At 44.2% G+C, this 234,529-nt stretch overlaps 3 protein-coding genes and 1 long non-coding RNA gene across 56 annotated transcripts; 3 read left to right on the plus strand and 1 right to left on the minus strand.

Annotated features, from left to right (window-relative positions):
* The first annotated feature begins 10,896 nt into the window (after window positions 1–10,896).
* EPB41 (erythrocyte membrane protein band 4.1) lies at window positions 10,897–147,020 on the plus strand. 50 transcript variants are annotated; one of them, XM_083454784.1, is made up of 24 exons: window positions 10,919–11,316; window positions 26,868–26,979; window positions 78,302–78,733; window positions 79,987–80,217; window positions 81,830–81,934; window positions 85,903–85,945; window positions 87,644–87,719; window positions 89,325–89,543; window positions 91,250–91,337; window positions 93,686–93,838; window positions 94,067–94,164; window positions 95,510–95,682; window positions 96,457–96,573; window positions 98,403–98,519; window positions 98,906–99,031; window positions 101,114–101,319; window positions 105,625–105,687; window positions 111,632–111,811; window positions 126,939–127,400; window positions 128,564–128,692; window positions 134,588–134,689; window positions 139,470–139,550; window positions 140,097–140,221; window positions 141,973–147,020. In XM_083454784.1, exons 4-23 carry the CDS (start codon window positions 80,164–80,166, stop codon window positions 140,190–140,192), a joined length of 2,688 nt encoding a protein of 895 aa, XP_083310910.1. In that variant the 5' UTR covers window positions 10,919–11,316; window positions 26,868–26,979; window positions 78,302–78,733; window positions 79,987–80,163; the 3' UTR covers window positions 140,193–140,221; window positions 141,973–147,020. The 50 variants fall into 50 exon arrangements, with proteins under 50 accessions (XP_083310947.1, XP_083310910.1, XP_083310911.1 ...); XM_083454785.1 differs by having other exon boundaries at window positions 101,117–101,319; XM_083454791.1 differs by lacking the exon at window positions 98,906–99,031 and adding an exon at window positions 104,845–104,886.
* Window positions 46,930–49,271, plus strand: LOC310684887. Its single transcript, XR_014514930.1, has 3 exons — window positions 46,930–47,961; window positions 48,326–48,597; window positions 48,874–49,271. It is a non-coding gene; the product is annotated as an uncharacterized lncRNA (long non-coding RNA).
* Window positions 147,021–166,811: 19,791 nt separating the features above from the next.
* TMEM200B (transmembrane protein 200B) lies at window positions 166,812–197,470 on the minus strand. Of its 4 annotated transcripts, XM_083455594.1 has the most exons (4): window positions 197,328–197,470; window positions 195,930–196,156; window positions 171,160–171,473; window positions 166,812–169,004 (listed from the first exon to the last, which is right to left on the minus strand). In XM_083455594.1, exon 4 carries the CDS (start codon window positions 168,980–168,982, stop codon window positions 167,615–167,617), a length of 1,368 nt encoding a protein of 455 aa, XP_083311720.1. In that variant the 5' UTR covers window positions 168,983–169,004; window positions 171,160–171,473; window positions 195,930–196,156; window positions 197,328–197,470; the 3' UTR covers window positions 166,812–167,614. The 4 variants fall into 4 exon arrangements, with proteins under 4 accessions (XP_083311720.1, XP_083311719.1, XP_083311721.1 ...); XM_083455593.1 differs by lacking the exon at window positions 171,160–171,473; XM_083455595.1 differs by lacking the exons at window positions 171,160–171,473; window positions 197,328–197,470 and adding an exon at window positions 196,503–196,525.
* On the plus strand, window positions 186,871–204,430 carry LOC310683533 (uncharacterized protein; the record flags this gene model as incomplete). The annotated part of the gene is made up of 4 exons (XM_083453465.1): window positions 186,871–186,955; window positions 196,024–196,151; window positions 197,046–197,888; window positions 204,200–204,430. The coding sequence occupies 4 exons, from the start codon at window positions 186,871–186,873 to the stop codon at window positions 204,413–204,415; spliced, it is 1,272 nt and encodes a 423-aa protein (XP_083309591.1). The 3' UTR covers window positions 204,416–204,430.
* Between the last annotated feature and the right edge of the window lie 30,099 nt (window positions 204,431–234,529).

A 234,529-nucleotide genomic window follows, 5' to 3' on the forward strand; every position in this document is an offset into this window, starting at 1 on the left:
TGCCTTCAGATGTCTTCTAAAAGTCAGGTAGTTGTTTATTTCCTTGACATCTGATGGGAGGGTGTTCCACAGGGCGGGCGCCACTACCAAGAAGGTCTTCTGCCTGGTTCCCTGTAACCTCACTTCTCATGGTGAGGGAACCATCAGATGGCCCTCGGCGCTGGACCTGTGTCTGGGCTGAATGGTGGGGGTGAAGATGCTCCTTCAGGTGTACTGGGCTGAGGCCATTTAGGGCTTTAAAGGTCAGCACCAACACTCTGAGTTGTGCTCAGAAACACACTTGGTAGCATTCCTCAAACACCTGAAAGGCTGTCACACAAGTCTGGGCCCTCTTCTATGACAAGCAGGACTGGACTGTATGGCGTCAATTCAGGGGAGGGTGGATTTCAGCTGGACTATTGGAGAAGCTTCGTGATGTTGAGAGATGCTGCTTTGGAACATAGTGGAATTGGTTGCCTTGGAGGAGCAGTAGACTGGAGGTCTTCAAGCAGAGGGTGTCTAGCCACCCACCAGGGATGCTTGGTCTCCGGCTTTCTGGCATCAAGCGGGGCTTTAGAAGACCTACAGGACCCCCTCCCAAACTTCCTTTGTTGTGGGTGAGCTGTGGCAGTAATAGGCAGCTGGCTAGAAGAGACCCTGCCTAAATTTCCCAGAATGCCCTGCTACATCAGGGATATTGTGGCAAATTAACAGCCCTGTTGCTTGGCAGTGATTGGAGAGCTGCCTATATACCGTATTTTTCTGTGTATAAGACTAGGGTTGTTGTTTTTAACCAAAAAATTAGGTTTTGGGGCTTGTCTTATACATGGGTAGTGCTGAAGGGTGTTTTCTTAATTTGGAGTCCCCAAAAATAGTCTTATACATGGAAGCATCTTATAGACAGAAAAATACGGTGTGTGTGTGTGTGTAGGGGTGTGGGCTGTCAGTGGCAGCCCTTTCTGGGGTGTTGAGGAGGCCTGGAAATTGCCTGAGGGTGCTGCATGCTGGCACCAGGCTTGGCTCCTAATGCACATTGGTACTGGAAACCAAGGATTGTATCTATGAAATAGGAGACGGCTGGAATATGTGGCCTGGCTGTCATTTCTGTTCCATCCCAGTGATAACGAAGCCAGCAGACATTGGGCGGTCAGCTCCCTTCCAAAAGCCAAAGTCCTTGATGCTGTGCTACAAATAGCCGCAGAACAGATGTGCAAAGCAGCAGCCAGTTAGTGTGGCCTGAATGTAAGAGGGGCTTTGCGGAGGCTTAACAGCTTATGGAAGCTGCTCCTCGCCACATCATTCCACCGGGGGCTGATCTCCCTCCCTGCCCTTCACAGGGTAGTATATTCAGGGCTCCCATTCAGTCTTCTGGGTGAATTTCTGATGACAAGGGGTCACCAAGCATCTGGGACTGGCTTGCAGGGTAAAAGAATGGATGGATCCAAACCACATACAGTAGCTTATCAAGGAATAATGATTCCTGCAATAGGAAACACAGGAGCTTGCAGTTTAAGCTAAAGTCTGCTAGAGGTCGCAGTTGATCTTTACAGGATAGAGGTGCCTTCAGATTCCAGACAGTGCTTTGCAAGGGGTAGGCTGAGATTCAACTTTAGGCTTGTGCCTAAAGCACTCTGCTGCCCTAGCCTAGCAAATCTAAGGTGTTCACCAATGCTAGCCCTACTCAGAGAAGACCCATTGAAGGTAATGGCCAGGACTAGCTTAGGTTCATTAGTTTCAATGTGTCTACTCTGAGTAGGGGTTAATTAGCGGTAGCTCCTACTTTAGCAACAACAACCCCAAAATGGGCTACTTGCAGTTTGGAAAGTGATGGGGAGAAATGAAAAGTCTGGGGTGAATGAACGACGAGCAGGAAAAGATGTAAACACCCTGCAAGCAAATCAGGATGAACAATGAATGCCGATTGTTGTATAACCACCCTGTAAATAAACAATAGTCCAACTACAGCATAAGCTTTGTGCAAGCAAATGAGGATGAATGAGGGAAGACTGGGCCATTGGGCAGAACCCTAAGCTGCACCAGCTGTGCTGCTATTAATGAAGGGAAGGGAGAGATGAATTTTGTCTTTATTTCCCTCTTTCTTTCCACAGTCATTAGAGGCATTGGTCACTAGATGGCAGTGTGCACCTCACTAACTAAAAGGCTCCTCAAGAAGAGGAGTTCAGAATTATCTGCAGGGCCCAGAAATAGTCTGGGAGCACCCTAAGTCTGGGGAGGAAGAAAACTAAGATGAGTCTGGAATAGGGGTCTGGGTCTGTGATGGCAGTGCTAGAAGAAATTCAGGGTTCCACCCACAGGCTGTTTTGAAAGTTGCTGTTTTGCAACATACACATTTACAAACGAGTCTTGAGTTCCTAAAAGACCAAACCTAATATACAACCAGTTAAAATTAAATGTCGTTAGTGCAATAGGCAGTCAGCTTTTTTAAAAAAAAAAATCAAACATATATTACTGTCCTAGAGCAACGTAAAACCAGTAAAAGCCAAACACTTTTTAAAAAATCATTTAAAAATCAATTTAATGCACAGCCTGAGAAAAATAGTAGACAAAAATAAATCGCACAACACTGATCTATATTTCAGCTGCTAAGCTTCCGAAACATTGATTGCAATCCACCTTAAAATATGTACTGCTTGTTCGTTCTTATATGGGGTGAGCCTAAAGCTGCTTGCTTGGCAATAAGCCCCACTGAATGCATTCATAGGTAATTCTCCCTTTCCTTTTAGTATATAGATTTGTTTGCTGAATGTGTAAAAAAAGGGGGGGCATTTATATCGTGGGGATCTGTGGCTTTAAACAATAGTTTTACTCATTCCCAGGGAAGCATACAATGGGATCACTGCCGTATGAGATCTTCTTTAGCAGATTCCTTGTAGAATTCCTCTCTAAGCATCACCTTAACTTTGCCCTTTAAGAAGCCTTTGCAAAACATAGCCTGCTACTTACAGCTACAGGACTGCAAGAGCACCATCTATTAAGTAGCATTATCGGAGACACCTATCTGGACCTTCCCCTCTGCCCTGTCGCAAAGCAGCTGTTCCCTGTCCTCCATCATCTCTGGCAGGTGCATCCATTTGCCTTGTTCGGGGAGTAGCTAATTATCCCAGGAAGGATTTGACTGCTCAACGGTGGTGGCCCAGCTTGGATAGAGACCCCAGCTCATCACCCAGGACGTGCTCACGGTCCCTGCAAGCTGTGGCCAGGACATAAACAGCCGTATCGCCTGATCCCAGGCCGCCGCTGTCCCGTGTGTGTGTCTGGCTGATGGGGCCCATCCTGGGCGTGCCGGCTTGGCCCCAGCTGCTTCTAGAGGGATAAGGGAGCCAGGGGGAGATTCCTGGTACTTGCCGTCAGGCGGGTTCATCCTCAGAATGCTCCCTTGCCTAGCAAGTAAAGCTCCTTATCAGCCAGGCCCAGCTGCCGCTAATGGAAGAAGAGGATCCTGCAGTTCTGGGGCAACCTGGCTGCCACTTTTTGCAGCTGAAAAGAGGTTCCTGTGCTTTGCCAGGAGATGTTCAAAGGATGGAGCTCTTGGCCACGCGTTGGCATCTTCTGGGCTTTGCTGGGCTGGGAGACAAAGGGAGCGTCCCCAGGTCATAGGAAAGGGCCTTTTCACCATTGCATAGGAAGGATACAATGGGACTACAGCGTAGAATGAAAATGACTAAGGCAGTGTACACATAATACCCGTAAAGCACATTTTAAGAACATTCTTTCCCTTGAATAATTATGGGCTCTGTAGTTTGTGAAGGGTTGCTGGTGGGAATTGTAAGTCTGCAATGGGTAAACTACAGGGCCCCAGAATACTTGGAGGGGGAGAATGTGCTTTAAAGGTAGAGTTTGCACATATTGCTGTACAAAAGGAAAGAAATTGAAATGACCTCTAAGTCAATATTGCCCATAGGGTTGATGGGACTATGTGGGGTGGGGGGTAAAAATAAAAATGGGTGGGCACAAAACACCCTGGGGTCATAGCTGTCAACTTTTCCCTTTTATTGCGAGGAATCCTATTCGGAATAAGGGAATTTCCCTTTAAAAAAGGGAAACGTTGACAGCTATGCCTGGGGTAGAAAATACATTTATGAAGTATAGCACCAAAAAATGTATTAGGAACTTAGAACTAAAGGGCAGAGTCATGCACAGAGTGCACCTTCCTTGCCAAGGAGCAAATGCACCCATGCATCTGAAGCGCATGGCTTCCTACAAAGAATCCTGGGAACTGTAGTTTGATAAAGGTGCTGGGAATTGCAGCTCTGTGGAGGAAACTATGGTTCCCAGGATTTTTTTTAAGGGAAGTAATGTGCTTTAAATGTGCATTGAATGTGTAGTAAATATCTGGTGTGGATCTGCCCTCTGCATTTAATAGATGATTCCACAATACAACAGTATTTTCAAACCATGCTGCTTTGCTGCTAAAAAAGAAAAAAAGTCTGCAGGTATCATGATTATTCTTTTTCTTTTTTAACCTTTTATGATTCCTGGTAATGGTGATTGATGACTAATAAATATTGATTATAGACTGATATTTCTTAATTTTATTGCATTTACATTCCTAAGAATTTCAGTCGGGGAGGGTAATCCATGACAGCTTCCTAACCTTATCAAAGGGTCATTGAACCCAGAGGTTTGGGAAACCCTGTTCTAAATTACCCTTTAGGCAGACCTGAACCAATGCATGCCAATGATTCAAAATCAGGCACTGCTGCTGTAGAAGATAGAAAGCTTGCAATTGCCAAAGAACAGAAATCCAGTTCAAGGCTGCTATCCGAAACACCAATAGGTAGGAAATAGGCTTCACTGAAGACAGAAGGGCAGAATGAACCCACCTAGGATACCCTACACAATCATTTAAAAAGCGAATTTAAACAAACTATATCTTCATGCCCAATATTAAACAGAATGTGTCTTCAACTCATCTGTATTTTGAGTAGTGAACGCTGAGCATGCCTCCTCTTTACATTATGTCAGAGCAATCCTATATATGCCTTCTCAGGAACAACACCCATTGGGCTCATTGGAGCTTACTCCCAGGTAAGTGGGCATAGGATTGCTGTTTGTATTACATAGACCCAGCGCTTTTTTTCCTGGGGGGATGCAGGGGTACGCATACCCCTAAACATTTTGTGAATCTAAGCTTGGCCTCATGGAGGGGCAGTATTTCAATTTGAGTAGGAAAATGAGAGTACCCCTAAACATTTTTTTTTTAGGAAAGAAAGCACTGCATAGACCTACAACACCAAAAGCAACAGCTGTTCATCGTCCATCAGAGCCATGAGCGACCACTAATGGTGACAGCCCACAAAATCTTCATGAGTGAGCAGGGATATAAAGGATCAGGCAGTCGCTGGAGCATCCTGGACCCAAGTTGATAAGGACATTGCAAATCATTACTTGAACCTGGCCCAGTAGCTTTTGGGCAGCCAGCGCAAGCTTTTGACCACCCGAGTTATGTGCTGGCTCCGTATCTTGGCTCAGTAGCTAACTGGCAGCCAATGCAATGTTCTTTGGTCCCCGGCCACATGGTCTCTCGCAGTTGCATTCTGCACCAGCTGCAACTTCTGAACCGTCCTCGAGAGCAGCCCCACATAAAAGCGCACTGCAACAGCCCCGACAGACAATATCCCATGCTATATTTTTTCTAGAGTTACTGGGGAGGGAAACCTCGGAAGAATTATAATCCTAGCACCTCGCGCTGACAAAAACTTAGCAAGGTTATCTTCAAAAGGCATAAATAGAAACCAGAATGTTTTCTATTTCCAGCTATTGAGAAATCAGAAAATGTCTGCAGTAAATAGGGACAGTTACAGTGCGCAGAGTTCCTATAGCAAACCTGCACATGCTCTTTTCAATCTCTCCCAAGCATTCTGATGTCCCAGTCTTTGGCTACTTTCTCTTTACTGCTCTGTCTATTTTAAGATCTACACGCTAACAGCTAAGGACAGCATTCCAGGTGAGGGCAACCCACTGCTTTATTTAAACAGGGTAGCCTTATTTAGAATCCTAATCTTTGTCAGCTAATAAATAAGAGACCTTCCAAGAGGTACGTGTGTTGAACTCTGTTCGCGTCTTAGCCAAATGCCACTAATTCCTAGCATGGACGATTCCGTGCTTCCAACTCCCCATAAAGACTTCCGTAGCTCAGACTGTCCCTAACGCTAACCACTCCCAAGGAACTCCCCGTGTGTCTGTACGGCGCACACTCATGCATGAACAAAAGCAGCGTTTCTTTGAAAGATCTGAAATCCCATTTAGGAGGCCATTGTTATGGGAGATCCCACACTGCGTGCCAGTCTTTGCCAACTGAAAAGAATCTAGGAAGCACCCAAAAGCCTATCTGAGCCAGCATCCTGTTCTCACAGTGGTCAACCAGATGGGATGCCCACAAGTAGAGCCTAAGCACAACAGCCCTATGATTCCCAGCCACTGGTATTCAGAGGCATATGAAACAATGCGCACTCCGTGTAGCATCAGGGCCGGTGCTCCAGGGTTGACAAGGATCACCAAGAGCATACATTTAAAAGCACATGGCTCCCTGCTAAGAATCCTGGGAACTGTAGTTAGTTAAGGTTGCGGGGGATTGAAACTGTTAAGTTGTGGGTAGACATATCAGACGACACAGAGATTCTTCAAACAGCTCTTGTTTATTCACAGGCCAGAACAGAACTGAACTGAAGGGTTCGGCCAGCCTGCTTATATAGAGCTCCACTACAATGCAACAGTAGCAACTTTCTGTAACTATCCAAGCACTGAACATCATTTTCAATCCCTTATTTGCATATGTGGACCTGAGTGAAAACTATCTACAGTATCCCCCTGCTGGCCCAGGGTGAGAACTTCAGTACATAACAGAAACTGTCAGGGTAAAACTAGTTGAGCCAGTGTGGTGTAGTGGTTAAGAGCGGTAGACTCGTAATCTGCTGAACCAGGTTCGTGTCTCCGCTCCTCCAAATGCAGCTGCTGGGTGACCTTGGGCTAGTCACACTTCTCTGAAGTCTCTCAGCCCCACTCACCTCACAGAGTGTTTGTTGTGGGGGAGGAAGGGAAAGGAGAATGCTAGCCGTTTTGAGTCTCCTTAGGGTAGTGATAAAGCGGGATATCAAATCCAGACTCCTCTTCTTCCCGCCAGGTTTCATGCGCTCTCTCTCTGTGTGTGTGTGTGTGGAGTGCGGCAGCTGTGTGCTTTAAATGTACCATGTGGGTGGAGAGCCTTAGCAAAAAGCGCCCTAGACTTTGTGAATTTACCTGGAAGAAACAGCAGGCAAAAAAGGAGCTACGATTCTCAGAGCGCTTTAACGGTCATTCCCTCTTTGCAGGGAATTGCGGGAACTGTAGCTCTGTAAGGGGAACTGGGGGGTCTCTTCACACCGCTTAGCACCTTTAAACTAGACTTCCCGGGAGCCGGGGAGGGGAGGGGAAGCCACGACTGTCTAAAGTGGTACGATGCTGCTTTAAATATGCACTGCAGATGGGGCCTCGGGCAGGTTCTCCTTTGAATGAGGACTGATTCGAATTTCTCTCTCCCCTTCCCTGCATCCTTCACTCTGCCATTGAGCTTTGGTGCTTTGAGCAGAGCTTTCAGAGGTCTGGGGGAACAACCCTCTGAACTTGCCTGGTACAATATAACCCTGCAGTTCATTGGCCACCAGGAACTTTCTGCTGCTTCAGCTCAGACTGGTTAGTGTCCTGTTGTGCTGACCTGTTGATCAGCATCTCTGGGGCCACGTGGCGTTTGCGTGCAATCTCTCTCTCTCTCTCTCGCTGCTGCTGCTGCTGCTGCTCTTCTGTTTGTTTGAGCTGAGTTTGTTTTTTTGAGTAAGCCTCCTTCTTTGCCCCGTCAGCAGAGCCCCTCGCTGGAGCGCAATGACTCAGCCAGTTGGAAAATGCATGGGCCGAGCTGATAAGTCTGGGGGCTGCCCCAGCAAGCACAACAGTGCCTGGCTTTGCTTTCGCAAGCTCAGCGCTGTATACGAGTCCAATGTTCCCGGTGCTGCTTAAAGAGAATAAACCCCGGAAAGTGGAGGTGATACTGGCACCCAAGTGTCCTGGATAAACGGAGCGGATCCATAGAACATCTGCTCTGCGTGTAGAAGGTGCCAGGTTTGATCTCTGGTATCTCCCGGCAGGGCTGGGAAAGGTTTTGGGGAGCTTCTGCCAGCCGATGCAGACAATAGCAAACTAGGGTGGCCCATGGTCTGCGACAGCTTCCTACGTTCATGTTTAAATTGGCTTTTATTTCGGAGTCACGAGGGCTGGAACTTTATAGGTAGAGAAGGCCCATGCAGCTGAGAGGCAGAGCTCATGCTTTGAATGCAGAAGGCTGCAGGTTCAATCTCTGGCACTGCCAGTTGAAATGACCAGGTAGCCACTGGTAGGAAACCTGAAGCATGGTTTGACTATGGAGAGGTGGCATACAAGTGCTGGTGAGAATAGCTCAGCGGCAAAGTACTTGCTTTGGACCCAGAAGGTCCTTGGCTTATTCCACATGATTTCCATCAAAAGGAAACGAATAGCAGGTGAAGGGAGGGAGATTAGAGGAGGCGCTGCCAGTCAGAGCAGACAAAACTGTGCTGCATGGATAGGAGTTTCCTAAGTTCTTACTACATAGGTTCTTGCTGTAACGGAGCTGGGAAACTCCCTGCCTCCAGGAAGCCACCTGAAAGAAGAATGGATTTCATCATACACTTTACAATGCTTGGTTGGGATCTCCAAGAAGCCATGTTGATCCTGCAGAACAAGTACAACACCGTGTGAAGCAATGCCTTCCTTTGGTCCAATTAATCCCCAAGCAGCTGGATGAGAGTTTTGGGATTGCCCAAGATTTCTCTTTGGCCACTGGTGTTCTGTGCAAAAGTCTTCAGAAGTTTTAAAGTGCATTAAAAAAACCGCATTAGCTTTTTTATATATCACATCTATCTATCATCTATCTATCTATCTATCTATCATCTATCTATCTATGTATGGATCATAGTCAACCTACTCAGAGTAGACTCATTACATTAAGGAACCTGTTGCAGTAGTTCCATCCATTAATTTCAGTGGGCCTGCTTAGAGTAGGACAAACAATGGATCTCACCCTATATATTTTGGAAAGTTGATTGTCTGATATGCACTGGAGATCTCTGAAGATCTCATAACCAAATTCTACATGATGGTTCCTGAAATCAAGAGGCAGGGTTTTGCTTGTCTCTGCTTGGATACATCTGGATGCCATTTTGAATCAAGATGGTGACCTGAACCTTTAAAAACTGCACTGATTCTAAGCACCTGCTTCAAAACCATAGCCTTGTTTTGTTTTTGTTTCTTAGTAATACCAGATATAAGGCTGGTCGTATGCACTTACCTGTGTTCACGTGTGTGTGTGTGTGTGCGCACACACACACACACACACAAATTGAATATTAAATTCAATAATAAAAAGGACAGTAAGAGAAATCAAAGTAATGTCAAATAAAAAGCAGTGGTGGCAGAAACTCCCTATACCTATTATTTGTTTAACAAGACTTATAGACCGCTTAATCAAAAAACGTCTAAGCAGTTTACATAGAAGCTCATACTACTACTGATCAGGAGGCAGGAAAAGAAAGAAACTGCCAGATGTCATCCACCAGGAAGGGCAACCCCCTACCTGGGAACGGTATTGAGCCACATGGCATAGGAAAGGCTTACCTCCCTTGTGGACTGAGCAAAATCCGGCTGGTTCAGAGATTGAAGGGCAATATCAAAGAACACCATGGATGTGGACGGGACATGGGTGTAGTCAAGGGGGGCAGCTGTTCCCCTAAATCAAGTCAATCAATAAAACTACTTAACTAAGTGAAGTTCTGCCCACCCTAACATGAAGCCTGCCTCCCCCCCCCCAACATAAATCCTGGCTACGCCCAAGGGACAGGAAATGGATAATCCTGGCATCATAGGGTCACAATGCTATTTTTGTTCATGATGCCCGATCAAAACATTATTTTGATTGTGAGAGTCTTTTGCAAGCCACTTAGCCTCTTGGGGCTACAAAGGGGGCTTCAATAAGTTCAAGTAAACTAAACAGATAAATAGCATCAGCTTAAATATTGAAAATAATTATTTGCTGAGAACACATTGAACAGCATAATAAAAATAATAAAAATAAATAAATTAATTTATTATTTATATTCCACCCATCTGGCTGGGTTTCCCCAGCAGAATATTAAAATACAATGATTCATCCAGTATTAAAAGCTTCCCTAAACAGAAGAGTTAATATCAGGATTTTAATGGCCTGAATGGCTTCAACAAAGGCATTTCCTTATTTGCTTTTCAATTTCTTTATAAAAGAAAGCTATCAAATCACAAAGTAAAGGTCAGTCTACTACAAAGACTCTCCCCTCTTGGTTTGTTCCCAGGAAGCTTCCTCCCAACCAGCTATTGTACTATACAGAAAACTCTGGCAATTCTGAAGGTAGGAGCTATTAAGGTTACAATCCTACATGTACATTCGCAGGAGCAAATCCTATTGAACTCAGTGGGACTTATTTCAGAGTACAGATGCATGGGATTGCATTGTTAAAATCACCATCATAAGCCCAAAAAACAATGTGTATCTCTGGCAAATGAGTCTTGTGATACAGAAATTCCATTTGTGGGGGAGGAAAGTTTAACTTAGAAACTTTATATATTTCAGTGGATGGCTGGAGACTTTCTCTTTATTTATTTCTTTTTAAAAAAGCAGATGTTATCCATAGATGAGAATTTGAATTTCAGTGATGGAGCTTATTTTAGTAGCAGAATTCTATTAGAAATTGCAAATGCTTCTGGGCTGGCTTTCTGAGGTCATGTCAGTGCCTGAGCAAAAACTTTCTGTGACATCACGGCCATTCCAGCCAATCAGAATGCTGCAAAGGTTTCCCTCAAATTCAGCGGTAGCAGCTGGAAACGAACTGGCTGTTCCCGGCTTGGCACTTTTTGCATGCACTAATCCTATTTTTCTTAGGTGGGGGCGAGACGCTGTTTCTCGGTCCTCTTTGCTTCAGGCGTCACGCGGCTTCACCTGCCAGCCGCCGCCGCCTCCATCCATTGGAGCTGCCAAGGTCCGGGAACGCTGCGCCCCGGAGGGAAATGATCGGCGGGACAGCCAGCCAGTGACCACCGCGAACGGTGGACGGAGGGCGTGGCCCATCGCTGGAGTGACGTCAGAAGAGGCAGGTCCCCAGCGGTGCAGGTGGAAAGGGCTCCCGAGAGCGGCTGGCGGAGGCAGAGCGGCTGCTTCTTAAAGGGCGAGGAGTCCTTTAACTCGCCCCTGACTCGCTGGGCTGCTCCGGGCCTGCTTTGCAAAAGTGACCGGCTCAGGTAAGGCCAGATCCGGGGAAGGGTGGGTGAGTGAGAGAGAGAGAGAGCTGATGGGGCTGGGGCTGGGGCTGGGACAGAAAGCCATTGGTAAAACGAAGGAGATTCGTCTTTGGGGTATCCAGGTCTTTGGGGTGGAGCGGAGGAAGAGGAAGAAGGCTCGAAGAAGCCAGTGGATTATAACTTGCAAGCCAGAAGAAAGAGGAAAGGGACAGACTGACTCTCTCTCTGCAGATGAAACGACCACTTTGGAGAGTTGGTGGATTCTGTGATCTAACTGGGCCAGCGCTCTCCCATTCTCGCCTCCGCTACTTTTTCTCTTTTGCTTAAAGAGGATTGCAAATTTAGAGGGTGAGGTGTGTTATGGGGTGGGTGGGTGGGGGAGAGGAGAGGTGGTGGGAAGGGGTGAAAACGCGGCCCCCTCCTCCGGGTTGCTGCCTATTATTATTATTATTATTATTAATCCGCTTTGGGATTGCTTCCGATGAAAAGCGGCACAGAAGTAGAATCTCCTCCTCAGTCCAGATCTGGCCGCTCTCCTTTTCCCAAAGCTGTCGAGATTCTCCCGGCGCCTGGAATGACTTTGCACATCTCGGCGGCGTTGCGGTGACGTTTCCGTGTTGCCATTACTCAGCAAACGGAGACGCCGAGGCGACCACGCCGCTGGAGAAAACTTCTCGGCTATAAAAGCTGCTCTCCCGCCGGCTCCTTCCTTCTCCGCCTTGCCCCGCCGCCTCCAATTCTCTGCACAGGCCAAGTCATCTAAAGGAGAGACTTCCTGCTTTCCCAAACTTTTTGCGGGCGGGGAGGAGTGGGGGGGACGACGGACACACACCTGTTTGTGTCCAGAAAGCCATCTCTGCAATGTGCGTCGCCGATCTAGCAAGCCCTGCCCCTCCCCGTGCTCTAAAATTAAATTTTAAAGGTTGAGCTGTTGTGCCTTTGCTTTTTTGTGTGCGTGTGTGTTTTGGGGATGGGGAGAAGCCTTGTAACACTGCAGTGCCGGCGGCTGAGGGGCAGGCGCTTTGCTGGACGATTTTCCTGGCTTGGGAGTGAAAGATCAGCAGATTCCGGGCATAGAAAGAAGGCTGTGCCAGGGAAGCACTGCGGAATCTCGTCTCTCTCTCACTCTCTCTGTCTCCCTCCACTTGCTGGAGAACATCCCTGCTGTGGCTTGCACATGCCAACAGAGCCCCACACAACCAGGGCGGAGGGCAAAGCGCCAGCAGACAAAACAGGGAGAAAGTTTTGCTTGCCTTGAGCGGCACACGGGTTAGTTTTGACTAGCTTTCCTGATCACGTGCAGCGCTGCCGCTGCAAACCCAAGGTTAATGTCATTTGGAACAGTGGGGGAAGAAGTTGCAAGGCATAAGATTTGTGGGTAAGAGCCTAGGAAGGTCAGGCCAATGACCCATCTAGTCCAGCACCCTTGTGTCACAGTGGGCAACGTGGATGCCTTTGGGAAACCCACGAGCAGGATCTGACCACAAGAGCACTCTCCTCTTCTGTGGTTTCCATCAGCTGGCATTGGAAAGTATCGCTGCCTCTCAGCTGTGGAGGCAGAGTGTAGCCCCCATGGCTAGTAGCCATCCCATGAATTCATCCCATCTTCTTTTAAAGCCACCTAGGTTGGTGGTCATTCCTGCCTCCTGTAGCAGCGAGTTCCATAGTTTAGCTAGCCGTGTGTGAAGAAGTGCGTCCTTTTTATCTGTCGTGAATCTTCCAGCATCCAGCTTCATTGGATATCCATGAGTTCTAGTGGTTTGGGAGAGGGACAAAACTTCTCTCTACCAACTTTCTCCATCCAGAGACTGGCGGGAGGGAGCCTGGCTCGCCCCCCCCCCTTACTTCAAAAATTGGCTGGGCAGCAGGAAGGTGAACTAAGAGGCTGCATCTGGCTGCAGTCCTAAGCCTTGTTACCTGGGAGTAAGGGTGGGTGAATCTGTCAATTTTGGTTTCTTTCACTTTCTTATAGAAAGAGGGAGAGTTTAGTTCTTCACATTTCCACATCACTTTGTGATTATTTTTCTAATATATAAAAAACCATCCTCATGAAAATTTGTTAGCGTTTTAGTGCAAATGCAATGAGACAGTAGGTAGAGCCCAAAGACAGGTGGAGCTAAGTAATTCTGGTTTGGGCCCCTGAATTCTTTCTACAAGGGCAATGCTGAGCCAGGGCCACTCCCTAGACTGGCTGTAAGCAAGAAGACAGGCAGGTGGTAGCTGTCAACTTCCCCACTTTTTAAAGGGAAATTCCCTTATTCCGAATAGGATTCCTTGCAAGAAAAGGGAAAAGTTGACAGCTATGAGGTGGCGGGTGGCTGAAGGTAGACTGAGCCAGGGCCCCATTTGCCCTGATGGACCCGCCTCCACCAGTCTGGGAAGGCAAGACCTGTCCCAACAGCCTCAATGATGGGCTGGAGAAGAGAGCTTGTTTCACCAAAGCCATTGTTGACACACCCCTCCTGAAATCCCTTCGCTGCTTTCCTGTCCCCTCCTGATTCTTACACAGGACTTCTCCTCCATGTTTTCAACGGCTTTACCCTTCTAACAGCCTGACAAATTCTTCCCTGCTTTCCTTGCTCATCCTGTTCTAGAACCCCTAGTCTGCCATTGGTTTCCTTTTCCTTGAAGCAACCTCACATTATTATTATTATTATTATTATTATTATTATTATTATTATTATCAACAACGACAACATATTTCTACACAGCTGTCTCAAGGCTATGTGCAATGAAAACCGGGGGTGGGGTGGGGAGCTACTACGTTTAAAAACAAAACTAAAACAATGCAAAATATACCCTCTGGGCAAAGACCCATTTATCCAGCTGGAAAAGCCTGTAGGAACAAAACTGTATTCAGTTGTTTCTGGAAAGTGCAGATAGTAAAAAAAGCCTGTCGTATGTTGACAGGAATGCTATTCCACAGAACAGGGGCAGCCATAGAGTTACTATGGAGCTGGCCAGGCGAAACATTCCTGTAGACTGCCAAGATCTACTGGTTGTATAAGGGATAAGGCAGTCTCTCTAGTAACCTGGTCCTGAGCTGTATAGAGTCTTGTACGTTGGTACCAATGCCAACATGAACTTGGCCCAGTAGTAGATTTAAACCCCGTGCAAATTCCACGTGCAAGGTGTTGCATGCTGGCAATACTGTAATTTGCCCCTGATGAGCAACCTAGCCACACCGTGTTCTGTACTAGCTGCAGCCTGTTTAGGGAAGCTTTTAATGTTTGATGCATTATTGTATTTTAATATTTTGTTGGAAGCTGCCCAGAGTGGCTGGGGAAGCCCAGCCAGATAGGTGGAGTATAAATAATAATAATAATGTGAACCAGCCTCAAGGGTAGCCCCACACAGAGCACATTGCAGTAATCCAACCAGGAGGTTTTGCATGCTTTACAATGCACACTTTACCTTGGCATACACATTTTTTGAACATATAACTTGGCTGGGGAACTGCACTGCAAATTCGGAAAGGTATGAATTTTGAAGGGCGGCTGCGTTTTGGTTTGCATTTTGTTTCAGAATGCAAATTTGGTAGGTTTGCCTTTTAATGAGGCAGCGAAACGTTTTTTGAACGTTGCCAGTCCTATTGCGGGAGAGGAGGCTTTCAGGCTCCCTTTCAGGCAGCAGAATGTCTTGGCCTGGAACTGTTCCTGATGTGGAGGAGGTGCAAGGAACACCACCACATACATGTTCCTTCACATACTCTAGTTGTTATCTCTGTGTTGCTACACTTGGTGTTCTGTAGGCTCTAGGAAAGAGCCTGCCTAACTTTCCCAGATCTGAGAGGTGGATTTATTTGGCATGTGCCCTGGGAATTTTAATTTAAAACACTCAAGCCCAAAGAACATTCATTTGGAATACCCAGCTTGAGGTAACAAGCATTACTGTTTGTGTAATTATCCTGCACATCCCTTCCAACCTCCATTCCCCTGCTTCCTCTAAGACAAAAGAGTTGAGTGTTTCAAGAAAATATATATAATGCAAAGCTGTACCTTTTTGCCCTGCCTTTCCTTAGATCTTGTTTTTATTTATTTTTTAAAAAATGTTTTTATACCACTGTTTTGCTGGTTTTACATTGTGCTCGTGATGCTTTTTGGGGAGCCATACATGTTCCCGCTTTCAAACCTGCAAAAGTTTAGGGACAGCTTCATATCCTGTAATTTCCTGCTGATATCCCATACCTTTTCATACCACAAATGTCCCCCCCCCAGCTTTTGCTGCTTTAGAGCCACTCCAGACAGCAGTGATGTGGTAGCTTTGAGGAAGCATTGCAGAAGAAATCCACTGCTAATGCACTGTTGTTTTTGGTCAGAATACACTTGCAATGACACACCAGTCCCACGTTCCATCCTGAGCATCTCCAGGTAGGACTTGGGAATGCCCTCCCATCTGAAACCCCAGGGAGCTGCTACCAGTCAGTGTTGACAACACTGATCTAAAGGGACCATCGAATGGTCTGACTCAATATGTTCTATTTTAAATCACAGCAATTATTTCTGAAATTTGCATCTAGATACTTGTAAAGTGGCATGTGCAAATGTTATGCCAACTTTGGGCCTGCTTTTGGTCACAGGTTTTCTCTTTTTCGGTGAGGCATAGGTGTCCACCCTAGGCGTTGTTGAATGTGAAAACAGATGAACAGTTTGCAACACCTTCTTCCCCGCCTGCTTTTTTGTGTGCTGATCACATTCTCTCCTTTGCTTTCTGCTGCTTCTAAAACCTGAAACTTGGCTGGGCAGACTTAAACGTGGCTCTATGTGTATGTGGGCTTTTTTTAAAAAATGCATTCATTAAAGATGCTGCTTATTCATATGCAGGTGGACCTGTTCTTCATTCCCCTGGCCTGCCTTTCTCTTCTTCCCGTGCACCTATTTGACCCGTGTCTGAGCCAGAGAATGAAAGCGAATGGGCTTGTGGCGCCTGTTAACTTAAACCTCCAGAAATCACCTCCAGCATTGGAAGGCAGTATGCCTTTGAATACCCACTTGCTGCAGAACCCAGGTCTTGTTGGTGATTCTTCCAGGTCCTGCCTCCCAACTTATCCTCCAATTCTGACTTGTTCTTCGGGAACAGAGTGTCTTATATCATTGGTCCATGTAGCGCCTAGTGTCTGAACCAACACAATGGCTGCATTTGCCAGCTGCTGAGAATCACAACTGGGGAGAGTGCTGTTTCACTCAGGGTCCTGCGGGCAGGTTTCCCACAGGCAACTGGGTGACGGCTGTGGGAACAGGGTGCTGGAGTCGACGGACCACTGGTCCATTCCTTTCAGTGCTCCAAGAAGGCTGGAAAATATGGCTTGAAAAACCACAGTTACAAAAGGCTTTAGGCAGCCCATTAATTTATACCCCCCACTCCACTTGGCCAGCGAACCGTGCTGCAGCAGTATACTGTATAGAATTTGCAGCAAGCAGATCCCCTTTTGCTTATTTCTAGCTAGGGTTTCCTAGGTGGCAAATTTCCAGCCCTGGTATCAAATGGCGAGGCCCCCATGCATAGGGAGCCAAATGCCAGCGTAGACCCAAACAGAAGCAAAGGGTGGCAGGAAGGAATAGGGAGATAAACTAGATTATTCTGGTGCTCTGGAGCCAGCCGTTCCTTTCCCAGACACCCAGGATCAGGTTGCCTGCGATTGCGAGCTCTTGATTTTAACTGTAAAAGTTGTGAGTAATTCAATATTCCGGGGATGGCCCACAAACCTTCCTCTCCTTGCAACGGAATAGGGATGCTATTGCATTCTGGAAAACTACTCGCCATGCAGTGGCAAAGGCTGGGTCCGGGGGTCAGCATGACTGGGCGCCTGCCAATGGTTTTGGTGCTTAGAAGGGGCGACTGCTGTCCTAATACTGGGGCTCCTTCTGGGTGTTGCTTCTGCTACTGGATTAGGGGGAGGGCCTGTGTGGTCTCGCTGCATGTTGCAACCCCCCAGGTTTGTTAGGGCTGGCTTGCCATGTTTCAGAAGAAGCGAAGTAGCAGACATTTCTTTCCAAAAAGGGCCTCTGTGAAGGGCCACTTAATTCCAGAGGGGTGGTGCGTGAGACCTGTTTAGTCCAGAGTCTAAAATTGCCCAAGGCAGCACTGAATACTTGTGCCACAAACAGAGAGGGAGTGTGCTGAGAAAAGCAATGGCCTGGGGCAGTTGGGAATATAATTTTACAGACACATATATATGGAATCTTAAAGGTATTAATAGATTTACGGTGGTGAAAGCTTCCATGGACTCGATCCCATAGCACCAGATACATTCAGTCTATCCTCTGTTGGCAGATATTGGTGATGTATCCATACAGCAGCCTTTGCCAGCCTGCAGCCCCGGCCAGCGTAGTTGTGCCATCCTCGCTGGATCGATATCTAGCATCTGCTTAAATGCTTCTGATAAAGATATTTATTATTATTATTTATTAAATTTGTGTATTATGGTAAGTGCTAGAGTGCACAAGGATAGTGTTTTCTTGAAGAAGTGTATAAGGCAAGAAGATGGGATTCTGCAAGGATAGACTACTGCAGGACGTTGTATGTGGTGCTGTCCTTGAAGACTTCAGAAAATTCAGCTAATGCCATGAGATTCCTCATTGGGGTCTGTCAGTGGGAATATAACTCTCTGAGGCAGGGTTTGAAATTCTCCCGGTGCATTTTGCTCTGGCTATCGGTGAAGATGCCCTGTTGCCAGGATGGTGCCTGACGTCACCACCATCTGGAGGTACATGCCTGGGGATCCTTGGATATTTACTGTTTTCACACAGTTATGCTACATCTTGTAGAATTCTATCAGTTATATTTTATCTGTAGCATGAGAAGGAATTTCGGGAACTGAGTCGTATTGAAGAATATGGCTTTTGGGATGTCTGGCCTCAAAATGGCAACTTGCTTAATGTGGTGATGTACCTATTTTGAACCTCCCATCTCATGTAGGCTTGGGCTTTCAACACGTTAATCATCACCACTGTTTCCTGTGCAAACTAAAAGGCAAACCTTCCTTGTGATGGTGGGAGAGGCATGGCTCGCTTGTCAGCAGGAAGCTGCTGCCTAGTTTCTGTGCAAAATGCTCCAGAGTTTAGATGAAGAAACTTATAGGAAACAAACGCAGTTACCAAAGGCAGGGATGGGGAACCTGTGGCCCCCTAAATGTTTCTGGAGTAAAACTCCCATCATCCCTGACCATTAGCTATGCTGGTTGGGCTGATGGGAGTCTTGCTGGGTCAGTCCACTGTTAGAGGAAGTATGTCTCTGAATAGGTAAAAAAGGTAAAGGACCCCTGGACGATTAAGTTCAGTCAGAGGCGACTATGGGGTTGTGGCACTCATCTCGCTTTCAGGCCGAGAGAGCCGGCATTTGTCCACAGACAGCTTTCTGGGTCATGTGGCCAGCATGACTAAACCGCTTCTGGCACAACGGGACACTGTGACAAGTGCCAGAGCTCACGGAAACACTGTTTACCTTCCCGCTGCAGTGGTACCTATTTATCTACTTGCACTGCTGTGCTTTCAAACTGCTAGGTTGGCAGGAGCTGGGACAGAGCAACGGGAGCTCACCCTGTTGCAGGGATTCGAACCGCCAACTTTTCAATCGGCATGCCCAAGAGCAGGCTTCCTCAACCTCAACCCTCCAGATGTTTTGAGACTACAATTCCCATCATCCCTGACCACTGGTCCTGCTAGCTAGGGATTATGGGAGTTGTAGGCCAAAAAACATCTGGAGGGCCGAGGTTGAGGAAGCCTTCCCAAGAGGCTCAGGGGTTTAGACCACAGCGCCACCCATGTCTCTGAATACCAGTTGCTGAGACTTGCAAGTGGGGAGGTTGCCTGAGTGTTCAGACCCTGCTGTGCCTGGGAGATCCAGTTGGCCCCTGTGAGAACGGGATGCTGGGCTAATTGAGCCACTGGCCTCGTCCAGAAAAAACGTACTTGTTACATTCTTGTGAAACTAATCATCCATAAGCTGCCTCAAGAGGGCTTTGCCCTGCAAGGCAGCTTATAATTACACAGAAATGAATGAATGAATTTGTTAGATTTTAGGGTGCCGCAAGACTCCTTGTTCTTGCTGAAAAATACTAACCGAGGCTGCTCCTTTGGAAATTATACTTGCCCTGAACAGAGCATGTCTGAGCGTTGAAAGCAATGGCTTTCGGTTGATGAATGGCATGTTAAGTCAATTAATCATATGGTGTTTTTTTATTTGAGGGAATGGCTTCACCACCAGGTCCCTAGAGAGTTCAGGCAGAGGTGAGGTTTGAACCAGGAACTCTCTGATTTGTGGCATATAGGCCCTCTTGGCCCCTGCTCTTCCCTAGATCGATGAAATAAGCACACATGACTGCCCACTTTACATTTTCAGGTAGGATGATTTAGAAGGTCTGAATAATAACATCTGTAATGTTTAATTGACATCCGGGGCTTGAAACAAATAAAGTTCCCAGGGCGGAAATGAAAGACGCTCTCGGAGTCTGTTCTAACCAGATGATGAGCAAACAGAAGCTTGGGAAAAAATGCAGCTTTTCTAGAAGATTCCCGAAGCCTCCTCTGGCTTGGCTCAGAAAGCGATTCCTCATCTGCGCCTCTGGTAGTGCCACTGGTGTGACATGCTGCACCGAGCCACTCTGGCAAGAGCCCAGCCAGACGCGGCAATTGTGTCGGGAAATGTAGCGTGGCCATCTGCCAAAGCACAAGGGCAGTGGAGGGCAGTGGAAGCTATTTTCTTGAATGCAGTCCTAATTGATGGAAGGGAAATGGCCCCAAAAAAGAAATGGGCTTGTCATTGCTATGTAGTTGCTGATCTCTGCCAGCGGACTAATGAAACTGTTTTAAATATTTTATTTTATTTTTGACTGTATCGCTTGATCACATTTGTGTTTGTGGCTCCTATGGGAGGCGAGGCAGGGTATAAGTTTAATAAGTAAGTAGATAACTGCATTGAGCATTTTTAATTGGTGGGACCTGCAACCAAATGTTCTGGGGTGGAATCCTTCTGTCCGGTCCCCCAGGCAGCTACTGCCATGTCATTGATCAGGATACTCCCTTCTGTTCCTCAACTCCCTAGCAGCGACTCCCTCAAAGACCTTGGTGATGTGGATCATCACCGCTGGCGTCCAGCTGTCTTGAGAGACAATGGAGTGCACCTCTGCGGGTGAAGTCAAACTGCTGCATTGGCAGCACTGAAGTGACTTCCCTGGGGCGCAAGCCTGGGCAGTGTGTTTGGAGGTCCTGGGCTGCCAAGACAACAAGACTCCCTTCTTGGCCTTGTTGATGTGGTCCAAAGGTAAGCAGAGCAATACATCTGGCAACAGCTGGGCTGCAGGAGTTGCCGGAAGGAGGTGTGCAAGGTGCCATTCAGCCGTCTTAGGGACTCCACTCCGGACTTGTGTAGAGTTTCCTCCTTAGCCTTTTCTTCTCCCAGAGATGCCCCACAAGGCAGTGGAGCCTAGATTGGCTTCCTTCTCAAGCTGACGAGCCCCATCTGATCCTCATTTCCTTCTATATCTTGTGCAGAAGTCGCCTTCTTGACCATTGGACCTACTATTGATATTGTCTTCTCCATATAGACAAGACGGTGTTGTAGTTCAAGGACACGTTCCCGTTATAACACCACACAGGGCTGGATTTAGGTTTGATGAGGCCCTAAGCTACTGAAGGTAATGGGGCCCTTTGTATGCCCAGCTGTCCTTTGTCAACAACAAATTGTCACTGTTTTTTGTGTTGAATATATGCTACATGGTAATTTATGGACCTAATAGGTATCTAAAGCCATTTGCACATAACAAAATATGTATTTTATTAAAGTTTTTGTTGAACTGAAATACAATCAAGAAGTATAATAATAGTTGAAACAAAGTAAAAAAATTCCTTCCAGTAGCACCTTAGAGACCAACTAAGTTTGTTATTGGTATGAGCTTTCGTGTGCTCATACCAATAACAAACTTAGTTGGTCTCTAAGGTGCTACTGGAAGGATTTTTTTATAATTTTGTTTCGACTATGGCAGACCAACACGGCTACCTAGAGGTAAAGGGACCTCTGACCATTAGGTCCAGTCTTGGCCGACTCTGGGGTTGCGGCGCTCATCTCGCTTTATTGGCCAAGGGAGCCGGCGTACAGCTTCCGGGTCATGTGGCCAGCATGACTAAACTGCTTCTGGCGAACCAGAGCAGCGCATGGAAATGCTGTTTACCTTCCCGCTGGAGCGGTACCTATTTATCTAAATGCACTTTGATGTGCTTTCGAACTGCTAGGTTGGCATGAGCAGGCACTGAGCAACGGGCGCTCACCCCGTCGCGGGGATTTGAACCGCCGACCTTCTGATCGGCAAGTCCTAGGCTCTGTGGTTTAACCCACAGCGCCACCCGCATCCCTTTAACATGGCTACCTACCTGTATATTAATAGTGAAATTTTTTGGGGCCCCCCAAGAGAGTGGGGCCCTAAGCTATAGCTTGTTTAGCTTATACGAAAATTTGGCACTGCTACCACACCTACCTGCCATTAGGATGAAAATTCCTCCCTAATGTGGGGGACCTTCTCCTCCTTCAAGCCTTCAACCACATGAGTGGGTGTGACAGTCTTAGTGAGGCAAGCTGGAGGGGGGGGGAATAAACCTCCCCTCCCCACACCATGGTGACCTGGATTAAAATCAGCAACCCCCACATACATGTAATTAAAGACAAACCAGTGACACGGATGTGTGCTGTGCATGAAGCTTAATGTGGAACTTGGCTCAAAGCCAGCTTGCAACTCCTTGCCCCAAAATCGCTCTCTTGCCTCAGGCTAGGAATTAACCCTGTCGAAGGAGCAGCTTGCCTCCGACCAAGAGGAGGGTTCTTGCTTAGCTCTGAGAAATGGCTTGCTCCAAGCTGAAGTGACAGCAGGTGTGTTCCTACCCCTTGCTCGGCACCTGTAGTGAGTCAGCCAAAAAGAAAGGAAGAAAAAGGATTTAAGGCAATTACCTGCTCAGTATGGAGATCTGGCAGGTTTGCTTCTTTGCCCCACCAGACATTTTTGGGTAGGGTGTGCTACTCTTGTTTGAACCATTCATCCTAATGTAATTAGGAATGAGACCCAGATCTCTTCAAAGCCTTTAGCAGTATTTTCCCTCAGGAACTGAAGTGGCAGGAGGGGCGTGATGACTGGCGTTTGAATTTTCTGGGAGGGTGGTTGAGGCGAAGGGGTGAAACCCTTTGCCACTGGTGAGCTCAAGCTGCATCAGTCCAAAAGATAGGGATTTGCATGACCTGATTTTTATGGATAGATGCAAATTTAGTAATTAATACTATAATTAAATGGAAATAGGATAGAGTATGACCTGTCTACCAGCTCAGTCTGCTATCCATGTGCTTACTGTGAATGGGCAATGTCAAGGTCCTCTCGTGCTCCCCCTTCTTAGGATGATTTATCCAGTATGTAAAAATCCCAAACTCAAATAAAAAAAGGATGATTTATCCAGTGTTAGAAATGGAAATATGAAAGCTAGGAGCTAAATGGCAACTTAAGCCTAGGTCATGGTGCAACACCAGAATGTCTAGGCACACTTTTTTATATATATAACAAGAATACAAAGCTTGAAATGAATGAACTGTAGCTCAAATATTATGTTCATTTGTCACATGGTCTAGTCCTTCTCCTGCCCACCCTGATAATATTCTTAAGAAGGTCTCTTCTCCAGTCTTCAGAGAGTAGCTGGAAGTGGGGAGGCAGAAAAAGGTCCTCCTTTCCTTCCACTCTGCAGTTTTAATCTGAAATCTTAGGCGCAGCTGAGAAACTGCTTGTGCTAATGAAATTCCCTGTCACAAATGTGCATAGAACAATGGGAGTTTCGAACACTGGAGTTGTCTCTCAACCAGACTTAGACCAGGCAGCCTTTCAAAGATATGGCTGTTCTCTTGCAAAATAGGACACAATGTCCACCCTGAAGAAGAGGAGGAGGAGGAGGAGGAGGAGGAGGAGGAGGAGGAGTTTGGACTTGATATCCCACTTTATCACTACCTTAAGGAGTCTCAAAGCGGCTAACAATCTCCTTTCCCTTCCTCCCCCACAACAAACACTCTGTGAGGTGAGTGAGGCTGAGAGACTTCAGAGAAGTGTGACTAGCCCAAGGTCACCCAGCAGCTGCATGTGGAGGAGCGGGGAATCGAACCCGGTTCACCAGATTACGAGTCCACCGCTCTTAACCACTACACCACACTGGCTACACTCTGTTCCATGTCAATTTCCTAACTGAACCCCACCCCCTCTGGTATTGCTGTTAGCCCTGCTGGGGGTTAATAGACATGAACCTGTTTCTTTCCCTTAGCCAAATCAGACTCTGGATCTGAAGCTTAGGCCAGGAGGGGGGAATCTTTTGCTTTCGAGATGTTGCTGAACTACAACTCCCATCAGCCCTTGCAAGCATGACCAATGGCTGAGGATGATGGAAATAGTAGGCCAGCAGCATCTGGAGGCCCAATGGTTTCCTATACCTGTGGCAAAGGAGAGAAGGAGCTGGTGTGTGCCCCTTTAAATCTAGACCTCCAGTGCAGCAATAAAAATTGCTAGCACATTTGCAAAGCTAAGCAGGGTCCAGTCCGGTTTAAATTGGATGGGAGACCATGTGTTGATATTCCTGTATTGCAGGGGGTTGAACTAGATGACTCTCTGTATTTTCCAACTATACAAGTCTATGATTCTATTTGTTCTTAGTAGCTTATTCACATGCATATTGGAGAGCCTCTGAATGAAATCATGCCATCGCCCTTCCCTGCTTGTGGATCTGGACTGCATGTAGGACCAGAAGAATAATTACCACCTGCTCAAATTTATTGTTATGCCTTCAGCACGATTGATCCCTTTTAAAAATGAATATAGTAAGAACACTATAGAAGAAAGCAGCCAGCTATGATATCGAAGATCTATCACATGTACACAAATGTGCAAAATCCAGTTGGTTACTTTGCACATAATTAACATTTTAGGCTGGGGTGGAGCTGAAGCCGTTTCAGTTCAAACCACAAGCCGTTTGGTAATCGGTTTGGCACATCTCTGGAACTGGTTCAGTTCTTTGTGTGGGGAAACCTGAAAGTGATTCACTCTGATGATTTTGCAGAGCAAAGGTGGAGCAAGTTAAGTTAATTAAGCACAGTATGGCTAAATTACTGTGTGTTAGTGTAAGTTCTAGTAAAATTGGTGAGACTTTACTAATGACAGAAGGCTGCCTTTGTGGGTCCTGTGGGGTTTAAGTTGAATAAAATTTAGGCATAGTTAAAAGGGAACAATTTCTTTTGAGCTTTCATTTTCCTCTTTTTAGCTCTCCACTGAGTGACTGTTCCTATTGGGCTAAACCAAAGTATTTGGGTGCTTTTTTGTTTTTGCATGGATGAAAGTGCATGAAATAAAAATAGCAAAACACTTGGACCCTGCTCAGAAACAATGCTAAACCACAGTTTAGCATTAGGGGAATGAGTCCTTCTGCTTCCTTCTCATGCATCGGGGGGTCAAAACATCCTGTTCTCCTTTTAGGACTTCCACAGTGCTCTTTGCTGTCCAAGCTCAGGGAACGGTGGTTAGTGAAAACAAACTAGGCTCAAACAATTTGAGCCAGGTTCTGGCTCCTATACATGTAGCCACATGGCTAACATTGCTGGTAACAGGTCCTGCTGCCATTCTCAGAACCTTTGGGCCACCCACTATCCTTCCTTGCTTGCAGACGTTGCTTTCCAGAAAGGCTTGTTGCCTTGCGGCATCCACACTCCTTAAACTGCAGCTGTGTTGCAGGAGAGCCTGTTGCAACATCTGATTAGGGAAAGGAAGAAATACCATATAAAGGAAGTATGTTTTTGGATTGCCGTCTCAGAGTGCTACCGCTGCTTTTGCTCGCTGGCACCTTGCATCACGAGCTGATGTGGTGATGCAACGCTCTGGGCTTAAATTACTTTCTCTCGCAGTTGGCAAGCGGCCTTGGCCCCGCTTTTGCCAGCTGGCTGAAGGCAGAAACAGACTGCCGTTTCCTTGTTCACAATGGATTTTTTCGGGTGTTTTACATAATCTGGAACTTGTCAGACGGGCTCCCAGGCCTTGTTTGCCATTGTCCGCTGTTCAGAGTTTACCCAACTTCCAGGATTGACTTCCAGCACTGCTTACTTGGAAAGGGGGACGATGCAAGCTTCCCAGCCAGAGGGTGTGGGCGTGTGGGTGGCAGTTGGCCTAATTATTTTCCAAAGGAACTGTTACTGTGTTTGCCAGAGGTTCAAGCAGCTTCTCGGAGCTCAGCAACGCTCTGTCCAGGGCTGCGAGGTCTCTCCTATCTTAATGGTTTTTCTTTTGCCTCTCGCCTCTTGATGAGGAAACCCTTAATGGTCAGGTAATGGACAGACTGTGTTCTTGTGGGTGTGGGTGTGGATGTGGGTGCCTGCTTGCCTCTGTCTCCAGGATGTACTTGGGCTCTCAAACTGGCGAAATGCACCTTCAGATTCGGAATGGAAGGCTCATCTGACCTCCCTCTGGCTATGTCGCTCTTTCATACCAGGACGGGGATAGGTGAGGTGGTGGCCAAGTTGTCACTGTGCAAACACACCAGCGGAGCCAGTCTGGTTGTCCTGCTGGTGTGTTTGCACCCTGCTGACCTCGCCTCTCTCCCCTTTCCCCATCCCAGGATGCAGCAGCAACGTAGCTGCAGGGAGGTCAGGTGAGCGATGCAGCCCCACCATGCTGCCCGCTACTGAAAACAGCCGCAGCAAATGGGATATGACAGTTGCACACAAAATGTGGAGCTGAAGGGGTGGAATATGCGGTTGGTAAGCTGACAATGTTCAGTTGGAAATTTTTTTTTGGGGGGGGGGGAAATGGAACACATTGCTTGTTTGTGTTTATTACACTTTTAAATGACAGGCAATGTCTAGGGTGGCGTGTATAGAAATTACATAAGGACAGAATGCACTCAGTTTCCATATTTAAAACAAACTGCCCAAGCTATATTAAAAACCTGATCTTTTGAGCTTGAATATCCTCTTCTTCACTTTAATTTTCGGGCAGGTAATACTCTGTCACATCCTTATAGATACCAGTAAAGTACTCCTTTTTTTTGGGTGCTGGTTAGTTCCTGGGCTAAGGCAGATTCAGAAAGGCATAATTGCTGTACAGTGGTACCTCAGGTTAAGTACTTAATTCGTTCCGGAGGTCCGTTCTTAACCTGAAACTGTTCTTAACCTGAAGCACCACTTAAGCTAATAGGGCCTCCTGCTGCCGCTGCGCCGCCGGAGCACAATTTCTGTTCTTATCCTGAAGCAAAGTTCTTAACCTGAAGCAGTATTTCTGGGTTAGCGAAAGCTGTAACCTGAAGCGTCTGTAACCTGAAGTGTATGTAACCTGAGGTACCACTGTATAGTATACAGATGCCTGTGGGAGACTCAGAAGCAGGACCCGGGGACAAGAGCGCTCTCTCCTTCCTGCAGGTTCCAGCAACTGCTTTTGAGAAGCATTACTGCCTCAGCTCGTGCTTGATTTGTGGATCCAGCATGATGGAAATACCTTCGTTGCTTCAGACTTCTAAGATGGTAATGGCATTTTCTCTCTTTCCTTTCTGCCTCAGGCAAACTGGTTTCTTGTGACACGAGCCTCTTGGTGAAGCCTAATTTACCTGTTGCGTTGTGAAGAATTATGAATGTGACAGGTGTATATGCAGAAGGGGTGAAACAAACAAGGTAAGGTTGAAAACAAAAAGGCATGTAAAAGGTGACAGCGTCACTCGGCGGAAGTTTGTTGTGGGAGCATTAAAATTAATCATTTGTGACTACAATGGTACCTTGGTTCTCGAACTCAATCTGTTCTGGAAGTCAGTTCGACTTTCAAAACAATTGAAAACCAAGGTGTGGCTTCTGATTGGTTGATTGGAAACAATGCCAACAGCTGGAACAGATATTTGGCTTCCAAAAATGTTCGCAAACCAGAGCACTTACTTTTGGGTTTGTGGCGTTTGGGAGCCAATTTGTTCAGGAACCTAGGTACCCCTGTACTCTGAACTTGGTACTTAATTGGGTGACATCACTACCTCGGCCTTATTTGAAGGTTGTGCCCCAAATTTAAAGAAATTTAAAAAGATTTACCTTACTGGTTGTTAGCCAGTACAGTCGTACCTTGGATCTCAAACACCTTGGCTCCCGAACAAATCAGCTCCCCAACAATCGAAACCCGGAAGTGAGTGTTCTGGTTTGCAAACTATTTTTGGAAGCTGATCGTCTGATGGGGCTTCCGCGGCTTCTGATTGGTTGCAGGAGTTTCCTGCAGCCAATCAGAAGACACGCTTTGGTTTCCAAACGTTTTGGAAGTCAAACGGACTCCGTTCGACTTCCAAGGTACGACTGTAGATTAAATCTCTATAAACTTGCATATAAGAGAAATAATAGTTCTAAATAGATGACATGTGCTTTCCCGCTCCTGCCATTAGGTAGAGTGAGGCAGCCACAGGGGAGGACCTTGACACCCCCGTGCAGCCCTCACAGTGCTGCCTTCCCAAAGCCAGGTAAACAAAGTGCTGGAAGGAGGTGTGAGGGCAGTGACAGGGTCCTAGAGACCTCCTTCCTCCTTCCCAAAGCCCAGTAAGTGCTTGCCTGTCGCCCTGCTCCCTAGATCCACCTCTGCAGCCACCTGAGGCAGATGATTTTGGGAGTCACGTAAGGGCATTAAACTGCTTGCTGTATTGTGATGGTGATTGTATTTTATTGCCAGGGATGGGGCAATGCCCTTGTAGGATTTTTCAGCCTTGGCTGCTAAAACAACTTAGCTAGTCTTGAGTATTATGCACCTTGGTTGAGATTCTTTTGGGGGGTTGGGAGGAGGAATTCCTGCTTAAATGTCCTGGGCCAGCTCTGCTTTTTTAAAATTTCTTAAGTGATGCACATATATATCATTTAATGATGGTAAGCATCGTTCTAGAATAGGAGCTACCTATTCTTTGTCACCCAGGAGGAAATGGCTCTTTTGAAAACAGGCACCTGCCACATGCCCAATTTAATAGAGATCATCCATTCTTTGTTCCAACTTAGCACCTGAGAGGCCAGTCCCATTAAGGCTTCAATCCTAAACTTGCTTTCTATCCAGGAAGCCCCACTGAGCACAGTGGGAGTTACTCCTGAGTGAACATGCATAGGAACACAACATTGGCCTTGATGGTCCACTTGGTGGTGCTTACTTTTGAGTAGGTAATAATAATAATAATAATAATAATAATAATTTATTATTTATACCCGGCCCATCTGGCTGGGTTTCCCCAGACACTCTGGGTGGCTCCCAACCAAATATTAAAAACATGATAAAACATCCTCTGTTCTTGCAGTCAGCAGGTAGTGGTCCGTGAGTATTTCCGCATAGAGTGGTGCGGAAATGCATGCTGTAAATCAGGAAACTTGGCATTCTTCCATGATAGTAAGATAGTTGCTTATTTCCTTCACATCTGAAGGGAGGGTGTTTCTCAGGGCGGGCGCCACTACTGAGAAGGCCCTCTGCCTGGTTCCCTACAACCTCACTTCTCACAGTGAGGGAACAGCCAGAAGGCCCTCGGCGCTGGACCTCAGTGTCCGGGCTGAATGATGGGGGTGGAGATGCTCCTTCAGGTATACTGGGCCGAGGCCATTCAGGGCTTTAAAGGTCAGTACCAACACTTTGAATAGTGCTTGGAAACGTTCTGTGAGACAGAGTAAGGTCTTTCAAGACCGGTGTTTGCACTGCACAGTTACTACAACTGCAGGCTTTATGGTTTTAAGGTCAGCTTTCTCTCTCTGCCTCATATCCCACTCCTGTTTTTTAGCGTCCTGCCTGATGAAGAAGTCTGAAGAACTTGAAAGCGTATTTGCTCATTTGTGACATTTTGGTTGGTCCTAATAAAGGTCTTGCCTGCTGCAAGTGGCCCAGGCTGCCACCCCAAGCTTGCCAAAGACAAAATTTCTTGCAACATCTCTCCAAAACCCCTGAGGAATGTTGTGAAGAAGCTATTACCACTTTAATGACTCATTTGCTTCCTTGAAACCCAACCTGTAAGCAAACCCTAATCGGTGACTCTAATCAAGGGGTGTATCTCAATGCTTTCCAAATGCCCCACCCTGCCTTGCCTTAATACCTCCCCCCCCCCAAACTGAGGTCCATTAATAACCTTCCTCATCCATCCTGAGCACAGGCTTCCCTTCTTGCTACATTGCAAAGGATCACTGTGCGAGAGATGTAAGCAAATCCTCTTCTTAGAAGTGATTTGCAATTCATTTTGGCTAGGCCCGCAGATAGTAATTACTTTTGGCCACGGCTGACCTCGGCCCGGATTTGAGCAATAGATCTAGTTTATGTGTCTTTACCAATTCTCCGAGTTGCCTGCTCCCGCCAACTGTGCTGGGTCTGTGCTGCAAGTGATGCTCTGAGGCTGGTGCTAGAGGACAGGGCGTGTCAATGAAGGGCTGGCAGAAGGTGGATTGAGCTCTCCTGGTAGAGTGCTGGGTGCTTTGTAGTAGAGCAGCAAGGATTTCCGACTCCCAATGGTCTAACAGCAACAACTAAAATTACAGTGGTACCTCAGGTTACATACGCTTCAGGTTACAGACTCCGCTAACCCAGAAATGGTACCTCAGGTTAAGAACTTTGCTTCGGGATGAGAACAGAAATCGTTCTCCGGTGGCACGGCAGCAGCAGGAGGCCCTATTAGCTAAAGTGGTGCTTCAGGTTAAGAACAGTTTCAGGTTAAGAAGGGACCTCCAGAACAAATTAAGTACTTAACCCGAGGTACCACTGTACACCCCCTCACAAGTTAGACAGATGAAAAGAACACTTGGGGGAAAACCAGGAGTGGATTTTTGTGTGGAAGGGCTTGTAAGATCAGTTCTGGGTCTGATAATAAGTGTCCAGATTGAGCATGTGCTCAGAGACACCCTCTCCCTTCATTTTTAGCATATGCTTGCCTGCCTGCTCCACTGTCTTATACAGGCATAGGCAAACTCCAGCCTTCCAGATGTTTGGGACTATAATTCCCATTATCCCTGACCACTGGTCCTGTTAGCTAGGGACGATGGGAGTTGTAGTCCCAAACATCTGGAGCGCCAGAGTTTGCCTGTGCCTGATCTTATACCTGGCTGTAGCTGGTGAACCTGATGGATCTAAGAGAAAAAGTAGTAGATCCTGCCAGCCTTAAAGCAGCCCACCCCTGGTATTGGGGATTGGCTACAAGATTTTCTGGACCCTTTAACCCACAGACAAAACAGGACACACATTTGCATATTCTTTGTGTCATGTGCAAATATTTGTCCCTTTTTGCAGTTGGAGTAGAGTGTACAAAAATAAACCAGTGGCCACACATGTAATAAAATAATAAAAAGTCTGACAGGCAGAATGTGAACAGGTGAAGCTTTCCCTGGTAATTGTGTTTCCATACTAGAAAAAGAAAGGGACGCGGGTGGCGCTGTGGGTAAAAGCCTCAGCGCCTAGGGCTTGCCGATCGAAAGGTCGGCGGTTTGAATCCCCGCGGCGGGGTGCGCTCCCGTTGTTCGGTCCCAGCGCCTGCCAGCCTAGCAGTTCGAAAGCACTCCTGGGTGCAAGTAGATAAATAGGGACCGCTTTCTAGCGGGAAGGTAAACGGCGTTTCTGTGTGCGGCTCTGGCTTGCCAGAGCAGTGATGTCACGCTGGCCACGTGACCCGGAAGTGTCTCCGGACAGCGCTGGCCCCCGGCCTCTTGAGTGAGATGGGCGCACAACCGTAGAGTCTGTCAAGACTGGCCCGTACGGGCAGGGGTACCTTTACCTTTACTAGAAAAAGACTTAACTGGCTGAATTTCTGCCTGTCACACTGCTGTTATAGGCACAATAATCCCAATTCTCCCCAAAGCCCAATACTAAACCCAAAGCAGGGTTCCCACTAATTTCCAAGGGTTTTGTTAATTTGCTCCTCCTAATGGTGCTTGCTAGCACCTCTCTAGGGGATAAAGCACATATCTAAGTGCACATGGCAATGCTTGAGGGAGAGTCCTGGCGTCTACATGCAGCGTTGCTGCCCTCTTCCTTCACCCTGCTCATCATTTTTCCTCCTCTAATGTTGCTCCCCACCTCCACCCCATTCCTGATCAATGTATGTATATCCATTATCTCCCCTTATCGAGCCATCAAGTCGTCTTTGAAACAGGGAAAACGCATTAGTTCTGCATGCCAAGGAATGCTTTCAGAAGGTCAGCCAGTATCTTCACCATAACGTCCCCCACCGCCCCATCGAAATGACCTGGCAGCCTGCAAAGGTTAAGTGCAGATATCATGTTCAGGACTAGCCTGCTTCTGCAAGAATGTCCAGGGATAGGGTTAGATGTTTCAGTGTTGTACCGATACCTGTCTGAATATAACCCTTTCCCAAATCCCCTTCCCTTTCCCCATCCAACCCTGGTTTGTTTGTTTTGCTTGAGGGCACACATTTTAACCATGCAGCTTTATAATGGGAAGGAGTTTCAGTGTAGTGCTATAACTCAGCCTAAGTCCATGTAACTGACAGCACAGTTCTGCCAAGGAGCAAATTTATGAAACCCTTGGAAAATAGTGGGAGCCATGGGGCAATCCTGTGCCCAGGGGTGGCTGACTTTGGTTCAGATGCTGCCTGCTGGGTGGGGGGAAAACCTCAGTTCAGTTCACATTTAAAGGTGAACTTACCAAATAACACATTTTCTGAAGCACTAAGCTAGGGGTCAGCATGGTTTATCTTGCCTGGGCTGGATCAGTCCTGCGGAGATCCCTCCTTGGGCCAGATCACACCTGCCTGTCCACGATTTTCGGTGTCTGCGCACGCGACCATGATTTTCGGGTCTTGGGCTGGTATTTTGCCTTAGATGGAGTTTGCCACTCAATTTTGGCTGAATTCCCAAGCGGCCTGACTCTGAGAAGACCTGGACCTGGTGTGCTGGAGGCCTCTACTGACCTCACACTGACTATGGGCTGTGCCTTGATCAGAAGGACTTTGGCCCCCCGCGAGAACAGTGCCGAGAGAAGGACAGGGATTTGGCGCTGGTCAGAACGATTTTATGCTGAAAGAATTCCTGGGTGGATTTCAACATTCCCACTGCTGCATTGATTGCAATGCCTTGCGGTTTCAAGCAGCCCACTATCACGAGATGAGGACACTAAAAGGAGACGGAAGGTATGAGAGAAGGAAGGCCCGTTTTTGCAAAAAATGTCCTTGTGCTTAAGGACAGCTTGCAAACCTCTCGATAAGCGCCTCATTCCATGGATGTGGCGTTTTAATCCTGCCTTTTAAAAATATGAATGTGCTTTAGAGTTTACTATGGTTTGTTTTACCCTGGTATTGATGCATATTATTTATTTGTTGTACTTCGAGTCACATTGGTTTTTTTAAAAGGCAACTAATAAGCTCAATGAATAATAATAATAGTAATTGATAATAAGTGGAGCAAACATGAGTAGCAAAAATAGAAACTAAGTGACTACCTGGAAATATTTATGTCTGTATTGAGATACAAACATATACACACACACATCTAAAATTATCTGCATACACCTAGAGATCTGCTGGCTCTGATGACAGTTAGCATTCTAAATAGTAAACATCTCCCGCAGAAGCTCCATTAATTACAGCATTAGGGATCGACGTAAGTGAGGGCGATGCATGACCCACTTACTCCCTCCCCCCCCCCCCGCTCCACGTTGTGCTGTAACGTGACTTTCCCGCAGTCTTGTTGATGTTATGGTGAGCGCACGTGTCTGTGACGTGAAGGTAAACCTCTCGCGGATGGGACAGATTGTCCCTGTCCAATCTGCCGCCTTCCGAGTCGCTCGTTTCTTCAAGCAGGCAGATGGGGTCAGCAGCAGCACTGTTTGGTGCTTTTCTCTGATGGGGAACAGAAAATGGAAGATGGTGTCTGTGTGTGTGTGTGTGTGTGTGTGTGTGTGAGAGAGAGAGAGAGAGAGAGAGAGAAGAGAGGGAGAGGGAGGTGTCATGCGCAAACAAGTGTAAATACTCTTCTGCCCATTAGTGCACATGGCTTTGCCAATACGCGTGTACATGGATAGCTGTATTTTCTTCTGTTGTCTGCATTCTCATTCGCTTCTGTAGTGTGATGGTTGATAGCTACTTTTTTAAAGGGGGGTGGGTCAGGGAGGAGTTGAGGTTCATAGCCTATGGAGCAAATGGCTTTTATAAAAACTTGACTATTGTGGGCCAAGTGTGTGTTTGGGGTTGCATCCCTTTTGAAGCTGAGCAATTTTGAGACTCAGCTGTCACTATGAGAGGGAGAAGAACGCCACTTTCTCTGCAATACCATGCATCACTTTGTAAATCTTGTATCACATCCCTCTCCTCTTAGTTGTCTTTCCCTCTGTAAGGAAGGTGCTCCACACCCCCAAGGATTTTGGTTGCTGTTTTCTGCAGATTTATGGATTTGGAGTCACCTGGAGCCCCATGATTATGCAGAACAGTGGTACCTCAGGTTACATACGCTTCAGGTTACAGACTCCACTAACCCAGAAATAGTGCCTCAGGTTAAGAACTTTGCTTCAGGATGAGAACAGAAATTGTGCTCTGGCGGCACGGCAGCAGCAGCAGGCCCCATTAGCTAAAGTGGGGCTTCAGGTTAAGAACAGTTTCAGGTTAAGAACGAGCCTCCGGAACGAATTAAGTACTTAACCTGAGGTACCACTGTAATAATACTATTTTGTGCAGGGCCATCCGTGTAGATATAATCTACCACTGAGCTTTGACCCTTTCCTGTATGAACTTTTTATGTGATAGGCACTTTAGTGATCAGTAAGCTTGGATCCTGGCTTGACTTGGAATGGAGCTCTTTCTCTCCTCCCTTCCAACAAGAAGGGAAGTAATATGGCTGAGTCCAAGCAAATTAGACTCTGATATGGTTGCACGGGAAGAGGAAAGGAGCTTGATTTTTCTTTGCCTGAGATGCAAATCCGAGCCAGGGAAGAATTATAGAATTGCCACACTCTCTCTGTAGCGAGTGCTATGAGATTCTGTTAATCAGGTCCAGCCAGCATGGCCAAAGACTAGGGATGATGGGAGTTGCAGTGCAAAACATCTGGAGGGCTGCAGTTTGGCTACCGTTGTCCTAGTACTTTAGCAAATGGGGTTGGCATTGCAACCTTCCGCATGTTTGCCTGTGTGTGTGTTCAGTGTGTGGTGGGGAGGGGAGGGATTGGTTTCCGCCCATCGAGATTTTAAGTAATTTAATACCCCCACCGGTGCCATGTCTCATTATACAGCAGAAGTCACACGAATGGGATGGGACCTCAAGCACAAAGCCAACATAATTCCTTATCCTATTTTATCTTTTCGGACGAGCGTTTGTGATCGCCGAAGCATGGATGATGGCCTTTTGCAGAAGGGTCTTTTCAGCAAGATAAATATCACGTCTTGTTATTTATTTATTTCCTTCCCCAGCATGATCAATCCCAGCTGCAGAGCCTCTTCCCTGTGTGCAATTCTGCCACCCGGACCCTAATCGTTCTTGGGAGACTATTAAAAAACGCACAAAACCAAGCCTAAAAGGAGAGGAATACATGACGGCAAGGGTCTCTGTTCTCAATAGGCAGCTGGCCCTTCCGGTTCCCAGCCCTGCCTGTCTTCCCCCTCCCACCCCCATTTTTATCTTTCTCATCTCTCAACCCCCTTTTGTGTGCCACGTTTCGCCTGTCCGTTGCATAGCAGGACACCAGAGGTAAACAATTTGTAATGAACACATCCTGACCACCAGCCCCCAGGAGCACCTGCCAACCCTGCGGAGGGGGGCGGGTTGAATGAGGAAGCTCATTTGTGTGGCCTTGTTTAATTCCCCTATATGTTATAATCTCCAGGACCATCTGTGTCCCTGCCTAGGCTGGGGAGGCCAAAAAGCTCTTGGGATTTATTCCAGAAGGTGGACTTCGAGAGGGCTGTTTATTCACTGGCTGCCCAGATAACATCCCCAGGTCAGAGGAGGACAGTTTTGTTTGCTTTTTGAAAGAGCCGCTGAGCCGGCTCTCATCCAGGCAGGGAGCCTGGTGCTCAGCAAAGCATCAGGAAAGAGAGAGAGAGAGATGAGACTTAAACCAAGAGAGGGAGGATGTTTTCCATGGTCCTTCTCCACCGCTGTGCGCTAATGTCCTTTGTCTTCTGTGTATTCACTACCCAAAGCTGGGCTGAGTTCTTTCTATCTAAGGGCGCTAAGCAGAGCCTCTGTATCCAGGGAAGGTTTGCCATCTAATGCCAGTTGCCGGGCAGAAAAGCAGGAGAAAGCTCAAATTCTATGAGAGTGATGTAAACCAGCAGGGCTCTTCTTATTGTGGGGTATATTAGACCTTGCTCCTTTTAAAGGAGGAGTGGAGAACCTCAGGCCCTGGGGCCCAATGTGAACCCTTGGGTCTTTTCCTCCAGCCCTTGGGGCGCTCTGCAGACCTGAAGAAATACTGGAGAAGATTCAGTCCTGGACATCTTGCCTTTTAGTATTGTTGGCAGAATTGGGCTGCTGGTGTGGCTGCCAGACTGGTGACTGGGAGTACCCACAGGGACCAAATATAAACCACTCCTAAAGGGTCTACATTGGCTCCCAGTACATTTCTGAGCACAATTCAAAATCTTTAAAGGTAAAGGGACCCCTGTCCATGAAGTCCAGTCACAAACGACTCTGGGGTTGCAGCGCTCATCTGGCCTTTAAAGCCCTAAACCAGGGGTAGGCAACCTAAGCCCCAGATTCCGGATCCGGCCCAATCGCCTTCTCAATCTGGCCCGCGGATGGTCCAGGAATCAGTGTGTTTTTACATGAGTAGAATGTGTGCTTTTATTTAAAATGCATCTCTGGGTTATTTGTGGGGCATAGGAATTCATTCATTTACCCCCCCTCAAAATATAGTCCAGCCCCCCACAAGGTCTGAGGGACAGTAGACCAGCCCACAGCTGAAAAAGGTTGCTTACCTCTGCCCTAAACAGTCTCGGCCCTGTATACCCAAAGGAGTGTCTCCACTCCCATTGTTCAGCCTGGACACTAGGGTACAGCTCTGAGGCCCTCATTGCAAGAAGTGAAGTTACAGGGAACCAGGCAGAGGGCCTTCTTGGTAGTGGCGCCAGCCCTGTGGAACTCTCTCCTGGCGGATGTCAAAGAGATAAAACAATTACGCGACTTTCAAATGACACCCGAAGGCAGCCCTGTATCAGGAAGCTTTTAATGTGTGGTGTTCTGTTGTGTTGTGGTGGTTGTTGCTGTGCTTCTGCATATTATGTTGGAAGTTTCCCCAGAGTGGCTGGCCCACAAAAAAATCATCATCATCATCTTCAGTGGCTCTTGTGATTTCTTAGTGGTTTCAGCTTTTATTATTAGTTTCATATGTTTCTAGCAGTACTGTGGTACCTTGGTTCTCTAACTTAATCCGTTCTAGGAGTCCGTTCGACTTGCGAAACCGTTCAAAAACCAAGGCACAGCTTCCGATTGGCTGCAGGAACTTCCTGCACTCAAGTGGAAGCTGCGTCGGATGTTTAGCTACCGAAAAGCTTTCGCAAACCAGAACACTTACTTCTGGGTTTGCGGTGTTTGGGAGGTGATTTGTTCAACAACTAAGCCATTTGAGAACCAAGGTACCACTGTATCACTTTTACATAGCTTAGTCCTTAGCGCTCTGCTCCTGGCTAGTCCCTTGGCTGTGATTTGCATTTTGCACATGACTGTTTGCTGGCTTCGTCCCACATGGCAGCTCAGGCTACTGACCGGACCCCACCCTTTCCCAACTATGGAGGTAGCAGGTGCAAGACAAATGAGCCTAATCACGTCTCCAAGCTCACTTAGACTCCCCATCCATCTCCTGCGATGGCAGACAAAGGAAGGCCAAAGAGACCATAACCTTGATTCTGGTAGTCATAGAGCTAGGTTAGATACATTGCCATTGTCTGGATATAGGACTTTGTGGTTACTTTGATGATGATGCTCACTCACCCCCCGGCAGTCTCCTGCAAGGGAGTGGAAGCAGACAGCTGCTCACATCAAACAATAGGGGACACCTAGGACATTGTGTGGGACACGGGTGGTGCTGTGGGTAAAAGCCTCAGCACCTAGGGCTTGCCGATCGAAAGGTCGGCGGTTCGAATCCCCCTGGTGGGGTGCGCTCCCGTCGTTCGGTCCCAGCGCCTGCCAACCTAGCAGTTCGAAAGCACTCCTGGGTGCAAGTAGATAAATAGGGACCGCTTACTAGCGGGAAGGTAAACGGCGTTTCCGTGTGCGGCTCTGGCTCGCCAGATGCGGCTTTGTCACGCTGGCCACGTGACCCGGAAGTGTCTCCGGACAGCGCTGGCCCCCGGCCTCTTGAGTGAGATGGGCGCACAACCCTAGAGTCTGTCAAGACTGGCCCGTACGGGCAGGGGTACCTTAGGACATTGGTGTAGCTGTGCTTGTCTATCCTCACTGGGCAAAGATAGAAGCAAAGTCAAGATTTCATCCTCTTTCTCTCTTTGTGAACTGGCGTTAGGAAATTGCTTTTGCAAGCTCATGCCCTGCTCGCCCCCTGTCTTCAGGCAAAAGCATCCGATGAAACTTCCATAATGAACCGGAAGACAGACAATGTTTTGTAACTCTAAGGTGACGGGTAGCCAGTGCGGTGCCTTAGTCTGGAGAAAAGACGAGTAAGAGGTAACATGACAGAAGACTGCCAAAATTATTCATGATATGGAGAAAGTAGGTAGAGGAAAGTTCTCCTCCTCCTTTCATAATGCTTGTGTGCACCCAGTGACATTCAGAACAGTTAAAAAGAAGTTCTTCCTTTGTGCACCACATAGTTAAACTGCGGAACTATAGTTAAACAGAAACAACCTGGTGTGTTTACTTGTCGCCGACTTTTGTGTGTAGGATTTGGGATGATCAGCTGGCTTGCAGTGTTAATTTAATTAAAAAGTATGTGTTTTTTTGTAAAAAAAATAAAATCCGCTAGAGGGCTCAGTCAGAACCCATTAAGAGTTTGAGCTGGACAGATTCAGACCACCAGTTCCCCCATCCCAACAAGGCTTCCCTTACGTAACTGATCCAGGCTTAGCCAGACCTAGCAAGAAGTGGAGCATGCAGCCGATAGGCTCCCCCCTAGCCTCCAAATTCCAGCATCGTATTTTCCCCTCTCCCAAACTCTGCTGGATTCTCTGTCATTTCCTCGCTCTCCTTGATTTTTGGGTTGTGAAAATCGGATCCGTATGCGAGATTACCACCCAAAGCTTCCCATAAAGCCACATCGCTGAGATTAAAAAACAAACAAAAAACGAGGAACACTCACGCTGGCCATATGCAGGATGCTTGGAGCGTCTGTGTTTTAAATAACACATGGCTGGTTTTTAAACCTTCCTCCCCACCCATCCTAGCTCTTTTTAATTATAAATATACCTCTAAAAAGAGTCCAGAATGAATTTCTGGCTAGTTTGGTTGCTTTTTGCTCTGCAGGAGATCTTAAGGAACAACTGCTGCTAGACTTTAGGGGGAAATAAAGTAAATCTGTAGGTATGAACTCTCTCGCCTTTGTGGATTAAGGTCACTTGTACGTACAGCTGTTTTTGAAAGCTACGTTGCCTGGCTAATCAATATGTTGCCTCTCTCGCTCTTTTCCATGTGTTGCTCTCTGATGGATTCTGCTGGCTCACCTACGGGCTCCTTCTGATTGGCTCCTCTTTTGGTGAGTATGCGCTTCGTTACATTGCTAATAAGCGGAAATGGTCCTTCCAGATGTGGATGGGTTTCCCCTTTTATTTTCTAATTCAGTTCTACTTGTTTAATCCTACAGCATTTCCCTTCTAATGCAATTGAATGACTTTTTTTTAAAAAAAATTGTACTCGTCTTTTTTTTTGGAAAATGGAGAGGGGTGGAAGTCAAATGCACGAGAGAGGGTTTTAGATGGTAGTGAGTTGTTCTGCTACAATGGATGGCTTTTTCTTTGGGATTTCCCCCCGTTTGCCTTTTTGAATGGAAGAAGTATATTTAGCCTTCGTTAAAAAAAGCCAGATTAATTTTCAGTCTCTTATTTGCATCCCGGGTGTTTACAAACCCCCCCCCCCCAAGACACCAAAGCCCCTGTCCCTTTGAAGTTGGATCACCTGCTGCCATGGTGGCATCGTGTGATTGACAGGTGGAAGGCTCCATCCATCTGCTAAGGTGGCCCATAGTGGGACCATGGGGAAGCTGATAATCTAGCCCACTGGCAGATGCCGCTCTCCACCCCGACCCAAGTTTCCCTGGGTCTTGGGTCAACTTTCTCTGTATATATACATTCTAAACTGCACGTTGTGGAAAAGGGGCAAATTCCAGCACTTAAAAGGCTTGCTACAAACTTTTCTATGCTTGTTTGGGAATCGGAGTTTTAGCCAGAGCAGTGGACAGCCATTATTTATTGATGAATGATCTAAGTCTTTAGCGCTGGCCAGTACGCAAGATAATTAGAAGTAGAGTAAATGCTAGCCTGTTAATGATGGGAGTGGGAAAACATGTGATATGCTTGTTTCGCTGGAACTGAGCTTTGCTGATTGAGGATTTGTTAGCTAACTTATGTTGCCTTTTCACCTTCATTTACATATCTTGCAGTTCAAATCATTGTTGTCAGTCTCTGATGGGCTAGGCTCTGTTGGAAAAGTTCCTTTCAGCTTACAATTTGGAGGGTAGTGTGTGTATGAATAGTTGCAACAGCTCTGCAGGGGTGTAGGAAGGGAGGTGTGGGGGGTGCAGTCCACCCTGGGTGTCATCCTTGAGGGGGGGTGTGACAAAATGACACAACATGGGGGGTGACACTAACCATGGGGCCTGGCCTGCAGTGCCGCTCCAAGTGCCAGAGCAGCTAGCTATGTCCCTGCAGCTCTGGTATGGTTCAGAGGGCATAATCTGCTAGAACTCAAGAAGAAACATTTGGTATTGCACTGTTTCTGAAAGTTGCAGCCTTGTGCAAACAGCAAATGAAGGATTTGTCAGGTCAGTATGAAAGTGTAAGTGATCATTGTCTTACACCCTGTTAGGGAGCTTGGGCCAAAACTAAGCTCTTGCAAATCCCATTGGTTTTAATGTGAGATAACTTAGTTTTCTTTACATTATCAACATGCCGCTTTTTTTAAAAAAAGGACTATGCCCACATAAGGTGACTTTTACACCCCCCACCCCCCATAATAAATAATTTTTAAAAGACATCAATTGCTAGTTGGGGCTGGTTGGGGGGGGCAACATTTGGAGGAACACAGACTTCCATGCCACTGATTTAAAAGCTGCAAGCCAGGTGGTCTATGGCCACTGCCTCAGACAGCATTGCTACTTGCAGACTTCATGTTTCCTTTGCAGAGTGTGCAAGATCCCAGGCATCCTTGTCTTGTCATACTAGGTGCAGGTTCAATCATGAGATGCCGGACCCTTGAGATCCCTTCCCACTATTTGGTTTTGTTGACCTGTAAGTGCCTGGTTTTCTAAGGAGCGGCGAAACCATTTATGAACAAGAGTGTTGACATTTGCCCAGGCTTTTCCTTGGGAGCTGTTTACTTCCTGTAAAGAGACAGCTGAAATCGTCTTTCTCAAAGTGTGAAACAGCATTGCCTCCGGGGAAAACATGCCTTTCCTTTTTGCTTTTCACCAGTTTGATGAACCTGATAGATTTGAAGAGAAGGGGAGGGACGGGGAAGCAGTCAGTTAAACAACAAGAAGGAGAAAAAAACGCAGGAAAGATAATAGGGGGACTCTGCTGTGGGTTAGACATCAGGGAGAGCTGTGACAGCTTAACATACTGGGAAAGGCTCCATAGGTTCATTCTGTACATCTTGATATAAAGATGTTCTAGTTATGCAAACCCTGATCCACAGTGCCTGCTGCTAACCATCTTAATTATGTGCTCGCCAGAGGAAATAAGTGGGGCACAGAGGAATATTTTGGCCTGATAGGAACTGCAAAGCATTTTCCTGTATCTCTTCTACCATCAGCTACCGATGTCAGTCTTTAAGGCTCTCCTCTGGGGTCTGCAATTTTCCGTGGTTGGTCTTTGAATGTAAATGGCAGTGGTTATTTATAGCCTCAGAATAAAATCCTTTTGCTTTTCATGTTCCAGACCACAAGAGGCAGCCAGATTCAATTCTCATTATTTTGTCATGAGCTCTGCAGTACTCCCCCCCCCCCACTCCACACGAAAAAATCCCAGCTCCCAAAGAAACATTCTAGGTTACAGAGCTTATTTTGTTGATACTGTGGAAACAAAAGACCTTAAAAGCAAATCTGAAAACACTTTCATTTTCCACAAAGTAAACACAAACAAATAAATGAGGCAAACATTATGACTGAGGTGGATTTGTTTCTTTATGTATATTATTATTATTCTTGCATGGAAGCAAGCACTGGTATAAGCTAGCTACAATTTAATTTTCAGGGATTTAGCAAGTTGTGCGTCTTTCTGTTTGGTGTGTCATCAAAGAGCCTTTTCGCCATTCTAAAATTATTATCCACCCTTACCCTTAAGGCTGGAAGGAGAGTTGAGGGGGGAGCTGGGAATAAAAGTAAAAATGTAAAGAGCTCTCTTCTTACGTGATTACAACGTGCTTTAAATTCAAAATTAATTTTTCAAATTTCTGTTTCTATTCCCCCCCCCCCAAATACAAAAGAATGTATTCAGAGCCAGTGTGGTGCAGTGGTCAGAGTGCTAGACCCAAATTTGAATCCCTGCTCCACTGTAAAATTCACTGGGGTTTCAGTCCTGTACCTCACAAACTTAGAACCCCCATTGAACACAGTGGGATTAAGCTCTGAGCAGGCATGTATAGGATTGCACCGTAAGACTAGCCTTTGTCTCTCACCCTGACCCACATCACTTGAGTTGTTGTGATAAAGTGAAGGACTAAGTATGGTTCTTTGAGCTTTCACGAGGATGCAGTATTGCTTGTTATCATATACTTTATGCTGATTCCAGTCCTTGGGTGGGGCAGGTCATTGCTTATAGGGCCATAAAGGGACCACCCACTGACAAGAGGGAGGCATGAGTGGACTTGGGGGAACCCCCCAAGCTATGCAGAAGAAGCAAAACTCCTTGGGTGGGGAGTGCCCTCAAAATAGCCCAGTGAGAACTTTGCTGGGAAACTTTGCTAAAATAGAAAAAGCATCAGGAAGATGCAGGCAAGAAACCAACAAAAGTGGTTTTTCCGATGTGTTGATTTTTAATGTTGTGTCGCCCCCCCCCCCCGTGGCTTTGGATTCAGTCATGTTATCCACAATCTTGGTCAGTGTTGGCTTTGCTCTTTTTTCTCTTGGAAATCTGCTGTGAAAGCCCACCAGATATTTGTCCACAACTTAGTGCTGAAATGCATTTTCTGTAGGAAAGGAAATAGTGCCGAATATGTCTCATGAAGAACTGTTTCAGTTCACCCAGTTCCTTAGAACCCATAATGGAAGCCCCCTTAAAAATGCAGACCCCCCACCCCATTAGTCCTTTCTTTGTAATGTGGTTATACTGTGTCGTTAAAGTATACTAATAGCTACACAAAGCAATTGCTTTGCGTACCCCAAGACATAGTTAGGTGGTGGTACCATGGAATGGGATTTTCCTCATGTGAAGAAGTGGTGGATTTCGGATTAGGATCACACATTCTTTTTGGAACAAAGAAAATTCAACAGCATAGAGTCCCTTGGGTTCCATTTCCATTTGTTCCTAAAATAAAACACAGGGAAACTATGTGCTCCATTCGGGCACCAGAGGCGGAGGGTTTATCTCCATCTTGGGTGGCAGCTCATGGCAGCTGCCATTATGTCCTTCCCCAGAATTCTCTGAACATCAGATCATTTTGTGGCATATACTGGGGGAGGGCTTATGATGGGGCACCGTTTCCCATAGTGCCCTGGGTATTGTGCTGTTATGGGGAATTTTGGGAAAACAAAATGGCCCCCATAGGTGGTGATAGCTTTCCCCAAAGTGGGCAAAAACAAAAAGGTGGTTAAGAAGAGGAGCTGCTGCAAGGTGTGATGATGGCCACCAACTTGGAGGTCTTTAAAAGAGGATTAGATTAGGCATAGGCAAACTCGGCCCTCCAGATGTTTTGGGTCTACAATTCCCATCATCCCTGACCACTGTTCCTGTTAGCTAGGGATGATGGGAGTTGTAGTCCCAAAACAACTGGAGGGCCGAGTTTGCCTATGCCTGGATTAGACAAATCCATGGTTTATCCAAGGCCACCAGCCACTGTGATCATGTCCTAACTCCATTATCTGAATGGCGTGGCTCTGAATACCAATTGCTGGAGAACATGTGTGTAGAGCAGGGGTCAGCAACCTTTTTCAGCCTTGGGCCGGTCCACCGTCCCTCACACCATGTGGTGGGCCGGACTATATTTTTTGGGGGGAAATGAATGAATTCCTATGCCCCACAAATAACCCAGAGATGCATTTTAAATAAAAAGACACATTCTACTCATGAAAAACATGCTGATTCCTGGACTGTCCGGCGGCTGGATTTAGAAGGCGATTGGGCTGCATCCGGCCTCCGGGCCTTAGGTTGCCTACCCCTGGTGTAGAGAGTGTTGTTGCACTCAGGTCCTCCTTGTGTGTTTCCCAAAGCATGTGGAGGATGCTAAATTAGATGAGTCTTTGACCTGACCCAGCAGGGCTCTTTTTATGGTCTCTACTGCTGTCGCAGCAGGTGGCAGAGCATTATAAAAAGAGATACCAAAATTAAGAAAACTGTAGATGAAAAGTGAGCGCCTGAATGAATGAGAGGTTAATAAACACAAACCAAATGGGATTTTGACAAATGTAACATCATAGTGAGTTGGGAGGGGGGTGGGCAGGCTGCATCCCTGATCTAATTCCTGGATCCAACAAGGATCCAATTGTCAGACCAGCTTCTTGGTATCGGGCCTGCTAAGTTTGGGTTGGTAAGGTAACAAAGGAAGTGGCTCTGTGCCAGAGGGCAAATGGGTGGGCCTCCCTCCCTTGACTCTAGTAGTTAGAAAGGCAAAAGTTGTGTGTGGGAGCTAAAAGCTACAAGCAGGCTGGGCAGCTGAGAGGCAGAGCCATGCCTGGTTTCTGCTGGGATCCAAGGGTGTGGGATCCAAGGGTGTGGCCGTGGGAGAAGCAAGACCCTCTTGAGATGTTAATGCCGTGAGCCCCTCCATCGTAAGGTCAGGTTGCACATATGTGTAAATAAACCATGCATCATAAACACACAACAGTCTCTTCTGTCCCTCATTCTGAGGAAACCAGAACCCTGGGAAAGGACCTGGAACACCGGAAATCTTGCACCGCTCAGATACTTGGGCAGCGTGCAATGAGACTTACGGCATCTGCCAGCTATTAAGAAAATGTTTAATACTTTAGCTGCAGATGCTGGACAGTGCCTTTTACGTAATGGCTGTATAGATATGCGGTTGCTCCAAAGTGCATTCTGCTTTGGGCTTTTTCATTGTTACCAAAACGTCTGTTAGAGGGAAGGGTGGATGTGTGTGTATATGTGTGCTTAATATCTCTGAGGTATATTCAGGTCTCTTTGAGCTTATACATGTTGGTGAAGCAAAATGTGGCCTAAGCACTGAGCAGCTGTCACTATTTTTACCCCCGAACTGTTAACTCTGGTATGAAAGAGAAGCCGCTTTATAAATATAAGAACAAAATTCTGATTAAAACAATAATTCTGAACTTCGGAGGTATACATCTGTATTCTCTGAAATATTTATCCCACCGCAGCACTGCCCTAGATCTTGTCCATGTTCCCTGTCTTTAAAACCCCCTCGGTAGTATCATGCCCCTTTTCTCGCTCATTGTTTCTTTCTGAACTAATAAACTTAATCGATCTCTTTGCTTGACTGCTCTTTCTTTCACTATAATCCTTTCACCTCTCTATCCTCTTAACTGTTAGCCTAGGAGGGAATCACGGCTCTAATCATGTCATTTCAACCCCTCTCTTAATGACCAATGTTTGTTTTTGTGCTAGATGACAAGTTGAAAGAAACTGGGATTCAAGTAGCTACGCCTCCTCAAATGGTATCCATTCAAGAAACTGTCAAGCACTGAATCTGTTTAATATAGCCAAATGTCTTTATTTTAGGAAATCTTTATAGTAGGCCGTCGTTATTAATATGCATGACCAGAAACATTTTCCCTCTCTCCATAAAAGGCCTTTAGCACGTGGGGGGTTGCATCTGTGTGTCTTTTAGCCACAGGAGCAGTCTATTGTGACCAGCTTGCATCTCCTGCAGCGCTGTCTGTACCATGAGCCCCAAGAGAGGAGAGAAAATGTTTTGAAATTCCCTGAATGCAGATTTGCAGCCAGCTGGCTTTGACGACACACAAATGAAGGTGAAAAGGGTGACTTTTCAGAGTTTGAATGGAGGAGGCTATTTTGATTTCCTTTCCTTCTTGGAACCCACAATAATTAGAAGGCAATACAGTTATTTGTATTTATTGGTGGCGAGGCTTTGCTAAATTGTTAGGAATCCAAAATAGAGTATAGGCAAAAGTTGTAGCCATACTCTGTGACTCCTACTAAAACTCTATTTCAATATTTCTGCTGAAGCAATTACAGTGACAAATAATGAAAAAGGGGGAAATAGCAAACTTAAAAATTATTATAAATTCAGCAACCTATCGGTCGCTTAAAAACAGCAGTAGCCAAATACTAAAATTGCCTTTTGGAAGAGATGCACTTTAGACGCCTGTCAGAAAAAAAACAGAGCAAAGATAGGCTCAGATGGACTTACCTTAGAGTAGGGGTAGCTAATGTGGTGCTCTACATATGTTTTTGGGCTCCAATTTATATCAGCCCCAGCCAGCATGGTCAATGAAGAGGGATGATGGGAACTGTAGTCCTACATCATCTGGAGGCCCCATGTTGACTACTCTTGTCTTAGAAGGGCATTCCACAATCTTGGTGCCATAACCGAAAAGGCCCTGTCCCTCATGGTCACTTCCCATGCTTCTGGTGGTAGTGGGGACTTAGAACAAAACCTCATAGGTTGATCTCAGTGCTATGGCAAGGTCATATAGCTGGAGGAAATTATCTGAATATACTGTGTACTTGAATATATTATCTTGCTTTGTGTATTAAGCTAATTATACTTAGGAATCTACCTTCATGAGGCTTTTCCCTGAAAGGTGGCCCAGAAATACTTTTAAATAAATGAATACTATAAAGAAAGATTTTCCACTTCTCTCCAAAATCCTTACATACCTAATCCTGCTGAGACTGGCAGTATCTTCTCACTACCAAGATAAATTAAATTTGAATATATTATGTTTTACAAGGATAACCTACTGAAAGAGTACAATTCTGTCCCCTATATGACTATATTGTCATGTTTCACTTTGGTCAAACAATACCGGTATTTCCTAAACTTTACAGTAAGATTACAGACATTGCTCTTTTATTTAATTTTTAGAAACATTTATCTTCAATATCATAAAGGAAAACACAAGTTGGTGCCCTGGAAACAAACATAGCAGTTAACACAAAATGTTGTAAATCTCATAGTTCTTCAGCAAACTATGATTTTTAGTCTGAAGTGGATTAGTTGCATACTGGCTAAGGTGGATTAGTTGCAGTTCTGCTTGCTTCATTTATATATATATATATATATAAATATATATATATTTATATATATATATATTTATATATATTTATATATATATATATATATATGTTTATATATATATATAAACATATATATATATATGTTTATATACTGCCATATCATAAAATATCAGGGCACTTATAGAGTGTTTTGAGAACATCTTTGTGCTTGGAACAATAATTTTAATAAGAAGAACCGAAAGCTTCATTAGCTGTTGGCAATGGCCTTGTCTGAAATGCTTTGATTGCAGTCCACTCACTCAACCCTTGAACTCAAAGATGGTGATGTATAAAATGTAATAAAATAAACAAACAATTCCCTTCACAGCTAAATCCAGTATCTATCTTTAGGGCTGCTTCTCAATTTCTGTTGATAGCAGGTGTATATTGCAGACTGCTTAAAAGTACTGCTAAATGAAGCAGCCTCTTACAGAGCTTTTATTTCTACACACACTTGGATTAAAAGCCTGAGCTATGAATTATTAGGAAGTCTTCATTTAGAAATGAGATAGACATAAGGTTTGGCTTACTTAGTGTGTCGTCTGAATCCAGGATCAGGTCTAACCTATTTCCTACTTAACCAAGTAGGCTTATAGCCAAGAACAAACCTGCTGAGCTATAAGGACCAGAGAGGAGCAAAGTGGCTGTGATGTCCTCCCTGGGAAGACAGCATTTTTGTGCTAAGTCATAGTCTGGTTTAGTGTTAAATGCAAATGTGGCCGGTGGAGATATTGGGTCAGACAAATGTATTTATTCAATTGTATATTTATCCCACCCTACCTTCCAGTAAGTTGATAAGAGAGTAGCCTGGGCTTGAGAGAGTGTTTGCTAGCCCAATAACATCTAGGAACTGAGCTTCATGGATTTGAACCCAGGTTTTCTGAACCATAACTAGACTCACTAGTCAGCCACTCTAACCATTACAGTATACTATACTGTATAGTGGCAACATCAGCACACTGGTGATTTTTTGGGGAAGAGTCACTGAAGAACACACAAACAGGTTTTTAAGGAGAACATTAACCCACTAGTTATTATCTGATGGATAATATGAATTTCTCTTCTACCTTAAAGCACATTTGTTGCTTGCTCTTTTCTTACACATGGGGAAAATATCCCCGCTAAATTAAGAGTTACAGTTAGTTTAAAGGTAAAGGGACCCCTGACCATGAGGTCCAGTCGTGGCCAACTCTGGGGTTGCAGTGCTCATCTCACTTTATTGGCCGAGGGAGCCAGCGTACAGCTTCCGGATCATGTGGCCAGCATGACTAAGTTGCTTCTGGCAAACCAGAGCAGCACACGGAAACGCTGTTTTCCTTCCCGCCGGAGTGGTACCTATTTATCTACTTGCACTTTGACGAGCTTTCAAACTGCTAGGTGGGCAGGAGCAGGGACCCAGCAATGGGAGCTCACCTCGTCGCGGGGATTCGAACCGCTGACCTTCTGATCGGCAAGTCCTAGGCTCTTTGGTTTTAACCCACAGCGCCACCCATGTCCCATAGTTAACCTACATGAGTGCATTTTAAATACCTGTGCTTGTGGGCATGCTGCTTAAGCAAGAGGTGTTCAGGCGCTGGTGTAAATGTCAGTGAAGAGGAGAGGAAGGACTGGACGCTGCTTTTCTACACTGTCCTAAAACGTTAGGCACAAGGCCACAGTGCAGTATGACTTGGCAGGCAAGTTCTGGAATGGACTTTCTCTGGCATTAGATCTACCCTTTTGTTTTAAGGGAATGCACTTCTTTAATGTGCCATCACAACTCTTCGGAAATACAGTGGTACCTCGCAAGACGAATGCCTCGCAAGACGAAAAACTCGCAAGACGAAAGAGTTTTTTGTTTTTTGAGTTGCTTCGCAAGATGAATTTCCCTATGGGCTTGCTTCGCAAGACGAAAACGTCTTGCGCCTTTTTCTTAAAACCGTCAATGCATTCCTATGGGAAACCGTCAATGCATTTCCTATGGGAAACCGTGCTTCGCAAGACGAAAAATTCACAAGATGAAAAAACTCGCAGAACGAATTAATTTCGTCTTGCGAGGCACCACTGTAAGGGTTTTGAGATGTTGTATCTCACTTTTCTCCACCGAACAGATGTAGCAGAATTGCTTCACATTGTGGTACTGTAGTAGTTTGAAGTAAGGCGGAAATAAGGTGTACATAAGGGACAATCCCAAATTGTTAAGCACTTGCCCTGGCCTTTACTTGCCAGGATTCTGCCCTGGATATATGCTTTCATTCAAAGCAAAGATTTGGTAGGAACTGTTCCTCATTCAAAGGCTCCTTCTTCTTACGAGTTCCTTCTTCAGAACTGAGTTGAGCAATTTGGTGTTCCTTCAGGGGTTAGGTTTTAAAAATATGCACAAGACAAACTTAAAAGATATGATTCAGGTAGGCAGCCGTGTTGGTCTGATGCAGTAGAAATAAATAAAAAAATTAAAAACCTGTCCAGTAGCACCTTAGAAACCAACTAAATGGTCTCTTATGATACTGTAAGATGCTGCTGGACAGTTTTTAATTATTTATTAAAAGATACGGTTAGGGGACAATTCTTCCTGATTTTGTTACTTGCTATTATTGTGGTGGTATCAATGTGCATGGCTTTGTAGAAGAAGACAGGTCCTTGCCTCAAGGAGCTTACAAATAAACGTCAAGGAGGTATCTCCTCTTACAAAAAATAAACGCAGTAGCAGTCACCTGTCAAGTTTCTGGTAACGTCAGAGGAGTCCTGTTTGATTAGAGTAAAGGCCCATCTCCATTTAGACCGCTTCCGTTTCCATAGTGGCCTGCCTCTGGGAAGTCTCTGAGATGAGCAAAGGGAGGCAGTAGAAGGTAGCACCCCTACTCTGAAGCAGTGCCTATTCCCCCATTGCCACTAAGGTGGCAAAGACCTGACTTCACAGAGGACAATGCTCTATCTGAAAGGCTGTCTGTCCAAGTTGGTTTAAAGTATCATAAGAAGGGAGAGCATCGGTCTTGAAGTTGCCCATCAATGGCAGCATGTGAACAATAGATGAAGTACAGGCAACGGCCGATTTACACACGTCCAATTGGTGCATGACTGTCCATGCGCAGATTGTGGTGACCTGGAAGTGACAGGAAAAGAGGGCAGAATGGGGGGTAATGGGGCGGGGCGGTCTTATGTGCGCTTCACAGTCATGTGGAATTATCTGGAACGCAACCCCTGCACAAATCGCGGATTGCCTGTAGACACCCTGGTCACCTGGTCACAGTCTTTCCTACAATGGTGAGGTGAACTTCCAAATTTGCTCCTATGCATACAAATTAGCACATGCGAAGTTTATGCAAATCTGTGTATTCTTCATTGATGCGTAAGTAGTCATAATCCCTGCCAGTCACAAACACTTTAGGGATGAAGCATCCTTTATCTCAATCTCTGGCAGCTGTGGCCCTCTCCAAAGTGTTTGGGGGTAGGAGTTGATCTGGAAAAAGAAAGTTTGACCCTGCCTTTAGTTCTCACAAATTAGCGTTATAATTTATATAATGCAATCTATGCATCTGGTGCTTTTACAATGTACATGTTTGACAGGTTTCCACCCAAAGGGTTTACAATCTGGTTCCTGGGTTTGCTTCCCCCATCCATGTCCCAGCCTCTTTCTTTTGTGTAGTGCCTTTTAGATTGTGTGCCTGAGGGCAGAGACTATCTTATTTTAATGATTTTTCTAAGCCGCTCTGGGAGCCTTCTTCAGCCAAGGAGCAGGGTAAAAATACTAAAAATAAGTAAACACGTCTAAAAATAGACACAGGGAAAAGATAAAGGGTGAAAAATGGAGGTAAGGGTAAACGGGGCAGATGTGTGATTATTGTGATTATAAGTACTTTAGCTTAGTCACAAGAGGTTAATGCATTGATCAAAAGGCTTCCTGGAAAAAGGTGAATTTGGCAGAGGAATTTAGGCGAAGTAAGAGTGGTGATCACACAATGGGGAACAGTTCCATGTATAAGGACATCAAGTTCCTGGCTTGGGGAAGCTTGACCATTGGTAATGGCATGATTGGATAACTGCAGTGTGCTGTTTGTGGGGCTACCTTTGGGGTTCGTCTCTGGAGGCTGTGGCTGGTGCAGAACGTGGTGGCTAGGTTGCTTGTGGAGGCAATTATCACCCACATATAACACCTTGCTATCAGGATTTGCACTGATTGCCAATCTGCTACCAGGCCAAGTTCAGTGTGTTGGTAACTAACATGCCCTGGATAATTCAGGACTAAGTTACATGAGAGACTGCCTTGCTCTTTTTATGTCCGGTGGATCCCTGGGGTCTGTGAGGAAGATTATCCTGCAAGTTCCAAAGATCTCAAACACCAGCTCTGCAGTAACTCTATGGCTTGCCCCTGTTCCTATCGAGAAATGACAGACCCCTCTATCTGCACTTTCCAGAAACAATTTAAGACACTTTTGTTCCAACTGGCTTTCCCAACTGGATAAATGGGTCTTTGCCATGTTTGTTTTGTATTGTTTTAGCTTGTTTTAAATGTATCGGCTTTTATCTGATTTCATTGTACATTGTCTTGAGATGATTGTGTAGAAGGCAATTAATATATTGTTGTTGTTGATGATAATAATAGAAGAAAAGACAGGGTTGTTTCAGGGGGAAGGAAACCTTTTGGAAGCTGGGAGTGCTGGAGGTGGATGAGCATAAGAGCAAAGCCATGTAGGGTTTTGAAGGTAAGGGTGAGAAGTTGGTGCAGGATTCAGGAGGGGTGTAAAAACAGCTCCAGTGATGGTCAGGGAAGTGGCAAACTAGCCCTCCTCTAGCCTGTCGCTGTCATTGGCTCTATCTTTGGTAGGCTGCTCTACCAGACCCATGGGTACCAGCCACCTGTGTTCCACCAAAATAAAGACTGAGAAGCAGGGTGCCTGTTGCAAAACATGTTACTGATTATGCACATGATTTAAAAAGAAAAAGGGATACTACTGGTGCTTTTGCTTTCCGTATGAAGTTGTTATAGAGCTATACTCTAGCGAACCAAAATAAGTAGCATGGGAGTTTTTGTTTGTTTGAAGTGTGTTTGTGTGCAGGAATAATGCTAGTTTTTATCAGTTGGGGCCTGCAGGCAAACCAATTGATTATTTAATTTTTATACCGCTTAATAGATTAAAAATATCTCCGAGTTTAAGACACCTTAAATAAAAAAATTAAAAATACAGTTACAAACATTACCTTAATACAAAAAATACTAATATATATAAATCAATATAAATTCATTTCCCTTCGGACACACTTTCCCCCTCAGCCTCACCCAGGGTCCCAGCAAACTCTCAGCTCACCCACAAAAGTCTCATACTGAGAAGCGTTCCTGGAAACAACGGACATTACCCTAGTCTCAAGCTAGACTTGCTTTATATGGACAGGCCCAAGGCGGATGGTACTTCCTGCCCACAGCTGTGTCCAATTCAGCAACACTTTGCACCCAGTTCCAAGTGCAGCAGGTTTGTTGAGTCCCCCTCCCCCCCGGGGTGGCGGGTGGTCCAGAGGATGGGGAAAGGCCCCCACTCCACACACTCTTCCTTCGCCCTCTGTCCTTTCCTCCTTCTACAGCTGCTATTCCTGCGAACACCAGGTGCCAGGCACAAACAATGGGGAAGGTGTGCTGCTCCCTTGGAGGCATCCGGTTGCTGGCTCTTGGCAACTGGACCAGATGGGCTCCTTGCCCTGTTCCAGCAGCGGTGCTCTAAGATTGTGCAGACATGCTCCCATTGACCAGGCGTACAGGCGACCATATACTCCTCCTTATCATATGCTCTTTCCCCTCTCTCCAGCCAGCTTTGATCCAAATGGGGGTGGTACTGTGTGTATTATGGTTCCTAAAACGTATTACATTTTCGGTGTGATGCCGTTTTGTTTATGAAACCTGCGCACCCCTTGGTGAGAGAAGGGGTGTTGTGTGAGGCCAAAAAAAATCCTTTTAAGAAAGAAATATTTCTTAACGCGCGCGCATCCCCCCTTCCTCTTTATGTGAGGAGGTGGACCGAGAGGAGGCGGCGAGCGGGCGCGCGCGCGCACCATCCCTTCACACTGACCCAGATGGCCGTTGGTCTCATTCGGGTTCTTCCCCCCCCCCCCCACTTTTTGGTGGCGAGCCGCCTCAACAGAAGCACCCCTCAGTTTTGTGCGCGCGCAACCTTTCTCTCCCGCCCCCCACCTTGCTCCATCTGGTGCGCGCGCTTTTATACCTTCCGTTTCCACTACTCCCCCCCCCCCTCAAATAAACCCTCCTCCCCTTCGCGTGCCGCGCGGGCAGGCAGACAGGCGAGCTCGCTGCCCCCATTTCTCTCCCCCCCCCTTAATAATCACACGCACACACTCTCTCTCTTCTCCCCTCCCTTCCCCCAATCGCTGAGCAGCAAAGCGGCTCCGCCTTCCCCTCCCGGCCAATAGAAACTTACTACTATGTTATGGGGCGGGGGAGCGGGAGGTGGTTGTAGGAGAGAGAGAGAGACAGACCTGGGGCCCCTCTTCCCCCCGCCTCCTTTTCTCCTCCTTCGTTGGGCGCCTTCGGCAAGCACTATCAGCGCCCAGCATCAGCCGCTGGGAAAGAAGGCAGGCAAGTGAGGCGACCATAAACGGCGGGGTAAGGGGAGAACAGCGGAGTGGGGGCCGGGGGAGGGGGGAGAGATTCCACAGCGCGCGCGCGCGCCTCCCGGCCGTTGTTTTTTTCGCTTTTACCTCAGAGAGGGACGCGTGTATCTTGTTTGTGTGGAGGGAGACGGTTGGCGAGCGCTGAGGGGAATGCGCGGGGTGGCGAGTGGCGGCGGCGGCGGCAGCAGCGCAGAGGGGGAGGAGGCTCAGGGGGGAGAGAGCTCTATGGCCCCCGGGAATTGGGTCGCATTTAAATGTGCCGTCCTTTGCCTCAGGCGAGCCTCATGGTGGGGAAAAGGGTAGTAGCGTCGCGCGGCTGTGAGGCGCAGCGGGAGCCTCCTGCGTTGCGCCAGGCGGGGGGCATCGGGATGTGGCGCAGGGAAGGAAAGGGGGTGGTCTCTCTCTCTCGGCTGGATCCCTGCCTGGCGCTGAAGAAAAACCACGTTTAGCGCTAGCGGCGCCTCTTGAAAACCGTATGCGTTGTGTGTGTGTGCGCGCGCTTGTGTGTGCGGGCGCGCGCTTGTGTGTGTGCCTCGCATCATCCCTGCCAGGGGATGGGGAGAATTATGGGATGGGTAGGCTGTGTGACTCCATAAGAAGATCGCCTTAGATTGTTGGTGGGGAAGGGTTGTGAGGGGCGGGGAGAGGAAGGAATTAAAAGGAGAGATGGCGGGTTAGCATCGGGGGGATGGCATCCATTTAGTGTCCTGCTCTCCCTCCTCCTCCTCCTCCTGGAGATTTGCTTGCAGGGTGGGCGGAGAGAGAGAAATATAGATGCGCTAAATTAAAATCTCTCTTCCCTCTTTCTTCCCTCCTCCCATTTTTTAACCTTCTATATTTTTCTGTATTTTTTTTGTCGTCGTAATGACAGGAAAGGAGGAGGATGATGGTGGGCAGAAGGATATGGCAGTGACAGGTTGGGGTGGGGGGGGATAGAGAGGACCTTCTTCCGCAGTTGTATAAGCGTTGGAGGGAGGGGGAGGGGAGAGAAACAAAGCAGCTCAGGTAGAGGGGGATGGCTTGTAACATTGAGATGGATTCCGAGCAGTCAGTTGTTGCTAGCAGATGCTGTTCACATGTGTGCCCAGCTTACAGAGAACGTTGTCGCTGCCTTAAAAACAATACATACTGTTAGTTGTGAGCACTCAATCTTCCTCATTTTTGTTTTGTTTTGATCACATTCATACACGTCTTCCCAAATACAGTTCAGAATATTCTTTTGCTTTTGCTCCTGTGAACATCAAAGAATATTATGTAGGTAGCAGAAGTAGTTTGAAATTTAAAAGTGATATAAAGCTAAACTATTCATGGACACACAATGATTTTTACCTCTCACATTTAAAATAAAGGTTATGGGAAATCTTTGAGATATTTTTTATTTGAATTGGCTGCAATATTTGATGGGTAATGTGTTTATTTCCTGTGGGGTTTTTTTCCCAACCATGGGAAAGAGGATAGGTGGGTCTTTCTTAGATGAGACTGTGATATTTACCCCAACTTTGAAACTGTAGTAACTTGGAGCTACAGATTTTGACCATACGGGGAAATAAAGAGGCAAGATACAAATATTCGTTGAACTGTGTCACATTTCATTCATTTAACACCAAAGGTCTGCAGAAGGAAACAAAGAGAGTGGGATACTAACAGCACATAAACTGGGTGAGCCAACCCTGCCTAAGGCAAGAGGTAGTATTTTGTCTACCCACTTTGCTTAATCTGCACCCTTTGAGATAAGTAAGGAGGCCTTACTGCTTCATCTCCTCCTGGCCTTCACAACTAGGGCTGAATGCTGCAGGTTGGACTTGGAGGTGCTCCTTACCCTGCCAGTGCGTCCCATAGACCTGAAAGTACCGTATTTTTCGCTCTATTGGACGCAGTTTTTCCCCTCCAAAAATTGAGGGAAAATGTGTGTGCGTCCTATGGAGCGAATGCAGGCTTGTGCCATAGCCGCGCGCAAGCCCTCCGCAAGGAGAGGCTGCACGGGGCTATGGATTCTTTAGCCCTGCGCAACCCCTCCGGCAAGGACAGGCTGCGCTGCACGGGGTTAAAGGGGAAGGCAGAACAGCGAGCGGGATCCATCCCGCTCGCTGCCTGGCCTTCTCCCATAGCTGCGCGCAACCCCTCCGGCAAGGAGAGGCTGCACAGGGCTATGGAGTCTTTAGCCCCACGCAGCCTCTCCCAGGAGAGGCTGCACGGGGCTAAAGGGGAAGGCAGAACAGCTAGCGGGATCCATCCCACTCGCTGCCTTGCCTTCTTCCATAGCTGCGCGCAACCCCTCCGGCAAGGAGAGGCTGCACGGGGCTAAAGGGGAAGGCAGAACAGCGAGCGGGATGGATCCCACTCGCTGCCTTTGCCTTCTCCCATAGCCGCGCGCAACCCCTCCGGCAAGGAGAGGCTGCACGGGGCTATGGAGTCTTTAGCCCCACGCAGCCTCTCCTGGGAGAGGCTGCGTGGGGCTAAAGGGGAAGGCAGAACAGCGAGCGGGATGGATCCCACTCGCTGCCTTCGCCTTCTCCCATAGCCGCGTGCAACCCCTCCGGCAAGGAGAGGCTGCACAGGGCTATGGAGTCTTTAGCCCCACGCAGCCTCTCCCAGGAGAGGCTGCACGGGGCTAAAGGGGAAGGCAGAACAGCAAGCGGGATCCATCCCACTCGCTGCCTTTGCCTTCTCCCATAGCCGCGCGCAACCCCTCCGGCAAGGAGAGGCTGCACGGGGCTATGGAGTCTTTAGCCCCACGCAGCCTCTCTTGGGAGAGGCTGCGTGGGGCTAAAGGGGAAGGCAGAACAGCGAGCGGGATCCATCCCACTCGCTGCCTTTGCCTTCTCCCATAGCCGCGCGCAACCCCTCCGGCAAGGAGAGGCTGCACGGGGCTATGGAGTCTTTAGCCCCACGGAGCCTCTCCCGGCAAGGAGAGGCTGCACGGGGCTGAAGGGGAAGGCAAAACAGCGAGCGGGATGGATCCCACTCGCTGCCTTTGCCTTCTCCCATAGCCGCGCGCAACCCCTCCGGCAAGGAGAGGCTGCACGGGGCTGAAGGGGAAGGCAAAACAGCGAGCGGGATGGATCCCGCTCGCTGCCTTTGCCTTCTCCCATAGCCGCGCGCAACCCCTCCGGCAAGGAGAGGCTGCACGGGGCTATGGAGTCTTTAGTCCCACGCAGCCTCTCCTGGGAGAGGCTGCGTGGGGCTAAAGGGGAAGGCAGAACAGCGAGCGGGATGGATCCCACTCGCTGCCTTCGCCTTCTCCCATAGCCGCGCGCAACCCCTCCGGCAAGGAGAGGCTGCACAGGGCTATGGAGTCTTTAGCCCCACGCAGCCTCTCCCAGGAGAGGCTGCACGGGGCTAAAGGGGAAGGCAGAACAGCAAGCGGGATCCATCCCACTAGCTGCCTTTGCCTTCTCCCATAGCCGCGCGCAACCCCTCCGGCAAGGAGAGGCTGCACGGGGCTATGGAGTCTTTAGCCCCACGCAGCCTCTCCCAGGAGAGGCTGCACAGGGCTAAAGGGGAAGGCAGAACAGCGAGCGGGATGGATCCCACTCGCTGCCTTGCCTTCTTCCATAGCTGCGCGCAACCCCTCCGGCAAGGAGAGGCTGCACAGGGCTATGGAGTCTTTATCCCCACGCAGCCTCTCCCGGGAGAGAGAGGCTGCACGGGGTTAAAGGGAAAGCCAGAACAGCGAGCGGGATCCATCCCGCTCGCTGCCTTCCCTTCTTCCAGAGCTGCGCGCAACCCCTCTGGCAGGGAGAGGTTGTGTGCCGCCTGTACGCTGCTCTTTGGGGCTGGGGGGGGAAAATATTTTTTCTTCTTGATTTCCCCCCCTAAAAACTGGGTGCGCCCTATGGTCCGGTGCGTCCTATGGTGCGAAAAATACGGTAAGTCACAGGGCTGCCTTTAAAGTGGCTAAGAGAGCTCACCAGACTTAACTACGTGACAGCTTCCTGCCCCTGCCTGCCGATGTGGCCAGTTGTGACCGCACATACCCAAACCACATTTTAAAAAAGCTTCAAGTAAATGTTCATTCAAAATTTGATGCAGCAGTTTTAACTCCATCCATGTAGCAAGCAGCACATGGATGTGTACATAGCATATGGTGAAGTGGGTATTGGCCCACAAAAGCTTATACAGTCATACCTCGGGTTACAGACGCTTCAGGTTGCATTTTTTCAGGTTATGGACCGCTGAAAGCCGGAAGTACCGGAATTGGTTACTTCCGGGTTTCAGTGGTCGTGCATGCGCAGAAGCGCCAAATCGCAACCCACACATGCGCAGATGCAGCGCTGCGGGTTGCAAATGCTGCGGGTTACGAATGTGCATCCCACATGGATCATGTTTGCAACCCGAGCATCCCCTGTATTGCAGTATGAGGTCCTTAAGACACCATAGAAATCTTTGTTGTTTTTGCTGCTATAGACTTAACACAGTTGCTGTTCTGGAAATAGTAAACATGGATGGCATTAAAATTAATATTACAGAATGCTGTAATAAGGATTACATGTGTGAGGGCTCAGACTGTAACTTAATGTATCTGTAGTCTTTCTGATATATTTTGCACTTCAAGTTTTCTGTATAAGCTGGTAGTAAAGGCTGTATATTACAAATGTATTCGTACTGTGATGAAATATTGCAGTATCAAGTTGTAAAATAAAGGTGTGTGGAGAAAAGGTTTTTCAGATACAATTTCTCTCCTAGGAATCTAGTATTCAGGGTTTTAGCAATATCCACTTTATCTTGAGTCCACTGGCAGCTTTATCAGTTGTACCAGCTGTCAGAGTTTTGTTTAATGATGTAATCCTGTGTTAATAAGAGAATTCCAGCTGCTGAATGCATTGAAGCAGTTCATTTGCCTTTTGTAAACAGTCAAAATATATTGGGCCTTAAATTTCATATTTATTTGTTGCAGACTTACTCATTTTATCAATCTCAAAGAGACCTGGACTGTACAAATCAAGCTATATGTGGCTTCCTGTAACTGAATCTTTTAACTCAATCTATTAGTTATACGATGCTGTGTTTTATTGCTTCATTGAGTAAACCAACAGGGTAATGAAGTGTTAGTTTCCTTGCTAAGGCACTAGATTTTCTACATTCATTCTTTGGCTGATCTGACTATAAAGCAGTCTGAGGTGACTGATAGTAGATTTTGGGGGTTGAAACTGATGGATGAAGATGCTTGAAAACTTCAAATAAATTATTATAATGTACACTAAATTTTGAATGGCTGAAAATAGACACTGGGGCAATGTGCAAAAGGGCTGAGCTGTCACGTCAGTTCTTGGTGACATGCCTACTGCTTTACGCTTCAATATCAGCTTAATCATTTTCTCAGTCCGGAGGATTGTATGTAGCCAAACTTCCCACAGCATGCTTTCTACCAAATCTCTGTTGAGCTGATGGAGTTATGCACCCAGAAATGACTAGTGTGGTGGGTTGTAAATAGTTAGGTTTTCTGTATGAACAGCTTGAGGAGCGCTTAGTGATATTGGAGGATAGAAGTTCACTATCTAATCTGAGCAGTAGTGCCCAGTAGGCCACCTGGCATTGCTGAGGACAACTTTATCCCTTATGATGTCAAACTTTAAATCATTTGTGCCTATTTGTCATGGATAATCCAATCATTCAAAACAACATCCTTGGTTGTGGAAATGTCTTACTTAAAAAGTGCTCAGCTATGAAGTTTAAACTCTTTTATGTGATAAAAACATACCAGCATGGCTGTAGGACTCTTGTTAGATATAAGCCAAAATATATAGTTATGTGGATGATCATTGCGTATAGTCCCGTGTGAATTTATCTCATTTGAAAAGTCACCCTCCCCCGCAAACTGCAAGTGCATTTTCAAAGGCTTAGTTATGGAAGGTAGTTGTCAGATAAATTCTCTCATGAACTGTAATTGTGGCTTATTGTGTAATGGAAAATGACTCCTATAGTTTTCGAACCATCAGCAAGATAACTTACTTGTTCACAGTTTAAACCCCTTGTATTCAAGTATTATTTGATACTATGTTTTTGTTGCTGTGTCCCTTGATGTTTTCTGTTTGCTGCTCTGTATAACAGAGTGAAGTGATCTTCAGTCTTACTTGAAATAAATGAATGTGACATTGAATGTGGCATTGAATTTTGCCATTTTGATTTGCCCTGCTGGAATTTCATTACTTCTAAGACACCACAGCAACATTCAACAAGCAGTAATCTAAAAAGGCTATAGTTCAGTGAAGAGTATATGTAACTATACACAGAAAATCTTCCTGTTTGTGAATGGATGCAGTACTTTCAGTATTGTCACAAACATTTCTTCCAAATTATGTACTTGTTTGTAAAACACAGAATAAGCAGATTTCCTTATAGCAATTTGTTGTATGCACTTTGATTGACATCACATCTATTAAACATTTTATCCCACTTCTCTTCTCTTTAGAGAGGTGCTCAATATTACTTACAAAATCCAACAGAATCAAAACATTAAACTACATTATTAAAACAATAAAATAAGTAACACAGCTGCAAAAAGCATAAGACAAAGCTTAAGAAACCATCCAGTAAATAATAGTTAACTTAATCAATGACAGAGTTAAAGCTCTTCTAAAAGTCTGGTAAGTTAGTTTAACTAAGGTACTCAATGGAGTATATTTTAAATATATTTCATTGATTTTTCAAAATAACATGGAATAGCAACCACCCCACCTAATCCAATTAAGTTTTTTAAAAAAGAAATGTTTTTATTTAATTTTTCCAACAACGTGCAAACATAATACAATACAATAAAATAACTGTGCATTTGTTCACATTTTCCTCTTGAGCTAAGTTCTACATCTGTTGAAATTAATGGGCCTAACGTAGTCATGCCCAGTACAATTTTAATGGGTGTACTCTGAATAGGATTAGTTATGGCTACAACCCACTGTGTAGATATTGTTGGTTTAAGATTTTCAAACTTATGTAAGTCTATTGGAGTTCTTCAGTGAGATAAGTACTGTATTGGGTATGTTTAGGTCACACACTTGGTTCATGAGGAGTAGTGGTGAGTCTTAACTTGTCTGGCCAGTGTCCTGCATAAAGTGAATGTGTGTGCTAGAATCTGATCATATCCAAAATCTTTTGCAACATAGTTGTTTCACAGAATAATCATTCAGGGGTTCCTTGGCAGATGAGCCAGCGTGGAAAAGAGTCCCTGAAAGACGACAGTTTGGAAACCACTGTTGTAGTAGGGGATGAGATTATAAAACTTTTCAGAGAGTAGTACACTGAAGTGCAGACAGATTTGGCTTTGTTTATCAAATGGATTAGATTGGAATGTTCATGGCTTGTAGTTAATCCAGATAATAATATTAGTTGTTAATGCTTGTCCTGTTTAATCTTGTGAGCAGTAGTTCCACATTAAACTTCCAGATATTAACTCATGATGTTCTAGTTCTCATTTAAAGGAGCTGTTTAGTTTTTGGGTAGGTTTTGCTAGTTCTGGGGGTAGGAAGAAGCATTAGTAAAATTTTGGAATTCTCATAAGCAGGGCTTTGTGAAATCTGTAACTATTATAATCATTTTATCTGTCATCTTATCTGGCCACAAATACACTGTCTAGGAAGTGCTGTTGTATTTGTTTTGATAGGCAACTTAAAAAAAAATGGGCTGAGAAAAAAGACCATATCATTAGTGTATCTATCTTCATTTGTGTGTTCATAGGGAAAGCATCTGTGCTGGTAAATGTGCATCTCTTTCATCTTGTGAAGTTTTGTACTTGCCCTCCCACATGCTATGATGGATAGTTTTCCCCATCTGTTGTTGGGAAATCAGAGCAATGTGATATTGCTGACATTAATTGAAAGGGCTTCTTGTAGGTTCAGCACGTGAATTAATTCTTATGAATGCAAGGAAAATCTTTTATTAGGTTGCCTGTGTCACAAGAAGCAGAAAATACCGGTTTTAAAGTATACATGATTTGGCTGTAGGATCCATCTTAGTTTTTCTAACTCAAGCAGCAGCCAAACTTTCCAATGATGAGCATGTGATAACTTTTGTGTTATTGATATAGTAGGAAAAGAGTTACCCTAGAAATTATTGGGTGCTGATTTGCATACGTTTAATTCCTTCTTGCTTTGCTGTATAATCTGTGCTCTGTTACTAGTGCATGGAATCACAGTTGTGCAAGTTGTTTTTAAGAGAAAGTTGGAAGTCTACCATGGATGTACTGGCATTTATGGTGCAGTGGCACTACTGCTTAGCCAAATTTTGCTCACGTGAGGAGGTAAAAGAGCAAAGTTTTTCCTCTTAAGTGTCTGCCTATGGCACAGTAAATCCCCATGATAGTAACATCCACATAGGCAGTCTTGTTGTGTTTGGTATTCGTAGGATAAACCCAAACTTCTGTTCTTAGAAGTGTATGAGCAGGCTGCACTCTACCATTTACTTGAAAACCTGAGACTGTCAAGTTTAACCTTGCATTCAGAAGGGTTGGGTTAGGATAGAAATCAGCCTGGTAGCCATGGGCTAGAAGGAATTACAGTGGTACCTCTGGTTGCGAACAGGATCCGAGCCGGAGGCCCATTCACAACCTGAAAGGAACGCAACCCGCATCTGGGCATGCGCGGGTCGGGATTCACTGCTTCTGCACATGCGCGTGACATCATTTTGCGGGCGAGCGGCGAAACCCGGAAGTAACCCTTTCCGGTACTTCCAGGTCGCCATGGGACGCAACCTGAAAATGCTCAACCTGAAGGAAACGTAACATTCAGTATGACTGTACATGAAGGCAAATGCAGAAAATTCAGTGCAGCCAACCTACCATAGATTAATGGTCTTGAGCAGGGCAGGGCAGGCTACTACTTTTGATGGGCTTATTAGATAGACAGCTGACCCCCAGGCATCTTTGCTTGGTCACATGTGGTCAATAGCCAGGCTAATTTTGAACACTGGCACCATCCAACCATTTTAGGGACTCCACTTTGGATTTGTGTAGGGTTTACTCCTTAGCAGTGTTCGAAACTCCCATTGTTCTAGGCGCATTTTGCAAGAAGGAATTTCCTTAGCATGAGCAGTTTCTGAGCTCTGGGCGCTGTACTGCACCTAAGATTTCAGATTAAAACTGCAGAGTGGAAGGAAAGCACTTTTTCTGCCTCCCCACTTCCAGCTAATCTCTGAAGACTGGAGAAGTGACTTAAGAATATTAGTGGGGTGGGCAGACCATGTGAAAAATGAACATAAGATTTTAGGTGCTGTTCACTCATTTTCAGCTTTGTATTCCTGTTATAAAAAGTGTGCCTTGACATTTCGTTGTTGCACCCATAATCTAGATTTAAGGTGCCATTTAGCTCCTAGCTTTCATATCTCAGTTTCTAACACTGCTCCTTAGCCTCTTTTTAATGATACAGTTCTTACATGGTTCAATATTATCAGTTTCATTCATATCAGTCACACATTTTCCCTGTGTGCTGTACTGATATGGTCTCCTGTCTCTTTGCTTATATTATTTCTGCTAACATGGTCGCACGTGTTTTTGCTTCGGCAAAATAGATCTTATTTTACCTTTTGGAAATTAGTGTTCAAAGTATTAATTTTCTGAAAGTATTTAGGTCTGTAGTGTTCTTTATGGTTTGCGAGTTAACTCTTCTTGCAAAGTAGAAATGATTTACTGCTTAAAGCAGAGGAAATAAACTTAAAATATAGCAGGTTAGGGAAAATGTTTTTACACAAAACACAAATCATCTGAAAAGTTGGTGCTATATTCACTGGTGTGTCATTTTCTCCTCTGCATCCTCATTCGCAGTGACCATGACAGACTAGGAGAGCAATAATCTTGAATCTGGCATTTCCATTCCAAACACATTACTGTGCAGTGTGCCATTGAGTGGAATGGAATTTGTTTCTAAATAATCTATGCTTTTTTTTATTTAGTTTAGTGTTTTATAACCTCTTCCTAAGGTCTGCTGTTCAAAGCAAAAATTGGATATGCTCAGGCTCACTGAATGCAGTGTTGCAAGTTATCAATTTTATGTTGGCCCACCACCTCAGGACAGTAAAACTGTGATCACCCTGCTTGATGACCTGTGTTAGGAGAGAAATAGTGTGAGTGTGACCCTGCTGATTCTCTTCAATTTCTCTTTGACTTTCAATATCATTGACCATGATATCTAGGGCTGGTCGATAAATAATCCAAAACCAGTTTGAATTCATTTCTGGTGAGGCAGCACAAACAATTAAAGTCACAGAAAATGTATGTTACCAATATCTAATTGTTTCCCTTATGGAAACAGTTTTAACTTAAAGTATCAATTAAGCTTGTCATCACTTGGAGAGAAGAATAGGGAGTTTATTTCACTTGTGTGTTTTCCTGACAATACGTTGGAATGTGAAAGTTTCCTAAGTCATAACAGATGTGGGACAAGTGGAGCCCTTACAGGAGGGTGGTAGTCCAAAGTACAAGCCACAGGATGCCAGGTATTTACACTGGCACAAGTACTGACATAGCAGCAACCCTGTGCAGACTTACAAAATATTCACCCAAACAGAAAATCTTAGGGTTATTTTAATAAAGGATGTGGATTTGCTCTAATTAATGACCACGAATGGTGTCTCATCTCAACTTCTGTTGTGGATTTCCTTGTTGTACCTGTCTCTCAGTGAGGATTAGAATTCTGCATTGACCTCATTACTTGGCTTTCTATCTTATTTGTTTTAATAGAATGAATCAATTTTTTTGAGTGAATAATTTTGATTTGTATATGTTACAGCAATGAATGAGAATAAGTATAGCTTTTAAGTTTTGATTTTAAGCAGAGGTTGAATGGGCATCTGTCAGGGATTCTTTAGCTGCTATTCCTGCATTTTGCAGGGGTTGGACTAGATGATTGTCAGAGTCCATTCCAAGTCTACAGTGCTATGATTCTATGATGACATTTTTTATTCCATTTTAAGAGATGCAGGATACAGTAATCTAAGTTATACTCATGGTAGACCCATTGAAATGTTAACTTAGATCCTTTGATTTTAACATGTAGACTCCAAGTATGTCTAATATTAAAAACCTTATACAGAAGTGAGGAACCTTTCTCAGCTCAAGGCCTGCTATCTTGCGTGGGAAACCTTTGATAGGGAGCACTGACATTTGCCAGAGGGAAAAGTAGGTAGGATGTAACTCTTTGCCTTTTGCATAGTAAGTTACATCCAGTCACACAAAAGTTAAAAGTTTCTGTACACACACAAATACTGTATATCCCAACTCCATCAAGGCGAACAAGTATTATCATAGTTAAGGAACATTCCAGCCTGGCTCCTGAAGGCTGGATGGAGAAGCTTGGAGGGTTGCATCAATCCCCCCCCCCCCCCGGGCATCTGAAACTTCACACCTCTGTCATAATATATCTGGGATTGTGGAAAGACATTTATTTCAACCCTCTGAGGAATGCACTGGGTAACTTTGTATGCTCTGGCACCTTTATCCCAATTCATTCATCTGTCTACATTAAAGTCATATCCCTGTAGGTCCTAGTGTGTGAAGATTTTCCATGTTTGTGTAATCTTGCTCTCGGTGATGTATATTGGCACATGGAAGTGATTTTCATATAGAAATTTGGTGGCAATATAATTCATCCTTAGTAGTCCAAGTGACAGAAAGGTGAATGCAATTGTTCACTGAAATGCCCTTTCCTTGCTAATATTGCCCCATGTCCCTTTCTGGGAGTGATTTCTCCTGTTGCTTATTATGCAGTAGCAAATCTCTATATTGGTAACACGCTCCTTCTGTGAGTAACTGTGCTGCTTCACCAGAAATGGGTGTGTTCTATGTACAGTGTTACGAAGGTCAAGTGTATTTTTTACATCCTGTTTTCTTGCATCATTCTGCTACATGAAGACTGCAGTCTGCTGTAGTAAGACTGCAAGTCTATACAAGGTTTCCTGGGAGTAGGAGCCGTTGAAATGGGACTTCTTTCTACATAGGCATGTATAGAAATGCACTGTAAATGTTAAAACTATTGATAATACTAACTTTTTTCTATCTTGTGATTTTCTCTGATAAAATGACAGATTTATAAAACTAAAATCAATGTTTGGCTTCACTCTGATACTACAAACTTTGGAGAAAAAAATTATAGGTCTGGTGTTGAAAGAAGAAAAAGTACTGGGGAACTACTGGGCAGACAACTCATAGGGTTCACCTCAGGTAGCTGTTTGGATCCCAGCCATGATGTATTGTGAGCCAAAGCTAGGCATGTGCTTCTGAAATCAGCTTCATTCTGATATTTCAAACGACTTGTAGCATCAAGTCTGCTTTTCTCTGTTTCTTATCTAGTAAAACTGATAAAAACAAGGCTGCCATCATATGTATGTTTACTTGGGAACAAACTCCATTGAACTTATTGCTGAGTAAACATAGGATCAGGTTGTGAGTCTTGTAGCTTGACCTACTAAGTTTGGTGGGATTTACACTTCAGGATTGCAGGCTTACTTAATGCAGCTTGCCGGATAGCTCCTTACTGCTACTTAAGCTCACAATGTGAAAGAGCAAGGACTGTAGACTTTGGTTACTGCTTATCTTATGAACAATTGATAGGTTTGTGATGTTATAATCACCTAGCACATAAGAAATATACCTACTTCACTAATCAGGTATAATTGTTTACTTTAAAAAAGTGGGTTTTTCATGAAAGTGCTTCTGATCCCTTAGTTCTTATGATAGTATACCAAATAAATTTGTTTTAATTTGCTTTTGAGGAAATACAGAAAGGGTGGCTTTAAGAAGGTTTTGATTACATCAGCAGAAACCAGGCATTTTCTGGCTAGCACAGAGTATGATCATAGCCAGCTTTTTGGTCCCGCGCTGCATTTTTATGCTGGATTTGTTTAAAGGGGCTTCATCACTGTGGTTTTAACTCTAACAATGATATCAACAGTGTTTGCAGAAAAGCGGATTTGTGTGGCTTTTTATTCCTTTATACTCTGAATGTGGATTTTTACAAAATTGTCTTGTTGGTTCTGCTGTAAGCTACATCTACATGCTGAAGCTAATAGGTAATATGTTTGGAATTATGCCTTTAACAATCAGAATTATTTTGGATCTGGATGTAACTTATTGGGTGCAAATTGAAGATGAATACTTGTTTGGAGGCTAATGCGTTGTTTGTTTAGAGTCTTAGATAGATCAAAGCAAAGGAAGCCGTGTTGATTAGGAAGTATTGCAGAATCCATTGTGAGGCATTACCTATTAGGTCCAACCAGAATGTCAGAAAATAGTGAGTAAGCTTTCAAATCCTTCATAACTCTTCATCATAACATCAAGACCATTGTTTGAAATTCCCCAGGTATCAGGCATGTTTTGCTACTGGAGAAGGTCCATTTGCAACTACATGGAGTTTTCTGGGTGCTAGGTTGGCACCCATAGTTTAAAAACCTCTGCCTTAGTCCATTGTTAATACCACTTCCATTTCTGTTTTTTCTGCTTGCAGCATACTGGGACAAGTGAATTATTGTAAGAGCAAGCTACAGTCAAGCAATGCATTTGAGATTGTAGAATCATAGCATTGGAAGATAACCCTGAGGGTTATCTAGTTCAACTCCATGGCAAATAGACATTCTGTTGTGGTGACAGATCATATATTTAAGGCACCATTTGGTGCCTAGCTTATATATCTGAGTTTCTAACAGCCTGGTGAAGAATTCTGTAGAACTCTAAGAAAGATATTTCTAAACCATGGACTTTGTTATGCCTCTCTAATTGCAAACAGCAATTTTTTAAAAAGTGCATTGAGGGCATGAAGCAAATGACTTATTATTGTGAATTTTGTGAAGTAAAATAATACAAAAGTTTCCTGACACTTTAACAGGAAAAAAACCACATTTGTGGGAGGCTACATATTTGATCACACAAACAGTGAAATGGTTGCGGGTTGCTTTTTCCAGACCAGACAAAATTGCCTCTCAACTGCTTTTCCATTGCAATGGGAGCAAGATGGTATCTTTTTCTCTGCAGGTGGAAAAGCAGGTTGGGAGATTGACTGTGATCAGAAAAAAATCCCCTTCAGCACTTCTCTGACCAAATCATAACCTCCTTTGGGTGCTAATCATAAAACATAATGAAGTAAAATAAAGTGAATTTTACACTGGTCTTCCATATAATGCTAGTTTTGCCCTACGAAAGGTAAATAAGATCAGCTAAAATCAGTCAGTTTTGTCCTGAATTTCATTGAGAAGTGGGTTGAAACCTAAGACACTTAACATGAAACAGTAGCTTAAATCTGGGAACACTGATTATTCCTAATAGTTCCATCAAAATACAGAAAATGATATCTGAACTTGGCCATAGTGGATGACATTCAGTGATGTTCACTCATTTCTGCAATGGAAATCTGCTTGCACAAGTGAAACCTTTTGTTTCTCTTTTCCCCACTCTAGTCCCTGCACCCCTCCATTCTGCTCTGGAAATTTCACTGACTCCTGAAGTAGATTTTGGGGGTACAGGGGAGAGGAGAAGCTCTGTGGCATGAACAGATGCATGCTTAACGCTATTGTGGATCTTGCCCAGTCAGTGTTTCCATTGTATAACCCACCCCTTTTCTACTTTGTTTTTGACATTAGCTATACAGTCATACCTCGGGTTGAATGCGCTTCGGGTTGAGCGTGTTTGAGTTGCGCTCCGTGGCAACCCAGAAGTAATGTGTTACTTCCGGCTTTCGCTGCTTGCGCATGTGCAGACACTCAAAATGACGCCACACACATGCGCAGAAGCGGCGAAAAGTGACGCGTGCGTGCGCAGACGTGCCGCCGCTAGTTACGTTTGCTTCCGGAATGGATCCTGTTCGTATCCAGAGGTACCACTGTATTGTGATGGTTTTATCTTTTACTTAATATAGTTTCCTGTTTGAATTAGCATCTTGGGAATCATTTAAGCTGCAGTAAGACTGAACAGTTATTTGGGAGTGAACCTTACTGTACACAGTGGGATTTACTTCTAAGTAAACATACACACAGGCTGTCTTTGAAAATGAAAACTGAAAATTGCAGACTGATTGTCCTGTGTCTGAGAGTTCTAAAAGAAGCCTGTATTTAGCACAACAGAGAGAAGGGGGAAATCAAAAGATTGCTTTAAAACTGGCCCAGGTTTTCATAGCATATGCCCCCCTGCTGCCTTCCTAGCAACATCTGCGTTGGAGGTTCTCCTAAATGGAATCAGGGATATTAAGTATTTCCCAGTTGAGTGTTTTTAATACAAAATGAAACAGAAGCTTAATCGGGCAGCTGCTTGGGACCAGGGATACATTGGGGAAATCTTTATCAGCTGGATATCTATTGGAAAAGAAGTTCTGGACAAAAGGAAGAGGGAAATCCAATATTAATGGCAAGAACAAAGAGAAAATAAGCCCGTTTATAAGGTGAGGTGGGGAGGACTGTGTGGTTTGACTGATGAAAGAAAGGGGACCAGACTTCAGAAGTTCAAATTGAACATGGAAATTTACAGATTAGTCTGAGTAAATTATAACCTATTCTGAATTGAGTCATTACATTGATAATGTAAATGTGAGTTGAGGACTGAACGACTTAAATCGCTGAATACATCAATTTGCACACCACAAGACAACAAAATTGGTCTTTGTTTATTTCAGGTATTATTGTTGGTCCTAATTTTCCCTGCATTAATGCCATCTATCCTGTTTTGTTTGTTGTTGGATATTCTTGTTTTTATTCTTGATATGAACTTTGGAAATTATTTTTAATTGAAATGTGGACTAATTTCCCCCTAAATTCTTCAACTGTTTCCAAAAACTGGACCTACAAATAGTGAGCATCTGAACACGGATCTCGAAACATATCTCGAAACACAGGCAGCCCCACAGAAAACCCTGCTCTAAGTTGCTGTACAGCAGGTGTCTGATATTTTAGGGATTTCAATGAGAGACTCTCTGGCAGAATGTACTGAGTATGTAAGGTGGTAACATGGTCTCTCAAGTAACCTGATAACAAGCTGTATAGGGCCTTGCATGTACATGCATTTTGAACTCTGCTAGGTAGCAGAATTGCTTAATTGGAGCTGTGCCAACTGTGGTGTCAAGTCTGCTATGGAGGTAGACAAATTTGTCTCCAGAGTGGCTAGCAAGCAAATCGCAGCAGGTCTCTGAGGTGCCCTGGACATTGCCCACTGATACACATGTCAACAATTCATGGACCTGACGAGCTCTGCTGGATGATTCATTGAGGATGTGATGGAGGTATCAAAATATTTCCTTTTTGCTGCTTTCACCATCAAATAGGCACAATTCACGTTCAGCCAGCTTCACAGCAGGACTTTTGTCACCTGTTTTCCTGCTGTCTTCCAGCCGGTTTCATAGAATGCAGATCCCCAGTATACTATAGGGCTAAAACATTTTTTTCCTGTATTGGAGAGGGTGCTTCAGAGCAATTGTATTGGTTGTACTCAGCATCTTGTCATTCCACAGCAAGACCAGGGCTTTGGCAGGATCACAGAGTGCTATCAGAAGCACTTTTTCCATTCTAGATATGCTTAACTACTCAGTTGAAAGGGTTGTTAGATAATAATGGCAATGTTAAACAGCTAATAGCTTCTTAGGGTGTTTAAAGTCACCATATACATCAGAAACAAGAGAATATGATTTTGACTGCTTTGTTTTATCCAATATAATATAATACAGAACAAGCTCATAATACATAAACACTTATTGCCAGCTGTTTTTAAAAATCACACAATGAGATATTTGTTTCTTGTTGCACGTTGAGAAAACTGGCTTGAGGAAAGAATTTAAATATCCTAGGTAGAATTTAAATATCCTAGGTAGATAATAGCAGCCTATTCTCTTGTGCAGAGGCGGGGAACCTATGAGTCTGTAAAAGTATCTGAACTTGCAACTCCCATCAGTCTCAGCCAGCCATCTGTGGCCAATGGTCACAGATGTTGGGAGTTGTAGTTCAGCGACATTTGGATGGCCACAGGTTCCTGTTCTTTTAATAGGTGGAGTGTTAAGCAGATTGGGGAAGCCCAAGTTCATAGCCCTACTCAGCCATGAAGCTCACCTTTAGCCATCACTCTCTCTCAGCCTAACTTACCTCATGGGGTTGTGGGGATAAAACATAGGGCCAGAATAATGTACATTTTCTTAAGCTTCTTGTAGGAAAAGAAGAATATAGATGTAAAAAAGACAGTGACCCTCACTTATTTTACACATATGTATACATTATGTGCATAACTGTTGCACAGTCTTCTGCCTATCCCTATTCCAAAGGAAATAGCTTTCATGCTGGTGCGCAGCTGTGCTGACAGTGATCTATTTGTGACACACTAGGTCACAAATTTGATATACTTCTTTAAGGTATACAGGAAAACCAGAGACTCCTGCCAAAAGTATTGCATCTCCATGGGCTGGTTGCAGAGTTAGTGTCCGAAACTCCCATTGTTCTAGGCACATTTGCAACAGGGAATTTCATTAATGTGAGCAGTTTCTGAGCTCTGGACGCAATACTGCGCCTAAGATTTCAGATTAAAACTGCAGAGTGGAAGGAAAGGGGGACCTTTCTCTGCCTCCCCACTTCCAGCCGCTCTCTGAAGACTAGAGAAGAGACTTCTTAAGAATATTAGGGGGTGGGCAAGGGAAGGACTAGACCATGTGAAAAATGAACATAAGATTATTTAGGTGCAGTTCATTTATTTTCAGCTTTGTATTCTTGTTATAAAAATGTGTGCCTAGACATTCTGTTCTTGTGCCCATAACCTAGGTTTAAGGTGTCATTTAGTTCCTAGCTTTCGTATCTCAGTTTCTAATACTGTGCAGAGTCTATCATAATTGGGAAACAAAAGAAGTGTTCAGTATATCTAATACCACAAGCATCATGGGTTATTGTAATGTTTAAAAGTATTCCTCACAGATTGATATGGAAACTATTATTAATTTTTTTACTAATGAAAAGCATTCTACAATTCTATGGTTCCTAGATCCAAGCTAAATTCACAGATTTAACAAATAACTCCAATCTCTGATTAATAATATAATGTATTAATGCAAGGATGTAGCTCAAGAATGTACCACTTTGGAAAAGACCTGGATACACTCAGAGTATTTAAAAGAAATTGGAAGATTCTTCCTGATATTCTCTCCTTTTTCTCATATGCAGAATGAAGTGAAAGCAATAAATAACTCATCCCCTTCCGAGCTGTAACTTTAGAACTGGGAGGAGGGTAGAAAATAAGTCCTTCCCCAATAACTCAGAGCTGGCGCAGGCAGGCAGAGAAGTTTGAGTTGCCTCTGAACCCAGCTGGTGCTCTGATGTTGGAGTGCCCCTCAGTTGTGGATGCAAGCTTCCACCTCCCTCCTTTAGCTCTGAGCCTGCTCTGCTTCTGTGGCTGATAGGTTATCCAAGCTCAGAGTACAGCCTGCTTCTGTAGCTCTGGCTTCAGACTCATCTTGGCCTCTGAGGCTGGCAAGAGGAGCAGGTGAGATTATCAAGCCCTACCACTCATCCTCCAGTGACATTATGAGGTACTAGATTACAAATGAGGAACTGAAACGGAAAGTCGCTTTCCAGTAAGTTCATGGCTGAACAGACAATTGAATGTTTGTATAAATCTAAATCTTGTCTAAAGCTGCTGCTTCATGATGTTCTAGAAAGATGGCTTAGTTAAATATGTGAAATATGTGACTTCACTGTTTGAAATCAGTGAGACCTAAAAGTGCTGAAGTTGGCTTGATTATGCCTCACAGTTATCAACAGATAAACAATTTATATTGCATATGTTTTAAAAATTATTTTCAGGCAAAAACAAGCTGAAAGAATTTAATTTTTCCACAGTTTTTAAACAGTGGTGCTCATAAACAGTCCCTTGCCTGGTAGCCTCTGCTTGATAACACAGGGTTCCATGTGAAAATGCAATGAGTCTTTTCGTTTTTTTCCATATTACTATATTACATAATGTGATGGCATTCAGGATTTTATATTATGCTACATTATGATATTTTTGTATACTGCTATATGACTCAATTAGGGACGCGGGTGGCGCTGTGGGTTAAACCACAGAGCCTAGGACTTGCTGATCGGAAGCTTGGCGGTTTGAATCCCTGCGATGGGGTGAGCTCCCGTTGCTCTGTCCCTGCTTCTGCCAACCCAGCAGTTCGAAAGCATGTCAAAAGTGCAAGTAGGTACTGCTCCGGCAGGAAGGTAAACGGCGTTTCCATGCGCTTCTCTGGTTCTCCAGAAGCAGCTTAGTCATGCTGGTCACATGACCCGGAAGCTGTATGCCGGCTCCCTCGGCCAATAAAGTGAGATGAGCGCCGCAACCCCAGAGTTGGCCACGACTGGACCTAATGGTCAGGGGTCCCTTTACCTTTACCTTATATGATTCAAAGGCTCTCAGAGTGGTGAACATAATGTTAATATAAGAGAGGAGTATGGTAAATCAAACCAAACAATGTAAAGCAAAATGACCAAGAAGCCGTCTTAGAGATTTGTTTCTGAACTGCATTCATACATACTCTCACCACAGAAGCAACTCTCTAGCATTCTGCCTTTCACTTAGAAAGCAGATTAACTCCTCCCCCGTCTACTATAATGTTTGGGTCAAGTTATTCACATTTTCTGTGTGCTTAGTGCTACTTTCCCTAAGATATCCTGCTGTTCATTTTTCTGCCCCCACTGTACCCCATTGGCTGCTGTTGAATTACAGAACTAGACAGAACTTGCTTGACTTTGAGGTTGGATTTTTGTATGTGTGTGACATTTATAGTGGTAATAATGTTTTGGAGACAGATTATAGGGTTGGATACAAAAAACCATGAACGGAAGGAATATAGCCACTGGCCTGTTTTGCAAACACTTACGAATTTGTGTAGTGCTATAATAGGTTCTGTAACAGATCTCATGTTTCTGCTTGTGCAGGAAATTGCATTTAGTTTAACTTTTCTCACACAAGGCACTAGTGTTAGCTATAAAACTTTTCTATAAGCAGAAGAGCTTTCTATGAGCAGAAGGGCATGTTTGGCTCCATCTCGTCGTTTATTTAGCTTTTTTTTATTTAAAGTGCCCTGTTAATTATTTTTTTAAAAATTATGTTTTTAAAATTAAAACGTGCTTTGTTTTACATCCTGCTAAGGCTGCCAAGTTTCATTTGAAAGGAGAGAGAAAAAAGACTCCAGGTGATCATACTTAGGGGGTCTAAAAACAGAATAAGAACACAATGAAGGAGCAAAGGAGATAAGAGGAAAAGGAACTGCTTGTATGTGCCCATCTCTGCATCCTCTTGTTTTTCCTGCTAAGCTTATTTGGCTGATGCTACTAAGGCTTCCCTGTAAAAAGTATTGTTATTCTCAGGAAGACTTAGAGACATTAATTTATCTAAGCAAACCCCAGCTATGAATTGTATATCCTGTGAATACGACAGGCCAGTATAAACAGTCAGTCCTGCGACAATCTTTGTTGTCCCAAGTTTACTTTTTAAAACTGGAAATGGCTTTTTTTAAGGGCGTGTCTTGCTTACTTTGTAGAAATAGCAATTAGGGCTGCAGTTGCACATAAACTAATACCTCATTCCCCACTTCAAAGCCATGAGTGGTAGATTGGAAAGATTTCTAAAGCATGATGTTTTTGTTTGTATTTTCCCCAGTTGATTGGATAGAATTCGGTATCAAAGCAGGTCGTTTTGGCATTCAGCCCAAAGTATTGTTCTGTTTCTCTCTGTCCTCACATTGCTGAATGGTAGGACCAGTGCAAGACATTTTGCTTTCAGAGGCGAAGGACAAGATAGTTCCCTTACCACTCTTAAGTTCAGACAGACTAGAATAGCAGCTGAATCTTATTTCAGTACTGGCATCAGCATAGTATTGTGTATGACACCTTTGGGCAGCTGACTAGTCTAGTGATGTGTGACAGGTAACACAGCCTACAAACATCCTCCAGCCGAAGGGAACCAGGAGGAACAGCCTTGTGTCTGCCAATGCTGCCCCACACCCCCAGCATCTGCTGCCTGTGTCCCCTCATTCTTTCTAATGATAGGGCTGAATGGAAACATATCTATTTCACTTCATTTCAAATATTTTTACGCTGCTTTTCAGGTAGTCGCCTCCCAACGTGGTATACAAATAAAATAGACACTCAAGCAAGCAGGCTCTGCCTCTTAGATAGCTCAGTCATTAGAGCATGAGACTTTTAATCTAGGGGTCGTGGATTTGAGTCTTACGTTGGGTAAAAGTGTCCTGCATTGCAGAGGGTTGGACTAGATTACCCTTGGGGGGTCTTTTCCTCTAGAATTTCATGATTTTATTAAATCCATAAAATAAACACAATCTATCACAACATTTAAAGAATCAATTTAGCATCCTAAAAATATACAGACCAGCAAGACAACAAAGTGGTCATCTAGCTTATCCAACTTATGACAGGTAAAATAATTCTTAACAGCTTCAATAAAAAGTGAGGTTTAAAGGCCTGTTTAAAACTAGCAAGGAACGGAGTTTCTCTGATCACAGTTAGGATGGGATTCCATCACACAAGCTAAATAGCAGGGAGCCCAGTATGATGATGGTATAATTATTTGCAGGATTCTCCAGGCTGAACTACAACTGATATTATCCCTGGCCATTGGCTGATGGGAATTGTAGCTCAAAATATCAGAAAGGCAGCAGATTGCGGGAAAATGTTTGTTCATATATTTTCATCAGCCCGTGTTAGCTCTCATTGCACTATCTGGTGTAATAAATAAGAAACAGCCTTATTTATTTTTCCAAGCACTTTTCTTCAGAGGTGTATGGTCAAGAGATTTTAAACTTATACCATTTGAAAATGAATATTGGCTACCAGAGTAGTTGGGGATGGCTGGGTAATTTTTACTGGTGTAAAGAATGGACTCTGAACTTGCATGAGTTGAAAAGCTGTTTTATTATATGGTGCAATACTGCAAATGGTGATTTTCCAATTTCAGCAAACAGGCATTATATTTCTTTAAAATTTTATACCATGCTTTTCACCATAAAGGTCGCAAAGCAGCTTACAGCAATAAAATGTAAAATATAAATTAAACCTACAAAATGTAAAACCTCAAGAATTTACCATCTCAAAAAGGAAAACATCTGAGAAGCAGAACTAGAGCTGTGGGTTCAAGTTCTCCATCTAACAGAGAAAACCAGGATACCAGGTGTTTGAAACTCAGTAGGAATGGTGCCTGTTTATAACTTCCTGTGGTATGGAGTTCCATGAAGTTGTCTCTAGAACAGAACACTGAAGACACTACTCTTCATTGACATAAATTGCGGTTTTGGCTCAAAGGGGAGCCACTATTAGTGCTCCACTCAATGATATCAAGTGATGGGTTTGGATTATACAGGGTAAAGGGTATCATGTACTGCAGGCATGTCCAACTCCCAAGAGACTGCGATCTACTCACAGTACAAAAAGACCAGCTGTGATCTACCCAAGAGTTGTTGAGCTTTTTTTTGGGGGGGGGGGGTTAAGTTGTTGAGCTTTTTTGGGAGAGATCTAAGATACCCCTGCGATCAGCTGGGCAATCGCGATCAACCTCTTCAACATGCCTGATGTACTGAAATTACATTTCACTATTTAATTTAGGAGGAATTTCAGATGTGTTTCTTACATAAAAATTGAATGAAAAATATCCACATTTAAGTTTAAACTAAAATGCATGCTGGCTTTATGCTGCCTTGCCCTTGTTTCATTAGCAGTAACTTACAGAAGCAAGTCCTGCTGAGTCCATTGGGGCCCGTGTTGTTGTGAAGATTACTAAGATAATGTATGGGAAGTCCTGGGAACCTAACATGCACTATATAAATGATAAGTGTTTATAATTCACATGTGACTCTTATCTTTCTCAGCAGCCATGCTAAACATTGTGTCACTGATTACATGAACTAACTGCCCTTTAACAGAAAACATTCACTTCAGAAATGTGAAAGATGCACTCTTTCCCTGCTCTCTTGAAATGCAAGGATAGCCTTGCACAAGCAGAATGGCAGATTTCAGCTGTTTAGTGTGTCTGGATCAAGTCAAATTGCTCAAAGGCACAAATGATTTTGCAACGAAAGTGCGTTTTTCACTTAACCTCTAGAAATGTTATTGCATGAAATTCTATAGAGCATGACACTAGCTTTTGAATTAATATACCGTTGGATTTGGAGGTCTGGATTCAGATCTATGAAATTCACTGGATGTCCTTAGGATAGGGTAGCAATCTATGTAAACAAAATAACAGGAGCTGAAGAGACTTTTATATTATGTGTTATGGTTTCAGAAACTAGGAAAACTGAGGCCTGAGGAAGTAATGTTCAAGCAAACATTTTGCTCCTGATCTGCTAATACATAGTTTACTGGATCAGCATTATGTATGACCCAGGTTATGTCTGAATCAGCCTATAGTTAAAAATTAGGGGTGGCCACTTTTCAAACGGGACGCGGGTGGCACTGTGGGTAAAACCTCAGCGTCTAGGACTTGCCGATCGCATGGTCGGCGGTTTGAATCCCCGCGGCGGGGTGTGCTCCTGTCGTTCGGTCCCAGCGCCTGCCAACCTAGCAGTTTGAAAGCACCTCCGGGTGCAAGTAAATAAATAGGGACCGCTTACTGGCGGGAAGGTAAACGGCGTTCCGTGTGCTGCGCTGGCTCGCCAGATGCAGCTTGTCACACTGGCCACGTGACCCGGAAATGTCTGCGGACAGCGCTGGCTCCCAGCCTATAGAGTGAGATGAGCGCACAACCCTAGAGTTTGGCAAGACTGGCCCGTACGGGCAGGGGTACCTTTACCTTTACCTTTTACTTTTCAAACAGGTCACCAAAATTTGGACAAATTACTCTGATCAGTCACAATGCATTTGGGCAGATTGGCACCATTTTCAGGCCCAGAAACTAATTTATTATTTCTATTTCCCCCCCATAAAATTTATGTATCACTTGTTTCAAAAAACCACAAAGCAGTTTACAAAGGACCATATACACAACCTGTAACTAGACACATACTGTATCCTGTTCTATTTGCTGCAAAAGAATTCTTGTTTTAAGTCTGTTTGGGGGGGGGGTGTGACCCTGTTGTTGCCAGGAAAGGCCTCCGCAGGCACATGTGCACCTGCACCATGCTGATGCCCCCTGCATTTTGGATAAAAGCATAAAGAGGTTCAAAAACTATTCTCTACCAATATTTGAATTTAACTAGGGTTGTAATGTGCCATCAATTACTTGTGGGGAATGTTTGCAGTGAAATAGTGATGAACAGGTGATTGACAGGCCTACCCACCTGTCAGACTTGGCCTTCAGGATGGGGACAGTTAAGGGTCTGGTCTACTGGACCAGAAAGGTTATTCACTTCTGTGTGGAACTGTCTTGAGAGAGGGACAATGCAGTATAATTGAAAGTGTGCTTGAGGTAGTATGAATGCTCTCTGAGAGCTCTGAGTCCCTGAGCATTTGGCAAGAACAGTTCCACAACAACAAATACCTGCTGTTCAGTAGGCTGGTTCTGATACCGGCATTCTAATATTGATTTCTAAGATGGCAACATTTTATTTATTTATTTCACACAGTTTATGTGCTGTTGATTGTATTTTAGCACCCAGTTTGGCAGATTTGGTCATCTGTCTTTGTGCTCCTTCTGTGATCATAATTGCGAATGATAATTCTAGACATTCTTGAAGTAACAAAACTAGCTAGATGTTTATATAGCATAACAATGTGCACTTGCATGCAAGGCTATACTTGTATGTGAAAATAGTTTCTAACAACAAGAATTGCTGCTCCCATTAATAATTGCAGCTTCGATAAGCGGACACCAGGAGCACCCTATAAGTGGTTCTTGTTACCTTTGGAGCTTTGTGATCAGTTTGCAGTGCTTTTGCGACCACATAGCATTTATTCAGTTAAGTTTCTTATACATTTCTGTCAACAGAAACATGACAACTGAAAAGAGTTTAGTGGCAGAGGCTGAGACTCCCAAGCAGCAGCCGCCAAAAGAGGAGGAGGTAGCTGCTGAAACAGGAACACAGGAAGCTTTCTTGGAAAAAGCACCTGAGGGGGATAATCAGTCAAAGAAGAAGCTAAAAGCATCCAATGGTGACACGCCTACACGAGAGGACCAGAGCAAGAACAAAGAGCGCACTTCTGAAAGTCGGGGCCTGTCACGCCTGTTTTCATCATTCCTCAAGAGGCCCAAATCTCAGGTCTCTGAGGAAGAAGGTAACGAGGCAGAAACAAAGGAACTTGGTGAAGGAGGCCAGGAAGAGACAGACCTCGATCTCAATGAGGAGATTCTGCTGAAAGCCCCAATAGCAGCTCCTGAACCTGAGCTCAGGACTGACCCATCTTTAGATCTTCACTCATTGAGCAGTGCAGAAACACAGGTAAATATGACACAAACTAGTTTTCTGTCTCCCATTGTTCGGTCCCAGCACCTGCCCACCTAGCAGCTCAAAAGCACGTCAAGTGCAAGTAGATAAATAGGTACCACTCTGGTGGGAAGGTGAATGGTGTTTCCATGCGCTACTCTGGTTTGCCAGAAGCGGCTTAGTCATGCTGGCCACATGACCCGGAAGCTGTCTGCAGACAAACGCCACCTCCCTCGGCCTATAGAGCAAGATGAGTGCCTCAACCCCAGAGTTGTCCGTGACTGGACCTAATGGTCAGGGGTACCTTTACCTTTAACGTGATTAATAGACATTCAAGAACATGCTGACGTGTGCAGCCTGCTCATACACTTGTGGCTTTAATAAGTAAATGTGACTAGAACTGCAGCCTCAGAGTTGTATCCAGGTAAGTTCTACTTGAAGTAAATCCATTGAAATTAATGAACCCAAGTTAGTCATGTTCATTAATTTCAGTGGGTCTATCTAATATGGCTAATGTTAGATACAACCTTTAGTATCTAATTGGTAAGAGGTTTAATCTGTTGAAAATTGTAATACGTTCCAAAGATTAAAATAAGCACTTCAGCAGGCTCTAGTTTATATAATTATTTATTTTGTTAGATTTATATACCACTTAATCAAAAATCTCAAAGCAGCTTCATAAAAGAAAATTTATACAACATTACCTATATAACCAACTTTTGCCATTTTATGCTCTTTCCCAGTTTCCAATTATATGTATGAATTTCAAAAATATAAAAAGCATTAAAGAAGCTTTTGAAGGCTTGCAAAACAACAACTCCAGTCCTCCAAACCATGGTCTGGAGGCTTGTGAATATCTTGTAGACCTTTATGCACCTTCTTCCCCTATTGTATGCTAATAACCCCTAACATCTCTTGGTTTTCTCTAACGTATATGAATTGTCAAACTGTGGCTAGAATTGTCTCCAATCCTTTAAATTGTGGTTGCAAATTAAAACATGGAAGCAAGGTGCTAACTGTAGTTTGCTAGTTTTGGAAGTCATGGCCATGTACAGTATGCTTAGAGAAAACTATGGCTTATGAACCTAGCTTGTCCCCCACTAAAACAGAAGGATTAAAGTACTAAAATGGAAGCAGAACCTTCTCAACTTCTCATTGTGGCTATGCCCTATTGTTTTCTATGGGTTGTAAAGATTTATGTTTTTCTCAGAATAGACCCGCTTTTGTGTTTTGGTTCAAAATTGCTAACTTTTATCCATTAATTTCAGCCTGCTCAGGAAGATAGGAGAGAAGATCAAGATCAAGATCCAGAAAATAGAGATCTTGAAATTAAAGAAGAAGGAGAGCAGGGGGAGCAGGTGGACGAAAAAAAGGAGAATACCAAGGTGAAAGCAGAGAAAGAATTAAAAGGTTCTCAGAAAACAGCCAGAAGGCCCAGGAACAACATGCACTGCAAGATTATTTTGCTGGATGACACAATTTTTGAGTGTTCCCTGGATGTAAGCATATCTTTATCTATTTTTATTATTAAAAAGAAAAATGATTTTAACACTATCAGAATTTATTAATATAGTTTAAAGAATACAATTTGCAGGTTTAAGATAAATTGCTTTAGTAATGTCTAGAAGACGATAAAAGTAGCAGTATTTTGTTTGGACTTTTGGCCCACTTGATTTGAGGACATTATCAGGAACACTACTGCTGCTGCTGCTGCTGCTACTACTACTACTACTACTACTAATAGCAATAATAGAATTTTACAGAGTGAAATTGAAAGGGTTCAAGTGTCAAGATGCATCACAGTCTCTCCTTCTCCATAAGATGATCTCAGGTTCCCTAGCTAAATCTCAGGGCAGATACGTATCTTGGCTGGGTTTTCATGACTGCTTGAGCAAAACAGTTACCTTAAATGATCCTTTATAATTAGGTCAGTTCATCCATGTACAACACTAATGATACTATTACTATTGCATAAGATTAGATTCTGCCTGCTAATACAGCAGTGGCTTTACGTGAGTGTGGTGTTTATAAACTTTAGATCTTCATCCTGTGTGCAGAGCGTAGAAGGGGGTTTAGCTTCTTGCAATGATGTAGAAGCTACTGGACATGCTGCTGCATGTGGTAAGGAGCCATAGTTCAGCAGCAGAACACATGCTAACCTTGCATAAAGTCCCATGTTCACTCTCCAGTGTCTTTGAGTAAAGGAACCCAGTTTGAAATCCTGGAGAACTGTTCCTAACCAAAATAGACAATGTTCTGATAGTATAAAGCAGCTATTTAGAGTATTTTTAATGGGATCTGTTAGCTGAGGGCAAGGCATTGTTGGAGCATAGAAATTCAAGCCTTGGCAAACGAAGAATGTTGCTTTGCTGATTTATGTGTTTGGGGCTCCAGGGGACATTATTGGTTTGGCTCTTAGCCAAACACACATGTACAAACTTCTAGAGAACTGCTGTTTAGATTAAACAGGCTGTTTTTTCACCTGCCTGTTACCTGGTTAAGTTGAACTACTCCCTCACCACAAACCTGCATCTTACTTTCAACCATATCAAATAAATATGAACAGGAATTTGAGGACCTTCTACTTTCTAAGAGAAGAGCTGACTAGTCAAACAGAACAGATGTTACAAGGGGACCATTACGTTCTCAATTCTGTTTTGCTTTTATAAGGCAAGTAAGTATATGTACACTTTGCAGGAGATACTCATTAGTGCTTCATTCCCTTCCCACCAACCATTCAAAACCAGAAGCAAGACTAATTAGGGAGGAAAGGCTTCCTTTCCTCCTGCATTTGCATCACCACAGTAACTATGGTTTGGGGAACCTGCATTTGCTAAAGTAATGTTTCTGAAATGGAAGGAATTTCCTAGATATTTTTCTGAGTGGCATGAGGTCTCTTTTCTGCCAAAATATCCTTTTTCTCTTTGCATCCAAGTGAGCCATCTTAATGAAACAATCTAAAAGTGATCAGTGTTTGTTTTAAGGGCTAATGATGTTCAAGTCAATGCCTAAGGAAGGTAGACATACTGTATACAATAACCTTGTGGATGTGAATATTAGAATGTACAAAACAAAAGTGACCACATATGACAGATTTGTGTTCATGTGCAGAAACATGCCAAAGGGCAAGATCTTCTTAAGAAAGTATGTGATCACCTCAATCTTTTGGAAGAAGACTACTTTGGACTGGCCATCTGGGATACCCCAAGCTCCAAGGTAAGTAGAATGCAAAAACAGAGAGATGACCTGCTTAGGATTGTATGTTAAAGCATTTAATTAAAGAAGAAATTGTATTGGGAAAACAGAAATAAAACTTTGAAATGCATATTGAAAATAAAGGTAATACCTACTTCTCTAGTCTGACTTCATACTGATGGAAGTTTGCACAAGGTAGCTTTAACACTGAAAGGTGCTAAAATATGCAGAAACCACGTAATGCTCCACACATAAAGGATTTTCTTGACAATCAGTACCGTGGACAGCATCTCTCTCCAACTGTTTTGGAAATGCCTCTGCAGGGCAAAGCTGTACTTGAAGTGGGAGGAGAGACATCTTTTGTGGAGGCATTCTACATTGTTCATTCTTATCCAATTAAGCCTGTGCTTTAGAATTTAATGTCACTTGGAGATTTTGATCCAATCAATGCTGAAAGATGGCATTAAAACTAGACGCCCTATTGTGTTGCAAATGGAGTAGGAAATATTATGGTTAAGACGTAGATAACTCTTTAAACAGAATATTCTGGGATATCCAAGAGACACACAGCCCATAGATAGACTCCTGGAAGAGAGCACCTATAGTTGAAGATGGCTGTATTATGACTAATCAAAATGTCTTTTTCATAGCAATCTTGGATCAATTTATGTATATCACCACAGATCTAATGAGTACAAATAAAGGAATTATAGGACCCATTTACTTTACCTGTGAGCTTGATGTTGCTGGCAAAATGTAGAAGTCTGCAGGTGGATCTTAGATTGATTCCTGCACTTGAAGTGAACACTGAGGACAACACTTCTTACTTCCATTCTCTCCATGCCCCTTTGTCAGTGACAGAAGGCATATATTCATGGGTAGTTCTTGTTGGTCATTTGAACAAATACAGGAATTGTAGGCAGGTATGCAACAGCTCCATGTGCAACTCTAATGAGCTTATAGTATATATGTATATAGTACTGTGTGCAGCAATAACATCTTTTGTTCTTGCATGTGAGAAATAATTTATTTCCAAGAAAGGGATTTCCCCCCCACACACTGTGATCCAGAGAGCAAAAGTTAATAGTTTATCTTTGAAGCACTGGAAGAGTTTCTGTAGAACGTAATGCTTTCCTGTAAGAGAGCATTATTTCCCACTGATTCCTGACATAATAAATGGATAAATGTATCATTAATTACTTAGACTCCTCATTGTCTTTTTGATTAAGTCAGACAGAATGAGTTTTATGAATGCATGATTGCATTCAGAGACTGTATGGCCGTGTTTGGATTTTTTTTTTAAATTGCTGTGCAAAGCCAACAGTTGCAGCATAAGCATTTGCATGTTCTAAAAAAAATTGCCTGGCTTGCAAAATTGCAGATCCGCAACAGTTAATATGAATGGCCTTTGTGCTCAGTTGCGTGGATTCTGTAACACTTCAATCAATTAGAATGATGGCAAAGTACTTCATATTAAACCTAACCATAACTGTACCAATTACATGTAGAGTAAAATGTTGTGGGCTAAGAAAGATGAGCTTAAGGGATAAGTAGGCTATTCTTTCACCTCACTAGACCTGATTTCTAAATCCTGCTTAAGTCACGTGAAAATGAAACAGGTAACCTCATTCTAGTTTCTGTACACAGTACCAGAATATTGTACTGCCTGGTATCAAGAGCCAAAGTGCTATTATCAAAATGTAAATGCTTAGCAGTTTTGAGTGACTGATTTGCAGAGGCTAAATTCTTTATAATAATAACAACTGGGAAGTCATTCCAACTGAACTCAGTAAGACTAAATTCTGATCAGGCGTTTATAGGATTGCACTATTAATGTATTTACTATATTTACACTATTTGAACAAACTACAATATAGGCAGAAGAAACAAAAGTTTTCTAAAGACAGCAAGGCTACATCCTACATAATGCTAAGCCAAACTATGGCTTAGCATGAATGCACTCTGGCTCCCAGGGATCACACCCATTTTGCTTCTCACTGTTTCACCTCCCCTTGGTGTAGCAGTTAAACCGTGTTTTGGCTTATTGTGTAGTCTGAGCACAGATTTGTGGTATAAGATCTCACAGTCATAAGCTGTGCCCAAGGTTTTACAGGGACATGTAAAAGTATGGCCCAATTAAATAAACAGTCCACCGAACCGCCATATTATGTTGTAATCACAAAATCAAGGCTGTTTTTTTTAATGGTGACCAGAAAAGCACTTGAAGTAGCATAAACTTTGCAGCTGACAAATTGGCTACTTTGACACATAGTGCTAAACCACAGTTAATGGTTTACCATGAATATGCAAATCGTTCCTGCTTTGATCTCTTCCTGGCCCCATCTCTCTCTCTCTCTCTCTCTCTCTCTCTCTTCCTCTCCCCCGCCCCCCCCCCAGTTAACTAGCACGAGCAAAAATATCACAAGTGCTTTATCACAAGCGCTACATCACAAGCGCTACATCTGAACCAGGGATTGTGATTTGTTTCACTCCAAACCAACCAAGGTCCGAAGCCAAGGTTTTGTCTTGACTTGCTAATGTTAGTTTGTTTTAATGATACAAACCTTGATTCCTAGTTTGGATGCAACACTAAGCCAAGAGTCATAGTTGTTGCTCCTGATCACTGGCAAGGAGCAAAATGGGAGCGGGCTGTGTGTTCATTATAAACCATTAACCATGGCTTTCTATGCAGACACCGTGTGGGAATAACTGGTTCCTAAAAGTTATTTTGAGTTAAGGGTTTTTTTGATGACACTTTCCAGAAGCAATTACAGCTGCATGGATGTTCATTTTACTAATTACTAACTTGCCTAATGCTGTAGTATGGCAGAAATAACTTTGAACTCACATTCTGTCAGTAAGCTGTTTAAGTGAGGCAAATTCAGAGAACTTTGAACCACTTGGAGCTCCACCAAGCATCTTGTAAGAGATTATTAATATATGTCAATCTTCAAGATTACTGTATGAGTTCATATTAGTGAAATATTATGGTTGTGAGCCAGCAAGACCAGATGTGCACCCAGTTCCAGTTGCCAGTCATAGAATAGTAAGCTTAGTGACTGAACTGGGAACTTCCAAATGCTTGCAATGGAAAGATAGTTTTGTTTTTCTTCCTAGGGAGGCCTGCTGGGCAACATCTTAACTACGTTTTCCTTGCCAAATAAATAAGTTTTATTTTGTAAGGTTTGGGTTCCGCTGCTTCTTAATTTGTTTTAATTTGCCACTTTTTATTATTGCCAGGGGGTGATTTAGGCTAGTTTTTATTCACCAGAAGCATAGGTATGTCTATGTTTTCATGGACTAGAGCTCTGTGTCTTTTATGTAATGAGTTTTTCAAATACTATATAATAACTCAATGTGAAGCAAAAATGGCACCATCCGTTTCACTGGTAATTGTCTGGATTGCTACAGATGGTGGTAGTTGGGGAGTTTAACCCTTTCTTCTCCTGCTTGTCCTGATAGAACCACTCCTCTGAAGTTGTATTTATATCTGGAGGAAATTTTCCTTTGGTGGCAATGAAAGATTTCTTCCCAATGCACATAGCAACTTCAGAGGAGAGGGTTTTTTTGGTTTTTTGTTCATGACTACAGCATGGGAAAAAATGGATTAGATTATCCTCCCCACCTGCTACAATCCCAATAATCATCAATCCCCAAGTAGCTTTGAATAACCATTTTTAAAAACCATGCATGTTAATTGCAAACCCACATTTAATGTTTGTTGTAGTCTGGCTGTCAGAGAAAAATTAACTGTACCTAAATAAAACCATGGCTGCTTGTCCATAGTTAAATGCCTAATCTATTGATTATGTCAGTGCCCCCAAAGATCAAATTTTAATTAATCCTATATGCAGTGTTTTTGCAATCTAAGATAACCCAATTGGCACAATGATGGTTGCTACTTAACTCAGTGACAGTACATTTTCAGGCCATATTCTTTGCAACCGTTGTCAGACTCTATATGACTAATTGCTACTGTTTTCTTGCAGACATGGTTGGATGCTGCCAAAGAGATAAAAAAACAAGTTCATGGTAAGTCGCTCAAGTCTGTTTTTTATAAAAGAAATGGTGGATATTTATAGCCTTGGCATGCAATCAAAAGAAGCACTCAGCATTGCTGGAGTTCATGTAAGGGTGATAGAATGGATCAGGACAAATTTAAACAGAGTGCAAGCCCTCTGTTTTCCATATTATGTAGTTTTTCTTTTAATAAAACTGTTGCTTTTCTACAGGAAGACAGTTTGTATAGGGTATATTTTTTAAAGTAGGAATTGTTTAAATTTAGAATATAGCAACATCATTGAAAATTAAGGGTGGACTTGCAAGTCACTTCTGGTTAAAACACCCATTGTCAACACAGCTTGCATCCAGCACCAAATTTGAACAGTGCCAAATGAAAGCCACTGCTGCAAAGGAAAAATCAGGTGTGCACTCCCTACATTTGATGTCTGGTGAGTGATAGCTGGGTGTGGTCCACCCAATATGGCCTGATGGGCTAAACTGAGAGGTTTGGTAGGCCTGATTAGATCTGTAGGCTGGATGTTACCCACCACTGATTTAACTTTTCTTTATCTTGGGATGATAAATCTGCTCCAGTTCCCAAGTCCTGCTCCAGTTCCCAACTCCAAGTCCCTCGTCACCTGGAGGTCCCAGCCGCGTCATAGATCCAGCCAGCCAATCTGCTGGCGGGGGGGGGGGGGCTTCATCGAGCTCCCCCTACTGGTGGTTGACCCTTACAGGACTCCCTGCGTGACAGGCAGGAGTCAGATATAGTCCGATCAATTCCAGTGCCTAAGCCAATACTGCTCACATTCTGTAACCAATAAAGTTGTGGCCTAAATTTGCCCAATAACATTAACCTAATATCTGTGTCCTTGTGTCTCATTCATCAACGAGGGGGTGGTCTTGGGGTCTTGACACGCAAACTTGCTGCGTTTGTTTTTGTTTACAAACATAGGGTAGTGTACTGAAATGAAGCAAATACAAATTTAATAAAAACTGTACCAAATTATAGCTGGATCATAAAAAATCATAATGTAGTACAGCAGGGGAAAATTCGTCAAATTAATCTAAACCACTGTTAAAAATTTCACAGAAGAGATTCATATTTACTTGCGTCAGTGTGGCGCGAGTTCCATTTATGTGGAGGAGCCACTACTGAAAATCCCTCATGGTTATGGGCCAGGATCTACTAGAGCAGGGGTTATCAACCTCTTTGGGTTCATGTGTACATTTGCAAACTGGAGAAACTGTTATGAGCAACACATACACATACACACTGCAACTAAGCAACCATTCTATTGGCTACAATAGAATGTTTCTTTCAAGACTTATTTCAGCAGGGGGAGGACAACCTATGGCTGCCAAGGGAGTTCTGCAGGTGTGTCTGTTGGTACCATGTTGGTGACCCCTGCACTAGAGGAACACATAGAATGGTCTTACACTGAGTCAGACCATTAGTCCACCTAGCTCATCTAGCTTTCGTCTATGCCGACTGGCAGTGGCTCATCAAGATTTCAGAAGGGAGCCTTTCCCAGTCCTACCTGGAGATCCCAAGGATGTCAGGGAACCATTGCTTTGTTGAAGGTGAGACATACCAGTGGGACTGTGTTCCTAATGTCATATTCATTGTGTTTATTTTTATCTCATGATATCTGTATTGCATATTTAATATTACTTGAAAGCAATATTATAAAGGGAAACTCACAACAAATCTGGTTTTAATTGCAGGAGGCCCATGGAATTTCACTTTCAATGTCAAGTTCTATCCTCCGGATCCAGCACAGCTGACAGAGGACATAACAAGGTCTGTAGTGCTCTTAGGAAAGCTAACAATCAAGTAATGTTGTAATTTAGGAAAGAGTAATGGGAGGCAGGATATAATTGTGACAAATAATGAATGAAATTATAAGATAAAAAACAACTGATAAATACTCATCAGGATTCAAAGAACTGTGTGCTTAGTTCCAGAAGCCTAAGGACTCTAAAACTTGCATTTCTGTTTGACAAGCTATGTTATGACGCATGACAAACAGCTTTGGAAAAGAGAGGTGTTTGAAAAGCTGTTTGTGATACAATGTTTTTGAATATATATTATTTATTTAGTTCATAAAATTTATACACTACTTGATTGTGAAAAACCCCCCTCAAAATTGCTTATGAAAGATAAAACAGTAAAATCAGTTAAAAATTACCCTGTGTATATGTATGTAGAACTAATGACAAGGAATCCCAAATTCAAACAGTTATTACATTGCTTGTCAACTTAGTAACATGACTGACTTAATGTCTGGTAATAAGGGAACTCAGTGGAGCATTTTAGAGAACTTGCAAATAGATTGTGTCCCTGTAAAAGTAATACCTTCTTTAAAAAACAAACTCCGTTCTTTATATTAGCTTACAGACCCATTCATACTTCCAGCTTTCAAAATTTGGGAAAACCGGCCTGTAAAAAGGCAGTTGTGAGCAGTTGTGAGTTGTGAGAAATTTAAGACTGTAAACCTCTTTAAGCTCTAAACATGCAATGAACAATGGATGGTATCCAGTCTTTCACATGAATGCTGGAAAGAACAGGTGCTCAGTGGCATACCTCTGACTGCACTGTTGGATCTGCAAGTCCATGTCCCATGCTAGGGAAAGTATCCCTGGATCTTGCACTTTCCGGGCAAAGGCGTGGTGGCTAAAAGGTAGCAGGAGGAGGCTGAGTGGCTTGGCGGCTTGGCTGCAGAACTCAAGAGGGTTCCCTCTCCAGGTGTGATCTGCTCTACCAGATGTAACCAGGATTCATTGGGAACCTCTTAGACAGGAGTAATTTGTGTACAAGGGCCAGCCCCAGACCTGAGAGGCTAGTTTCATTGCTAGGAGGCACAATTGCAGAGTGACTGTCAGGGACCTGAGGAATCCATCAACCCCTGGGAAAAGAATATGGTGCTGGCTACCCTGCACACCTAGTGTCTGCTCCATTTGTACACCCAGAGGCTTCTGTATCCCATCTTCCATTTTATTGGATATAGGATCTTGCTCATTATACAGGTCCAGTGTTATTTTCTTGTTGAGCAACTTATTTTATTTTTCTGCTATCAGTCAGCTGTAAATAACAGAGGAGAAAAGAGACTGAGTGTTATGCTATGTACAGATAACCAAGTGCCTGTTCCAGATTGTGTAGTATGAGCATCTTCGCCTGATTGTTGTTGTCTATGTTAAATACAGACAAACAATACTTTATTCATGTGGGTTCCCTGTCCATATGGCCTGGTACAATTTGCAGTCATATGAAAGTAGGGGTAGACTGTTCAAAGCGAGAAGCACACTAACATATTTCTAATGAAGAACTCTGTTGTGGTGCTAGTCCACTGTTTTGTCATCAGAATTTGAAGTCCCCATTCTGAGGCTTTCTTTTCCTCCTTTGTAGGTATTATTTGTGTCTCCAGCTAAGAAAAGACATTCTCACTGGACGGCTTCCTTGCTCCTTTGCTACATTAGCTTTGCTGGGTTCTTACACAATCCAGTCAGAACTAGGAGACTTTGACCCAGATCTTCATAGCCCAGATTATGTCAGTGAATTCAAGCTGGCCCCAAATCAGACAAAGGAACTGGAAGACAAGGTCATGGAACTACATAAGACCTATAGGTAATTTTAAATTTAGCATTTTTGTATGACTTTTTAATGTTTACATTGTTATTAGCTTCATTTTATTGATGCTTATGATACATATTGTAAACCTCCCTGGGATTTTGGATCAATGAGGGGCCGAATAGAAATTGAAATAATAAAATAAATATGCTAAAAAGAAATTTCATATAGGGGTGAATGGGGTGGAAAAATCCAGGTCCCCAATAACAATTGGTACCCCAGAAACTAAGCCTGATGACTAGCATTGAGACTGCTACAGGGGTCAGGAAGCAGATTTTTCTTCATTTGTTTCTTGTAAGTCGGGGATCATCAGTATAGTGACCTCCAGATGTTGTTGGACAGCAACTCCCACCATTCCTGACCATTGGCCATGCTGGCAGCAACATCTGGAGGGGGCCATATTGGCTTCTCCTGTTCTAAGTTGCATGCACCAATAAAATAAAATAAAATAAAATAAAAATAAGATAAAGTTGAAGAACGCGCAAGTGTGACGACAAGTACAAGTATTTGAAACCTGTTCTGTGAAGTAGCTTCCAGACATTTGCAAAATACTTTCAAGGCCTTCAAACATGCCCCCCCCCCCATTGGAGATTATCTTTTGTCCAAAACATTTCATGTGTGAAGCATCCCTTAATTGCGCTACAGTTGTGAATTATTCAAACCCCTGTGTATGGATCTTCAATTGGACTTATGTTTAATTAACATAAAAAAATGACATGGAACTTCGCACTGGGTGTGATTTAAGACTCACTTCTAAGCATCTTTGATACTTGAGCTTGGTAAAAAATATTTTATAACCATACTTGTTACAGTTACCCTGAAGTGTATTTTGAAACTCTTTTCAGTAATAGATTGTGGCTCAATTCTCAGTGCACCATATGGCTGGAAGAGACGTCTCATACTGTTAGGAATAACTTCTATAAATACACCAGTCCTTCTGTTCCATGAATACACAGCAAGACTAGAAAGGAGGTGGGAGGTTTAAACATTTAAACAAAGCATCTGTGAAGCGCTGTCTTGCTGTACCACTGAGATGAAGTTTGTTAGTAAAGTTCAAGACAGAAAACAGCCTCATATTGAGCATAAGTTCACATATCTCCATATTTACTTTACTTGCCCCTAGCATATCTTTTCCCTTAAGTGATTTCATATGCCCTTGCTTTTAATTTTCAAGAGCTGCAGCTTAGTTCTAAGCCTGGTTACTCAAGAAACTGGCACTGTGTTAAGTGAAGTTCACTCCCAGGAAGCCATGCATAAGTTTGTAACCTTAACTGAGTTACTGATTTGTTGATTTATTACTTTTTTTTACTTCCCAACTGTTCCAATGTTTTTATTGTACACATATCTGAGATACATTTTTCTGGTACCTTTTGGCCATATGTTTCTGCCTTTTTAGTTTGCCTAGTTTAATTTGTTAACCACATTCTTGCAAGCTAACCTCTTTTGGAGAATCTGTAGCAAATAGATAATTCCTAGGATGTTGTATAACAATAATAATTATTATTTTAGAAAGTTACCATTCTAGTTCTAAAGAACTCACTGAAGGTTTAAAAAAACAAGAGGTTTGCAGGATCCATTTTTTTAATTTATTTTGATAAAAGCATGTACTGTAGTATCTGCTAATGATTTATTTTTTAAAAAACCACCCTGCGAAGTAAGCAAATAGTGGGCTTGCTGTATCATTTTCCATTATATTTCTGTAGATGTATGACTCCTGCTCAAGCTGATCTGGAATTTCTTGAGAATGCCAAAAAGCTGTCTATGTATGGAGTTGATCTTCATCACGCCAAGGTAGAAGAAAATACTTGTTTCATATCATAATATTTTTACTTTTACTGTGCAAAGCCCTTGGTTTTCATCTTCTCCCTGCTACTCGATACCATGAGTAGGGAGGGTTCTTGGTTTTTGTCATGTTCCAGTAGGTGCCCCTCAGGGTCTAGGATCCCGTCCAGAGAAGTATAAGTCTTCTCCCAATATATTCACGAAGGAGAGCTGGGATGATGTCCCAGCAGTGTCCAAAACAAGCAAAGGTCATGCACAGGACCATACTGTAATTCATAGACAAAGGCAGGTAACAGTCCCAGGTCAAATCCAGGCAAGGATACAACACAGCAGGCAGAGGAGACTAGGTTCAGGTTCAAGAAACCAGAGACCTATGTTGTTTCCAAGTCAACTGGACAGTGGCCTCCGGGACCACAGCTGTTGTTTCCAGCCTTTCTTGCTCTCAGTGAGACCTCTATTCTAGATCCATAGACACATGCTGTGTTGTTACTCTTCAACCTGGACCTGGACCGTTTGGCACTGACATTCTCAAGGGCTGGGGGTGGGATTTTACTTCCTCCTCTGACAACACTGATGGTTCTTCAGCAAATCTCCCTCTGGAGATTCCTTCCAGGTGATCCTCAGCACTTGTTCCAAGGGATCTTGCCTCCTCCCCCATATCTTTGATGTACTGTGGTACTTCGGGTTAAGTACTTAATTCGTTCCGGAGGTCCGTTCTTAACCTGAAACGGTTCTTAACCTGAAGCACCACTTTAGCTAATGGGGCCTCCTGCTGCTGCCGTGCTGCCGGAGCACAATTTCTGTTCTCATCCTGAAGCAAAGTTCTTAACCCAAGGTACTATTTCTGGGTTAGCAGAGTCTGTAACCTGAAGCGTATGTAACCCGAGGTACCACTGTATAGAGTGTTGGGTTTGTTCTCCAAGAACTATCTGTATTGTACTGGTTCATGGCTAGGCATGACAGTTTTGGATTATTGCAACAGAGGTTGAAGCCAAGGAATTCCTCATGTGATCTAGTTAATCTAATCATTCTTGGAATGGGTTTACAGCCTAAAATGTGGTGTCTGCCCTACAGATGACAGAGTTCATACCTCATTCAGAAATAACATTCTTGACTGTTTCAAAATGGTTGCTATATATTTGATGTTTACAACCACATAGTAACTTAATCAGTAAATCTTTCAGTTTATAGATAAGGGTCTGTTGGATACTTTGGGGTGAATTCATTCCTATGGAATCTGCTGTCACATTTCATTCTGTAGTGTATCTGAGTGACTGTCCCACAAAGACATAAGCTGCAGTCCTGTACACACTTAGGAGTAAGTTCCATTAAACTGAATGGGGCTTACTTCTAAGTAGACATGTATTTGATTGCTAGCCTGTACACCCTCATTATTCTCTAACCCAAAGGATGGAGTTTCATTAGAACTCATCATTGCTCTAGAATCTATTGAATTCTGCAGGTGATGTTCCATCATACCCAGTTGCTTTGAGCTTGTGGGACCTGTTATAGGGCATGGAGCATATTAAATGTATTTTATTGGCCTGTGTGTATTATGTTGCCAGATAAAGTTTTTTTTAAATTGGTGTTTTATAGTTGATTGTGCATTGAGTAGCCTTTGGTTCAGAAAGGTGAGTTGTATTTTCTGAAAAGATCTAAATTTGTCACTGTGTGGCAAAATAATCTTAATGAGATGGTCAATAAAAACTCGACTGGAAAGATTTTTAGTATTGATGCTTTTGTACTGAGCCAATCATTAAATAATCAGAGCACAACTGTGACTGCTGGGTGTCCTAGTATTCTAGTTTCTTTTTTAAAAAAATAGCTTGTCCGGGAGTGGAAGTTTTTCACTCATCTATTCTATTTCCACTTGAATCTTTCTATTTTTTTGAGTAGAAAAGGTAGTGTGTATATAGCCTAAATACAATTTTCTTTCTACCCTAGGACTTATAAATAAACTTGCTCATGGCCTTTTTGTCATTGCTCTTCCATCTGGGACAGTGATTCTCAGTGACAGGACCTACAGAGGTCCCCCTGATAATAAGTTGTTTGAAGATAATGCAGTACAGGACACTTAGGGAGAAGCGTTTTTCACATAAGAGGTAGTGGAAAGAGTTGCCATGTCTGCAGATACATGTTGGGAGGAATGCTTAAGCAGTTAGTGATTTCTGGCTGTTGAATGTTTGAAAAGTGGGGAGACAGATTCAATAGCATCCTAAAAATCAAGTAACAGAAGATCTCACTACGAATTCTGGGGCCCGAGAAATGAGTAAGGGGCATAGAGGGCAAGTGTTTTGCATGCTGAAAAGTGAATTTGACAACACGTGTGAAGTGTGTTCCAAACTCTGCTTTTGTAGGACTTGGAAGGTGTGGATATTACTTTGGGAGTCTGCTCCAGTGGCCTTCTTGTCTACAAAGATAAATTGAGAATCAACCGTTTCCCTTGGCCCAAAGTGTTGAAGATTTCCTACAAGCGCAGCAGCTTTTTTATCAAAATTCGACCTGGTGAGGTAGGCTATGGAGTCATATACTATTTTCATTCCTGTTTTAAAATTCTGACTTCTGTCTAAGAAAAATATTGACAGAGCAGAAGAACTGTTCTGCAGATTGTCCAAATTGTATTGCAGTGGACAGAGGTCTAACATGATAGTTTTCTGGCTTGATTCTTACAATGCGCTTTATGTGAGGCTGTCCTCGAACATAGTTTGAAACTTATTCTGTACTGTTGCTCTCTGCAGCATGAACAATATGAAAGTACTATTGGATTCAAGCTTCCTAGTTATCGGGCAGCTAAGAAACTGTGGAAAGTTTGTGTTGAGCATCATACATTTTTCAGGTATGTTTCTTTCCCCCCATCCAATATGACAAATGGTGTGTGTGTGTGTGTGTGTGTGTGTGTGTGTAAAAGCTGTGTTAAGTTTTTATTCCAGTTGTTGGTATACATTGCCAGGAGTTGGGAAGGAAGCCTCTAATTTGCACAGAATTGTTCAGACAGGAAAACAGGAACATAGGAAGCTGCCTTACACCTAGTCAAACCCTTGGTCCATCTAGCTCAGTATTGTCTACACTGACTGGCAGCAGCTCTCCAGGGTTCCAGGCAAGAGTCTTTCTGGAGACCTTCTGTACGCAAAGCGATGTTCTGCCACTGAGCTAAGGCCATTAATCTGCAAATGCATAGTAATAATAATAATAATAATAATAATAATATATTATAATATAACAACAACAACAATTTATTATTTATACCCCGCCTATCTGGCTCAGTTTCCCTAGCCACTCTGGGCAGCTTCCAATCAAGTGTTAAAAATAATACAGCATTAAATATTAAAAACTTCCCTAAACAGGGCTGCCTTCAAATGTCTTTTAAAAAGAAGATAGCTGCTTATTTCCTTCTCATCTGAAGGGAGGGCATTCCACGGGGCGGGCGCCACTACCGAGAAGGCCCTCTGTCTGGTTCCCTGTAACCTCACTTCTCGCAATGAGGGAACTGCCAGAAGGCCCTCGGCGCTGGATCTCAGTGTCTGGGCTGAACGATGGGGGTGGAGACGCTAATAAAATGTAGGTAGTCAACTTTTACCATGGAAAGAATGAAGAAATGAGAATGTGGTAATAGGAATGAGTGCTCATAAAGGGATTTCATTAACTGAGGACCAGTGTGGTACAGTAGGGTGGATGAACCAGGGGGACCTGGGTTCATATCTCCACGTGGCTTTCTCAGAACCATCTTGGATGAGTCATTGTCTTCATTCAATGTATTGCTAAGATTATAGGAAGCTGCATTGTACTGAAGCAGGCTATTGATTTACCTTCCTCAGTATTGTTGACATGGACTGGAAGTGGTTCCCCTGGGTTTCAGGTAGCAGTTCCTCCCTGCCCTTCTGCATGCAAAACATCTGCTCTACCGCTGAGCTGTGGCCTTTCCCCATGGCTTGCTACCCTAAGTGCAGCTGTTTATTTTTCTCACATGAGTGAATGGTACTCATATGGGGGGGAAATATAGGGGGAGCACTTGGTGACATCATTGGGGTTGTGATGGCCACCATGGTCTAACTCATACAATTTAAGTTCCTATGGGTTTATCTTATGCAAATAATTGCCACCACGCTGGATCTTATTTGACTCGTCATTGTTGGTTTATTGGTTAGAGATGAGTAATGTAGAAATATTCACATGCATTTTAGGCTAACATCCACTGAAGCAATTCCCAAGAGCAGGTTCCTGGTACTGGGTTCTAAATTCCGATACAGTGGTCGGACACAGGCACAGACAAGACAAGCTAGTGCCCTGATTGACAGACCTGCACCACAGTTTGAACGGACAGCAAGTAAACGGGCCTCTAGAAGTCTTGATGGCGGTGAGTATTTAAACTTCCCTGCTTTGTTATAGGGACTCCCTTATACCAGTCTTAATCTGTAGATTTTCTGTTTACAGATTCTGCTCAGAGCTTCGGTTTAATTTGGTTTTCAGATGCTCATATTCGTTTAAAGGCTTTTTCTTTATCAAGTGGTGTTTTCTTTTTAAGATTATTAAATTAATTTGTTTTACAAGGTTGTCCATGGTATATGCCCTAGGGGAAGAAAGAATGTAGAACTCAGTAACTTATACACAGTTCTTACCACATTCTGAACACACGGGTGCCACTGCAACTCCATGCCTTTTCTGTTGGGAAATGTGAGGAGCCGGTTTCTAAGAGCATTGATGCTGGTGTGAGGAGAAGTCACAACATAGGCTCTTCACATTTGGTCCAAGGTTACACGGGACAAGGCATGAGAAGGACTTGCTTTGTAATGAATCCCAAGCTGATGAGATAATGTAAGAACTGGACTCTAAAATTCTGAACATTCATAAAGGTAGCTTTTATATTACCCCCCCTCCAAATTAAATGGTGTGCCTTTGAATGCATCCTGTTAATTATAACTAACAGCTGTACAATTTGAGATAAAATTGTAAATTACTTTGGAATGAGGCAAAATTCCACTTTCCATCATTGCCCTGCTGAAACTCAAATTGAAGAACCAACAACAAAGAATAAGAGCAAACAATAATTATATCCAGACTAAAATCTACAATGTTCTCTTTATATATACTATATCCTGAATATTCTGTAACATGTACACAATTTCTTCAGCTAAACGTGACTCTCAAAAAATAGAGTTCAAACCCGTAGAGGAGGAGAAGCAGGAGGATGTGGTGTTGGTTGGGGTTCCGGAATCAGAACCTGTGGAACAAATTCGAGAGAAGCCAGGTATCGCTGTGGGTAGCTCTGATTCTCTCTCTCTTCTTGCCTCTGCGGTGCCTTTTCTATCCTTTCATGAGCTGAGACATCTTATCTGAATCTGAAATGCTTCATATGTTCTGGCACCCATTTTTTCCCCTTCAAAGAAATAAAACAATGTCTTAATTGGTCAGAACACAGTTGGCCACTTCTGTACTTCACTCCATAAAAGCCCTTGCATCAGCAGTAGCATAGATTTCAGAGGACTGGCAAAAATGCTTTGCACTTTGAATTAATAGTCAGGTGACTGAAATACAAATATTTGCTCATCCTGTATTAAATTGCAACACAATGGAATGGAAAGAAAAGAACTTGAGATGGAGCTGTTACCCCCCCCCCCTCTTGCTCCTCACCACCCCACATTTGAATTCTCAGATTGAGAGCTTTGTAATTGCTGTGCTGGAAAATAATAGATTTGCAACTCTAAAATTGTATTCAGACTCTCCCAGGTGTATAGGACATGCTTGCTTCTTTCAGTTGTTTCAGAATTAATGTTAACGAGACCTTAAGTTTCTTACCAAAACGTAAGTGTGTCTCTAAAGACATATAATTTTTCATAATACTTTCCCCAAAAACTGATACTTAGAAACTGCATAGCTTCTCATCTGATATACATTTGCATTTGCAATGTTAGCTGAGCACATTTCTGTTGTAATGAAAAGACTCTTACAATGGGTCTTGAACTAGTTTTCAGTTTGGCTTCTTCACACTAACCTTTCATGTTATTCTGTTATATTCTTATCAACAGGATCTAGTCAGAGCATTCTGCTTATTGGTATTGGGAGCTCCTCTTTAGCTTTATACAAATGAAGTAGGGTTTATCCCTGTACACTTCTTTCTGCATGAATTCATTTTAGAAATCTAGTGGGGTTTTTATTATTTGAGCACTGGAGAATCATTTCTTGTGCACAATATTAACATTGCATACTATAAGGCTGAACAAAAGTACTTGAAAGATGTGGCCTCCTACAGAACAACATCTTAGCTCATACAAAAGCATGCTCTTTGTACTTATGTTAGTGTGCAGGTGGAGTTGTGATGGGGATCTAACTTCTTAAGTGACTTTACTGTATTCTCTTCAGATGTGTGCCTCTGTTGTAGATAAGAACAATATAACCATAATGATTGTACCACTAATACACTAAATTCTTTATAAAGGTAAAACTTTTTTTTAAAGCTCTGCCTGTTGGCTGACTATTGGACTTTCGCATTTTAGAGGGAGGGTTGTATCCAGTGTTAGTCATACTCAGAGTAAACCCGTTGAAATTAATGGACATGACTAATATATCAAGTGTTAGGATTGTCAAAAGGCAGCAGCAGCCTTGGTAGTTCTGTCACCCTCAGAAGTTTGAAGGTTGGTGATCCAGGTGAGGACATGTTCCGTGGCAGCCTGTAAACTATGGAATTCTCTCCATACAGAGGTGCACCTGGCACTTTCACGGTATAGCTTTTATCATACGTTAAAGTTCCAGCTCTTTACCCTGGCTTTGGACACCAGAGAGAGAGAGAGAGAGAGAGAGAGAGAGAGAGATAGATATTTTAGGGCCCACCCCGTTAGTCTGAAATTAATTTTTAAAACTGTGTTTTAATAATGTATTTTTATATTATTGTAACATTTCCTGGAACCTTAGGGTGAAGGTTAGGTAAGAAATCCAATGAACAGTAAACACCACCACCAACAACAACTTATGTAGGTCCATTAATTTAACTGGTCTGCTTTGAGTAAAACTCTGATACAACCTAGAGGGTTTTAAAAATTGAAATCTTACTGGCGGTTTATTACTGTGCAATTCTTCTAGCGAAAGATACGCTTGAGAATTTTGAAAAAATAGTGACTGAGGAAGAGCTGAAGTTTGAAGTATTTAAAGTTCCTGTTCCAGAACCAAAAATAGTGGAATCATTAGAAAAACAGTCAGGTACAAGTGTGACAGCTTCTCATATGAGTGTGGTTTAACATTCCTTTCTGCTTTCTCCCCTGTTGAAAATATTAAGATCCTAAAGGCTAATATCAATAATATAAGCCCCCACATGATAGTCGCTGAACTAACTATACCATACACAAAAGTATGCAACCTTTCTAAATAAATCAATAGCAACTTTATGCTGTATCTGTCTTTGTGTAGTGCATGATTTATTGAAACATATTACTGGAATCTTATTTTTAAAAAGCTTAAGATAAGGAATAATAAATACTCTGTAAGGTTAGCATTCAGGCAAGGCAAGATTTGCCAGCAAATGTAGTCCTAGTAGTCTTTCCCTTTTATTCTTAACAGTTTTAAAATGAATGCATAACTTTTTTTAGCCATACATGTTCTTGAAAAGTTTGACATAAGCCCAATAAAAGAAGAGGAGAAGAAAGAAAAAACAATTGTGGTGCAGAATCTAGAACAAAAACCGCTATTACTTGAAACAGTTCAGGAGGAGTCAGGTATAACAGTGATAGCTTTTCACACTTGTGTGGCTAATATTTTCTCCTTTGTAGTTAATACACTCTCTCTTGCTTCTACCACCTAAGAATTCACTAGTGCTCACTGCAGTGACAAAAACTTACTAGTGGCATGGCACTCTCACAGAATGGTATGAGATTTCAAAGAAGCAACAGCTCTGTTGAGAACTGTTAAAGAAGAATTTAAATTACCATCATTCTTTAAGCACCAAATAGCATTGTGAAAGTTAGGGAACATCCATAGATAGCAGTTTTGAAAAGGGCTGTATGTAGATTGAATGCCATTCTAACCTTTGCAGAATGCATGCTCTGGGGTGTTTGTGTTTTGCGAGGCCCTTGACTTTACGTACTCTAGAGAAATTGCATGATCAGTGTAGGTAAGCATGACCTTCCAGTAGTGGCAGAGTAGGCCCACAGTGTGGAAGGAAAACACAAAAGGTTCCTGCCTTTTGGGATCCGTAAAGAACTTAACAGACAGAGGAGGAAGTGCATGATCCTACAGCCTGCTCACAATTTCTTAATCATACTTAAAGTGCTTCTAGTTAATGCTAAAGTGTGCAAGATATAGATTGGTGTCCAAGATCATGCTTTAACTTGAGTAGCTTAGTTTTTGATTATTAAGTATATTTAATTGATTAAACATGTACTTGGTATTTGAATTTAACCTTTGCAAATGTCTTTCGTGAAGGCAATGGCTCTTCTGGGTGGACATATACAATTGTGGGCTGATAAGAATTTCTCAGTGCTATTAATTAATACTAATACATTTTATGTGTTTTGTGTTGGGGGCAGGAGGTGGTGCTGCACTTGCACATTCTCTTGCTTCCTTAGAGGTTTTTCTTAGTGTCCTCTGACATTGTTATTGTGCGGTGCCCATCTGCACTGCAAATATGTCAGCAGCCCAATATCATGTAGGAAGAGTCCACATTGTGTCACCTCCTGATGCAAGCATTGACCCAGTTTCCAAGAAAGGTTTTGTAGAAAGGTGGTGTAGATTCTCCCATACAACCTAGGGCTTTTGATGCTATCCTCACAGCACAGGAAAGAACTGCAGTATTGCAAGTTACCGTATTTTTCGCTCTATAGGACACACTTTTCCCCCTCCAAAAATTAAGGGGAAATGTGTCTGCGTGCTATAGAGCGAATGCAGGCTCCTTGGCTTCAGCGATAGCAATGCGAAGCCTCCGAAGCGCAGACGGAGCGTTCCCTCCGCGCTCTGGAGGCTTCGCGTTGCTTTCGTTGAAGCCTGGAGAGTGAGAGGGGTCAGTGCGCATGGACCCCTCTCGCTCTCCAGGCTTCAGGGATAGCTGCCTGAAGCCTGTGGAGCGCAGCGCGAGTTCCCGCTGCGCTCCGCAGGCTTCAAATTCCTTTCACTGAAGCCAGGAGAGCAAGACTCTCCTGGCTTCAGCAGAGAGGGAGAGCTGTGCAGCACCCCTTCAGCCAAGCGGGAGGAGAAATGGAAGGGGCTCCGTTTCTCCTGCCGCTTCGCTGAAGGGGTCCTGAGCAGAGGGGGAGAATTTGTTTCCCCTGTTCTCCCCCTCTAAAACAAGGTGCGTCCTATGGTCCGGTGCGTCCTATAGAGTGAAAAATACGGTACATCACAAGGGCCATCAGTGTTGAGGCCCGTCCACCATTTTAAACAAACATGTTTATAGTCAACAAGTTCATATTTTCTTGGGTCTTGGGTTTTGAGTGTATTGGTATTAGGTAAACAGCAGTAATCTGGCTTTTGTTGTAATATTGGTGATTATTCACACCACAATTAGCTGTTTTTATAAAAACAGAATTTGAAATGTCCAAGTGCTTTTACCGTGTGGATTTGACTAGCATTTTAAGTGTGTGGCTCTTGAGTGATATCTAATTTTGGTTTCTTAACTTTTATTCAACACATGCTAAAAACAAACTTAGCCTTCCACATTAAACCAGTGCCAGCTGCTTTGCACTTCTTTCTTTTGCATTGCTGTGACTCCTTTGCTCCTGGTTTTTTCATTCTTTGGGGTAGGATTTTGGGGGTTTGCCACACTCTCACTCACTCTCACTAAAACAAAATATATTTCTACTCAGCAGTAGCAGTGGTTACACCAGACCGAAGCCCACGGCCTACATCTGCACCAGCTATTGCTCAGAGCCATGTAACCGAACCAACTCCTCCAGTTGTATCTGAAAGCAAGGAGCCAGTGGTCACTAAAGCTGAGAAGGAGAGAAAAGAGGTACAACACGAACAAACTCTGCCAGAGAAAACCAAAACAGAGCATGCTGAAGGATCCCAGGTATGTTAGACTACCGCTGTTAAATTATATATTGTTTGCTTGTGTGTGAGAAAAATAAAAAGTTGAAGGGTCCTTTATGTAGGAGTTCATCTCAGTCAGGGCCCATGCAATACACCTTGTTGCCAAAAGAAGCCAATAAAGGTGTCTCCTTGGCTCACCAGGGAAAGTGTGCCCTTATTTCCTCTTTGTTCTGTATTCTGGACGTAGGTTAGAGTTGGAATGGCAGATTACACCTCTTGCCCAGCCCTCCTGACACTGCCTCCTGACACAGGAGAAAGCTCAAGCTGAACGTTTGTCACAATTGTCCTCAGTGGCCAAACAATTCCCACTGTGACTAATCAGGACATTTCTCTGGTTTCCTTTTATATTCTAAATATGCCATATGAACCTTGTAACCAATACTTTCCAGTAGTCCTTTATCTTTTCCTGCCTGACTATTCTGCCTAGGTAGGGGGATGACTGTACTTTCCAACTCTGCATACCTGCAGCTGGAGAGAGTTGCTCACCCTCTGGCTCTTCTGAGAACACAGAGTCTTTGGGTTCCTTCCAAAATGCCTGTGCTCTGTCAGAAGGTTCCACTCTGGTATTCACTGTGGCATTTGCAATCAGTTTGCACATGGCTTTATTGGTGTCCCAAGCGACTTTGTGAGTTGCTTGTTCTGTCATACTTGTTTTGATCTCAGTGCTGCATTTGAAAACAGTGAAACTTATTTTACTCCCATTGAAATCTGTAGGAGTTAAGGAGAAAATTTTGTTCTTAAGTCCCATTAATTGTGGCTGTACTCAGATGTCCTTTGGGCTTGGTGACAACACTGTTGTGATGAGAGGTACAATCTATTTTCTCTATGAAAAGTTCTGCTTTTAACACTCTTGTTGCAGAGATATGCAACACTTTATACGAGTGTATAGGGACTTATTTGCTATTACAAATTATGGCCTGCTAGTAAGCAAAACCAAAATATATGGCTTGATCATATGACTTGTAATGACATGGCTTGATTGCCTTTGCAATTCCACTAATTCTGATCAGTGATCAGGCCTATTCTTGAGCTGAGCTTGTGCATTTACAGCTGCTGAGGTTTAAACTCAAAATCTTTCAGCACCTACAGAATGTCAGTTTATTTGCTTTCCCTGAATTAACGTTCTTTTTATGCTGACAACTAGACATAGGTTGATTGTCATTCTTTACATGATATAAGAAAATAAACCCTCCATGATAGAAGTTTCTTAGGAGAGGACTACTTTAGCATTTTTCTGCTCATCTCTTACATATATTTGTGTAAGAGTAATTTGTGTAACGTACAGTAGAACATACACTTCGTTTGTTGGTGTGACTTCAGTTAAAGGCCGTATGGTATAGTTCTTGTGTTTCTATAGTTGGGAGAAAGTGGAAAAGACAAATGAAATGAACAGGGCTTTGTAGCATTAATTCTTAAGCCTTTTGGAAGAGGTTGGGTATTTTAAGCTTAAAGAATAATCAGGGGAGGGGAATAGGCAAGAGAGGTTTTTGGAAAAGGTGTGAAGTTATTTTCTCAGCTTTGGAACTTGTGGGTCATTGAATGATTATGCTTGCCAACAAGTTCAGGACACTACAATAGGACGCCCTATGATTTGCACTGCATAATTAGCAGATAATTCATTGTCACCAGATACAATGATATCAGGGAATGGGTCTTTCCATTGATCATACTCTACTTGTGAGTTCTGTGGAGCATTTAGCTTCCCACTGATGAGTTAATTCCGGCAAGGCATTTTTATGACCCAACAGGAAATCTGAGAGCCAGTTCTCAGGGTCATTTTCATCTCCATTACAGCGCTTTCCAAGTGATTTGTATGGAGATGGTCACGTAAGAACCAGAATCTCCATTGATATACATTTTCAGCTATTGCAATACCAGCTGAAAAGGCATTTTCAGTGGAGCCAGAATTGACAGCATGAACCAGTTCTGTATTTGTGTGTATATCCAGAAATAGGAGTAATTTAGATAAAGTCAATAAGTTGACAGATAGGAACGAGTGGAGTTGATAGCACCACCACACAATGTGCATTTATTTCAATCATTGTATCCCAAAGGATCATGTAGCTAGATTTTCACATAGTAGGATTTTAGTCTTCTTTCCTCCACCCGAAAGAGCATATCCGTGTACATATATCATGCTTCACTGCAAACCAGACTTAAAATTTGGGAGAGTTTCACAGTTGGTTTATGGTGCAGCACATGAGTCCACTTTCAGATTGTGCACACAAAAACTTTAATATTAAAAATATCCAGTGGGGCTTGCATGGGAGCCTCTCCAAAAGCTCCCTCGAAATGTCTATTAGTATATAACTTTTAAAGTTAAATTGTTCCTTAAATATGTGAAAAGAGTTACTGCCTTACGTATATTACTCTTAAACTGGGGATCAAAAGAACTAGACAACTACTTAGTTATTTGTGATTATATTGATGTTTATTATATGATCATGTGCATGTTGCTTTGAGTTCGATTGCTTTGTGGTATTTATTCGCAGTTCTTACGAAGCTGCATACAAATAAAATAAATAGTTCCACATGCTCAAGGAACTTGAACCAGGCCATGTGGCAAGCTGTTCAGGGTGGGGGGAGAGTTTAGGCAGTATGTTGTGATATTCTTTCCAGTCTTCAAAGGGAGAATAAGTGAAAAAACACACTGGATGTGTGCAAGCATTTAGGCATGTTTAAAGTAAATTTTGGGATCTTTGGTATTGATTCTCGGTAGTGGCGCCCGCCCCGTGGAACGCCCTCCCATCAGATGTCTGACTTTTAGAAGACATCTGAAGGCAGCCCTGTTTAGGAACGTTTTTAATGTTTGATGTTTTGTGGCTTTTTATATATATTCTGTTGGGAGCTGTGCAGAGTGACTGGGGAAACCCAGCCAGATGGGTGGGGTATACATAATTTATTATTATTATTATTATTATTATTATTATTATTATTATTATTATTAGCATTATTAAAATGTATTAACCCTTAAATTTGATCAGAGAGTGGATAGGAAAATTGAATCTAGAACTTGTTCCAAAATTGTTTTCTTACTGTATTTTATTTCTCTCTATATATTTTATTTCTGAAAAATATCTATAAAAACATTATAAAATGTTAAATTCAAAGTAAGTTATGGTGAACTAACAAATTGTCACTGTAAAGGTATGGTGTCACTTATTTCTGTAACTCTTTAAAATCTGCATGTTACTTAATGCATGCTTACAAATGTTTCAAAAACGAATAGCTGTTTTTGAAACAAACCTGTTTCCAACACCCTACTAACAAAGCAAAAAAATGTTTTTGCCACTTTATTTTTTTAATGTAGGTGGGGAAAGTGCATATCGAAGTGTCAGTACCCACCACAAATGGTGACCAAAATCAGGTTTGTCTGGTTAGGTTGCTTGTATTCTTTATTTTATTTTTTATTTTTAAGGCTGAAAGATGAAAGTTCCAAAATAAATAAATGAACCATTTTTTTCCTCCCCCCCCCCCGTTTTTTATATAATCTATCACAAAACAGCAGCGTGCAGGAAAAGAGGAAGAACCAATAAGAATGAGGAAGGTTAGCTGTTTCTTCACTTCCATCAAAGCAAAATTACCATCTCATTCATGCATATTTAAAAAGACAGTGTCCTGGTTGCTTCATGTGCCTTTTAAAAAAATCAGTAGTTGTTAATTTATAAGACAGTCTACTCTGTCCAGATGATTTGGACTAGATTTTATACATTGCAGATAACAACTTAATTCTTGTCTCCTTATAAAAATCTAGTCATCCATCCATGAGAACTGTGAAAAGTCAGCATTTAAGGAAGTGAAAAATGCTTGACTGCAGAAGTAATATAAGAAGGAACAGATTAAAATATTTCAGATTGCATACATATATTTAAGTATATCATTTATTAATATTAATAAATACCGATTTTAACCCAGCAGGACATTCTGATGTCCCTTGCAGCTGTATTCCTCAAAATGTATTGCCTTCCACAGAAAGTACGTGATCATTTCTTTACTCAGAGAACGCTCACAACACAAATAGGCCAGCGAAGCCCTAGGGACTGTTTTTTTAAAGGGGACTCATTACATTTCCCCATGATTCACGAGCAAAACTTTTCATTTCCCTCAGATTCTTCACATGATCTTGTGGCTCCATACCCTACGCCCCATTGGCATATCACAGCTTTCCGAACGTTAATTTAACCTTTTTCGTTTTCCGATTTGCAAATTCCTGCAACAACAACCTTTTAATTTTTTTTGTGCTTTTTTTTTTTGTTTGTTCCCCCCCTTTCTTTCACTTTCACAGAAAAGATCAAAGAGACTAGATGGTGAAAACATTTATATAAGACATAGCAATTTAATGTTGGAGGTTTGTATGAATTTGAAGCTTCTTTCGGTTGCGTTTGCCTGGACCCTCTGCATTCTTTGCTGAACTCTTTTTCCTCCTCTGCTGCTACATTTGTTTTGTTTTTGTTTTGCATGCTGTTGCATGAAGACGTTGAAATAGGCTTTTGCATGCAATAAACATGACACTATACAGCCATTTTTCCTACCTGTTTAGATTTTTCTTCTGTTGAATTTACCTGAAAAATATGTGATTGGGATAGTTTTTCACTTGAGTGTTTTCTAAAAGCTCAACAACTTGATTACATGGCTGTCTACAAAAAGTGAAGGGCTACGAGGAACCAAGCGAGTAGCCAGGTTTTCAGAGTTGCATTTTGTGATGCCATTCTATTTCCTGTAAGCCCATTACCAACTTGAGAATAGATATTTAATAGGGTTCTGACAGAACACTAAATTTGTGCCCTGATCTTTCTTCAGTGCCTTTTTCTTTAAGATACAATACATGGGGGGACTACCTTGTGTCCACCAGATATTGTTGGACTAAACTCCCATCATCCCTGACTATTGGTCATGATGCCTGGGGTTGATGGGAGTTGAGGGTTCAGTAACATCAGAAGGGCAACACTCCCCCTCCTGGTGTATAGAGGGACAGTTGTTGGTTATAGTACAAGAATCGCTACAAATTAGGAAATATCAGTAGGGTAATATATTCATTGGGATTAATGACGCCATTATAAAGCAGTAAATAAAGATCCTCATAACTCTTTAGGCACTAAACAAAATAAAAGAAGGGTAGTGGTGGAGGAATCTTCCTGGTGGAAAAGCCCACTCTGTAAGTAGGAAGAGGTGTTGCCTAGATTTCCAGTGTGAATCTGATTGAGTACAGTAGCCTTACTCCCAAGAAACTACGTATAGGATTGCAGGCTTAAATTAGGGCAGACCATGCATGCAAAAAGTAGCCTAAGAAACTCTTTGTACCAAAGAGACCATCAATTGATGTGTTTCCTTTTGAAAGAACAAAAGTAAGCACTTACTCAGATTTGGATCTAGCACTAACTGGAACTCAGGATACCTTGTAAGGAAGAGTACAAGGAAAGTATTAGCAGAACTGGATATTTAATTTCATATCCTGCATAAGGGAAAGTGATAAGGGTTTGTCAGTAGAAGCCAAATTGAGTAGTAATACCTAGTGATTGGAGAGTATGCTTATCTTCCATCCCACCCAAAGTTGCAAATGGCCATCTTCCTCTAGTTTGAGGATTTCTGTCCTGGACAGCTGACTTCAAAGCTACCTGCAATTTATGTTTATTTTAGTACCAAGGACTGTTTCCCCAGCAAACTAAGCCCTGCCATCTTTGTGATTTGCAATATATCTAGCAGAATTACTAGGGAACCATGGTCACAATCCACCAAGCAGTTCTGCTTCACCATTTTCATTCTTTTCAGTTCACTGAGCTACACTGAGGCTAGGTGTACTGCATTTATTTTGTGTACTTTAGTTTCTGCTGGGGCATTTGTATGCTCTTACATTTTTTTAATGTAAAAGGACAGTACTGCTTTAAAAACTAGTGATAGTGGCAGGAGATCAAGCCTAAGGAGCATTCCAAATGCATAGTTGCTGGATGATCATTGGAAAGTACCTTGTACCAAGTCAAACAATTGGTCTACCTAGCTTAGTTGTCTTCTGCTAACAGGTAATGCCTCTCTAGGTTTCAGAGATAAGTTTTTCCCAGCCGTACCTGGAGATGACAGAAACTGAACCTGGAACCTTTTGCTGAAGAACATGTACTCTACCACCAAATTAGTACTAATAGGATTCTTGGGAGATATATTCCATCTCCCCAAAATTAACAAATCATTCAGTAGCATTTAAAAGCACTGATATTATAGTAGTTTATATCTTAACTCTGCAAATAATTTTAAAATCTGGAAGTAGAATGTCATCACATAATCTTTTTCTCTGAATGCATGTTTTAAAAAGTGTAGACACCTGCTTCCACACAGCAGAGTGGGGCTATTTTCATCGCATAGGCCATTTGCTATATTTCAACTGATTTAACTTTTTTTTGTATTTCTTGTTATTCTAGAACCACTAAATTTTATGTTGCTTTGACTACACAATGTAGATCATGGCTACCTTGCCTTCAGATTAATACTCATTAAATTTGTATCCCACAGATCTCGGAAGTGTTGAACATTCCAATCATATATTACTGATATTTGGAGATGTGTGGCTTCTTATACTGACTCCATTCTTATGTGCTATGTGTTTTTATCCACGTTTACAGAAATAGCAGCTAATAGGAGTTTCGTAAACAGTGTCTCTTCTTTTAAAATGCACTAACTACTTTTTGAAGTTTAATTTAGTGATTTACAGCTTTAGGGTTTGATTGCCACAGTGCAGAACTTTTGGACATCAGTAAAATGGTCTGTAATCCAGTCAAGAAGAGTTCTTCTGGCAAGAGGTGGTGAAAATTTCACCCATGACATTTTAGTCTGTCCTTGATCTGATAGTTTAATCTATTACCTCCTTCCAGTTGAGGTTTTATAACTTGATGCACATGTCTCTTTCCAGTACTGTTACCTTCCCTGTAGCCATATAAGGCTCTGTATGATCCAGTGCCTACTACCAACTCCCATTCACATGCCTGGTCTGACTCTTAACTGTTTTGTTGCAGGTGTTCACTGGTCATCAAATAAAAAACAAAAAACCCTCTAATTATAACCTTGATTGTGGTTATTTTTTTCTTTTTGACTTTGTGTATCGGACAAGCAAGTTCAGTTCCATCTGATTGTGTTTAGGAAAGAAGAGTGATCCACTGACGCACCTGAGTGTTTGTCTTATCTTATCAGACCACAGGGATGATCACAACAACATTTAAAAGAAGCACACAAGACCCAGTTAAACACCTTATGATCTGCCGTTCTCCAGTTTTCAATTTGTGCAGTTTGTCTTAGATTTAAATCACCATATGATCCTTTGAAGCAGTGGCACACTTGATAATGAAAAACTCCCTTTTTGCTCTTTCAGGTGGCATGACCTTGCAATGAAGCCCTGGCAGCCATGGTCCTTCTCAGAGTAGAACCATTGAAATAGGGCATGACTTAACTAGTTAATTGTATAAGCTTTTGTATAATTGTATAATTGTTAATTGTATAAGCTTTTGGGGAGGAGGTTGATCTTGGATTATACAAAACTGCCTCAGAAAATATAAAATCTGGCCATTTAAAATATTTTGGAATAAAAACAACCAAGTTTTGTGACACTTTAAAGATGAATATTTAATATATTAAAATTCAATTACCCTTTGCAGCAAAAACAACAGACTAAAATGCCCGCCTTTCTATAAATATTTCTGGAGTAAAAAACAGCTTTATGACTGGAGCTCTTAACATGTAAGAGCAGGGATGGGGAATCTGTTCCGCTTCAGATTTTGCCTGCTTTGTCAATGATCTGGGAAGAAGGGGGTTACAGTATATTCCTGCTGGAGAGTCACAGATTTACTGGCACTGTTAGATTCCATTAGGATTGTGTAAGCCTTCTTAATGATGAGGCCCTGTTTATGTTAACTGAAACAACATGCTGTATTCAATGGGACTTACTCCCAGGAAAGCATGTGTAAGATTGCAGCCCGAATCTTGTTGACATCTTCTTACTCAGTGGTTTAGCCTAATTATGTCCCAGATTGTTCAAGGGCCCACCCTGGTTCGTGTCCATTAAATTTTCCCAGTATTTTATGTTTAAGAATTCATAGAATCATAGTTTTGTAGAGTTGGAGGGGACCATAAGGGTCATTGAGTCCAACTCACCGGCAATGAAGGAATATTTTTCCCAACATGGGGCTCAAACCCATGACCCCAAGATTAAGAGTCTCATGCTTTACCAACTGAGCTATTCCAGGTCTTTTAAAAATCTGGGAACCTTTAAGTATTGGATACTAGATCATTGGCACAAATTGAATTTAATGGATATTGCAATTAAGTAGAAACATGTCTATTTTCATGAGCCATTTTACATGGTATAGCCTTCCTTCTGGTTGGATCACTTCAGGGGTCTTATGACCCAGCCTTGGAATTTTTTCCTGAAACAAGAGGAGCTTGAGGAGTCTCAACAGTTCCCAAAGCAAAAATACAGTCTAAAGGACAACAACACAAAATACCTACCTGGGAGTGTTTACTGCACTCCTGTTCCAAGTCTAACTTGGATCCATTACAGTGGTACCTTGGTTTACGAACTTAATCCGTTCCAGAAGTCCGTTCTTAAACCAAGGTGTGCTTTCCTATAGCAGCGGGGGACTCAGTTTACAAATGGAACACACTCTACAGGAAGCGAAACATGTTCTTATTCCAAGGCAAAGTTCACAAACCAAAACACCTACTTCCGGGTTTGCAGCGTTCTTAATCCAAGTTGTTCACAAACTAAGCTGTTCTTAAACCAAGGTACCACTGTAATTTAAATTAGTTTACTCCGAGTAGAACTTAGTTGGATACAGCCCTAATGATTCAGACTTTTCTTGGGGCTGTCTGAATTCTCTTTTATATTCATAGAATCATAGAATCATAGAGTTGGAATAGACCACAAGGGCCATCGAGTCCAACCCCCTGCCAAGCAGGAAACACCATCAGAGCACTCCTGACATATGGTTGTCAAGCCTCTGCTTAAAGACCTCCAAAGAAGGAGACTCCACCACACTCCTTGGCAGCAAATTCCACTGTCGAACAGCTCTTACTGTCAGGAAGTTCTTCCTAATGTTTAGGTGGAATCTTCTTTCTTGTAGTTTGGATCCATTGCTCCGTGTCCGCTTCTCTGGAGCAGCAGAAAACAACCTTTCTCCCTCCTCTATGTGACATCCTTTTATATATTTGAACATGGCTATCATATCCCCCCTTAACCTCCTCTTCTCCAGGCTAAACATGCCCAGCTCCCTTAACCGTTCCTCATGAGGCATAATAAGTGGCTTGGATGGCTGTTACGCTATCTGGAAAGTTCTCATATGTGATTACAACAGAGGGCAAATCTAGAAGCCATAATAGAAAGTGTTCAGAGTGCAACCCAGAACACACTCAAGTTCTTGAATTCTTTCAGCCCTTAACTTGCAAGGAGGACCTAGGCCAGTCGTATGTCCTACACCAGGTTACAAGGGCTCAGTTCATCTTTCAGAGCAAAATGCTTCCTGCACATGGAAAATTGCCACATATGCTGCCTCGTCTTTCCCTCCCCTTCTAAGTATGATAAATCAAATCAATCAAATCAATCACACTACTGTGGAAAGTGCAAGGGGGAAGTAACATAATTTTCTGAATTTAGGTTTGCCAGTGACTTAATTGATTTTTGTATAACCTCTGGCATCCTTCCCGAATTATTTTTTCTTGCATTGCTTAAATCAATGTATGCTAATGCTTTGCAAAAAAAGGATATGCATAAGCTGCTTTTGTGAAGCTCAGTAGTACAGTATATCATAGAAACAGATACTAGAGCCAGCTTCTTACAGCGCAATCCTATATATGTCTACTCAGAAGTAAATCCCATTGATTTCAATGGGACTTACTCCCAGGTAAGTTGGTAACAGGATTGCAGCCTTAAAGATGCTAACATTATTTATCGTGCATTGGGGATTTATAGTTACTTTTATTTAAAAGTAATTCAGCATTGTGGGGGTGTGGAGAGACAGTGTTCAATTAATAGTTCTGAGTTTATTTGTTAATCTAGGTAAGAAGATTTAAAACTGAAAACTACTTAAATGATTCACTGGGGGACACCTATAACTCATTAGAAAATTATATCCTTTTATTTTTGAGGAAAGAAGAAAAAGTGATATTCCCAATGTGTGTTTAGTTCAGATTGTGAGTAGAGCTAATGGAGACTGAGACGCTTAGTGCAGTGAATTTGATAGTGTGAAGGTGGTAAATGCATGTTTAATAAATTTTTCGCTGGTTTTGTTTTTTGGCTTCTTTTTCTTAAATGATAGGATCTAGATAAACCTCAAGAGGGGATAAAGAAGCATCATGCTAGCATTAGCGAACTGAAGAAGAACTTTATGGAATCTGTCCCTGAGCCACGGCCAAGTGAATGGGACAAGCGCCTCTCAACTCATTCTCCCTTCAGGACCCTTAACATCAATGGACAGATCCCCACAGGAGTAGAAGGAGTGAGTACTTTACATAGCATGGAACTGGTGATTTGCTTGGCTTTGCTCTTAACAAAACCAGCTTTTTGTTCTCCAAGGAAGTACAATGCAGGGTGGGGAGGTGGGTGGAACAAACCAAAGGCAATGCAACAATATTTATATTTTTGTTACTGATTCCTGTTCTGTATATTGAGTGAGAATTGTTTTCACATCTTAGCTGACAGTTTTTTGTCATAGCTTTCAAACCACTTTGCCTGAAGTAATTCTTTTTCAAATCTTATGAGACTACTGCTGAAGTCAAGGGGTTGAAAAGTCATTCTGTGACAACATAAGGTCTTTTTAGTTATAAGACATTTAGTGAGTAAGACCCACGTATATATGCATGTCTCAGTCATTTACTTTCATAAAAGGGTAACTGTTGGGCTCTCTGAATAATAATCCGCTAGTGGTTCTGTGTTACTTAGAAAAAAAGAAGTAGTTGAATTTGTTTTTGACATTACTACCAACCTTTGCAGTAAAACTGTAGTTTCAGTGGCTTGGATCCAAAGATGTTCTTCCATGTGCAGAAAGTGACTTTCACTTGCAAAAGGACTTGCTTTGTGCTTCACGCTATTATTTTACATGAGAAAAAGTCTTTCTAAATTCAGCAATGTTCTTCTTCTCGTACAAGAATGTATGCAGTTTCTTGCACAAACAGAAGCAGAATGAGAACCTGCTCATTGTGGACCCCCATGCAAGCATTGTGGAACAGCAGTTATGTTCCATCAGCTCCTGGTTCTTTGGATCCAACCCAGTAACCTGAATGCAATGTTATGGAGCACTGGCTTAGATTAAATGTTTAGTTCAGTTTGAACAAATACTTCTTCTAATTTAATATTCAAGGCATCTGGCATTTTAAATATTGAGTAAACTTAGAATGTCCAGAAATTACAGTTTGGTATTTGATTAATGAGGAGATGAGAGGGTATTTTTCAGCTGATTACAATTACGTTTACATTGAAAGATAAAAATATGAATGGATTGATCCTTGTTGATGATAGTGAAACAGCACACAAAACTTTAAATGTTTGGCTGGGAGTTCTGATTAAAGCAAAGTTTATGCAAGATGTTGTTGAAGTAGACGTTGCAAGTATTGCTTTTGTAAGAGCTGGATATGTGTAAATTGAATTGTTGATACATTCCCTCCTACAACAGTGGTTATTGTGACTTGAGGGCAATGTTTGAGAATGCTTATTCATTTCCCAAGTTTGTCTTCCATGAACTGTGCAAATGATCATAGAATTGTAGAGTTGGAAGTAACTCCAAGGGCCATCGAGTAAAACCTCCTGCAATTCTAGTATATGCAGATAGTCAATATAGGGATCGAACATTAGACTGGTGGACTTTTCAAGAATTGTAATTAACAATTGTAATAAGAGTCACCTGCAGACAACTACATCTTGTCTGTAGGTGTCTTATGTGGAAGGAAGGCTACCTTTTTATTGTTGCAGTAATCTTGGTAATCTGTACAGTGGGGCTGTGATATTATTATTACTATTATTATTATTATTATTATTATTATTATTATTATTATTATTCTACATCACAAAACAACTGAACTTTCCATACTTTGTGCATGTCCAGGTCAAGCAAGCCACATTTCAGTCCTATGAGAGACAGGTTGGTGGGCCAGAGGTAAAGCTGCTGTTTTGATATGTGCTTCTGAAGCAGACCTTTGCTGTTGTAATGGCACTGAGCAAAACCAAAACCCTCAACAGCAGCTGCTGAGTGGCATTTTCTTTTGGCTGCCTTTTTAAATAGTTTCATCTCTCACAGCCTCCTGTTCTAACACTTTTAAAAAGGATTTGCACTGCTGCAAGCTTTTGCAGCTTTCAGTTGCTTTTTTTCAGCGCATGGCTGATTGAAAAAGTTGCATGAATATGTTGCCATATATTTAGAGAGAGAGAGCAATTATGAAAGTTTAACTGTACCCTGTTCTTTTTATGTTGTCTTCCTCTCTTTTCCTGTTTTTCTTTAAACTCTCTTGCATTCTGTATCATTATCATTTTTTTTGCTGCCCAGCCCCCCAGCTACTTTCTCCCTGATACCCATCACTTAGGGGTGTGCAAAGACAATGTCCCCAAATATCAGGCTGAGCAAAGAAGATTGACTCAGCTGAGAGAGCTGAGAGCTAATTTTTTCCTTTCCTAGATAGCTGCTTTCATTTGCCATACATAGCAAAAATAAATGTATAGAATATGTTTTGAACAGACCAAAACAAAGAAATCCCCTGTTTTCTAGCTTACACTTAGTTTTCATATACAACTGCAATATAGCTTTGTATTGTGTTACATTCTTTACACACTGGTGACACAGATGAAATCAATGTGGAGTAACTCCATTCTTTGTAATTGTAACATTAAAAAAATAATATTCCAGCTTATTGGTTTTTCAAGTGACTGAACACTTTGCACTTTAACCACAATATAATTTTGAAGTGGAACTTTTGATACTATCTTCCATGGCAATATCTTTGACAGAATTCAATTATATTTGCACTACAATTTAAGTATCAAATAATTAATGCCATTCTGAAGATCAGTGTAGCATAGGATGTTATGACCAACGTTTTGTACAACAGTGTTTCTCTTTGTAATTCAACAAGATTATTGTTTTGCAAATATTTCTACAGTTTAATGCTGAAAGATGTATTTTAGCACATGGGTGGAGTTAACATTAAATGGGTTTCTCCACTGAAAACTATTATCAACTTAGGAATAATTTATCCACTTAGAAAGCACTTTGTATTTGTCCCTATAGTCTGGTCCCAATGTACAGGTTTAGTGGAGGAATGTATTGAATGCAGCAGCAGAGCACACTTTAGTTAACTTCATGTCAATTTCTCTGACTTCTGTCCTTGCACATCCCCGAGTATCATTTTTGAGCACTTTCCACCTGTCATTTTGTTCATCTCTCTGTCTTTCTTGATCTTCTACCATGAAAGCAGACACTGGAACGTCCTCTGTTAGTGCAGGATGAAGATAATAATAAAAAGCAAGAGACAGCTACTGAGGGAACTTTGCCCGAACAAACAAATGAAGAAATCCAGGCAAAGATTTCTATTCAAATTCCTGAAGAGCAGAAATCGCTCAAAACATGCCGCCTATCCTCTAGAGCTTTTCCTTCTCCACGCATTCCCTTTATGATGTCTTTTTTGGTGGTCCTTGCACTGACTGTGTGGTGGCTGGTTTTTCTGTGATTTTGGAAATGGAGGGCTTCTGTGAAATATCATCAAGACTATAAAGCTCTTCAACTCTTGGCTGAAGCTGCCATGCCTCTTTCCATATTAACCCGTCTGTCTCTAGTTCAATCTTCCAGGGAGTCTTTTGAAACTCTTCTTTTTTAAAAAAAAAAAAAGTGCGCATGCACACACATTTGCACCAACACTGTTCAGAATACAGTTTGGCATACTTGGAAGAGACACAGTGGATAATCCTGCAAGCTGCAATATGACAAATATGAAGGTTTTGGCAGTCCTTTTAAGCTCAAACTATGTCGGGCTTTTAACCATGAATGTAGTCAGTTATGTGTTTTTGGTTTTGGTCTTTGAGTTCAGCAGGTTGTTGAAAGGAAAAAATATGATGATTTCCCTAAAAGATCTCCTCCATATCCTGCATTTGAGAATTTTTTAAAAAAACCAAGCAGCAGTTAATATCAAGAACTGTTTTATGTTCATTGTTAAGATGATTTTATTAAAAGTCCTATTCTAAGAGAGCAAGATAAGCCTATAACTGCCACCTGTAATTAAACAAAGCTCTTCAGGAAGAATGCGGAGGTGTGTGTCTGTGTAGTAAACTGCAGAGAATTGGATTAATTCGTTTAATATAAATTGAAACGAATTTCACACCTCACTACTAAAGACTCCTGACACTTCAATCTTAAAGACGCTTGTTTTGGAATTGTGTCTTGAGTGTCAGTATGACTGCATGGAGTGAGTTAGGATGCCAGATGCTGCTTGGGTAGAAAATGAAGGGAACTTGCATCATTCTCTGCCTGAAATTGGAAGTGAGGGTGGCATATTCTTTCTCAATCTGCCTTGTGTATAAAACAATACACCAATATGCACCTATGGTTATTTATCTTGCCTGTATGACTCTTCCGTAGATGAAAAGATTGTAACTTCTGGTTTCTGTTTGTGGTGCGTTTAAGGTGGTAGAAAACCAATCATTTATTAGAAGTGATGCTTAAAAACTGTAATCTTTGCTGTTTTCCAAGTCCCGTTCTTCCTATGTCTTTCTGTTGCTTTATCTCTTTTCTGTATCATACTTACTGAACTGTGTTTCACTTTCACTGTAACAGTTATCTGTATGGAAGTAACATGTTTATAAGTGTGTGCCATGTTTTGTGCATGTTGATGTTCATAGTGTTGATTTCAGTTAAGTTGATCTAACAGTGTAATAGGCATATGTTCAGATGGTAAAACTGTTTGTTTAAACCTTTGCATGTTGCTTGACTCTTAACAGCACCCAGATGTAAATGTCTGGCTAGCTATTTGATATCTACCTTCTTTATCTCATTTTTAAAGCATAAAAACATAAAAGGTTTTGGCTAATCACTTGCGCTGACAGGTGAAGGGGTCTTTTACCCAGAGAATATGCTGAGAATTTCATAAATCATTTGAGAGCTAAGTTATGATAGTCGGCTAGGCTGAGCTACTAGAAGGAAGGCTTATGGGACAGTTGGTTTCATATATTGGGCAAGCTACTTATTAACAGATCAGATTCAATTTGCATTCCACTGATTACACATTGTGAATATTATTTTAGATGAATAGAATATGACTTTGGAAAATCATGTTTGTGTATGTGCATATGCACAGACAAATGTAAGGAAAGAAAACGCTGTGTGTGTTTGTGTGTGTGTATGTTTGTGAAAATATTGAATTGCAAATTCTCCTGTAATGTATTGTGTACTCTTAGCGATGTAGATAAACATCTGTTTCCTGAAACATTGCTGGGGGGAAAGATGTTTAGCCACTGACAGATGGCTTACCCATAATAATAATGTTCAGGAATTTTGCTTGAGCCATTCTGCTAGTTAATGTAGGTCATCTTGGAATGCTCTGTAGAAAGATAGAGAGCACTTTGGTCACTTTTCAGCTGTGCAATTTACCAATGCAAATACTTCAACACTTTCATTCACTGCAATCATCTCCTGCTGAGCCCTGACTATAACACATACTGCATTATTTTTATAGTTGAAAAATCTATTCCACCTTATAGTTTATTATAGAGTGTTTTCCTCCCCTCCTATTTATCTTGGAAAATGCAGTTTGTAAAAATGGAAGGCTGTCTCCCATAGGAGCTGGTAGTGTAAAACAGTTTCAGAATATCTGCCTTTGTGATCTCTATCAAATTATGTACAGAAGTATGCAAAATATTGAGGAGGGGTAAGAAGGGTAGATGCAGGAATGAAACTGGGATTGATAATCTTGCTATGAAACCTGGGTGTCACGAGATCTTAGCTGCAGAATTTGTGAGCAGTAAGACTTGGAAGCAGGAGTAAATGTTGAAAAGAGACCATGAAATAAACTGGTGGGAAATTTTTGTTTCCTGATTTCTCCCCCATCAATGTAACTTGATTTTTTTTCTGATAGAGGAATTATCAATTAATATCAGCCAGTAGCTGATGAATCTGGATGGATTCCTGAGTGGCCTTGGGATGCAAAGATGACCCTATGTGGGGTGTGCATTAGTGTTTGACACAATCATTCATAAACACATTCTCCCTACTATTATAACCTGTGTGGATGCCTTTAGTTCTGCTGCTCATGCAGAAATGTTAGACGCTCTGGACCAGTTTTATCAGATGAATTTCAGTTGTTGAGGCCTGAGCATGTGGATAGGGCTATCAGAGAAGTGCATTCTACCACTGGTTTGCATGACTCTTGACCCTTCTGGCTTACAACATTTTCCAGGGAGGAGAGGTCTTAAAGACTATCAGCCAGTGACTGTTCTTCTCTTATGTAAGGTGCTCAAATAGGTGGTGGACATGAAACTAAAGTTATTCTTGGATTACACATTCTCCACATCTGTTGCAATCTGGTATCTTTACTGAATTTGACATGGAAAGGAAACTGTCTTGGTCACCCTAAAAAATGGAGAAGAATGAGGGATTGCAACTGCCAATTCTTGGCAGGTTTCATAGCTTTCATTGACCATGGTATCTTTTTAAATAGACTATCTGTTTATTCTGATCACAGCAGTGAGGATCATTTAGTCCAACCCCCTGCAATGCAGGAATATGCAGCTGTCCCATATGGCGATTGAATCTGCAACCTTTGTGTTACCAGCGCTATGCTCTAAGCAACTGCGCTATCTAGACCTGAAACACTGGAGTGAGAACATCTGGGGATTTGAAGCGAGAGGCCATTAGTATGCAGTGGAAGTGCTGAAACCATGTTTGTGCTCTATAATGGATTAGATGAAGGTAAATAAACTAAAGCTTAATCCAGACATGATGGAGATAATTATGTAGGATAGTTTCAACTGCTTTGGGAAAGCTGTTCTGAATTTGGTTGCTCTTCTCCCTAAGTCAGAGATGGAAAACCCTTTTGGCTCTGTGAGCCAGATCTTTATCAGGATCAGCCTCATAGGCTACATTTGATTGATGATCCTGGACTTGAGGGACCGGGATTCAGATTTTGTCCTCCTTAACTAGATTCCAGATTGCAGTCTATGTACTTTGCCTTATAGAATCACTAAGTAGGCCTGCATGACCCAGCTCCTTCATCTGTATAGCCAACCGTTAGTTCACTTTTTTATGTGACACTAGAGTAGAACCTTGGAAACTGGTTTATGCATAAATATTCTGCTTTCCCTTGCAAAACTACAGCTGAATCTTTCACTCACTAAATCTTGGAGAATGCTAAGGGATTATTAAAAGAGATATCATTTCAGTGGTTTCCACTGTGTAAGTCAGACCACTAAGCCAGTTTGACTCCCTTTGAATGTTCGTACTATATTGCATTAAACAGCATACTATAACTTTATACTACACTGCATTAAAAAATGAAACACCTAAGGAAGGCAAAAATAAATTCTGCAGAAAGTCACAGAGAGTGGAAAAAGCTCATTTGTATAGTTTGCTATGTATTTACATAATTGACCAGTGAGTAGCAGACATATCTGCTTATGGTGAATACATATAAACAAGACTTTTCCCATGTCAAAAGGGTGTGCTCACTTCAAGTGTGCTCAAATTTGGCAAAATGTATTTCACATTTTGCCTACATTCGTAATTTTACATAAGTGCCATCCAGAGGTTTATCAGTTTATGGAAGCCATTCTTCTCATAATTTTGTGGGACCTTGACTAGTAAAAGGCAATGCGTTTTCTTAGGGTGACACTACGCTAGGTGATACTGGAGACTCGGCAGCAGTTGCCCTCTTCTCTCTCCTCCCCCCCCCCCCCCGGTAGCATATTGTATAATAAAATGTGTGATGATTATATTATTGAGCTCACTTTCCCTGCTCTTCTTCACTGGGCAGCCACTTGTGGGAACATGAAAACCTCATTGATATTTGCATTGCACATTTTATGTTACTATTGGGGAGAAGAGAATACACTGGGGATGCTGTTTTCAGTGATATCCATGAGATTCCCATAACATCCAGGTGAATTATTATTTTGTCATGATTTTAATATGTCACAGCGTTGTCTGTGTTGTGATGAGCATATATATATTTCTCATTCTCAGTGTAGTGTTATGTAAATTCATTGCTGATCAGCTTTTGCATGATTTTGTCAGGCAAGAGATTGCCATGTTGATTTCATTAGCCTCCTTTTTGGCTTTAAGAAACTACAATTGTAGAAGGCTTTGACACTAATTATGAAACGATATGAAATTTTAGAAGCAAATAACCTGCTAGAGGATATTTATTTATTCTTTTTCCTATGAGTCTTTACCCCGTTTCGAAGTCATTTTCTTGCTTCATATGTTGCGGAAAACTGAAAGTGATTCTTAATGTGAGCAATGTGGGAAGTGACATTACTCATGTGGTGCCTATTGGATTTCTGGAGACAGCACAGAACTCCCATTTAAATGGAGCACTTTTTAACTGAGACCTTAAATAACCTTCTGAAGCAACACTGGAACATAATTACTCCTTTGAACTTTACTCCTGAGTTTTTGTAATATATTTACAAATGCAAATTGTGAAGTTATTATTGTAAATACCTATTCCTCTGCAAAGGAAGAAAGCAATGCATGAAATGAGCATTTTGTGATGTCATAAAGTGTAGATTCATAGAACATATAGTCTTTCATCATATGTGTGTGTGTGTGTGTGTGTGTATCACACAATTTTGTTCTGTTTTGGAGAGGATTGGTTATTTAAATAACTTTTGCTAATAACTTTTCTTCTAAATGGTTCAGCCCCTTGAAAAGTAAAATTGTGATAGCTTTAGTGTTGTTGTTGTCTTTGAAAAGAGTAACTTTAATCCATGGCAGCAAACTCCTATTTAAAATGCAGTTATGATTTTGCTTATTTTTAATTCAAATTGGAATTAGCTATTCCTTTGTTTTATTGACTGGTCACTTTTCAGAAACAAATCCATCTCTGGTGGTAGTCAGTTTGTTAACAATGTTAATATCTGCCTAATATATCCAGATATACAAATTGCAGTTAAAAATTAATGGCAGTTTTGCTTGAAAGTGTTACCCTTCTTCTTCTGTAAGAATGGACAATTGAACAGTTATGCTAAATTAGGGATTTCTATTTTCTGCTTCATAATACTTCTTGCTCAAGTACTTTTGACAGCCCTGTTGAGATTGGATGTTGGTCTATGGAATTCTAACTGGTGAGTGTGGTACATTATAAAGTTAACCCCTACTTAATTGCTAAATGCACACTTTTAAGCACTTTTTGATGTGTTGTCTTCTGCACAGACTTTCAATATAGGGGATAACCTAATACTATTGCTGCACAGCATGAAATTCTTATTGGATCAGCTGGTTAGGATTTCTTCATAATTTTGTATAGTAATTTTTTATATATATTCAGGATGCATCATCTTATGCCTGTGAGGATTTTATGACAGTAATGCATACTTGAGCAGCTGCACTATTTTAGAAATTGTTACTGGGGAGATCTAAGATTTTGGCATAATTTAAATGCATGTAGTTGGGCAAGGCAGAAATTCATAAGTGTAAGTAAATAACAAAGCAGGACCAATCCTTGCTGCTTTTGCACTAAGCAATATTAGTTTATCCCCTACTTGACTTTTATTTTATTTTATTCTGGTGCTACCTTTATGTATACTCTACCTGATCCAAAAGCCCACCAATAATGGCCTTCCCCATTTGCTGCAATGTCAACAATTGTATCACACACTGTGGTGACACGCACATGGGAATATCAGTCAGTGAAGAAGTGCATCAGAGCTCTGTTAGGCACAGTGAGCTTCTGGATCACCACATGTAATATAGCAATCAGTTGGCATTATTCAACTCCCCACAGGCTTTGGCTTACAAAGAAATTCAGGGAACACTGCATCTTGTGTCTTTTTTGCCCCTGTGTAAATTATATATGTATATGTGGCTTTAGCAAAAGTGCTGCAGTATCTTATGCCAACGTGTCAAAAACAAATGGTCTGATTTCTTTGGAGGCTATCCATCTACTTGATGAAAGTTGTGCCTTGGCACCTAAAAAATCAGTCCATTTGGGTTTTGATTTACCTTTTTTAATACCTTTTTTTTAAAGTGGGTATAGTAGGGAGAAGCTTGGTAAGATCAGATATTTCGGTTCATGCACCAAAATAAACGAGTTGCTGTCACAGATATGGCTAGCTGCTCATGTGTAGCTGATATTTGTGTGATCTCTTAGAACCTTGGGAGTTCTGGATTGAGGCTCTGGGCAGAAGAAGGAAACCTCTTTCCCTGTGACTAATCTCTAACTCTTCTGAGCCAGGCTCTTTTTCTTTTTTATATTGTAATTTTACGTTGTGAACCACCCTGAGATTTACGGGTATAGGGCGGTATACAAATTTAATAAATAAATGAAATAAATAGTGCTCTCTTATGTATACAAATGAATCCACCCTTGAGCAGCAGCGTGCTAATACAAGGGGCTTCTTAGGCTTAAGATCTTGGGAATCCCAAGTGTAAAAAGTGTGTGTGTATGTGTGTGTGTGTGTGTGTGTGTGTGTGTGTAAAAGCATTCACCTTCTCAAAGAAGCTAATTTTGGCTGGTGGTGCAATCCGGTGGCAAGAAAAAGTTGTTCCCACCAACTGATCTTATCAATGCTTCTCCCACCCCCTCTGATTTGCATGTGGCTGACCATTTGCAGCTATTGTGTGTTGAAAACATGTTTGCTTTATAGATGCCTTTTGAGTATTTATTTTTTGATCATTATTCCCAATCAAAATTGCATTTTTTTGCAGACTATTTCCTAATCTCCCAGACATTTAGCAAGTTATTCCTCATGCAGACAATTGTCTCTCCCATTGAGCAAAGTTTGTTCAAATTCACTAAGTCTGATTTCTGGCTCTTAAAAATATCAGGCGCTGGATTCAGGCATAGAGCTCTCAGCAGTTGGTTTGGCCCTGTGGAACGAACCCTGTGAAGAAGCTGCTGTGGAGCTGGAAGGGTAAAATTAGGGTTATACCATCTGTACACTTAGCACAGCACCCCGAGTGCTATGAGAAAAGGCCATCCTTTGAGCACTGGCACATATTTGCTAAACTTTGTAGCAAGGAAGATGGAAGGGGTTTTTGGAGCCAAATGAATGGATCTGTTCCTGCCTTACATAAGATCCTGCTTTAACAATCGCAGTATAAGCAAAGGGCTGTGCATCAAAATTTACAGCCCTGTGTAGGATCATGTTGAATATTCAATTGATAAGATTTTTAACATGAAATGGCCAGCTCCCAAAATACTTGTATTAAACAAGTTCATGGTGGATGCGTTTTCTGCTCAATGACTGACATATAACTCTAGGTTATATGTCCCACCATTGTAAGATACTAAAATTAGGTGCTATATATGTTACTTATTTTTAAATGGCATACTATTGTAAGATGTCTTGAGGGGTATAAAGCTGTTTATAAATATAGATAAGTAAATCCAGTTGCAGATGTAGAAATTTTGCCATGGGGGGGAGTCTCCACTGCCACCCACTTCTCCCTGATTGTGAAGAACCCCTTTTGAGCTACTATAATTATTTATCATTCAGTGGTGTTTAAGTGAGGGAAGCCTAGGGAAAAGATAGCCTTAGTCATCTAGATTTTATTTAAAAGGGAGCAGGACATAAAAAGGGAGAATTCTTAAGGTGCAGATGGATATGAAATTTGAAATACAAGCAATGAGGAAATATGATAATGTTTGCAACTATGCCCAATCACCATTTCTTCATATCATTTATGGGTTGTAGGGAGGCAATATATGGAGTACCTTGGGCCCAGGGACACACTTTCAAGCCACAAAGTACTTACACCTTCCCCCCTCCCTGGCCAAACAAATAAAACACACCAAAAAACTCAGGTAGCACTCCCTAAAATACACAACCAAGAAAAGGCCTATCCTACAGTTAACAAATTAAGGTCTTGGTGGGAGCTGAGCAGATTGTGGCTTGGTGCCCTTTCTCCTGTTTGTAACACACACTTACATATGCTGCAGCAAAACATCTTATTCAAACCAAGCTCACAGAAATGCCATTTACCTTCCCACCACAGTGGTACCTATTTATCTACTTGTACTGGCATTCTTCTGAAGTACTAGGTTGGCAGGAGCTGGGGCAGAGCAACAGGAGCTCACCCTGTCATGAGGATTTGAACCGCTGACTTTATGATCAGCAAGCCCAAGAGGCTCAGTGGTTTAGACCACAGTGCCACCTGCATTCCAGTGAAGGAGAAGAAGGTGGTAGAAGGAAAGAAACAAGTTGAGAGAAAGAGAGAAAGGAAAGAAGGGAAGACGTAAAGAACAGGGCAGGAAGGCAACCAGAGGATGAATAGATGACAGGAAAGAAGTGAAGGGTGAAGGAAATTGTGATACATTACATTACCATATCCAGTTGTACCTTGGAAGTCAAACGGAATCCGTTCGACTTCCAAAACGTTTGGAAACCAAAGCGCAGCTTCTGATTGGCTGCAGGAAGCTTCCGTTTGACTTTTGAAAATGATTCAAAAACGGGAACACTCACTTCTGGGTTTCGATCGTTCAGGAGCCGATTTGTTTGGGAGCCAAGGCGTTCGGGATACAATGTATGACTGTACAGGATGAAGAGAGGGCACTTTACCATCCATTCTTCTGACTGCTTTCCACCCTCTGCACTTCCCTAAAATAATTAGATCCACTTTAAAATAAATAATTAATTAAAATAATTAGATCCACTTCACATTAGTAGTGAGGCCCTAGTCTTGCTAGGAGGAAAGATCCATCCACAGCTTTTTGCTCTTGCAGCTAAAGATGGTTATCGTTCAATAGGATTTCCAGGAAACAAGAAGCTAACAGTTTTGAATGAGAGTGGGAAGCAAGCTCAGCTTCCCTGTGCTGTGGCTGTTCATGCCCGTTATCAAATTACCCAACATGAAATGCAATGACCAGGCATTTCCTATTGCTTGATAGTGAGTAGTTCCCATACAAAAGCACAGTTCCTGCTGCCTACTGAGGGCTTGGCAGGGAGGAAGGTGGAGGGTATAATGCTGTTTGCCACCCCCCTAATCTTCTGCTCGGAACAGCTGCTCCCTTCCTCATTATTATTCCCCCATTTGATTTGGACCTGAGTAAATCTATGGAGTTCAGTATCCCTTTGTCTCATATATATATAGGATTGCAATCTTAAGTACAGTTCTTTTGCTTGCATATAAATACAGAAAGAAAGAGGTGCTAAATGATATATAGTTGTCTGGTTAATTTTGAAACAAGTAAGGTTTTTTTTTAAGCTCACCCTTTTTTGTGCATGTACTTGGAGTGTGCATGTGCATTTGCAGATACCAGGGCAAAAATCTAAAAAACTTATTTTAAAGGAAATAAGTGTTCCTTAGACTGTTTATCATTATTCAACTGCTTTATCCCATTACCAAATAAAGCAGAGTTTCAGAATAATCAATGTTTTGTATTCTGCTATATAAACATCCACTTGCTTATTTGATTGCCTGTACCAACCATCCTTTCCACTAAATGTGGAAAATTTACTTTAGAAAAATATCCTATTTAAAACTGTGGTCTGTGATTTACATATGCGGCTTATAGCTTTCTCTTTCCCCCTTTCCTGTTAAGATTTTCCTACTTACTATGCACGTTTTCTGGTATTGTGCATGTTTTAACTCTTGTCTTTTCTTCTGTTACTATTCCTTTCCTTCAAGTTCTAGCTAGAGGGCTCGCAGAGATGTACGAAGACCTAGTTGAGAACTTTCTAACAGGCGCACGATGGAAGACAGAATAGCACCAGCCTTGGTTAAATCCTCTGGCTTGGCACAGTCTTCCAAAGTATCTCAGGTGCTATGGACACACTTGCTTTCTTTTAGGGAGGTTGGATTTCTTTGTTTCGCATCATCTTTTTTTGTTACTCATTTTACAGTAAAAGATCAAAAGAACTCATTGCTTGAGAATTGCAGCATTTCAGCGATCAGATATGATATTCAGACAAACAGCACTATTGCAAACGGTTAAATAATGTGCTCACATCTGGTGTGATACCGTCTTGAGGCTGCAGTGTGGTTTCTGAATGTGGCATATGTATGTTTGGGGCTCTCTTGGCATGAGATCTGCTCTTACAAAACAGTAATATTGTCTGCTTTAAAGTTATACTTGATGTTCTGCAATGCTGGAAGCATCAGCAACTGAGATGGCTCCTGGAGGTGCATATAAAAGTAGATATTCCAACTCATCAGAACTTTGGCCACATGGAAAAGGCATTGTATCCTCAAACTCTTTCTTGGGAAGCAATATAAGCTTTCCAAAGTCATATAGAACTTTCTTCTGCACTGATAATATATTTTTTCAATATACAGCAATAAATGTGGTTTCTCCTTCTCTTTATGGAAGTCTTTTTAAAGGAGTTGATCATTCTCAGTAAGGTGAAGACAACCCTTTAATACTTAGTTTTTAAAAGAATCACTGCCTGCTTAGAAATGGATATAGTGCAGATGCAGAGAGGCCTTGGCATGTCACAAACGTCAGCCATTCTCCTTGTGCCAACGAGGGCCAATCCATATGTGGGACTATAGAAGACTTATGTGCAGCCATGGGGCGAGGATAGGGGATGCAGTGTTGGAAAGATAACCCATTTCTCCTGTGCCATTTTTCTTAGTTAATGCTCACACCGAAACTGCCAATTGCTGAGGAGGGGGAAAGATAGGTTCAGGATGGCTTTCTGTCTCATTCCCCTGCCACTGTTAATAACAGCTTTGTGGAGAGAATAATTTAAAACCAGGGAAATGGCACAGGGTAAGATGGTTTCCCTCTGCCCCCTTATTGTTGCTGCCCCAGTCCAGTTTGGGGGTAGTCTGAAATGCATTAGATGTCATCTGGTTTGGCCTGATACACATGGTGATCCCATCATATCTGTGTATTAGACAGCACAGGCAGTGATGTTTGAATCTCCCATCTCCTTATTGCCCTGCTGGCAGAGACAAGGGAAGGAAGAGCAGTTGAGAGGACAGTGACATCTTGTCCCCACCTTGTCAAAAAGCAGAGCAGGGTGTCCCACCCTGGCCCTGGAAGTTCTGCTGTCAGGATATGCAATGCTGTCAATTCCATTGTGTCAGGCCTACTTGCAACTTGGCCATTTTTTCAAAACACTTGAAGTATAGTGGTACCTCGGTTTATGAACTTAATCGGTTCCGGAAGTCCGTTCTTAAACCAAGGTGCGCTTTCCCTAATGAGGTCTCCCACCGCCAATGCCTTCTACCGTTCGGATTCTGTTCTTAGACCGAGGTAAAGTTCTCAAACTGGGACACTAATTCCAGTTTTCGGGGGTTCATAAACTGAATATTTCGTAAACAGGGCTGTCCTTAAACCGAGGTACCACTGTACTGATCTTCTATTGTGTGGATTGCAATAGGTTGCATATAGGCCCTTTCAAATTGACATGTGCTAAAATGGTCTATGTTTCTAGTGTGCCCTGTTCCTAATTTCTGGCCTTTTTGTGTATTCATTTCATTTTAGAGTGCGAATGACTCTCCCTTCAAAGAGGATCTGGATGCAATGGCAGAGGGGGGAAATATTACCTCTCACTTTGAATGGGAGGTCTCAAAGCACTCAGTGGCCCTTAGTGAGAGCCCAGTGTCAAGCCCGCAGGAGTCTGCACATACTTGTGAATCTGACACTTCTTCCACAAGCAGCAAGGAGCAGGAAAAGCAGGGTGCTCTCAGTGAGAGCAAGGAAGACCTAAGGTGTGGAGAGGGATTTTACTCAGATGTGGAGAAAGAGGCTGAGGACTCAAAACAGGATGAGATGGAAGTCTATAGAATCCCTTCTTCACCTCCATTGCACCTCCACGAACAAGAGGAGGAAGCCTGTGATGTTGAAGGGGGAAAAGGGGCAAGTGAGCCACTTAGCAAGCTAAATGGAGAATGTCACAGCTCAAGTATTGATAATGAGTTTCCTGCCCTCATTCGCTGTTTCCAGGTAGTAAATGTGAACTTGAAACATCTCTCTTTTTGCAGTCTTCTCTGCTACATTTTCGGAGTCATTCTACAAACACTGCAGCAAGCATATGTCATAAATCCATAAAGAAGGATTATGTTTCGATGGCCTGAAATATTCCCCAAACTAATCAACCACTTAATCTCCAGTCTATAGGAATGATTCCCCTCATCTACAAAGTAGATGTATATTTTATTAAAACAATTTTTAAAAAATTATTATCTCCTGACTCAAGCAGAATATATTTAAAAGAAAAGGAAACCGATTCTAAAAGGCATCAGATTTTATGAGATAGTGCTAAATGTCTTCTGTGTGTTGTAAATACATTGCAGAAAATATTGAGCTAAAAGCAGCCAGCGCCGCAAGTCTTTCCATTTACAAGAACAAAACATAGCTCTTTGAGTCTGTAGTCATCTGATTTGGAAATCTCTGAGGAAACACCTGCATTTGCCCATCAAAGTAAAAAATAAATAAAAATTGCCTGCTCCAGTGTTCTTAACAATCCCATCTGCTAAAATACCTCAACATTTAATCTGGTAATAATCAAGGTGATAACTGTCAGACTTTGAAAAGGTGACGGGAACATAACAGAGTGGGAAAAGCCTGGTGGTGCTCTTACTAATATTACATTCTCTTTTGATTAATTATCAGGTGGTGGCACAGCTGATTTTTCTTTTCCTGTTATTCTTGAGATTTGAATATCCATAAATAATGATCTGATGCTGATTTAATAGAAGCTACTGGACTCTACACATCTCACACTGGCTGGAAATCATACATTTGTATAATCTCTTAATATACTAGCATATTAATCAGACTTGAGCTCCTCCTAACCATAAAGATTCTTATCCGCATGCTAAATTTGGCTTACCCTTTTAACTATGAAACAGTTTCCATATTTTAGTTTGCAGATGGTCACATTTGGCCAGGAAGCTAGGGGGAAAATGTTATTTGCATTTTATCTCCAAACATTGACAGATGACTTTCCAAAATGTGCCTTTAGTGCAAACAACATAGCAATTGAAATTTCTATATGGAGTCCATTGTGCTTTTATCAGATCAGTATTGTAATGGTTGTCAGTAATATTGTTAGAGTTTAATGGTACTAAATGTGATTTCTCTCTCTCTAAAATCCTGTTTTGTAGCCGCCCCTTGTGAAGACTCAGACAGTTACTATCTCTGATGTGTCGAACACTGTGAAAAGTGAAATTCCAACGAAAGAAGTTCCTATTGTCCATACAGAGACCAAGACTATAACTTATGAAGCTGCACAGGTAGGCTGTTTCATAATCCGGTGGTACAGTTTTATTGTAGCGTAAATAGTCTCAGTGAAAATTAGAAAATTTGATATCAATGGGACAAGCTTACCTGAGAGGAGCTTCACAGGTTTAAATTGTTGTGAGAAATACCACTGTTGACACCAGTGCTTTCTGCACCAAACACAAACATAAATACATATCTGGGAAGTCTGATCAGGCTTGAGTTTTCAGACTTTTGTACATATATGTATGGCATCTAGGCTTTCCCTCTTTGCTGCGGAAAAGAGTGGTGTAATGCTGTTTCCCCCCTGCATCGATCACAATGAGTAGAGCTTCCCAAACTATATGAGGATTATGCCCACTATGCTTGCACAATAGCCATAACACTCATGGAAGGCACAAAGAAAGGGAAGAAAGTGTGCGCTAATAGGGGAGGCTGCAGTTTGCAGCTATTTGAACCTGAACCTTTAGATTGAACTTGAACCTTTAGACCTTTACAATCTTTACATCAATTTTAAAACATATTACATTAATTCCAAAGCCAGATTGCAGCCCCAATAAAACTTTCTAGAAGTTTTGATACTCCAACTGTCTTCTTGGTTATTAACCCTTTAGGAAGAATTTAATGAGGGAGATACTTCCTACCCAGTGGATATTGACTTTCTGGGGAGAAGTATCAAAACTGAAAGTAGCTTGTGGCTTCTGAGCATGTAGTTTTCATCCTCATGCATTCATTATAACTTGTGTGAGCATATATATGCCAAGTTTTGTGTCTGTTTTGCTTTCCCTATACAGTCATATCTCGTGTTGCGTTAGGTTCATGTTGCATCTTTTTGGCTTGCGAACACAGCAAACCCGGAAGTGTATACCTCCGGGTTTCGCAGCAGAAGCATTCTTTGCGCATGCGCAAAAGCGTTCTGCACGCTTCACACATGCACAGCGCGCTTGCTTAGAAGTGCCGCTCTAGTCGTGGACTCTTTGGGGTGTGAATGGCGCCCTGGAACTGATCGTGTCCCCAACTAGAGGTACCACTGTATACAATACCGTGTTCCCCAAAGCGAACTAGTATCAATGTCAGAATTCACGGACAAGGCTTCATGTTTTCTGCAGGCCACAATGAAGTGTGTAATGCACCTCCTTGTCAGTTTTGATGGAAGTTTTGATTTATTGCTACCCAAGGCTGTAGAGAAGATCTGAGTCCTATGACCAGCTCACTTTAACCCTGCCACCTAGGGCAGGCTAATAAGACTCAGATTATTGTATCACTGGGGGAAAGTGTTCCAATTTGAAAAGTCCCTGAATGGGGGGGGGGGGGACCTACCAACTTGGACTGAGCAATACTGACAGGTTGATTGAGTGGTTGGTGGTGGCAGAGTTGCACGAACTCTTAGGAGAAACTAATTTGAAAGAGTAAGTCCAGTTGGTTCAGGGCAGATTTGGGGATTTCAGTCCTCTTTTGCTGCCCTCATGGATTATCTGAAAGGGAAAGTGTGGCCCGGCACATTCTTTTTGATGTTCCATACAATAGACCATCATATCCTTTGGGGGCAGCTTAATCAGTTAGGAGTTGGAGGCACTGCTCTGGAGTGGTTCTTCTCCTACATGATTGATCAGAATTGGAAGACAGCAGTGGGTGCTATTGCTCAACTCTTTGGGGATTTATATTGTGGCATAGCAAAAAGTTCCATCTGTGATCTCTTCTGTTTTTTAGTATCTATACACAGATACTTCAGCCAATCATTCAGCAGTTTTGGAGTATCTTAAGTATGACACCCTGCTTTATCCCCCCCCCCCCCCTCGAATCCAGGAGTAGCCAGGTCTTCCCTGTTCATCTTAATGAACCATCCACTGCTGGGTTAGAGAGTTATTCATGAGGCTTCACTCCCCTTAGAGTAGCAAATATCCAGCATAGGAATGCTACTTAACCTTGCCTTGCTCCTTGATCTCAGGTGGTAGTCATGATGAGGAACACTCTTTTTAATCATTTAGCTTGGTGAGCTGACTACACCCTTTTTTCTCTTACAAGGATTTTACTTCAGTCACCCATGCTTTGTTCCCATTTAGATTATTGCAGTGTGCTTACTTATCATTGCCTTTTGAAGTCTGGCTGGAATTCAGCTGCCACTGAATGTGGTAGCTTCCATATTAAACAAGGGAGGCCCCAGACAGTGTAGAACTCCAGTCCTGGCTTCACAGCATGGATTGCCTATTTGTTTCAGGCCAGTTCCCCATGTTGGTTCTGACGTTTAGAGCCTTCATGCTTTAGGAACTAATTTCTCTAATCTCTGCATTCCACCTGCTAAAATAAGGTTAGCAGCAACACAGGGTAAGGCTTTCTCAGTGGCAACGTTTTCTGTACGGAATACACTTCTTCAGAAGAACTGCTTGGATCTATCCTTTTTATTTTTCTGTCTGCATGTTAAAAAACTTTTTTCATTTTTAAATGCATTTCCCATTTGGCTGGTGAGTGTACTATGCAACATTTTCCCCCTCTTGGTGTTTCTTAGGAGGAATGTTAGGATATGAATTTAATTTTTTTTAATTGGCCCTTTTTAGTTTTAATGCTTTTGAACTTTTGAGTGAAACATTTTGGTAGTGCCTTTTGACAGGGAATGACGTTTATCACCTGGCACATGTCCAAATTCTGTTCCTAAATAGCTGGTATAGAGCTTAGCTATCCACTACATGTTTTAAAATTATCTGCATTTGTAGAGGTTGATATGTTTTGAATATAGCTTCACATTATAAAAATCCCTCTCAACTTCATGTCTAAGTAGGTTTTGGTCAGCTCTGGCAGGGAGGTTTGCTGGCTGAGTTAAAACAATTTCTGTGCTATTTTGTGCCAACCATACAAGGAATAGCCACACATTCTAGAGCTGACTCCACCTGAGAGATGTTTAAAATGTCCTCATCACATTTGAATATGTTGAAACCTTGGAAATTGTGTGATATCTGTTGGATGCTGCTTCCACCTAGTGGACACTCTGAAGGTATTGCATTTGATATTTCAGTAAGTTTCACAAACCCTTGTAAAATATTAATTAATATGTAATTCTAACAAACAAGCACATGAGCAGATATCTCACTGTGGCACAAATATGTTTAAAGGCAGACTAAGAAATATTGGTGTTGTTCTTCCAGTCTGAGATGGCAAACCAGGGGAAACATCCATTTGCTGAAGGAACCTGTGCATAGCTAATTTTTTCAGTCTAATCTGTCATGGTGACCCTTGGAAGTTTTTTTTATTGTTAGACTACACATAAACACGCACACACACTATCAAGGTCATTGTTTGTAGTTAGTTTTTACTAAAGAAAAAAAAGAGCTCTCTTTTTTAGCATAGGAACAAACACCTGGGTTTTTAAAGCTTTCTTTCCGCCTTCAAAAAGAGGTAACCACCTGCTCCAACACATACTATGGCTATCCTCTTTGAGCCAAGTCTCCCCTTTTATTTCATTATGTTTGTGTGGCTATCCAGCTCCAGAAGCAGGACTGAGGCTCAAGCTACCATTGTGGCAACAAGGAAGTAACTCTGAGGGTGCTACAAGTTTTGTCAAACAACTCACTAACCAGATTCTGAGGAAACAAAGCATTATTGTTCAGCAGGTATTAAACCTTGGTGTTGAATTAAGATTTAGGTTTTTTTTTAGTTTGTTTCTGCACAGCAGCATCACTGTTTGGATGGTGCTTAGATGTTCTGACAGATTAGGCACATGATGACATAGGAGTTTTGATGCCCCTTGCTCTGCGTAAGCTTTCTTTGTACCTAAAAATGGTTGAAATGTTGCACCAAAACATATTTAATGTAGTTATCTAGCCCTTTTTGTTGAAAAACTAGTTCACTTTGGAAACGTGACTGGAAAGTGTGCTTTCCCTGGGGATTTTTTGTATCGCATTACCTGAGGACTAAGAGAAAGGGCAAAAGATAGTGGCAAAAACCTGGAGAAATTCTTACTGTAGCAGTTTTGTCCAGTTCCTAACCCATGCAACATGGAAAGCATAGTATCTGAATTTGAGACCACAGCTGACAACGGATTATATTGTTGTATTTTGCTCCCTGACCCAGTTAGCTAAGCTGAACTCAAAAGTATGATGATGGGGACTTTCAGGCTTATCGCTTGCTGGAGGTCTTCATGGCCAGCTGCCATGGATTTAGCTATTGTCTGTGCAACAGGCCCAATATGAAAAGTACAACTTTGTTGTTGAATCTTGGACAGCTTGCCACCTTCTGAGTAAAGGTGGCCCCATTTGGATTTCTCTGGATGCAGAAGTATTCAGTATCACCCAGTGGCAAATACCCCATTTTGGGGCAAGCTGCTCAAGAGGATGGTACTGGTGGTCCATCTTCAGGCAACTTCGGAAGAGACTGAATATCTATATACATTTCTGTCCAGCTTCTGGCCTGATCATGGCAATGAAACTGCCTTGCTCGCCCTGGTTGATGACACTTGTCGGAAGATAGATGGGCAGCAGGGGAGTATGGCCCTTCTTGTTCTCCTTCAGTTCCCAGTGGCTTTCCATACCATTGATCATGCTATCTTTCTGTAATGGCTCAAGGAGGGTGGGGGCCCAATACTTTTGTGGTTCTGCTCCTACCTACAGGGTTGTTTCCAGAAAGTAGTCATGGGAGACACTGTTCAGTGCCATGGAAGCTTTCCTGTTGTGTCCTGCATGGTTCTGTCTTATTTAAGATCTCAGTGAAGCTGCTGGGAGTCGTCATCAGGAGTTGTGGAGTGAAGTGCCCTCAATATGTAGATGACACACAGACACACACCTGAATCAAAGGAGGCAGCTGAGGTGCTAGACAAGTGTTTGTGGGGTGTGGTAGGCTGAGTGGGGGCCAACAAATTGAAAGTGAATCTTGAAAAGATAGAGAGGTGTTATGAGTTCCAAGTTCTTGAATCTAGGAAGTAGGAAAACTTCCACTTGTAGATGGGATTACACTACTAGGAGCAGGTTCATGGCTTGCAGGTCCTGCTGGATTCAACATTGTTACTGAAGGCCCAGGTGGCCTTTGCGGCTAGGAGTTTCAGCTATGTTTGCTTCACCAGCTAGGGCCCCTTTTGGATAGAGATTACTTGACTACAGTATTCTGTGCTCTGGTTACTTCTGGATCATTGCAGTGAGTTCTACATAGGGCTGCCCATGAAGATGACTTGGAAACTTCAGCTGGTCTAAAATGCAGCAGTCAGTTTATTCGCTGTGGTTGCCTTTGGAACTCGTATAACCCCTGCTGTAAAAAAGCTGCACTGGTTTCCAGTTTGTTTCTGGATTCAATTCAGGATGCCCACGCCCTAAACACCTCAACCCCCAAATATCTGAGAGACAACTTCCTTCCCTACAGACCCTCTTGGGGGTTAAGATCTTCAGAGAGTGCCCTACTGGTAGTTCCATCATCCATGGAAGTTTGCGGGGGTGACCTGAAAAAGAGCATTCTTTGTGGCGGCCCCAAAGCTGTGGAATTCCCTTCTCACAGAGGTGTTTTGTTTGGTGAAAGGTGAAGATGCACCTCATTGCCCTCACCTTTGACAGCTGAGACCCACCTGATTCCTGTGGCTGCATTTGGTTCTAACTGTTTTTAATACCAAATTTTTAATTCTTGTGTCATCCTCCTGACTCCACAGAAGGCGCAAAGGAGAGCGTGGAAACCCAATGCTTCTTCACTAAGGCTTGCCATATCTAATTCATGTAGTGCTAAATTATGGTTTAATGTTTTGTGTGAAGACAACCATTAGTTGCAATCCTGTGCCGCATTGATGCAGATTTGATTAGTAACATTAAATTATTGCAAATTTACCAACAGCCTTCTGGCTCATTACACTTTGCCGTTGTAGCCTTCTCTGCTGAACAAACAACTCTCTCTAAGTGAGCAAGGAGATAATTTATACTTGTTATGTATCTCTGCCATAGACTGATGATGGCAGTGGGGATTTAGATCCTGGAGTTCTGCTAAGTGCTCAGACCATCACTTCAGAGACCACCAGCAGCACTACCACTACCCAGATTACAAAGGTAAAATACAATAGTCTCAAGTGTGTGACCTCACTGATAAGCTATTTGCGTTGACAGGGAATGAGTTGTACAAACTCTAGTCTCTGACTGTCTTTAGGTGACCCCTCTCTAATGGGATTGGCAGCTTGTGGCACATCAGAGTTTTACTGACTGTAGGGTTCATGTCTGCTTCCTTTTACTTGTCCTGTCAGTACTCTAGATGTGACACAGTCACCAGTGATTCTTCACTTGAAGGTTTCAATCTAGGACAAATGGTATTCAGAATACTGTTCAACAGGATTTTCCCTACCATTTCCAACTTCTTTCCAATGGTATGGAAAGAAGCTGATGGAAACGAATCTCATTAAACATACATAACCTACCTTTTTCCCTAACGTGGAACTCAAGGCAGCATACATACTGTCCTCAGATGGTCTCCTATCCAGACACTGACCAGACCCACCTGGATCTTTCTAGCTTGGAGAAATGCATACTAACCCCACTTTGAACATCTTTCAACACGGAAGTCTTTTCCCAAGCTAGGTACACAGATGTTTCCAACTTGGGAGTTATTCACAGGAGGTTCCATGTTGTTAAAGTAATAAGTGGGCAGCTACCCCGAGAAGAGACCATTAGCTAACATTATCTGGGACACAGGATTCATTTGAAATAACCAATAGAGCAAGCTCAGCACACTGTTGCTGGCAAAAGAAATGGTGTTTAGCCGTATGTGTCTAGCATATTCTCTCTGCTGGGGCTAGCCTACATTAAAGGACCCATTATATTTTAGAAATCAAGGTCAGAGATTGCTGAGAAACACAAATTGCCACCAGAGATTGCCAAGAAGCACAGATTACTACTGACCTTTGTATACTAGATGATAGTACTAAAGAAGAAAGCATCTCCAATACCAAGTCATTCTAAAGTGCAACAAATATATTTAGATAAGGCTTCAGCCATTATGTGGTCCCCATTATGTGCTTCACTTTGCTTCCATACTCCACGGTCCCTCAAGATGGCGGTAATACTGGAATGTTCACCCACCCGATTGTGTTGAGGAGTCTATATGGATTTCAGATGACTAATGTGGAAAGTGGCTTTCAAACATTGTAGCTACTAGGTGCAGTGATACCACATGGAAATAATTCCAAATAGTCTTCACAATATGGGGGAAGCTTTACTACTTGGTGGAGATCTCTCCAGATGCATCACATGTGAAAATGTGTGGCAGAAAAATATATATATATGCCACGTGTGTTGCAATACAATTGACCCAAACGAACATGTTGTAGAGCAGCCGACTACAAGATAGTCATTTTTTTAATGTGTTGTTTGCAGATGCGCTCTCCTGCAGCACCAATGTTACTGCTGCTGTTAGAAAAGCATCAAAGTTGAGGGCATCAAAGCTGCAGTAAGCTTTTTCTTGAAGGCAGCCACCAGAAAGAATTCAAAGGCAGCTTTGTTTAAAGGAAATGTATTAGTCAAGGAAGCTAAAAGACCTCTCTGTTTTGAGGGATGATGTGACTGACAGTTCAATGGTTCCCTAATCTCAGTTATCCTCAATCCCATTAACTTGACCCTGGAAGGGAAATCCTGGTCCATGTTCCAGAAAGAATGCTCTAAGGTTCATTGTCACCATCCTGTACATCACTCATTCTAGAATAGATGCCACTCTTGCAATTTAAGTCATGTCTACAATCTTTATGAGTATGAATGCTGGTATCACCACCCCCTGACATTATCTGCACAGAACCCTGTGGATTCAGCCTGCTCTTTCTTTGGGGCTTTACTTCTAATTAGGTTTAACTGAGTAATTGCCTCTACCTTTATACCGTTGCTCTTTGGTAGGGCAAGTTCGCATATTACTTAAGGCAAGGGGCAGGAATAACATAATGAGCACCATTCTTTCCTAGGGCTTGAAAACATGTAAACCAGTAAAGTGAAAAAGGTCTTTTGTTTCAAGTTCCTTTGAGTTAATGAATAGTCTAACTTCTCTTTTCCTTGTCATTGATGTTGCCATCATTTTTCTTTATAAAGGTTTTTCTTATTTTGGCTCATCTAATCTTTCCAGCTCTCAGTGCAAGATCTAAGTGCTGTTCTGACCATTCATACTTGAAGATATGTGTCTATATGGAAATTCCTCCATTTCTTTTTTGCATTCTTAGGATATCAGCAGAGAAAAGTAATTTCTGAAACAATTTTATTTTGGTCTCTTAGGGAGCCCCTCACTGGACAACCTCTCCAGCAATTGGGAAGATAAGCAACTGTTTGTGTAACTTAGGTTAAAAGAGGATTCCATAAACACTGTTGGATTAAAGTATGGCTTTCTCCACAGTTTATCCTCCAAAGTACTGGGTATTTATAGGTCCACATCTTCCTCCTGAGGGGAATTTATATTTAATGTTCAGGTGTTGCGTGGTTTCACTTAATAATGGAGAAGTATTCTTGTGTTAACACAGATAAAGGCATTTCAGCATGTATAATAATAATAATAATAATGATAATAATAATAATAATAATAATAATAATAATAATAATAATAATAATAATACCCCACCTATCTGGGCAGCTTCCAACACATTTAAAAACATAATAAAACATCAACCATTAATAGCAACAATCTGATCCAATATTAAAAAGACACAACAACTTTAAAATTAAACAATTTATATCAAAAAAGCAATATTCAATCATTCAGTCTAATAGTAAGCAGTAAAATTAAACATCAGCAAATAAGAAAGTTTACGCTTATCAATTACAATAAAGAATTACTAATCTATAATCAACAAAATAGTGAATCACAATGCATAAAATACCACAAAACATACAAAACCACATTAAAAGGATCAAACTGATACACAATCTAAGGTTTTCTGGACTCCATTTCATTTGGACTAACAGAGTGAGAAGACAAATAAGTTTGCCAGTAGGTTAGGATGATTAGATTATGAAGCAATTGTGCTGTTAAGCATTTCTATTCATCTTCCGCAGCATTCCTTCAATGACTAGGTTTGTTGCTTACACACCTTTACCTCTCTTTGTTTTTGTACCAGTTCTCCTGGTGTATAAGCAGTGTGTGTTTGAATCTAAGAGTTTTCTGCTAGCATGAATTTGGTTGAAAGTGGAACTGTGACTTTCAGTCAATTAGATAAAGTTTATTGTAAAAAAGGACTAAAGACGCATCTCAATCGTCCAGTGGATTTTTTAAAGTATCATTTTTAATACAAGTACTTGTATTTGCAAGCACAATCTTAAGGCAAATTCCCTTCTTCTTTCTCAATCAGGAATTGATGCTTGCTTTACCATTATCTAAAAGAAAGATTGCAGAATCTAAAAACAAAATATGTTTTTAAAACATGTTTTTTCATAAAAACTGTTGTTTTTATTCATATGTATGTGTAGTCAAACAACTAAAACACATACAATGAATCCACTATGATTTCTCTAATTGGGTGGTAGTCTGAGTAGAAAGGCAAATGTTAGTAGGGCTGTTTCAGATATTACTTTCCCCCATGTAGATGTGAGCATTCATCCTATCAGACCATAGGACAAAACCTTTTTTTCTAGTTTCTTTTTTTTGTACTTGCTCTTTGTCTTTCCTCTCCCTCTATTTCTCTTAATGTGGAACTAGCTTTTTATGCAAAAACTGAATAGGGAAAGGAGGAAACAAAGATGTATATCTTTATAATGACTAGGTCAGTTATTAAGTGGACACACAAACTTTGTGTCTGATAAAGGTCTGCAAGATCTAAGTGCGGTTCTAACGATTCATACATTGAAGATACGTGTCTATATGGAAATTCATCCATTTCTTTTTCTTTCTTTTTTGCATTGTTAGGATGTCAGCAGAGAAAAGTAATTTCTGAAACAATTTATTTTGATGTCCTTTATGTATTTTTACGTGTGCTGTAGTCTGCTTTTCTTAGGAGCCAGTATAGCCCTGAATGTTAAGCTTTGGATCAAAGGAGTCTAGGCTAGAGTGGAATCTAACATGTCTCCATTTCAGATCCCTGTTTTGAAAAAAAGGAGATAGTGTCCCTGAGAGCTTGGTCACTATTGTGGGTTTGAACAAGATAAGAATTGTGTAAAACGCAGCTGCCATTGGGAGCCATATAAGTACAACAACCCTGTGATAGCAGTTATCACACACTCCATTCACATTTCTCACTATGGCCTGATTCACATGTCTTGCTAAGCTAAACCATGGTTTAGCATAAGCATGTGGACTTCTGGGAAGGAAATTGCAGCTTCTTTGCTCCTTCTCAGTCATTCTGCTGCTGTGCCGAGCTGAGCCAAGCGACAGCTTGGTATAGAGTATCATTGGAAATTGGAATTGTGGTTTATGTCTCTTCAAACTAAACATGAGCTGTAACCAAAGCTTGTCCTATTGCTTATGGCTCATGGTTTGCCTGGCAGAGTTAAGCCACGAGCCAGGGTTCAGATGACACTAAACCAAACCATGGCTTAGCTCAGCACAGTGCAACAACAGAGTGACCAGAAAGGAGTGAAACAACTGCAATCTCTTCTCCAGGAGCCCCTGTTCTCTCATGTTCACCATGATGTGCAAACCAGGCCTGTGACAGCAGTAGGAAAATCATTTGCATATCTATTAAGCGTACAGTCATAGGAATTTGGGTGTCAAAGAGTGAAATGCATCTAATCTAGATCTAATTATGAACCATTCCTGCTGACTTGACCTTTTGGTTGCTCTGATTGATTAACTAGGCTTGTTTTTCTCTTTAAAACTATTTTTTTTAACATTTTGGCATTGTTGCATTGTAAGCTGTTTGTTCTCTCGTAGACTGTGAAAGGTGGAATTTCAGAAACGCGAATTGAAAAAAGAATTGTCATCACAGGAGATGCAGACATTGATCATGATCAAGTAAGACTTTTAGTTTAGTGACTATTCTGAGTATGTGCACATTGTTTCTGGCACTTTTATCAATGGAGCAGATGGCGGATCAAATATGCAAGATATATTGCATGACCTTTGGGGTCTCCAGAGGTATTTGAAAGTTCACCCATGATAAGATTCTAGCCAAATTCTGAACTCTACCAACCTTTATTGCATAGCTTTCATTCTATACTGAAGAGACACTGCATTACCCTGGCCTTTGATGACTGAAATAAATTTTTAAGACCTTCCCTATTTTTTTTGTATTGTAAACTGTTTTAACTGGTTTAAATATCATATTTTTATATTGAAAGCTGCCCTGTGACCTTGCGGTGGGTCAGAAAAAGAACCCAATAAATAAGCCACAACCTTGTTGCCCTAAATTGATCCAAAAATGTTTTCCCTAATGATAGGTTGCAAACCTTCATTACTATATGGAAAATAGTTGGTAAAGTTAGATCGTGATAGGAAGCAAAATGTTGTTGCCCTAAACTCGATTCAAGATAGTTTGTTCTTTATGCCATCTTTCTTCAGGTTCTGGTACAGGCCATCAGAGAAGCAAAGGAGCAACACCCAGACATGTCTGTGACCAAGGTGGTTGTCCACCAGGAGACTGAGATTGCAGAATAAATAACAAGACCAGCTACATATATTATCAGGTAGTTTTCTTTTTTCCTTTTTTTTTTTTTGGTTAGCACTGCTGCATCATGAAGTGTTGCAAGGTTTTCACCTAAGTCACAACTGAAGGTTGTTTATTTCTAGCAGTTTTCAAGGAAAGCCTTTTCAAAACTTGTGCTTGGTACATTTTGACTCTGTCCTTGCAGGACTTTTAACAGGGAAGGCTCAGCAGCTGGTAGATGAGGGGCTAGGTCTGGACTTTTAATTCCTGTTTTGTAGGTCAACACTCCAGCCCCAATATAAGACAAAGTGCTTCCATGTGCAAGAGGTCAGCATGGCTGTGGTTGTAACTTTTCAAATCTGCTTGAAAGTTAGCTGCCACTAAGACTAGAGCAATGACACTAAATGCATAGACTTAAATAGGCTGGGCCTGCACAACATAAAGCCCACAGGCACAATGTGTAACTTCAGCTTTTGTAGCCTTCTAGGCCTTCCTCTTAAACCGTTACATGTGGCCCATAAGCCACAAAGTGACTAAGTGAAGGATTTGCTTAAAGAGCTCATGTGCTGTTACAGTTGTTGCTAGAAGAAGTTCACAGGGTCAGAGGTCTGTCCCACAATTGCCGTGACATTGCAACGGATGCTAATGAAAGTTTCACTTCGTTCTCCATATGCTGTCATGTATCTTTTAAATACATCACAAGTGTCTGCATTTTATTACCATGCATAGTTAATATGGTATGAGTGCATGGGCAGTCAATGGACCTCACAGTTGTTTGAGTTTGCAGTCTTGCTGTAGACTTAACTGCGATTTTGTGTGCCCGTTGCAAGCTAACTGCTTTTTGTGGAACTGAACTCTGAACTCCCTTGGTCCACAAACAATCACATACCACCCACATGTAATTTTGAACCTCCATGCTTGGTAGTTGGATCCTGAATTTAGGAGGGAGAGCCCCATCCTTTTAGCAGCCTTTCCTGCCTTGGGCTATTCAGTGTGGCGAGAGCCCTCTCCACAAGTCTTGACACTGCTTGCTCAGGTTTCCCACTGGGTGTTCCCCTTATGTGTTGGGTACATTGCCAACACTCAAAGAATGTTAACTTGAGAACTGCACAGCTTTGCTAACTTTATTCCACCAGTGAAATTCAGCTTACTCTGTTTAGTCACTTTTGATTGGCTGCAGCAGAGCTTATTAAATCTGTGAGTGAACAGGAACTAAGCACTTGTAGAAAGAGGCCTCCAAATGCTACATATTCACAGAGCAGGATGCTCAGGTTTGAGGTATGCATTAATGCACCCAAAAAGGTATATCATGGTCAGCTTAGGGAACCTGGTTTGTGGGAAAGTGGCATTCGGCAAACTTCCCTGGACTGCATATTCATTGCAAGACAGGAAATGTAAGTACATTTTGCCCTAACAAGTTCAAAATAAAAAAATGCGATAATGAGGCAATGATCAAAAACTTATAAAACTGGCGTCTGAAAAGCATATTTAAACTTACAAGTCATTCTCAAGCACTTGAGTAGTATGTGCACAGAATATAACAAGGGGTACATGGCAGCTTGGTTTCATTACTACTTCTGATGGAATGGAATGGGACTAATTCTCATCTCTGTGTGTGTACTTTGGTGCTGATACCTAAACACACAGACCTCTTGCTGTGTGTGAAAGGTGTGTGCATGTGTGCATATGGCGATGGGCAGGAAGATACAGACAATTTACCAGCAGATGTTTCAGAATTTCAGACTTGTTTTCTACTGATTGGTAATTTAGCATAAATTTGTGTTTCCCTAGGCGATGTCTGTTTCAGTCTGCGAAGGCCACCCGACATATACCAGCAAAACTACAAGGAAGCTACCTTGGAGCACCATGACCTCAAACTTGCCAGATTTACTCTCAGTCAAACATTCTATCATTTATTACTAGGAAGTTGTGCTTTTTGATGTTTACTTTGGATTCTCCTTAACACAGTGGATCCTTTTTGATTATCATTTTTATATTGTGACCGACAGTATGCCATACTTTTCACAGTACTGATTTTTTTTTTTTTTTACAGTTTTGCAATCCCCCACCCCACTTTTTGCATTTTTGCATTTCCTTTCCCACCACCTTTTCTGGATCTGTATTATGAAGTCAGAGGCCCACACAAAAAGAACATGTAGAGCTTATCAAAAGTGATTGCCTTTGATTGAACTGCATTGCCCTTCCTCCTCCTTTTCCTCCTCAAGCAGTTTGCATTCTCACATAACTTTGAACATGTTATAGTGTGGGGGTCTCAGTGACCTAGAAGTGACCCCTCTTGCCTGAGAAGTCAGGAAAACACTTGTGCAATGCTTTGTCTTGGCTCTTGTGGATCTGAGATATATTCAGAGTTTCCTAATCACAGCTATTTTATATATGCCAGGCGCAAATGTGCCTGCCCTCTTTTCCTCTGGATTTCCCTTGCTTTTTGTTGGTTTGTCAGCCCCTTAGATGCTTGAATATAGGCAGGGGGTTGTGGTATTTGCACAGGTATTTCAGTAGTAGTCTAGATTCAGAAATGATGGAAATTGCTTCACCTTTTATACTGTGAATTCTAGAGGTTTTAATCAATTGTGACAAGGCACCATGTTTTTCCAGCTCTCTCCTTTTTTCTTTTTTGCACTCCTTGGAATACTAAATCTCTTGTAAATTCACTCTCCTATTTCCCCCCTCTTTTTGTTCTCCCTTAAATTAAGCCTATTAGAATTGTGTGTTTAAGAGGTGTGGGCTCTACACGCTATGAAATAGGCTGTAATTTATAACAATAGGATGGGGTGTTCATTTATTTTCTTTTTTCTCCTTCCCAATTGTTTGTGTTTTGAGTTTTTGTGGTTTTGGTAGCATAGTTTTAAAATCATTGGTTTTTAAAGCACTATTTAAACTTGGCACACTGGTAACATATCACAGGAAGGGATAAATGAAGCACAAGTCATCCCTTAGAGACAATCCAGCATTCCTAAATCTGTATTCTTTAAGCAGGCAATTACAAAGGCATCATCAGTATTGTAGATTGTTTCCAATGATTGCTGTTAAAAATTAAGCCTGTACATGTTGCAAGTCACTTAATGCTCCTTATAAGACAATATAATAATTTGTAGTTCTTCTTGTGCACAGTCCATAGAGCATACTACTGTTGCACCTCCTTCCTTTGAGTCATTGAGGTCATACAAAACTTATTGCATAAGGCTGCTGAAATGAATGGTGGATGCTGCATTGCTACCATGCTAAATGAAATAACAAACCCCAGGATTGGCTGCAGTTCTCAGGATCTTAACCTAGGTGTGTTCTGGTTGGCAATCACTAGAGAATGTCAAATGCCATTTAAAAAAGGATCCAAATCAGAACAAGAGCAGATTTAAGTGAGTTTTTCTCTGTGTGGGTTTGTTTCTACCCAAAATAACTTTTTCTCCTTATCACTTTAAAAGTACACTTTTAAAACAAATCTCGCGAAAGGTAGTTGGTATCAGTACTCTTAACTGGGAAGCAGTTTCATTTCCTTTAAGTGTTTTCCCCATGTAGGAAGAATGAGAGGATTCCAAATTGGGATGCAACATGTTCATCACAAATAAGATGAGCTTCCTCTCCATGCTTAGTTGAAAGATTTCCTTGGCAACACTAAAAACTGCAGGCTTGTTCTTTCCTTCCAGCAGCATGTAAAAGTTCTGTAGAATTATGAGTGATATTTTTTCTGAGAGGTATGAAGTTGAAATTCTTTTGAGTGTACCATCTAATAGCTGAGGGGTGGGATGAGGGCTGATTCTAGCATTTAAGTGAAGAGGAATGCTCCTCTGTTTAAAGAAAGTTTACAGAAAACAAGGACACACATTGAAAAGAATCTGATTTCAGTGAAAACGAGCAGTTGTGTGGAAGCTATATTATCATACCGCATGTTTACTTTCCCCCTCAGTTTTGAGTAGCTTTCAGTTAGGGAGTTAATACAGTCTTATTTAGAGTTTGAAAGCATTATGGACATGTAAGAGTTTAGCACTGCTCAATCAACTTTGCTCCAATGTGCTCTGGGGGACGTCAGCCACAACAAGCCTTCAGTGGTTGCCATCTGATGCACTTAGCTGTGAGTAAAGCCCAACTGGAAACAATAGACTTCCTTCCAAGTGAACAAACTCGGGCTGTAACACTATTTGTGGGTTTCTATATGCCCTTCTCTTTACAAATAGAACTAATGGGCTACCTTCCTAAAAATCTTAGACTGAACTTTTAAAAATCAAAATAAAAAATCAACCCATAGCACTTAAAAATGTATTTATTGTGGAAGACAATTTTGGGTGTGTCACTTTCTCTAGTGCATAATTCTTCTGCAGCTTCCCTTTCCTCTGCTATTAAAAGCTTTAAGCACCAGCTATAAAATAGTTCCACAATTCTAAAGAAGGCATCTTTATCAAATCTCAAACCTTACTATAAGTGCAGCACTGTTACACATTTATTAATGGAATTATTGCTTTTTCAGTATGTTATTTGAAGGTATGTCTTGTCCTTCCTTGAGCTGTCACACAGCATGATTTTTAACTTTTTGTATCCTGTGGCTAACTAGCTGGTGAAGTCCTGTTCTATTTTAAAACTCTACTTTCAGACACTTCTTTTGCATGAAGTTTGGATTTCCCATTAAACAGGAATCTACAGGAATCTCAGATTGTCTCTTCTGACCACTGACCTACCTATTGCTTTTTCAGTTTAAGAGCTCACCACCCCTTGTGTGCAGGAACCTCATCCAGCAGACACATTGCCCCTCCCCACTGGTTTTGCGCATAGAGTGTGTTTAAGTGGGGGTGATTCCGACTTTCCATACACCCCAATGCTCTCCTGTCCTATATGGACATCTGATGTTAGCTTCTTTTGCACATCCCCATCTTCCCCTTCAGGGTGTAAATATTTAGCATTGCTTAGAAATCTACTCAAATCTCAATCATTCAGAATCACAAGGGAAGAAAGCAAGTGTGAGAAACAATCCTGGGAGGAGACAATATAAATGCAACTGGGCAGACGTAACTCTGAAGGTAAATAACTCATTGAGGGTCACCCAAGTTTCTTTTTGAAATAGTTTTTTAAGCCATCACAAACCCTCTTGGCAAAAGTCTAAGGCATTTAGGACTAACAGCCTTAGGTGATGGAAGTTGGTCTTGCTTTGTCTGATGAGTAGTAAGCTTTCCGTCTCCAACAGAAGATCCCCTACCTTCCTTCAGGTTCGTTCAAGACTGTATGTACGCTGCACAAAACAGAAGAAAAAAGTCTGCACTGAAGTAACCCAATTCCGTGGCAAGAAATGCTGAATTCTGCTACTTGTATAAATTATGCAAATCAAGCAGATTCATATTACTTTTGTGCCATGTATTTTGCTATTTACTCCCACACTATATCATTTCTGCTTCTGATCATTGTAGGGAGAGAAGCACAATGCTTTTACAAGGTACTCCCTTCTTTAATGACTAGAAAACCTATTCAACGATTCCCCTGGTTTCTAAATTTCTGCAGACATTACCCGTACACTTGTAAACTTAGCGTTCATAAGTCCAAAAGCTTGCTTTTTAAAAAAACATATTATTATTGGGCTTCTTAGAAAGCAAAATCACAACATAACGCCCCCCCCCCCAAGCCTTCAATATGCTCCCTTTGCTATAGGGCTCCCTTAGCATATGTGCTTAAAAATAGCCACTGACATGGTTACCTGTGGTAAGGAAGGAACACCTGGCTACCAGGCAGAGAGTACCCTTTGTCAGTAGACAAAGTTGGTTCTTTTCCATTTCATGCTGCTTATGTGCCATAAGTAACCCACATGCGCAGGTGCAGACAGACAAGTGGAAACAAAACAAATTTCTTTTGAACTATTTGCTGAGCTGGCTTACCTTTTCAAGCTTGGTGCTGTGAAGGCCACTTAGAACCAGGATGGTGAACTGGTGGCCCTCTAGATGTTGTTGGACTCCAACTCCCATCAGCCTCAGCCAGCATAGCCAGTGCTCCTGGGAATGGTAGTCCAGCAACTTCTGGAGGGCCACATGTTCTCTATCCCTCACTTAGGACTAAGATACCAGAGATGCATCCCTCTGATTTATCTGCCACCAACATGGGGAATTGCTGTTTCTTGTGAGTGAGCTGCCGGCACCCTCAAATCCACCACCATTACATTAATTGCCTGTAGAATAAATTTGGTTTCTAGAGGTCTTCGGAATTCCTGGGGGCCAGTGCTACCATTAGGGCAGTAAACGAAATATGGTCTATTTATTTATAATGCTGAGATGGCAGTATGTTCCCAGTAACTTCCTCCCTCATCTATGAGATTATCCGGAAACTGTCTTAACTGTATAGTAAATGAAAGCTATTTATGTATGAATGTGTGTACAGAAGGAAGGGCAGCAGGATGGTAATCTATACTGACCAAACTGGGAATAAAAATTGCAGCTTCACTTGCCAGACAGAAGTGGGCAGCCAGCAATTAAAAGTTTTCTGGGTTTTATTTGGGGGAGTGTTCATAAACTGTGCTTTGCCATTTTCCTATAATGGACAATTAAATATTTGTGTTCTGACGGGGTTTTTGTTGTTTTTTTACACATTCAGTCACAAATTATTTCACTGCAGATATGAAGGAGCTTTGTAAAAATTTTAAGACAATGGTGAATTGTATAGAATAGCCGATTATTACTTTCTTTGGGGGTGGGGGATAGGAACAGAGGGGGTGGGGAAGCAAATCTTTATAGCTTAAGTAGCTGTTATTTTGAACTTTTGTAGTCAAAGGGAAAGTAGATGTAGCATTTAGACGTGTTCAATCTTGCTACTTGTATTGCATTTTTTCAATAAATTTTCAAATAAAAGATGGCATTTCTGGTTCTCCTTTGAAGCTCTACTTTTCCAGCACATTCTGAACTCATATATTGTTGCATCTTAATTATTTTATCTGCACATACAGCTTGAGCAGGGGTGTTTGTTGATAGCACTGATATCTCCAATTTCTTGGTCAGCATGGTAGATTTAAGATCTTTCATGGTATAATATATTTATGTTTTAAAATAAATGTTGCTTGGAGACATTTTAGGTAACAAGCAACTAATAATTTTATAAATAATAATAAATAAATGAGTAGTACCACTGCATGATGCCACAGGTCATGTAGTAGTATCAGCCATCATTTCTGCAGCTGCATAATAATATGAGAAACCTGCTGCTGGATTCGTCCAAAGGCCCATCTTGCCCAGCATCCTGTTCCCACAGTGGCCAACCAGATGACCAGGGGAAACTTGCAAGCGGAACCTGAGCGCAACAGTGCTCTCCCAGTTGCTGCAGTTGAAAGTGATTGTTTTAAGAATCTCACTCCCTTTAGCAATCACTGTTGAGTGATGTTTCCTGCGCAGACATCAGATTTCATGCACGACCCTGAATGCTGCAGATTGGTTCAGTGTTGTACACAGCAGGGCCACCTGGGGGAGCACACTGCAAAGTTTGGATCTATCTAAACAGGATGCTATGGTTCTTTGCAAACCTGGAAAAGTGCACATGTCTCCTCTCCATAGTGTAAAGGGCTCCTCTTGGAGAGCTAAAGCACACCACAATCTAGAGAAACTTCCGTTTTGAAGTCTTTGTTTCCACATTTTGTCTCTTAACTTTTTGGTGATGCTTTGTCAGGCTTTTCCTCCTAGATTCAAGGGGACAGTTTTTAATGCAGCCTGCAAATTATCCTCAGCATCTGGGAGAAATCTACATGGTTCACTGAAGCCACCAAGCACCTGATTCTGAAGCCATCTTTTCTCCCCCTTAACTCAGCAAGGTTAATGTTTTTCCTTCATCTCAGCACGACAGATGTTGAAGAATACTGAAAGAAACAGGGACTGCTTATTTGTCCCATGTCTGGAATGAAAATCAATTCATGCAAAGGGTTTCCTTTGCATTGAAAGGATTGTGGTGAAATAAAGTATTAGCAACACAAAGTAATAATTATGTAAAATATTTAAGGTATACAGTTTTGGCATAGCAGACTGATAATAGCTTTGGGCAGAAGGTGAACTGCAGCCGAATGGAAATATTGCTGCATGCAATGAATGCAGGATGGAAAGGAAAACAGCACCTTCTTACATATGTACTGAGCAGTGAGTCCGGTCAGACTGAATTTTTGTCAACCAATGAGTCTAGTGTAGGGCAGCCATGTGACTTATGTTATGGAGGTTAGGACCTCTACTTGAATGGCTGTTTGGTCCAATTCTAATTTTTAAATGTAAGGTGGCACTGTGGTCTAAACCACTGAGCCTAGGGCTTGCCGATCAGAAGGTCCACAGTTTGAATCCCCGCGGCGGGGTGAGCTCGCGTTGCTTGGTCCCAGCTCCTGCCAACCTAGCAGTTTGAAAGCACATCAAAGTGCAAGTGCTTAGTCATGCGGGCCACATGACCCGGAAGCTGTCTGCAGACAAATGCTGGCTCTCCGCCAGTAAAGCGAGATGAGCGCTGCAACCCCAGAGTCATCCACGACTGGACTTAATGGTCAGGGGTACCTTTACCTTAATCTTCAGGGAGATCTGAAGGGGCCTCAAAGTTGCAGCTGGAGGTACACAGGTTACCTGGTCACAGTTTTCCCCATTATAGTGAGATTTACTCAGTAAAATTATAGCAATTATGTCTACATTTGCATCTTCCCAAATGAATTGGCACTTTATCCTCTTTTGTCCTCTTTATTGGAGATGGTTTAGTTGACCACCATATTGTTGAGACTGTGCGAGATTAAGGGTGATCCTTCTGGAGTATCATTCTATGTGCATCTCAGTCTTGGAATGTGCAGTATTGGTGAAACTGGCAAGACACAATTACTACTGTGGCATAGCCAGTCTCACATAGCCAACATGCATGCATCTAATTAATGCATGAAGGGGTTAAAACCATAGAGAAAGCTGTCCTGCCAGATTTAGCTCACCTTGGGAGGGACGAGGTAGCGCAGCACAACAAATGTTGACAAAAATCATGCCTCTAGATTTTGAGGTGCCAAACACGAATATGACACTGAAAACACAAAATTGGCTACTCATTCTTAGAGATCTGCAATAAATTATTGTATAATCGAGGATTACATACATCATGTACTGTAAAAGCCAAGCCAAGTTTGCAGTCATGTTTGTGATACAGAGACATGTCCTCATCCATTTCCTTCCAATTTTCTGTCCTGACATTCCCAAGGAAGTTGGTTGACACCAGACCAAGCTTTTTTCCTTGTCGTTCTGAAGCAGGTTGTTGAATATCTCATCTTTGAGGAGCTTGTTGATCTGAGGACCCACAAAAACTCTGTTTTTAATTTTCACTTTGCTGAGTCAAGGAAATTTGTCAGCCAGGTACTTGAAAGCTGATCCAGTTTGGCCATTGATTTTTAAAAAGTTTTTCACCAGACTGAGTTTGATGTATAGGGGCAATAGTAGGATTTTGTGCATTTCTGCCAGTGCTGGCTGTTGCACATTCTTCTCTCCGACCTTTGGAGGTCAGCCTCTTCATGTAGTGCAAAGTCTTTGCTTGGCTGCCCCATTCACATAAAAACAGTGGAACCTCTACTTACAACCATAATCTGTTCTGGAGGTCCGATCATAAGTAGAAATGTACATAAGCAGAGGCGCACTTTTCCATAGAAAGTAACGGAAAAGTGAATTGATTGGTTCTAGACAATGAAAAACACACCCTAAAACAGCAATTTAACATGGATTTTACTGTCTAACGAGACCATAGATCCATAAAATGAAGGCAATAGTCAATGTACTGTACTATAAAATAAATAAGACAGTTTTGTAGACTAAAAAAATAACATTTTCTTATGTGCGTTGAGGGTGGGTGGGTGGGCTTACCTGACTACAAGCTGGGGGTGGGGCAAGGGTCAGTAAAGAGCTGATTCACTTCGGCCAGGATCACTTGTTTTTCTTGCCAGGCCAGGTTCTTCTCTGGTTTTCCTCAGGTTAGTTCCTCAGTGGGGCTTGGGGTTGCAGTGCGCCCTGCTATGCCTCTCGCAGGCGGCACCTCTTCCACAGCTTCGGGGGTGGGATGATGAAGAAGAAGAGTTTGGATTTGATATCCCGCCTTTCACTCCCTTTAAGGAGTCTCAAAGCGGCTAACATTCTCCTTTCCCTTCCTCCCCCACAACAAACACTCTGTGAGGTGAGTGGGGCTGAGAGACTTCAAAGAAGTGTGACTGGCCCAAGGTCACCCAGCAGCTGCATGTGGAGGAGCGGAGACGCGAACCCGGTTCCCCAGATTACGAGACTTACCGCTCTTAACCACTACACCACACTGGATGGGGGCCCTCTCCCCGGCAGCAGAGGCCTCAGCGCTGCTCCGCACCCAGCCAGCCGAGCTCTGGGCTGCTGTCAAGGCCTCTGTTCGTATCTAGAGGAATGTTCACAAGTCGAAGCACCTACTGGAATCGTACGTAAGTAGAGACGTACGTAAGTCGAGGTTCCACCGTACTTCATATATTCCAGCTGCACAAAGTCACCACAGAGATGCCAGCCTTACTTGCTGTATTGAATACAGCCGTAACAGCTGTTTTTAGGTTGCTGTGGGTTCCATGTAGACAGTGTGTCTGACTGGGATGGAGGGAGGTCTGTTTCCATTATGCAGCAACACCGCCTCGACTCTGGAGACTCAATTTTGAGGAGTCTATGAATAGTCACCATTCTTGTGGGTCATGTGTGATTCCGAGGATATTCATCAGGCCATCTACATCATAGCAGAATACAAGGCCATCTTACACTCTGAAGTAAGGTGTAAGCTGCTCAGAACGAGCGTGAAACGAAGCCGCTCAGACATTTTCCTTGATGATTCCATTGCTGAAGTCTTGATCCCGGTAACTCCGCTTTGGCCTTGGACAGTTCCAGATTGCGAACAAGATTGCTCGGTAGTTCTTGTGTAAGAATATGTGATAGATGTATGGGTCGTCATTAGACACCAAAGGCTGCAGAGAACCCGACTTGTCTGAACCAATGGAAAATTCTTTCGGAGGTTCAGGAACAGAAAGTCCTCCAACTTTTCGGAGTTGATTGGAGAACAGATGGTATATTTGGGTACGCTACTGCCCACTTCTGTTTCCTCGTGATTGATGGAGATGGATTGAGGATTAACTGAATTAAAATGTAAACCTCCTGTCCCACGTGTGTGAGAAATATGAGAGTAAACAGGCTGTGAAGGGCTGTAAACGCCTATTAAAAACTGCACATGATAATACTGTGCTAAAAAAGGCATTCCCCTTTTCTCTCACATAGGAGAGAATGCCTCTTTTGGTGGCGCTGTGGGTTAAACCACAGAGCCTAGGGCTTGCCGATCAGGAGGTTGGCGGTTTGAATCCCTGCGATGGGGTGAGTTCCTGTTCCTCGGTCCCTGCTCCTGCCAACCTAGCAGTTCAAAAGCACCTCAAAGTACAAGTAGATAAATAGGTACTGCTCCGGCGGGAAGGTAAACGCCGTTTCCATGCGCTGCTCTGGTTCGCCAGAAGTGGCTTAGTCATGCTGGCCACATGACCCGGAAGCTGTACGCCGGCTCCCTCGGCCAGTAAAGCGAGATGAGCGCTGCAACCCCAGAGTCGGCCGCAACTGGACCTAATGGTCAGGGGTCCCTTTGCCTTTTTTTACCAAATACATCTGTCAGGTATGGCTGTTGGATGCTATCAGGATGAAAAGGTTTTTATCACCTGTGACATAGGTGTGCCAAAAATTGGGGTACTGCACTCTACATTTCGTCTCTGTCATTTGTTGGCAATCTGACCATCTCTCTTATCTAGTCAGTGTATTTGTTATTTACCTTTTGTTGTCGTTTAAAAAGAAAAGATCGTTATAATGTCATTCAAATTAAATCTTGGTCGTATAAAGCAGAGTCTGGGGGTAAATCTGGAGAAGAACGTCTTCGTTTTTGCCTCTCCCTTTTTTGCCTATCTGTTGAAAAATTATATCTGTGGAAAATTTTCTTTTGATGGGCTTGAGCCATAATAAGTTGTTCAGAGGCTCTTTAACAAAACCTTTTTTAAAAAATAGTCGGTCCCCCCCAGTTTTTATAACATCAAATAATAGTACGAAATACGATGCAGTATAGAGCATGTAATTCACATCAAGATTGTTTACATATTTCATTGATCACTCTTTAAGAAAACTTTGTTCTAATTTGTGTATACAATGTCTTGCAGCTTGATCAATCCAGATAATCACATCAGACCATTGGCATAAAAATAAGCTCTTAAACCCAGGAAAGAAAATCTACCCTTTTCTCTAAGGGTACACATTATTTTTAATTTAACTCTTGTTCTATTTTATTTTTACTATCCAATATAAAGCCACTAATGTTTTGTTGCCATTTGTTCAGTTGGGCTCCCCCCCACCCCCGTGCCTTCATTCAGCATGTGCTGTAGTAAAAAAGTAAAAAAATTTAAAAATTCTTGGAAGTATTTTCATTTTGAGAATGGCTGTTTTATCTAAAAAGGGAAGTTTCAGCTTTTTCCAGTCTTATCTTCTTTAATCCTAGATTCCATCCTAATTCAGCTTGTATAAATCTTTTTTTTATCTTAAAACACCATCGCCAAATAACTAGTGGCTTTGTTATGAATTCAGTGTTTACAGTCCAGTAGTGTTTCTGTTTTATCTACATTTATTAGATTTTAAAATTCTTTAGTTAGGCCGCGGTGATATAAAATGATGCGGGGGAATTGCACCTGTTGGTTTGGGCTAGTGGATCATGGCTGAAGACACAGAGCCTCGTGTCCATTGACAGAGGTGACCCCCCCCCTACATCACACTGTAGTTCAGCAACATCTGGAGGGCCAAAGATTCCCTACACCTGCTCTGTGGAGTAGGGTGGGTCACCTCTTTCATGACCAAGAGGCTCTGTGACTTCACCAACACACCTGGGGAAAAATAAGGGAAGAAAGTCAAAGAAGCACAAGCTCTTTTGGCTGCTCCTTCTGCCTTCGGGGCTGCAGCCCTCTCCTCCTCATCGCTCAACAGTCTCAGCCACTCTTTTTCCTTTGCTTGCAGTTTGCAAGTGCCTTTGCAACTGGGTCATTTGCAGCTTAATGCGTACAGTCTGGAGTAGGCCTGGAGCCAGCTGCAAGGATCAAGCTGTCTGACTCCAGGGAAGATCTCCATGGGGAGGCGGAGGAGAGGGGTAGTGGTAGGGAAGGGCAAGGACAGCAGAGGTTTGGCAGGGTTAAATAGGCTGGTTCCTCCTCCTCTCGGCTAAGAAAAACAGTGGCAAACAGCACAAGGAGAAGCTGTGCTCATCTGAGCAAAGGGGCTGCATTTGTTGCTCCTGATAGCCATAGCCTGGGGACACAGGTGGCGCTGTGAGTTAAACCACAGAGCCTAGGGCTTGCCGATCAGAAGGTTGGAGGTTCGAATCCCTGCGACGGGGTGAGCTCCTGTTGCTCAGTCCCTGCTCCTGCCAACCTAGCAATTTGAAAGCACGCCAAAGTGCAAATAGATAAATAGGTACCGCGGGAAGGTTGGTGGTTTGAATCCCTGCGATGGGGTGAGTTCCTGTTCCTCGGTCCCTGCTCCTGCCAACCTAGCAGTTCAAAAGCACCTCAAAGTACAAGTAGATAAATAGGTACTGCTCCGGCGGGAAGGTAAACGCCGTTTCCGTGCGCTGCTCTGGTTCGCCAGAAGCGGCTTAGTCATGCTGGCCACATGACCCAGCTCCCTCGGCCAATAAAGCGAAATGAGTGCCGCAACCCCAGAGTCGGCCATGACTGCACCTAATGGTCAGGGGTCCCTTTACCTTTTAGCCATACCCTTGACCAGGTTTAAAGGTGCCATGATAGCTCCACATGGGGGCGGGATTTCAGCAATCGCTGCTCAGCTCACCTTTGCATGGTGAGCTGCAATAGCTCCAATTCTCTTTTCTAGGAAACCATTAAAATAAGAGGGTCCCAGCCTCCTTTACCTCTGGTCCCCTTGAACCAGGGAGGTGGAGAACCTGTGGTTTCCACTTCCATCAGCCCCGGCCAGAATGGCCTGGTGGTTAAGGATCATGGGAGCTGTTGTGCAAAACATCTGGTGTGCATCAGGTTGGGGAAGGCTGCCTTAAGCAATGGCGCATAAGGTCCACAACAGAGTTGATGTGGGAGACCATATTTATTTCTTTGTTGAATTTATGTCCTGCCTTTCTTCCTCCCCAAGGGGCCCAGTCCAACAAACAGACACACAATTTAAAAACAAAAGCAAAGCAGGAACACTCTAAAAGCAATTACAATTAAAACACTCTAAAATCAATTGCAGTTGAAACATTCTTCCATCCAATGATCTTGAAGTTGCTGGGAATAGTATTCTTCAGCCACCAAATGCCTAAGTAAACAGGAAATGTTCTCAAATTCCTCCTGAAAATGAATAATGATGGAGACAGGTGTACCTTACTTGGGAGCACATTCCCCAACTGGGGAGCCACCACTGAGAAGGCCCTGTCACGGGTCAGCAGCAATCAGGCAGCTCCCAGTGCTGGCATCACCAACAAGGCATCACCTGCCAATCATAGGGTCTGAGATGGTTGGTATTTGATATCTCAACATTGCTCCTTTCCCCTCAATTCCCCCAACCTGCCCCAAAGGAATGTAACTCTTAATCTCTGCATAGTAGGGAAAAACTAGCAGATTCTATGCATGCCACTGTCTACCCAGCCAAGCAGGGAGTATTATCACAGCTCAAGAACCGCATTCTAGCCAGGCCAAAGGGCTTGAAGAGGGCATTGCTGAATGTGTCCTGGGAAGCAGGTGGGACCTGAGGAAAGTCCTGAAGGCCAGAAAGGACCTCGGCCCCTAAGCCTGAGGTTCCTGATCCCCGCCTTGCACCAAAGCAGAGCCTGTCTTGCATTCTTCCTTCTCCAGCTAATAAAGCAGCCATGATTCGGCCTCCGCTCCCAAAGCCAAGCAAATTAATCAGCTTTTCCAGAGAGACAAACTGCTGGTCCTTGCCAAACAGCCTGCATCACTCGGATGAAGAGGGGGAGATCTTGAACTCTGAAAGAGGTAAGATCCCAACGCTGTGTATTTTTAGTTGATGTCTCTCCCACTCCTGAAGAAGCAGGAGGATCTGGCTTGATTTGTGGCAGTTCAAGTTTATTTAACCGGGCACATGTCAAAAGGTGGTCTCTGTCCCGCAGGGAGTTTTGGGAAAGGGATCAACAGAGGAATAAATAATATATAAATAGGAGCCAAGGACTGCACTTTCCCAGAAGCTGCTAGGGCCAGGGGTGAAGGAAAAATGTGCCCCAGTTTGCATTTTCATGCATAGCTACATTATTATTATAGTTTTATTAAAATTTATTACGTGCCCTTCGCCCTAAGGTCCCAGGACGGGTTACAGCAATTACAACACACTAGTTATACACAATATTAGACATAAAATTAAAAACGATTTAAAATTAAAGGCATAAGGTGTCCTAAAAACATATACAGTGGTACCTCGGGTTAAGAACATAATTTGTTCTGGAGGTCCGTTCTTAACCTGAAACTGTTCTTAACCTGAAGCACACTTTAGCTAATGGGGCCTCCCACGGCTGCTGCGCCGCTGGAACACGATTTCTGTTCTTATCCTGAAGCAAAGTTCTTAACCTGAGGTATTATTTCTGGGTTAGCGGAGTCTGTAACCTGAAGCGTCTGTAACCTGAAGCATCTGTAACCCGAGGTACCACTGTACCCCAAGTGTCAAAAGACAGGGTAGAGAGGTGTGTCTATATCATTTGCCGAAAGCTGTATAATGAAGGTGCCAGGCACACCTCTGTGGGAAGGGAGCTCCACACCTCTGGGGCTGCCACAAAGAAGGCCCTCACCTCAGCCACCACCAAATTTGAAGGTGGCAGAACAGCCAAGAGGGCACCCTCCGCTGATCTTAGCACCCAGGGTAAAGTGAGATAGCCACCTGAGCAGCAAGTGTTGGGAGGTAGAGAAGGTGTAGGAGAATAGTGCCCTGTGCCCCTTTAATGAGCCTTTTGTCCTTGGATGCCCTGTCCTGTTGCCAGGTTGGTTGGCTTCTTTACATGCAGTGCAGGGAGGTGCCCTATTCTTCACCTCAGTTTCAAGGTGGGAACCAGGAGCAGGTCAGCAATAACTCACAAGGTGCCAGTGAAGTTAATGCTTTATTCAATGAAACAAAACAGGTCTGGTGAGCACTCTTCCCAGTAGGCCTTGCCCCCAATGAAGCAGCTGCGAGGACTGAAGGTCCCTGCCTTCCCACCACTCCCTAAGGCTCCTCTTCCCCTGGTTCATTCCCTAGCAGCCTAAGGCTCCTTCGTTTTTTCTCTCTTTATTCCACCCTCTTCATTCCTCTCCCTTTACTCCACCCTCTTCATTCCTCTCCGTGTTCTGGGAGACCGGGGGGGCTGGTCACAGCAGGATCGGGGTGATTCCTTGGCTTCTTCAGCAGCCTGCCTCCACTCTGCCTTTTTGTCCCTCTCTGCTTCTGACTCTGAATCTGGACTGCTCTCTGCCACAACCTCTTCCTGCTCACGAAACCCTGTTGCCACTTCTGCTTCCGACACCTCCTCCTCCTAGTCTTCTCCTTCTTCTCCCTCTGACCGCTCATTGTCTTCCCACCACAACTCCCCTGGCTTTGTGCCTTCTTCCTTTGGGGATTCCCTTGGGAGTCCCTCAGCTGGTGCCTCCCCCAGTTCCTCTGCATCCAGCCAGTCCATGACACTCAGGCAGCAAAATGTATTGGGTTGGTAAACACGAGTGGATTAATTTCTTGCAGAGCATTGTCCCGTTAGGCTGTTTGACTGGGTTGCCTGTTTTGAGGGGCGGAGGTGGGGTTGCTGAGCACATCTCTGCCTGGCAAATGCCTCTTAGAAGTTTATTTGGAAAGCTTGGCACGGGGAAGGACTTGAGATGTTCCGATCTCCTAAACCTGACAGACAAAACTCTGCCAAAAACATGAAATCCCACGAACAGTTTACATTACGCTTTCATAGCTCCAGCTGCCTCCCAGCCCTTGCCCATTCTCTCATAACAGCTTTATTAGGTAAATCATGACTCCCTTTTTTGCAGGGAGTGAATCCAAGCCTGAGAGAGAGGCTGTATATTGTGCAAATGGCAGAAACACTGCTTAAGTTAAGAGCACATCCCAGTGTCCTGTTAATTGAGCATTCCTTCTGATTCGTTTGTGGGCAGATTAGATGACGCTGCATCAAAGGCAGTCTGATCACATACTTTCCGGTGCACCCGCCTGTCACTTTTGTTACCACAAACATCCAGACTTCTGGAGAAACAAGTTTGTTGCTCGAGGCCTCCCAATCGACTAAGATTGCACAGCCTGAATTTGCAGGCATGTGACTGAATCCCACCTGAAATCAGCGACAGGTTGGAAGCATGCCAAGAACATTTTTATGAGATACAGTGGTACCTCGGGTTAAGAACTTAATTCGTTCTGGAGGTCTGTTATTAACCTGAAACTGTTCTTAACCTGAGGTACAACTTTAGCTAGTGGGGCCTCCCGCTGCTCCTGCAATTTTTGTTCTCATCCTGAAGCAAAGTTCTTAACCCAAGGTACTATTTCTGGGTTAGCGGAGTCTGTAACCTGAAGCGTCAGTAACCTGAAGCGTCTGTAACCCGAGGTACCACTGTAAATGCTGCAATCTTTCTCCCACCTCCTCCATGAAGAAAGGCAACAACAAGGGATTTTTTTTTTGTTTGTTTAGCAAAAAATTGGGGGCAGGGGGCCTGAGAGAGGTGTGCACGAGATTAAGCATGGCGTGAAGAAAGTGGATAGGGAGACATTCCCCCCCCACCTCATAAAACTCAGGACCATCCAATGAAGCTGAATATTGGAAGATTCAGGACAAAAAATTAAAGCACTTCTTCGCACAGCGTAGAGATAAACAACTGAAGGAGCATCTCCACCCCCATTGTTCTGCCTGGACACCGAGGTCCAGCTCTGAGGGCTTTCTGGCGCTTCCCTCACTGTGAGAAGCGAAGTTACAGGGAGCCAGGCAGAGGGCCTTCTCGGTAGTGGCGCCCTCCCTGTAGAACGCCCTCCCATCAAATGTCAAAGAGATAAACAACTACCTGACATTTAGAAGGCATCTGAAGGCAGCCCTGTTTAGGGAAGTTTTTAATGTGTGACATTTTAATGTATTTTTTAATCTTTGTTGGAAGCCGCCCAGAGTGGCTAGGGAAACCCAGCCAGATGGGAGTGGTACAAAATTATTATTATTATTATTATTATTATTATTATTATTATTATTATTATTATTTGCTCTAAGAAGATGTAGCCATTGGCACAGACTTGGATGGCTTTAAAAGGGGTTTAGACAAATTCAGGGAGGCTATTGGCTATGATGTCTATGTTCTGCCTCCACTGTCAGAGGCAATATGTCTCCGAATCCCAATTTTTGGGTATCACAAGGCAGGAGAGTATTGTGCTCAGGTCCTGCTTCTGAGCTTCCCATAGGCATCTGGGCAGCCACTGTGAGCACAGGATGCTGAAATAAAAGGCCTTAGGCACTGGAGCAATACACGACATACATTTAGAGCATATGACTTGAAGAAGTCCGAAAGAATTCTGGGAACTGTAGTTTGTTGAGGGTGCTGGGAATTATAACTCTGTGAGGAGATAAGCTGCAGCCCCCAGGGTTTCTTTGGTGGAAATCATGTGCCTTAAATGTTCTCTGAATGTATGGTGTGTGCATAGCCCAAATGTCTTGGGTGTTGTGGGAAACGGAAATGGGTGGTTGCTAGGTGCGGCCGCTGAATTCAATTCCCTCTGCTGTTGCTATACAGATGGCAGCAAAAAGGAAAAATAAAGGTAAACGGGTTGGGGAGAGGGGAGAGGGGGAACCAAAGAACAAATGGGAAGGAAGCAAATGGATTCTTAGCAAGTTAATAATAACAAAACATCATTTCCGCCAAGTAAGTAACAAAATTAGTGCAACCTTTAATCATGAAAACAACTGTCATTATGAAATAATTTGTTTCTTCTTGCATGGTCCTCGCTCTGGGTCTAATTAGGACACACAGCAGTAGGGAGGAGAAATCAGAAGGAGCAACTCTCTTTTTCTGGGAAGCTTTGAAAAAGAACGTTTTCTTTTGTTGTGAGATAGGGCAGGGCTGGCGTCAAGGGACAGGCTTGGCTGGGCGCCTGCCTATCTGCCACCTAACTAATTCCAAAGTTTTCCTACTGGTGTATAAAGCCCTCTATGCAGTGGCAGCTGGTGCCCATCAGAGCAAAGGGCAAGGAGGCGAACTGTAGGCAGAGCCAGATCAAACGACAGAGTCAATAGACTTTAGTTTTTCTTCGCCCTCCTTCCTGCTGAGTTCTACAGGGGCAGCACCATGACCACCATCTGCCCTAGTCGCCAAAAGCACTACCATGCCACCTTAAACAGCTGTGACTTTCCCCACAGCATCCTGCGAATAATAATAATAATAATAATAATAATAATAATAATAATAGGCATATATTTATTTATACCCTGCCTTTTCCCTGACGGGACCCAAGGTGGCTTACATATAAAAATGCTAAAAACATAGAACAACAGCAACAACTAAACAGAGGTAGAAGTCAAACTACATACATACATAAAATCTATTAAAGCCATACAAATCATTACAATAAAAAACAGCATGGCTGTTAAAAGCAGTCAGTTCCTCAAAGTTCATTGGGACAAGAAAGTCTTCACCTGCTGACAGAAGGGCAACAAGGAGGGAACCAGCCTAGCTTCTCTGGGGAGGGAGTTCCAAAGTCTGGGAGCCGCCACCAAGAAGGTCCTCCTCTCCCACGTCCCCACTGTAGTTGATCAGGGTGCTGAGAGTTGTCAGGAGACCCCTATCCCCTCACAGTGCTACAACTCTCAAGAGTTCCCTGGGAAGAGGGGTTGATTGTTAAACCCTTCCGGATCAGCACCCTTCAGTTCCCAGGATGTTTTGGGGCTAGGGCTTTTTTAAAGTGGTATGATACTGCTTTAAATGTATAGTGCGATCACTTGTAGCCAAGTAAGATTGTTTGGGTTGGGTTTTTGGAAGACACCTGTGTGTAAATTTGTTTTATGTGTGTAGATCAGTGCACGCTGACCAACACACAGTCTTCTGCCGCAGCCCTCATCCACCTTCACATCCGTTGTAACACACCGCTTGTTATCATCTGCCTGTTCTGCCGTTGAGGACTTCTTGAATCATTCTTTGTCTGGCTCCTTCCCTTTGACCTTACCGCCTTGGGTGACCCTGCAGGGAGTAAGAGATTCCTGATGGATTCGCTCACAAGGGTCATAGGAACATGCAAGTCCACTCACCACGACAAGGTGATGATCCAGCGAGTGGGCTGAGAGGAATAGGGTTCTGCCAACAACTTGCTTAAGAAACTGCATGAAATATACTCGGAATCACCTCCACCTGGAGCTGGATTGGGTGGCTCCTGCGAACCAATCAGACTGCTGCATTCTGGATCCTATTGTTCTAGGACCAATCAGACTGCTGCATTTTGGATCCTATTCAACTCAGTACATAACACTGCAGTTCCCAGGATTCTTTGTGAGGAGGAAGCCATGACAGTTTGAAGTGGCATGAGGCAGCTTTAAATGTGGAACTGCTGCTGGGGCCTGTGACCAGGCAGCAGAGGGAGGGTGCTGGCAGCCGATGCCACCCTCAGGACTGGCTTTTACTAAGAGCAGACTGAGGTTGGTGCAGCAGCTCCTCAGTCGACCTTATGGACCAGCCTCCGCTGCCTAGATGATTTTAATCCAGGGCATCTGGGAAGCCGCCTCTCCCGCCCACTGGTCACTTAGATCTGTGGAGGGTGGCGCCACGCCACGTGTCCCTGCGGTAAAACATGCTGCCATTCCACATGCTTTTAGCGCAATGGCTCCAGTTCCCTGGAATGCTCTTCCTTTAGAAGGCAAGCAGGCCCTCCCACATTGTTATGTTTTGCAAGTGCCTTGGAAACTTTTCTCCCAAGCCTTCCTATTTTTAAGTTTCGGCAGTTTTTAAGCCCGTCTTGGCTTTCTTCTTTACATGCTGTTTTGTGATCTGCAAGTATTACAACACTTTCTGTTCTGCTGAACTCTTTTATGCCGGTTTTATTACTTAGTTGTACTGTTGTTGCTTTTTCTGTTTTGTGATCAAGTGGAGTTGGTTTTTCTGCACTAGGTGAGGTGGGGAGGCTATCATTAAGCAGCTGTCCATGGCTATCGGAGGCGCAGGTCAATTCTGTGTACAGGGCAGCTGTTTACCAGCTCCATCTGGTATGCAGGCTGAGACCCTACCTGCCAGCAGACTGTCTCACCAGAGTGGTGAATGCTCTAGTTATTTCTCGCTTGGACTACTGCAGTGCACTCTATGTGGGGCTACCTTTGAAGGTGGCCCGGAAACTACAACTAATCCAGAATGCGGCAGCCAGACTGGTGACTGGCAACGGCCATCAAGACCGCATAACACCGGTCCCGAAAGACCTACACTGGCTCCCAGTACGTTTCTGAGCACAATTCAAAGTGCTGGTGCTGACCTTTAAAGCCCTAAACGGCCTCGGCCCAGTATACCTAAAGGAGCGTCTCCACCCCATTGTCCTGCCTGGACACTGAGGTCCAGCACCAAGGGCCTTCTGGTGGTTCCCTCACTGCAAGAAGCCAAGTTGCAGGGAACCAGGCAGAGGGCCTTCTTGGTAGTGGCACCTGCCCTGTGGAACGCCCTCCCACCAGATGTCAAAGAGAAAAACAACTACCTGACATTTAGAAGACATCTGAAGGCAGCCCTGTTTAGGGACGCTTTTAATGTTTGATGGACTACTGTATTTTAATGTTCTGCTGGAAGCAGCCCAGAGTGGCTGGGGAAACCCAGTCAGATGGGCGGGGTATAAATTATTATTATTATTATTATTAATTTATTACGTATCATAGAATTGTAGAGTTGGAAGGGATCCAAATTGTCATCTAGCTCAACTGCCTGCAATGCAGGAATCTCAGCTAAGCATCCATGACAGATGGCCACCCAACCTCTGCTGAAAAACTTCCATGGAAGGAGAGTCCACCACCTTTCAAAGGAGTCTGTTCCACTGTAGAACAGCTCTTACTTTCAGCAAATTCTTCCTAATGTTCAGTCAGAACCTCCTTCCTTGCAATGTGAGTCCATTGATTTGGATCCTACGCTCTGGAGCAGGAGAAAAGCACATCTTCCATGTGACAGCCCTATAGATATTTGAAGATGGCTATCATATCTCAGTCTCCTCTTTTCCAGGCTAAACATACCCAAGACCCTCAACCATTCCTCATAAGCATGGGTAGGCAAACTAAGGCCCAGGGGCCAGATCCGGCCCATTCGCCTTCTGAATCTGGCCCGCGGATGGTCCGGGAATCAGTGTGTTTTTACATGAGAATGTGTCCTTTTATTTAAAATGCATCTCTGGCTTATTTGTGGGGCATAGGAATTCATTCGTTTATTTTTTAAAAAATATAGTCCGGCCCCCCACAAGGTCTGAGGACAGTGGACCGGCCCCCTGCTGAAAAAGTTTGCTGATCCCTGCTCATAAGGCTTGGTTTCCACATGACTAGATGGCCTTCATGGTCTCTTCCAACTCTTCAATTCTATGATTTCCTTCCCTTTGATTTTCTGTTTCTTTCCCCTAACAGATAAGAAGCATTTTGTAGTCACTGAGCATGCTCAGGTCTCATGACCGGTAGGTTGAGGTGTTTTTTTTTGGGGGGGGGGCCTGCTCCCCTAGTTCCCCTTCCCCACTTTTTCAACCTGATACATCCCTCCACTTCTCATTGGTCCTGGTTTGGGTCCTGTTGGTACTCACATCCGGCGTTTTGATATTTAAAGGTATACAGAGACTAGACTTGTTTGGGGGCCCTTGGTGGGAAGGCAGTAATGAGGTAGCTGTGGATTCTTCACAGAAAAGAGTGCAAACCTCTTTCTACAGTGGTTTATACTCTCAAGCAATCATGCAGCTGGACTCCTGTGTTTTGACTGCGCTGTTTTTACGGTATTTGATTTCGAGATGGAGTAAAGCGAAACCCCCGAGTCTGCTGGCAACCTGCCCAACTACCTAAGCCAACTCTTGAGCTTCCAGGAGGGAAAGGGTTTTTGCTGCTGATTGGAAATTAAAATGAAATGAAACGGGCTTTGCTGATTTAAAAATAAAATGGATGTTCTCCCCTTGGCATGACTCTTGAGCTAGCCATGATCCTGTTCAGTTGTATGATATCCCATCTCCACATTACGGCTGCAACAGTATGTGGTAGATCTTGCTGGTGGGATATTCATAAAATCACCAGTTTTGTGTTTTATGTCTCTCCCCCCCCCCCCCATGTTTGTCGCAGTGCTGGAGAACTGGAAGGCACAGCATTCAAAGAACCAGAAGCTGGGGCTGCAGCAAAATGTTGCAGTGTAGTGTTCTCTTGTACAGTCTGCCAGCTCCCATGAATCTCCAGTTCCATTTTTGCTTGTTTCACCCTTACTCCCTGCCCCCCCCACACATTTTTTGTTGATACCTCTACTGTGCTGTGATTTGCCTGGCATTCTGATATCTCCCTCTCTTTATTCTGCTTTTGGTCCTATTGGCACTCAGCTGCTGAAATCAATATTAGAAGGAGCGACCTCTGGGCCCATGTGGGAAGTAGGGAGAAAGGCCTCCTCCCAATGGGACAAAGTTCACAGAAACTGGCCAGGTTGCCCCAAGGATGGAAAAGTGATGTTGCCATTTAAAAGAGGGAAAATGAAGGGCTGCATGAGCAACTGATAAGGATAGACAAATCTATTTCAGTTTCTCATTTTTCTTATACAGTGGTACCTCGGGTTACAAACACCTCAGGTTACAAACACTTCGGGTTACACACTCCGCTAACCTGAAAGTAGTACCTCGGGTTAAGAACTTTATCCCAGGATGAGAACAGAAATTGTGCGGCGGTGGCACGGCAGCAGCGGGAGGCCCCATTAGCTAAAGTGGTACCTCAGGTTAAGAACAGACCTCTGGAACGAATTAAGTTTGTAACCAGAGGTACCACTGTATTAAGCTCCGTTCTCCACCTTTATAAATCAGCCAGAAAATTTTGCATTTTAAAAGTCCACAGAAAAATGCACCAGCATTTTGGTGTGAATTTCTGCTCATGTGCACATTTTTGTATGCAGTCTTACCAAATATGCACAATTTTGCAAAGTGGTTTCTTATAATGCAATACATTTCTGACTGTTAATGTTCACTGATATATATACTGTATATATGCCCTTCACTGATTTATATGCCCTTTACTGCATCATATGCATTTTTGCACACATTTCTTGGTCAAATGTCTGCATTTTTAAGTTCAGAAGTGTGAATTTCAAAGGATGGCCGTGCTTCATAGCACTCGTGGACTTCCAAGGAAGCTGACTTTTGGAAGGCTATGCTGTGCATAGTCATAAACAATAGAACTCGTTCCCATAGGAAGCAGTAATGGCCAACAACCTAGATGGCTTTAAAAGATCAGACAAATTCATGGAGGAGAGCAGTGGCGTAGCACTGTCTGCCAGCACCCAGGGCAGGACAGAACACACTAACTAACCCTGCCCTTGCCGCTGCTGCTACTGGGTAGGAAGAGGGTGAGCACTCTCTGCACCCTGTCCAGCACACGGGTCCGCCTGCCTTGTTGCCCGGGTAGCCTTGTCTGGGCATACAAGGACCTCCATACACACTGGCCAGGCTCACACCCCGGGGAAGTCACTTTGCTTGCCCTGGATGTGTGAGGTCAGTCTGACCCCACCCATCAGCAAGGGAATAAGGGCTACTGGATTGGTTGTTTGTCTATAAGCAGTGGTTCCCAACCTTTTCTTGGCCATGCCCCACCTAAGCATCTCTAAAATCCTGATCCCCTTCCCCCGTGACATATAATTCTTCTTATTCAAAAAGTGAACTCCTATTCACGTGGAGGAAGCCTAAAAGGCCATTCATTGTTAATAACTCATTCTCAAATTGCCCCCCCCCCTTTAAAAATCAAATTGTCCCCCTGTGAGGCGTGTGCCCCACATTGGGAACCACAGATCTATAGGTGGTGATTTTTTGTTTTGTTTTTTTGGACTGCCTGTTGTCTGCAGTGTTGGAGGAGTCGGCAGCTGGATTTCACACACTGAGATGATCTAACAAGACAAAACTTGGGCTTTAAGTTTCTAGCCCACATTAAGGATTATCTGCATGGTGTTGGGTGCAAGTGCAGGTAGGTGGCTCCCAAACCTTGCTGCAAGTATACAGAAGAAGATCCTAAAACCTCAGTGGTGTCAATGGAATGTCTCTGTTTCTCACTTCTTGTTGATCACCAAGGCAAACTGATGCATATTTACTCAGAGGTAGGCCCAGGTTAGGGATGTGTTGGCTTGCAGCCTGCACCACCGCTTTATTTTTCTATTTAAAGGCTCGTCTGTGGGGTCAGAACGGCAGGAGTATTCCTTTTCGGGTCACTTCCTCTTGAAACAAACCAGGAGACAGAAAGTTCAGCTTAACGCATGCCCAGCATTGGAGGCAAGCTGAGGTCGTGGCAGAGGAACTGGAAAAAATGTGAAAGGAATGTGGCAAGAGACATTCAGAATCAAAGGGAGCAAAATGAAAATCAGATGCTTCTCTCTCTCTCTCTCTCTCTGGACATGCATAAGTCTTATTCCTTACATAGGATTTCCAGGGTGATGTATGGCAGGGCCCATAGCTCAGCGGCAGAGAATCTGCCTTGCATGCAGGAAGTTCCAGGTTCAATCCTCAGCATCTCCAGGAAGGGCTAGGAGCACAGCTGTCAACTTTCAGATTTGAAAATAAGGGATCAGCATCCTCACCTGTCCCGGGGACAGTCTACGGGTTATCTAACTATCCGGGATAGCAGTGGGAAGCAGCGCGAAATGGCGCTGGAATAAGGGAATTTCCTGCAAAAAAAGTGAAGGTTGACAGCTATGGCTAGGAGAGACACCCTCTCCAAAACCCTGGAGAGCTGCTGCCAGTCAGTGTAGCCAATACTGAGCTAGATGGACCCCATGGTCGAACTTGCTATAAAGCACCCTCTGATGTTCTTATGAATTGTTAACTCTCCTTGTTTTTAAAGTAAGTTTCTAGCCCTCTCACTTGGGGAGATACAAGGAAAACCCATATAGGCAGGATGCAGCTACAAAGTCTTATTAAGAAGCTGCACAATGAGATTGCTTGAAACAGATCTGGATACCTGTATTTATGGTCCCAGCTATTTGGCAGTGATTCTCTGCCTTCCACCACCCAGCCCCGTAAGGCCTCCTCTTCACATCTGGCTTGGTGCCTGGCATCTGTACTACAGCATCTGCATCACAACAGCCACTCATCGTTATGGGAAATGCCTGCAGCCCGAGTCCCGTTCTCAGGCTATATTTGAACTGCAAGAGTTTTCTCTCTCCAGCTTTTGGGAAGCGGCTCTTGGGTGTGTGTGTGCATGTGTGTGTGCTGAGGCACTGGGGTTCCCAGCTGGAGCGGTTGGGAAGAAGCATCGCTCTGAGCCTTCAGATCAGTTTGCAGATGTTGTTAAGGAAATGCATGGTCTCCTACCCAAAACATTCTCACCATCCATGGGGGGTGGAAAAAGCTTATTTATCATTTTTTGGTCAAGGGCTAGCTGAAATCAGCTGATAAATTTCCCCTGGAAAGAGCGCAGTCCCAAACCATGTTTAAGGCATAACAAACGACTCGAGGTCTTCAAAGCAGTGAGGCAAACCTTTTTTTTTTTTTTAATAACCTTGTTTGGCATGTACATACCCAGTGATTCAGGACAGAGGATGAGGCAGGAAGGAGAAAAGTCACCAATTAACTTGCAAGATTTTGACTTTAAAATGTTTTGGCTTTCTCAGAGCCCAGAACATGAGATTGGCAATAAAACAATAAGAATTTATTTTTTAAAAAATAAAAACTGTTCTACTACCGGGGGTGGGGTGGGGTAGATACCGCAGGCAAGGTCTGATGTTTAGCCCCAAAGAGCTCTGAAACTAGCATCTGTGTATAAAAATTATAATCTCGTGACTTTTAAAACTAGACCTGTGCTATTTTAGGAGGCACCAGTTTATTGTTTCTGAAACCTTAGCAATCGTTCCGTTCTTCCCCGCAATCTTACCACCTGTGTTTCCAAAGGAGGCTGGGTGGGTTTGGGCATAGTGAGGAGTACCAGCCCCCACCAACCCCCACCCCCACCCACCCCATTGCAATCCTAAGTCTTCTTTCCATTTCTAGGCAAATGGTTCTTTTCACACACAAACAGAGTGGGGGAAGTTGAAGAGGGGATCTTTATAAGGCAAGAATTGAGCAGGCCCTTGAGAAGGAAATCAATCCGTTCAGCAGCATCTCAAAGGCATCTCTCCTCTGGCAGGAGACTTGGGCTTGGCCACTGGCAGACTGACTAAGCAGCCGCTGCTGCAAATCGTTCATTTCAAAATATCTATATACACGTTCGCTCCTGGCAACGCCAGGCATGACATGGCAAATCCCAACAGCACACGCAGTCTTCCAATGCAGAGTCAGTTTCCGCAACCCGTTTCTGCAACAACCTCCCGGGAAGGCTCCCTGCTCAAGCCACTGATAGGCTCCCTCGCTGGCTCCAGCAGCCTATCAGAAGACTCGCCCCGGCTTTCCAGTTTTGCATAGTTGACCAGGCCAATGTGGTCGAGTCTAGGCCAGCTCCTGTGCTTTCTGTCTTTGACTGGCGCCACTAACACTACCCCTGGCTGGCCGAGATCCAGGGACTTGGAGTGACCCGCATTAGGGATCTGAGTGTCCGAGCTGAATCCCCTCTTTGTGCATTCGGGCTTCAGGAGTCTTTCCACCGAGGTGGCTGAGGAAGGCTCAACATTATCCATATCAATAACCACGTGGCTGCCTCTGAGCTCGCCTCTCTGGGGAGCCGTGGCATTGCACCCCGGGAGGACAGTCCACGAGAGCCTCAACACCTCATCCTTCTCCTCTGGCAAGCGGAGGCAATTGCCTTCCAAGTCCCGGATGGCTGCTCGAGAAACTCGCTGGCTTTCAAGGAGACAGTTGTTGAGTTTAATGAGAGGCAGAGACAGGGCATTGACGGCCGAGATGACTGACTCCGCGCCGCGGGAAAAAGGGAGGCCACGGTTATCCAGCGCGGCGTTGCCAGAATCCGAGCGGACGCTCAGGAGGGAAAGGGACGGCGAGACGCTCTTGTGGAACTGGGTGGTGGCCTGTAGCCTGTTTGAGTCATAAGCGCTGGGCCACTTGGCGGCTGGGCTGGAGCAAGACTGGAAGCCGCTGGAGGACAGGTCCACCTCGTAGCAACCTTCCACGCAGTCTGCGTTCGCCTGGACAGAAGACAAAGTAGGCCTCCTCTGAAAGTAGCTGCTTGCCTGGCTGGTGTCCTGTGGGAGCCTCAGACTCATGGAGTAGAGCTCCCTCTGCATCAGCAAGCGGGTCTCCATGTCTCTGTTCTCGTACAGCATGGTGTTGGCACAGATGAAGATGAAGAGGCCGATGCCCATGATGACAGGCCCAATGAGCTTCAGCTTCTCGCTGTGAGGTAAGGGGCGGGGGTGGGCCAAGGCCTTCACTTCCTTCTTGATCTCATCGGTGGCGCTGGCGTTGCCCGGCCGGCTGCCTCCTCCGGACCTGGCACGGTGAGGCCAGTAGCCGATGACAGCGATGGTCATGCCCACCAACACCACTGAGACGCCCACCATCACAAAGGCTCCCGAGGTAGAGCGCATGCGCAGCTGGCCCTTCACGGTCACCTCGGAGGGGGCCTTGCGCCGGAACCTGCGCCGGTGCCATCGGGAAGGGGCGCTGGCGGGTGTTGCGGGTGCGTTCCCTGAAGGGGGCTGGTTCTTCATGGCTCTTGCGGCTTCAGCAGGGCCTCTGGCTGTCACCATCCCCGCGTCGTCCGCCAGCCATCTTGACAACAAAGAGAGAAAGTGTTAAGGAGAGGGAGGCATGGGAAAGAAGCAGAGGTGGCTTGTCCAAACTCTCCCTCCACTGGGAAATAGTAGCAATAATACACTCGCACCCCACCCTACTTCCTGGCACATAGGAATCTGCCTTCTACCAGTTCAGAGGATTGATCTGCCTAGCTCAATATAAGGATGGGGAATGTGTGGCCCTCCAGATGTTGTTGGACTACAACTCACATCAGCCCCAGCCAGAGTGATCAATGGTAAGCAGTGATGGAAGTTGTAGTCAAAAACATCTGGAGGGACCTGTCCTTGGTCTACACTGATTGGCAGCAGTTTTAATTATTATTATTTATTGAATTTATATATCGCCCTATTGGTCTCAGGGTGCTTCACAGAACAAAATCAAAATATAAAACCACAAAATATATAATCAAAATAAAAACAGCAACCCAATAACCCCTAGGGTCTTTTCCAGTCCTAGGTGGATATGTCAGGGATTGAACTTGCTACCTTCTGGATTCCCAGGTGCTCCACCTCTGAGCTATAGAGCATCTTAATGTCAGGGCTGTGGGCTTGAATCCCACATTGGGTAAAGGTTTCCTACATTGCAGGGGGTTGGACTAGATGATCCTCATGGTCCCTTCCAACTCTACGATTCTATGGCCCTTCCCCTTCCTTTGGCAAAGTTTAGCCTAATTTCCCCAAACACAGTGTCCTCAAGGTGCCCTACCCCTAAAGTACAATCCTCCCCCAATATTCCCAGGTCATGGTTTGAAGGCATGTGATGCTGCCACCTTCTTGAAGCTAAGCAAGTCCTGAACTGGTCACTGACTGGAGGGAAAACCACAGTGGAACACAAAGCATAAACCGCCTTCATTTCTATGACTAAAGAAACATGGGATATAATATACACATTATCTCTGCATATCATGCATAATATATAAATAACAGTGCAATAAGTGTTATAGACTCCATTTTAAAAGGTACTTTTTTATGTTGCTGCATCCCCCGAGAAGATATTTACAAATTGAAACTTCTCTAGGCTTATGTTTTAAACATAAAGGCAAGTTCTCTGCAGAATCTTTGCATATAAGGCCATCCGCCCACCAGCCCCCCCCCATCAATTTACCCAATCCACCCAGGGTGGCACAAACAGAGAAAAGAGGTGCTGCAATGCCAGCCAGCAGAATGAAATAGCAAAAGAGCTCAGGCAAGTGAGCCAAGCTGCGTTTTACAGGAGGGAAGTGAGGGGAGTCACTGGCTAAACTAACCTATGAGGAATATCCTTCCCAAATGCAGCAACCAACCGTACCAGCAAAACTCAACAGGTGGCGTATATCTATGCCATTCGATGATCATAGTTAAGAGGAACTATAGTGCGTTGGGACTTAAGCAACACGGCAAGCTGCGGTTGGTCTAAATCAGAAACGAAACCTTTCAGACCTCCTTGCATCTGAACTGTACCGGAAAAGATATAGGTATGGGTGGGTGTGTAAACTTAGGGTTTACCTAGGCTCATTCACGTAACACTAATTATGGTTAAGTATTACCTCTGAACCAACACATTCTTATTAATAAATTTCAGGAGTGGGTCTTATTTTACTTGTTTGGGGCTCAAAGTGGATCTCAGATCAGAAGCCATCGGGGCACCACTTTGTTCTGTTCAAGAGGCAGAAGGAGTACCAGCAAATCCAACAGAAAACAACTCCTTTCCATGATCTTAATTTGAAGGTATTATGAGTCTCCCAGGAAGGAATTAAGTGTTTGAACTTTAGAATGTAAAATGTGTTCTTGTCCCAAACTGTCAACCTACGACAATTTCTAGGAAGGAGATTTTTTTATTTATATATAGAGAGAAAAGATGTCGGGGAGAGGCAAGATAACATTTCAAACTCAGCTAATCCTTTGGCAACATGAATTTAAGCCCTTCCTCTTGACGGAGCAACCCCCTGCAGCTAACCTTTGTCTCTTCCAGGTGCCAGCCAGCAGAAAAAAAATCCACCATAACAGGCGTTTCTAAGCTTGCCTTCAAATTTTCCAGAGATTATTCCCTCCTGCCTGCCCCACTTCAGCCTGCAGTGGCTCGAAATGTGCTTGTCCCGTCAGCCTGCTGCTGAGAATAACTCACTTTAATTACCATCTGAGATGTGACCTACCTTAAACTGTTACAGTAAGCTGCTTAATCTCCTGCTGACAAGGTAGGTGGTACCAGCCCTTCCAAACTTTTTCTTTTTGCAAAACCCATGAGGCGCCGTTGCAAATTACCATCACATGTTGTTGGGTCAAGCAGGGACAGCCTCTTCCTTGAAAGATTTCACCGTCAAGGGGTCCTCGGCATCAGGGTCCAAGCATCGTCATGAAGGGGCTCAGATTCAGCCAACTCACAGGCCACCCCCATTGGTGTAGGCAGCTCTCAGTGCCTGCTTCTATACTGCCCTGCCTCTTCTCAGACTCCTCTCTTAGTTTTCTCCTGTTCCAAACGCAAACAGGAGGATGCTATCGCAGAATCTGCCAGGGCCCTTTCAGGCAGCGGCCACCAACTGTGGGCGCCGGTCACAAAATGGCTGCCGTGGTGTTTACGGCCTAACGCAAAATGGCTGCAATGGCAGGGCGCAGCGGAATGCAAAATGGCTGCTGTGGGTGAGTGGCAAAGCCCAAAATAATTGCCACATCTAAAAGAGTGGGGGGGGGGAGCAGGGCCACAAAATGGACGCAGGTATGCCCCCCCCCCCTTTAACAGAAAGGGCAGCTATATCAGACACCACTGCACTAACTCACAGAAAGAAACCTTTTGCCCCTGGGTATTGTGGAAGAGTTCATGGTCTTCTAGCGTTCCCAGTCATTTCACTGGAGCTTGAGCAGGGGAGCTTGCCACAGGGCACTATCCAAGCCACTGAAATAAACGGGATAGCTGCAAGCACACGGGGTCTGGCACAATTCCCATTTGTTTCAGTGGGGTCTGCACAGGAGGACTTGCCATTGGGTTTATGCCTCGTGGCAATAAACTGTTGTACAGCTATTAACCATCACACACTCAGCTGGTCCTCTTTTGCGAAGAACAGCCTTGAATGCTTGATTTTAAGTTTTCCTGCATGCTCTGGTCAAAGTTGGGGACGCGGGTGGCGCTGTGGGTAAAAGCCTCAGTGCCTAGGGCTTGCCGATCGAAAGGTCGGCGGTTCGAATCCCCGCGGCGGGGTGCGCTCCCGTTGTTCGGTCCCAGCGCCTGCCAACCTAGCAGTTCGAAAGCACTCCCGGGTACAAGTAGATAAATAGGGACCGCTTACTAGCAGGAAGGTAAACGGCGTTCTGTGTGCTGCGCTGGCTCGCCAGATGCAGCTTGTCACACTGGCCACGTGACCCGGAAGTGTCTCTGGACAGCGCTGGCCCCCGGCCTCTTTGAGTGAGATGGGCGCACAACCCTAGAGTCTGTCAAGACTGGCCCGTACGGGCAGGGGTACCTTTACCTTTACCTTTACTGGTCAAAGTCTACCTTGATTTCTGCCTTTCCTGGCCAGCAATGAGTCAGCCTCATCATTTCCCCTCTAGGGCTGGGTGAAAGATCAATATATTGTCCCAAACTGGTTTGAAGTCCATATAGTGTTATTGGTTTCATAATTTTTGACCTGGCAATACATTGTGAAACATGATGTGTGTGTGCTGTGCAAAAATCTCAATGTGGGGAAAACCCGAAGCCAGCCAATGCCTCTACATAAAAAGGTAAAGGACCCCTGACCGACTCTGGGGTTGCGGCGCTCATCTCGCTTTGCTGGCCGAGGGAGCCAACATTTGTCTGCAGACAGTTTTTCTGGGTCATGTGGTCAGCATGACTAAGCCACTTCTGGCAAAACCACAGCAGCGCATGGAAACACCGTTTACCTTCCTGCCAGAGTGGTACCTATTTACCTACTTGCAATTTGTGCTTTCGAACTGCTAGGTTGGCAGGAGCTGGGACCAAGCAACGGGAGCTCACCCTGTCGTGGGGATTTGAACCGCCGACCTTCTGATTGGCAAGCCCTAGGCTCAGTGGTTTAGACCACAGCGCCACCAGCATCCCTACATATTTCAGACATCGTGATATATTGGTAACATATCGCGATATTTAGCTGGTGGCATGTCACGATGCTGAAAACCAGCTATTGCCCAACCCTATTTCCCGTGTAGACCATTGAAGTTGTGGTTACATTATTCCACTACGGAGAGGAGTAGTACTGAACTGTGGGAAACAGGAGGGCAAATCCAAGTACTCTGATCTCCACTCAAGGTCCTCCTTTAATGTTATGACGTCTAAATACATGGAAAGGGCTGAGACCAGGTCCCTAGGCACACAAACCAAAGGTCGAGAGGTCGAGATCAAGGAAGGATATAGTTAGCAAAAAATAAAAAGAAATGCACAGACGTTCAATTTGGCCCCGTGCTAAAAGGCAGCGTTTATATGTCATCTGAAAGCAACCTCGATTCGTCTGGCATCAGCCAAAGTTGAATTCAAAAAGCTGAGGAAAAAGGGAACACAAAGCAGAGCTAGGGAAGGCTGTTCTTTGTATGGAGTTCAAGAGCATGGCTTTATTATTAGAATTCCCAAGAAAGGTTGCGTAAGATATATATGTCTAGGACTCTTTGACATTGTCGCTCAAGTTAACTGATTAATTCTATACTTTACAGCAAGGCACATTCGACTTAGCTAAATATAAAGTCGGCAAAGGAGGTTGCTTTCAGTGACCATTTGTGATCCAGTTCCAGAATCTACCCACCTCCTATTAAAAAGTACTCTTCCACTCGCCCCTGCCCCAACCACCTCATTTCAATTTTGGGGAGGTGGGGGTGGCGCTGAGGCTTGTGACAGCTCAAGGGAAGAGAAATGCTCCAGAAATTTATGTGTTATTAGCATCATAGAACATTATGACAGCTCAGTGCCTTGGCTGGGACTCTGAGAGTTTAAGCTTTCAGGTTTTGTAAGATAGCATTTTTCATTTTTTAAAAAAAATAAAATGGAATTATTCCCCTAATTCAATGTATCAGAGTTTTGATAGCTGAGCTACACTGGCATACCATTGGGGTGGGGGGAGAACCTTCAGATTTATATACAAAACTGGAGAGGATCTAGGAGCGTTTGGAACTTGCAACAATTTCACCCAAGCAGGAGTTTAATAGCTATTCAGATTCCTCAACAGCAGGGCTGGGGAAGTTCAGGAACTCCAGATGTTGCTGGCCATGCTAGCTGGGGCTGATGGGAGTTGAAGTCCAAAACATCTGGAGGGCCACAGGTTTCCCAGTCCTGCTCTATATAGCAAGATGAAGGGAACTGGATAGGGCTGGCGGACCTGATCCCTACCCCCCTCCGCTCTCCACATTTGACAGATCAGCTGACTTTTGATGCTTGCATAAATCCATCTGTGGCTCTTTGTTGCAGAGGTCAAGACAAAGGAAGGTGACTATTAATCTAACTCCAGTGCACTTCTCAACACATATAAACGCACCAACCTCAAACCTTCAAAACCACTCTACCTAATGCTTAGCAATCCTGGAAATAAGTGAGCAACGTTCTGAGCCCTGGGGTACACTGTTTCTGAGTGGGCTTCAAGAAAAAAGCAAAGATCTGAAGCGCTTGTAAGATGGTTTGCAAGAATCTCTCTCGCTTGCTCGCCAGTAAGTGTTTGTGTGTGTGTGTCCCCTAGTTCTCCATGCTGCTTTTAACAAGTCTGGAGAGGTAGACAAGAAGCTTTCTCTCTGCTTTGTTGCTTCTCTTATCTCCCGGGACTGATTACACTGAGGCTGCTATCCTATGGCTGCTCAGCCAAATGGTTGGAATTGAACACAGGAATTGCTAAGGGGATAGGCCTGCTCAAACAGTGCTTCTCTCCTAGGAAGCTCCTATGAGCCAAATGCTCCCGTGGGAATCCCTCCTCCCCTAGATGACATTGGCCTGTGGAAACGAGCCTACCTACATCCATCCTAGATCAATAGCAGAAGGGGTTAGATTTGATATGGAACAAAAGGAAGACATAAGGGGAATAAGCACATCCCATATTTACAGTCTGGTGGGTCAGAGGAGGAGACAGACTTGATATGTAGTTTAGCCTGTAAAAGAGGAGAGTGAGAGGAGATACAGCAGCCATCTTCAAAGAGATCAAGAGCTATCACATGAAAAAAGGGAATAAGCTTATTTTCTCCCGCTCTGGAGGGTAGGACTCGAACCAATGGATTCAAGTTACAAGAAAGGAGATTCCAGGTAAACAGCAGGAATAACTTTCTGACAGTAAGAGCTGTTCAACAGTGGAACGCTCTCCCTTGGGAGGTTGCGGACTCTTCTTCCTTGGAGGTTTTTAAGCAGAGGGTGGATGGCCATCTGTCATGGATGCTTTAGCTGAGATTCCTGCATTGCAGGGGGTTGGACTAGATGACCCTCTGGGTCCCTTCCCACTCTACAATTCTAGGATTCTATAGCAGAGCTCCAAAGGTATTCAAAGCCCGCTGGTGTAAATTTCAAGGATACAGGATAGCTCCATCTATCCATATGCTTTAGAGCAGGGATGGGGAGCCTTGTTCTCCTTCCAGCTGTTTCTGGGCTCCAACTCCCATCATTCCTGACCATTGGCCATGGAGACTGGGGGTGATGGGAGCCTGACAATATCTGGCAGGCCACAGGTTTCCCATCTCTGGCCAAAGGAATGTCCAAAATCAACATCAGGACATTCCCACCCCACCCCCGAGAAGTTTCTCAACCTAATTAGTTCTAATTTGACTTTTCCTTGTGCTCTATGATGTGGTTACCATCATGCAGGCCCTACAAGTTGTGTTGTACCAGCTATGGAGTCTTTAGTCTGGACCACAGTGATCCTACTCAATTGAAAAGCACAGCGGCCAGAAATTAAAAATAATAATAATAATCAAACGTTGCAGTCAAATGTAATCATGTGGAGTGCATGGGATGGTGGTACTTAGCTAACGATACCGATAATAAAAACGGAAAATATTATTAGCATATCAAGCAAGAGCACTTTTCTATACGTAAATACTGCTGTTTGCAGCATTTCCTTTACATTTTGTTTCTAACACATTTTAAGGAGATTTTATTGATGGTTAATCCACAGACCACACACCACCGGTCATCACCGTCCTCTCTTTATAGACACCTGCTGAAACTTTTTCTGTTTTGGCAGGCCTATCAAGACATGTGATTTGGTACTCTCTGTCCTTAAATTTACATCATATGTTTTCTTGAGTTTTACTGTTTTTTAGATGGTTTGCTTTAAATAGGTTTCTGTTTTAGTTTTGGTTGTGTTTTAAGTACTCTGGGCTCCTTTGCGAGGAAGGGCAAGAGATACATTTAATAAACACCACCTAGTACTTCTGTAACAGTATGGAAAGGTCGATACCTGCGTCTGCTTCCTCTCCTTCATCCCATCCCATCTCCCCTCCCTATCCTTTCCCCCTTTTGTGATGTGTCTAACATCTATTAAATAGGAAGGTCTTATTTTGAGCTACAAATGGCTTTGAGTGCATTGGCAGAAAGGCAAATATATAAATGTAGCTACGGAAAGCAGCATAATGTATGCCTAATGATGGAGGTAATGAACACAGGACATCCCGGGCAAAATGGTAACTGTGCTGGCCGACGCTCCGTTGAGATTCAACAGGGTTTTTAGTTGGAGTTTTAAAGTGCAATTTCTCTGACGTTTGCAGCTTTATAGCGACTACTTGCACCTTTGCTCCAAAGCCTGACTGCATTACTGGGCAATTAGTGCGGTATTCTGCTTTTTAAAAAGCATTAACTTTTTACGTTTGGAATGGAGATGTTTCCTCCAAGCTGATGGGCATTAATCAGGTATCCAGGAGCACGAAAAATATACAACGCCATTGGGGTTCTCGACAGAGCCTTCGCTCCCTACTAGCCTTGCGTCTGATCATGTGCATTAGCATACTCAGCAGATTCTTCTCAAGAGGGAAGGTTGGCTATTTTTGGAAAACTGAGACCTCTTTGCAACATGACAGCTACGAGGAAACACTTAAGATTTCTCGGAACCGAACCATTCTCGAAACTGCTCCAAGGTACCAGTTATACAGTGGAGACCCTAGAAAGGTTGAGCAAGTGCGCATTTGCGATTCCGACTGCCGAGATACCAACTCAGCAGTCGGAATAAATTATACCAGTCGGAAGAAAAGGGTACATTTCCAGTGATCTTTCCTGTTGAGAAAACATAAATAAATCTTGGGGTTTTGGAATTTGCCTGCTGGGCACCAGCAGAATGTGAAACAGGCAACATGGAGCAATGCAGCCAGGCCCCCACAGAGCCCTTTAAAAATCCAGTCCTTACTTGTGTAATTTGGGGGAATGGCTGTAGCTCAGAGCTTGTATGCTGCAAGTAGAAGAGGAGTTTGGACTTGAGATCCCGCCTTTCACTCCCCTTAAGGCAGCAATTTTCAACCTGTGGGTGACCAGATGTTGTTGGACTACAACTCCTATCATCCCTAAACTCTGGCCTTGCTAGCTAGTGGTGATGGGAGTTGTAGTTCAACAACATCTGGGGACCTACAGGTTGAGAAAGGCTGCCTTAAGGATTCTCAAAGTGGCTAACAATCTCCTTTCCCTTGCTCCCCAACAACAAACACTCTGTGAGGTCAGTGGGGCTGAGAGACTTCAGAGAAGTGTCACTAGCCCAAGGTCACCCAGCAGCTGCATGTGGAGGAGCAGGGAAACGAACCCGGTTCACCAGATTACGAGTTCACCACTCTTAACCACTACACCACACAAGTTCTGTCCTTGGTAGCTCAGACTGAACCTCTGAAGAGCTGTTGCCAGTCAGGGTACACAGTACTGAAGTGGAGGGGCAAATGCATCTGACTCACTATAAGGCAGCTTCCCATCAACTCCTGCTAACATGCTCATCCATCAGTGATGATGGCAGCTGGAGTGCAACAACACGTGGAAGATGGCAGGTTCCTCACCTCTGCTCTAAAAGTTAAAAAAAAAAAAAGGTAAAGGACCCCTGGACGGCTAAGTCCAGTCAAAGGCGACTATGGGGTTAAGGCACTCATCTTGCTTTCAGGCCAAGGGAGCCGGTGTTTGTCCACAGACAGCTTTCCGGGTCATGTGGCCTGAATACATAACATGACTAAACCACTTCTGGCACAGGAGAACACCATGACAGAAACCAGAGCACACAGAAACGCCGTTTACCTTCCCGTCAGAGCGGTACCTATTTATCCACTTGCACTGGCGTGCTTTCGAACTACTAGGTTGGCAGGAGCTGGGACAGAGCAATGGGAGCTCACCCCATTGCAGGGATTTGAACCGCTGACCTTCTGATCGGCATGCCCAAGAGGCTCAGTGGTTTAGACCACAGCGCCACCCACATCCTCTGCTCTACTGCAGTGGTAGCCCGTCATCCAGCATGAAAGCGGCAGAGATGGGTGTCGCCTGATCCAAATCTGGTAGCAAACTCTGCTTCCACTATCTTTGCCTCCATAACACCCCTCAGCATCATTCACATCCCCAAAGGAGAGGGGAATGTGCTCCTGAAAGTGGGTGGCTCTACATCAGGGATGGGGATGGGATCGTCAGATCTGATCCCCTACACTGCTGAAACATTAATTCAGAAACAAAGGCATGCCAGAGGACATAGAAAACATTATTTTTCAACTACATGGCAAAAAAAGGTCGCAGTGCAGCTCCACCAGATTGAAAACAGCAAACCTCCTGTCCAAATGTCTTTATGTGACCAAATATTAAAAAGTACGAGGAGTCAAAAGGTGGCCTTACACTCCTCCCTTGTTGTTGCAGGCTCAGCTAATTCTGATAACATACTTTCTAGCGAGGCATCATCACCCCCGAAACTGGCAGCTATGGAAAAGGAAACAGCAGCTCTGAACTCTTGACTGCGACTGCACTCATTTCTCCAGTCACCTCCTTCTGTGGAGATGGCGAAGAATCTTAATCATAGGCTGCACCGAGATAGGGGGGGTTTAAAAATAGCCCCCTTTCAACACAGCCTTCTTGTGTCACCTACACTGTCGGGGTAAGGAGGGAACAGCCCTCAAGGACTCCTTGCTCCACTGCCTCTTCCCATATTCCTGCCAACCTTTTACATCTCCAAGCCTCAGAAATCCTAAAAATGGAAGGCCCTTCCCAGATCTTCTTGGAGCAATAATTTACTTAAGCACTCAGACACAAATCCATCAATTTCTGATGTCCTGGTGTGTGTTTCAGTGCTTCTGTAGGCAAAACAGAAGTGCTCTGATGGTGTTTCCTGCTTGGCAGGGGGTTGGACTCAATGGCCCTTGTGGTCTATTACAACTCTATGATTCTATGAATTCTATGAAAACAGCACCGCCCATACCCCAAAATGAGGTTTCAGGAAGCTTGGGGGGACACACCCACACACACAAAAAAGACACTGGGGGTTGAGGGAGAAACTAAGGAGGGGAAATTCAAAAATAGCCCGGTGAAGGCTGAGCATACTCAGTAGCCACAGAATGTTGAGGGGTGTTTATTTTGGAGGGGATGGTGACATAAAGTAGAAGGGGTGACTGGCAGGCTAGAATCTTGAATAGCAAGCCACTGTATTTGTTGCAGATCCCATGTCGCTGCATGACCTGGTCACACTTGGAGGCTATGCCTCCCAAAGCCCATGCAATGTACATGTGTGAGAGAGGACCCTGGCCCAATCAAGGACACCTCCGTGCATGGAGGAACTATGCACCCACCATGAAGGAATAGGACTTTCAGCCATTTTGTGTTGACTGTGGCCACTGGCCACGTCGACGATGGCTGATGGGTGTTGGAGTCACCGGTTCTCCATCCCTTCACTAAGCCAAGAAGTCAAGACCCCTCCAGTTCTCTAGTGAAGTCAGAAGCCGTTAAGAGATAAAACGCTTTCCCTCACATTTGTGCTGGGGTCTGGAGAATGTAAGGAGACTCTTCCAAGCCAACTGAGAGGTTTCTGCTGCTTCTTACCATGTCAAATTCACTGAGAGCTCATGGGACAGGATCTGGGTGCTCCTAGGTGCCATGTTCACCAGAGGACCTAAGGTAGAGGCCTGCCCATTCACTTCGAAACAGGAGAAATCAGTGGGATGTGCTCAAAGCCAGCCTTTTGAGACCAAGGCTGTGTGCACCTTGGCAGCTTCAAATACAGTGAGGTTGTTGTGTTTCAAGTCACATTTTTACATTGCTATGCACACCAAGGAGAAGGCAGGGGTGTCATCACTTGATGCACATTACCTGATCTGTTTCCTGTGCCTGTGACTTCCCCTGTCTGAATTCATGGTAGCTGTCATCAGCACATGTGCAATCATGGTTTCAAGTGTACACACCTCAGCTTAGGTTTTCAAATCAGACAGAAGCTGTTTTGAGGGAGAACGCACCAAACAGCAGCGTTTCTTGAGAAACTACAGGATACAGGTGGATTGTGGCCAATGTCAAGCGCACTCGGTTTTATACACCAGCAGTGGGTGTGCACTGGATCAAGATTCAACCGCAACGTGTACACAGCCCAACGTTCCGACTTGAAGGGAGGTTTATTTTGATCAGAATGTCAAGCAGACTGCAAAATCAGCAAGTGAGGAACAGAGAGCCCCTCGGCTCCATGCTAGCTGCTCAGAGGATAATCGCCCAAAGGTGCAAATCACCTCCAAAGGATGTAAATGGCAACATTCACCCTGATTTTAATTTTGGACGGCATCCAAAAATGCAGCACCTGCTGGGGCGCCCAGAAGACTCTTTAGTAAAAATGCTACCATCCACCCTACTAGGCTTTGCTTTGAAATCCTTCCTGCTGCCTTCTGTTCCCTGTTACTGTTGTGTAAACAGTGTTGGGCAAGAAACCGGATTAACTTTGCAGTATCCTCGGTGGGGGGTCCACCAACTCTCCTGATTCTGTGAGAACGTTCTGAAAAAGATCACGATGTTGTACTGCTGTAGCGGCAAGAAGCCATCTTTTTAAAAAATGTGATGGTAAACGAGACATTAATTTCAGTGTTCTGCAACAACTTAGAAGAAGATAATTGAAAGGAGACGATGATGAAAAAGATGGAGGCGGGGGATGAGATTAGCAATAGTTTAGGCAAGTAAAAATAAGTAGCAGAATATCCATAAGCAATTCATAACCAACAGATACAAAATCAGTTGCTTATGCAAAGAACATTTTCCCCAGTAGTATCTATGAAAATCGAAAGGAGCTGTTGGATCAGGCCTGTGGTCCATCTAGCCAAGCATCCTGTTCTCTTAAGGGACAACCCGATGTCTACTGGAAACCCACCAGCAGGAGCTGAGCAAAATGTCAGTCTCCCCACTTGTGATCTCCCAGCAACTGTGATTCAGAGCCATATTTCCTGCAACAGTGGAGGAAGAACATAGCCTGTAGCCATTGACAGCCTCCACGGATTTGTCTAATCCTTGCTTAAAGTAATTTCGTTGTCCCCGAAGGGGGCAATGACAATAAAGATATTATTATTATTATTATCCAAGCCAGCGGCCATCACCACCTTTTGGGACAGCAAATCTAACTATGCATTGCGTGAGGAAGCACTTTGCTTCATCCGTCCTGAATCTTCCAACATTCACAGAGATGAATATCGCTTTGTAGCTCATCACATCAGCACATTACAAATATGCTCTGATTTTCCATAAATAGGTGGCTACGTTGTCTAATTTCCTGCGCTCTCACTTTGCTAATTGGCTTCAAAAATGTCTTGTGTTCCAAAAAGGGGAAATAGAGCATGCAAAGGATGGCGCTTTCTTTTTATTTTATTTTGCAGGGTCTCCTACAATATGCCCACATGATGCAGTGCACAGTATTATCCATTGCTGCAATTCACACACACACACACCCTTAGATGAAGATGAGTTTCAGTGAGAGGTGCTTATGCACTGCAGCCTCCGACTTCCTGTTGGACATTAACGCCAAGTTTTAGGACCCCTCCAGGAACCTGCCTCCTGCTTCCTTCAGCTCCATCTTGTCCACACCTGCTGGCAGGAGCTCTCAGGGGTTTCAGGAAGGAGCTTTTCCCCGGCCCTACCAGGAGGTGCCAGGGATGGAACCTAGAACCTTCTGCATGCAAGGCTCTACCACTGATCTATAGTCCTCCGCCTAGATCCCCTCCTAGATCAAACCGTAGCTTCAGGTGTGGGAGATTTTCATCAGCATTGGGTTTGTTGGAGACGGGGGGAGATAAACATAAGATGAGACTGCTGGATTGGGCCAATGGCCCATCTAGTACAGCATCCTGTCCTCAGAGCGCCCAGCTGTGAGGAAACCAGCAACAGGAGCACAAGAGCCCTCTCTCCTCCTTTGGTTTCCAAGAAGTGGCATTCAGAAGCATTGCTGCTTCCGACCGCGGAGAGAATTAATCCCCTTGGCCCAGCCCAGCACAGTCCTGATTGGGCCACCCTGGGGCTGATTCCAAAGCAAACCCAGAGAGACTAAATGTGCCCTGAATTGTGTGTTCTACAGCCTCACATTAAGCCAAAGGGGAAACCATAACTGCTTTATTTATAGCTTCTGTAATGTGAAGGCAGTTCAAGATTCAAACACCTACAGACCCAGCTGATGGAAATGGAATGCAAGCTTCTAGTCAAGTTCAACGGGAGTAATGTTGCCGTGAGAGTAAAGGAAAGGGCCACAGTTCCGTGGGAGAGCAACTGCCTTGCATGCAGAAGGTCCCACGTTCAATTCCCAGCATCTCCAGGTGAGGCCCCTGCCTGAAACTCTGCCAAAGATCTGCCACTAATAAGTTAGAGCTGGATGGACCAATGGTCTGAGCCAGTCAGCTAATGATAGCAAATGCCAGCAGGATGCTTACAAACTGGCCACAGTTAAGAAGGCCAACTTCCCTGTTTTTCTCCCAGGCTGCCAAAAAAACATTTCAGTCTGGTGCTGAGCAGGGAAGAAAGAGAAAGTGTGGCTGAAGGCGAGAGAGAGAGGCAGCACTAAGGGCAGGCTGGGAAAAGGCACAAAAGGAGAAACAGTGAGAGTGGTAAGACATCAAAGGGTTGCGTATTTTTCCTGGCTCCGGCACCCAGAGCCAAACCTTTGTTTGCAAGCCCAGCTTCTTCAGAGCCTCCTTTGTAACCGACCCACTTCGAGCCTCGCCTTCCTGCTGCACCGCCGGCTCCGTTCTGCCAAAGCCACAAAGGTCACCCAAACGCTTGGCACCTTATGAAGCAAAGCCCTGTTTGGGAAATCCCAGTGTCTGAATAGAGAGTCCAGAGACTGAATATAGTGAGTCTACAGACAAAAGACCAAACAGCGGCCCTTTTCGGCCAGGGAGTTGGGGGCTCTCTTTGAACCACCCCCATCCCCACCTCCAGTGAAACTAAGAACCTGGAACTCTCCTTAGATCAGCTACAATGTTTGATGTGCTTTCTCTTCCTCTGTGGCTGTTCAGGGTCTCTTGGATAAAGATGCCCTAAAGGGTCACCTGAGTCACCTGCCTGGCTGTGCCAGATCATCCCCTGCTGTCTGCACATTCTGGTTCTTTGGCTTTGAGAATAACGCTGGCTCAAACCCTGATAAATCTTGTCCTCTGTAAGCAGCTTTCCCTTGGTCCTTCAAATGAACGTTTGCTTTTGGCGTAATTTCGCCTCTTACAAGCTCAGTTATGTGGCTTTACTGTAAGTGACACCTATCAGAAGAAGAGCCTCTGTGGTCCTGGATGATTGGCACTCAGCCACCCGGTTTGTTATGAGAGGCGTGATAAGAGGAAACTTGCTGGATCAGAGCAATGGTCTGCCCAATCCAGTTCCCCACACTTCCCGACCAGATGTTTTCGGGAATACCATCAGAAGTGAATGAGTGCAATAGCCCTTTCCCACAGCTGCTCCCCGGAAACTGGTCTACAGTGATATACTGCCTAGGAACATGGAGGCGCCATATTGCCCTCTCTGCTAGTAAGTGTTAGAACCACAGAACAGTAGATGACAATAACAAACAACAACAACAATAATTTATTTATACCCCGCCCAGCTGGCTGGGTTTCCTCAGCCACTCTGGGCGGCTTTCAACAGAATATTAAAATACAGTAATCTATTAAACATTAAAAGCTTCTCTAAGCAGGGCTGCCTTCAGATGTAATAATAATAATAATAATTATTAATAATAGAGTTGGAAGGGACCGCAAGGGTCATCTAGTTCAACCCCCTGCAATGCAGGAATTCTGCATTGGGCTTTCTGAGTGGGCACAACCAGCAGCTTTCTGGTAAACAGCAAAGACACACTAACCCATTGCACCACAGAGCCTTGAGGAATTTGATTCTCTCTCCCCGCCCCCCAATTTCTCTCTCCACTTCACAGCCATCTCAGCTAGTGGTCAATGCCACAATGAACCCCACCATTAGGTATGTGTGATTTGGAGAAGCTTCTCTCTTGCTCATCCTGAATCTGCTACGAATCAGTTTCACTGGGTAACTTCCATGCTCTAATATTATGGGAAAGTGAAAAAAGGATTTCTATCTGCTTGTCCATATTTATGTACACACACACACCTTCTCTGTACTGGAGCACTGTCTCCAAAACAGCACTGTCCATGCACAGGAGGGAAATATCAGCAGGCTTTGAGAAACCCCAACATTTTTCAAAAATACAAAAATCGCTGGAATCGAAACACTTATAAAGAGGGCTACCCCAAAAGCAACACAGTAAGGGCTGCACACTCTCAAAGGGCTGAGCATGCTGACAGTGGAGGGGTAGGAAAACTAGAGCGGAATGGAGGATTGTGGGAGAAGGCATGGCTTGAGGACTGCAAGAGTGAACAGGAGCACTCCATACCACAACATTTTGTTGCAGGTCCCACTGAAAATCTGCGGCCCTGAACACACACTCAGCAGGTAGTAAACCCCATTGAACTCAATGGGACTTGCTTCTGAGTAGACATACAACAGGGTTCTACTGGTGGTTTTCCCCCTTAAACATAAAAAACAAAAACCCAACTCCAAAGTATTTGACTTTTCCTTGTAGAAGAGGTTGAGGTTTTTTTAATGCACCTTGGAGCATCTGAGAGTCACATCTGCACCATACATTTAAAGCACATTTAGACCACTTCCTCAAAGTGTTCTAGGAATGTTAGCTTAACTCCCCCCCCCCCCCAAAGAGCTACAATTCCAAGCACCCTTAACAAACTACAGTTCCCGTGATTCTTTGGCACAAAGTCATGTGCTTTAACTGGATGGTGTGAATGTGAGCTTGGTTCCCCTGTTCCTCACACCTTTCTCAGCTCCAGGAAATTATTCTTGGGGTGGGGGCAACCAAACCTGGAGACCCCATGGAGCAAGGTTTCCGCTGCTGCTTATTAGTCATCCCTATAATTCTGTTCCCACTGCTCTTTGCTGTCCAGGCTTGCGTTCAAGGTTAGACAGATAAATAGGTCAGAGCAGCCACATGAGTTTCTCAACAGAATGTGGTCTAAAAAGGACCTGTCACACACTCACTGGCAGGTGTTTTTTTGTTTAAAAAAGAAAGCATGTGAAACAAACCTTAACACCTCACCAGACTTACAAGATTAAGCACCCCATAGATGTTCGAAAATGAACATGCACAAAAAGTACCATCAGTTCTGTTTTATAAAAATGATACAATCGCATTAACTGCATCATGCAAATACCGTATTTTTCGCTCTATAAGACGCACCAGACCACAAGACGTACCTAGTTTTTGGAGGAGGAAAACAAGGGAAAAAATATTCTGAATCTCAGAAGCCAGAACAGCAAGAGGGATCGCTGTGCAGTAAAAGCAGCAATCCCTCTTGCTGTTCTGGCTTCTGTGATACCTGTGCAGCCTGCATTCGCTCCATAAGATGCACACACATTTCCCCTCACTTTTTAGGAGGGAAAAAGGGAGTCTTACAGAGCAAAAAATACGGTAATTCCCGCTTGGATGGTAACCTGTGTTAATCTGCAGAGAACGGATGGGGGGTGATAACCTTCCACTGGTAAAACACACACACAAAATGCCAATAATAAGCAAACAAGTCATAGCTTTTGGAAAGCGCACTCACAAGTGATAAAAGAAGCGTGTGCTGTGCTGAAGGTGAAGGGAAGCCCATTGTGCTCTCAGTAAGATGGGCTCCAAAACTAAGAGGACCCTGAGGAAAGTGCCCTCTTGTGAACCCCAATGCTCAGAGCTATCGTTTAACTTTCCCAAAGTGCCTGGAGTGATGCTACATCAGGACACTATAACTCATTAAAATGGCAGAGCTGTGTTTCGATTCTCCTGTTTTTCCGAAATGTGTGAACTACGTAGGTTCACTTTCACAAGTGATCTTCGTCAGATTTCTTCCCCTTAATCCCACGTATGCAAATGTCCTTTGTGTGCACTATTACACCAGTAATGCTTGTTTGCAAAAAAAAAAGCCCCTAAGAGCATGTTATTACACCCCCTGAACCCTGATTTATAAGGAAATCCTATGCATGTTTACTCAGAAGTTACCATATTTTTCGCTCTATAGGACGCACTTTCCCCCCCAAAAAAATGAAGGGGAAATTTGTGTGCGTCCCATGGAGCAAATGCAGGCTTCAGGCAGCTATCCGCAAGCCTTTGGAGCACACTGAAGGCTTGCGGATGGCAACCTGCAGCCTGATGGATCCCGCTCGCTGTCTTGGCTTCTTTGCTCTTTGGGGCTGGGAATAATTTTTCTTTTCTTTATTCCCCCCCCCCTAAAAACTAGGTGCACCCTATGGAGCGAAAAATATGGTAGTCTTGCTGTAGTCAATAAGGCATTTTCCCAAGTAAGCTGGCACAGGACTGTAGGCTTAGCACAGCAGATGTCAGTGAGGTGGTGGCACTTATCTGACTACCATCACTAGCATTGCTGCGGCTTCCTGGGCCAGGGAGAGGGCAGTAGCAAGGATGGAGCAGTGCCATTGAACCAGCAGGAATATGGATTGGTTCTGCCAGTGCATTTGCACGGTGCCAACCTTGCCCCTTCTGCCCCTGGCAAGCAGCAGCAACAACGGGAGGTCAGGTAAGCCCCGCTGCCAGCTACTGACTTCGTGCCAGCCGCTGACACTCCAACGAAAACCCCCCCTGCCAAACAGTATTTGAACTTTGCCAGGTGCATTTTGCACCTGGTTATTGGTCACTTGCAACCAAGTGAAGATGCCCGGGTGCCAAGATGGCACCTGACATCTCCACCATCTGACTGGCTGGGACACAGCAGCATTTTTTTGGTGCTGTGCTATGGCACGAGTCAGATTTTAGCTGGAGCTGACAATACACACAATTCATTTTCAGTTTTGTAATATTCTTTTTTCAAAAGGGGCCTAAACATTCCGTTAGTGTGCCTATAACCTAGGTGTAAGGGGTCATATGGAGAATAGCTTTTATATATCAGTTTCTAACACTGCTGCCATTAGAGTTATGTCAGCTGGAGTTATGTCAATACAGTGGTACCTCGGGTTAAGAACTTTATTCAACCTGAAACTGTTTTTAACCTGAGGTACCACTTTAGCTTAATGGGGCCTCCCGCTGCCGCGGAGCGATTTCTGTTCTTCATCCTGAAGCAAAGTTCTTAACCCGAGGTACTACTTCTGGGTTAGTGGAGTCTGTAACCTGAAGCGTCTGTAACCTGAAGCGTCTGTAACCCAAGGTACCACTGTATAGCTATGTGCACTTGCCAACATGGTCTGAAGGCATATGATGCAGCCACCTTGCTGAAGCTATGCAGGTCTTATTCTGGTCAGTCTTTGGACGGGAGACTTTTCAGGAGTCCTATGAACACAGCCTTGACCGCTACCATGCGGGGGAAGGTATTATATACAATAAACACAAACTTAAAAGGTTGTTTCTCTCCCCACCCTGTCATCCCACATTTTGGTGTCCTGAGCATCCTGCATATGGATATTGTGGGAATCAGAAGAATCATGAAAACAGGAAGCTGTCTTCTTTGTCCATCTAACCCAGTGTTGTCTACTCTGACTGGCAGCCTAACTGGGGTCTCAGGGTCTCTTTCCCATTGCTTGCCACCTGCTCTTTGTAACCCGAGATGTCAAAGATCAATCCTGGGAACTGCATGCAAACCATCTGCTCTACCGCTGAGCTGTGGACTAAAGAAAGCCCATCCCATTGCCCAGACTTGACTGTCATGGCCACATCCTTCATACTGAACGCTCTTGTTCAGGAAACGCAGCAACAAGGCCTGATGTGGCATGAGATTAAAGCAAAAAGAATGCGAAAAGAAGTTTGAAAATGGTAAGGATGCTCCAGTTTGGAAGAGTTGGCAGCGGGCTCGTGATCTGTGAATGTGCCCTTCGTTAACTGGCTCTTTTGCTCTCTCCACCAGAGAGCTGTCAACAGAACTGCTCTTTTTACGAAGCTGGACCCAAGCCACAAGTTGGCACACAGCAGCAATCAGCTCAGAGTCACAGGAGAGATGGAAGCGAAGAGTGTCATTTCCGTAAAAGCAGCGAGAATTCCTGGGCTCAGTTCCATTTTCTATCTATCTATCTCTTTCACGTAGACTGATTCTGAAGGCCTGCTAAGAGATTGTGCATACAGAAATGGACTCAAATAACTGGTAGAATGCCCACTAGGGTTACAATGTCAGAGTTTATGGCTCTGGCACCGTTGCTGTGCATTAATCCCAGAATCCTGCAGAAGAAGAACTAGATGCTTAGTTCAAAACTATATATCAAGGGTGGAGAACCTTTTCTGGCAGGAGGCCAGATCCTTATCTGTCCACCCCTGGAGGCCCAAATCTGGCAGGTGGTTGGGGCTTCTCTCCTGTCAAACACCTGACATCATAGCGACATCAGATTTGACAGCACTGTGAAGCCCCGGCTGTTGGGGCTCTAAGAGCAGTGCAGAGCTCTCTGAAACAGCTTTTGCAAACAATCCCACACTGCTTTTTTGAATCGCAAAAAAAAAAAAAAAAAAATCCCAGAGGTTTAAAGAGCAGTGCAAGGCTGTTTGCAAAAGCGCTTTCAAACAGCCCCTTAGAAGCTTTGGCTGGGCACCCCTGTTACCAGCAGAGGAATAGGCACAGACAGTCAAACTGAACAGGATTTAATACCTGCTCATCAGCTGATGAGTGGAGGTTAAGTCCTGCTGATTTTGGGTGCATGCACCTGTTCCTGGCAGAGGAATAGGTGTGCGCAGCCACTGCAGAATCAAACCCACAGTTACATGAGTATCTGGTTAGATTACTGCAAACCATTATACATAGGGCTGCCTCTGAAGATGGTTTCAAAACTTCAGCTGGTGTAGGATTCAGCAGCCAGGTTGCTCACTGGGACGAGATGGTTTGAGCATATTACACCAATCCTGGCCTGATTGCATTGGCTTCCACTTACGTTTCCAAGTGCTGGTTTTGACCCATAAAGCCTTAAATGGCTCAGGACCTCAATACCTCAAGGACTGCCTCTCCCATTGTGAACTGCCCCAGACCCTACGTTCATCTTCTGAGGCCCTTCTTTGTGTGCCTCCTTCACAAGAGGTCCAGAGGGTGTCAACACTAGAATAAGACTTTCTGCTGTGGCTTCCCATTTGTGGAATGCTGTCCCCAGGGAGGCTCGACTGGCCCTTCATTACATATCTTTAGGCACCAGGTGAAAATGCTTCTCTTCAACCAGGCGTTTCGCTGATTAACATTTCATGGCCTTTTAAATGTGGTTGTGGGAGGTGCATCGGTGGTCAGTTCTTATTTTTGTTTTTGCTTTGTTGTGCAATCTTGTGTTCTCATTTTTCTGTTGCAAACTGCCCTGTGATCTTCGGCTGAAGGTCGGCATACAAATTTAATAAATAATAATAAAGGATTGCAGTAACCTTTCTACTTTTCATAAAGGAGGGCTCTTGAGCCTGTCTGGTGCAGTCTTCTGTATGACAGAAGTGGCATGCTGAACTATTCAGTGCAATGGCCAAATGCTAATTACGGAGTCTACTGTCTCCCGCCCCCATTTCCACACTGCTAATTAAACTCAGCTCTCTAGCTAGGAAAGGGAACCACAGTCTCTCATAAAGCAGAAGGGTCACCAAATGAGTTGGCTGCCTGAAGCCTTTACGTTTGGCACAATCCGAGTTTCTACCAAAGACTACAGAAACACACTGAACACTTTCCAGCCATTTAGTATCTTCAGAAATCAGGGCACCTGCATTGCTCAACTCTTCTGATAAGCTTAAGGTCAGAGCACGCACAGAACCGAAGTTTCCCAGCACTTCTTAAAGGCAGTTCAGTGCAGAATACATGACAGTTATCCAAACAGGGTGTAACTAAGCTGTGCATCGCTATGGCCAGATCAGACATCTTCAGAAAGGGGTACAGCTGACACCCCCCAAACACCTGGGCATTTAGCCTTAGGGCTGAATCCAGGAATACACCCAAGCAGTGAACCGGAGGTTTCAGAGGGAGCCTGTCTGACTTTTTGACTCCCAAGGAACTCCTCTGTCTTGTCTGGATCAAACTTCAGTTTGTTCACCCTCATCCAGCATCACGCCAAAGTCTGACCAAATGTCTCCCTCCATACCGGCAGCAGCAGCTGGCAGTGGCTCTGTGGGGCTTCAGATGGGGGACATTTCCATCCCTACCTGAAGATGCCGGGGATTGAACCTGGGACCTTCGGCCTGCAAAACTGATGCTCTGCCACTGAGCCATGGCCCTTTTCCCTGCACTGAATGGCAGGGCAGCTAGACATAAGGGGAGGGCCACATGACACCCCTCTTCCTACACTACTATTAAAGGTGCAGGAGCCCTTTCCTCACTTGCTGCCCTACTCTACAGTGATGTGGGTCAGAGAAATACGTGATTTCACAATGTTAATTCCTACAACACCCTATATGGATACAGGCAAAGCCCATTTCAGAGTTGCAATTATCTTTTTCGGGAAGCACAGGGTTGCTTTCAGTGCTAGACCTGCTGAAGTCAGTGGGTGTGGTTAACTTAGGTCCATCAATTTCAATGGGTCTACTCTTGAGTAAAATGTAGCTGGATGCAATATTTTAAATACACCGCGCAAACACACGTTCTATGTATTCTATGTATTTGTAAATAGGTGGGGTGGTAGATAAGGTGATGGTTTAAAGTCAGAAGAAGCACATCATTCAAACATACCAAGTCAGAAATGTTAGGCACATCAGATACAGGGTCAGACTCATTGGTCCATCTAGCTCAGTACTACCTACACCAGGCATAGGCAAACTCGGCCCTCCAGATGTTTTGAGACTACAATTCCCATCATCCCTGACCACTGGTCCTGTTAGCCAGGGATGATGGGAGTTGTAGTCCCAAAACGGCTGGAGGGCCAAGTTTGCCTATGCCTGGCCTACACTGACTGTCAGCAGCTCTCCAGGGTTTCAGGCAGGATACTCTCCCAGCCCCACTTGGAGATACTGGGAACTGAACCTGGGACCTTTCATGTGCAAAGTAGATGCTCAACCATGGAGCCACAGCTCTGTTCTGAAAACCCACATCACGCTTCACTAAGACTGTCAGTGAGGGAGGGGTCAACATGCAGTGAGAGGAGAGGAGGAGAGAGACATGAAAATAATAGAACTCTAGAATTGGAAGGGACCCCTGAGAAATCTGGATACAAATAATATATATAAAGTAGTACCATGGAAGTCGAGCAGAATCCATTCGACTTCCAAAATTTTCAGAGACCAAGGAGCAGCTTCCGATTGGCTGCAGGAAGCTCCAACCCCATCGGACGTTTGGGTTCCAAAAAACGTTCGCAAACCGGAGCAATCACTTCCGGGTTTGCGGCGATCAGGAGCCAAAACGTCCAAGTTCCAGGGCATTTGACAACCAAGATACGACTGTAATTGGAATCTCTGGATAACAGAAAGCAAAAAAGTAAAAATACACCCTGACTCATACCCGTGGGACCATTTAGCACACTGCGGCCAACTCCTGCAAAGCATTTCTACTCAGCACTTTGGCATTCTTTAAGCGAAGCTGGTTCCCATCCTTAATAATTAAGCCAGAAATCTAGAGCAACATGTTTTGCACTTGGGCATATCCATATTTATTTTATTTTTAAAATGCATGATGTTAAATTCTCCTCCATGGAACTCCCCAGCCTCCCTAGTTCAACAAATGGCTTACATGTGTGTCGCCTGAGTTCCTCAGAGTAAAACAGTTGCCAATTTGTTCCCCAGCATTTCCCTTTAACTGCCACGCCAAACCACCAAAGCACTTGGTATTACCACGGACTGATGAAATGCCATCTGCTAATGCAGACTGCCTTAGGAAGAGAACGAATTCGAGACTTATTCCAAGTTGGTCAGGTCCCTGCCCCAAGAAGCTTACAATCTGGAAAATGCCACGAGGGAGACCAAGCAGTCATAGTTCAGCGGGAGAGCCCTAGGTTCGATCTCCAGCTCTTCCAAGTAGGACGGGGGTGGAAAGCCCACTTGGCGTTTGAGAAAGTCGCTGCCAGTCAATGTCAAAGGTAATGAGTTAGATGACTCAATGGTCTGCCAGTTCCAAATAAGGCAGCTTCCTATGTTCCTATGCAAAGCACTGAAAGGGAAAGGGAATGAACAGGGCGAGTGTATAGGATTACTGCCATTACATGCCATTACTTTGTTACAGTAGAGTATGGGCGCAAGGGGGCATATCTCATTTTTACTGAAATATTGCAGTAGTCTTCCAACTAGGGATTCATGCCATGCTGCTGTTTCTGTGCCATTTGTAAAGGCTTTCTCCTTTTTTGCTGTGATCCCAACCAATTAGGGATCACACAGTGAACGCGATGGCACCACGGTGTCGCAGAACCAATCAGGTCCGGCTATAGGGCAATGTCAATGAGAGCAAACAGTGCCAATCCCTTACTTTGAATGTATGTTTAAGTGGGAAGGAAGGTCCCCTTTAGGATGGCAGACAGGCTCCCTTGACAACAAGCAAAAAGACTCCTAGGTGACTTGCAAAGTCACACAGCCTCCGTCCTCAAGCTCAGAATCTAAAGGACATAACACAAAAGGAAACAAGGATGGAGAAGGAGAAGGAAAAAGGCAGGCACAAGTTCTGAAAGTTACCGTTCTCGTAACAACTAGGAAACAATTTAGGTAGCCTGATGGAATGGCTACTGCTAGGGGACATTTTTTGGGTGCAGAGTCAAAGGCAGCAGATGGTCTCTTTGCAGAGCCAACGGAATAACCCTGCTTCTCTCTGCTCTGCAGCCTGATGTAATGGATGCTACCACTAGGCTGAGGAAGAGCCCAAGGCAGTAGATGGTCTCTCAGCAGAGCCAATGGAATAATAGTCCTGCCTTCCTTCTCTCCCCTTGCTTTGCAGTCTGATAGAACAGATGCCACGAGGGAAACATCCACTGCCTTGCTGTGTTGCATGGACATATTCCGTCGCACCACTCTATTTTGGGATTCCTTTGCCTGCCCCTGAAAAAAAAGAGATTGCCCTTTGATGGGGCATCAACATGTTCTTGAAACTCCACTTTTAGTTTGGACCAGCACTGCTTAAAGTGAGAGCTGAACATTACAAATGTATTTGAAGAGTATCATACTAATGCAGAAAACTATCAAGTCAGATAGCTGGTCCATCTCACCCAGCACATTCTACACTGACTGGCAGCTGCTCTCCAGGGAATCTGAGACAGGGACCTTTCTCAGCCTTAGCTGGACATGCCAGGGACTAAACCTGGGACTTTTCAACACAACGTGTGTGCTCTGCATGGAGCTAAGGTGGCTTTTTGCTTTTCACGTTTGCAAATGAATGTTACATTGATGGAAGCATAACGATAATAATTTCTGCTGTGCGATAAACAGTGGGGAAAGGCTTGAGTCATAATTTGAGTTCTAGATAATCTCTCAAGAGGTTTTATAACCACTTCCCTCCACGCTGCTCATCTATGTTTTGCATCACACACATTAATAAGAGGAGTCTAAAGCACAGTTTGGGAGCTCTGCTTAAGCAACTGCTAAAGAAAATGTCTTCTGAAATGAGGTGGGGGTTTTCTGCATCACAGTCTAAAATCCCCATGGGGGGCGGAGAGTTTCCTTAAACAAAACTGTGGGAAAAGACTTCTTACCAGGGAGTAAGCCCCATTGAACTCAATTATACAGAATTGCACTGTAAATGTTGATCCCCCATTAGCTATTGAAAATTATCCTCTACTCCATACAGGAAAGGTCACACAAAGGGAGGAGAGAGGGGTTTTTTGTGCTTAATAACTTTTTTCCAACAATGGTAAAAGAACAGGAGAGAGTAGGTCACATTACTGGAGCGAGGTGAGAATGTGCCCAGTGAATGGGGATACTTGACATCTATGGATCTTTTAAGGTATGTGTGGAATTCAATGAAGTGCAATTCATAGCAGAACCATTGAAATTCATGGGCATAGCTCTGTTAGGTCCAATAACTGCAGTGGGTCTACTTTGAGTAACACCTAACTGAATCCCACCCTGTGTAATTAAGGCTGCAATTCTATGCTCACTTGAGAGTCAGCTCATTGGCACAGGACATGCTTTGCAAAGCCCTAGGCTCAATCCACAGCATCTCCAATTAAAAAAATGATATCAGATAACAGGCCTGGGAAAGACTTCTCTGCCAGTGGATCTGGAGAACTCCTGCCAGTCAGAATTGACAACAGTGGCTCAGATAAGCCTTCCCCAACCAGGTGCCCTCCATACGTTTTGGACTACAGCTCCCATCGTTCCTGATCACTAGCTACACTGGTCACCATCTTGGCATCCAGAGATCTCCAGGTGGTCACAACTGGACCCGTGCCAGTTGAAAAACGCGCGTGGCTAATTTCTAACTGGGGTCGGACATTGGTCTATCTAGCTCAACATTATCTATTCTACAGTGACTGGCAGCAACTCTCTGGGGTTTCAGACAAGAGACAGTCCCAGCCCCAGGAACTGAACCTGAGACCTCCTGCATGCAAAGCAGACACTCTACCACTCAGCTATGGCCCTTTCCAGAGGAGGAATTATAAGTCCAGCGAGTTTTACTAGGATATTGCCTGACACTGTCTTGAACTCTCACCCCACTGCATCTCCTCTCTCTCTCTCTCTCTCTCTCTCTCGGGCTGTAAAGCCTGTCTCCTTGCGTTTAAATCTCTTTTTATCAACAGTGGATGGATACCTGCCAAGGGGCTTCTCTCCCTCCCTGCACATAGCCATGCTCAGGCACACAGCCGCCTCCTCGATTAAAAACAATGAAATGCTACAGGCACTTCTGCAGCCCCACCAGTCCTATAAAACCCGGGAGGGTTGTTTTTTATTATTATTATGATTTTGTCACCGCGCCAAGAATCTAGATTTATGGACATGCTTCCACCCCCAGTCTTCCTTCCAGAGCTTTAAGCTTTGGGCTTCAAACAACGGATGTTCCTTCTCTTCCTGAACCCCCCCCCCCTCTCCTGAACTGCCCCAAGGATCCCTAGATCAATGAAAGAAACAGCTGGGGGGGGGAGCCCCAACTGTCTGACTTTAGCCAATCTGAGGCACAGCAGTTGAGAAAGCAAGAGTCTGCACTGAGTCTGGCATAAATGCCTAGCTCAGTGTTGTGTTCAGACAAGAACTTCAACCATTTTCAGGTCTCTTTGGGTCAACCCCCCCCCCTTATAACACTTCTAGGAATGTCATTTTGGGGCTCTCCAAGGAGAGATTTGAAGCTTTCTGCGAGTGAATTCAGGCAGCGGTGCCATCAGGCTGGGCATTGCAGGCAGCATAAAAAGCTCCCCCCCCAGCAGCCCCGCTCCCAACCCCCCCCCCAACACAGTAGGGTTGCCTTACTAGCTTCTGAAGTAAGCAGAGTAATTAATACACCTTACCATTTAAAGAAAGAGCCCCCCTGTAAGAACATTAAGTGCAGAGTTTAACACTCCCTCCAAGTACAAGATGTTCCCTTTCTAACAAACGCATTCAAACATCTTGATTGCCCCCAACACCCCTTTCAGAGATGCTGCACCCCCCCCCCCCGAACGGCGACGCAACCCACCTACCCCAACCCACAGGGGAATCAACTTGAAAGAGCCACCTACCGTTCGTCCACCACCGCATTGCTTCAAGTGTGTGGGCTGATCGCCTTGCCGTCGGCTTATTCCCCCAGCGGCACCTGGTTCTGCTCTCCCGTAGAGGATGGAGGAAGAGAGAGGAGCTCAGAAGTGGAGCATCCCAGCTTGCTGGTTCCTCCCGAGCCATCCGAAGAGAAACATGGCAGGAAGGGGGAGGGAGCAGTCTGCAGCCACAGACTCTTTGCGAAGGTGAGCTGGAAAGTGGGGGGGGAGAGAAGAAAACCCCTGTAAGTTTCTCTCAGACTAGTTTCTGCTTTTGTTTGTTTGTTTGGCTGGGCACAAGACAGCAAGAAAAACCAAAAGGGTGCATGTGAAAATGAAGTCCATCCACACCATATATCTAAAGCACATTTTGACGCACATTTAAAGCACCTCTCCCCCCAAAACGAATCCTGGGAACTGTAGCTTCATAAAGGGTGCTAGGAATCGCAGCTCTGTGGGGAGGGGAGAGAACTACAGTTCCTAGGTTTCTTTGGGTGAAGTCATGTGCATTAAATGTACGCTGAGAGGGTTTTAAATGTATGGGGACCTCTGGCTTACCTTACATGAGCAAGGTTCCTCTCATATCCCTGCCTGTGTAACAACACACAACCCCTTATTGGCTGATGGAGTGTGGGGGGGAGTTCACCCCTCCCTGGTTGGGCATTCCTGTTTCATCTTTTTTGCGGGAGGGGGGTGGAATGGTAGAAGGCTTCATCCATTGAGATTTACTGGGAGCAGTGGTTTTGTATCCAAGTGGTCTCTCTCTCTCTCTCACACACACACACACACGCACACATATACACGTCAGTTCCACGGCGCCCACGTGCAAATTAAGGGGAAAGGGCCGCAAGTCAGCGGCCAGACATCTGCTGCGCATGCAGAAGTTCCAGGGTTCGATCCCCGGCATCTGCATGTAGGGTCGGAGGGGGTGGGGAGGCTTCCGCCTGAAACCCAGGAGAGCCCTCGTGGAGGATATTGAGCTGGGCAGAGCAATGGTTTGACTCCGCAAAAGCCAGTTTCCTACGAAGTTCTCTGTCGCGCTCTCTCGCGGGCTTATATGGTCATATTATGAATATTATTACTCCTTTTATAATGGGATAGCGGGCGGGTCGCTCTCCAGCAGGAGGAGTTTCCCCAGCCTGGAGGATCTGTTGCCGGGAAGAGGCAAAGACACCCCCTCCCACCTCCCCACGACAACAGCCCCCCTTCCTCTGTCGCCAAGCCTTGCCGCGTCTTCGCTCCGCCAAACCGCGTCCCACATCAAAGCCCCGGCCCGCTCCTCTCCCTCTCTCTCCACGAGGTGCCAAAGGAAGTTCGAGCCCAGGAACCGAGGGCGGACGCACGAAGCGCCCGGCGCGGACTCTCCCTTGCTCCCCCCGTTACCTTGCGCCACGCCGCCGGGCTCCCCACAGTCTCGGCAGCTGTTCCCGGCTTCTTCCCACCCCCGCAAAGGCGCCTTCGCGGCGGCCCAAGCGCAGTGGATGCCTCCTCCTCCTCCTCCTCGGTCCCCCTCCTCCTGGCTTCGCGCAGTTAGGGCAAAATGGAGCAGCCACGTGGGGAGGGGGGAGAGAGAGGCAGAGGCGGCGGCGGCGCAGAGACCCAGCCAGATCCGCTGGATCCCAGCCCACCTGCCTCCGCTCTGCCCTCTCCAGAAGAGGATCCCTCTGCGTCCTTTTGCTAGATCCCGCTTCTGTTGCGCCCAAGTCCGTTATTTGTTCTTTGGCTCCTTCTGCAGTCTTTCTCTCGTGCGCTTTTACGCACACGCTCTGTCTCCGGAGTCTCTCTCTTTCTCTCTCTCTCGTATCGGGTTACTCTGCTCGGAACTCAGGACTAATTGTCGTGCTCGCGATCGCGCTTGGAAGAGATTTGCTCCCGCTCTTTTCTTGCCTTGCGTTCATTCGCGGAGCGAGACGCTCTCCTTCCCCAAGGCTGAAACTGGAAAAGGTAGGTCGCTCCCTCGCTCGCTCCCTGCCCGCCCAGTTCCCGTTTCAAACTTGGTAGAGGGAAAGAGTTCGTGGCCCAAGAGGGGAGGGGTTAGGGGGAAGGGGGAAGGCGAAGAAGAAACAGGGGGCGGGGGCGGAGAATCAAGCCCCCCCCCCCCGCGCGCACACACACACACGTGTCGGAGCAGCTGAATTCAGAGTGGGATTGAATAGAAGGTGCGTCAACTCCTTGCCTAGGGAAATGATTCTGAAATATTCTCTGTGGGTAGGTGGGTGCCCTCAATTGCCCTTACGAAATGGGCGAGGAACTGGGGAAAGTGTTGCTGACAGGGGTGCCAATTTGAATAAAATACTCTCCGCCCCACACAATTAATCACATGGTGGGGTGTACGCACACCATTTGAATGACAATGCCCATCAACTTTAGAGGGGCAGCCCCCTCAAATATTTTATTTGGGGGAGGGGGGCAAAGACCCCTTGGCCCCTAGAACCGTTGGCTCCTATGGTAGCTGCGATGTAAGGTGTGTAATCTGCTTCTTTAAGGCTGATGCACACCATGTATAAAGAACAGCCCTGCTGCATCAGACCAATGGCCCATCAAGGCCAGTGCCCTGTTCTCACAGTGGCCAAACAGAAGCCTATGGGAAGCAGGACTGGAAAACAAGAGCGTTCTCCCCTCCTGCGGGGTCCAGCACCTGGTATTCGGAAGACTGACTTTGGACACTGGGCATCGCCATCATTGATTTAAGACACATATCTTCCACACACAAAAACACTCCTCATTTATTATGGTTGATGGGAATTGTAAAAAGGTAAAAGGACCATTAGGTCCAGTCATGGCCGACTCTGGGGTTGCGGTGCTCATCTCGCTTTAGTGGCCAAGGGAGCCGGCGTACAGCTTCCGGGTCATGTGGCCAGCATGACTAAGCCGCTTCTGGCGAACCAGAGCAGTGCACGGAAACGCCGTTTACCTTCCCGCCAGAGCGGTACCTATTTATCTACTTGCACTTTGACGTGCTTTCGAACTGCTGGCATGAGCAGGGACCAAGCAACGGGAGCTCACCCCGTCGTGGGGATTCGAACCGCCGACCTTCTGATCGGCAAGCCCTAGGCTCTGTGGTTTAACCCACAGCACCACCCGCGTCCCTTCGCCACCCGATTAACTACAACTCCCAAGATTCCTTGTGGGAAGCCATGCACTTTAAATGTACGGTGTTCTGCATGCTACCAAAGTTACAGATTCTGGTGAAAAACTAAATGGGGTTGTAGCCAACTAAATTCAATCAGAGTAATCCCATTGCAATTAATAGTCCTCATTAAACATCCATTAATTTCAACGGGGATGCTCTGAGTATGACTAAGGCTGGATACTCAAAAACCTGTAGCCAAATAATTGGCTGGCTAATTCAAACCAGGGGTTCACTGCAAACCTAGTCCTGTTCAGAGTAACAGTGAAACTTAGTCATAGCTGACTCAAGTCCCATGAATTTCACTGGGTCTACTCTATGCATGACAATCGGTTGTATCCAACATTAGAAATGCTCAGAGTAGACCCATAAATATGACTTAGGTCAATTGATTTCAGTGGGTCTGCTTTGGGTAGCTCTTAGAGTCGAATATAGCCCTAAGTCTGGATCCAACCCAAACACATGAAACTCATATACACCAGGCATCAGAGCTTGGCTCCAGATTAAAAGAAGACATCAACAGGCTTAACTGCTGACAGCAGCATTGAGGATCTCTGATCAGTGTTAGATGGCTGACATTTTAATTTCCCATCATGTAGTGTGGACATTTGTGGGAGATTAAAATGCACTGGTCATTTTAAAGCTTTAAAGGGGACCCAATGCAGATGTCAGGAAAAGGCCCTATCAGGTTATTGGTACCCCAATAAATGCATTCTGGTGCTGGGCCTCCCACACAGACATCTCCCATCCTACTACTGATGAACCTTTGGTGCTCCACATTTTGTTGGCCAATAGTTCCTTTTGTCCCTGACCATTGGCCATCCTGGCTGGGTCTGATGGGAGTTAGAGTCCAACATCATCTGTTGGGCCACAGATTCCCCAGCCCTTTCCTAGGCACTTGTTTACCTGTCTCTTTCTCTTGCACTTTGGTTTCTGTTTCTTAGTTCCTTTCCTATTCTCTCCCCTTTCTTCCCTTCTTTCTTTCTTTCTTTCTTTCTTTCTTTCTTTCTTTCTTTCTTTCTTTCCTTTAGGCTTCCTGTCTCTAAGGTTCCTTTCTTCTCTAGGTGCCAGTCTGCCTACAAAGCTGCCACCCCTCCAAGCTGAAGAAGGTTTTCAATCCCAGCCAAACTGGCCAGCACCCCTTCCCTCGCAGAAACCGGATGGCAGACATCCCACTTTGTTCTATGGGGCCTTGGAATGTTTGTGAACATTCAGTGCTGTAACAGCAGCCTCAGTCATTCAGGGCCAGATGCTTCATCATCACATGCACACAACATATGCTTCAAGGAATAAGAGCAACCTCAAAGGTCCAAGGAACATGGAATATTCCAGTAGTTTTCAAACTTTTTAACAACAACAACAACAACAACAACAGAGACCTACCAGCAGCAAAGTTCTGTCAGTGGGATTCATACGTACTACCTGATCTAAAATTCACATCTACACTGAGCAGCATTTGACCTGTGAATCTTGGTTAGAGAGCAGCCCTCACCTGTTGCAATCAAACACAGAGAGAAAAGAATAGACTCATAGAATATAAGTGTGGAGTTGCAGGGGACCCGGGGGTCATCTAGTCCAACCCCCTGCAATGCACAAATCACAGCTACAGGGTCCCTAGCAGGTGGCCATCCAACCTCTGTTTAAAACCTTCCACTTTCCAAGGTAGTCCATTTCACCATCCAACAGCTCTTACTGCCAGAAAGTTATTTGCACCCATGTACGCAGCAACACACTTTCTAGAGCAGAAAGTGAAGGGACATGAATCATTGTCTGTTTGCTCTTCACGCTTGTATCAAACTCATCTTTCAAAGTGGCTTACTTGGAGCCATCCACTAAGACTAATTGGCAGTGCTCTCAGGATAAACACAAGGAGGTTTTATTCCATTCAATACATAACTCACATATGGGATTCGCTGGCAGACAATGCTCTTGTGTCTTAAAAAATAGGATGCATCAGCCTGTCAGTGGGTCCTGATGAACGCTGCAACAAAATGTTGCTGCGTGGAATGCTCCTGTTCAGTGTGCCAGCCAGCCAGCCATGCTCTCCTCCACAGCTTTCCATTACAGTCCCCTTGTCACCCAGTTCCCCTTCCTCTCCCAACAGCAGGTCAGCATTCCCTAACTATTTAACATGTGCATTTTTTTCCTATTTCCATGAATTTTCGGCTCACAGGACCCTGCTTGTTCCTCACCTCTCTTTCGTGTGTGTGAACTACCCTGAGACCTCTGGGTATAGGGTGGTATATAACTATTATTATTATTATTATTATTATTATTACTAGGTAATTATTGGCACTCCCACCTGAATATCAGTAATTGAGGAAATAATTGGCCGCAGTACAATAGAGGCAGGTCCACTAAGGGCAAATGGGGCACTGCCTCACCAACCTTTGCCTGCCCTCAGCCAACTCCCCACCCTCTGGCTTTCTCTCTTTTTACCAGTGCAGAGGGTGCTCCTCTTTAATTTTAACGTTGACCTTATAGAATTTCTCAGAGAAGAGGATGCAGACAGAACTATAAGGCTCTGCCTGTCATTGGCTCTGGCGCCATCTACTGTTCGTCTCCCTGCTTCCCACCCTACCAATCTAAACAGGCACCAGCTACTACTGCAGAACATCTCTATTCCATTACAGGCAGTACGAAAAAGAAAGACCCCTGGATGGTTAAGTTCAGTCAAAGGCAACTCTGGGGTTGTGGCACTCATCTTGCTTCAGGCCGAGGGAGCCGGCGTTTGTCCACAGACAGCTTTCCGGGTCATATGGCCAGCATGACTAAACCGCTTCTGGAAGTATATGTTCCTGATAGGGAAGCTGCCCGCAACTCCACCACCCCAGAAGCCGTCTTTTCAATGCTCAGATTGAAACACTGATTCTCTGCAAAATAGCGGATTGAGATACCACAATAGCAGGTTGAAATATTGCAACAAACAAAACCTCTCCCCGCGCTCCAGTATGCTGCCTGATTGTTGAACCAACCTCCATAACTAACCGCGATGCCACACAGGCTCTCTCTGTGTTGGAGAGCATGGGGGGAAACAGGGAGAAGTTGCTTCCTCCTTCGAGATGCTGAAACCAAACGGATTGGCAACTGAATTTTGTATCAGCAACAGAACAGCACCCTGCACTGCACCTGGGGGCTGCAAGCAAGCTTAGAGGGTGCCGGGCAAGACATGTGGCGCACAAATCTCCAACACCTTGTTGCCACTCCCTTGCCAACAGCACCTTCTGCCGGAGGCAGCACTTGCCCTCTGCTGTCTAACGGTAGGACCGGCTCTAATTGTCTCTTCCAGTGTAAGCTATTTCACAGCCCATCTAGGGGTAGTAGCCAACTAATGCATCCCGTAAGTGCAAGGGTTTACTCTGGTTCCTCCTCTCTTCTGCCTGCACACTACCTACATCTGCTGTAGGGGTTTCTCCCAACCTTCCATAGCAGATTTGGAAAGAGTTCCACTGTAGAAGCATAAACCCTTGCGCAGATGAGAGGCATTCATTGGATACTGCCCTACCTATTTTTCCACTGGGCGATGGAAACAGATCCTGCGATTTACAGATGGAAGCTGTTCTTCCTGCGAGGGTGAATTGGGGAGGCCAGATTAAATGGCTTAAATGTGCCCAAGTGTTTTCTCTCCCTGTTGCTTCCAGCTATGGCGAGCCTTTGATCCAAAACTTTGGCAAGATGTACAATGGCGTCCTATAAATAGCAGCAATAGAAGCTTTCACAGCCCTGCACCCACCCACAACCTTACATCACAGTCAGCAGCTTCCGTCAGAGTTACGATCAGTGCAGTGATCTATGGACAGGACTGGGATGCTTTGCTAGTGCACATCAAATAGCCAGGCTAACTGAGCTTGCAGGAATCTGCCAGGTTGAGTTTGATGGAGGTAGAGATGAGAAGAGTAATGAACTATTATTAATAATTGAAGCTATTAAATTGAAAGGAAGCTGATCTTTAATATTCATGGCAACAATGAATGCAAAATGAAGAAAACCACCTTGGCCCATGTTTCTCATCCGTAGAAACAAAACAAAACAGATCCTAGCACGTGGGTTACCAACCTGGTGCCTGCAGGTGCAGATGTGCCCACAGAGGCCTTTCCAGGTGCGTGCAGGATCCTGTGGCTTGCCTGACCCCTGCTCAAATTGAGCTTGAAAGAAGCTTTCCTTAGCCAATAGAAGCCTTTGTGTGCTCTGTACCTTTAAGGCACACAAAGCACATCTTTTCCCTCAAAGAATTCTCGGCAGTGCAGTTTACCCCTCCCAGAGTTACAATTGCCTACACCCTTTAACAAACTACAGTGCCCAAAATTCATTCTTTCTTTTTTTGGAGGGCTGTGTGTGCTTTGAATGTGCGTAGTGTCTAATTGTAGCATGGGAGGGGGCCGACTGTGGTACGGTGGGGGTTACAGATGGGCTGGGGAGAGTTGTGGCTCCCCACCACAGTTTCTCCAGTTTCCAATGTATATCTTTGCATATTTTATTTAGACAATTTACGCACTGCCCACAGGGTAGTTTGCAATAGATGTGATGTGGGGTTGCAAAGGTTGGCTACCCCAGCCCTGGGAAATTGCCTCAACATCTATCCCTCAAAACTTTTAATGCCCTGATAATTGCTGGGAAGCCTTTTTTGTTGCTGTTAATCTATTCATTAAACTTTCAAGTTTTTAATTTATAATTTTTATTTGATATGTTATTTAGGAAACTTTGCTGTAACAAAGATGGGGAGCCCGTGGTCCTCCAGATGTGTAGGCAGATGCACGCCATACATTTAATGCACATGGCCTCTCCCAAATAATCGCCATTTGTTATGATCGCTGGGAATTTCAGCTTTGTGCGGAGGAAACAACAGTTTGCAGGTTTCTTGGGGATGGAGTCTTGTCCTTTAAACGTGGCCTAGATGTGTTTTAAATGTATGGAGTGGTTCTGCCCATTTGTTGGTCTTCAAAGTCCCATCATTCCTGACCTTTGAATAATTGAAGCTATTAAATCCCCAGCAATCTGGGGCTGATGGAAGCCTGGCAGCACCTGGGGAGCCCCAGATTCCCCTTCTGTGTGCTACACAAGTTACTGTGAGCAACCTCAGCCACTTCATTTTTATCTCCTTGCGTCTGTCTCTGTGCGCTTGCAGCGCTGTTCAGAGAAGCCCCTTGAGGTTCTTCGCAGAAGTCTGTGGCGTCATTCCCGCAGAGCTCAAGTGTTTGGCATTCCAGTTCTCCGTCCTCATATCAACACAAGAACTACCTTGGTGACTAAAGCAGAGAGGTCCCATCACCAAGCGCAGAGGCTCTCTCTGCTTCCAGCAATCACTGACCGCAGGACATGCTTGAAGAAGAGTCCTTTGTAAAAAGCCTGGACCTCCCTGCTTCGCTCAGGTCACTAGAGTGAGCGTGGGGGACATTTGGCCTTCCAGGTGTTGCCGAATTACAACTCCCATCAGCCCCAAACAGTGCAACTAGCGGGCAGGGATGATGGGAGTTGTGGTTTGGCAGCATCTGGGGTGGGTCAAAGGTTCACCATGCATGCACTTTGTAGGTTGCTTTGAGTCACTTTCTATGAAAAAGTAGCTAATAAATTATTATTATAACAAATAACCTATTAGAAGGGTGGGGAACTCAGGTCTCAGGGGCCAGCCTTCCGGGCAGGGCCAGCACACCCATGAGGCAAGGTGAGGCAACTGGCTCAGGTGGCAAGATCCACAGGGGCAGCAGATCCCCATGTAGATCTTTAGTCCCCACCCACTTGGTGGGGAACTGCACCACCAAGCTTAGTCTACCCTCATCCAACTCCCACCTGCCCAACTTCCTATTTACATCCCTCCCAGTCCTGACTTACATACAGCCTGTCAGTTTCTTCCTCCATAGCAGGCTTCCTCAAACTCGGCCCTCCAGATGTTTTGAGACTACCATTCCCATCATCCCTGACCACTGGTCCTGCTAGCTAGGGATCATAGGAGTTGTAGGCTAAAAACATCTGGAGGGCCAAGTTTGAGGAAGCCTGCTATATAGTCTCAGCGTTGCCCCTGACCTCGGACAGGAACAAAAGAAGAATTATTATTTTTCTGCCCATCATTGCCTCTGGCTCCACCAACTCTTGGGCACCAGCCACTGCTAGGTGAGGCTGTTCCTGGTGTTAAGAGATAAAGGAATGAGAAAGAGCTTCTCTTTCTCTTTTTTTTCCAGCCTGGTGCTGAAGACACAGAAGCAGAGTCTGAACAAACAAGGGTGCCATCATAAATGCGGGTGGGTGAGAAGGCTTTGTGCCGTTGGGGGGCTAAGTCTGGATTGGAGTCCCTTCCAATTTTTAGGATCCTGTATCTGCGTGGGTAGAATGCATAAGAGGAAGCTTGCCAGAACAGTTCCTTTGCCAAGGTGATGGCTTTGGCTGGCTAGTTAAGTACCGCAATTTGGCATGTCCAAAGAAGTAGCTCTGTGTCATAGAACAAATGGGTGGGACGTCCCTCCCCTCTCCTTTGGAAGAGAATAGCTAGAGTTGTGGTGTGTGGGACAGTTGGATGCTGGAAGCAGGAGAAGGAAGGAGATATTTGCTCTGTGCTGGGCTCTGGGGCTCACCTGCAAGCCAAATTGGGAGGTAAGATGCTGTGAGCCCCTCCATCTTATCCTCTGGATGTATACATATGTAAACAAAACCCTATATGCCAGAGACATATACCATCTCCACTGACCTACGTTCTAAGGAAACTGAACCCCAGAAAAACACTTGGAATCTCTCCCTGCTTGGAGACGGGGATGGCACTTGGTACATTTCACACTAAGAAATGCATTCCTGGCCTCTTCCAAGTTCCCCTGGCCTTGCCTTGAAAAAGCATCAAGACACATTAAAATCCCCTTCCTCTATTGATTGAACCTGTCTGCATTCTGCATGCTGCAAGGGAGGGAAAAGAAAAACACCGTTCTTCAAAGAAGGGAAAGTTGATTGATATTCAGGGTCGCTAGGCACACACCAGACAGCCCCTTCTTTGCAGCATTCAAGCGACTCCAGATTTGATTTCATTCTCAGGTGCTGAGATGCTCCAGGTTTCATTAGCTATAGATATAATTTGAGCCACAATTGCATTAAACGGCTGCACTTGGCTTGAAGCCTGTTCACTGGGATCGGCTTCAATAGGGCTAAAATGGATCAGTTTGCAGGTCTTTCTGCTTTTTCCACAGAAATAAGCAATCTAAGCAGTCCGGGGATCTTCTCTGTGGCACCGTACCCCCTCGTCCTTTTCCTAAACCAATTTTAGTTATAATTTTACTTAGATGGCATTGATATTTTGATATATCGTTAGTCACATGCACACACATCTGCCCAATCATCCCTTCATTAAGCGAATTGCTGGTTAGAAGCCCAACATAACTGGGTGATGTTCTGTCATTGAAGGCCAATGGTATGAGATGTCTACTGATGACTGGGGAAATTTGTGTTTTTGACTGAGTTGCCAAGCAGGATTTGGGAAAGGTGACAACCTTCAGATTTGAGGAGAAGGGCAGGTAGGGTGTGTATTTGTGAAAAGTCACAGTTGGTAGTTAAAGAGATTTGAGTTGGCTGAAGGTGAAGACTCCTTCAGGGTCTCTCATTGGATCTGCTGACTTGAAGGGGTGTCTCTGTTCAGCGTAATGCAAATTGAGTGGTTAATGTGCATAACCACCAGTCATTGTGCATGTTCACCAGGCTTCATAGAGAATGTGTGCATGATCTATCATTGAGGAGGTGATTGTGCACATTTCCCAGTCAATGTACATAATCTCCAACAGGACTATGGGAATGTGCATTTCTCAGTTGTGTTTTGTATATTCTCTGACCATTTCTGCTTAATGCCTGGTGAATGTGCCCAGTGGCCAGCTGTTCTGCACATTAACTGCTCATCTTACCCCCAACATCTCTTTGCTACCACTTGTGTTCTGCTTGCGTATTATCAATAAACATACATTACAGAAAGCTGTATATAGCTGCGCAGCCTGCATTCGCTCCATAAGACGCACACACATTTACCCTTACTTTTTAGGAGGGGAAAAGTGAGTCTTATAGAGCAAAAAATACGGTAACTCCTGGAAATGGAGAATACACACAATATACTGAGCGTGCTAGAATTTTGAATGCCTCTCTTTATCAATATTTCCCTATATCAGTGAAGAGCAAAAATGAAGGATGAATGGTGATACAATGGAATATAGGGAAAGAGGAGGTAAACAGTTTCCCTCCCCCAAGCTGCAGCAGCAGGTCTCTTTCATTGACACTGTTGTTTGACCCTGGGGAAGCAATCAGAGCAAGTGAGTGATCTAGATTTTTTTGTATGAGTTTGTTCCATATATCTGGTGCAATGGGACATTACCTTGAAACAAATGAATGGACACATATTCTGCAGATTATTAATCCGGTCCAACCCCCTGTTCAATGCATTATCTACAATGCAGGATGCAACTAGCTAAAAGTAAAACGTAAAGGACCCCTGGACAGTTAAGTCTAGTCAAAGGCGACTATGGGGTTGTAGCGCTCATCTCGCTTTCAGGCAGAGGGTGCTGGCATTTGCCCACAAACAGCTTTCCAGGTCATGTGGCCAACATGACTAAACAGCTTCTGGTGCAACGGAATACCGTGGTGGAAACCAGAGTGCACGGAAATGCGGTTTACCTTCCTGCCGCAGTGGTACCTATTTATCTACTTGCACTGGTGAGCTTTTGTACTGCTAGGTTGGCAGAAGCTGGGACAGAGCAACAGGAGCTCACCCCGTCGAGGGGATTCAAACTGCCGACCTTCTGAATGGCAAGCTGAAGAGGCTCAGTGCTTTAGATGACAGCGCCGCCTGCAACTACAGCATCCTTGGCAGATACGTAGTTATCCAGCCTCTGCTTAAATACCTCCAGCCAAGGATTGCCCACCACCTTTTGAGGCAGTCTGTTCCACAGCTCTTATGGTTTGGAAGTTTCTGTGAAGCTGTCCAGTGCCCAAGGGGCCAAGTGCACTGTGTGATATTTCTGAACCGGCAGTTTAGCTTGAAGCTGCACAGAATTTGTGGAAGGCTTCCAGACCTCAGGTGCCCCCCCCTCCTGCCTCAACCAAAGAGGGCCGTCAATCAACATCTGCAGTACATTTTTCAGTCCCTTAGTGGAACAGGCTACCTCAGCTAAGCTGCCTAATCTGTAACACTTCATTCTGGAGATTTTTTAGGCATCTAGCCTGCAAATGTGGGATGTCTGTAAGGAATATAAGCAAACAGCACTTCATTGCAGCCAGGTCCTTATATCATAGAGAAAGAATGCGGTTCTGGAGAGGCCACTAAGCTCAGAGAGAGATGACTTGCGCTGAAAGAGACATGGCTGTTAGCGAGCTTTGACTTTGGGGATGCATAGATCTCCTTCTTTGCAGGAATCCATGGTCCAGAGGTTTTTTTAGATCCTATTGCTGAGGAGCCAACTACACCCTGAGCACAAATTCAGCTGTCTGCAGTACAGTAAGGCAGCATTTCCCAACCTTGGGCCTCCAGCTGTTTTTGGACTACAACACCCATAATCCTCAGCTAGCAAGACCAGTGGTCAGGGATGATGGGAATTGTAGTTCGAAAACAGCTGGAGGCCCAAGGTTGGGAAACACTGCAGTAAGAAGCTACAAAGCCATTGTGTACCTATTGCACGAAACCGGTGAGGCACATGATTTAAAGAAGAGGCGGTCAACCTCATACCCTCCAACTTTCCTCAGATGAAAATACAGTGGTACCTCGGGTTAAGAACTTAATTTGTTCTGGAGGTCCGTTCTTAACCTGAAACTGTTCTTAACCTGAAGCACCACTTTAGCTAATGGGGCCTCCTGCTGTCACCGCGCCACCGGAGCACGATTTCTGTTCTCATCCTGAAGCAAAGTTCTTAACCTGAGGTGCTATTTCTGGGTTAGTGGAGTCTGTAACCTGAAGCGTATGTAACCTGAAGCGTATGTAACCCGAGGTACCACTGTAGGGACGTTTTCCAGTCCCTCCAAACTGACCCCTTCTTGACCCCTATTTTTTTGTCTCCCCCTGCAGAGCATTTCCTCTCAAAAGCGGACAAGTGCCACCAATGCGACACAGCACACTGTCCTTCATCCCAATTTTATTTTGTTTTATTCTTTGGTAGATTTACAAAAAGAAAAACCACACACCAATAAATCAACAAATTTTAGCAAGGGGCAAGATTAGATGCAGGGGCACAAAGCATTGTGGGATTTTTTGTTTTTTTTAAAAAATCAAAACTCCTTGTGCTCTTTTTTTAAATTTTTAAATTAAATTTTCCAACATACATTTATAGTATCCAATCTAAATTTATCACATATTTTCTCTTTTAGACTTCCTTCAACCTCTCTGACAATCATCCATTATTCAAATTTTTAAATACACATTTCCTAATTTTATATTGCATTTTAAAAACCTTCACACACTTAGTTTTCATCAATACAATAGTCCTCTATCATTTACAGAACTTCTTGAAATCCCACTAGCGTTATTTGCTCATCACATACACATTTCAGATGGTCTGAAAATTTCCCCCAGTCTTCAATGAACTTTTGATCTTGTATATATCTGATCTTTCCTGTTAGTTTGTCCAGTTCAGCATACTCCATCAGTTTCATTCTCCATTCTTCGAGCGTCGGCAGTTGTTCCTGTTTCCATTTTGGGGCCAATAATATTCTCGCTGCTGTTACTGCATATTGGAAAAGTTTACAGTCCATTCTATTTATTTCATTTCCTACTATTCCTGGAAGAAGAGCCTCTGGTTTCTTAACAAACGTATATTTCAACATCTTTTTCATCTCATTATATATCATTTCCCAGAAGCCCTTCACCTTACCTTCTTACAATCCCTTGTGCTCTTTTTCATTCCCCCTCCCTTCCCACCCTGGGCGGCCCTGACTTCTGCCTGCCTCTCAGAGCCGATATGTCTCATGGGGCCGGGCCTTGGCGGCCACAGCTTCTCCTGCTCCTCACCCAGTCTCCAGCAGCTGCTAGGAGCTGCCCCAGGGAGGAGGCTGGCAGCAGCAGCCATGGGGAGAGGCAACGGGGTGCTCCCTCATTTCCACCACTTGGGGCAAATGCTGGCTCAATCCTCCTCCCCGAGCTCAGCTGCAGTTGTATAAGCAGGGAAATGGGGAAATTCCAGGATCAAATCAGAAACTGGGCGGCTTTCATAATTATGGGACCATCCCTGGAAAATAGGGATGCAACCTGTATCCCCTCCAGATGTTGCCGCACCAGAGCTTCCATGCTAACCAGAGCTGATGGCAGTTGAGAAGTCATAGGAACATTAAAAAAGCCCTTCTGAAAGGCCAAAGACCCACTGAGCCTAACACTCTGCAGTCACTATGGCCAACCAGATGACAATGGGAAGCCCAAAAGCAGGACATGAGCGCAACAGCAGCTGCAACATCTGGGGGCTGCAGGATCCCCAGCAGGTGGCGCCGGCGGGACTTGCAGTCCACAGTTCTGAGCAAGGCATGGGAAATCATTTGTCTGAAGAGCGGGTGGCATGTGACTCGCTTTTATTGAGAGGAGACCCACTGGAATAGACAAACATGACTAAGGTCCATTCGTTTCAATGGCACAACAAACGCCCTTTAAAAACTAGCAAGCCCGGGGCTATTTACAGTTTGGAAAGTTACAGGGGAAATTCATTGAAAATTTACAGGGTGAACGCTCAGTAAACAGGTGGTTTGGAGGAGCCCCAAAGGCAATGGTAGCCCCATTGACCCAAAAGGGGGGAGGGATCCAAACTCCACAATAGGGCCAATGGTTTTCTTAGGACCAACAAAAAGAAGCACAAAGTATGAGCTTTCAGGTTCACCAGAATTCTTCCTTGGGCTGAATGTTAAGCAGAGGGGAGATAGAGAGATGGATGGATGGATGGATGGATGGAAAGAAAGAAAGAGAAAGAGAAAGAGAAAGAGAGAGAGAGAGAGAGAGAGAGAGAGAGAGAGAGAGAGAGAGATTTCCTTGATACTAAAGGGTAGCAAATAGCTTTGTGTGTTTTTTAAAAACCGAAAGCTCTGGCTATTTCTGAGTATTGCAATTACAGTCTACAGCTTCTTTCTATGTCACTGTGAAAATAATTATCTCTAAATACTTTAATAAGTCTTGGGAACTGACCCAGGTACTAAAAGTCCCAAGATACTAGAAGATTGGTAGGGTGGAGCGAAACTCGTACACGTTTCCTAGGATAGCGAGATGGTTATTAATTTACACGAATAGTTTCCATCCCATTAATTTCTAGATCAAAATGAGGCTTGCTTTGGGAATAAGGAATATTTCTGATGTCTGGACCTGTGCACTCCAAATCTCTCCACTAGGGACAACCCAAGTGAGTTCAGCTAAACATTTTAGGGTATTATTTATGTATATATTATATTTATTTACTTACTTTCTATACTGCCCATCAACCATGGATCACAGGGTGGCTTACAATAGAAAAACACAAAAATATATATCATATATATATCATAAATAACAAACAAAAACAATACCACCACACACACAGTTTAAAAGGCCACAGATTAATTAGCCAAAGGCCTGAGAGAAGAGGGATGTTTTTGCCTGGCTTCTAAAGATATGTAATGAAGGCACCAGGAGAGCTTCGCTGGGGAGAGCATTCCCTAAATGGGGAGCCACCACAGAAAAAGCCCGTTCTCAGGGTTGCCACCCTCCAGACCTCTCATGGAGGAAGCCCATAGAAAGCAAAGCAGAGGTCTAAGGATTTGCAGCAACTCTGGCAAACATCATACTGTTGCAAACCACACCAACCTCCAACGGTGCAAGATTCCAGGGGTTCAAGGTGTTTTCCCAGATAAGGTGTTTCCTTTTGGGAATGAGGCACAACAGAGACTGTGGTGTCTTTAGGATATATGGTTTATTCACACACACATGCATACAATCTGAGCCTACGATGGAGGGGTTCATGAGCTGGAGGGTCTTGTTTCTCCCATAGTCACAGCCTTGGATTCAGGTAGAAATCGAACATTGTGCTCTGACTCTCTGGCTTTTCCATCCTGCAGCTTTTCTTGTAGGTGACATTACAGCCAACTCTCAGCTTTAAAACTCTGACTTGTGTCCCTCTGTCTATGGAGGAGGGAGCCCACCCATTTGCCATCTGGCACAGAGCCTCCTCTCCATTGCTTTCTTAATGCCTCCTCACATTTCCTTTGTTCTCTTAATGGCTCGTCACCCAGGCAATCATCTGAACACAGGAAGCTCGCCTGGCTTGATAAACTTTTAACACTTGCCAAGTCCAGGAATTAAGTGTCTGGCACCCACTTAAACACCCCAAGCCTTGATTAAATTCTAACACTTACCAGATCCATGAATTTGGGTGGGCCTGAAACCCACAAACTCATAAAGCAATGAATCCATGCAAACCTAGAAACTCCTTCTCCAGATATGGAAGATGCGTACCAATCACACACTTGAAGCAACGTCTCCAAGAATCCTGGGAATGATAGTTTGTTCAGGGTGCTGGGAATTGTAGCTCTGCAAGGGTTAACTACAGTTCCCAAGATTCTTTTGGGAAAGCCATGTGCTGTACTTTAAATCAACAGTGCAGATGTGTACTTCTTCCTCCCATTTGTGAGTGCACTTGTGAAAATGTCAAAACGGAGAACAGTTGTAGGATTGCCCCACTGCCAGATCAGATTGGGTTTAAGTGATGTCCCTTGTTACTGCTGGCAGGAGACAGCCTCCTATTGTCAGCCCCTGCCCCCCATCCCGCTTCGTGCTTTTCTGGCTTGAGGTCTGGACCAGCGGCTTATGCCGATTATATAAGGTTAACTTTATTAGTGACTCGCTACCCGGAAAGGGCCGTCCGCAAGAAGACGAGAGAAAGTCCATGGGATTCTATTCTGCAAATTAGAAATCCCCAGAGTGGGGAGGGGTGGAATCTTGACTGGCAGCTGATGGCAGATGGCAGATGGCAATCGGTGGTGTGCAGAGTCATGTGGAATGGAGGAAAAGAGAGGAGGAGGTGGAAGAAGAAGAGGAAGGAGGAGGAGGAGGGACACCTACAGCTCAGCTGGTAGCCGCAGCCTGACTTATTCGTCATGAACATACTTGGGTCCAGAAGGCTGCTTTCACACAAACATAAGCAACACGTGAGCAGGATTGCTAAGAACCATAAGCGCATTAGGAGCGTCCAACTGGGCCAGGTCACGGGCCTATTTAGTCCAGCATTCTGCTCTCACAGTGGCCAATCAGACTCCCCCAAGCAAGACCCAAAATATAGTCCGGCCCTCCACAAGGTGTGAGGGACAGTGGACCAGCCCCCTGCTGAAAAAGTTTGCTGACCCCTGCCCAAGAGCAAGTGCAGCTCCCTCCTACTTAGTCATTATTATTATTTATTAGATTGATATATACTGTACCTCCCTGCATCAAAAGATCTCGGGCAGTTCACAATATACTGGTGGTTCCCAGCAACTGGGATTCAGAGGTAGTGGAGGCAGAACATAGCTGTTGTGGCTAATAGCCATCGGTAGCCTTAGCCTTCATGAGTTTACTATTCATTTATTGTTATACCGCCTCTACACTGCTTACTAGATACCCTAAATAAAAACTGAGGCAAATTGCTTCCCCTGACGCACTTCCCCACTATACACCTCTCAATAAATTTATGTTGCGTACCGCACTGAAATCTACGGATAAAGGGTGGTATGCAAATTTAATATATAAGAATAATAGCCTTCCGGCTCTCACCCTGGGTGCAAACAAACTCACAGATCACACCACAAAATTTGACCCCAAATAGGGAACCTATTCCCAATGCCATTGCCCTATGCCATTGCCCTGGTTTCTCACTCTGTGAAGAGGAGTTGGTTGCTCATCTACCCTGGGAATTATAACTCTGGCAAGGAGAATGGGGACACACTGCCAAAGGACTCTCAGCATCCATGACAAACTACAGCTTCCAGAATTCTTTGGGGGAAGCCATGACTATTTAAAGTGGTGTCATCATGCTTCCCATGTATGGCAGGAGTGTGGCCTGATTTGTCCCCATCTTTGTCCCTGCTGGTGGCGTGCCGCAAAATTTTTCATAGGGGTACAGTTAGGGCCAGAGGCACCAGCTTGCAAGGGCAATTGAGCGTGGGCAATGTTGCACATTGCGATGCCCCAACATTGCACACATGAGTATTGCATTTCCCTCCCTAAGCTGGGCAGAAGTTTGCTGGGCTTTGGGAAGAAGGTGCCAGGTCTCTGATGGGATGCTGGAGCCCTCCTGTGTCCATCCCAAATCTTGGGGGCTTTGGGCAGGTAGTGGGAGGGCTCTTGGACCAGTAGGAGCATCATACATCCCTCCCTAAACTGGACAGAAGCTTCATGGGCTTTGGGAAGGAGGCACCAGGGGAATGTTTAGGGGACTGGCGTAGACCGCCTAGTCCACTGACGGACACACCTCTGGTCTCTGCTGAGCTCCACATGGACAACTCCGAGGCTAAGGAAGAAGAAGATGACAGTCAGCACCACCTCCCTGGACTGGGTGTAAGTAAGACGGCAGGTGGGGATTGCAGAGCAAACTGAGGATGGTGATCCAGTGCGCTACTCACCTGAGTAGACCAGCCTCCACTGTCAGGCTGCAATATAGGGTTTTTCTTGCTGGCTGGAAGTCCACCTCCCCACAACGCATTTTGAAAGCTCCTGGGCTAGGATTGGGAGGATTCCAGGCTGTACAGTTTGGATTTTTGCTCTTTGTTTGGCGGTGGCCATTATTTGGGAAGATAAAAGACCTCCCCCAAGATAACCGCGGAAAGCGTGCAAAAGATACATTATTAATAAGAGGCATAATTGAGTCATGCATTTCTCTCTAGGCAGCATAAAGCATTTCATTCTTATTTGGCTTTGGACCATTCCATTATTTATTTGTAGATAAATTTTTATGCTACGGCCAACAAGAGAGAAAGAAAGAGGGGGGTTGGGAGGGACTCCAAATGTCATCCAAATATCTGTGCCTTCCAAGGATGAGATTAAAATGATTTGCTCTTACAAGCTGCTCCCCCCCCCTTTTTTTTGCAAGGCTGTTAATTTTCAGCTCCTCTCAATGCACCCAGGCATTTTCCCACACGGGCTTTCCAGGTACAAACAGAAATATTCAGGTGGTCTCAGTACACCTGCACCCACCCCACCCCAGAGGGCACTCCTTGCACCCAGTGAGATCATAAAATTGTAGAGTTGAAAGGGACCCTGGGGGTCATCTAGTCCAACCCCCTGCCTTGCAGGAAAATGCAGCTGTCCCATGTGGGGATCAAACCTACAACCTTGGCATTATCAGCACCATGCTCTAACCAACAGAGCTACCTGGGTAGATGTTTAAAATGACTGCAGCCTCAGGAGCCACCTCACTCTGCCTAATGGTAGAGTCAGGCCTGCTCTATAAAAACAAAAGCAGGCCTTGCAGGATGAGGCCAGTGACCCATCTAATCCAACATCCTATCCTCACAGGGGCACCAACCAGATGCCATTTGAAAAGCCCGCAAGCAGGATCTGAGCACAAAATCACTCTTCCCTCTCAAGGCTTCCAGAGTTATACAATTTTAAGGTGTACACACATAGTGGGCTGCACTCCACAGAAAACCAATCCTTCACCCTTCAGAATTAGGAAATATTTCCCTGATAAATAGACACTTTAGCACACAGGACCATCCCAAAGCCATATTGCCTCTCCTAACGACCCCAAATATTTCCTCTGCAGAAGGAAATATCTTGGGGAAACCTTTCCCCATAGTTCTTTCCCTTACAAATCCCTCAAATCCTGTCTTAAGGACATATTTTGTGTTTGAATAAGGTAGGCCTGTGATCAGGAGTCTAGAACTAAGGTATTTACCATCTCAAAAGATTGGCCCAGCATGGCCAGGTAATGCAATCATAAAACATTGCCACAGACAGGAGACAAGCCACACTCTCAAATTTCCATTGTAGACCATTCTGTGACACATACATGATGCTTTTGGGGTGGTCTTTGGCTGGGCAATTCTGAAAGTCTGACAAAGTTCTTGCACACCTGTGTTCTGTGTCCTCAGCTCCTATCAAAGAGGACAGGGCGACCTTCTTTGCAACAGGAAAATTAAGAGCTGCCTTGCTCTCACTGGATCCTGCCTCCATCCATCCTTCTCTGACCCATCATGGATGTAGAAGACGTAGAATCCCTTGATGGAGAGTTGGCCTGCAAGAACCAACCCCAATGCTATAACACCAGCAATGGGAATTCAGAAGCACAGTGCCTCTGATCAGGTGTAGTCTAAAACATCTGAGGGGCACCAGGTTGGGGGAAGCCAGGGTAGCTAAAGCAGAAGCAGGCATCTGTCACAGTGGCTTTCTCCTTCTGCTTCTCTCTCCCCGGGATGCTGAGGCACTCAGCAGTGCCTCATCCTTGCTCAAGGCTGCTCCACAGCCTTCTCTGAGACATCTGGGTCCTTGGTGCTGGGTGTCTTTGGCGGAAACAAATGAAGAGGCGGTTTATGATGACATCTCCACGATTCCAGTCCAAGGGGAGGCGAAAACATGAGCAAAGTGTTCTTAGCTGGCATTGACGCCTGTCACAAGACCTGGCGTGGCCACTTGACGAAGCTTACCCATAAGAAAAAGGAGCAAAAGTTCACTCTAATAGGGAACAGATGTCAGCACTTGTTTGCGGTGCTAGAGAGCGATTTCTCTGAACGGCAGCCTTTCCCAGCCTTGTGCTCTTGGGAATACAACTCCCATCCTGTGGCCAGCCTTTGCCTGCTCTCTGCCCCCAGCCCCTGCTGCAGGTCAATCTGCATATTGGTTGGAATGACCTTGCTCCCATCAGCCCCAGCTAGTGCAGTCTCATGGTGGCCGGCATGATGGGATTTGTAGTCCAAAACAGCAGAAGCCAGGCATGGAGCTGAAGAAGGCTGGCTTAGAGCCAGAGGGCATAAGCAGCAAGCAGATGGCCTTGGGGGAAGCTAAGATTCAGCAGGTCTCACCTCTTGAGTAGACAGGTTGAGGGTTGCATTTACAGTGCAAACCTAGGCATGTTTACTCTGAATTAAGTCCCACTATCACCAATGGGTCTTACTCTCAGATAAGTATAGAATCATAGAATTAGAGCAGGCATCCCCAAACTTGGCCCTCCAGATGTTTTGGGACTACAACTCCCATCATTCCTAGCTAACAGGAGCAGTGGTCACGGATGGTGGGAATTGTAGTCCCAAAACATCTGGAGGGCCAAGTTTGGGGATGCCTGAATTAGAGAGTTGGAAGGGACCCCAAGAGTCATCTAGTTTGACCATCTGCAATGCAGAAATGGATGTCAGGTGGCCCTCCAACATCTGCTGAAAAACCTCCAGTGAGGGGAAGAACGTAATCTTCCAAAGGAAGGTGTTTAGGATTAGCATGTTCAGGACTGCAGCACTCCTTTAATTACAAAAAAAGTGGTCATGCTGGTCAACACCCACAGCAATGCATTGCCTTCCATAGGGCCAACTAAAATGCTGCTGACATTGGGCATTGCATAACTTCATACCTTGAAACATTTATCTGATGGAAACAGGGAAGTCCTAAGGAAAAGCAGGGATGCGGGTGGCGCTGAGGTCTAAACCACTGAGCCTCTTGCGCTTGCCGATCAGAAGGTCAGTGGTTCAAATCCCCGCGACGGGGTGAGCTCCCCTTGCTCGGTCCCTGCTCCTGCCAACCTAACAGTTCGAAAGCACACAAAAAATAGGTACCGCTCCAGCGGTAAGGTAAACAGCACTTCCGTGCGCTGCTCTGGTTTTGCCAGAAGCGGCTTAGTCATGTTGGCTATATGACCCGGAAAAACTATGGACAAACGCCGGCTCCCTTGGCCTGTAAAGCAAGATGAGCACCGCAATCCCAGAGTCGTCTGCAACTGGACTTAACGGTCAGGGGTCCTTTACCTTTACCTTTAAGGAAAAGCAGGATGTTCCAGGATCAAACCAGAAACCGGGAGGGCTTCTGTAAATATGGGAGCGTCCCTGGGCACTTGGAGGGTCTGCAATTAGAGACAGCAGGAATTGAACCAGAGGCCTGCTTTATCACTGAGCTAATGCTCCCTCCCCAAATTCTAGTAGCAGAGCCCAGATACCTCCTCCACTACCACTAGGACAGCTTATGACCAGAGGGGATTCCTGGCTTGATCGCTGCTGCTCTGCAGAAGCCTTGCTGTGTATATGTCCAGCAGAGCTCCTGCAGATTTCAAGCCCACCAGGATCTGAGAACCCCAGCAGGATAGACTCCCCCCCCAAAAAAAAATAGTATTTCAAAAGATACAATTTATACACTTTATAAAACACAACGTTAGAGATCCCCTTGATTCTTATTCCCGTCTGGCCTTATGTAACTCCTGCTTCTGACTTGGCTTCATAATCAGAGTACCGTAGTTTGTTGCTCAATGTAAGCTGATGGAGGGAACGTCCGCCCACCCATTCCCCTCGATACTCGCAGAGTTATCAGTGTAGTATGTGCACCATCGACAGGGAAATGCCTTAACAAGGGGGAGTGCAGTCCTGGATACAGGAAGGATGCCCAGGAGGCATGTCACATCACATCAGTGGCCCATGGCTTCTCAAGTGATATCTTGGGCTCCGCCGAGCAGAGACAGAGAAGTTGTCCAGAGTCAATCGCTTAAAATCAGGGTGCAGATTCTTAGCAAACTCTGCTGGTCCCCAAACATGCATCCTGCAACCAGAAAGCTCAAACCAGGGTTCAGCAAACTTTTTCAGCAGGGGGGGTCAGTCCACTGTCCTTCAGATCATATGGGGGGCCAGACTATATTCAGGTGGGGGGAGAAATGAATGGGTTCCTATGCCCCACAAATAACCCAGAGATGCATTTTAAATAAAAGGACACATTCTACTCATGTAAAAACACGCTGATTCCTGGACCGTCCGCGGGCCAGATTAAGAAGGCGATTGGGCCAGATCCGGCCTCTGGGCCTTAGGTTGCCTACCCATGGCTTAAACGGTTCAATTAGCTGAGCATAGTTTTAAGGAAACAGAATTTACTTCTTGTCGCTGAGAAATTTGGGAGAGGGAGACAGATGCCTCTGGGGTGCAGCAAGACAAATGCTGGGGTACAGGGGGAAAGGAGCTGAGAAGCACCAGGTGGGGTGGGGAAAGGGGTGTCAGGAGCCTCGCTGCCAGATTACTTCAGTGGAATGCATAAATTGTGAAGATGACTCCAGATTACCACCCAAGTTGGTGGCAACGTTGTTAGTTTCCTGTGAAATGGCTGTCACTTGTGGCTTCTGGTAGCCCCTCTCAGCTGCTGTGTTTCTTGATGGAAAAAAGCAGGGGTGACGAACATCCGTCCCAGGGGCCACTTGTGGCCCCCCAGGCTCTCCTCATTCCCCCCCCCCTCAGACCACATGTTTGTTCCACACACACCTCAAGTGTCTTTGCCTGGCTGAAATGTGTCCTTGAACTGTGGCAATGCCTCTTGCCTGCCCAGATGGAGGGATGGGCATGTATGTGTATAGAACCCATTGACATTTGTGTGGTTGAAACACAGCCTATTTTGGAAAAGTAAGAATCAGGTCCATTCCTCTGCTGCAATCCTAACCTCATTTCATTGGGAGCTGAATTCTACAGGACTTATTTCTGAGCAGGCATGGGTAAGAGTGCTGTAAGTCTCATAGAATTCAACCAGAGTTGCTTCTGAAGTTGTTATTGTCGTTGTTGTTGTTATTATTATTATTATTAATGTCATTATTATTAATGTCATTATTATTATTATTATTATTATTATTATTATTATTATTATTAGATTCTATATATTGCTTAATGCCAAGGCCCTGAGCACATTGTATACGTTACTTGGCTAGATAACTGCATCGCAAAATTCAGAAAAGTCCAAATTTGGAAGAATGGCTGTGTTTCAGTTTGTGTATTGTGTTGGGAAGGGTGAATTAGGTAGGTCCACTTTTAAATGTGAATGGAATTGAGATTGTCCCCCATCCCTACCACCCATTCTGAGTATGTGGTTCTATTGTCAAACTGCTCTTACCATAAATAAGTGTCTCCTAATATCAAATCAAAATCTACCCTCCTGTCACCAAAGCCCATTAAGCCCTGAGTCCTTTAGAAAGTTTATGCTACAATAAATATGTTTGCCTTTAAGGTGCATATTGCCCTTCTCTCTCTCTCTCTCTCTCTCTCTCTCTCTCTCTCTCTCTCTCCTCCCTATTAAAGTGGGTTGCTCTCCATGTTACGCAATTTCACTTATGCGCACAGGGGCCCAAAATGTAACCCATGTATAAGTAGGGAGGGAACTGTAGTTTTGGAAAAAAACCTTTTTTACTGATAATTTTATTGTTTTATTTTTTGAGGTTTCATGACAATCAAGTAACATATTATTCTTGTGAAAAAAATTTTATTTAAGCCTTCCTTTGTATATTCAGAAGTTCCGACATACTGAAAAGCCTTCTTTAACACAGGCCCTCTTCCAAAGGCTGCAACACACAACAGGCGCTTCCTAGAGAGCAATTCCTGCTGAAATCAGTGTGACTTACTTCCGAGTGTGTAGCACTGTGCTTTAAAAAACCACGGTCAATTTCTCGGCCCTTTTGCTAGGTTAGGGGATCGATTCCGTTCGCTCCCCTTCTCCCGTCTTAGTAGCGTGGCCTAGGGCATGCCGTTGTGTGACAGAGCAGATTCCTCCTCTGTGTTACTTCTGCTCAAATACATTTGTCGGGGCTTAAGCTGTCACTTCGGATTGGGAGAAGTCGAAGATGTGTGTGGAAGCAACCTCTGCTTCTGCCAGTTAATTAATTAAGCAGAAGGCACTTGCTTAAAGCAGAAACACAGATCGCTGTGTCCACAGCATGGCCATCGTGTCTCGTGGACAGAGCCTGAGTCAAGGCTTTGGAAAATGAGCTGTGGGTCTGAGATGGCTTCAGTGCTAACATCAGAGGAGGCAGAACCCTGAGCAAGCCAGCCAGGGTGGGGTATCTTATTACATAACCAAAGGGGGCACTATTTCCCTTATAGGGTTTTGCAATAGGAAAGAGGATCTTACTTCTCTGGGCACTATTGCCACATGTGCTGAGTTAGCAGGCCCACAAGTAACAAAGCAGGCTTGGGAAACCTTTATCATTTTGAGCCCACATGCTCTCATGAACAATCTTCTGGGGGTGTGCATACCATTGGGGTACGTGGCAAAAGTAGCTGTGAGTGGACCCACACTGCTCTCCATCCCAAACAAGCGAGAGTTCAGTGACTCATTCCAGCCTGGTGAAATCAAGAGGAGAGGGGCCACTGAGGGGTGTGGTACAAGCGGGATCCTAAGGTCCGGATAGAGATGTGTGAGGGGCCACATTCAATCCCTGTGCCTGAATGGTTCCTAGGTACTCAGACCCTCCAAGTGCCCCTATTTTCCCAGGACAGTCCTGGATTGACAGAAGCTGTCCAGTTTCTGATTTCATCTCGGAATGCCTCAGTTTTCCTTAGAAGGTTCCTAATTTCATTAGAGAAATGATGGAGGGTACAGAGTTATCTGACCCCCACCCCCCGAGCATCTGAAGGCAGTCCTGTATAGGGCAGTTTTTAAATGTTTGATGTTTTATTATGTTTTTATATGTGTTGGAAGCCACCTGGAGTGGCTGGGGCAACCCAGTCAGATAGATGGGATATCATCAGCAACAGCATTGAATAAAGTAAAGGTAAAGGGACCCCTGACCATTAGGTCCAGACGTGACCAACTCTGGGGTTGCAGTGCTCATCTCGCTCTATAGGCCGAGGGAGCTGGCGTTTGTCCACAGACAGCTTCCGGGTCATGTGGCCAGCATGACTAAGCCACTTCTGGCGAACCAGAGCAGCGCATGGAAACGCCGTTTACTTTCCTGCCAGAGTGGTACCTATTTATCTACTTGCACTTTGACGTGCTTTCGAACTGCTAGGTGGGCAGGAGCAGGGACCGAGCAACGGGAGCTCATTCCGTCAAGGCGATTCGAACCGCCGACCTTCTAATTGGCAAGTCCTAGGCTCTGTGGTTTAACACACAGCGCCCTTCATCATTGAATAGGATGTGCCTAATTTCATTGGAGAAATGTTGGAGGGTACGGGTATTGGGGTGACTCCACCCACTCATGAGTTCTCCTCAACATGAAAGGCTTTTGGGCTGATCTGAGCTAGACAGACTCAGTTTAAGCCACCTTCCTATGCACTGGTGTTCACGCAGAGCATGAAGTGAGCTACATCACATCTCACACTTGCAGTTCTCCTTCCTCAGTCGTTGAAAGGGGCTCAGCTGGGGGGGGGGCAAATGCATTTGCCTGTGTGCTTACCAAACCACCCCTGCCCATTCCTGCAGTCTACATCATGGAAAATGCTTCCAGGCTCCAGCAGAGCCTATTGGCTTGTCTCCACTACACACAGCAGATTTCCATGATGCTCATGCCAGAGGGAGACTGAGAACTGAACAGAGTGTTCCCTCTGCCCTTTCCTGCTCCACTGCTGGCCGGCAAGCCTCCTGGTCCCCTCCCTTTTCTGGCTGATTCTTGACCCCTTTAAAGATGTTTGGGCATGCCCAGGAACTCCTGGAGACAATGGCCTGCTTCCCAGCATCACGAGCCATGTGTTGTAAAAGCACCAGGGTACGAGAGAGAGAGAGAGAGAGAGAGAGAGAGAGAGAGAGAGAGAGAGAGAGATGCTAGAGTCTACTGTATGGTTCAGGGTTGCCTGGGGGCTTATTAATTCTGAAATCAAACGCAGGCTGGAACTCAATCTTTAGCTTGATGTCTGTCATGTGCACACACGTTTTGTGCTTTCCATTCTTGTTTTGTTTCATATTGTTAGTAGGGTTGGGGGAGAAATTTGATTCAGTTCACATTGAAAGGTGGAAGTACCTAATTGGCGATTTCTGAAACAATACGCTTAGGGCTGCCATGTTTCAAAAAGTGAAATCCAGATACAAAAGCTGTTGAGTTTTTTAAGGAAAATTGGCAAAAATGACACTGTCAGCATGGCTTGCCATACATCCAAAAATTTCCTGGACATTTTTGGATGATTTCCGCCTGGACACTGCTTCTGACTACAGTATTCTGGGCATGTCTGGTAAATTCTGTATGTATGTCGATCCTACAACATGCAAACCAAAACATAGCTACCCTTTGAAAGCAACCCACCCTGTCATGAACTGGCAGGACAACGGGGAGGAGGACGAGAAACCCGGCAAGGGATGTAGCCTGGACGGGGACACACCAGGGCAATCAGGGGATGGGGAAGGAGAGGTTGGTGTAGGAAGTTCTCACAGGGTGAAAGAGGATGGCGAGTGGAAGGAGTCAGTGCAGAGGAACCAGAACAGAGGACCCATCACCAGAGCCAGAGGGGGCCCTGTTTCCACAAACACAGCGGGCTCTGAGGCATAAGGAGCAGCAGGCAGGGTGCTCTAGGAGGCTGAGGCAGGCAAGGGCCCACAGCCCAGCTCCCTAGCTGGCCAGGTGGGGCTCGCTAGCTCTGAAAGGAAGGGTGTGATTCCTCAGTTGGAGCTGGCTCAGAACAGGTGAGGGTCACCTGCCTCGTCAAGCCAGATGGTGCAATCAGAATGCAAAGTACCAAAGGGAAGCAGAGCTGAGGTGCTGTGTCTGCTCAACTGCCCATGTTGATGGACCTCGGCTTGGTTGCTCCAGGATTTTTGCAGGGCTTTGAACACTCGGATTAACCCTGGACTGGGGAGTTGACATACTGAATTGCCACCAGGTAAACCAGGGGTTCAGGATTCAGTCAGATGGTCGGGGTATAAATAATACAATTATTGTTATTACAAGCTGCTCCTCTTTGCAATGCAGTTCTTTAGCCAAGCGATGTGTGTTTTTTGGGGGGGGAGGTAGTAGGGTAGGGCAATGTGCGCACAAAATGTACATACTGATGAAAATAACATTTAAAAACACTTTCTATCAGGGGAAATTGCTTTGTAAAAATGTGTTTTTAAGGCAACATTGCATATAAACTCATGCATATTGGGGGAAATTCATAATGAATTTTTAATATAAAAACTCCCACAAAGTGTTGTGGAAATGCAGAGAACCAAACTTAAGACTGGAAAACTGTGAGAAACTGAAACTGGCGGATTCACCCATTCCTAATTGTTAAGGCTGGCGCAGGGCCAGTGAGGGGTCTTGTGGCATCGGGAGAGCTTTGAGGGCCAGTTAGAAAGCCCTGGAGGGCCACATTCACCCCGTCCCGCAGGCTGAGGTTCCCCACCTCTGCTCTAACCTGTATGCATTTGACAACACTGCCCACTTTAAACACTATGAATTGCTGCTTGCTGAAGTCCGGCTCTTCATTCAATCCCAGGCCTCTGTTTTGAAAATTCCCTGCAGGAAGCCAACAGCTTTTCACCCTGATGGCTAGCTGACAGCAGCCAAACTTGTTTGGCTGGATTTAATCCACTTAGCAACAACCCTAAATTGATTGATTTCCTTCCTCAAGGGCCAGCCATGTAGCTGTAATTTTGCGCTGCCATATAACTGCAAAATTCAACAGCAGTAAACGTTTGGGTACTTCACTCAAGGCAGCACATTGTTAAATAAAATAAGGGTTTAAAAGTCCATGCAGTTTATTTTTTTATTCTGCAGAAATTGATTTATGTGGAAATGGTTGCATTTGGTTTTGTGTTTTTAAATTTTTCATTTATTGCTTATGAGTACTTTTGTTATGTTGTTGTAATGCATTTTTTCATGTTTATTTTTTGATAATAATTTTTATTAATTTTCAATTGCAATCCAATAATAGCCTCATTATAACGATACCAAATTATAATACAGTTACTAATACCAATCATTCAGATACCGAATTGTATAATTTAGGTGGTCCTTCGTATGCTAGATTTGATGGTTTGATGATTTGCTTTACTTCTGCATTCCAAAATCTTATTAATTTCAATTACATTCCGGTCAAAATAATAATCCCTTATACAACAGCTGCAATATTAACATAACATTTTTCTTCTTCATGTTGTAAGCAGCCTTTGAGGATGGTTTGAACTGTAGAAAGACAGCATACAAATAATAGTGTGTATATATGTATGATCCAGTAGGGCTTTGAATATGTTCTTAATGGATGGAGAAGATAAGGGGATTTGTGATCATGTACAGGCTAACTAGGACGCAGGTGGCACTGTGGTCTAAACCACAGAGTGTAGGGCTTGCTATCAGAAGGTTGGCGGTTCGAATCCCCACGACGGGGTGAGCTCCCATTGCTCGATCCCTGCTCCTGCCAACCTAGCAGTTCGAAAGCACATCAAAGTGCAAGTAAATAAATAGGTACCGCTCTGGCAGGAAGATAAATGGCATTTCCGTGCGCTGCTCTGGTTCACCAGAAGCAGCTTAGTCATGCTGGCCACATGACCCAGAAGCTGTGTGCCAGCTCCCTTGGCCAGTAAAGCGAGATGAGCGCCACAACCCCAGAGTCGTCCACAACTAGACCTAATGGTCAGGGGTCCCTTTACCTTTACAGGCTAACTCAGCAAGTTGGACAGGCTAAGAACTGAAGTCTGAAACCCCAAATGCAATGGTGATATGGTTCCATTTTACATCTTACAAATAGGAGCTGCAATGCAGTGTTAATGTGAAGTCGATCCTGCCCAGTGTACTCCAAGATAGTCCATTCTTTCCCTGCTCTCACACATTTTCCATTGGATTGCAGGGCAAATGGATAACTCTTTAACGCAAAAGGTCCTTTTTCATTGTGATGCAGCTGTTATTCCATTTTACCCTAATTCTGGAGGGAAGAAACCAGGCTGTGGTGAAGAGGGAGACAGCGACCCACACCTCCCTGAGCACATGTATGTTTTACTGGCTACCCCCCACTTGGACAAGTCTCCTGCCTGTTTCAGGCAAGGCAATCTCCTTGGGATAAATGGTCCCATATGGCAGCAATTATGGGTTGTTTGCACAGTCTGAAACTGCCTTTTATCATGCCCAGCACCTTGGGCAGCCAGTGGTTTATTTTATGGATAATGAGCTGCACATGCGGGAGTTAATGAATGGCTTTACAAATCCAAGTTGCCCACCACCTTGTTTTGCAGATTGCGTGCTGATGTCCTGCTTTCAAAATCACTGGGTTGTTTTTTTTATGGCGTTCTTGGAGTTTGCCATGAATAAAGTCATGCAAACAGAGGGACGAGGCGCTTCAACAACTGATCTCTCCAGATGGCTACTGAGTCATCTGGATCCATAGCAGAGCCAAAATGATCCAGTCTCCTTCAACTGAGTTATCCAAGAGGGCTCCCGTAAAACCTCAGCGCCTAGGACTTGCCAATCGCATGGTCGGCGGTTCGAATCCCCGCGGCGGGGTGAGCTCCCGTCCTTCGGTCCCAGCGCCTGCCAACCTAGCAGTTCGAAAGCACCCCCGGGTGCAAGTAGATAAATAGGGACCGCTTACCAGCGGGAAGGTAAACGGCATTCTGTGTGCTGCGCTGGCTCGCCAGATGCAGCTTGTCACGCTGGCCACGTGACCCGGAATTGTCTGCGGACAGCGCTGGCTCCCGGCCTATAGAGTGAGATGAGCGCACAACCCTAGAGTCTGGCAAGACTGGCCCGTACGGACAGGGGTACCTTTACCTTTACCTAGTAATGCCTAGGACTTCTGATCAGAAGGTCAGCGGTTCGAATCCCCACGACGGAGTGAGCTCCCGTTGCTTGGTCCCTGCTCCTGCCAACCTAGCAGTTTGAAAGCACATCAAAGTGCAAGTAGATAAATAGGTACTGCTCCGGCGGGAAGGTAAATGGCGTTTCCATGTGCTGCTCTGGTTCGCCAGAAGTGGCTTAGTCATGCTGGCCACATGACCCGGAAGCTGTACGCCGGCTCCCTTGGCCAATAAAGCGAGATGAGCGTCACAACCCAAGAGTTGGCCACGACTGGACCTAATGGTCAGGGGTCCCTTTACCTTTACAGTGGTACCTTGGGTTAAGTACTTAATTCTTTCCGGAGGTTTGTACTTAACCTGAAACTGTTCTTAACCTGAAGCACCACTTTAGCTAATGGGGCCTCCTGCTGCTGCTGCGCCGCCGGAGCACGATTTCTGTTCTCATCCTGAAGCAAAGTTCTTAACCTGAAGCACTATTTCTGGGTTAGCGGAGTCTGTAACCTGAAGCGTATGTAACCTGAAGCGCATGTAACCCGAGGTACCACTGTACTAGTAATGCTAGAGGCAACCCACTTTCTCTTGGCGTGTCTGCCCGGTGATGGCACCATTGTCCAGTGATTTGTGGTTCTGGGTTCAACCCTGGCATCTCCAGTTAAAAGGATAAGGGAGCTGCTGGTGGGACAACCCCTCTGCCTGTGATCCCCAATAAGCTGCTGCCAGTCAGAGTAGACCACACTGGGGTAGATGGACAAATGGTCTGACCTGGTATAAAAGGTAGCTTTGAATGAGGGATCATAACGATCTCTGCAAGAGAAGCCAATCAAACAGCTTATCTGGCCTCTGGACCTCTGCTGCTCTGTATTGATCAGAATATTGACCCATGGAAACAGACCGGTTTCAAGCACATTCTAGCCCTGTAAGCGACAAAGGAAGTGCAGGCGCTACTTACACAAATGGTGCTGGATTTCAGCTGAGGCTGGGCAGCCAAAAGAGGGCAAATTGCCAATATCCCAACAAAAGAAAGGAGACGAGGGGGAATTTGGCAAACTAGAGCATATCTAGGTCAACTCACTAAGGGTTACGTGCAAAGAATATCACATGAGACAAAAGAATAATGACAGCACCTGTCTGGTCCTTTGCAGTGTTTTTACATAGTCATTTGACCACGAACATGAGGATAGGTTGACAAGTGTTTGGTGTTGCCTATTTCTGTGGGTCAGTAGATGTTGCATGCAAAGGGGACCCAGGTTCAGTCTTTGATATCTCCAGGTATCCGGTGGTTGATGATGGGAAAGACCTTGAGAAAGACCTTTGGGCCAGAGACCCCAGAGAGCTGCTGCCAGTTTGGGTAGACAATATTAGGCTAGATGGAAAGATGAACCTGTCAATTGGCATGAAAATTCATACATGTTCTCATGTGCATTTTCCCCTAAGATTTTTGTAAGCAAGTTTGCCCTATGTTGGCATTTCGGGAAGCAATTCTCTCCAATATCATACATTCCATTCTTTTCATGGAGTATTTTTATACATACTTTGCCATAATAAAGATGTTTTGGGTGGAGAGCTGCATCACAAAATGCAAAGAAGTGTGTATTTCGAAGGACAGCTGTGTTTCAGTTCGTTGTATTGTTTTGGGAAGTGAAATGCAGACCAAATTACAACCGCCCTGCAATCCCTGGCTTGTTGATGGAGAGTTCAAGCGTTTTCATACTTGGTCCTGGCGAGTTCAGAGAAGTATTCTGCCTTTTGCCAAGATCATGAGTCGTTTTAAACTCTCCAGAGCTTCAAGGAGGTTACTGCAACTCTGCCAGTTTGCATCAACTTTGAACCTGGTGAGCCATAAATTTTGGACAGGCTGGGAAATATGATTTTATCACTAACCAGTGCTCTCAGTTCTGGCTTGTGAAGACCAAAGACCTGGACAGCACACACATTGCACTGTCTGTATCTACTCCCAGGTTCAACCACGTTTAATTATATGCAAGTCACTCCTTTGCATATTTGTAAAATTTAAGTAGCTGTTGGTGGGGGGCAAGCAAGATTGGACCATAGGAAAGTGGTGTTAACCCTTACCTTCACCACAGTAATGACCAAAATCTCCCTAAGCCAGGCACGGCCAAATTCAGCCCTCCAGATGTTTTGGGACTACAACTCTCATCATCCCTAGCTAACAGGACCAGTGGTCAGGGATGATGGGAACCGTAGTCCCAAAACATCTGGAGGGCCAAGTTGGGCCATGCCTGCCCCAAGCTGTTGTTAGTTCCAGGAGGGAAGCTGCTGCTGACACCAATGAGAGCATCACCCAGCCTAGGGGAACCTGCAGATGTCCAGATGTTCTTTGAGTGGAACAATGGGTCAGTGCATCTGGCTGATAACCAGAAGGTTAGTTGTTTGAGTCCACACAGGGACAGAATTCCTGCATTGCAGGGGGTTGGACTAGATGACCCTTGGGGTCCCTTCCAATTCTACAATTCTATAATTGTAAGACTCCAGTTCCCACCAGCCCCAGGCTAACCCGGCACACAGCCAAGCTATTCATCTTTTATGAAACTCAGGTGAATTTGGTGCAGGGGTGTGTAAGCTTTGTTGGGCACAATGGGGTCCATTGGCCATGGCAGAAGATTTAAGTTTTCAGGAGCAGAGGTGGGGAACCTCCTCACGAAAGATCGCTTTTCATTAGTGTCAGCAAATGGAAGGGCTGGGAAACTCTTGCCGGGGAACCATTTGACCAGACCTACTTGGATGTTTTCGAGAGGGAAGCAGATCTTGCTTTCCCTGGCGTGCTTTCAGTTATATTATGACTTAGAGGAAAAAAGAGAAAAGAAAATAACATAATGTAATTATGTGTCAGTGTTGCGAAGCTATGGAAAATACAATAATGGGATTGTTTGCTCTGCATTCTTATGCAGAATATTTTATAACAAATGCAAATGGCTGGCCTGGGCCAGTCTAGCCCACGGCTGTATTTTACCTCTCTGATGTTTCTGTGGTTTTTCTAAGTAATTTTGTATTAAAACAACCAGTCTTGCTGGGAATAAGGCTTTCGGCGTGATAAAGACCAAATGCCCCAGTCCGTTGAGGAAGATCATCATGTGAAGGCAAACTTCCAGTCATGCATCATTTGCTAAATCGGGAACTGTGAGCCTAAATGGAATGCATTAGTATCCATGCCTTTGTATGCACGTCTTACGGGACATAGTGCAGAGAAACCTGCATTCACATGCACATTTGAATTTGTTCCTGACTTGTACCCATAATTCTTGGTTTTGCATGTGGAATCTCCTTCTGTGTGTTGTAAGACTGACGTCAACGCACGGGAGAGTGGGTTTATGTAGCAAGGAAGTTCTCTGCAGTTGCCTATGAAGTCACTTGCGATGCTGAAGAGGCAGGCCATATTTTGCAGTGAAATCTGGCTCATCTCTTCAGCAGTGCAATGGAAATGTCAATGAAACCTCCAGCCAGTCTTGACTACCAACATTCAGCAATGGGTAACGCCTGGTGGTTTTCAGGCGCGGTTGATTTCAGATAAACATCTTACTGTGTGAAATTAAAATGGTAGTCACCAGATGAGGGCATTATCAGTGGATGTAGCCTACCTTGATTTCAGCAAGGCATTTGACAAGGTGCCCCATGATATTCTTGTAAAGAAGCTGGTAAAATGCGGTCTTGACTATGCTACCACTCAGTGGATTTGTAACTGGCTGACTGACCGGACCCAAAGGGTGCTCATCAATGGTTCCTCTTCATCCTGGAGAAGAGTGACTAGTGGGGTGCCACAGGGTTCTGTCTTGGGCCAGGTCTTATTCAACATCTTTATCAATGACTTGGATGATGGACTCAAGGGCATCCTGATCAAATTTGCAGATGGGAGGGGTGGCTAACTGGGAGGGGTGGCTAACACCCCAGAGGACAGGATCACACTTCAAAATGACCTTGACAGATTAAAGAACTGGGCAAAAACAAACAAGATGAATTTTAACAGGGAGAAATGTAAAGTATTGCACTTGGGCAAAAAAAATGTGAGGCACAAATACAAGATGGGTGACACCTGGCTTAAGAGCAGTACATGTGAAAAGGATCTAGGAGTCTTGGTTGACCACAAACTTGACATGAGCCAACAGTGTGACGCGGCAGCTAAAAAAGCCAATGGAATTCTGGGCTGCATCAATAGGAGTATAGCATCTAGATCAAGGGAAGTAACAGTGCCACTGTATTCTGCTCTGGTCAGACCTCACCTGTAGTACTGTGTCCAGTTCTGGGCACCACAGTTCAAGAAGGACACTGACAAACTGGAATGTGTCCAGAGGAGGGCAACCAAAATGGTCAAAGGCCTGGAAACGATGCCTTATGAGGAACGGCTAAGGGAGCTGGGCATGTTTAGCCTGGAGAAGAGGAGGCTAAGGGGTGATATGATAGCCATGTTCAAATATATAAAAGGATGTCACATAGAGGAGGGAGAAAGGTTGTTTTCTGCGGCTCAAGAGAAGCGGACACGGAGCAAGGGATCCAAACTACAAGAAAGAAGATTCCACCTAAACATTAGGAAGAACTTCCTGACAGTAAGAGCTGTCTGACAGTGGAATTTGCTGCCAAGGAGTGTGGTGGCGTCTCCTTCTTTGGAGGTCTTTAAGCAGAGGCTTGACAACCATATGTCAGGAGTGCTCTGATGGTGGTTCCTGCTTGGCAGGGGGTTGGACTCGATGGCCCTTGTGGTCTCTTCCAACTCTATGATTCTATGATTCTATACCAGAAATGAACATGGGGATTTGCTTTGTGGGATAAGTGGAGTTAGGACTCTATCCTGCATCGTAATTTTGTGTCACAGTAATAAATGCAGGGTATATGGGATGCTTATGCATACTTCCGTGTAATATTCCTTCATAGTAATGGGCAGAGGTGACGTTCTCTTTACTGTCTAGGTCTCTTAGAATGATGCCGTTTTCAAATGGTAGCCCAAGAAAGTCAGCATTTTGGGTTTCCAAGTGCAATCCTACAGTGCAATCCTATGGATGTTTAGTTAGAATGTAGTCTCAATGTGTCCAAAGGGAGATTACTCCTAGTAGGTGAGTAACAGGATTGCTGCCTTTGACAACTAATATTAATTGACCAGCACTATTTAGCAACTTCATGTTTTTTTGAGGATACCAGTATAATGCTCAAGAAGAACATCCCTTGAAACACAGGTCAACCATATAGGCATGCATATTTCCTGGCTTGGGGCTGTGTTGAAAGCTTTAATTGAATTGAGGACAAAAAAATGAGAGATATATGAGAAACAGGCACTGCAAAGTTGAAAGAATGCTTGTGTTTTCATTGAGTTTAGCATTCCAAACTTGGGTAGGAGAGGATTCATAGAGCTGGCCATACTGCCTTAGAAGGCCAGACACCATTCCTAGCCCCATTCCCAGCTACCTTGCTTTTGTCAGGGAGATGGACTGATTTTTTAATATGCAGTTGGACTTCTAAATTGCTAGGAGAGACCTAAAAGAGGATGCCTCTCTCTTATATCACGCTTCAGCAAAGGATGCTGTGGTCCAGCCACCTGAGAGACAGTGGCGGAGCTTCATGCTCCGGCACCGGGAGGGGGGGCAGAGAGCAGGTGGGGCTGGGGCTGGCATGCATCCTGGGGGTGTGGCATGCCACCCGCAGGGCATGCCGCGTGTCCTGGGGGTGGGGGGCAGCCATGATGGCACCCTGCCAGGATTGCGCTGTCAGGGGCGGTGTGCTCCCCTCACACTCCTCTTCCTCCACCAGTGCTGAGAGATATGGCCACCAGACAAAAAGAGAGGGAGAGGGAAAGGGAGAGGGAGAGGAAGGGAGAGAGACCTGAGTTTGGCTTACATGGATAAGTAACAGAGTGCTGCTTCTGCTACGGAAGCAGTGGCTCTCCATTTGAGTGGTGTGAACCTGTGGCCCTTCAGATGTTGCCGGACTCCAGTTCCCATCATCCCCAGATAGCATGGCCAGTGGCCAGGGATGATGTGAATTGTAGTCCAACAATGTCTGGAGGGCCACAGGTTCCCCAACTCTGGTTTAAGCCACACCTTCATCTATCCTCAACCATACGCAGAAATATTGCAAAAAGACAACAAGACTTCAGAAGCCTCCTTCCAAGGGGAACCAAACCTGGCATCCTCCCCACCACTTGGAGAAGTGGGGTGAATACAACAATATTTTTGCTTTCTATACTGTCCAGATCAGGGCCTTCCTGCTGCTGTTGCACTACAGCACCCATCATCCGTGACCATGTTGGTTGTGGATGATGGGAGTTGATGTCCAGTAATATTGAGAAGGCCACCGGCTTCCCATCCCTGGTCAAGATGGGACCCCAAACTAGCTTACCTAGCCACTATGAACCAGAGAGAGAGAGAGATGCAGCACTCCCCATCTTCATTTTCCTAACCTCACTTTCTATCTCTTCAGCAAAGAAAGTAGATGTGCTGTTTATTTAATGAGAAATGAAATATGTAAAGGCTGGTAATTAGCAATTTGTTCTATAACTAAGGTTTCACAAGCCATAAAAAGATAGAAGAAGCAGAACTTCTATTGAAACTTCCTTTGAGATAATAACACCGATGCAGTATTAAAATTAAATTAAAAGGGGGGGAAACAGCACCCAAGTCTGATTTCTTCTCCCTGCGCAAGTTATATAATGCTCTCATCTAAATTTTATATGGGAAATATAAAATCCCCTGTGTATATATATAATGTCTCACTATTAATCAGATAATGTCAAACTTTGCTTTCAGTTTGATCCCAAGCCAAGATGCTTTGCTTATTGGAAATGTAAATTAGCCTGCTAGCTAACACCGGTTCATGGGGAATTTACAGGCTTTTCCTTTTCGTTTTCAAACAGATCTCTTTTTAAAAACAAAAAAACCTTCCATTGCCATCTTGCTTAATAGGCAAAAAGCTAGTCGTTGGCAAACATTGACTCCCTCTCCCCCAGCCAGAGGAGCCACCTTGAAAAAAAATATTGGGGGACACTAGGTAAGCCCCACCCTGCATAGTCAATCACAAGACACTGCCTGCACACCATTTGAGTGACAATGTCCATTGACTTCAGGAGGGGGCAGCACCCTCCAATATTTTATTGGGGCCCCAAAAGAACCTTGAGTCCTAGAAGTAGGTTCCTATGCCCCCAGCCCTTAGTGGTACCATTTGCTAGGCTGGTGCGATGTTCTGAAATGCTTGCAGACACTGTGCTCAGGGCAAACTCATTTGTGGTAGAATATTGGCAAACAGAACCACTTCAGTGACGGGAAAGGGTGAGATAATCAGCTTGGACAGGGACAATTCGACTCATGTCCTGGGAGCAATAAGTTCTGTGTTCGGTTGTGGCTCAGCTCTTTGGGATCAGTGGAGAAGAAGGCAGGGAGCCCAACAGTAGTTGAGCTAGAGCCAGAACCAATGAGAAGCAAAGCCATCTGATTCTAGTTTTGTCCTCATTCCTCCACCGTATTGAGTTCTGTCGTGGCAACACCAAGACGGAAGGCAGGCCATCCTACTTGACCTAATGGACCACCAGCCACCACTGGTGTGCTGGGCCCGGGGGTAACCCATGAAACGTGGTCCAGGACCGGTCCAGAATCCGAAGGTTTCACTAGGAGTCAGTCCAACAGGGCCAAGGCAGGACACGAGGCAGGATACCAGGCAAGGACAGGTACAGGAACTCAGGCAGGATCTAGCATCCAGCAATGTTGCTCCCATAATCTGGGGCGGGGTCCGACAGCCTTTTATCTTTGTTGGGGTAATGGCCGGTCCTGATCCCCTGGCGACTCACCTCCCTGTTTCACCCAAAGGCGAGCACTCCTCCTGCAAGTACTCAGGTCTGTCCTTCTCTCAGACCTTAGTCTTTGCAGCTTGGGAGACATCGGTGGGTTACTAGACCCA

This window comes from Podarcis tiliguerta (genome assembly GCF_965153285.1).
Source record: "Podarcis tiliguerta genome assembly, chromosome: 8".
In the NCBI taxonomy this organism is placed as follows: domain Eukaryota; kingdom Metazoa; phylum Chordata; class Lepidosauria; order Squamata; family Lacertidae; genus Podarcis; species Podarcis tiliguerta.

Coding starts and splice junctions, on each gene's coding strand:
- EPB41 (XM_083454783.1), top strand. CDS start 78,287: ATGACAACTGAAAAGAGTTTAGTGGCAGAGGCTGAGACTCCCAAGCAG. Junction 78,734..79,986: donor TGAGCAGTGCAGAAACACAG/GTAAATATGACA, acceptor CATTAATTTCAG/CCTGCTCAGGAAGATAGGAG. Junction 91,338..93,685: donor TTGATCTTCATCACGCCAAG/GTAGAAGAAAAT, acceptor CTGCTTTTGTAG/GACTTGGAAGGTGTGGATAT.
- TMEM200B (XM_083455593.1), bottom strand. CDS start 168,982: ATGGTGACAGCCAGAGGCCCTGCTGAAGCCGCAAGAGCCATGAAGAAC.